At 45.1% G+C, this 288,358-nt stretch overlaps 7 protein-coding genes across 8 annotated transcripts; 3 read left to right on the top strand and 4 right to left on the bottom strand.

Moving 5' to 3' along the window:
• Nucleotides 1-55,321: 55,321 nt before the first annotated feature.
• CMC2 (C-X9-C motif containing 2) lies at nt 55,322-70,212 on the bottom strand. Of its 2 annotated transcripts, XM_079723490.1 has the most exons (5): nt 70,125-70,180; nt 66,513-66,602; nt 63,623-63,738; nt 59,258-59,329; nt 55,322-55,708 (listed from the first exon to the last, which is right to left on the bottom strand). In XM_079723490.1, exons 2-5 carry the CDS (start codon nt 66,586-66,588, stop codon nt 55,622-55,624), a joined length of 351 nt encoding a protein of 116 aa, XP_079579616.1. In that variant the 5' UTR covers nt 66,589-66,602; nt 70,125-70,180; the 3' UTR covers nt 55,322-55,621. The 2 variants fall into 2 exon arrangements, with proteins under 2 accessions (XP_079579616.1, XP_079579617.1); XM_079723491.1 differs by lacking the exon at nt 66,513-66,602 and having other exon boundaries at nt 70,125-70,212.
• Nucleotides 70,213-70,798: 586 nt separating this feature from the next.
• Nucleotides 70,799-90,634, top strand: CENPN (centromere protein N; the record flags this gene model as incomplete). Its single annotated transcript, XM_079723406.1, has 11 exons — nt 70,799-70,815; nt 73,206-73,386; nt 74,659-74,704; nt 76,561-76,620; nt 76,921-76,997; nt 83,073-83,249; nt 85,038-85,139; nt 86,412-86,475; nt 88,015-88,127; nt 90,160-90,286; nt 90,552-90,634. The coding sequence occupies exons 2-11, from the start codon at nt 73,216-73,218 to the stop codon at nt 90,632-90,634; spliced, it is 1,020 nt and encodes a 339-aa protein (XP_079579532.1). The 5' UTR covers nt 70,799-70,815; nt 73,206-73,215.
• A 3,786-nt stretch (nt 90,635-94,420) lies between these two features.
• Nucleotides 94,421-109,075, top strand: ATMIN (ATM interactor). Its single transcript, XM_079723233.1, has 4 exons — nt 94,421-94,774; nt 105,461-105,586; nt 106,170-106,369; nt 107,064-109,075. Exons 1-4 carry the CDS (start codon nt 94,433-94,435, stop codon nt 108,874-108,876), a joined length of 2,481 nt encoding a protein of 826 aa, XP_079579359.1. The 5' UTR covers nt 94,421-94,432; the 3' UTR covers nt 108,877-109,075.
• Nucleotides 109,076-120,864: 11,789 nt separating this feature from the next.
• Nucleotides 120,865-127,729, bottom strand: LOC307066652 (uncharacterized protein C16orf46; the record flags this gene model as incomplete). The annotated part of the gene is made up of 2 exons (XM_079723868.1): nt 127,517-127,729; nt 120,865-121,878 (listed from the first exon to the last, which is right to left on the bottom strand). The coding sequence occupies exons 1-2, from the start codon at nt 127,724-127,726 to the stop codon at nt 120,865-120,867; spliced, it is 1,224 nt and encodes a 407-aa protein (XP_079579994.1). The 5' UTR covers nt 127,727-127,729.
• A 21,180-nt stretch (nt 127,730-148,909) lies between these two features.
• On the bottom strand, nt 148,910-160,560 carry GCSH (glycine cleavage system protein H). Its single transcript, XM_079723640.1, has 5 exons — nt 160,395-160,560; nt 156,833-156,912; nt 155,275-155,338; nt 150,413-150,544; nt 148,910-149,526 (listed from the first exon to the last, which is right to left on the bottom strand). Exons 1-5 carry the CDS (start codon nt 160,540-160,542, stop codon nt 149,429-149,431), a joined length of 522 nt encoding a protein of 173 aa, XP_079579766.1. The 5' UTR covers nt 160,543-160,560; the 3' UTR covers nt 148,910-149,428.
• A 4,127-nt stretch (nt 160,561-164,687) lies between these two features.
• LOC307066778 (polycystin-1-like protein 2) lies at nt 164,688-248,154 on the bottom strand (the record flags this gene model as incomplete). Its single annotated transcript, XM_079724022.1, is given in 38 exon segments — nt 164,688-164,849; nt 167,990-167,993; nt 168,295-168,460; nt 168,463-168,618; nt 169,512-169,697; nt 171,675-171,812; nt 174,790-174,900; nt 176,038-176,122; nt 176,124-176,204; nt 176,208-176,232; nt 177,429-177,657; nt 181,099-181,315; nt 182,214-182,431; nt 183,125-183,324; nt 185,362-185,524; nt 187,302-187,464; nt 189,472-189,719; nt 192,736-192,829; nt 193,739-193,932; nt 194,495-194,717; nt 197,873-198,004; nt 198,698-198,805; nt 199,348-199,408; nt 199,859-199,939; nt 200,192-200,196; nt 201,584-201,760; nt 203,286-203,427; nt 207,048-207,255; nt 208,772-208,959; nt 209,416-209,509; nt 213,071-213,148; nt 215,534-215,714; nt 215,718-215,938; nt 217,914-218,031; nt 218,035-218,134; nt 227,604-227,751; nt 233,076-233,222; nt 248,142-248,154. Coding segments are annotated over 38 exon segments (5,265 nt in total).
• An 11-nt stretch (nt 248,155-248,165) lies between these two features.
• Nucleotides 248,166-285,955, top strand: BCO1 (beta-carotene oxygenase 1; the record flags this gene model as incomplete). The annotated part of the gene is given in 13 exon segments (XM_079724021.1): nt 248,166-248,229; nt 251,930-252,058; nt 261,331-261,460; nt 263,248-263,398; nt 263,401; nt 264,980-265,123; nt 267,380-267,585; nt 270,160-270,340; nt 270,343-270,416; nt 278,372-278,477; nt 281,981-282,075; nt 283,656-283,767; nt 285,726-285,955. Coding segments are annotated over 13 exon segments (1,623 nt in total).
• Between the last annotated feature and the right edge of the window lie 2,403 nt (nt 285,956-288,358).

Below are 288,358 nucleotides of genomic sequence, written 5' to 3'. Positions count from 1 at the left end.
AGTTAACTTGAGTGCAAGTAGATTCGGGGTAGTGTCAGTAGGGGAGGGGGGAATGAGTCAGGGAATGGAAGGCAGCCACTGAAGGGCTGTGTTATTAAGCAGGCAACCACCATGGGCAACGCGGGAGCTCATTTCCACTGGGAAAGTCTGGGAGACATCATAGAACATGCATTGGAGTTTCCCACCTAACAGGCAAAGAAGCTGGGACAGTTGCCCTCCAACTCCACCCACCACTGGCTGAATGCTGCTCCTGGCATCAGTAACTCCACCCACCAATGGCTGAATCCTGCTTCTGACATCAGTAACTGCAGCACTTCTAGCACCTCTCTTGCGCCTGGGGCACCATTGACATTTTAGACTGGATGATTCTTCGTGAAGGAAGCTGCCCTGGGGCACTGTAAGATGTTCAGCAGCATTCTTGGTCTCTACCCACTAGAAAGACAGCAGCAGCTCCCCCACCCTAGCTGTGTCCACCAAACATGTCACCAGACATTGCCATGTGTTCCTGAGTGGGAGGATAGCACAATCACCCCACTGGTGAGAACCACTGAATTATGGTGGCCAACCATCCAAGTTTGCCCAGGACTCTGGCTTTAGCACTAAAAGGCCCATATTCTGGGACAGCCCTCAAGTCAGTTGCCCACCCAAAATACATTCCCTTTGAGGGCTAAGAGTAGCTCATGTGCCACGGAAAAGCCCTAAGTTTTTCCAGACACCCCAGTCCAGATCCAGAGTGTGTAGGGGACCTTGGGATGAAGCTACAGATAAGAAGACCTTTGAGACATCCCACCCAAGGGGCCCAGGGAGGTCTGAGCACCCACCCCACTAGACTGAGAGGTCCATGAAGGCAGAAGACCAAGTGTCTCCTTCCCCAGTGATACCCCAGTACCCAGCAGCACATGAAACATGATCAGTAAGTATTGTTGACCAAGCGGTGGATGGATGGTTGGATGGATGGATGGATGGACGGTTGGAAGGATGGATGGATGAACGGATAGACAGATGGGTGGATGGATGGATGGGTGGGTGGATGGATGGGTGGGTGGGTGGATGGATGGTTAGATGGTTGGATGGATGGATGGATGGATGGATGAATGGATGGGTGGATGGATGATGGTTAGATGGATGGATGATGGATAGATGGATGAACAGATGGCTAGATGAATAGGTGGATGGATGGGCAGATGGACAGACAGATGTATAACTCTAACTAAGGGACTACAATTAGGTTGTTCAATCTTTCAAAACTTCAGCATACTCCTACCCATCGAATGTGGATTGTAACACCGTCTGAGTAGAGCTGCTTGGAAAATTAAATGAGAAACTGAACTGCTGTGTGAGGCTTCCAGGATAATGCAGGCTTAATGCAGTGCCTAGCACATAGTAAATGCTGGCTCCCTTCTTCCTTTTCTGGGGTCCGGAGAACTAGTTAAATTTAATTAAATAATCTGAAACATGAGGAAAGGTAGGAGAGGCCTCCACAATGCCCACAACACAAGCAGGGGCAAGGATGATTGCAAGCACTCTTATCTTTGATTTTTATCTCGTGATCGTAATTTCAAATTGTTCCTAATTCAGATAATGGATCCAGTAAATGAGATCTCACAGTGTCCTGCCAAGTGCATTCTGTCTTGCCTGTCCTGGGGTCGGGGAACCCTTTATAACCAGCCCTCTATGCATTAGGATGACCCTGCTTCTGAGTCATTTGGTCCCTCTCATCACTCAGATCACAAGGAGTTAATCCTCCCACCCACACTGCAGTGCAGAGAAAAGAGAGCAGAAGGCAACAGCCCAGGCTGTACTCAGCATTTTGAACCTGGGGACTTTTGCCTTGGCTCAGCTAGGGGCCCCTGACCCTACGTCCTTCTCAAGTTCAGCAGCTGACCTTGGGCTGGAGACCTCTTTGAAGCCTATGGGGGGGGAAAAAAGGAAGGAGGTAGAGGAGAGAGAAGAAAGAAGAGAGAGAGAGAGAGAGAGAGAGAAAGAGAGAGAGATTTGTATGAATTGATCCCATGGCCATCACTAGGCTGCCACCCACCCTCGAGCCTTCTCTGGTTCATGGAACCCGCCCACCTCCTTCCCCCCTCAGGCTTTCATGTCTGCTATTGCTCTGCCTGAAACTTACATTCCGTGCCCAGCACAGAGCACGTGAAACATGCCACCTCCTCAAGGGAGCCCTTTCTGACCCCCAATTGACCCCAGACTAGGGATGCCAAGTACTTTTCCATTGTAGATTTTATTGTATTAAAGTTTTAAATGTTTGTAGAATTATATGTTTGATGCCTGCCCTGAAAATTCCTATGTCGAAGCCCTAGCCCCCCATGTGATAGTATCTGAAGATGGGGCCTTTGGGAGGTAATGAGGTTTAGATGAGGTCATGAGGGTGGGACCCCCATAATGAGATTAGTGTCCTTATAACAAAAGGGAGACCAGAGCTGGTTTTCTCGTGCACGCACTCTCTGCCACATGAAGACACAGTGAGAAGGTGGCTGTCTGCAAACCAGGAAGAGAGCTCTCACCAGGAAATGAATCTTGATCTTGGACTTTCAGCCTCCAGAAATGTGAGAAATAAATGTCTGCTGTTTAAGTGCCCCAGTCTATGGTATTTTGTTAGGGCAGCCAGAGCTGATTTAAGACAATGTCTGTTGACCCTGGCCAGACCAAATCTGTCTTATTATTGTTCCCTTCACTTCCAGGCCTCACAGGAGACTTGATGGCACACCTGAACTGGATAAGCAGAGGAGGGTTTATTTATATAAAGGGGTGGGTGTAGGGGCTGTAACCCAGAACTTACCACCCCAGGCTTAAAGGGAGGAAAGGAGGGGACATTAGGGAAGCCACAGAAGGGAGAGCTGTGACCAGACAGGGAGCCAGAGGAGGAAGTGCCTGACCCCACCCTCCCTCTTTCTCACAATCTCCTGCCAGGACCCCCTGTTGGCCAAGCCCAACCAGAGGCCAGAGGGCAATGGAGCCCAATGCTTCCCATGTAGGTCAGCCTTCTGGGCCAGAGCAAGGTGGGGACAGGTGGAGAGTAGGTCTGAAGGGGCAAGTGGAGGCTACCTGGAGCATTCCTCTAGCACCCGGCACAGTTCTGAGCACAGGTGTGAAATCAATATTGTTGAATGAGTGACCATTCTGACCCTGAACCTTCTCTCCTATGCCTGGAGTCTGCTTGTAAAGGCAGGTCTTAAGGATTTGGGGTACCTTCCTCCTTTGCTTTGAAGGGAAAAGTGCAGAGGTGATTCCCATAGTCCAGTCTTGCGACCATGTGCCCTTTGACAATCAACACCATCTTGGTGAAAAACCACAAGAACTGCCACCTGCTCCAAAGCCATCTGGTTACTGTTCCCGATTTAGACAAAGACAGACACGTTTACTTGGGTACCCGTCTCTGAGTCAAGGTATTCCATATGTCTGCTCCACATGAATGTCTTCTAAAAAGGCCAAACTCTCTCCTTGAAGAGACCTGATTTCTTCCCTTCCCCAACCACCCATTCAACTCAACACGTATTTATTTAAATACATTTCTCTATTCAGGGCATAATGGGTGAGAGCCAATCTGCGATTAAGAGTATGGCGGCCAGAGAAATGCGTTGCTCAGATCTCCAGCGGTAGGAACACAGTTGACAGACAGACCCAGCTGCCACCCGTTGGGATGTACCATGTTCATGACGAGGCTACACTTCTCCCAGGCTACACCACCCAGTGATTGAGCACAGCATGGTACGGTGCCAGCCCTTTTCCACAGGACATGGGACTCCTCTCAGGGGTGACTTTAGCTGGAGGACCCCTTATCAGCCTGGCCAAAATGTTCTTAGACCTGTACTGTGGTCTGAGGCTCTTCCTGCCTAATCCTCCCTCCTTCCCACTCTCCTTTCAAAGGTGTCAGACGTGGATCTAATCTGAAGGCTCGTCCTACCTCTTCCTGCTTCCTCCCCTTGTCACAATTTCACAGGCAAGTCCCCCAGTGAATCTTTTGCTTGTCTAATCCCATCTTAGCGTCTGTTTCTTGCAGACGCAATCCATCACATAAAGCCTGGCAGTTTGCCAAATTGAATAGGCTGTTGATGCCTACAGGAAGGTGTTTGCTTGGGTTTGCATGCCTGTCAATGCAAAGATGCTTTCATTTATTTTATTTAGTTTTTATGAAAGAGGATGATGGGGGCTGGGGACTAGGGAGAGCAGGCTGATGGAGGGAATGACATGAGTACTGTCTTTTTACCCAGTTTTAACAGCTGGTTTGAGCCTGCATGGAAGAAGGGGAAATGGCCAAAAGTCAAAGGAGCTTCATTCAAGAAAGGCTGTTTGAGAAGCTGAGCATAAGTATGACCAAACGTGGGGAAAAGGTCACACACACACACACACACACACACAGTTGGCCACTGACCACCAGGCACTGGCAGAAATGGCTATATGCAGTGGGGCAGTGTTTTCATAGAAGATGGTATCAGTTAGCTATTGTTAACCTCAACATGCCCAAACATTATTTATTATCTTAAGATGACAGTAATTTATTATCTCTCATGTGTCTACAAGTCAGGTTGAGTTTGGCTGATTTAGGCTGGGCTCCACAGAGGTTCCTTGGAGGCTGGGAGAGGTCCAGTGTGGCCGGACCTCAGAGATCAGGGGAAGAAGTGAGTTAAAGGGCTAGACCATGCATGGCCCCAAAAGCCTCTGTAAGATGTTTGAGTTTTATCCCAAGAGGAGATGGAATCATTGAAAGGTCTTCAGTAGAGACATGACATAACCTGATTTGTGTTTTCTTCATTCTCAAGCACTTTGGAGAATGGGTTGGAGCTGTTAAGAGTAGAAACAAGAGGCCTATGAGGAGGCAATAGCCGTGGTCCAGACAAACAAAGTGGGGGCCTGGAGATGAAGTGAAAGGGACAGATCTGAGGGATGGCTTTTTTTTTTTTTTTTTTTTTTTTTTTTGGGCTGTGTTGGGTCTTCGTTGCTGCGTGTGGGCTTTCTCTAGTTGCTGTGAGAAGAGACTACTGTTCGTTGCAGTGCGCGGGCTTGTCATTGTGGTGGCTTCTCTTGTTGCGGAGCATGGGCTCTAGGCACGTGGGCTTCAGTAGTTGTGGCATGCAGGTTAAGTAGTTGTGGCTCGTGGGCTCTAGAGCACAGGCTCAGTAGTTGTGGTGCAGGGGCTTAGTTGGTCTGCGGCATGTGGGATCCTCCTGGACCAGGGCTCGAACCTGTGTCCCCTGCATTGGCAGGCGGATTCTTAACCACTGCACCACCAGGGAAGCCCCTGAGGGATGTCTGAGAAGTAAAACCAATAGAACTTGGTGGAAGATGAGGGAAGAAGATCACGTTGGTGACCTCTTAACTCTGGACACTGCTTTCCATTGAGGACACTCTGATTTTTTTTTAATGACCCTTATCCAACAGCCCAAGGAAGTCATGGAAGATTGTCTTGGCAGCAAAGAGTATAAAATAGACTCCAAGCTAAAATCCACCCAACACTGCCACAAACTTTCTCATTCCGCCAGCACAGTATGGGGTGAACTACATAGGATTGTGAAACAGAGACCCGGGTTCCGATTCCACCTCTGACCCTCATTACCTAGAGAACTTGCGTGACCTATTTTAACTCTGTTGAGCTTCAATTTCTACATCCGTAAAATGGGAACTAAAATACCCACCTCTTGGGGTGGCTTTAACATGGGTGGATTCGATCAAGATGATAGAACGAACATCTTTACAAAGCACTATATACAATGCTAGTTAATTTGGCACAATTATAAGGAAAATCATTCTCTCATGAGAGTACATTTATCTAGCACACTGGTTTCTGGCAATGGCTAGTTCTATATTTACTCATCCCCAAAAAGGGAAAATGCTCTTTGGGTCTTTGTTGTAATGTTACATACTTAAAATGCAGGGGACAAAACCTCCCTCTGTGACTTGACGATGAAGCCATTTCAAATGGAAGAGTACAAAGTATCCTATTTTGAGGACAGTTTTCTCCACTCAGAAAACCTGTCACTGATGACCTGTTGTCTTGTCTACAGTCCTCTTTGATAAATTACACAGGTGTTGAAGCCACAGGAGAGCAAATGTTCAATGCAAAGTGGGATCAAAAGAGGCCAAGTGAGGTCCCGAGCATAAGCCTGGTTCCAGGAGGGGAGCATTTCACTTACAGATGACTCAGGACGGTTGAGTAAAACAAGGGAAATTCATTGACGTGAAACAGAAAAGACTGAGGCAGGGCTGGATATTGGGACTTGAACAGTGTCAGCAGCTTCTCTCTAGCTTTTACTTCTGCCATGTTGGCTGCAGCGTAGATAGACTTTGCCCTCATATCCTCCCAGTGGCAAGTCCAGCAGAAAAGAGAGAAATTCTCTTCTGAGCGACTCCTGGGCAAGTCCTGGGCTTCACTCTGATTGGGCCCACTTGAGTGTGAACCATAAGTTGGTGAGGCTCGAAGATGTCTCAAGCTATGATGGCCCGCTTCCCCACGCAAATGCAGGAGACCTCAGTTTGAGGTGGCCCAGTGGATCTCCCTTTTATCACACTCCTAGGCAAGGACCTGCCTTCAGACTCCCAAACCTAGTGCCACGGCTCGTGTGCCATGCCGTGTGCCATGCCGTCTGCCGCTCTCTGCTTCCTGAGACTGCCACTTGCCAGGTATCTCAAATTATTCTAGAGTTAGAGGGACTAGTGTATTTGTGGTTTTGTTGTCCCAGCACCCATTCGCCCTTCTCATGATAACGACAACCTCAATTTTCCTTCAGAAAGACACATCTTTCTGATTCTCAATCCAGTGGCTTGGGAGACGGGGACCTCTGCCAACTCCACCCACTGCCCATTTCCCAGAATGAGCCCATGACACTGGTCTGACCAGTCATTGTAATATCTGCCCCAAGCCGCAGTGACTAAGTCAAGGATGGGTATGAACTGAGTCAACCAAGGGAGAGTCAGCCCAAGATCTCTCTTGGGATTATGGGACAAGAGTCTCTTTCTTTTTGCTGAGCCTGTTATGGGGTATTAGAGGACTGTCCTCAGCTCTTCACTCCCGCCTGTCACGTGACTTTGTAGTGTATGAGTGGCTGGAGTTTGATTCTTCACCCTCCCCAGGTGACTGGTTTTGGTCAAAGGGCTGTGGTCAGGAGCAACAGTGTGTTTGTTCTAAGCCAAAGCCTTGAGAGGCATCACATATTTCCACTTGCACTCTTGGGCTCCCACCCTTGGCCATGAGGAGAATATTTCATGGATAGATGTGGATCCAGGGAGAATATGGAGACATATGGAGTAGACCTGAGCCCAGGCAATCCCCAACCAAGAGCAGAGCTGTCTCAGCCAACCAGCAGAAAACTGTGAGCCAGAAAAATAGATGTTTGTTGTAGAAAAGCCACTGAGTCTTTGGGTGTCTTGTTATGCAGCATTATTGTGGCAATAGCTGACTAAGATTCCTGTCAAGCTGGTAAGGTAAAAACCTAGAGTTGTTAGTGGTCATTGCCCCCAGATAAGAGAAGAACCTACCTGAAAATGAAGCCAACAGAAAGAAAATGTCAAAAGATAGGAATGAACAGTGTTTGTATTTAAATAGCAATTTCAAAAGCCAAATTAGTCCACTCCCAGACAATTCAGTTCATTAATTCAAAAAAATTTCCAAGAAAGTTTTATTGAGCACCTATTATGTACCAGGCACTTTCTTGGGTGCTGGGAATAGAACAGTGCACAAAACAGACAAAAAAAACCCTGCCTTCTTGGAGCTTACATTCTACTGTAGCATATATAGATAACAAACAAAGAAAATAATTAAAATAGGGACTTCCCTGGTGGCACAGTGCCTAAGAATCCACCTGCCAATGCAGGGGACACGGGTTCAATCCCTGCTCCGGGAAAGATCCCACATGCCACGGAGCAACTAAGCCGGTGTGCCACAACTACTGCGCCTGGGCCCTAGAGCCCACGAGCCACAACTACTGAAGCCCATGCACCTAGAGCCTGTGCTCCACAACAAGAGAAGCCACCGCGATGAGAAGCCAGCGCACCACAATAAAGAGCAGCCCCCGCTCACTGCAACTAGAGAAAGCCCGCGCGCGGTAACAAAGACCCAATGTAGCCAAAAATTAATTAATTAATAAATTAAAAAATTAAAATATATATAGTATGTTAGAAAGTGATAAATGCTAAAGAGGAAAATATAAAGCTGAAAAGGGGAATATGAAATCTGATGGGAGGTGTCAGGATTTTAGAGAGGGTGACCAAGGAAGGTCTCACTGAGAAGGTAACATTTAAGAAAAGACCTGAGTGAGTCAGCCATTCAGGCAAAGGGAAGAGAAAAGTCTCTGCTCCGAGGTGAGACTAAGCCTGGCATGATCAAGGAGCGTAAGGAGGACACTGAGGATGAAGCTGAAAGGAGGGCAGAGTAGCAGGGTATAAGGTTAGAGAGAGGATTGGGGTGAATAGTGCCTCCCCCTAAAATTCACGTCCACCCAGAACCTCAGAATATGACCATATTTGGAAATGTAATCAGTTAAGATAGGTAGGCCATACTGGATTAGGGTGGGCCCTAAATCCAATGACTGAGGTCCTTATGAGAAGAGAAGAGATACACAGAGGGAAAGGCCATGTGAGGATGGAGGCAGAGATTAGAATGATGCAGCCACCAGCCAAGGAACACCAAGGATTGCTGGAACCACCAGAAGCTAGGAGAGATGCATGGGACCGTTCCCCCCTCAGAGGCTTCGGAGGGAGCTTGGTCCTGCTGACACCTTGATTTTGGACATCTGGCCTCCAGAACAGTGAGAGAATAAAATTCTATTGTTTTAAGCTACCCAGTTTGTGGCACTTTATCATAGCAGCTCTAGGACACTAATACACAGAGTCAATGGGAGACACGTGTACTGGAAGATTTGGGACATGGGAGTTACATAGCCTGATTTACATGTGAACAAGGTTTCTCTGAGTGGAAATTACCTGCAGGGGAAACAAGGGCATAAGCATTTAGGAGGCCACTGCAAAAATCCAAGCAACAGATAGATAACGGTGACCCACAGAGAGTGCTGAGAATTGGACTCTGGATAGATCCAGAAAGTAAGCCAACAGGACTTGCTGCCAGTTGGATGTGGGATACAAGAGAAGGAGAGGCATCAAGAATGAAGCCAGAGAAATAGAGACACAGATGTAGAGAACAAACGTATGGACACCAAGGGGGGAAAGCAAGGGGTGGCGAGGGGTGGGATGAACTGGGAGATTGGGATTGGGATTGACATGTATACATTAATACGTATAAAACAGATAACTAATAAGAACCTGCTATATAGCACACGGAACCCCACTTTGCTGTACAGTGGAAACTAACACAACAGTGCAAAACAACTATACCCCAATAAAAAATAAATTAATCAATTAATTTTTTAAAAAAAAGAATGAAGCCACGGTTTTTGGCCTGAGTTATAGGAATGATGGCCCTGCCATTAATCAAGGTGGGAGAATTGAGTCAAAGCTGGAGTTGGTGTGCATGGGGGATACTGGGGCTCTACTGGGACTTGTTACGTTTAAGAAGCCTATTCGACGTCTACGTGGAGACTGTGTGAAGGCAGGTGGATATTCCAGAGTGGAGCTCAGGGGAGAGGTCCAGGCTGGGGATATAAATTTGGAAGTTATCAGCAGCACATGGATGGGCTTAGAACTGTGAAGCTGGATGAGATCACCTAGGAAGAGAGTATGGATAGAAAAGAGGCCCGAGGCCTGAGCTCTGGGGAACTTCAACCTTTAGAGAGCGAATGAGTGATGCACACTCAGCAAAGAAGATTGGCATCCAGAAATGGGAGGAGGATCTCAGGAGAGGAGCTTGCCCCAAAAACATGTCAAGGACAAGGGGATCAACCGTGTCAAATGTTAGTGATAGGGCACATCAGATAAGGGCCCAGAAAGTACAGGGTTTAGCCTCAAGGAGGTCACTGCAAACCTGGAGAAGGGCAGATTCAGTGAGTTGAGGTACAAAAACCTGATGAGGGTGTGTTCAAGAATGAGTGGAACTGGAGACAGCAAGTATGGACAAGTCTTCATGGAATTCTTGAACCCATCAAGATTTTCTTTTACCTTAAACTTGTCAATTGCCTTCTGTTGCTCATAACCAAAAAAAAAGAATCCACTAAGGAAGGAGGAAAGCAGAAGGCAAAAGAAGGTATTGAATACCTCCTATGTTCCAGGAACTTCATACACATTATCTCATTTATTTTTAATTTTATATAATAACCTATAAAGTAGGTATTCTTTATCCCCATTTTACAGATAAGAAAAATGAGGCTCAGAGAAATTACCCACTCTTGCATTCAAACTTGCATTCAAACCCAGATCTGACACTAGATTCTACAGCACAGCCATGGGGGAAAATATTATTGAAGGGACCAGAGGGTGGCCACTGAGGCTCTACTTTTGCATTAAAATATATGCCAGTGGCTCTCGAACTTCAGAACCACATGGAGGGCTTGTTAAAACACGGGTTGTCAGGCCCAGTTCAGCACTGGGCAAGAGAGAGGGGATAATTTGCATTTCTAACAAGTTCCAGTTGGTGCTGATGCTGCTCCAGGGACCACACTTTGAGAACCATCAATCTATACCATCACACTCCCTTGCTCAGGCTCAGGGTGCCCGAAGAGCCCCATTCAGAACTTAGATCTCTCAGTCCCACATATTTTCAGGCTACTAGAAGGAACCTCACAGCATTAGACTGTAATCCTTTAGCCTCTTCTTTTGAATCCCTCCTGAGACCTAGCAGTGGGCAGTCATACAGCAGGCACTTCATTTAAAATGTCTTGTGTTTTAAAAAAAGTATTGTATTTAAAAAGACTCCCTATATTTATCATCATATAGCCCATAATCATTTATAATCATGATTGTCAACTGAGACATGGAATTCCTTGAATTCCACTACTTCAGAAACAGTTTCTTTGGGAAATTTGATAGGTATATAATCTAGGGGGATTTCTTCCCAGTTCCTGCAGGCCAGGCTGCTACAGATAGGACCATCCTGAAATTCATGTACATTTCTTGAGATTTACAGCCTCTGCGAGATAATGCGGAGAACAATCCATTGGTGCCTCACCCAAACCTTGCACGGGCCCCTTTGGGCTGAAGAGCCCATCTCCCTGATGCTTTCTGCCCAGACCATAGTTCCCAGCCCTAGAATTTTGTGTCTGCTCCTCTTTGACCCTGCCTATCCTTGCCAAGCCACGGCGTGGGGCTGGGTCCCTTTTGGGTGTCTGCATCAACAGGAGAGAATGCAGGGCTGAAGGGCACACTGATCTCAGCGTCAGACACACTTGAATTCTATTCCATATTCAGCCAGGCAGTAGCTATGTTCCCCCAGGCAAATTACTTGACCTCCCTGAGCCTCAGTTTCTTCTTCTGCAAAAAAGAGACAAAAAGAGGGAAGTCCCTGGCAGTCCAGCAGTTAGGACTTGGCACTTTCACGGCCGTGGCCCGGGGTTCTATCCCACAAACCGTGCAGCGCGGCCAAAAGAGGGAGAGAGAGAGAGAGAGAGAGAGACAAAAAGAAATATTTCACAGGCTACTGCTGTTGATTATCAAAACTATTTAATAAATGCCCAGAATAAAGGATGGTTATTAACAGTTATTTATCTATTCATTTAGCAAGTATTTATTGAGCACATACTATGTCCCAGGCACTGCACTAGGAGCTGGGGATACAGCAGTGAAGAAAGCAAACAAAAATTTCTGCCCTCCTAGAGCTTAAAGTCTGGTGGGATAAGTCAGACAACTAGTGAAAAATAATTAAAATTATTATAATTATTATTATTATTACATGACATTAAAAGGAGCTAAGTTTGTTGGAAGGCGGCCAGGGCCTGCTTTGGCAGGGAGTTTGCAATTTTCAAGAGGATGGTCAGGGAAAGGCCTCATGGAGAAAATGCTCTTTGGGCAAAGACTTGAAGAAGTTGAGGAGGTGAGTCAGGGAAGAGAGAACAGCAAGCAAAAGGCCCTGAGATTGGGGCATTCTACATGGGTTGGAAGACTAGCCAACAGGACACTGGGCCAGTGCAGAGTGCATGAAAGGAAAAGGATTAGCAATGGGGTCAGGGCGTAATTATGTGGTTTTTATTAATGGAAGTTACAAGCCAAAGGTAACTCACAGCTGCTCTGTCAGCTCACCTAGTGGCAGCTACCTAAATGACACTTTTTAAATAATTGCAGTATATTACACATGACACAACAATCCTTTGTAAGCACATCTGAGTAATCAGGTCTTTCCCTGTATTGCCAACTGTTATCAAAAGCGACTTCCACTAACACCAGTAAAACCCCAATTCCCCAAAGGTGTAACTGGACCACGTGGGAAGGAGCAGCTGGATCTCTTGACTTGTTCCCAGAGACCAGTATTCCTTTCGGGATCTGTCCCAGCCACCGCCCTGCTGGCCGCTAGGGGGCGTTGCTCCCCACTTAACGCCCTCCTGGTCTTGACGAGGAATCATCCCGCTCCTTTAATGCCCCTTAGCACAGGAGTCAAGGCGTTTGCAAATACGAGGAGGGAGAGCAAAGGGGAATGAAACACAGCGGACCTGTTGGAAATGTGATCATCTGGGGCCCTAGGCCAGCCCTAGAATCCAGCTCTCAGCCAGCCTCCCTGAGGTAGGCAGCTTGCAGGGTGTATGTTCATTGAACACATCTCTGTTGGGTGAATACCATGTGCCAGGCACTGTGCTAGGCAATGGGGATATATTTTTAATAAAAGAGGCATAGATCTTACACTTGACAAAGAAATCAATACATAATCCCAAAGTGGAATAGGCCACTGAAGGGAATGGAGAGGTGTGGTGACAGAGAACATCGGAGCTGCTGTAAGGTGGCCAGGGAAGACCTCTCTGAAGGGGAACCCTTTAATCTGAGACTTGAGGAGGAGCGGCCTGCCTTGCAAAGATGAAACCAGGCAGGGGGAGAGGCTGTGTAAAGACCTTGATGTGTTAGAGAACCAGAAAGAAGGCCAGAGGGGCTTCTCACTGGGCAAGGGCAGGGGACCAGGCTCTCTGACACGGCGTTTGGACTTCACCCAGGCTCGAAATGGAATCCTACTGAAGGTCTTTAAGCAGGGGGGTTCCTAAATGACCGCCCCAAGATCTCCATCCCACACGCCCTTCAGTGCGGCTTGGACACGCCCCCTCTGAGAGGTGGGGTCCACGTTCCCACCACCACCCCTCCCCCCCCGGTCCGGGCAGGGGCTGGGATTGCTCTCCCTAGTGCAGCGGGCGAGGTGGCGGGCTGTGTGATTCTGGAGGACATGGGGTCCAAAGGATACAGCTCCTGCCTGCCTCCACCCTTCTGGACGCCTGCTCTGGGGAAGCCAGCCATCATGCTGTGAAGCCAACCCGAGGAGCCCAGGTTGAAAGCCCACGTGGACAGAACCACGTGGAGGCCCCCAGACAATAGCCGACAACAACAGCCAGACAGAGGAGTCAAGACGCCTTCAGAGGACTCCAGCCGCCAGCCCTGGGGAGCCGTTTGAATTCCTCCCCCACAGAATCCATCAATTCAAAAAATGCCTGTTTGACACCACTAAGTTGTGGAGAATGTATTACGCAGCATTAGGTAACCAAAACAAAGGTCTGTTAGAGCATGAACTGGCCGGAGGCGTAAACACTTTACTAGACATTTCAATTCCTTTAAGTCTAGATGCAAAGAACAAGACCCTGACATAAAGCAGAATGCGCTTTCTCCCCTGCCTGGGATAAAACTTTCCGGTCTGACGACGCCCGCTCACACTCAGGTGACGGACCTGCGGAAGAACCATTTCCTGTAGGAAGGAGCCGCCTACCCACAGGTGGGATGGGCGGGGCCTCGCGGTGAAGGACCACGTACAACAAACAACAGGATCACCCAGGTGGCCCTACATGGCGCACGCGCTGCCTGGAATCGTTTCCCGGCTTTAACTCTTGAGCATTTTCAGCTTATTCATCCAAGGACATGTCCACCTTAATTTCATATTTGTAGCAAATCATTTGTCAAAGGAGTTCTTTTTTCCATGATATGTAACTTTTTGTCCCTTCAGTGTTTTTGCTTCCTTTTAAATGTCTTTTGCTATTTTGCCTGCTTTTAGCATTTTAAAGACTTTTTTTTTTTAGCCATTTCATCCGAGTACCTCCATCTTAACTGGCTGAAAATCCTTGAAATGTTGAAATGTAGCTAGGCAAGAAAAATACAACCAGGATAGAAGGCTGCCTCTGGCCTTCAAGGAACAGCACCCAGGGTTCAATGTCTTGTCTTTGGGACATAAAATTCAAAACCCAGAATGCAAAATTCATTCCTTGTGGTGATAAAACAAATGAGTCATTTTTTTCTCATATTATTACAAAATAAATACATGTTGATTATATAAATTTTAGAAAATACATAAGCCAAAAAACAAAGGAGGAGGAGAATGGGAAGCAAAAGTGGGGTGGGGGGTTAGAAATAACCACTATCACTACCCAGAAAGTTATAATTTCTCATTAATACATCTTGGTAACCTATCAGGTCTTAATATGTTCACTTGGTGCCAAGCCAATCTCTCTGTTTTTGTTCACTCAACTTCTGCACAAACATTTCTTAAGCACCTACTAGGCGCCAGGCTCTGTATTAGGCAATGAAGCTACCACAATGAACAGACAATTATGATACAGCCTGATACCTGACACTGTGGGGAAAACAGAGGGCACAATAGGGATGCAGGGGAAGGCCCCCGACCCTGCCAGGTTGGGGGCTCAAAGAGAGACGTCTAACTAGACTTCAGAGATGGGTAGGAATTAGCTAGCAATGGGAATGCCAAAGGCACGGGAGCCGGGTTGGAGGGGAACTGCAGAGAGTGGCCCCCATACTGCAGGAACTGAAAGAGGATCCTATGGCCGGAGCCTGGATTGCAAGGAAGGGAAATCCGGACATACGACTGGGATAACGCACAAAGGTGAGATCACGAGGCCCTTTATCCTAAGAGAATGCAGACCATCTGTGGCCTGTGGTATGACTGGATTTGAGGGAGGGCAGTAGTGAAGGCAGGGAGACTAGTTAGGAGGACTCTTCACTTACCAGCCCCGGCTGGAGATGCTAGGGGTCCATGGAGAGAAGGGGAGAAGGGGCAGACTGGAGAGACACTTAGGAGGCAGAATCATCAGGAACTGGTGAGTGACTGCATACGGGGCGTGAGGGGAAGAAGGATGTTGAAGGTGACACGTGGGTTTCCACATGGACACGTAGATATAGTCGTGGTCTCGTGGTCTTAGTCACTAAGAGAGCAGATACCGGGCTTCCCTGGTGGCACAGTGATTGAGAATCTGCCTGCCAATGCAGGGGACACGGGTTCAAGCCCTGGTCTGGGAAGATCCCACATGCCGCGGAGCAACTGGGCCCGTGAGCCACAACTACTGAGCCTGTGCGTCTGGAGCCTGTGCTCCGCAACAAGAGAGGCCACAATAGTGAGAAGCCCGCGTACCGCGATAAAGAGTGGCCCCCGCTTGCCACAACTAGAGAAAGCCCTCACACAGAAATGAAGACCCAACACAGCCATTAATTAATTAATTAATTAATTAACTTTTAAAAAAAGAGAGAGAGCAGATACCAAGAAATGGGATGAGGGAGATTTTGGACACATGGAGCTCCAAGTCTCTGTGGGATTCCAGCTGGAACTCAACAGTGGGGAGGTGAAGGTAGTTTGTGTTTTTGTCATTCATGGCTGGTTTTCAGGTCCCCTGCATAGCATCTGTCCCTATCAAACTTTTCCATGTTGGTAATTAGCTGTTTCTCTGCTTGGATATTGGGTTTTGGACTCTTACCTAATTCTGAAGCAAATGGTTACAGAGAAAAAGCTAAACAACTTATTGTTTTGTCCACAAAGTATCAACATTCGAAACAGACAAAAACTTAGTGGATTCACATAGGTGTTTGCGCTTATAGACCCTCCACCCACAGCATCTACCAACCCAAGGACATGTCCCTCTCCCCTTATTCAAGGGACCCAGGGACCAAGGGACCCACATCACCAAGTCTGCAACCTGTTGGGGCTCAAAAGGTCACACTGCTTAGTGTCATTTAGGTTAGGCTGAGAATAACAGTCCATGAGGACAATCTCTGTATTCCACAGATGGCTGAAGACTCAGCTCCTGGTGGCTACAAGGCACCTTACAAAGAAGAAAGGAAGACTAAGGAAGTGAAAAGAGGCTGTCAGGACTCAGGAAATAGGCTCAGATGATCTGAGTGTTTACTGTCAGGGTAGTGGCACCTTTTTGTGCCAAAAAGCCGTCCTATGTCTGCTCCTTTGAATCTCCCCTCCACCCGTGTCTAGGAAAGATCCCCCATCAGGCTGAGCCCCACCTTTCTAGCCTTGACTGTCAAAGTGAACCAGAGGCAGACCCTCCATAACTCCTCGTGGAGTGTCTGGACATTGCTGAACCGCCACAGCACAGGTTCAGGGTCACTTTACATCCACATCTTTGGCGTCTTGAATGCTACAGCCAAAAGCCCTTTAGGTGGCTCCTTTGCCCCATTTCAAGGTCTGCCTCCCTACCTCATTTCCCACTGCACCAGGAAGGGGGCATGGTCAGCTTCCTGAGTGGATTTACGTGATTCATGACTCTGTGGCTTCAGGAAATGGACCAAAAAGCTTTCAGTCCATTAATTTGTCCATTCATCCATCCACTTAATCCTATGTTCTGAGGATATGAGAGTAAGAGAAACAGACATGGTCCTTGCCCTCACGGAGGTTATGGTCTAGTGGTGGCAACAGCATTAATCCTGAGTCTCAAGGAGGCTGTTCCTATTCAGCAAGGCATCTGCCAAGGGAAACACAGAGAGCGTCTCCTGCATCTCTGGCTGTGTCCAGAGATCTGGAAAAAAACCCAGATTCTTTGTCACATGCTCCCCTCCCCGCAGGGTACAAGAGTCCCTGTGTAAATCAGGCCCCATGATCATGCTACAGGATGCTCACATATCTCCAGGGAAGCTGTGCAAGCTCAATCCTAATAACGACCTGGATACGGAATTGGAAATAATCTCTCAGCTGCTTTAAGAAGTTGCCAAGGAGAATGTTTGATTACTTGAATATTCAGCTAGTATCAAAACAAACCACTCCCTTGAATTTAAAGTCACATTTGCTCTCAGTGTGCCAAGGTAGCCTAACCAGATGAGATGCCACCTCACTTCATTTTTCTCATCCCAGGCAGTTACACTTGCCTCCAGGAGAATGTGTTTAATTTTCAGCATTTTCATTTCTGCCACTAACTATTAAATTCCATTAAAATTGAGAGCTCACAGCAAGAGAGCTCTCAGGATTGTGCCTCTTTACCCAAGACGCCCAGAACTGGGCCCATCGTGGTGGAAGACGAGGTGTTGACAAATGACAGCCACTCTCTGAAAGGAGGATGGACAGATGTATGGGTTCTGCTTCTTAGGGTTCTCCTATTTGCAGAAGAAATTGCTTAAGTAAAATCTTCTCATCAGAAGTGATTACAAAGGAAAAGACTGGCTGATAGACTTAAATATTTAAAAGTCCAAAATTTTAGAGAGATGTCACAGAACTAAAAAGAGAAGGGTTCAAGCAGAAAGAGAGATAACAAACTGCTACGGTCATACAATGGAATATGACTCAGCAATGAGAAGGCACACAACATGATGAATGGCAAACGTGGTATGCTAAGGGGAAGCAGTCAGGCTCAAAAGGCTACGTAGCGCATGTTTCCATTTATATCACATTCTGGAAAAGGCAAAACTATACGGCAGAAAAATAGATCGGTGATCGCCAGGGTTTGGGGAAAGAGGTTCACTACAAAGGCTCATGAGGGGATTTGGGAGGTTATGGAATTGTTGATTGTAGTGGCGGTGACACCACTGCATGCATCTGTCAAACCCCTAAAAAGGGTGGATTTTCGCTATATGTAAGTTGTAACTCAATTTCTAAAACTTTAACTATGAAAAAAAGCAGACAGAGGAAAATACTTAAGTTAAATATGTCAAACCCTGAAGTAATTCAGGTTTTTAGGGACACTTCAAGACCTAATAGGCAGATAGATAAAGAATATAAATAGATAATTTATATGGGCAAATACAAATGGTAAAAAAAGCATATGGAAAAAATCCATACTATTAAATTTTAATGCAGGCTAAAGCAACCTTGACATATCATTTTAAACCTGCCCAAGTTGGCAAAATTTCACAATATAAACAATATGTAATTCAGGCCAAGTTGGAGTGAAAGTAGAACTTCATTCATTAAGGGTGTCATTGTAAATCAAAATGGCCTCTTTGGAAAGCACTATTATAAAACGTTTCCGATCATTTCATTCCTGGAAACTTATACTAAAGAAATGATTCAACAAGAGCAAAAAGCTATATGTCACAAGTATGTTTATTACTTTCTCAGCTATTACAGAAAAATAACAACTAGAATCTATCTAAATGTCTGACACTAGAGAACTGCCTTGTAAATTATGACATATCCACCAAAAATGACATCTGGAATACTGAGAAGAATTTTAAAATGCTAATGATGTATAGTCTTGTGTAGAAAAAAAATAAGACACAAAACTGTATGTACAATGGTTTCTCACCATAAGCAAGAACTAAATTTTATTCCCTGTAAACAAAAAACATCCTATGTATTTCAAGATAGCAGGAGCCAAAAATATTTGGAAAACAAGTATAGGGATTGTGTTGATTTCCATTTCTCTGCTTCTTTTTCTCCCTTACCAGCCGTGTAGGAAAGTCACACCTTTTAAACCTTGGTTCCTTCATTTTTTTAATTACTTACTTACTTACTTAATTAATTATTTTTGGCTGCATTGGGTCTTCGTTGCTGTGTGGGGGCTTTCTCTAGTTGCGGCGAGCAGGGTCTACTCTTCATTGTGGTGTGCGTGCTTCTCATTGCAGTGGTTTCTCTTGTTGCAGAGCACGGGCTCTAGGTACGCAGGCTCAGTAGTTGTGGCTCGCGAGGTCAGTAGTTCTGGCTCACAGGCTCTAGAGCACAGGCTCAGTAGTTGTTGTGAACGGGCTTAGTTGCTCCATGGCACGTGGGATCTTCCCGGACCAGGGATTGAACACATGTTCCCTGCATTGGCAGGCAGATTCTTAACCACTGCGCCAACAGGGAGTACCCCTTCATTTTTAAATCGAGGTAAAAAATGAATGTAAAGTATTGGGTTGGCCAAAAAATTCTTTCAGGGGGTTTCTATAAAATGTTACGGAAAAACCCAAATGAACTTTTTAGCTAACCCAATTAAAAAAAAAAAGGAAAGTAAGATAGGGGAAAAGAAAGATGAGAAAAAGTAAGGGAAAACACTTTCTAAACTATAATGTACTATATACATAAAATGCTGCAATTACTAGGAAATAGCAAAAAGTTAAGGGATGGTTCAACAGGAATTTGGAACACTAGTAAATAGCAGGGCTGATGACATAAGATTTTAAACAACATCAGGGACTTTGTGTGTGTGTGTGTGTGGTGTGTGTGTGTGTGTTTGTGTGTGTGTTTATGAGCTGATTCTAAAGTGAACTTTTCTTGCAGAGTTTTTAAAATTGAAAGACAAGGGACTTCCTTGGTGGCGCAATGGTTAAGAACCTACCTGCCAATAGAGGGGATGCGGGTTCGAGCCCTGGTCCGGGAAAGATCCCACATGCCATGGAGCAACTAAGCCCGTATGCCACAACTACTGAGCCCACGCGCCTAGAGCCTGTGCTCTGCAACAAGAGAAGCCACCGCAATAAGAAGCCCGTGCTCCGCAACGAAGTGTAGCCCCTGCTCGCCGTGACTAGAGAAAGCCCACTTGCAGCAACGAAGACCAAACGCAGCCAAAGACAAAAAAAAAAAAAAAACAAAGACAATATTTACAACCTAATTTATTCCCCAAGCTAACTTTTAACAACTTGAAAAAAGTTTCTTTAATTTTCCATGTTTTGGGTAGTTCTTATACAATGGGACAATGCTCTCAATCAGTTAAACTGTCTGGATAAATCTGATTTAAGGATGTGCAGTATGTGAAGTCTGGAAGCAACAGTGAAGAAAAAATATAATTATCACAGTGTCTTGAACACACATGTTATTGAACAAGTGAGTGAATGAATGATCGAATGAATAAATATGGACAAGGGCCAGGGAGGATTTTTTTAATCACAGTGGCAGGCTTGTGGATAACTGGGTGTCATGGACAGAACACAACTTCAGAAATTCCAGGTTAAGAGGTTAAGATGGTAACTGAAATTGCATCTCAAAATTTCCCAGTCCTGACATCTAACACAATGAGTAAAATAGTTAAACAAGCAAAGAACCAAAAAGTCATCAGTACTATTCAAAGAAGACAAAAGGGGTAAACCAATGAAAGATCAATATGGAAAGAAACAAAAAATTCTGGAGCAAAGCAAAAAGTACAATGTGGCATGGCTCTCAAGTCACCCTCATCGCCCAGAAGTTCTACCTATAAATCAACAAAATCCAGGGAAGTTTTACTTAATCCCCCAATTCTTATCTCTTTCTCTTCTGATATAGAAATAGGGGAAAGGGCTACTGGGAAGAAATAGGGAGAGATCAGGAAACAACAGAGAAAAGTGAACAGATAGGAAGGCTCCGGGGCTTCCCTGGTGGCACAGTGGTTGAGAGTCCGCCTGCCGATGCAGGGGAAACAGGTTCGTGCCCCGGTCCGGGAAGATCCCACATGCCGCGGAGCGGCTGGGCCCGTGAGCCATGGCCACTGGGCCTGTGCGTCCGGAGCCTGTGCTCCACAACGGGAGAGGCCACAACAGTGAGAGGCCCACGTACCGCAAAAAAAAAAAAGAAAGAAAGAAAAAAAAGAAAAAAGAAAGGAAGGCTCCAAACCTATATGCTGAATTTGAAAACAAAACACAGGATATCCCAGCCCCTGGAGAAATGGGTGTACACCCCCACAACCCCGCCAACTGAGTGTAGTGAACCTTGATCCAGGATGTTTGGCATAATTTAGAAGAGAGAATAGAGTCCAGGCAACAGACAGCATTTTTGCTTGGAGAGGAAACAATCTGGTTTCAGATAGGGTATGGAAAGAGTCAAGAAGTCATCCACGCTATATAATTGCAAATAGAATGTCCAATCAGAGCTGCCCGAGCATAAGTAAAATGAAAAGAAATGTGATAGAAACTGTGCAGACTTACTGCAAAAAAGAAAAGAAGAAAGGAAGGAAGGAAGGAGGGAGGAGAGAAGGAGGGAGGGGGGAGAGGGAAGGAGCGAGGGAGAGAGGGAGGAGGAGGGATAAAGGGGGGAGAAGGAAAGGCGGGGAGGCAAGGACACCAAATATAACACAAAGAACTCAACCAAGAAGAAAGCACGACTCCAAAAAAAGAAGGAAATCCCTTCCAACTACTTCGTACTATACAGCAACAAATAAGAACATGAATGTCAATAAAACAAGAGCTCCAAACAAGAAAATAAAACAACAGAGTGAGATGCTCTAAATAGACACCGAAGAACTAAGGAAACAAATTGAGGACCAAAACAACAACAATATTATGGAACTAAGACATAATTCAGGACAGCAAAGAAAGAATGGATCTTGTGCTAAAAATTGAATCACTGAAATAAAAAGCTTGCATTACAATTAAAATGACAAACATTTTTAAACTGTTAGAGAGAAACTAATAGATATGGAAGACAAAAAACATCCAACATATGGATATTTGATTCCTTAAATTAATAATCCAACCAAGATTAGAGAAGATGTACTTAAAGACCATACAGTGCAGATCATTTTCCTGAAATAAAGAGAGGAATGATTTTTTAGCTCTAAGAGCACAGTTATCCATTGCAGGAAAATTTTATTCAGAATGCTCAAATATATCCCAGTTAAACTGGAATTATATAGAATCAGAAAGAATCATTCCAACACTCAGGAACAAAAATAAATTACCTACAAGGAAGGAAAAAAATTCTAGTCATCCTCAAACAATTCCACAGGGACTTTCCTGGTGGTGCAGTGGTTAAGAATTGCCTGCCAATGCAGGGGACATGGGTTAGATCCCTGGTCCGGGAAGATCCCACACGCCGCGGAGCAACAAAGCCCGTGCACCACAACTACTGAGCCTGCGCTCTAGAGCTCACATGCCACAAACTACAGAGCCCGCGCACCACAACTACTGAAGCTCACATACCCCAGAGCCCGCGAGCCACAACTACTGAAGCCCATGCTCCCTAGAGCCCGTGCTCCGCAACAAGAGAAGCTACCGCAATGAGAAGCCCACACACCGCGATGAAGAGTAGACCCTGCTTGCTGCAACCAGAAAAAGCTGGTGCAGCAACGAAGACCCAACACAGCCAAAAAAAAAAAAAAAAAAAAAAAGATTAAAAAAATAATTCCACAGCAGCACTCAATGCCAGAAGACAATGGAATCATGTCTACAAAGTTCTAAATGAAAACCAGTGTATCTTGAGAAGGTTACGCCCAGCCCAGTTGTTGTTCAAGCCATACAGGACCCATAAGTCATTCGTGAAACAATGACTTAAATAAATAATTGAGGAATGCAAAAGAAAAGAGCTGGTGATGAGCACTGAATCTATTTAGATATAGAATCAACAGTAAATATGTTTTACTATGGTTTATATGGGAAATAGATTTAGATAACTGAATATGTAATATGTAAATACATATATTTACTGAATGTGAACGTTATAAGCCTGTAAAATTAAAAATAATCATAGTGTAACTTTTTTAAAAATCAGGAAACAAAAGAAGTGTTAGGAAGAAATGCATAAATGTCAATGCCCCCATCTTTCTTGGCAAGGATTACTTATACTAGCTAAAAACTAAAGCATGTAGCTTTCACAAATCTCCAACCACTTAATTCACGTTCCTTTTCCCTCTCTCTCTCTTCCTCCTTTCCTCCCTTCTTAAAGGAACATTTTATTCTATCTCTTGTGATAGACACATTTATTTAAAATTCAACAATTCTTTCCATTTCACTATAATTTCTTTTCTTGTATTGAATTTCAATAAAAGTAAATTATCAAATTGAATACTTTTTAATAAAATAGCATTTCATTTTAATAAAATATTTATATCTATCCTCTACTATATACATATATATAATACGTAAAAAAATATGTGCATGTATACATTAAAATCTATCTGGAGCAGGATTCACTCCGTGTTCACCAAGGTTAATTCCAAGCGGTGGGATTTTGCCTTTTTTCATGTGTGAACTTTTCTGCACCCTTGATCTCTTTAAAATAAGCACGTTATCTGTTTAAAAAGACAACAGATTGGTTGTATTATTAAGTACCGATACCAGAAGTGTTAGAGGCGGAGAGGAAGGAGGGGGTATGTCGGGTGGACAGAGAGAGAACAGAGGAGAGAAAGGAGCGGGGTGGGGGCGGGGGTGGGACCCGAAAGAGGAGAGGGCAGGAAGGAGGGCTGAGAGAACGGGAACCGCAGGGGGCGCAGAGCGAGGAAGAGCAGAGAGTGCGGAGAAGTGGGGAAGGGAGGGGAAGGCGCGGAGGGGGGCGCTGGGGACCAGCAGGAAGTGCTGCCTGGCCGCAAGCTGACCTACTTTTCTTGGGCCGATGTGTCTGCAGCCAAAGCTACTGTTGAGACAGCCCGGTGCTCGGTGAGACTCGCAGGAAGCCAAGCCGGATGCCCACCATGGCCTCCTCCTCCCTATGCGCAGAGGGCTGTCAGTTTCATCAACTCCAGCTTCCCCAGAAAAGCCAGAATCCCTTCGCAGACAGCGGGGCCAGGCTTCTTGGAGAGATCAGGGGGTTTCATCTATAAACCCAAGTCCCCCCATGGGATTTCCGGCCAGAAAGCAGATTTCCTTTCTCCTGGGGCAGGACTAGACCCCTGTGCTCTGGGACCCTCACCTGATGCTCCCTCTAGGGCCCGCGCGCTTACACACACACACACACACACACCACACACACACAACCCTCCTGGTCCGGGCCAGCTCCTTGGAGTTTCATCTTACTTGTTTTTTAGATGGAGAAAATGCCATCTACATCTCAGGGTCAGGGTGAGGATTAAATAAAAATAATGTGTGTGATAGTGCCCAGAGTGGCAGCGGGCACTTGGTGGGTGCTCAATATAAATGCTGGTTTTATCCACTCGTGAGGAGGCTGCTTCCTAGGGGACACAGCTGATGGCTCCAGACGCTGGCCGATGCTGCTTTATCCACACATGGTCAGGAGTGATTTATGTCATCATAGTTACCTAAGCCCTGAGACATGAAGTAACGAACTGCTTGGGAAAATGCCTTCGTTCTAAAATATTTCATATGAAGTAGTTTGGTCCCATGCCCACCACCTAAAGAACTACCTTTTGGATTATTGGTACAAAAAAATAATAAACACTTACAAAGCAATCACTGGGATACGACGGAGGGTGTCAGAGCTTTAGGTGAAATACCTCTCTTAGCCTCTCAGTAGCAACCACCAGGAGGAAAACTGATACTGAAATAAGCAGCGGAGCTGTGATTGGACATTTGTCATTTGGGGGTCATATGTGGGGGAGGGTCCATGACCCCTTTTTATGGTTAATATTATCTTGATTTCTTCTGGGGAAATTACTTCGTCTGCACTGTATCATCTCGGGTGACTGAAAACCAAAGTCTCCTGCCCTCCCCAAGCCAAGGAGTGGGCCCATGACCCCACTGGCCAATTGGACTCTCCCTCCCCAGGACTTGGAATCATGAAGGGAATGTGCAAGGACAGAAGAAAACAATCACACCAATAATAACAATAATAATAATAACAGTGGGTTTTTTTCTTTCTAGTGGTGGTGCCCTATGTAGGTTATCATTGCTTCCACCACCAGCACCACCCACAACCCATGAGCCTCATGTCTGTCCCTGTAGGCCCACCTCTCTCCAGAGCTCCAGACACAGCAACCCAGCTGACAGCTGGACAGCCACAAGCTGATGTCCCAAGGGCACTGACATGCTGAAGACTGAACACCTTGCCCTCCTCTCACCCCTAAACCTGCTCGTCTCCCGTGTTCCCTGTCTCAGTGCAGGCCACCACTGTTCACCCAGTTTCCCAGTGGAGAAACCTGGAAATTATCCTAGGTCCTTCCTTTTTCAGCCCCCATCCATCTGGTCTCCAGGTATGCCAATTCTGCCTCCTAAAGAGCTTCTAAACCCATTCCTCTTTCATGGGCCTCAGTTCTTCTGGAAGATGGCAATAGCTTCTCTAGGAAGAGGCCTCCTGCCTCTGGGCCTTTCTCCTCCAACCCATCTTCCATGTTGTAGTGAGGGTGACCTTTCCGAAATCTTCCATCTGGTTATGTCAGGGGCTTGAAACGCGTCAATACTGGGCCCCTTGCTCCTCAGTAAAGCCCAGACTCCTTATCATGATAAACAAGGTCTTGTATCTCTTGGCACAGACATCTCTCAACACTCCTACTCAAGCACTCTCCTCTAGCTATACGAACTTCATCACAGATTCCTGGACATTCTTTGCTTCTTTGAGCCTCCAAGCTTTTGCATGTGTTATATTCCTCTGCTTAGAATGCCCTTCACCCTTTTCTCTACCTAGGAAACTCTTCCTTGTGCTTTGCGATGAGGCTCAAACACCCCCTCTTCAGGGAAGCCTTCTCTGAGCCTCACAGGCAGCATTTATCACTCCTTCTTCTGAGTTCCCATTACACCTATACCCCAATTCTACTCTAGCACCTATTTTACCATATTGGATCTATCCTTCAAGTCATGTGTTAATCTGTCCCCTTCGACCAAGACACCACTTCAAAGAGTAGGATGAGTGAATGAGTAGATTCTGGTTGGAGATGGGGAAAGCAGATAGTCTTAGGTTTGCTTTTTTTCCCAGGCAGATCATGGGAAGCTGGTTTGAAATGGGCCTCTTTACATTTCTGAGAGCGAATAAGACGTAAGCCTGGACCTGCAGGCAGCCATCCTGCCACTATGAGGTAAACACTGCCTGGGAATGGAACCCAAACAAAGAAGGAGTTAGTACCTGGAGTGAGACCAAGTTCCCATGGTGACACTTGAGCCCCTATATACAGCTGTGCCTGATGTCAGACATGACTCTTGAACTTTTCAGTTGTGTAAGCCATTCCCTCTGTTTGCCTAAGACATTGTGAACGTGGATTTTCCATCTATTGCAAGCAAAAGAATCCTGATATCGTTAAAAGATGTTGAAATAAGAATACTCCTTGAGAGAAAACCTTTGAAATCCACAGGTCATGCATCAAAATAGAAGTATGGGATCAACTTAAGAGACAGAAGGGCCCTGAAGCTGCAATACTTGACTGCAACCTAATTGAACAGACTTACTGAGGGCATACCTTGTGCCTAGACTCTTAAGTTACTGGACACAGAAAGTGTCCATGAGAAGGAGGGTTGGTCAGACACAGGTGCCTGGACAAAGGAGGGTTGTGGAGCAAGAGTTGGCAGTGGCCATCCAAGCACCATCTGCGTTAATAGGTATCAGAGTTTCCTTAGCAAGATTCCCCATCTAGCGCAGAGGCTCTGAAACTGGGGTTCCAGGGCTGGGCTTCCTGGAACTTAGTGACCCTCCTGAAATTGTATGTGCAGTTGTACATCTTTCAGAGAAGAGTATCCATTGTTTCAATCAGACTCTCAGAGGGGTTGATTAGGTCAGGTAGGTTAAGATTTGCTAATGTAACAAATGAAAGAGTTTCAGGCATCCTAGTAGGGAAACTCTTCTTCAAACCACCCAAATGCTTTTGTGTACTTCAGTCTCATTCTCAGGACACTGCCCTGTGATAATCAGCTTTCCCGTGTGGCTTGCCTCCAGGAAGAGAATGCAGTGAGCATCTGATGGGGGCACCTGGCTCCACCTGAGAGCTGTGTTACTAATGCAAAGTAAAAAATGTGGACATTGGGAAAGGAGGGAATGCATTCTCCTAGGCAGCGCCAGGTGCAAGGGTAACAGAACCTGGCGATTAATAACTAGTATTTGCTGAGCCTATGTTCCAGATGCTTTCATATGTTACCTTATTTAATCATAGCAAACCAGGGAGAGGGAAATTATTATCCTCATTTTTATATGAGGACACCAAGGTTTATAGAAGTTTAAAAATTTCCTAAGGGTCACACAGCTGCCTGACTTCCAAGACCATGTGTTTTCATGCTGCCAACAATGACCACAAACCACATCCAAGGAACAGTAATCACGTGTTGGTCTCTGTGGTAACTTTGGTGATGGTGCTACTGTCTTGCTTCCCCCTTCCACATGTTTCTAGCAGTGGACCCCACCTCCACCTCTGGCCACAGGTCTGTGAACCCAGGCATGGCTGACTGGGATATGTCCCTGGACAGAGAGATTGACTGAGGGATGAAAACATGACCCACCTCAGGACCATCAGAGTTATTCCCTGGATTGTGTAAATGGGGAAAGCCCTTTGCCTCTTGGGTCTTGGAAAAAGAAAAAACTAATCTTCAAGAGGACAGAGTAAAGTCAATCAGAAACCAGAAGAGATGAGAGATGGGCAGCAGGACTCCAGCAGTTCTAGGCCTCAAGGTCCAGTTCTAGAAGTTCTCCTTTGCATTCTGTAAACATCTCTCCTAAAAGCCTGGACAGATGGAGTCAGTCAGTGGAAAGGCAATAACCATAAACTCCATAGCAACCTTTCACCACATTTATTCTTTGCATCCAAACTCTACGGTCAGTGCTATTCTTTTTACCAAAAGGAGAGAAACAAGGAACAAAGTGGTTAAGCAAATTGCCCAGGGTCACACAGAGGCGAGTGGCAGGGCTCCAACTCAATCTCCATGTCACACTGCTTTCCTTTAACATGAAGGAAGTACGTGCCAATATCTGAGCCCTACCAGTGAAGAAGAGGAAGGTCATGCCTCAGTTTGGGCAGGGAGCTGGAAGTAGCTGAGGTACCTGCAATGAGGAAGGTTTGCCCCAGAAGATGGACTCTTCCTCGCTTACCTAGAGAACCAATGTATTAGTCAGTACTGTATTCTGCTGTAACAAACAACTCCAAAAATCTCAGGGGCTTACAAAAACAAGGGATACTTCTTACACTCGAGTTCGCAGCTCTGCTCAGCTCTGACCCACATCTTCTCACTCCAGGACCCAGGCTGAAGGAACAGCCTGAATTTGGGATGTGATGATCTGATGGCAGAACACAGGAAGGCAAGAGGCCAAGCCAAACTATGCAAGATCGATGAAGGCTTCTGCTTGGACACTGCCTAGATCATGTCCACTCACATTCCACTGGCCAAAGCAAGTCACATGGCCAAGCCTGACGATACAGTCCACCCACTGGAATAACTCCAGGAAAAAATACATTCCACTCATTGGCATCATTCCTGGAAGTCATGTGGCAAAGGGTGTGGATGTATAATACCCTCACCAGGAGGAAGAAGATGGTTGCAAACAATAACGCAATCAGTTATACCAAGAAATGAGCATGTGCGAGAGTAATAGAAGACCTGACAAATCTACCTTTCATCACAGGGAGCCTTCCACCAGGGCTGGTGGGAGGAGACTCAAAGCTCCCAGACTTCTGAGTTGAGCAAAGACAGTCTCAGCTGCAGACAGTCCAAATTTCCGTGGCAGAAACAAAGAGTCTTGAGAGCTAAGCTTTTTTTTTTAACATCTTTATTGGAGTATAACTGCTTTACAATGGTGTGTTAGTTTCTGCTTTATAACAAAGTGAATCAGTTATACATATACATATGTTCCCATATCGCTTTTGACATCTGGAACCCAAACAGAGGGCTCACAAAAGGCCAGAACACAATAGTCCAAGGGATGCCTCATGAATGTTTCATAAGAATAATCATTGTCTCAAGGCATTGGGTTATGAGTAATTTCCCCTTCTGTTTTCTATTGCGTTATTATGCTACTTTCTTCATTGCTCATTTTTATACCCTTGCTGAAATCGAAAACAGCATGGGCGGCAGAGGCAATTGTTTTTCAGTGTCAAACTTCACGATGTTGAGGAAGGTTTGTATGTCAGATGACGCACCGGGGCTGAGTAATTTCAATCCTGTGGGACAAATGGTCCTGCCACCGACTGGAATGACTGACAAATAGAAAGGTGGTGATCAGGATAATCTTCCTTGGGTTCTGTATGTGTACAAACTAGGCTTCACTTCCAAAACCTACGTTCCAGGAATTTTCGACTTAGATGCCATCTAAGATTGAAGAAAGAGAATGGCCACCTGTTCTGTATAAGTTGGAAATCATGGATTTCCTTCTGGTCCAAGAAGGGAGATTAGGCCATATGGGCTTACAAATGCCTTAGCCAGCAATGAATCAGCTCTGTGGTTTTATAAAAGTTAAATATGAGTTTGAGGGACTTCCCCGGCGGCACAGTGGTGAAGAATCCGCCTGCCAGCGCAGGGGACATGGGTTTGATCCCTGGTCCGGGAAGATCCCACATGCCACCGAGCAACAAAGCCCATGGGCCACAACTACTGAGCCTGCACTCTAGAGCCCATGAGCCACAACTACTGAAGCCCGAGCGCCCAGAGCCCATGCTCCGCAACAAGAGAAGCCACCGCAATGAGAAGCCCACGCACCGCAACGAAGAGTAGCCCCCACTCACCACAACTAGAGAAAGCCCACGTGCAGCGTGCAGCAACAAAGACCCGATGCAGGCAAAAATTTTTAAAAAAATTTTTTTAATTAAAAAAAAATGAGTTTGAACCAATGTCAGCCCCATTTGATGTAATATGCATGGCAACTTCAGCCACGTTCTTCTGAGTTATACAGACCTTTAAACCTTGCCCCTGTGGCTTGACAGATCTGTGACTGTGGACAACCAATTTAATTTCTCTGTGCCTCAATTTTCTTCTTGAAAAATAGGATAATAATAGCATCTACCTCATTGGAATGTGTTTTTAGGATTAAACACACACACCTAAAGCTCCTAGCACTGTACCCGACATATACCAAGCAAATAACAAACTTTGGTTGTAAGTACTGATATAATAGGGACAAAAATAATTGATATACGTGTGTTCATAGCTTTCCCCTTTCTTCTCCTATTGAAGCGAGGCTGGCATTACTTGGTCAACATTTCCTCCTTATGCCCCTTCTCCACACTCTCCTCTACTCTTGGGTCTGTGTGGGACATCTGGCTCATCAGTGGGAGAAGAACCAGAGAAATGGGGATGAGAATGTGTAATGGAAAAACGCTAAACAGAACAAAACCAAAATCAAGCAAACAATTATGAAGAAAGAGAGGGACTTCCCTGGTGGTGCAGTGGTTAAGACTCCACACTCCCAGGGCAGGGGGCCCGGGTTCAATTCCTGGTCAGGGAACTAGATCCCGCATGCATGCCACAACTAAGAGTTTGCATGCCACAACTAAGTAGCCCACGTGCCGCAACTAAGGAGCTGGCAAGCCGCAACAAAGACCTGGTGCAACCAAATAAAAATAAGTAAATAAATAAATATTTTTTTAGAAAGAAGAAGAAAGAGAGACAGAAAAACAGACAGAGGGAGAGAGGGAGGGACGGAGAGAGAGAGAAGAAGAGAGGGAGAGAGAGAGAGAAGGGAAGAACTGGTCCTGAACAATTAAGTGTATTTGTTAAAATTTTGAAAAGAGTGAAAAAAAAGAAATAGGATGAGAGATTTTGGAGCTGTTGTATAGTGTGAGAGAGGTAGTAACTGAGATCCACCAAGGAAAGGGACTGAATTAGTTACCTATTGCTGCATAATTAATTATCCCAAAATTTAGCCACTCAAAACAATAAAGATTTATGATCTCACTGTTTCTATGGGTCAGGAATTTGGGAGAGGCTTAGCTGGGCTCTTCTAGCTCAAGGTCTCTAGTGAGGGTCCTGTTAAGATACCAGCCAGGGCTAAAGTCCTCTGAAGCCTTGGTGGACTGGAAGGCCCTCTTTCAAGATAGCTCACTCATATGGCTGTGGGCAGGAGGCCTCAGTTCCTTGCCTAAAGGGCTCTCCCGAGGGCTGCCTGTGTGTCTTCACAACATGGCAGCTGGCTTCCCCAGAGTGAGTGATCGGGGAGAGAGAGCAAGGAGGAAGCCACAAGGCCTTTTATGACCCAGCCTTGGAAATCACTCACCAGCACTCCCACCATAATCCAATCATCAGAAGTCAGTCACTAAGTCCAGCTCACACTGTTCCACTGTTCAGTTACTGGCAAGCCACCTTGAACTAGTGCAGGTTTAGTTTTACGATATTAGTGTGGATCTGCGGGAAGCCCAGCCTCTGCAACTTGGTAGGACTCAACTTCCAAACTCTGCCTCAACTGCAGATCTTGTCACGATACTATTTTGGGTTTGTTAGGGAAGGTACAAATCAGGTCTTACCCTAGGGTACGGTTCTCAACTAGGGTGATTCTGCCCCTAGGGGACACTTGGTAATGTCTGGAGACATTTTTGGTTGTCTCAAGGTGGTGGAGCATTCCTGGCATCTAGTGCGTGGAGTCCAGGGATGCTGCTCAGTATCCTACAATGCCTAGGATGGCTCCCACAACAAAGAACTCTCCGGTCCGAAATGTCAGTAATACCAAGGTTGGGAACCCTGCTCTAAGACAGACTTTCCTCCCAAGGTGTGGCCTTTCTAGCATCTCAGCTGGGTGCCAGCATATTCACAAGCCATGAATGGTATCTCTCCACTGTGGCAGGACCAAAAATCCAATGATCCCCAGCACTGCTCATCCTCTAGGACCTGTATTCTTTTCTCAGCCCTATGGCTGCCCTTCTCTGTGAGCCTCAGGTGGTCTTGTTTACACATGTGTCTCCAGGCCACAAACTCAAAGGGGACCAGCAGAGAGGGGGTCCTCCTGTACAGAGAGCCCTCTTCTGTAACATCCTGCCCCATGGATGCTACTTCTTCACTTGCCCTGAACTCTGATCTCTGCCTCCTTCAGTCAGTGGGACAGCTGTGCTTTGCTCAAATTCTAATTCTTTATGCCACAGTCAGAATATTGTCCCCAGACAGGGTGCTGGATGATTACGGGACTCAACTCTTGAGTTTCCCATCTCTCAGGGATCACTTTACTGCTCTACTTGTCGCCCACTGTCTGACAAAAGTTGCCCCGTGTATTTATAGTTGTTTGTGGGGGGATGGTTAATCCACACCAGTTACTCCATCATGGCTAGAAACTCAAGTCCAGTGTGTTTACCTCGGCCTTTCTATTTCTCCTTGAAGCCTTGTAGAAATTGATGAATCTGAAGAACTATGGTAACACGCCCATGCTGTAGGTGTTCCCAACCTGCCACTCACTGAACATGTTTCTAGTTCAGGTTCTCATTCAACAGACATGTCCTGAGTCCTCACTATGGGCAAGGTTCTCTTGCAGAGGACAAATCAGTTTATCCTCATAACAACCCTCAGAGGTATGCATCATTATCCCCATTATTTTATAAAATAAACTTGTGTCGGGAAGTGCAATTTTCTTAAGATTTATGGGAGATAAAACAGACCCAGGGAGAGCACATTACTTCCCCAAGATCATATGGAAACATGTCAGCAACATGAATCAGGTCTATCTGATTCCAAGTCCAAAAGTCCTTTCCTTCCTTTCCAACGTCCACAGCTGTCTTTCTGGGATCTATCTACCGCCTCTCAGAGGAGATCAAATGGCCTCAGAACGTGTTTTGAGTTTCTCCCTTCTCACACTCATCTGCTCTCTGATGATTTTATTCATACTTTTCCTTTCTGGCTAACCTGTATGTGATGCTGGGCCTCTTTGTCTAATTTGTCCTGGGACGTATCTGAGGCTGAACACCATCTGTCTCCCAGGGAGCCAGGAACTTACACGGTCAAGAACATGCTGTCCAACATTTACATCACACAACTTCATTTCCTCTGTTAAAATCTAGAAGAAGATTAAAAAAAAAAACCTCTCAAATGTTAACTAAGCAGTTATCCAACTTGGATAAGAGAAAATTTAATGCTTTCTGTAGAGCACAAGTAAGTACTGACCTATTTATTCCTATTTTTATGAATCAGGAACCACTTTTTAGGTTGAAAATAAAACCGTGTTATCTGTTTGCACTGTAAAATCACAACAAAGAGCAACCACATTGTAGTGGGTCGAATGTTGGCACCAAAAAAAAAGCTATATCTATGCCCTAACTCCCCAAACCTGCGAGTATGACCTTATTTGGGAAACTTGTCTTTGCAGATGTAATTCACCTAAAGACCTTGAGATAAGACCATCCTGAGTATCCAGGTGGCCCTAAATGCAGTGGCAAGTGTCCTTATAAGAAACAGAAGTGGAGAGACACAGAGACACAAGGAGGAGACTCTGTGAAGGTGGAGGTAGGTATTGGAATGATGCCAACAGACACCAGAAGCTGGAAGTGTCAAGGAACAGAATCCTCCCCAGAGCCTGTGGAGGAAGCGCAGCCCTGCCAACATTTTTATTTCAGATTTCTGGACCCCAAAACTGTGAGAGAATAAACCCTGTTGTTTTAAGACACCTACTTTGCAGTAATTTGTTACAGCAGACATGGGAAACTAACACACGTTCTCAGAAAAGGACAACCACACTAGAGTCTTCAAGATCTTTTCCATTAATATTTACTTTCCTTCTTGTTCATGGGTTTCCTCAATGGCTAACCCTTGTTACTACTACAAGTGTTTATAGTACAAATAGGGGAAAAGCTTAAAATTGAGTAAATTAAGAAACAATTGCTATGTGCTTCCACAACCTATGTGGTACAGAGAGAATGCTTTTGGCGGCAAGACAGTGGAAAGCCCAGATCAAAGTGGCTCAAACCTCAAGAACATTTACTGGCTCCCCTTCTGGAAAAGCAAAAGTGGGGCGGGCTTCAGAGCCAGCGTGATACCGTCAACAGATTTAATCATCTCTCCACTCTGCCATATACAGTGTTGCTTACTTTTTAAGGCTGTTCCCCTCACTGTTGGCAAGCAGAGCTACATGCTTCCTCTTTGGGGTCCAGGAAGAGAGTCAGAGAGTGGGAGACAGAGACAGAGAGAGGCTTCCTGTAGCTCTCTCCTTAGAAAAGGTGCTTCTCTGAACACTTCAGCAAACCTTGCCAAGTTTAATTGAACACAATTGGACCACATGCCCTTTTCTGAACCAACTGCTGGTAAGAGTGATGTGTCCTTAAACTAATGAGTTCATGCACCCCAAACCTAAGGGTGGGTCAGCTTCCCCGAGGTCCCAATAGGATGCATGAAGGGAGAGTGGATCCCTAAACAAAATGGAGGTTCTGTCAGGAAGAACAGAGGGGAACACATGATGGGTGGGCATTGAATATAAATGATAATGCAACAATACCAATGTGCCCACCATTGCACCCACCTTAAAATATAAAACACAGCCATGGCTGAAGATTCCTGCAGTCCCGTGAACAATGACACTCCCTTCTTCCTCCTTAAAGTTGCCTGCTAATTTAAATTTAGGGCTTATCATTCCCGTGTATTTCATTCTATTTTTATTATATATGCTCGTACGCCTAACCAATATGTTGCATTCTTTTGTGTGTTTTTAAACTTAATACAAATGGGATCATACTGTACACACTATTCTGCAACTTGCTTTCATTGTTCATGATCCGATTAGTGAGACATGTCCACAGGCATATGCGAAGTTTCAGTTCACACATTTTCACAGATGCATTCCAAAGTATGAACGTATTCATTCATTCTCCTGTTCACCATTTAGGATGATGCTTTTTTTTTCTTTAACTGCTGCAAAGAAAGCCGCTGTGAACATGCTCATCAGCACATGACTCTGTATATTCCTAGGGGAGTCTCTTTTGGGTATATGAGTGAGATTGGTATCATTGAGTCATAAGGTATGTGCACCTTTAGCTTTCATTGTTCTCGGTAGAGGCTGTACCAAGTTACATCTCCACCAGCTGTGCGTGAGGATTCTGCCCCTCCACACTCTTTGCCAACGACATGCCGAGTCCCACTTTGAAATGGGTTGGTCTTGTAAATCATCTTTAAATGGTCTGTCGCTCTTGCTAGGCTCCAAACTCCACATAGGCCAAGAATGTGTTTACTTCACTCACTCCCAGACACCAGACGACGCTCAGCGCTTGTTAAGTTTCATGAGGGAGAGTTGGGCCAGATGCTGAGCTTTTTGAGTGCGGGGGTCCTGGCCTCATTCTTCTCCTCTGTGTAAATCCTTTGCTGTGTTGTTAACACTTAAGGAGGGAAGGTGGGAGTCTGGTGACTGGGAGAACCTTGCTGTGGGCTGACCCAGCATGCACACGGGATCTGGAGGATGGGGAAAGGATGCCTTTACCTGTGCCCTCAGGTTGCCAGTAAGTCTTATCACGAGTCCTCCCCCCTCCCTCCCCCACAGTGCTCAGGGTCACTTAGCCCCTCATTATGCTTCCTGGCCAGGTCTCCCTCTGCCTCTGGCTCAGGCTCAGGCTCAGCCATTCAGGTCCATCGGGTTTACCCTTTGGTGGAGATGGTGAGCAGGGAGGTGGGTGGCAGCACGTGGAGACAGGGATGAAGGAAGAGGAGGAAGGCAACCATCCTGGCAAAGACAAGTGTGCACCACACCCAAGACGTGCATCCAAATTTTTCTGTTCTTTCCAAATCAGTCTTCCCTGCCGTGGTTCTCACCCGGGACAGCGGCGCCCTCTGGAGGCATATGGAAATGTGCGGTGGCATTTTTAGCTGTCTCCCTGCTTGGGAATTTAGTGGGTCAGGGCCAGGGATGCTGAACGGCCTGCAACGAGCAGCACAGACCCGCAGTGAGGAACTATCTGGCCTAAAATGCCCATAGCGCTCTTGTTGAAAACTCTGCAGGCTCTGGGAGGCTGAGGACAAGTGTGTCCCCAACACCTGGCCCAGGGCCTGGCATAGCGGGAGCCCCATAAATACCTGCTAAGTGAAAGAAGGCATGTGTGAACGCAGTATTCTATGGCACCAGCCCACAGAACTCCAGTGCTTGCCACGAGTACACTTTGAAAACCAGGGTGTTAACTCATCAGTCAGAAACAGACAGGAATCTGAAGGGAAAATATCCTCCCTGTCAGGAAGTCAGTAAGATTTTCTTTCGATGTGGGGAAAAGATTTTGTTCTCTATCCCTGGAAGCTATTGAATCCTGTCTCCTCTCCCATTTAGAAATGTGTTGGTAGGGGGGTGGGCACGGGTGAAGAGATACAGTCACAAGAAAAAAAAAAACGCATAAATGCTCAGACTTTACAAAGCAGCTAAAACCTTATGCACAGTAATCCACACCCCCCGAACGCCACGCCAACGACAGTGACCATGAATGAACAGCGCAGGGCAAAATTTGCCAGGTTAGTTCCATGGGCTTTTGAGAGAAAGTTAAGGGAATTCCCGGGCCCATCTCATCAGAGAGTAGAGGGCAAGTGACTAAGAGCTGGGCTCAAACCTCAGCCGTGATGCCTAGTAGCTGAGAATTACCAAACTTCTCCAAGCCTTATTATCCTCATCTATGAAATGGGGATAAGGATACTTATCCTATAGGGCAACATGAGGATTAAATGAGATCATGCAAGTAAAGCACAGTGTCTGGCGCTTAAGAAACACATTGTTATTATTATTATTACCATCATCAACATCACCATCGTTATTAATTACTTGAAAAGCAACCTCAGATTAATGGCCAGTAACAAAGCCACTGATCACCTGGGGGAACAGAAGAGATACTTCTCCGCTTCTTTAACCCAAGCACTCAAGCAGACCAACAGAACTCTGTGTTCTTAAGAGACACAAATGAAGTAGTTTTATTCCGCCTCTAAGTCATTTCATCTCCTGTTGAACAACACAAGGTTGTGACTCATGTTAAATGATAATTGTGTTTCTCTATCTCTGTGATGATAAATATTTCACTTTTAGGCCTCTTTTGCCAAAAAAAATGAAGCCAACTTATTCTTCATTCAAACTTTACAAAATTCATTGTTCTTCCCCCACCTTTTTCCCACCCCAGGCAATTGCTGGCATTTTGATGTTCCAAGGAGTATATCTGTGGTTGATTCCAATAACTTCGAACATCGATAATAATGAAAACACTTGGCATCTGTTCTCTGTTGAAATATGAAAGCTTCAGAGCAATATTTACAGAACCCACTTCCCCAACCACTGCTCTCAGATTTGATTAAGTAACAGTAAAACATGACATTCCAAATCAGTTACAAGCTGTTCTCGGGCTGTGTCGGGGCCAATCCTTTATATTTTCAAATTTATGAGTATGCCACTAGAGAAACATCACTTACCCAGCTGATCCAACAAATGCTCTCTCCTTTCACTCCCATGCAATACAGTTTGGCTTCTTGACTCAAATCCCAGTCAAAGCCCCCTTCCACAAATATTGGAGACTGCTGGTGATATGGGGAATATTTCAATATTGGAAGTATATGAATTGGGGCATATTCATGAGTTAATCAATCTTTTGGTAAAGATGCTCTGGCATAAACAAATCAAGGTAGGAGCAGGAAAGGGTATTTTATATCAAACTCAAGTCCCTATTCAGAAAGCTGAGATAATTCTCCCCAGGAGAGCATGTGGGCAAGGCGGCAACTTTCACACATCCAGTTACACAGCCACGGTATTTGATTTGAAGCGAACCCACATCATTAAATATTACTGTGTGTAGGAGGCTGAATAATGGCCCCCAAAGACATCGGGTCCTAATACCTAGAACCTGTAAATGTTACCTTATATGGCAAAGGGGTCTTTGAGATGTGATTAAAGATCTTGAGATGGGGAGATTATCCTGGATTATCTGGTGGGCCCTAAATGCCATCACAAGTGTCCTTATAAGGAGGCAGAGGGAGATCAAACACAGAAGATAAGAACCTGTGGCCACAGAGGTAGAGATTGGAGTGATGCAGCCACCAGCCAAGGAACGTCAGCAGCCACCAGAAGCTGATTTTCCCCTGGAGCCTTCAGTGGGAACACAGTCCTGCCGACACCATGATTTGGACACGATGAAACCAATTTTGGAATTTTGGCCTCCAAAACTAAGAAAATAAACTTCCGTTGTTTTAGGCCACAGTGTCCATGGCATTTTGTTACAGAGGCCGTAGCACACTAATACACCATGCAAATAAAAGGCCAATCGTAAGAGAGTCAAGAATGTAGCACTGGAAAGAATTTAATCCAATCCCTCTGTTCCTGTTTTACAGATCAGGAGACTCAACAGAGAGGAGGCCAAGTACCATGACAAAAACCACACATAGTGGGAGGCAGAGTTAAAACCAGGTCTTCTGAGTCTCACAGCTCTTTCTTACGAAGGGAGGTCAAGCCTTCGGCCTGCATGGGTACCCTTCTAATTTTCTCAGAATGTTTCCAGCGCTGTACAATACTGTCCAATATGGTAGCCACTGGCCACATGTGGCTGTTTAAATTTAAATTAATTAAAAGTAAATGAAATTTAAAATTCAGTCCCTCAAGCACACAAGCCACATTTCACACTCACATGTGGCTACAGGCTACTGAGTTGCACAGCACAGATATTACATAAATATTTCCATTATTATAGGAAATTCTACTGGACAGTGCTGGGCCGACACATGGAACACCCAGTGGACTACTCACTGAACTTATAAGCACCATGTCTGTTGGTCCATGCTATGTTCCCAACACCTTGGACACTGGCCTGCATGCCCTGGGGATCCCATAAGGATTTGAATGTAGGTGCAGAGTGACCCTAGGGGCTGTGACTGCTCATACCTTCTCCTTGCTGAGTAGAGCTTTCCTGCATGCTCTGAGGGACATTGCAATATGGGCCAAGGACCACATCCTGGGAAACTCCCTTGTCTGGGCCCAGGAGCAGCACAGGGAGGCCAAGTATAAGACAGTGGGGGCTAGACTCTCCTTCAGAGCATCGCTAAACCCAGCTCATGCTCCAGAGAGTCTACAGAGCATTCAGGGGCCACTCCCTGCTTGTTCTGATGCCTGCTGGGATGCCAAGAGAAGTCTGACACACTCTCTCTAGAAAATATCAATGAATATTTGCATGGCCCTGCATAGTTCGAAAGCAATGCCAGAGTCTCTCCTTTGATCCACCCAACAACTGGTGAAGCAGAGAACTCCATTTTATAACTGAGGAAATTGGGGTTCTATGGCATAAGGAGAGACAACTTGCCAAAGATGCAAGGAAGCCAAGATTCCAGTGAAAAATTCTGACTCTGAAACTTGCCTTTCACACCACCACCTCCTTCCTCCTTCTTCCCTGAACACACAGAGATATGTCCCAGGCCTTCTTGAGGACACAGGTGGGGTCTTGCTAACCTCTGTAGCCCAGGTGATATCTAGCAGTGCTCTCCTCAGTTAATCAAATGGTCCTTAAGCCTGGTTTTCACATCTCACTCTCTTCCCCTGGGGAAAGTTGAGAAGACAAATCAAGTCCAAAGGAAAATGAGACAAATATATGGAACTGCACTTCTGAGTGGTCAACACCAAAAACAGAGGTACAAATTCACTTCAGAGGAGTGAATTCCTTACACTGACACAGGACGTTATGTATCACAATTGAGACGGGGTTATAAAGACAGACAAGAGGCATCTGTCTCCATAAGGCCGTGTGCTTGAGTTTCTAGTTTTCTAACACATACATACAAGCTAGGATTCTATGGATACTCACAGTATTCCAAGATCACCACATGTGAAATGTGGTCATTTGATCCTCACCACAATTCTATGAGGTAGGTACTATAACAGTCTCATTTCACAGTTGAAGAAACCGAGGTTCAGAGAATTTAAATTTGCACTCCATCACTGCAGCTCAGAGGCGACAGAGCTGGGATTTGAATATAGGTCTGTCTGATTCCAAACTCCTGATCATGGCAGTGTTCTGACTCTCAACAAAGTCTGAAATAGACATTTTGGATTTATGGGAATTTGTCATGGAAAATAAGGCCCTGGGAGGAAAAAAAAAAAGCCTTCAAAATAGTTATGAGTAGGTTTCTGTGTGGGCACATATATATCATATTTTGAACACATTTCTATTCCACTCCTAGCATTTCCACAGTCAACATCTGTCTTTTTTGAAAGGCTGCCCTTTGTCTTCAGCAGAAAAACCCAGAACCCTTCAGAGTCAAAAAATTCAAAATAAATCTTAAGTATTTAGGAAAAAAAGAACCAACAGTACTGACTCCTTTCTTCAGAAAAATATGTATTCATGACAAATCATATTTCTAGATGAAATTGCTTCTTGACTCTAAACATCTAGGGCTCTTAAAAAATTTTTTTTAGGGCTTCCCTGGTGGCGCAGTGGTTGAGAGTACGCCTGCCGATGCAGGGGACACAGGTTCGTGCCCCGGTCCGGGAAGATCGCACATGCCGCGGAGCGGCTGGGCCCGTAAGCCATGGCCGCTGAGCCTGCGCATCCGGAGCCTGTGCTCCGCAACGGGAGAGGCCACAACAGTGAGAGGCCCGCGTACCGCAAAAAAAAAAAAAAAAAAAAAAAAAGTTTTTTATTGTGGAAATTTTCAACCATTCATTAAAGAAGAGAGAAAAGTATAATACACCCTTATGAATCTATCATTCAGTTTCAACAGTTATACACTCATGGCCAGTCCTGTTTCATCTAATAACCCCACACTCACTTTGTTTGCTGGTATTTTAAAGTAAATCCCAAACATCTTATCACTCCCCCGTGAATAATTCCATAATGCATATTTAACTGATAAAGACACCTTTTCAAAAGTAATTACAATGTCACTATCACACTTAACAAAATTACAGTAATCTCTTAACATCATCTGAAACCCAATCATACTCAAATTTCTCCAACTGTCCCCCAAAATGTCTTTTTTTCAGTTGGCTTGTTCCCATCAGAATCCAAACATAATTCATACATTTGGTTCTTATGTTTCTCAAGTTTCTTACTCTTACACCACTCACAAAAATGCACTCAAAATGGATTAAAACCTTAAACATAAGACCTGAAACTGTAAATCTCCTAGGGAAAAAAAAAGAAGAAAAAACCTCCTTGGCACTGGTCTTGGCAACAGTTTTTTGCATATGGCAACGAAAGCATAAGCAGCAAAAGCAAAAATAAACAAGTGGGACTACATCGAACTACAAATCTCTGCACAGCAAAAGAAACAATCAACAAAATGAAAAGGCAATCAGAATGGAAAAAAACATTTGCAAACCATATATCTGAGAAGAAGTTAATATCCACAATACATAAGAAACTCCTACAACTCAAGAGCTAAAAAAACCACCAACTTAAAAATGGGCAAAGGAAATGAATAGGCATTTTTCCAAAGAAGACATATGGATGGCCAACAAGTACCTGAAAAGATGCTCAACATCAGTAATCATCAGAGAAATGCAAATCGAAAAACCACAGTAAGATATCACCTCACATCTGTAAGAATGGCATCAAAAAGACAGGAGATAATAAGTGTTGGTGAGGATGTGGAGAAAAGGGAGCCCTTGTGCACTGTTGGGATATTGGCAAATATGAATCCTCCATGTACAGGGCAAACATTCTAGTGAAAAACAGCCAGGTCTAAAGCTCTCTATACAGAATGTTCCACTTTCTCAGTCCTCTACCCCGCAGTGTTGAGTACAAAGCAAATACCCTGAGAATTTCATAATGGCTTTGCTCCAGAGTTAAGTAAGATTTTGCTGTCATATTCAATATGACAATCTCTCACATTAACACTTCCTCAATGTAATATATCACCAATAGGAATGTTCTCAAAAACCTCAATACAGGGGCTTCCCTGGTGGCGCAGTGGTTGAGAGTCCGCCTGCTGATGCAGGGGACACGGGTTCGTGCCCCGGTCCGGGAGGATCCCACGTGCCGCGGAGCGGCTGGGCCCGTGAGCCATGGCCGCTGAGCCTGGGCGTCCGGAGCCTGCGCTCCGCCATGGGAGAGGTCATGGCAGTGAAAGGCCCGCATACCGAAAAAAAAAAAAAAAAAAACCTCAATACAAAAGCCATTTCAGGAAAGTGCTTAAAAATGCTTAAAAATTAACTGCAGAAAAAGGACAAAGCCAGAGAAGTAGTGACAAGAGTGGAGGAAAGGAACTTCCCTGGTGGCGCAGTGGTTAGGAATCCACCTGCCAATGCAGGGGACACAGGTTCGAGCCCTGGTCCAGGAAGATCCCACATGCTGCAGAGCAACTAAGCCACAACTACTGAGCCTGCGCTCTAGAGCCCGCAAGCCAGAACTACAGAGCCCACATGCCACAACTACTGAAGCCCACATGCCTAGAGCCCGTGCTCTGCAACAAAGAGAAGCCACCGCAATGAGAAGTCCACGCACTGCAACGAAGAGTAGCCCCTGCTCACTGCAACCAGAGGAAGCCTATGCGCAGCAACGAAGACCCAACGCAGCCAAAAATAAAAATATAATTTAAAAAAAAGAGTAGAGGAAGGTTTTTAACTTCAAAGAAGTAGTCATTTCAAGGAAGTAGTTAGAACAGGAATAGTCTAAGTCAAATTTTCATGTGCATACAAATTGCCTGGGCATTTTATTAAAATGCAGATTCTCAGGAATTTCCTGGTGATCCAGTGGTTAGGACTCCACACTTCCCTGCAGGGGACATGGGTTAGATCCCTGGTCGGGGAACGAAGATCACATTGCTCGGCGAGGCCAAAAAAAACAAAAAAAAGATTCTCAGTCGGTAGGTCTAGAATGGGGTCTAAGACTCTGCATTTCTAACAAACCTCCCAGGTGATGCTGAAACTGCTGATCCATGGACCAGTTAGGTAGCAAGAGTCCAAACATCGATGAAGACACTTGGAAAAGAATGCTCGCTCCCTAACAATTCCTCTCTTTGCCATGCCCTTCTCATCTCCCCTTTCCTTCCAACCCCTTTCACTCTCCACTCACCCTCTAGGAATGAGAAATTATTCCTTTAACTGTTTAAAATACAACCATTCCTAGTGAGCAAGTTAAATTGTATGCATGGGACATCTGTTTCTGGTAATATGGATAATTAGATCATCTGAACACCTTCCTACTAAAAAGCTATTTTAAAATACTAGAGCACATATTTCAAATGAGTTTTTTAAGGTACAGTTGAGCTCACAATAAAGTAAAGAAAATCCTTGAGGGTTGAAAGCACTGTTAAACCAGAAAGGTACGAGCATCAGAAGATGCTATGCATCCTGGACCAGTTCCAGTAACCTAGAAATAGGTTTTCATTCACACACTGAAAAAAGATGGAAGACACTGGGTCTGTATGAGGAGTGGTGTAGCAAGTAAGAATACCACATAGTGCCAGGACCACCAAAGGGTACCCCTCTAAGAAAAGGAAACTAGAAAACATCCACTCACCAGCATAGAGAGACAAGAGTAAAGCCAAGACTCATCTTGGGCTCTGAGCAGAAAAAAATTTTTCACCTAGAATTCATAACCTTGAGCCTTCCCTCACCAAAACATGAGCAATTTTCATTACTCAAGTGATCCAGGAATTCCCAACCAGCAAAATTAGCATAAAAGGTGGCTCTGAGTCCGTAATACCTCTGTGGTGCCTAGTAGAGGTGACTACAGTAGAGATACACCCTCAAGTTACACTGTACGAAGTCCAATTAAATAAACCCTGCTAAAGATATGCTAACAATAAAGGAATTAAAAACACACAAGGAAACAATCAACCATGAGGAAGAGACAGCAAACAAACAGAAGCATTAGATATCAAAAACTTCAAATAATAGAACTATTGGATAAAATATTAAAAAGGAAATTATCTTTAAAAATATAAAGAATTGAAAACATATGAAATATCTTTGTGAAAAAAGAATGGGTAAATTTTGAAAATGTACCAAATAGAACTTCTAGAAAGGGAAAATCAGTCATTGAAATAAAAAACTTGATGGGTTGTTTAAATAAGTGAAGGAGGGCTTCCCTGGTGGCTCAGTGGTTAAGAATCCTCCTGCCAATGCAGGGGGCACGGGTTCAAGCCCTAGTCCGGGAAGATCCCACATGCTGCAAAGCAACTAAGCCCGTGTGCCACAACTACTGAACCTGCACTCTAGAGTCCACGAGCCACAACTACTGAAGCCCACAAGCCACAACTAGTGAAGCCCGTGCATCTAGAGCCCGTGCTCCACAACAAGAGAAGCCACCGCAATGAGAAGCCCGCACACTGCAAGGAAGAGTAGCCCCCGCTTGCCGCAACTAGAGGAAGCCTGCATGCAGCAACGAAGACCCAACGCAGCCAAAAGTAATAAATAAATAAAATAAATTTAATAGATAAATAAATAAGCGAAGGAGACAAAGCAGAAGAGCTAACTAATAAACTAGAAAATAGATTTGAGAAAATGATCAAGAAGGCAGCACAGAGTTAAAGTGATAGAAAATTTGAAAAAGTTCAAGAGAAATAGAAAAGGGAATAAAAAGGCCCTATATACATATATATACATACATATACATACATACATACATACATACATACATATAGATATGTAATAGGTGCTCAAGTAGAAAATAATGAGAATGGAGGAAACAAAGAAATGGCAGCTGAGAATTTTCAAATAAAGGTAAGAATCCTCATATTCAGGAATCAGACAAAATCTCAAGCAAGATTTTAAAAATCCACATCAAGACAAATCATAAAGAAACTGAAGAGCACTGAAGACAAAGGGATCTTAAAACTAAAGAAGGGCTTCCCTGGTGGCACAGTGGATAAGAATCCACCTTCCAATGCAGGGGACACGGGTTGGATCCCTGGTCCAGGAAGATCCCACATGCTGCGGAGAAACTAAGCCCGTGTGCCACAACTACTCAGCCTGCACTCTAGAGCCTGTGAGCCACAACTACTGAAGCCCGCGTGCCTAGAGCCCGTGCTCCGCAACAAGAGAAGCCACCACAATGAGAAGCCCACACACTGCAACAAAAAAGTAGCCCCCACTCGCCACAACTAGAGAAAGCCCATGCAGATCAACAAATACCCAATACAGCCCAAAAATAAAAATAAAAAAATAATGATGCCTTCTGGTATTTGGGGGAAAAAAAAGAAAAACTAAAGAAAAAAGAACAGTTGCTTCAAAGAAGCAACAATTAGACTGACTACACAACAATAAGCCAGAAGACAATAAGAAAATTTCTTCAAAATGATGAGAGAAAATGATAACCTAGAACTCTATACCCAGCCAAAAGATAATACAAGGTGAGGACAAAATTAAGCCATTCTCAGACAAACCCCAAAAAAGTTTACAACTAGTAGACCTTGACTAAAAGAACTTCTAAGGTTTGTTTCTCAGGAACAAAGTAATTAAACCTAGAAGGAGTGGGATACAGGATGGAATGATGAGCAACCTATGGCAAACCTAAACACATACTGAAGTTGAAAAACAAAACAATCACTACTCTTAGGGATAAAAAATAGAGACGTCTCCAAATAGAAAAACAATAAGGTGTAAATAGGAGTTTAAATTAAGTACACTCTACTCAGGAGATACTGATAAACTCTAGCCTTTGTGAATCAAGTGTGCATGATGGGAAATTCTGGAAAGATGGTTATAGCTGTGGAAGCAAAGTTTTGGATCTCTCCAAATCCCCCCCCCCCAGACACACACACAGACACACACACAGACACACACACACACAGACACACACACAGACACACACACAGAGACACACACGCACAGAGGAACCAGATAAGTAAACCAAGACAAAGGCCATGGACAACACTTACAACAAAACTAGATAAAAAAGGCAACCTGCAAAGCACAAGTGAGGACAAATCCTCAGGAACCACAAGCGCTGTGATGCATGAGCATCTACTATGTCCAAAGAGGCACACAGGAGCAACTGGGCATTTGAAGCACAAAACACAGTCAACAGATCTTCACGGCGAAGCCTGGCAAGCCAATCTGAAACCGGGGCTTCCCTGGTGGTGCTGTGGCTGAGAACCCTCCTGCCAGTGCAGGGGACACAGGTTCGAGCCCTGGTCCAGGAAGATCCCACAGGCCACGGAGCAACTAAGGTGGAGTTTTGCCTACTTCAACAGTGGGTGAGTGAAAAGGGGCCCATGGATGGTGTGAAAGGGGCTGGAGCAGTTTAGCCCTTGTGAACTCTCAAAACCCACCCTCCAGGGTTCCCTTCTAGGACAAGATCCCACCCTGGGGAAGAAACGCAGGAAGCAGAATAAAGGCTGAGCAGGATATGACAACAGAGGTAAGGAAAAGTGAATGCTCAGAAAAAAATGGAAGAGCAAAAGCCAAGGAATCTCAGAAAGCATAGTATTTGTTTAATACTATGCAAAACCAATAAGACTTCACACTGTCAGAAAAATCATCCGAATCAAGACTCCTTCTACAAGTTCAGAAACTATAAGGGTGCAAACTGTTATCATCATGCAAAAACCCAGGGAATACTGCTCCCATGAGAACTTCCTGAGGAATCTGCTGGAGAACAAGCTTCAGACAACCAAAATGACTAGACATATTAATATAAGACTAGCAGTGAGCATTAAATATATACTTAAAATATATATAATAAAATACATTAAAAAGGAAACAGTGTAGTATGTAATGGCAGAAAAGTATTTACTACAAGGTATTAAATAACCCTACTTAACTACTGAGGGGGATGAAGAAACTTCAGGAACAAATCCGAAAGCCACTCTGCAGGGCTGGGTATATGTTCCTGACACAATTAGGAAGCTGCCTAGCCAAAAAAAGGGTGGGTGGGGGTAACCACAGCAACAATGGCTGGCCCTCTAACTGCTCCCTGTATGCTAGGATCCACACCAGCAAAATGGGCACCTGATGTCCTGCTTCTCCCACACCTTAAGTCAACTTTAAACTCAAGTCTCACTGGTGAATGGATACTAATTCGTATCTGAAAGCCTGACTGTAAGGGAATCCGAGAAAATGCAGCACTGAGCTTTCCCTTCTCAGTAGTTTGGGGAGGGCATGTGGAACTGAGGTGGAGAAAGTCCGTCCACAACATGTACCACAGGAAGAACTTCCTTAACAACAGACAGGTGTTTTCCAAAAACCTACTACAAACATGCTCTCCATGAAATGTTAGGATTTAGTGTCAGTAACAAGAGAAACCTGGTGTTTCTATTAAACATTGTACTAGATGCCCTAAGTGCAATTAAAAATAAAAAGCCTGAGCACTGGAAAGGAAGAAGCAATACTGTAAACATTCACAAGTGACATGATTGTCTACATGGAAATATCTAAGATAAACTATAAACTACAGCAAGCTTTCTAGATATAAGATCAATATAAAGAAATCAATTCCATACCTATATACCACTAACAATAAGATCAAATATGTAATTTTTTTTTTTTTTTTTTTTTGGTGGTACGCAGGCCTCTCACTGTTGTGGGTTCTCCCGTTGCGGAGCACAGGCTCTGGACGCACAGGCTCAGCAGCCATGGCTCACAGACCCAGCCGCTCCACGGCATGTGGGATCTTCCCGGACCGGGACACGAACCTGTGTCCCCTGCGTCAGCAGGCAGACTCTCAACCACTGCGCCACCAGGGAAGCCCTCAAATATGTAATTTTTAAAGCACCACTTAGGAACAAATCTAGCAAAAGATTCATGAGAGGGCCTCCCTGGTGGCGCAGTGGTTGAGAGTCCGCCTGCCGATGCAGGGGATACGGGTTCGTGCCCCGGTCTGGGAGGATCCCATATGCCGCGGAGCGGCTGGGCCCGTGAGCCATGGCTGCTGAGCCTGCGCGTCCGGAGCCTGTGCTCCGCAACGGGAGAGGCCACAACAGTGAGAGGCCCGCGTACCACAAAAAAAAAAAAAAAAAAAAAAAAAAAAAAAAAAAAAGATTCATGAGATGGTTATTTAAAAATCATAAAAATTTATTTAAAAACATAAAAGACCTGAATAAATTGAGAAATATACTATGTTCATAGAAAAACTTAATATCATTAAGATGTATTAATTATATGTCTATAACCATTTGAGGTGTAATTTAGAAACTCCTAGTAAAGTTGAAGATGCATACCTTACAGCTCAACAATCGAAATCCCAGGTTATACCCAAGAGATTCTCTCACAGATTGCACAAGAAGACATGTAAGAATGCCAATTAAAGCATTGTTTATAGTAGCAAAAACTTGGTGTCTCAATGACCCATTAAAGGAAAATGCATAAACAAACAGTGGTACAGTTATACAATGGAACATTATATAACAGTTAAAATGAGTAAAGAGCTTCATTTATCAACATAATATTTTGTGAAAAAAGCCAGCTACACGGGGGCTTCCCTGGTGGCGCAGTGGTTGATAGTCCGCCTGCCAATGCAGGGGACACGGGTTCGTGCCCGGTCCAGGAAGATCCCACATGCCATGGAGCAGCTAGGCCCGTGAGCCATGGCCGCTGAGCCTGCGCGTCTGGAGCCTGTGCTCCACAACGGGAGAGGCCACAACAGTGAGAGGCCACAACAGTGAGAGGCCCGTGTACCACCAAAAAAAAAAAAAAAGCCAGCTACAGGTCTTCCCTGGTGGCGCAGTGGTTGAGAATCTGCCTGCCAATACAAGGGACACGGGTTTGAGCCCTGGTCCGGGAAGATCCCATGTGCCACAGAGTAGCTAAGCCCGTGTGCCACAACTACTGAGCCTGCGCTCTAGAGCCTGTGAGCCACAACTACTGAAGCCCGTACGCCTGGAGCACGCGCTCTGCAACAGGAGAAGCCACCGCAATGAGAAGCCCACACACTGCAACGCTCGCCGCAACTAGAGAAAACCTGCGCGCAGCAACAAAGACCCAACACAGCCAAAAATAAATAAATAAATTTATTTTTTTTAAAAAGCCAGCTACAGAAGGCTACATACATTATGACGACTTCTAATTAAAATGTTTAGACATGCAAAATAATATAGTTTATGGATACTTAACCTATAAATGAGAAGTATAAAATCATACATGGGAATGAAATACAGCAAAGTCAAAATAGTAGTTACCTCTGATAGAGAAAGGTAATGGGATCGAGGTGAGACAGATACCCAGGCAGCTTCACCCACATTTGTAATGTACTATTTCTTAAAAAAAGAAAAAAAGGAAAGAAAACTGAAAATCACAACCCTGAAACATATATGGCAAAATATTAAAATTAATAGAGCTAGATGGTGGGTACCTGGGTGTTCATACAGTGTCTGTATTTTTCAGTAAATCTGAAATATTTACTTTACAAAAAGAATGGCAACATTCACGCAGGGACGTGGCACTGTCCTCTGGCTCTTGTGTCAGAGGGGGTCTACACAGAGCCAACTTCTTTTGTGAGCGAGAGCAGCTCAGCCACATCGCTCTCCCTCCCTGTCTCTCTACCATCAGTCTCGTTTTCAGCCTCCTGTCTGCCCATGTGACCAGCTGCCAGTGAGATCAGACTTGAGCTTAGAGGAAGGAAACTACCAGCCTCCAGCCTAGGCGACCAGCCTCCAGGCTAGGCCACCTGCTCCATCTCTAATACCACAGAGGAAGCAGGAGACTGGTAATAATAAAGCATCCCTCTGCTTTCCCTTTCACTCACCACTATGGACATGTCTCTTTCAGTGACCTCACTGGGGGAAGCAGGCATGCCTGTGGATGAAGGCAGGATTTGGCCTATCTGAACCCCTGGACCTCATTTAAAGGGCACCAATTTCCATCTCAGGGCAGGGTGGAAAAGGCAGCTCACTTGGGACTTGGGGACTTGTTCTTTTGCTAAGACTGAATAATCTTGGGTGTGTCCACCTGGCAGTCCAATGACATCACTGGGGTTCGCCCAAACTCTCTCTCAGGAAACTAACTCTGTGCTTTGAGCTAAAAACCCCATGGAGACTAACCTGATTTTAAATTCCATTTATGAAGGGTCAGAAGAAGCTCAGCTTTCTCTCCTCTCCCTTAAGTAGAACTGTGTAGTGCTCCTTGCAATAAAGCATTAATAAATTTGTTGTGACCAGAACATCAGGGCTGACAGTGTTCTGCAAAATTAGATTTCTCTGGAAAACACTGGCTTGAGCTCTTCAAGAGATGGTCCTTTATGACCCACAGGCACTGGACACTAGGTAAACCTATCACTTCACTCTGCAGCCCACAGAAACCCGACAATGTCTTCCAGTGCCCTTGAAAGGAAAGCCAACTCTGTACCAGGACTTAGGTGGTCTTTCATAACCCAAGCCCTCACCTGGACTATGTCCAGCTTGTTCATCACTGCATCACCAGCACCCAGCACAGTGCCAGGTGCTTGAAAAAGGCAAGAGAACATAGGACCTCTGACCCTCCCTACCCCTCTCCCTCCAGCCTCTTAGGCTTCTACTACAAGTGGCAACTGAAAAACAAATTGAAAAGCCAGAAATCCCTAGGAGGAAAGTGCTCTTTCTCTCGCAGCCTGGTCCCCGCTTCTGCCACTTACCAAGCATTTCACCGTGACCCGCCCCACCCCTCTGCCATGGCCCTGCCCAAATGGGACCACCCCAAGTGATCTGGTACATTCGACCAAGGTGCAGGGGAAGTGTTTCTATTACTCCAGTTTGAATGCACTTATAAAGAACAATATTGAGTGAGCCCTACTTTGTACCAGCTAATTTGCTAAGACCTTTACATACATTATCTCAACTAATCCTCACAGTAACCCTATGTGATAAGTAATGATATTATTCCTCATTTACAGATTTGGAACGTGAGGCTTAAAAATTTTTAAGTAACTAAACTTGGGTTGAATTAGTTTAACCATAACCATTCTTCACCCAGCCACCACACAGATCTTTGTAAGATCCCAATTCCTTGCTGTGGCTCCCCAGGCCCTGCCCACCTTCCTCTTCTTATCTCTGTCCCGTCTCTCCCTCATCCGCTGTGCACCAGCTCCACAGCCTTTTCTCCTTCACAAGCTCCCTTCCTAGAAGGAGCTGGAAAAGTAGAAAGGGCTGATATGGCCAAGGCCTTGAGTGTGCACATTATTGTACACGGATTAGGACCAGCTGGAATATTCAGAGTAGGACATGAAAAGCAGAGTGTAGGGTTTCCCTGGCAGTACAGTAAGTCCCCTCCATACCAACCTTCAAGTTGCGAACTTTCAAAGATGCGAACGTGCGTTTGCATGTCCAATCACGTAAGTTAGTTCACGTGTCTGGCGTACATTATCACGTGTGTGCATCCTCCACAAGTGGTTGTTCTTTTGTGTACTTTCCTGTACAGTACTGTATAGAGTACAGGAGTACAGTATCTTTATTGCTTGCCTGTTCACTAGATGCCAGCCCCTGTATGCCAGCTGTTGTACTGTACTACTGTACTTTTCAAGGTACTGTACCGTAAGATTAAAAATGTTGTTTATTTTTAGTGTTTGTTTTTTATGTATTATTTGTGAAAAGTATTATAAACCTATTACAGTACAGTACCATATAGCCGATTGTGTTAGTTGGGTACCTAGGCTAACTCTGCTGGGCTTAACAAACAAAATGGACTTACTAACATGCTCTCCGAACGGAACTCATTCGTATGTAGGGGACTTACTGTACTGGGAGAGTTGGTTGTCTAGAGGAGGCCAGACCAGAGCAGGGAAAGGAGTTCTGAGCGGTACTTTGTAACCCTCAATTTAGCCTCCATCCTCCAGGGATACGATATAGTCCTGTTAGTAAAGGTGGCGTCTTACAGCAGTCAGAAAGAGATGCGAAGGTAGGAAGCTAAGACCTAGATGGGATGGAACTTTAAAGGGAAAATGACACAAAACAACAAAAACATCTGGGTCAAATTTCCTTGACAGTCATAGCTTTTTTTATTGCAAAACAAAATTATCTCCTACTGATTACTTAGTGCTTAGTAGGCCTGAGGTAAACAACACAGTAAACTAGTCCGACAACCTCATTTTAAAAATAAGAGTTGAAATCTAGACTGAACAACCCGTGAGAAGTCACACAGCCAGGCGACAACTCAGAGACAGCCTGTGCCCATTTTTGAAGGTCCCCAAAGTCCCTGAGATGGCTACCAAGGTAATGTGATTATGGAGAGGACGGTTGAGGACAGGAGGCATCTCAGCTCCTGAATTCTGCTGCTGGGGCCCTCAGGGCAGAGGCAGGTCTCATTTCCTTCCTAAACCACCTGGCATATGGTTATTCGCTCCTCTACAAAATGACACACCCTGGAGACTCTCTGAACTCCAGGAGTCCTGGACCGCAGCTGCCCTGTCACAAAAGTCACATCACAACACTCTCGCTTTAGCGTTCACCTCAGTTACAGGAACTTTCAACTGACCAAACGCTGGAGGTGAGAAAGGTGACAATCAGGGGGCAATCAAATGACTTGCAGTCCCTTCTGTGCAGCAGTGGAGTGCCCTACGGGGCGGGTGTCAGCTGATACCAGCTCAAGAGAGACCCCTGTGCGCACCTCTTCCCAACACCACCTTCAGTGAGGTCAGCTTGGTACCTTAAAATCTGCCATGGCAGGAGAATTTACACTATGGGAAATGGAAAATGCTGCAAAGGAGTTGTTCCGTTCTGTTTTTTGGGTTTTTTTCTGAGAGCCAGTTATTAAACATTTACCAGCTTATCATTGGTAACTGGTGACCACGTTAGTGTGTCTGAGCTTTTGGTGCTCAGAAAGCAGAAACAGAACCTCCTAATTCTTTGTAGAAGAAACAGCACTGTGTCCTGCACAAATAGGTATTTATTGCTCTCTGAAAGAAATACTTAACATTTCCTACAGTGCTTCAAGTTTTCAGAGTTTCTAATTTGCCTTCTGGAAAAAAACATATCACTATCAGCATGAACCCTGAATCTCATCCATTTTTGCATCCTCAAAGACTTGACTCCGTAAATGTATCCCTCTCTCTTTTCTGGCATTCTTTCAACACATACCCATTCCCAAGTGTCACTCACTACTTCTTTTGATTTTGTAAGAAGACTGTCTCGGGCTTCCCTGGTGGCTCAGGGAAGAATCCGCCTGCCAATGCAGGGGACATGGATTCGAGCCCTGGTCCAGGAAGATCCCACGTGCCGCGGAGCAACTAAGCCTGTGTGCCACAACTACTGAGCCCACGTGTCACAACTACTGAGCCTGCGTGCCACAACTACTGAAGCCCGCGCCTCTAGAGCCCTGCTCTGCAATAAGAGAAGCCACTGCAATCAGAAGCCTGTGCACCGCAACGAAGAGTAGCCCCTGCTCACCACAACTAGAGAAAACCCATGCGCAGCAACGAAGACCCAACGTAGCCAAAAATAAATAAATTAATTAATTAAATAACAAAAGAAGAAGACTGTCTCTCAACTCTCCATTGCCCTTCCCTTCAAAGCCAAGCCTTTTCAAAGGTGCTTGAATCCTCCAGCTCCACCCGGGCTTCCACCCACTTCTCCACACCCCACACCACACCATTCTAAGGTCACACATGACAGAGGAACCAAATCAACTGGTACCTCAGCCCTTACTCTGACCCAGTGAAACTCCCTCCTCCGTAACTACCTGGCAATCTGAGGCACCCTTCCCTGTGGTTCACCTTCTACCTCTTTGCCTGCTCCTTCTCTGTACACAGGGCTCCTTCTCCTGTCCTGAAATATCCATGTAAGTGCATAAGACCCACCCAACTGTCAACTACAGATTCCTCTGGGGAGTCAAGTAATATAGGGATATAAAGGGTTTCAAATTTTTACTCTGTAAGACATAAGTTGTTTGAATGTTCCATAAAAAAATGAACTTATACAATTGTTTTTTAAGTTAAGTGACCCCAAAGTTTCATTCTGTTCTATAAAACGCCACTCACAGTCCACTGTCAACATGGGCCCATGGGGCATTAGCTGCCATCTGCATGCTGCCCTCTCTCAAATCTGCTCTAGTCCTGGTGACTCTAATAAGCTCCAGGTTTGAACACTCAAAAGTCTAAAAGCCATCTCCATCCAGATCTTCCACACACACTGCAAACTCAACACTTCACCACACCTCTGCTGTACTCGCTCCAGTTCAGGGCAGGGACCATAAGCATGAAAACACAAATCAAAAGCCTGAGACCTCCTGGACTCTTCTTAAACCCTCCACCTAGTCAGTCATGCTGACTCTAGGTCCAAATTCCCCTCAAACCTAGTCCCTCTTCTGGATCCCCAAGCCACTTCTTTTTTTTTTTTTTTTTGCGGTACGCGGGCCTCTCACTGCCGTGGCCTCTCCTGTTGCGGAGAACAGGCTCCGGACGTGCAGGCTCAGCGGCCATGGCTCACGGGACCAGCCGCTCCGCGGCATGTGGGGTCTTCCCGGACCGGGGCACGAACCCGCGTCCCCTGCATCGGCAGGCGGACTCTCAACCACTGCGCCACCAGGGAAGCCCCCCCAAGCCACTTCTTTAACTCAGGCCCTAATTTCTCATTTATGTTGGGGCAAAAACCAAATTGGTCTCCCTGGGTGTAATCTCCCATCTCTTCCAATTTATCCCCCAAACCATAACCAGAAAAATATTATTAAAATACAAATTGAAACACATCATCGTTCCAGCTAAGGCCCCTCCACAAATCCCTAGTCACCATTTCTAATTCCCCAACTGGTTATCATAGCACTGAAGATAAAATTGCAACAGAATTCAAAGCTGTTTGGGATCTTCTTCCACCAGTAGTTCTCATATTCCAGTCAGGCTAAACAACCTTAAGTTCCTGAGAAAGTTCCATTTTCACTGTTTGCCAAAGGTCACCTTTGCTAAGGAGCCTTCTTGGAATGGCTCCTTCCTCCTGAAGGCTGGGCATGGATGCCCGATGTTTTCCATGACACCTACCTAATCCTGGTACTTACTACACTACTGTAATAGTCAACTTGTCAGTTTACTACAAGCTTCTGAAGACAAAATGTCTCACTTCTGTACCTGTACTGCCTGACACTTGGGGGAGGGCTGACTGAATAAATATTCATAAATCTCAGTCTTGAAAGGGACCTCAGAATTAATTCTGCTTCTTCCTCCATGCCTTTATCGAATGTCTGTTACCCTGGGTAACCCCCCTGCTAAATGAATGTCCAGCCTCTTGAACACCTCTTGTGATGGGGAAATCACTACCAAACACTGATGCTCAACAAGGTCTCCTGCTGCACATGAAGGCAGAGTTCACTACAAAGAGCTCATGGCTCACAGTCTGCTGACACCTTATCCAACAGGAAGTCCAAGGCCCTGCTGTGGCCATGGCTGGAAGCTGGCTTCCAGACTGTCACAGGTCTCAGAAACACCCGGCGAAAGGAACACTGGCAGGATGGCTGCTAGAAATGAGTCTGGGAAGAAGGGCCCTGTGCCCAGCAAAGAGGAGGCACGTGGGCCTAAGACAATTGGCACCCAGGGTGGGCACCTTCAACCAAACAGAGAAGCTAAGTCTGCTCAGACTTAAATCCTAGCCAGACACAATTTTATCAGTGCTAAACATTTAACCTTTTGGAAAAGAGCTCTTTAAAAACAATAAAGTTGGAAGATTTTCATAGAGTTAACGCAGCCGGGATTTCCCTAAACTCTGTCTGCCCTAGCTGTGCCTTCAACGTTTAGGCTCCAGAACTGCCACACTGCAAAAAGAGAAGTCTAATGGCACCATTTTGCTCTAATTCCAAGAGAGTCTAAGAGAACAGAGAAAATATGATTAGAATCAATGATTTTATTGAGGGAGATAAGTTACTCAAATGTCAACAGGCCGTAGGCAAAGGGAACAAACACGTTAGAAGTCTCAGGTGCGCTGGAAGAGGAGAGAGAGTACTAACAGCTCTGCCCAACCAACATTCCAGATCCAGGGTTTCCATACTTCTCCAAGGCTCGATTTCTCATGGGTCACTTTCCACTCAAAGGATTCTGAAGACCAAATGCAACGGGATTCCTTCAACTACCACCCAAGAGTCTTCGGGTCTTCTCTCAGCCAAGGCATCCAATGAAAATATGATCTATTTTTCAGATTCCTCTGGAGGATTAAAAAGTCTCTTTCGCATTGCATTGCCACGCTCCCTGCTCTTGTTCCTCTTTTCCATGTACTAGAAAATAAAAGGAAGGGGGGGAGAAAAGAGACAACAGATTACATCATCATTTACATACATTAAATATTTAGATATATTTGCAAAATAAAAATAACATTTTTACTGACAAAATTTCTGCATGGCTCTTATTTCACTGAATCTGAGATTGGAAACAGTGACCTTAGAGGCCATCTAGTAAAATTTCATTCAATACAGTACAGCACCTAACTCCTTGTAGGTGCAGAAATATTTGCTGAGTTAATTTCCTCCCAAAATGTGAATTCAATAAATATTTAGGATGGATGAGTCCTGTCCCTGTTCTCCAGAAGCTCACAATCTAGCATGTCATCTAACCTCTACTTGAACACTTCTTAATCAGGAGGCTCCCTACCCTGAGAGGCAGCCTGTTTAACTGTTGGACACTTCTACTTGTTCCAGAGCTTCTCGTGTTGAACCAATAAGCGTTTCCCTGTAAATTCTCCTACTTCCCTCTATTTCTCCTTGCCTGCTACAATCTTCCAAATACCTGATTACAGGTAACCCACTCACTATCTCTTTTACAGGCTGAACGCTGCTGGTTTCTACAACTGTTCCACAGAACATAGCTTCTGCCTTCTAAAGGCTTATCCGTAAAGTGCCTTTTATACAACACTTTAATATGAATAACCCCTTATAAAAAAATACCACACCAGAATTAAATACTCCAGTGCTCTAAACAAAGTCCGGCAGATATGGACTACAGTGGGCCTACTAGTTCTTATGACCTAGACACATCATATTTCTATAAATATTGCCAAAAGAGTAACTGGCTGTTAGTAACCATATTATCCTAATGGTTCATATGGAAACTTATAGTCAGCTGAACTTCCTAGGATTTTTTCATCATGAATAGTCATCAAACCCAATTCTCCCCAAATCTTATGTTTCTGTAATCGGTTGGATCTAAATGTAGTTTTCACCTTGGAGGATTTTAGCCTAGTATTCTGATCTGGCCAGCAGGTTATAACTAACAGGAAACCCAGAGCCTGGCACTGAGAAAAAGTACTTGTTTAAAGCAGAGAAACTTGAATATAAGTGGTTTCATAAGTGTATATTTACATGCTTATAATATATACACCAATAAAGACATTTTAAAGGTGCAAGAGGGGTTCTTAGACAGAGTGGAAAAAAAGGAAAAGCAAATTCAAGTTGAAAACACTGAGTACATGTGAATAATTGGACATCAAAATCTTTCAGCTGTCAGAGATATGGAAAGAAGCCACAGAAACAAAAGATGAGTGACAGAGCACTAACCAGGGACTCTGGCTGCCCTCCCCTGAGTCCTGAGGTGAACACCTTTGAGTTACTTCATCTTCTGGGCCAGTAAGCGCAAATGTAAGGAGTTGGGCTAGATAATCTTTAACAAGTTTTCTAGGTCTAAAGTTTTGACTGAAGAGTTCTAACGTATTTTCTGGAATAGTAGCAGTTTTCAAACTTTTTTTTTCCTCATCAAAGGGCCATTTCAAATAACAGATGAAACACCAGGTCCCTTTAACCAAAACATGCCTTTTATCCGTCATACATTAATTTTCTTCATAAGACTGTCAGGGGGAGAGGGGAAGGGCGTTTCATTGCTTTAAAAGGTTAAAAAAAAAAAAAAGTTGTAGAACATGGAGGGATACCTGCTCTGAGAAAAATATCTGATATCCCTCTTTAATCATAGGAAGCCTCCAACAATCAGGTTCAAAGGAGGGTCTAATGGGTAAGTCTTCAGAAGACAATACTCTGTAGCAGGCCCATAAAATAAGTCATAAAGCAAATTAAAACAGAGTCTATATTAAAATACATGTTACGGTATCTCCAAAGGGAGTCAACATGGCCCCTGAATGAAAGAAGAAAAAAAAAGGATACCTGTAATGTTATTCACAAAACGCCACCAAACAACCCAGACAGCATGGAAGGTCAATTAGCCAAAAACCAAACCAAACCAAACAAGTAAGAGAGACAAAAGAGGATGCTGCAAAAGTAGTATTAGCGATTATTTCAATAAAAAGAACAAAAGCAGCAACAAAGCAGCAAAGAGAGCATCAGAAAGAACTGGCTGGACCTTTTTTCTAGTTAAAAGCTTCAAAGAATGAAGTACTTAAATGACACATGAAGGAAATGGTAGGAGGAGAGCATTAGAAGCAGTAAATGGGAAACTGGGAAGCATTAAAGGCAGAGAGGAAATAAATGAGCACAGGTTTGGAGAATTGAAGGATGAAAGAACAGACAGAAAAACATCTATAAATCAGGTAATGAAACAATATAAAAAACTACATAGAGGACTTAGAAAGTAGCCAAGGAGAAAACCTGACATTTATACGAAAACAGACTCAGACAAAATAAGAAAAATATCCACACGTTCTTCTACCAAATAGGAAAAAAAAAATTTCATATGAGGATCTAATCACCAAACCAATGGCAAAATCACTGAACTGTAAGGGCAAAAAAAAAATCTAAACTTAGGAAAAAAGCTATCTTATACAACTGAAAGCATGTAAGAAACAAACAGCTATACCAAATAAAACACTATGGGTTTTATTTTTCCATAATCTTACTAAAACAGGAACACAGCCCTAGGTTTAGTTTCCATATAAACTACCATTTACATATGATGAAACAAGTCTTTTCAAAAATCAGTTTAAAACACTTATACCCATTTGTTCACACAAAGAAAATTATTACAACTCCAGGAAGTTTTTCAAACAGGAAAGATGCTGTAAAGGGATTCCAGGAAGGTGGGGGTGTAGGGGGGGAGAGCCCCAAAGTGGAAAACACAAAAAATGATTCACAGATGCTGAATGGCTTCAAATATCATATCTCATACCTTTCAATATGAGGCTCATAGGGGGAAAAAAGTTCAAAAGTACAGAAAACGCAAATTGGAGGGCAGATTTTTAGTAGTTATATATTTTTAAAGGTTCTGGACCTAAAATATCTGATGAACAAAACAGAAATGGAATTAAATTTCTTTTCAAAGATTTAAAATGCACTCTGTTCAGTTTGCAGTACCTGCAAAAAGACAATAAACTTTGGTTGTTTGCCCAAGTCCAAGTCATAGCCTAAAACTCTATTCAGGAAACGAGTCTTTCCAAACAAGTCAAACTAGATCCCTATGGGTTGTACATACTATAATTATAAAGAAGTTCAAAATTTTAAAGCTGAGAAGAGCCTAAGTCTAGCCTCCTCATGTTATACAAGGAAACTGAGGCCCAGAGAGTTTTAGTTACCTGCTATAGCTAAACACTGACTGACAAGTCTTTCTGCTGAACAGATTCAATGTCCTAAACCTTAAAAATTCATCCAAAGGAGTTACAGTGACTATTATAAGATAGTTGTTTTCATTTATGTACATGCAAAAAAACATCAGCAATGTCCCAAAACTGTCCCCAGAAGACACTTTCATTTCTCCTCTTGGTTTTAGGGGAAGACATACATATAAAGTCAATTTTTGATGTTATACAAAAATTTGCAAAAAACTTAATATTGTTCCAAGATGTTCTTTTCTATTGTTCAACCATTTCCATCCTTTAACATTTTCCTTACCTCATTCTTCAAGCATTTTCTCATCTCCCGATCAAGATCATTGCAATGACCAAAAAATTTCAGAATGCTGTGCTAAAAGGAAGAAAAGGCGTAAAATATTTCATCCCATAATATGCTAAGGTCTCTGGCACACGGAATTGAAACACTTATTCCTACAGAAATGGGTTTAATGGGTCATCTTGTCAGTAAGCAAACAGTTAATAGTTAAGCAAATAGTTAAGTCACAAGTATAAAATATACAAATAAACAAGCGTATCTTGGCATTCCTACAAAAGAGGAATAAATGCTCTATAGGTAGAAATGAAAAATAAAAAGACTTTTCTTTGATAAAAGAGAAGACTATTAACCTGCCAAAACCTCACAATGACCGAGTGAAAAGCATTTTATTACCCAATACCCTTTCTTTAAGGGCATGTTATCCATCCTCTATTATAGAGTGATGTCAAAGGGTAGTGTAGCCATATTGACACGACCAGTAACTTCCTTCACGAGCAAACATTCCTGTCCCATAGAAGAGTTACTTATGGAAAGCTTGGTGCCAAAGCCATTCTCTCATTTGCCTCCATTCAAAATGTCATCAAAATAAATTAGAAACACATAACACTATTATTAGATGGCCTGTAAGGGCCACATAACCAAGCCAGTAATTCACAAGATAAGAAAATCAATGTCTGAATTCAAAGTCTGCTTTGTTCGAAAAGCAAAAATAAAAATCTTCTAGTGGTTTCAAGTCCTGTGACTATTATCATGGCAAAAAGTATATATGCTCCAAAGCAGATAAAGACTGACATCAAGAACCTGAATTTTAGTAGGGCCATAATTAGTGTGTTTGCATGTCACGATTTTTATGGGTAGGTCAGACAGCATGGTGATCTCCTATAATGACATGCCATAAATGCTGAATTTGTAACAATAAGCACATCTTTTCCTTTTCTTTCTAATTAAGGATTTCATGGAAACCAGACAACGCATAATTAGTAATAGTCATGCTACTTCTTTTTTCCCTGTTTCTTCACCACTTTAAATGTACTTTTCTGGTCCACATTGAATAAATGGTCAGAGTTTTTCTGGCAAGCATTTAAGATCTCCTACTGATTACCTAATTACCTTTTCAGGATAAATATTTCCTGTGTATAAACTACCTCCTTGACAACAAACAGGGACAATGCTTTTTCACACACCTTCTGGCCAAACAGAAATACCAGAAAGGGTTAAACTTTTAGAATGTAAGGCAATATTTCATCGTATAGTTTACATTTATTCATATCATCCCATACACATACATCTTATTTTAAAAATTCAAGACAAAAACTAATTTATATTTTCACTTTCACCTCAACATTAGCCCAAATGAGAATTATACTCTTGTGACATTATGTGAAAAACAAACCCAAAACGCCCCAGTGGAGTGGTAAAAGAAATGCCCATGGACTGCACTTCTCTTGTATACACGTGCATAAGCCTCCAGTGCCTGGTGTCTGTTTATAGAGAACGAACTGGTAGAGCAACTGATTGAATAAGTGAATCAATTAGTCGGTGTCTGGAAGACAGTGTCCCAGGCACTAGTAACACAACAGTGAGCCAGGTGGACCTGGGCCCTACTCTCATAGCTCAGAGTCAGAGGAAAAGAGACAAATCATGAAGTGACTGCTATAAAGCAGCGGTTCTCAAAGTGTAGTCCCCAGGGCTACCCAAGACCTTTCCAGGGGAAGGTAAAATCTATCTTCCTAATAATTGAAGATCTTATTTGCTTTGCTCACTTTCATTCTCTCACAAGGGTACAGTGGATTTTTCCAGAGGCTACATGAAGTGCAATATCACCACAGATTGAGTGCAGAGACAGATATGAGAATCCAGCTGTATTCTATTAAACTAAACATTAAAGAGAACTGCAAAAATGCAAAAGCAATGCCACTCTTTCCACCATTTTTTTGTTTTGGAAAACAAGGTCTTTTTAATGAAAAATAACTATTAACATGTAATGGGTTTATTATTATAATTTTTAAATAAATTAGTATTTTTCAATTTCTCAGTTTAAATTTCTAATTCACTAAATATTGGTAGATATAGTCCACATAAACAAAAGTTCTTTGGGGTCCTCAATAACTTTTAAGAGTGTGAAGGAGTCCTGAGACGAAAAAGTGTAAGAGTAACTGCCATAACGTAGGAAATCTATTATGTACAGTATTACTGGAGTACAGAGAATCCGGGCCAGGAAAGAAAAGGAAGTGGAAATGACAAATTAAGCAGAATAAAGCCTGGAGGATGATAAAACCTGATCAAGCAAATGAGAAGTTGAGACAGTGAGGAAGGCTCTAAGTTAAGCATAGGAAAAAAGCAAGTACAAAGGCTTAGAAGACAAAAACATGCACCAGTACAACTGCAGACAAGAACACGCAGGAAGGATGAGGGGCGTGGGGGCGGGGGGGGAGGGGTGTGTAGTCAAGCCCAAGAGTAAGTAGGGGCCAGTACATGAAGGCCTCGAAACACAAAGAAATTTTAGAGTTTATTCTACAGGCAAAGGGAGCCATTAAGGGGAGCAGTGATTAAACTTACGTCTGAGAGAGCACTCCAGATGCAGCATGGAAAGTGAATTGGGACAGAAAAGAGGACAAAACAGTCATGGGACCAGGTGGCCCCAGTAAGATAATGTTGGAATCAATTGGTGTTAAGAGCAGACATATAAATCAGTGGAACAGACTAGAGAGCCCAGAAGTAGACCCATTCACATATGGTCAGCTGATTTTTGACAAAGCCACCAAGGTAATTTAGTGGGGAAAGGACAGTCTCTTCAACAAATGGTGCTGGAATAACTGGGTATCCGCAGGGAGAGAAATAAACCTTGACTCATACCTCACACCGTACACAAAAATTAACTTGAATCACAGACCTAAATTTTAAAAGCTAAAACTATAAAACTTCTAGAAGAAAAAACAGGAGAAAATCTTTGTGACCAGGAAATATACAAAGATCCTTAGAACACAAAAAACATAAACAATAAAAGAAAAAACTGGTAAATTAGACTTCATCAAACTTACAAACGGCTCTTTGTAACACATCTTTAAGAAAATAAAAAAGGATGCCACAGACTGGGAGAAAATATTCACAATACACTTATGAGACACAGAACTTGTATGCCAAATGATAAAAAGAATTCTTACAACTCAATAACAAGACAAAACAACCCAATTTTAAAATATGGGCAAAAGACGTTATATGAATGGCCAATAAGTACATGAAAAGATGCTTAAAGTCATCAGCCCCCAAGGAAACACAATTTAAAACCAAATAATATACTATGACACATCCATAGAATGGCTAAAGTTAAAAAGACTTACAATATCAATTCTTATTAATTATCTATTTTATACATATTAGTGAATATATGTCAATCCCACAGTATCAATTCTTAATCTAGATGTATGGCAGAAACAGTTTACCGAAAAGTATATTGTCATCAACAACATTCTTTGAACCAGTATAAATACCTGACTTCACAGGTCATTGGCATTCCTTACTACCTTACTTTTAGTCTTAAAATTTTACTCCTTTAAATAATACTATTATTGGAATCTGATATATCTACAGTTTATGAATAATATGAAGGAAATAATGCATCATGCAAAGTTAAAGAAAAACACAAATGCTCCTTATAACTGTGTCATACAACAAATACATGAAAAAAAGCTAAATATTTGACAATGGGAAAAATATCAGATTAATTTAACGCATTCCAAAACTGGGCTTATTTTCTATTTTGGTTTTAACCATGGAATTTTATTTCCATTCCACTAACAACTAAGTAAACCTGTTAAATTAGGCCAGTCATAATTTAAATCTAGTTAACATATAATTATAAAAAATGTTTCAACTTCCTTTAAACACAGAACTGTAGAAGTCAAGGAACAAGGAACAGGGATTCCAATTACTATATATCATTTCAGAACCTCCCTAATAAACTACCATGCTTGATTTCTACTCATCATAAAGGGAAGTGGTTTCTAAAAAGATCACAAGGGCTTCCCTGGTGGCGCAGTGGTTGAGAGTCCGCCTGCCGATGCAGGGGACACGGGTTCGTGCCCCAGTCCGGGAAGATCCCACATGCGGAGCGGCTAGGCCCGTGAGCCATGGCCGCTGAGCCTGCACGTCCGGAGCCTGTGCTCCGCAACGGGAGAGGCCACAACAGTGAGAGGCCCGCGTACCGCAAAAAAAAAAAAAAAAAAGATCACAAGCATCAATCTTTACTAAGCTAAGACCCATAACTAAGACATTATCATTTCCTTCCATTAATGGAGATAACGTTTTACATCAGTGTGCTGTACCTAGGTTTCATTTTTGCTTTATGGTCATTTTCTGAACTCTTACATTTTTGTGACATTCCTTAAGCAAGTTAATCAAGACGTTGCATTCTTCAGTATGCAAGTGTGGAGATAAGTCAGGATGCATCTTTAGGAGAAGGAGATGGAGCACAGCAGAGCAACCTGTGGATACAAGAGTGTCTTGAATATGTGTGACTGTACTTGTTAATGCGACCTAAAACTATTTTCAGTAAGAACCTGCAGTGACTTTTATCAGAAAAGAATGCTGACCTTAGGCAAATTATTAAACTTGAGCCTCAGCTTCCTTATCCAATGACTTAACAGATTTGGCAGGTTATCAGGAGTGTTTAGAGAATATGCAGGTTCAGAAAAAAGCGGACTCCTCAAGAGACCCAATCCTGGAAATAGGTGCTCAAGCAGAAACAGCTTGCCTATATTAATAAGCCTGACTTCAATTACTTTTCCCACATTCCTGAAATTGATTACAACTCATTTTGTTCAGATGAAATTCTACCAATGAAGAGAACTGGCCTATTAATCCTTTTTAAATGTATATGGGTTAAAGGGCCATTAGTCAGTCTCACATCACTGTGAATTAATGTAGACTGCTTTCTTCCTAACTAACATCTGGCTGAGAAAATGTAACTAAACCATGAAGAGAAACAAGAAGCAGATGTGGAAATTTTTTCCTCAAATTTAGCATATATACTCATAAAATGCAATTATTACAATGAAAACAAGAACCTAAAATCCCTGAAATTAAGTTTAATTGCTTCATTTCACAAAGAAGAAAATTAGCGGCCAAGGTCTAAGATAAAACATCATTTTCAGGTGTTTGCTATATTTATGCAGCACTATTCACCTATTCTTTTCTTAAACCTATTCTTTTTAACTCAGAAAAGATTACTACACATCCACCAGAATAGCTATAATCACAAAATCAGACAATACCAAGCACCAGTTAGGATGTGGAGGAAAGGGACCTTACTCATTGCAACTGGGAACGGTAAATAGTACAGACACTTTGGAAAACAATTTGGCAGTTTCTTAAGAAGTTAAACACAAACTTAACATATGACCTGGAAACTGCACTCCTAAGACCACACCCAAGAGAAATGAAAACATATATCCCCACAAAGACTTATATGTGAATGTTCATAGCATTATTCATAATAGTCAATACTGGAAACAATCCAAATGTCTAATAATCAAGTAATGGATAAACAAATCGGTATATCTATACAATGGGATAATACTACCTAGCAATTAAAAAGAATGAACTTATACATGTGCCAACAGGGAGGAACCTCAAAAGCACTAAATTAAATGAAATAAGCCATATTCAAAAGACTGTAATGCATGAGTCCATTTATATGCAATGTCTAAAAAGGGCAAATTTGTAGAGGCAAAAAGCTGATCAATGCCTAGGCCCAAAGGTGAGAGTGGGGATTAATATGCAAATGGCACAAAGAAAACTCTGGGGGACGAAAATGTTCTAAAATAGGATTGTGGTAATGGCTGCACAACTGTAGAAGCTTACTAAAATCACTGACTTCACTTAGAGTGAGCGAATTCTATGGTATGTAAATTATACCTTAATAAAGCTGTTAAAAAAAGTTCCAAGAAATTCAAACTGCCCATCAACCTCCCACTCCCAACAAATAAAATCCTTAAAAATGACTAAACAAATAATTGCAGAGAATTATAATATATCTACTATTTCAGATTTCAAGTGATAAAAATATCAGAAGATCACTGTTCCACTAACTACTAAATACACACACACCCACACCCACACACACACACACACACACCCCCCACAGCTAAAGATCACAAATCAGGCCGCTGTGGCAAGTAAGTATTTGAGTATTTGAAATGCAAACTGGAAATGCAGCCAAGTTCAAGTTCTGTCTGCCTGTCACTGACGACAAAGTCTTTTCAATGATATAAAAATTTTGCCTCAGAAAAATGAGGTCTCATACAGTACAGCAATTTAAGTCATCTAATATTATACCAGTATTATATACCTACACTTATGTATATATTAGTTATCCTACTTCTGCCTTGCTTATTTTTTCTGAAGGGAGATGTACACTGGTTTAGTCACCTAGAAAACGCCATTAACATTTTATTCCGTAAATATATTTGACAAAATATTTTTGCATATTTCTATCAACCAGCCCTCAAATGTGTGCTTTTACAGTTCAGAAACAAGCTTCTGACGTACTGAAATGGCCTCTCTCACTGGTAAGGTAAAACTTAAGAACACACTTGGCTGCTGAGATAAATATACACATGCACCTTGTATATAAGCGTAAATGTATATCATGATACATATTTTTCCTCCCTCCACAAAAGTTTACATCCAATATATACGTTACTGTAGACCCAGTCACGGTGCCAATAAAACATCTTTCTGTCTACCTACTTATCCTAGGTGATTGTGTCAAACAAGAAAATGGTTTCATATAGTTTCCTTTTCCTATTCTTCTTGGTGAAAGCCGTGACTTAACCTAAAGCTCTAAACACTTACCTATCCCTTATCTAACAAATTCCTTGCTTTATCAATCATTCCCCTCTTGCCTCCATCCTCTCTTTTTAGTTAGATATTCTCTTCTTCTCCTTTCCCTCTATCTACGGCTTTGGCTAACTGTTGGTGTATATGCAGATGCACTGCTGTACTCCTGGGTGTAATATACAAAACATAACTCTAAAACAATGGCATTGTTCTTAGAGCACATTTAAATGAGTGCTGACACCCTCCAGTAGTCATCTTTAAAAGCTTATTCTAGTAACACTATTGTAACTAAAAGTAACGTTTTATGAACTGAATAAAAGCTAAATATATATTGCATATTCTTATTTTTTAAATTTCATCAAAGCCATAAGAATATATCCACATTATTAGAGTAGAAAATAATTTCTGGAACACTTACCACGTGCAGGCACAAGTCTTATAATCCTCCCAATAACCGGAGGAAGTAGGTACCTTTTTAAGTTCAGTTGAACCATAAGAAAGAGCTTTTCTGTAGGTCAAAATACACATTACTCATATTTTCATAGCAAAACTAATCCCCGGGTCACACAGTAAGTGACAAGAGTTACTACCCAACGTATCTCCCACCGTGACAGATTTTTCCCGCATTCAAAATAGGAAGGACATGCCTTCCCAGCAGTTTGTGAACGAAATAAATTCAGACAGAAAAAAACTATTTCCCAAAGAACCTCTGGTTAGCTACAACTTCAACAGGGACTAATTTTAGGCCTAGGTTCAAAGAAGTCAATGTAATATTATCCCATATTATTAGAAATAGAGGATCTGTCTACATCAAGAAAAAGAAAAGCATTATGTTTGTCCTAATCAGCCATGTCCAGAATACTGACAATTTGAGTACCCCCGGGGGGAATGCTCAGGATGGAGATGGCTCTGACACTAGGTTTAAACAGGAAGCCATTCATGAAATTGGGAATATTTACTAACTTAGGGAAACCCACAACAGAGGAGACAGATAAAAAGAACAGCCTGGTTAAGTATGACAAGTAATGGATTTGAAGGGAGAAGATGTGGGTCTGAAGGCAAAGTCTGTGGACACAGCTATTCACAAGTTATATCACTTTGGCTAACTTAATCTGAGACCTAAGTCTCTTCTTCCATAAAATGGAATTAGCTCTTGACCTATAACATGAGGTTTAAAATAACATATGTGAGGGGCTTCCCTGGTGGCGCAGTGGTTGAGAGTCCGCCTGCCGATGCAGGGGAAACGGGTTCGTGCCCCGGTCTGGGAAGATCCCACATGCCGCGGAGCGGCTGGGCCCGTGAGCCATGGCCGCTGGGCCTGTGCGTCCGGAGCCTGTGCTCCGCAACGGGAGAGGCCACAACAGTGAGAGGCCCACATACCACAAAAAAAAAAAAAAAAAAAAAAAAAAAATAACATATGTGAGAGTATCTGAAATAGTGAAGAGTGAGTGCGACAAAGGTAAAGCATTATTAGTATATCTGAAATGCCCTGTCACCTGATGGGAAAGGCTGAACTGAACTGACTCTGAGATGTGTCCGAGGACAGGACTGGAAACCAAAGTGTGGCAGTTACAGAGGCAGTTGTCATCTTCCTGGAGCTGTCCAACAATGAAACAGGCTGCTGTGTGAACTTCTCATTTATCTGTCCTAATGTGCCCAAGAGACTGGCTAAGTTAATTAAGGATGTTACAGAGTATATTCTTACGTTGCATCCTTACCTTTCTTCTCAAATCTAAGTTCACAATTAAATTTAAGCCATTCCCAAAAATAAAATTTGCCCTCAAGGGATAAACGCTTGTTACTACTGATAACACAGAAAACAATCTCAAAAGGCAGCACCAAGGTAAGTATGAACATCAGCCTCACTATTGAAGCAAAGGTGAAGGGAGCGTTCATTGGTGACAAGACTTTGTGTATGGGTATTTGCAGTGAGAAAGATAAAGGGATAAATTCCATTCAAACTGTTAGTACTTAGTTAAACACAAAACTTCAGTCCCACTTTTACACTGGCATTTTGAAACCATCAGAATGGTTTACTTGTCACAGCTACAACTCTTCCTTCCCCATGCCAATCCCATCCACTTCCTCAGGTATGCACACATTGATACCACAACAGTCCACTTAAACTCTTTAAAATGTTCATCTGTGACAATTCGATATTTTGGTAACTGGCTAATAGGCCCCTGAAAAGCAACTGTAACTTTTACTTGGGGGTAAGCTGGGAGGGTTGAAGCAGTAGGGTGCCCTCACTAAAGATATAAAAACTATAGTCTTATTTTACTCACTGCTTCACCTTATTCTACCAAGACTCTGAGGTAAAATTTTTCTAACGAGTATTCTATGATAGGCAGAAGATTTCAACCACCAGGTGGCACAATTTTAGAAAATAAAAAAAACGAGAGTAAGAAATACATTAACTAGTGAAGAAAAGGGAGGAAGCATTCTAATAACACATTTCAGCAGATCTATGATCACAAGGGGGAAACCCTATATTTTAATGCCACTTAGGCTTTCTTTAGAAAGATTTTGCTATTGTGTGACCCCCACCAGAAAGAAATTTACACTACAATTATAATTTCTAATGTCATTTTAAAACAAGGCCAGAAAAGCTCTTGTTCAGAGTCTGAAGAATCTGTGCTCCAGGAAAAATGATAAAATAATTGTTAATGCTTTCTAAAAGATATTTTTTTAAGTCTAATTTCAGAAAGCACCGGAATTAGTTAAATGAGTGTTTCTCTACTTCAAACTGCACCATATTCAGCAGAGGTAGCAGACATAGCAGGGGACTACCTACCCTACCCACTTTTACTTATCACAGCTGCAAAGTCACCAAATCTAAACAGATGCTTTTGAGTAAGTGACAAGTGCTCCCAGAGCATAGACCATGCCCCACTGCTACTGAGAGCAACCCACATAATTTCTTAAGGAATGGGCCCAGGTGCAGGTTTCCCTGAACTAATATTTATCAGCACTTACTTCGTGCTGAGCACTGTCAGATCACATGAATTTCAGAGGAAACAAAATGAGTCCATGAATTTCAACGAACACACAGGCTAGTGAGGGAAGGGACATTCTCCTAAATGCACATAGTAAATGCCCAATAAATGTTTGCTGAACGTTGAATATAGGATTACCATGGATTTGAGAATTAATTCACACATCGACATAGTTTCTTTTTTAAAAGGTGGGAAATGAGGGTCACTTTAAATCAACCAAACAAGTGCAGACGCCTGTGTGGATAGAAAAGGAGACACAAGGGGTGTCACAACAGAATTCCTTTGCCAGCGCAAACTTCTTTTATGCATTTAAGTCTTCAAATGAAGGCTTCCAGAACTCGGATTTACTGAAGACTCTTCATAAACCACTTACTGTGAAAGGACAAGCTCAGTAATCTTGAAACCCAATAAACAAGATTTGAATGTCACTTTCCTTGAAAAGCGTACTGAGGGTGATCTCATTGGATTCTCGCATCGCAAGACAGACTGGTGGGAACTTTCTCTGAAGCTGAGATGCGCCCTAACAGGCTCCCACCTACCACAAGCAAATCCTAAACGCCTAGATACCCAGAAACAGTAATAATCACACAACGTACTGAGCGCTCACCGCGTCAGACACGGTGTTCAGGGCTTCCCTCCTCACAACCGAGGCGCTGGGTTATACCCATTTCACAGGCGAGGAGGCTGACGCTCGTGGTGAGGAGGAGCTCGCCCAATGTCACAGGCTCGAGGGCGGCGGCGGGGCCCATTCTCGCAGACAGTGAAAGTCTACACCGAAGCCGGCTCTCAACTACCAGCGCGCGTCCCAGAGAATGCCCGAGGGCGGGGAGCTCAGGACGACTCCAACGCCCCGGCAACACCCAGCGAAGTGGTCCCAACCCCCCAGGCGGGCGCGAAGTCCCGGCAGGATGGCACACAGCGGGGCGCGCGAGTTGGGGACCTGAGGGGGGACAGGTGACTGTCCCGCGGCCTCCCCTCACACCTCGGCCACGAAGAGAGCGCTCCTCGGAACGGCCCGGACTCCCGAGACTCACCCGACTGGCGGCCACACCCGGAGAGCGGAAGCGGTATTCACCGGTGAAGATTCTGCACCCAAAAGCGGGCGACCAGGGCGCCGGAGCCTGGACAGCTCCGGGTGGCGAAGGTTCCGCGCCCTCCACGCCTGACCCCGCGCGGCCAGCCCCCACCGCTCGCCGCCCGATGCGCATGCGCCATCCGGCCTGGACAGGCCCATTTTCTGGCGCTGTAGGGGGAGGGAGAGCGAGTCCGCGAAGGCGCGGCAAAGCCTGAACTTTAAGTCGAACCGACGAGCCAGATTTCGTGGCTGGGATTAAAGCATTCAAACAATATTCTCTGCTAAGAAGAGTGAGGCGGGGACTCGGCGAGTTTCACTCCCGTCGCTCTCCCCACACGGTCCCCTGTGCCGAGGGTACAGTCCAAAGTGTTGGCTCTGGTGGGCGGGGCTCCAGGGCGGCGGGAACTGCAATTGGTGTCTTTGAAGGTGCAGCAGGCGGGAACAGCTGATGAGGCGAGAGCCGGCCGGCGATGTGGGACGGTAAGAGGATACCTGGCGGCATGGCATCGGGCCTCCGAGCGTGGCGGGACCCTTGAAGAAGCCACGTCCCACGCCTCTGAGGCGACTCTTTCGCGACTGCCGCAAGTCCCAAGGTGCGGGATTGGCCCTTGGTCTCGGGCCGGAGGCTGGGGACTACAGTTGAGGCTGAGGTGAGGAGGGCGGTGACGCTGGGCCGTGACGTCACATCCGCCCGCGGTGGGGCGGGGCCTCACGTAGGGCCTGCATCACGCTGGAGCCGCGCCGAGCTGTCACCGGCTAAACTATCCGAGCCCTGGGTTGCTGCTTTCCCCAGAGTTGAGTGTTCTTGGTTTTGGTTAACCTTGGCGTCCGTCCTTTTTAGTCTTTGCAGCCTCTCGCATTACTCCTGCTGCTCCTTGTGGCAGCTCTTAGCCTGTGCAGATTTCCAGGAAAGTTACTTAAAAGGGACCTTTTTTGTCATGCGTTCATTCAGCTGTTATATCTCGAGCACCAAGCCAAGCACTGTGCTAAGCGCTCAGATGTAAAAAGAAATTAGCTAATCACAGGGAATCAGAAGAGTTTATTCAAGGGTTTTCCAACTTTATTGATGAGATTGCGTGGACTCTTTCTACCAGAATTCTTTAGAATGGCATTCCCAACGTTTAGCGGGAATTAAGACACTTAGTCTTAAAATGCAAAAATCTCAAGCCCTTCTCGGTCCCCCACACCCACCCCAGTTTAAATCGTTGGAGTCCAGGAATCTGCATTTTAACAACCACCACCTCCAGTGTTTTTGATGGGAGACGTTGGCTTGATATTGTCACCGACTGTTGGACCCTAATCCTTCCCAGCTTGTTTACCTCCTCAGGCACGGCTGCTTCAGGAGAGTCTCTAAGACTTCATTCCACAAGTATTTCCACTAGACAGTTCTTGGGCTGACACTGTTCTAGATTCTAGGAATGCAGCTATGAATAAGACAAACATAGTTCCTGCCCTAGTGAAGCTTAATCAAATATTTAATGCAATAAAGTAATCAATAAGCAAGATAATTTCAGATAGTTCTGTAAAGACAAGGTGGGGAAATAACTAGGTTGGGTGGTCAGGGTAATAACTAGATTGGGTGGCCTTCTGTGAAGAAGCATGGCTGAGACCTGAATTACAAGAGCCATGTGAATATGTGCAGAAGAACCTTCTAAGCAGGGGTCACCGCAGATGTAATGGCCCTTAGCTGAAGGGATCCTCTTGTAATAGACAAACTAGAAGGGCAGTGTAGCTGGAGCTCAGAAAGCCAAGGAGAGAGTGGTAGATGACAGGGATGCAGGAACCAAACAACGCAGGGCCTTGTGGACCATGGTGAGGATTTCAGTCCTGACATTAAGGCAGGTGGGTCCTGCATCTGGACAAGGAAATGAGTCAGGCTCAATTTTCATGATCCTGATGCTGCTCCCACATTCTTAATTCAGTTATTTTTCTCTCTAAAGAACTAGTCATTCTTTATTTTTAACTATTGTTTTTAGTATCTTTTCAAAGTATTGGGTTGGCCAAAAAGTTCGTGCGGGTTTTGCCATAAGATGTTACAGAAAAACCCGCACGAACTTTTTTGGGCAACCCAGTATATTCAACTACCCATATATTTTCAGAAGTGGGTGACGGTAATAAATTATATGCCGTGTTCAACACTTAAATGGTAGAAATACGTCGCAGCCAGGATTCTTTTAGGGGAATCTCCTCTATTTGTCCTTGGAAATCCCATAGTCGTGGTGGAAGCAGGTGAGATTGACAGACTGACTTCTGCCTCTAGTCATAAACACAGCCCTTCATGATCTCTGACCTCACCTCCTCCTCTGTGGCTTTTCACTCACCACTCTGACCTCTCTGGAGGCCTCCTTCTCCCTGTCCCTTGAAGGCCCCGAGGCTTTTGCACTTGCTGTTCCATCTGCCTGGAAAGCTCCTCCACCAGCTAGCCCCATGGCTCACTCTCCCTCCCCAAGGATTGGCTCAAATGTCACCTTCTCTCTGAGGCCTGCTCTCCATCCCCGCCACCCATTGCCAGCCTGCTGCACTTTCACTGCTTCCTAACACTGCTCCGTTTTCTCCTCAGCACTTATCGCTTTTAACAATTTTTGTGATTTTCCTGTTGCCTGTCTCTCCCAACTAGAAAGGACGCTCCATATTGGCAGGGATTTTTGTCTTTTTGGTTAAAGCTGTATCTATCCCCAGTGCCTAGAAAAGTGCCTGGCACACACGGGTGCTCAGTAATTTGATACATGAATCAGTAAATGAGTGAATGATTCACATGTCATTGCCATCAAAAGATCAAAACACTCTAGCCAGGAAAGGAGGGAGAGCACTAATTTTTAAAAACTCTAAAACATATTTAAATGAACGCTTAAGGAGAAAATAATTTAATCCTCCTGTTGGAACACTGTTCGCAGAGCGCCTGTAAAATGGTAAACATTTGGGTGTTTGACCTGCAAATCAAAATTCTGGCTAAAAATATCATGCTGAAAATTCACTAACTTACACTTTTGTGTTTGGTTAATACTTTATCGTGCTGTTTTTGGTTTTGTCTTTACGAAAGTGCCAAACAGATGGATGAAACTGTTTCCGAGTTTTTCAGGAGGACCATCTTGAAAATCCCATTGACTGAAATGATGACAATACTAAAAACCTGGAATTTTTTGTCTGAAAATCAACTGCAGACTGTAAACTTCCGGCAGAGAAAGGAATCTCTTGTTCAGGACTTGGTTCTGCTTTGTGAGGTAACAGTGTTCAAAATGACCAAGCTTGAACATGACGCTACCCTTTGGTTTTTTTCTTTCTTTTCCTTAGTCCGAAAGAGATGTAAGGTAGCTGCTAGGGTGTGAAGTTAGGAGGGCTATGTACCACGATAGCGGAAAAGGAACTAATTTTTTTTTTTAATTTATTTTTGGCTGCGTTGGGCCTTCGTTGCTGCGCGCGGGCTTTCTCTAGTTGCGGCGAGCGAGGGCTACTCTTCATTGCGGTGCACAGGCTTCTCAGTGCGGTGGCTTCTCTTGTTGCAGAGCACGGGCTATAGAGCGCGGGCTCAGTGGTTGTGGCACACGGGCTTAGTTGCTCCACGGCATGTGGGATCCTCCCGGACCAGGGCTCGAACCCGTGTCCCCTGCATTGGCAGGATTCTTAACCACTGCGCCACCAGGGAAGCCCCTCCTCATTCATTTTTAAATAAGTATACTTTATAACCCAGCAATTCCACTTTGAAATTTACATATATGGAAAACATAATAAAAAATGAGGTATATGTAATATCATGATTGATAAACATTTATATACCTATAGATATGTAAATATCTATATATAAAGATGTTAACTAGCATTGTTTACACAAAAAATTGGAAACAACTATACTTAGGAGATTAGATAAATAATGATATGTCCACATAAAATATTCCTTAACCATTAAAAAGAATAAACTAGATCTTTCTGTATAACACTGAAAGAAACTATATAATATGTAAACATATAAATGTGTGTGTATAGAGCAGTGGTTCTCAGCTGGGATGATTTTGTCTCCCAGAGGACACAATGTCTGGAGACGTTTTTGGGTGTCAAAACTGTGGGATTGGGGTGCTGCTGGCTTCCAGTGGGTAGAGGCCAGGAATGCTCCTTTACATCCTAGGACAGCTTCTACAACACAGCTTTATCTGACTCAAAATGTCACTAGCACCTGGTTGAGAAAACCTGGGATAGAGGAAATCTAGACGGATACCATAGATTAAAAAAAAAAAAAAAAAAGTTAAAAGTGATAAATGAGGATTAGATCGGGGGAGAACAGTTGTGAGAACCTGTAATGAGACACAGAATCAGAATGAGACACCTTCAGAATCAGAAGGTGTATGTGTTACCTAACAGGAGAGCAGAGATGGGAGACAGGTTGTCAGTAAAGTACTGAGAGGGCCCTCATCTGCTCTAAGCAATCCTAAAATGTGCTGTAGACGGGGTAGAACCACACCTATCACCACGATTACTAAAAATGGTATATTCTCTTTCAGGAGAATCGTGCAAGTCTCAATGATGGAGCCCTTTTAGACATCATTTGTAAGTTTTGGTGATTTGCATTTACGCTTAACCAGTCCAGTTTCATCAGAGAGGCAGTTTTGTATTTAACGGCTCAGATTCTAGAGTCAAGTTGACCTGGTTTCATATTTCAGCTCTGTCACTTACCAGTCTTGTGTCCTTTGCCAAGTCACGCGACCTTTTTTTAAGCCTCAGACTTTTCCTAAGTAAAATTGACATAATAACAGCTTCTACTTCACAGGATTGTTATGAGGGTTAAATAAGATAAGACTTGAAAAGCCCTTAGCACAGTAACTGGCATACAATAAGCACATAGTTAATGTTTGTTAGGCTTTGTATTATTATTAACAGAATTTGAAAATAGATGTCTGCGAATGTGTTCTAACTACAGTGCAGCTTGTAAGTAATGTAAGGATTAACACTGACCGTACTTGCACGTCGAGTGGTCATGGGGGCACTAAATGGGAGAGGCATACATGGCTCTGGGGTCTGCATGTGCAACTAGAAGGAAATTGGGCCCCCGGCTAAGATAGGAGACACTAGAGGTGGACCAAGCTTGTCACAAATATCATGGATTAGTCTAGCACGTGTTCTATTTGAGGAAATGTCTGCATTTGTATTTAAGTCCTTGCCACTTATCATGAACTTCTACACGGTGTTTAAAAGAATCATTAATGACAAAAAGTTTTTAATCTCCATTATTACGATAGCAACCTTATTCAAAGATCATTTAGCAGGCCATCTGAACTCTGAAACAGAGAACCAAGGAAGAAAATACCGGAAAGAAACAAAACCCTTTGGATGCTATCTTTCAGGGCAGGCATCACATTATACCTGATTACACCTGTTTTGGACAGAACTGGATAATCAAGAATTGTCAGGCCATCGCCATAAATGGGGTGGGATGGGGAGACGAGGACGCCAAGGCACCAAAAAAAGGAAAAAAGAAAAAAAAAGACACAGGACAAGAAAAGTAATAAGACAAAGGCACAGCAGGTTGGTGCCCTTGAGTACTGGGGCCAACAGCCCCTCTTATGGGGTTCAGAGCACCTTGGTCCTAGGTCCAAAGACACAGGGATGCAGACGGAGGTCAGCGCAGCGACAGAGTAAAGCCAGGATGATAATGTGTTGGGACTGAACTCAGTAACTTCCTAGGCCCATTTTCACTCCAAGATACTCTTAAGTTTGTAACTCCTGGAGGGTGTCTTCTATATCATACATTCATTCATTCATTCATCAAATATATATGTTTAATGCCAGCCAGTGGCTAGATGCTGGGACTACAGCAGTGAATAAGACTCAGTCCAATATCCCACAGGTACAAGCAGTGTACAAATGAACATCTAAATGTATGCTGTAATGTCAGGTAGTGGTAAGTACCATGAAGGAAACTAAAGTAGGGCGGGATGGGGGGTCGATTTTGGTAGGGTGTTCAGGGTAGGCCGTTCTGCACTGTGGCATCTTAGTAGAGACCAGAATGAGATGTGCAGTGAGCTCGGTGAAGAGTGCTCTGGACTAAGGAAAGCCGATAGCAACGCCAGTTCCAGGAGCACGTCATCCCTGGCTTGCTGCACAGATGCGGCAGTCTGTGGAGTAGACCTGTGTGGACAGAATAAATGGTCTAAGAATAAATGCTAAATCTCTACTGTATTGAGTAATTCTTTATGACTTGTTTTATTTGTCTGGAGTAAATTTAATCCATTTAAAGTTTATATTTTGAATAAAGATCTATATAACTTAATTCGTAAATTACTGTTAGTTTTCTCCACTTTCACATTATTAAAAATATGTATTTATAAGTTGAAAGTTCTCTGATATGATAGTTACTTGAAAGTTCTCTTGACATGATAGTAATAAGCTCTTCCTCCCTGTCTCAGATACTCAATTTCATCGGCATCAGAAAGTTTGGGATGTTTTTCAGATGAGTAAAGGACCAGGTAATGTTTTCCATTTTTAACTGAACACTTGTATTTGATGTTTTGGCAATTTAAAAATGAGTAGCAGTTTGTTCCTCTTAAGTCTCTTTTCTTTCCAAATGCGGTGATTATTACTCATGTATAGAAAAATGAGAAACATATCTGGTGATGCTCTGTCAGGGGTACCAGCAGCGTTTGTGTGATTTGATCATTACTGCTCTTTGAGGTTACACCAAATGCTTATCTTCAGGATCTTTGTAAACGTATTGAAGACACTGTAGCTCCCTTGATTCTTCTTGATTTTTCTTTTCATTTTGACAGGTGAAGGCACTGACCTTTTTGATATGGAACAATTCAAAAGTTCATTCAAGAAAATTCTTAAGAGAGCATTAAAAAATGTAAGAATAAAATTTATCTGAATTTCTATAAAATTCAATTTCATGGCATCTGTGCACTTAAAATTCGCTACTACATTATTTTTTTCAATTTGTAAGAATTTCAGTTAGTAATATTCCATACTGTTCTATTCCATATCAAAGACAAACTCTACTCAGTGTAAAAACTTTCCTCTCCCCTTACCTCTCAATTCAGGGGTACTGCTTCTTTCTCAAGAGCAGCACTGCCCAGTAGGACTGTACAACGATGGAACTGTTCTAGATCAGCACCGTCCAGGACCCAGCTAGTAGCCACGTGTGGCTACTGAGCACTTGAAGTGTGGCTGGTGTGACTGAGAAACTAAAATGTTTGTCGTGTTTAAGTGTAATGAATTTTAGTTAAATGGCCCTAGGTGGCTCGTGGCCACAATGTTAGGGTAACTCGAGAGCACCAAAGAGTCCTCAGCTGCCAGTCTGTTTCCACAGGTACCACCTCAACATCTTATCCTAGGTTGAGGTGATTGCTTTTTATTTTTAATTTTTATTTTATATTGGAGTATAGTTGATTAACAATGATGTGTTACAGGCATACAGGAAAGTGATTCAGTTATACCCATACAAGTATCCATTCTTTTTCAAATTCTTTTCCCATTTAGGTTATTATAGAATATTGAGCCAAGTTCCCTGTGATATACAGTAGGTCCTGAGGTGATCACTTTTTAACAGCCTCCCCTACTTCATTCCCTTTCCACCTAACTCTGCCTGAGTCCTCCTTGCATATAAAGACATGCCAAAAACTCTGTCCCATTCACTGTGCTCTGCCCGTCCTCTCTGGCATAGTGGTGTTCCCTCTTCTCTGATAAACTCCTTGACCTGTCTCTCCATCCCCTTACCTCATCCTGTCTCTAGCTGGTCCTGCTTTCTACTTACCCACCTGTCACCGAACATATTCCTTCATCTCCTTTCTTATAATGACCCTCTGTGTGTGCTGTGAATCCATCTCCTACGTCCTTATCCAACATACCTGCTTTATTTTCCTCTGTTCTCTTGCATCCTTAATCTCTTGCCTCTTCTGATTCCTACTCTACTGCTTATAAATGTGCTCAGGTCTCAGTAAAAGTACATCCTTTCCCCAGGCTCATCCTCAAGCTCTGTTCTTTCTGCCACAAGACTCTTGGAGGGAAATATTTCTTCTTGCTCCTGATGTGTCCCACACGTGGAAACAATCCCATGGGCCCCTCCTCACTGCCCCCTTCACTTTCCTCCAGCAGGAGCAGGGCCTTAGCCTGAGTGAGAGCAGCTGCCTGCAGGCAGCACCTACTCCGGTCTATTCCTCCAGGGCCGGCTCTGCCCCTGCTGGGAGACCACTCAGAGCGGTCCTGCCAGTTACCATGTAGGCTGCTCTGCCTGCTTCTGGATTTGGTATCAGGAGGGCCACTTGCCTGGAGCAAACTCCCCATTCCTTTAATTGCTGTATTTTTTAAAACATTTCAATAACCCTTAAGACAAGTCAACCCGGACCCTACCCCCAATTACTCTTCTTTGTGAAAAATGTCCTAACCGTTTCTCCAGATGAATCTTAGAAACATTTTCTCAGGTTTACAGAACAAAACAAAATCTTCAGCCTTTTGAGTAGGGGTGCATTTATTTATTTTTGACTGTGCCACACGGCTTATAGAATCTTAGCTTCCTGACCAGCGACTGAACTCAGGACCTCAGCAGTGAGAGCGCAGAGTCCTAATCACTGGACCACCAGGGAATTCCCTGCATTTAATTTATAAATTAATTCAAAGAAAATTGTGAACCAAGAGAAGGTATGTCTCCTTTTTTTTTTTAATTTTGTGAATAAGCAAGCACTTTTTTTTACCTTGCTCCTAAGTTCTTATTTTGGATTATATTATTTGAAAACTCTTCTTACCATGAAATTATGAACTTTGCAGACGTTACAGGAGAGTCCTGTCTGGACTGTGGCTGTGGCACATGCACCTGCTTTTTTTTTTTTTAAACAAAGAACCTCATTACCACATAACCCCTGGCCAGCCCTCCAGAAGTGTTGTGGATATGTGGTTTGGAGCCTTCTGGAAGCAGCCTTCTTATGAAGCTGAACATGACTGGCTAACTCATCTTGAGAAACACTCGCAGCAAACACTCCCACCCTACTTCACCCAAAACAAGAAACCTAGAGAGTGTCTCTCTCTCTCTCGGGTCCAGTTCAGAGTTTATCTGCATCTTCCCTCCCAGCACCTTCTCACCTGATGGTCTTTCCTGTCCCTGTTTTAGGCACCAGGAACTTCTGTTCTTTTAACCCCAGGCCACTGCCCTCACCACGCATGGAGAAAAGAGTCTGAAACACTCACATTTCCTCCCACTTTGATGCCCATGTATTTCAGTTGTTAGATTTCTCTTTTCTTATCACTACCAAAAGCTTTTGCCTCCTGAATGAATTTCAGGCACACTAGCAGGGGAGGCTGGGGTGACAAAGGAGCTTTTTTACTGATCATATCTGTCCTGCTTGAAAGGCCAGCTAGAGAGTGATGTGCTTTGTATGCTGCAGGTTTTAGATGAGGAGGATGAGCAGGTAAAGGCCGTGTGTCTTCTCTGTCTCCCCGTCCCTCTACTCCGAGCTGGCCCACATGTCCTCAGCCCTTTCCTCAACTGACTGAGGACTCCCGGCTTATCTTCACCTTCCTCCACATAACTTAACTAGTGGCTGGATAACCCCACTTTCCCAAAGGCTGATGATGGTGACGTCATGACAAATAGCATCTCCTGGTGCCCAGGGGTGAAGAGTGACTCACCTGCTGCTCTAGGACAGGCACCTTAACCTTTTTGTGCCAAGGACCCTTTGGCTATTAGTGAAGCTTATGGACCACTTCTCAGAAGAGTGTATTTAAATGCTATAAAATAAAATCCATAGACTCACAGGGGAAACAAATGATATTAAAAATACAGTTAAGGTATTAAAATGGCAAATTGTGATAAGTAATGCATGTGCTTCTTTATTAACACAATAAATAATCTCATAATGGGTCTAAAAGCAACTAGTTTCAAAGTACTAATAGGTGTAAATGGTATTTTTGAGGCATGTGCAACAATTATAACATGGTAAGAGTATTTGGGATTTCTACGGACAACAAAGTAACGGTCCTAAAATTCCACTGTTTTGATGCCTACTTTCCAATTGAAGGAGATGCTAAATTTCAGTTGAAATTAGTACAAATAAAGATGAAAGTTTTCCCCCAGCAAGTCCACAGATGCCCTGAATTCTAACCATGGACTTCAGGTAAAGAACTCCTGCCCTGAACCAATGGGGGAGAGAAGCTGATATGAGAGGACACAGGGAGCTTAACTGGGGAGTGATGGGTGGAGAGTGAGTGAGTGAGTGTGTGTGTGTGTGTGTGTGTGTGTGTGTGTGTGAGAGAGAGAGAGAGAGAGAGAGAGAGAGAGAGAGAGAGAAGATTAACTACATCTTACCAGGTAAAACTCTTCAAAATACAAAGTTCTTAGAAAAACTTACAAAGAAGAGAGAAACTAAAAACTGTTTCAATTGTAAGGTAGCACATTTTCTGTCCCTTTCTATGCCTGTATCATGTAGTGTAATAATGATGGTCTGTGTTAAGTATGTTTGTGTTAAATATGTGGTGATTCTTTGTATTGTAAGCTTCATTTGATTCTCATGCCAAACATACGTATGTTCAGTAGCTTGTGGGCCTTGGCCAGTTACTGACAGTTGATGGCTAGTGGAGGATACAATGGCCAAGAGAACAGTCCCAGTTTCGCCAAACCACTTAGGACCCTTGGCCACACTCGTTTATGTCATCTTAAATTTTTTTTTTTTTAATTTTTTGGCTGTGCCACGTGGCATGTGGGATCTTAGTTCCCTGACCAGGGATCAAACCCGCGCCCCCCGCATTGGAAGCACAGAGTTTTAACCACTGGACTGCCAGGGAAGTCCCTTGGCTGCACTTGTTTAAGCTTGAGCAATATTAATCTGAGCTCTCCTCTGTGAAACACTTTATCACAGGTATTGCAGGAGGATATCCATTGAGTCGTTTCGTGGGAAAATAATAAATGGGCCCTGCCTCTACAGGTATCTGAATATCTTCTTTACTGTAAGAATGTGAGATGGAGCATCGGCCAGCCGGGCCAGGATTACACTGACTCTGTAGACGCCCCTTCCTCTTAGCCTACTGATTTTTAACCTTTTTTTGGACTACAGACCCTTATGAAAATTTTGATAAGTGGCATAGCACCTCTCTAGAAAAGCATACCTTTAGACATGTCCATCCAACGGTGCATCCAATTCAGGAGGTCACAGACCTCTTTAAGTCCCTTCATGAGCCCTCACTTAAGTTATCCTCATTTTAGACTAGAGACTACCTGACTCCATTGAATGCTACCAATTTTCTCCTAGTGAAAATGTGCCCTCCGGATACTACACTCAATGTTGACTTTACACACTTATTTTCTTTTGTAATGTGATGCAAAGAGGCTATTCAGAATAAGATCCTGTCCTCTTCCATTCGAGCTGGCAGAGGTCCACTGCATGCCTGTTGGGGCCGAGGGCTGTGCTGCTCATCCAGGGGAAGGTCAGACTGCTCTGTATCCTCCATGCCCCCTGTCTTGGGTTCCTCATCTGATACACTGAGGAAATTTGGGGAAGCAACCTGATAAAGAGCAGGCAGAGTCAAAATACAGTCAGCCCTCCATATACATGGGTTCCGCACCCATGGATTCAACCAACCACAAATTGAAAATATTTGGGGAAAAAAATTCTAGAAAGTTCCAAAAAGCAAAACTTGAATTTGCTTTGGGTCAGCAACTGTTTACATAGCATTCATGTTGTATTTATGATTATTTACATAGCATTTACTTTCTATTAGGTATTAGAAGTAACCTGGAAATGATTTAAAGTATGTGGGAGGATCTCATAGGTTATTTGCAATTACTACACCATTTTATATAAGAGACTTGAGCATCCTCAGATTTTGGTATCCTGGTATCTGAGAGGGGTCCTGGAACCAATCATCTAGAATCCTTAGGGACAACTGTAACTGCCTTCTTTGCTAATGTCAGCAGCCATGTGATCACCAGGAATAAGATACAAGAGGGAGGAAATAAAGAGATGCGGGCAGGGGATTCCCTGGTGGTCCAGTGGTTAGAATTCCACGCTCTCACTGCCGAGGGCCCAGGTTCAATCCCTGGTCAGGGAACTAAGATCCTACAAGCCGCACAGCACAGCCAGGAAAAAAAACAAAAACAAAACAGGGATGTGGGCAAGCCAAGTGCGCCTGTCTCAAGTATCTCCAGGGTCTGAGCTGCAAGCGGGGCTAATAATCTAGGAGTGAGCTATTAAATTCCATAGAAACTGGCAATCATATTTAAAAGTTTAGAAAGGTCTATATTTTATCCATGAAATGGAAACCATGTAGAATTTCTTATATTCTGGCTATGTAACTTTGCTTTGGGGTAATTTTTAGCACCTGAGCTAAATGCGTAAAAGCATTAGGATTAGTATTTTTTTAAGCCCATTGCTACATAGAAATCTTACTATTAAACTTTACAGTGCACGCTAGGTCTGTGTTCAATGCTAAAAATGCTTCCTTATAAGATATCTCATTTGTGAGGCTGCTTTGCTTCATAAACTCTTATAGTTTTTCAGGACAAAGCCCAAGAAATTATTGAAAATTTTTGATGTCATATCCTGCTTGTAGGATTTAAATTTTTTTCCTTCCAAAAGACTTTGCAAGGCATGAATGTATCTTTACAAAATGACCACAAAATATTCTCCCAAAGATTTCCCAAAACACTGTAATGAAAAGTAGGAGAGGGACTTCCCTGGTGGTCCAGTGGTTAAGGCTCCATGCTTCCACTGCAGGGGGCATGGCTTCAATCCCTGGCTGGGGAACTAAGATCCTGCATGCCTCATGGCACGGCACGGCCAAAAAAAAAAAAAAAAAAAAAGTAGGAGAAAAGACTGCCAGACCTCAGCCTGTGTGCAAGATTATAGTAACATCCTTCACCTCTAAAAAGCACCTGTTGTTGGTGCCACATGAGATTTTAATTAGGAAACTTACATCTTTTTTTTTTTTAAATAAGGTGACAGTCAGCTTCAGAGATGCTGAGGAGAATGCAGTATGGATTCGAATTGCCTGGGGAACACAGTATAGAAAGCCAAACCAGTACAAACCTGCTTTCGTGGTGTATTATTCCCAAACTCCATATGCCTTCACTTCTTCCTCCCAACTGAAAAGCAATCTCCCCCTTCTGGGTCAGGTATGGAACCAATTACTATAAGCTATAACGCTGTATTATCCTTATCTCAGGTCCGTGTAGGTTTAAACTGCTCAATATCATTTGATATAAAATGCGACCTGTAGGGGGACTTCCCTGGTGGTCCAGTGGTTAAGTCTCCGCGCTTCCACTGCATGGGGCACAGGTTCAGTCCGTGGTCAGGGAACTAAGATCCAGTATGCTGCACGACGCAGCCAAAAAAGAAAATACCACCTGTAATTCTTTATCTCCTAAAATAAGAAGCAGAAAGTGTTCTTATTCTACAAGTGGGAGGACAGTATAAGCATTGGTTTAGAACTCTTCATTACTGTCTTGTAACTGAGAAGTAGTACACAATCAAGGTAAAAATCCAACCAACATAGAAGTCTCTGAACAGTCTTTTAAGACTCCATACCCTTCTGCGCAATCCCATTCACCCAAAATAACTGCTTTTAACAGTTCTGCTATTTCCTTTCAGAAGATGTTTTATTACAAAAACCACACTGGTACATAGGGTCTGTAATTTGCTTTTTCTAACTTAACATTTCAGTGAGGTTATATATGAATGTGCCTCACTACTTTTTCATGACCTCATCATTTGCCTATTAATGAACATTATTTTCATTTGTAACCATTTTCCCCCCATTGCGTACACAAGAAAAGTGCTTTAACAGAAGATGGTCCTCTGGTCAGAGCCTGCTTCTGTTTATGGTTCTGCCTTTGGTATCACAGGCTTCCTAGCATCTTCCCCCAAATAAGCCATCCCTAAATTAGCCTGGCAACTGCTGCTGCTTCCACCGTCTTAACATTCACAACTACAATGGTGCTTCAGCTGGTTCCAGAGCTGATTGTAGATAAGCAGCTCTGCCATCCTGGCTGCATCATCTCTAGCGCCAAGTAGAACACCAAGTCCTCCAGGCAGGCGGACTTGTCATTTAAATTCCTTAGGTGTTTACTGAAATGGCAGAAAGATTGCTACTGCTGCTCACTTCTATTTCTTTCTAACACTTAACTCTCCTTTACATTTGGAGTCTCTTCCTCCATAATAAATAGTGGTTTTCCATCCACTGACAGCCAGGTGAGTCCACCCTGTCCCACCTAGTTTAAACATCACCCCAAAAGCTAATGTTCTTTTCTCATGTGTATCTTAAGGCAAACTTATTTCTACCCTCTAGTTCCAGGTAAATACCTTATTCTATTAATTCTGTTTCAGTCTTCCAACTTGTTTCCCCAGACGATGGGAAGCTTTTATAAGCTGCATTTAATTTGCACTTTTTTCTTCAAAATTTGTCCTAGAGTGTACATACATATTTGTATTTTTGTATGGCAGTATTGTAGTATTAATGACTAGTAATCAAAAATGGTAACATTTGAGTATTCACTGTTTATTCTTAACTCTGAATTTCATTTATTATAATTCCTAACTTTAAACAGGATCACTTTGGGACTTCCCTGGCGGTCCAGTGGTTAAGAGTCCGTGCTTCCACTGCAGGGGGCACGGATTCGATCCCTGGTTGGGGAACTAAGATCCCACATGCTGCTTGGTGCGGCCAAGAATTTTTAAAAAAAAATTTTTTAATAAAAAAAGTAAACAGGATCACTTTTCTAAAAATGGTATTACAAAAGACCTTGCATTTGTGAGAATCTTAATGCCACTAGCCCCTGTTTTTGTTTTTCAAGCTGAGTAACAGGCCATGAGATTTAATTGTTCTGGATTTTTTCCTGAACAAGTATTGTAAATACAGAGATAGACACAGTAATGCTAATAGTCTTGCTAATTTTCACTTCAAGGCACTGACAATTGCTAGCAAACACCATCAGATTGTGAAAATGGACCTCAGAAGCCGGTATCTGGACTCTCTTAAGGCTATTGTTTTTAAACAGTATAATCAGGTGAGCCCATCAGTCACTCTATTTAAAGTTAAGTCTCCATTTTCTCTTTCACACATAATTTAGAAGCTGAGCAGGTGGGAAAGTCTACCTCCAGCGATAGGAGATCACGTCAGATATCCCTGAAGTGCAGAAAGTTTTCAGTTAACATGAAAGGAAACAATATAATTTCTCACTCTCACCTTTTTATAGTTGCGTTGTATTTTATACTGCCCATTAGTCATTGGGGTCTATGTTATAGGTCCCCGTTTCCAAATCATCTATTCCAATCAGAATTTATTTTCTCTTCAGAGTAACTCGACACTGTCTTTTGAAGCTGATTATATTCTGTTCTGCAAGAGAGAAGCGGAATATTTTGTCCCATCAGTCAAGCAGGTGATACAGGAGTTGGAAGTAAAGGAGAAAGCATTGGTTTATTAAGTCCCACAATTTATTTGTCAAAATTATTTGAACGCATTCTTCCGCTTTAATGATAAGAACGGATCTGGCCTTGCTCCCAGGCTCAGGGTTGTTTTTTTTTTTTTTCCTCTGCATGGCATCTGTGTGCTCATATGTTCAGACTCCTATAGGATTGTTAAGGCTCTGTATATCTTTGAGCCCTTAGGTATGTTATACTTATGTATTTTCATCTGTTCTAAGTAGAAAGAAGTGATGGCTCTCTGCAAGCTACTCTTTAAGGAAAAAATCTAACATTAAGAAGTTAGATAATGATTTTCTCCCACAGCAGCCCCTCCCTCTTACCTACCACCCTCCTACTAAATTGCTATCAACGGTTCTCCTATGACAGTTGCATTTCTAGGAAAATACATATTGTCAAACACTTAATTATAAAAACAATGGCTTCAGTGGGGAAAGTAAGCGAAGGGGTCTGAGAGGTTCAGACTTACAATAGGAAAGTTATTTCTCGATAAGGAATCTCAGCAAATATTTTACAGTTATAAAGACATAGATAAAAAGCTGAAAGATCACATTGTAAATGCTGCCTCTGATTCCTCTAGCTTTTGCATTCACCAGCTATACTTCTTCCAGATCCATTTTTTACGTTAACAAGGTACAGAGCTCCTCAAGCAAAGCAGCCATGTTGCTGGCATTCTCTGCCAACATTGCTCTAGGAGAAATGCTCAACTCAGTCTGCAAATGGCCTCAAATCTTTGTGTTGGGAAAAACTAAAGATAAGATTTGCCATACTTTTGTGCATTAAAACCAATTAATATCTATACTTCAAAGTGATAAAATTAGGAAAACATTCACTTTTTTCTCTTTTCTTTTTCCTAGACCTTTGAAACTCACAACTCTACTACACCTCTACAAGAAAGAAGCCTTGGGCTAGATATAAATAGTATGTGTGTTTTAAGATAAAAACTGAAATTTGGAAGGACATTCCTTTTCAGATTTCTGTCAGCCAGGAAAACATTTATGTACCAGGATGTGATTCAAAAGTATTTACTGTTTTCAGATAATTGAAAATTAAATTTCTGTTGAAGTGGGGAAGCTAAGCTACCATAATCTCTTTTAGAATTTACTAGACTGGCATCTAATAATAATCGGAACAAAAACAAAAATTAACTAACAGTTGTTGAGCATTTCTTCTGTGCCAGGCACCATACTAAGGTGTTTATATGAGTCATTTCCTATTTCTTCACAGCAGTCCCATGAACAAGCTCTTTTCATCAGGAAACTGGGTTTCAGAGAGGTTTAGTAACTTGTGAGGCAAAATCACATAGCTAGGAATCGGCAAAGCCAGGAGTGAAATCGGAATCTGAGTCTGGAGCCCAGGCTCTTAATGCTTCCTGAGTACTTTATTGCATCTCGCAGGTATTGCGTTATTTACAAATTGAAGGTTTGTGGCAACCCTGCGTTGAGCAAATCTCTCAGCGCCATTTTTCCAACAGCATTTGCTCATTTCATGTCTCTGTGTCACATTTTCATAATTCTCACAATACTTCAAACTTTTTCATTATTATTATATTTGTTATGGTGATCTGTGATCAGTGATCTTTGATGTTACTACTGCAAAAAGATTACAACTCCCTGAGGGCTCAGATGATGGTTAGCATTTTTTAGCAATAAAGTACTTTTTAAATAAGGTATGTACATTGTCCTTTTAGACATAATAGTGTTGCACACTTAATAGACTTCAGTACAATATAAACATAACTTTTATATGCACTAGGAAACCAAAAAATTCATGTGACTCACTTTATTGCAGTGGTATAGAACTGCACCCGCTTATCTGTGAGGTGTGCCTGTAATCAGAATTGTTACGCTGTTGCTACTCACAGGTGACATGAGTCCTTTCCTAGAAAAACCAAGAGAATAGAGTATGAAACTACTAATGTGGATCAGAAAGTTCAGAAAAGTGATGGGTTACAATATAGATTTATAAAATTGAAAATGTTCCTCTCACTTGGCAGTGATTTGGCAATAAAATGAAATGGTACAGCCATTATGAACTAAACATTTATGACTTTCCAATGGCACAGGAACTGCTGTTGATTTCATGTTAAGTAAAGAAAGCAGGAAACAAAATTGTGTGTATTTTATAATCCCAGTTTAAAAAATACATATCTTTTTATTCACTAAAAAAAGGGTTAGACAAATAGATTAAAATGTTAACAGTACTTATCTCTGTGTGGTGGAATTATGGGTGATTTTTATTTTCTCTTACCAGCCTATACTTTCCAGCTTTTCAACAATAAGAAATTATTACAATCGAGAAAAAACAGTAAACATTATTTTTAAGTTATACAAGCAAGTTGAAAGGTTAGGAATGAAAGGATGATACTTTATGGATGAAATATATTAACATACATAAAATATATAATATAATAATATTAAATATATAACAGCTGTTTCTCTTGAAATCTTCCATCTCTAGTGGATTCAAGGATCATTCATGAAAACAAAACAGAAAATGAGAGAGTCCATAGAGTGACTCAAGAAATTTTTGGAGACTATCCACAACCAAGACTAGAATTTGCACAATATAAGGTAGGACACTGCTATAAACTAACTACAAGTTATCAATACTTTTTAAAAAGAACTAAAACTAAGTGGAAAACAGATCTAAGAAACTGTCTCTTATTCATTTGTCACTTTAATGTTGTATAATAAGTTTATGAGTTAAAATAGACTTCTTTATCATATTTAGTAAGTTCCTCTGTTGCAAAGGAGACCTTTGGAAATTTTGAATTTGCCTTTCATTTCACCTTTCATATTAATTCAGTTATGTATAACCAGCTGTGATCTGTATTTTTGAGAAAAAAAAAAGGTAGGTTACACCTTTCTAGCCCATCCACACCTAGAAAAATGCTTGCACATGGTCAGTGCTCATAAATACTTATTAAGTAAAAGAGTGAATAAATAAGTCATTACAAAGCCCAGTTGGCATCACGTGGAGAAAACCCAGCAGCCTGCAAACCTGGCTCATTCCAGAAGCTTGCCCACCAGGAAAGCCAGGTGGGGGGCAAGCCCATGGCCACCATTAGAAGAATTCAAGGCTTATATCACGATCACCCTAACCTAATACTCATGCTCACACTCGTGACACCCTCCTCCCCTCAAACCTTCCAATAAAATTCTTTCTGCTTAGAAGGAAACTTCTGCACCTACGGACCACACTTTAAGTCTACCATTGATCTGCTCACTCAGGCCCAGTGCCTTTTTGGTTTGATTTGTTTTTAGTGGGAAAAGTTGACTGACACCTTTTAAGTTATGCTCCCTGAATGGCAGGTTTCAACCCATTTCTTTCAAACAGCTCACACTCTTAAGACAGTCATTCTCAAAGTGTGGTCCCCGGACCAGCAGAATCGGCCTCAGCTGGGAATATGGGTAAGAAATGCAGGTTCCTGGCCCCATTCTAGTCCTACTGGATTGCGGACTCTGGAGGTGGGTCCCAGACATCTGTCTTCACAAGCCCTCTAGCCGATTCTGCACAGAGAACCACTGATCTAGGATACATAAGATTTAGTCCACAAAACTTCTCTTTATACACATCTTAGAATGGGTCTATTCTATAAGTCAAGGCGCTCATTTATTCATACCTGCTACTAATTTTTCCCTACCTTTTCTATCTTGAAAAATGTCAAACCTTCAGAAAACATGCAAGAATATTACAATGAGCATTCATTTCCCCTTTGTTTCAAAATTTACTAATTGTTAACATTTTGCCACATCTGCTTTCTTTCTTTCTCTTTCTTTATTCTGAACCATTTGAACTGGCTGCAGACATTACTCACCCTCTAAATATTTCAGCATTCTGTCTCTAAATTTTAAGGATCATTTTAAGTTAAAAAAAAAATGAAGTTAGAATCTAAGAGCCAAGTACCTACTGAAGTAGCAGTACTTATATATTTGATGATATGAAGGAACTGTTATTCATTTTTTTAGGTGTGGTAATGTTATAGGGGCGAAGTTTTGAAAAAGAGTCCTTTTTAGGACTCTTTTAGATACATTGAAATATTTGCAGGTGGGATACTATGGTGCCTTGGATTTTCTTGGAAATAATCCAGTGGGGGTGGGCAGTAGGGAACGGAAGGTAGAGTAATAGATGGAACAAGACCAGTCATTGTTTCAGCTGGGTGATATGCACATGGGGACTCATTACACTGTGCTCCTCACTTTTGTATGTTTTCTAAATCTTCTATAATAAGAAGTTAAACTGCGGTAGTGACTCAAAACACATGACATTTTTACATTGAAATGACAGATTACAAAAAACAGTGCCCATTTTCCATTAAGAATGCAGACCTAATGCTCAGGTGAAGGGCATCTGAGGGCGGAACTGACATGCAAGGTCTCCTGTGTGTCAGGCACTGTGCACGCTTGGCTTTTTGCATGCGATATTGCTGGATATACTGGTTGCCCTCAACGTTTGCAATTAGCAAATTAAATGGTTCCCACCCCCATTAGTCCCTGTGTTTCTTAATAACAAGAATTAGTGAAATACATAATCTTATTTCTTTATATTTTGCCATTGCAACTGATATATTTAATCATCACTTAAAAATATATCTGTTGACAGCTTGAAACGAAATTCAAAAGTGACCTAAATGGGGGCATCCTGGCTGAGAGAGAAGAACCCCTCCGGTGCCTGGTTAAGTTCTCTAGCCCCCATCTTCTGGAAGCACTGAAATCCTTAGCACCAGCCGGTAAGTAGTCAGCATACTTCATCAGCCAGAAGAATTAACAACATACTACATTCGACCCTCTCTTTGCTGACTAATTGCCCCTGAGCTTTCTCATGGCTCTAGTCTGCTATCCCATCATGCCCTGTTTTGCATATTCTGCTTCACTTAATAGGGGTCCATGATCCACCCTCTAATCTTGGTCATTTTTAAGCTGACTCAAATCGTTGTCCCTGTGATTATTTTCATTTTCTTTTCTTTTCTTTTTTTTTTTTTTTTTTAATTTCAGGTATTGCAGATGCACCACTTTCTCCATTGCTCACTTGCATACCCAATAAGGGAATGAATTATTTTAAAATTAGAGATAAATAAGATGTATGTGGTTCTGTAAGCACAGCATCCTTGACTGTATTGCATATGCATTTTATAATGACTAGCTGGATAGCTTCTATCTGCAAACTTGTTTTAGAGATTAATCCTTGATGTTGACGATTTAGAAATGTTCAGTATAATTCTTGGGACTGATTCTTTCCTCCTCCTGCAAAGCATAGCAGTTGTGGGACTTTAAGATGTGACAGGATGTCTTTTTTTTCTCACTCCTGTCTCTCCTCAATCCCGGAGAGGTCTGGTTCCAGTTTCTGGTTTCCAGGGATTTTCTCTTAAGCCTTGGATCACAGAAAGAAGCAACAAGAAACTATACCCAACCCAAAACTTCCCAGGAGAATCATAAAATTGGTCCATTCAAAAGGTAGAATTGGGCCCATTAAGTTATTATTGCAGGAGGTAGCCTATCAGTTGATTCAGCTATATAAAATAATGATTTCATTGTAAATGTGATACTTCTCATCTATTTTATCATACATATGGCATTTGAACTGACAGATAATATATAGGTTTGTGAATAAAGATATTTAAAAATGGGTGTATCGGTCACTTTTGGTGAAAATCCTTCAGTGATCATCACTAAATCGCATGTCCTTTTACAATAACACTTTAAAATCTACTCCGTATCTTGATCCACAAAGGATTTGGGGTTATAACAACATATGTTACAATTATGATAAAACTAAAAGGTGAGGGGCTTCCCTGGTGGCGCAGTGGTTAAGAATCCGCCTGCCAATTCAGAGGACACGGGTTCGAGCCCTGGTCCAGGAAGATCCCACATGCCGCGGAGCAACTAAGCCCATGCGCCACAACTACTGAGCCTGCGCTCTAGAGCCTGCGAGCCACAGCCACTGAGTCCACGTGGTGCAACTACTGAAGCCACGCGCCTAGACCCTGTGCTCCGCAACAAGAGAAGCCACCACAATGAGAAGCCCGCGCAACACAACGAAGACCAAACACAGCCAAAAATAAATTAATTAATTAATTTTAAAAAAATTAAAAGTTGAGGAAATCTGGGCAAATGAAGGACAGAAAAAGAACAGGAGGACAAAATAAAACTAGAGGTAAGATTACCACGTAAGAACATACAAGTGCCTCCTCAACTGCTAGAATAAAAGGAAAAATTTGGATGGCGTTAGCCAGTGGCCAAAGCAGAGGAGAAAAACACCAATTTAAATGAGATATTTAAAAACTGGTATATCAGTTACTTCTGATGAAAATCAAAAAGAGGCTTAATATACAGATATAAACACAATCAGAAGGGGCTAAACAATGCTTTATACCAATATAATGTATTGGTATTGTCTATACCAATACCAATAGGTATTTTATGTGAAATATATTTGTTTAGATTGAATTAGCAAATGGCTTATTAGACACTTCAGTTATCTCAGAGTGAGGCACTGAGTCTGTAGGGGCGTAATAATGCTAATTTTTTTTGTAGACCACAGTCATGGTTTAGAGCATCTGTTCCTATGTGCACACATATGGTGGGCACTACGACTCAGTGCCTGAATGCCCACATTAGGTCTGCACAGAGGCCCTGCAGGTTCCTGGTGTGGTTTCCCACAGGCTCACAGCCCTTTCTGGTGCTTTGCAGGTATGTGCAATGAGAGCCTGAACGAGAAAGACACTAATCATATTGGGTTGGCTAGAAAGTCCCTTCGGGTTTTTCTGTAACATCTTAGAGAAAAACCCGAAGGGACTTTCTGACCAACCCAGTATTACCCAGCCTACAGGGGAATCACTTGAGCCTGCACCCTGCAGCCCTCCCAGACAGAGGCTTCTGCTTCAGGAAATGAGATACAGGGAATGCTTACCTGGTATGTGCTTGACGGTCCAGAGACACATACGCCATTCAGAGGCAGTCATGGGATCAGATGGAGCAGTGAATGCAGATCCAAGGATCTCTAGGCCAAAGGAATTTAATGCACATTAGGTAGGGTCTCCAAAAATGAAAAAGAGCTAATGTTTACTGAGCACTTACTATGTGGCAGGCGCTGTGCCAAGTATTTTATACGCTTTGTCATATTTTCATAATAATCCTATAAGGCAGGTGGCATTACTAGTCTCACTCTATTGACGTGAATACCAAAGCTTAGTACTAGCTAGTAAGTGACTGAGCCCACATTAACCCCAGGCAGTTGGCCTCCAAAGCCTGCCCTCTTGGACACTGTGCTGGAAGAAACAATAGCCTGTGGATGCTATTTCTCACACAGATGTGGGGGGTTTGGGGCCCACAGTACTTTTAAATTCAGAATTCGTTACTGTGAAGCAGAATAGTACCCTTCTCAAAGATGTCCACATCCTAATCCCTGGAATATGTAAATCTGTTACTTTACAAAACAAAAGGACTTTGCAGATGGGGAGGTTATCCTGGATGTCCTGGATGGACCCAGTGTGATCACAAGGGTCCTCAAAAGTGGAAGAGGAATAGAAGAGAGCAGAGGGAGACCTGACTAGTGAAGAAATCAGAGTGATGTGAAGAAGCCTCAACTCACCATTCATTAATGACTTTGAGAAGCTGGAAAAGGCAAGTAAACAGATTCTTCCACAGAGCCTCCCGAAGAAATGCAGCCATGCCAACACCTTGATCTTCACCTAGTAGACTCATTTCAGACTTCTGACCTCCAGAACTGTAAGATAACAAATCTGTGTTGTTCAGGCCACCAGGTTTGTGGTAATTTGTTATTGCAGCAATAGAAAACAAATAGAGCTGCTAATATATAAAAACTGGGAGTTTTCACGTAAAAATCTTGAAAAATAAATCCGACGATACCAAAGACGAGTAGTAGCCGCTGCCCCCTTTAAACAAAGGATGTAACTCCCATTCCGCTGCAGTCCTCACCCCTCCCTTTTGACTACACCTGGCCTCCTACACTCATTTAAATGACCTATCTGGTGGTCTCTCTTCCGACTTAGGTTTTGGAACCCTCCTCTGAGCTACACTGTCTCCCAAACAGTAATCAAATTTCAGCAGTTAGGGCTTCCCTGGTGGCGCAGTGGTTGAGAGTCCGCCTGCCAATGCAGGGGACACAGGTTCGTGCCCCGGTCCGGGAAGATCGCACATGCCGCGGAGCGGCTGGGCCCGTGAGCCATGGCCGCTGAGCCTGCACGTCCGGAGCCTGTGCTCCGCAACGGGAGAGGCCACAACAGTGAGAGGCCCACGAACCGCAAAAAAAAAAAATTTCAGCAGTTAAAATACAGGCAAGTAAATCTACCCTCCCTAAAATGATTAACTCTGTCAATTATAACAATCCTTTTGTTTGTATAATGTGACCTCGGGCTAGTTACTTACTTCTCTGCAAATGTGGGTAAACTTACAGTAAGTACCTGCTAGGTCTGTTTCGAGGACAAAATGAGATACTGAATGAAAAGTGCATTCCCAGTGTCTGGTAAACAGAGAGAGTTGTAATTCACATACTCTAGCCTCTCCTCCTGTTGAACACTTGGGTTATTTCCAATCTTTGGGAAGTAAAGTTCCTGAACGCATTGCTTTTTCTTCTATACAATTGTGGCCCGAGGTCAGATTTCTAGGAAGGCGAACAATGAATCAGCGGGACCAATACGTCCTACCTGTCCCCAGGAACCCCTGTGAAGTTTTGTAACCCGCCCGCCTCATCTGGTGGTGGCTCCTGGCAGACGCGCCCTCCGCCATCCGCACAAGACGCCGCGGCCGCCCGGGCCCCGCCGGATGCTAATGAGCCGAGAGGCCCCGCCCCCTTCCGGAAGTCGCTGCGGCGGGAGGCGGGGCGTCCTAGCTGTCCGGGCTGAGGTGCGGGAGCCATGGCGGCCTCTGAGGCTACAGCGGCGGCGGCGGCGGCGGCGGGGCCCGCAACTCTGGTCTTGGGAGCTGCGGCCGTCCCGGCGGCCGCGAGGGGAGCCGCTGCCGCCTCCGGCCCGTGGGATCCCCCCGGGCGGCTGAGGGGCAGCCGGCCGCGACCCACGGCGGCGAGGCAGCAGCCTGCGGGTGCGGCGCCGCCGGCCCGGGAGCTCATCCAGCCGTCGGTGAGTGAGCTGTCCCGGGCCGTGCGGACCAACATCCTGTGCACGGTGCGCGGCTGCGGCAAGATCCTGCCCAACAGTCCCGCGCTCAACATGCACCTGGTCAAGAGCCACCGCCTGCAGGTGAGCCTGCCGCGGACAGCGCCTCCCGGGGCCTGGCGCGACCGAGCGCCTGAAGTGGGCGCTCGGGGCCGAGGGCGGCCAGAGCCTCGGACGGGAAGGCGCCGAGGTCCGGCCGGCGTCGGCGGGGGCTTCCGAGGCCCTAAAGGGCCAGACCGGGGAGGGGGTCCCGGCGGGGAGAGTGGGAGCTAGGAGGCAGGAAGGCGCAGCGGTAGGAAAACCCTGTGTCATGCCACTGCGCTGTCGGGCTCGGACCGGCCAGACCACCGGCCTCGCACTTGGCGTCGCGGGCGTTTCTCACGTTCGTCTCGTGAGCTCTCACGGCACCTTCGTTCTACTGCAGAGAAACCGATGACGCACCTGCGTAGTGCTGGGCTTTAAACCCGGGCTCGGGTCGAAGCCGGTGCCGTTTGCACCGCACCCACACTGCCTCCTTCTCCGGGCCAGCTGTTAGCAGGGAGCTGCAGCTTTGCCAACATGTTCCACAATGTTGGTAAACATCACCTTTGCTCAGGGATGAGACCTAAGCGAAATTTCTCCCGTGGATCTTGTTTAAGGGGGGACACGGTATATAATAACAGGACAATAATCTGAACGTCCCTTCCACCTTACGTAAAATGGGGCGACTTTCAGCCTTCAGTGCACATCTGTGGAAAGCTTCTTAAAAATCCAGATGTCCAGCCCCATCCCAGACCTATTAAATCATGATTTCTCAGTCATTACAATAGGAAGTTTACTTGCACCACTTCTTCAAGTCTTTCTAGGCCAACAGGGGCATAATTCCAAAGCACGTTACTGAAAGGAGTTTCGTGAGTATGTAGCTTTCGGTGGTCTGAATTGATTCAGGAGTAAGTTGAAAATACCTCTCCTGTTGCTTGTTCCATCTGCCCTTCAGGTAAATCTTCCTCAGAAACGTTTTTAGAATCGGGCTTCTGATAAGAATTTAACAGCAGGAAGTTTGAGGTGATGGTCTCTAGTAGGGCAGATGTGATGCCCACGGAGGGCAGCCCCCTTCTAGCACCAGCTGGACACAGAGACAACAACGTCCTGAAGTGACGATTAGGGAGGCCCTATCAGGAGAGGTACATGGAGGTACGCTGAGGAAGACCTTGCAGGTGGGGCTGCAGTTTCCTTGCAAGTTCTGCGTTTCTTCCACAAGTGAAGTAACTCTGGGAATGGTCTGCATTCTCCTGTTTTCTCCTCCATCCCGAATTTTAATTAAACACTTCCTTTTCTTAACCATATTTTATCTTGAGTGGATGAACTGTATATTTGCAGGAATTCTTCAGCCTAATCCCTGGGTTCTCTTCAGCTCATGTATAACAGCCATCACCCACCTTCAGTATCCTCCCCTCACTGGTAGACAACTAAGGCAGACATTACATCTCTGAGCACAGAGGAAGCTGCCAGTCTGACCACGACTCTCTTTGTGTTGGCCTGAACATCACTCTCGCAAGCACTTTTTAACAGTTTACATTGTTCTTTTCTATGGAATTGCTGTCAGGGGCTGTGTATCTCTCCAGACTTTGTGAAGCGTCTGTTAAGCGCAAAGATACCATTTACTTGTCAGGACTAGTATACAGTGGGTTTGGTAGTATGCAGTAGGTTTATTTCTAATTATGTTTTTAAAATATGTAAAGTTCAGGAATTCTGAAGCTACCAATCCTAAGCATATAATAGGCCTAAGAAGGAGGAATATGTTTGAGGCAACTGTAAATTTTAACAATCAAACCTTTACTTGGACATTAGCACAGCAGAGTATCAGCATCCCTCCTTGCTTAGAACCTATGTGAAGCCATTCTTCCAGTTTTAGTCATTTTTTCATATTTCTCTTGTCTGCAGACAGCACAGTGCGCTCAAGATTGCTTTCTGAACGGCAGATCTTGAACAACTGAAAAATGGACTCTCCTGAGTTTCCTTCCTAGGTCACTAGAGAGACCTGTTTCAGCAGGAATTAAAGAAACCTCACCCTGAACCATCGTTGTTTCTTCCATGTCACACAGGCTCACTTTCCTGCCTTGTTCATCTTTCTAACCATGCAGCCCCTGAACATCTGCTGTCTTAGTGGAAAGGGGTTTTTTTTTTTTTCATGAAGGTAGCCTATGTGACAAAATAGCCCTATCTGTATAGTGTTGTCCCAGTGTGGGGAATCTGTCCGCACAATTGGGAGCCAAGTCGTAGGCTCTTGAGTCCAAACGTTACGCTTGACCCTTGACGTTCTCAAGTATTGGGAGGAGGGAGGGGGAAGAAGGAGGCCTAGTAAGGACAAGAACCGACTGGGAGCTCCCTGTGGCTTTGAAGGCGGTCTGCGTTTGGACCAGAGGCTCCACTAGCCGTCCAGTGTGCTCCTACGGGCCCTGAAGCGTGAGTGTATCTGCTTGGCAGATCTGCATCGTATTCAATGGCGATTTTTCCCTTTGTTCTCTTGGTTACGGCTACTTACATCATTCTAGTTTCTGTCATAGTTGTTGTGTTTTTTTTCTCCTGGATTATGATAATATATACATATTTTAATTTATTTTATTTATTTATTTTTGGCTGCTCTGGGTCTTGGTTGCTGCATGCGGGCTTTCTCTAGTTGCGGTGAGCGGGGGCTACTCTTCGTTGCAGTGCGCGGGCTTCTCATTGTGGTGGCTTCTCTTGTTGCGGAGCACAGGCTCTAGGCGCGCAGGCTTCAGTAGTTGTGGCTCGTGGGCTCAGTAGTCGTGGCTCATGGGCCCTAGAGCACAGGCTCCGTAGTTGTGGCGCACGGCTTAGTTGCTCCACGGCATGTGGGATCTTTCTGGACCAGGGCTCGAACCCGTGTCCCCTGCACTGGCAGGCGGATTCTTAACCACTGCACCACCAGGGAAGCCCCTATGATAATATTTTATTCCCTTCCCCGTTATTTGTTGTAAGGTTCTTATTTATTTTTAGTCTTCAGAAGATACCCTGCCCTCAGTCAAATACTCCCTTCTTAATGATTAACAAATCCTTCTGACGGATGATGAATAAAAGTGCAGATAGAGTTGTAAGGTGTAAAGTACATGATACCTTTTGGTTTTATGTGGGTTCTTAAGATATATGTCTATATTCCATATCCTGTAAGTAAATCTGGAAATATCCTAGTCCAGCCTTGCCTACAAGGGGATCCATGGAGAAATGAAAGCTGGTAATTCAGGGAAAAGAAGAGTAGGAGTAAATGGGCATTTCTTGATTCTTTTATCCCTCACGTTTAAAAATAGTGAAGGGGACAGGGGCACCCTTAAATAACCTCTTATCCAGCAACACATATTTTTAAAACATGGCTTAGTGGATTTTGTGTTATGTTCAGTCCAGGGGTTTGCTTTTAATGATTTGCCAGGAATTTTTTTTTTTTTAAGAAAAGTAAATGTTCCAAGTTGCTCTATAGATCATAGTGTACAAAGACTTCTAATTTTAAATTTACAATAAGACAACAACAAAGCAAACTACTTTTCTTCTTGGATGTTTTTCTGCGAAGGCAGAGAGATGCTAGACTAGCTATAATGCCTTTTCTTCTTTTTTTTTTTCTTTCCCAATTTGTGCCACAGTTCTTACAATCCTTTCCTTTTATCCTCTCTTCATCGGGGTCCTTCCTCTTGCTTTGCTTTTCTTCTGTTTACTTTTGTCCATCTTGTTTTTCAGTTATTTCCTCTCATAGGTTATTTTTCAAATTCTTTTACTTAAAATGTTTTATAAACAGGTACCCAAAAGGTACAAAAAGCATGAAGTAGTTTTTGTCATTTTTTTTGGTTATGCACACAAAAGGTACAGTTAAAAGAAAAGTCTGCTAAGTTTTATTCTAGAATGTATGTAGCACTTCAGAGCAAAAACATCGCTTTCTTACTCCAGTTCATGTCTTATTGTGCCATTACCATTTCTTATCACCCCATTCTCATCTCAGAGCTTATTTTCTCAGAACAGGAATGGGAAGAAGGTCAGGAACTGGAGAAGAGAGGTGGTGATGGGAGGACTGAGGAGTTGGCCCTCAGAAAGCAGGAAAACGAACAGCGCCGGGTTGTTTCCACACCTGTAATGACAGCAACAAGGAGATGTTGTTGATGTCCAATATGACTGCCTTTAGTGTCTCATCCTGGTGTGTGATACAGTTTTGACTTAGATGGCCACTTAAACATATTCAGTATAATGCCCCAAGTTTTTACTGAACATTTACTCTTTTTAAAACATTCCCGGGCTCCCCTGGTGGCGCAGTGGTTGAGAGTCCGCCTGCCGATGCAGGGGACACGGGTTCGTGCCCCAATCCGGGAAGATCCCACATGCCGCGGAGCGTCTGGGCCCGTGAGCCATGGCCGCTGAGCCTGTGCGTCCGGAGCCTGTGCTCCGCAACGGGAGAGGCCACAACAGTGAGGGGCCCGCGTAAAGCCAAAAAAAAAAAAACATTCCCAAGTGCAACAAAGTTATAAATATATTCCTCCTTTTGAAAAGGTTTGGGGAATTTTAAGTAATTCCATTAGATATAACAGAGAAATGATGGAAAAGAAGCATAGTTTGAAGCTATATAGTACAGGACTTTGGACGTCCCAGTGGCTAGAGGAATTTGGACTTGGGGAGTATTGGGGTGCCGTTGAAAATGTTTGAGTGAGGTGATGTCATGATCAGAGGTATATTTTAGAAAGGTGAGTGTGGCAAAGTGTGAATGAAAAAGAGATTGAAGGTCTAGAAATTAGTTAAGAAGTTAGTGAGAAAGTCCAAACAGAGAGTCAGGAATACTTGAACTAATGATGGTAGCAGTGAGAAAGGAAACGCGAGGAGGTGGTAGGAGATGTTTTTAAAGTATAACTGCCAAAGCTTGGAAGCACCCAAGATGTCCTTCAGCAGGTGAATGGATAAATGAACGATGGCACATCCAGACAGGGGAATATTGGTCAGCACTAAACAGAAATGAGCCATCAAGCCATGAAAAGACATGGAGGGGGCTTCCCTGGTGGCGCAGTGGTTGGGAGTCCGCCTGCCGATGCAGGGGACACGGGTTCGTGCCCCTGTCCGGGAAGATCCCACGTGCCGCGGAGCGGCTGGGCCCGTGAGCCGTGGCCGCTGAGACTGCGCGTCCGGAGCCTGTGCTCCGCAACGGGAGAGGCCACAACAGTGAGAGGCCCACGTACCGCAAAAAAAAAAAAGAAAAAGACATGGAGGACCCTCACATGCTTATTACCAAGTGAAAGAAGCCAATCTGAAAAGGCTACATACTGTATGATTCCAACTAAATGATATTCTGGAAAAAGCAAAACTACAGAGACAGTAGAAAGATTAGTGGTTACCAGGGCTTAAGGGGAAAGGTGTCACGAATAGGTGGAGCACAGAGGATTTTTAGGAAAGTGAATATACTCTGTGTGATATTATAATGATGGATAGCTGTCATTATACATTTGGCAAACCCATAGAATGTGCAGCACGAATAGTGAACTCTAATAAAATCTATGGACTTCGGGTGATAATGACGTGTGAGTGTAGTTTCATCAATTGTAACAAATGTACCACTCTGGTGAGGAATGTTAATAGTGGAACAGGCTGTGTTGCGGGGCGGGTGGGGGGCACTACAGTGTATGGGAACTCTCTGTACTTTGTGCTCAATTTTGCTGTGACTCTAATAAAATTTCTCTTAAAAAATAAAGTTTATTAATTTTTTAAAAAGTGAACAGGTATATTGAGAACATGATAGGGAGTTTGAAAAGGGATAATAAAAGGATTGCTAAGCAAATTTAAGATGTATTAGAAGTAAGCATGGGGACTTCCCTGGTGGTCCAGTGGGTAAGACTCCGTGCTTCCAATGCAGGGGGCCCGAGGTTCGATCCCACATGCATGCCGCAACTGAGACCCGGTGCAGCCAAAATAAATATTTTTTTTTTAATTGTCCTAGCCTTAAAAAAAAAAAAAAAAAAGAATTTTAGAGCTTTCTTAATATTCTCTCCATATTTGATTTTTTCTTGCATATAACACTAGAAGGAAAATAATATAAGTTTAAAAGTATTTCATTTAAAAAAAGATGAACTGGTGAATGGGATGAGTTTGGTGATTGAGAGACAGTGTTGGTTGTCATTAAAGCTAGCAGAGGCCAGTATTTCAATAAAAGTGGCATTTCAATCAGACTTTCACAAGGACAGTATTTTTTTGTTTTTTTGGGATGAATCCATGGATTTTTCTTTCTTTTTTTAATTGAAGTATAGTTGATTTACAATGTTGTGTTAATTTCTGCTGTACAGCAGAGTGACTCAGTTATATATACTTTTTATATATATATTATTGTCCATTATGGTTTATCACAGGATATTAAATATATTTCCCTGTGCTATACAGTAGGACCTTGTTGTCTCTCCATTCTCTGTATAATAGTTTGCATCTGCTAACCCCAAACTCCCAATCCATCCCTCCCCTACCCACCCTCCCCCTTGGCAACCACAAGTGTGTTCTCTATGTCCGTGAGTACATGTCTATTTCATAGATAAGTTCATTTGTGTCTTTTTTTTTTTTTCTTTTTTTGCGGTATGCGGGCCTCTCACTGTTGTGGCCTCTCCCATTGCGGAGCACAGGCTCCGGACGCACAGGCTCAGCGGCCATGGCTCACGGGCCCAGCCGCTCCGCGGCATGTGGGATCCTCCCGGACCGGGGCACGAACCCGTGTCCCCTGCATCGGCAGGCGGACTCTGAACCACTGCGCCACCAGGGAAGCCCTGTGTCATATTTTAGATTCTACATATACGTGATATCATATGGTATTTGTCTTTCTCTTTCTCACTTCACTTAGTATGATAATCTGTAGTTCCATCCATGTTGCTGCAAATGGCCTTATTTTGTTCTTTTTTATGGATGAGTAGTATTCCACTGTGTGTGTGTGTATACACACAAACACACACCACATCTTTATCCATTCATCTGTCGATGGACATTTAGATTGTTTCCATGTCTTGGCTATTGTGCATAGTGCTGCTGTGAACATAGAGGTGCGTGTATCTTTTGGAATTATAGTTTTGTCTGGATATATGCCCATGAGTGGGATTGCTGGATCATATGGCAACTCTGTTTTTAGCTTTTTGAGGAACCTCCATACTGTTTTCCACTGTGGCTGCACCAACTTACATTCCCACCAACAGTGTAGGAGGGTTCCCTTTTCTCCACACCCTCTCCAGCATTTGTTATTTGTAGACTTTCTGGTGATGGCCATTCTGACTGGTGTGAGGTGGTACCTCATTGTAGCTTTGATTTGTATTTCTGTAATAATTAGCAATGTTGAGCATATTTTCATGTGCCTGTCGGCCATCTGTCTTCTTTGGAGAAATGTCTGTTTAGTTCTTCTGCCCATTTTTCAATTGGGTTGTTTTTTGTTGTTGTTGAGTTGAATGAGCTGTTTGTATGTTTTGGAGATTAAGCCCTTGTCGGTCGCATCATTTGCAAATATTTTCTCCCATTCTGTAGGTAGTCTTTTTGTTTTGTTTATGGTTTCCTTTGCTGTGCAAAAGCTTGTAAGGTTGATTAGGTCCCATTTGCTTATTTTTGCTTTTATTTCTGTTGCCACAAGGACAGTATTTAATGTAAAGTACTGGTTTAGATTAGCTTATTGGCCTTAAGTTGGTTGGCAGAAAGCAAAAGAAGCAACAAAAATCTCCACAGCCAATAAGTAATAGCTATAGTAATTAATTGAGTGATTATACGATAAGCACTGTTCTAAGTCTCTTAAATTATTCACTAAATCCTCACAACAACCCTGAGGTAGATCGTACTATCATGCCTACTTTACAAATAAGGAAACCAAGGCAGTTAATTTTTTCAAGGTCACAGAAAAGGAGCAATGTAGAGAATTCCATATTCCAGAACCCAGGGGTTTAACCACCGCACCATGGTTCTTAAGCTAGGCTACACACTGGGATCATCAGGGGAGATTTTTAAACCAAATACGAAACCCACCCAAAACTAATTATATCATTCCCTGGGACTGGGACCCGGCACAGGTATTTTTTTTTTTAATGCCCCACGTGATTTTTCACAGGCCTGTAGGTTTGCGAGCTGCTGCCCTACACTGGACTGCCTTTCTAAAAGTGCTTTGCCTTTAGTGTGCAGTCTAAAGCATGAAAACAGTACCAAGAGATGTATAAACTAGTTTCTGCCCTTAAGAAATTTAGTCGAGGAGACAGGAATTCTAGAAGAAAATGAGAGTTTGCAAGTTAAGTTAGCTGCTACCTTGGATTTCAGACAAGGAATAGATCTGGGTGGTGAGCAGAACAAGGGAGTGCCATTTATTGAGAATGTGAGCAGGCGCCATGCTAATCCAGTACTAGATAATCCTGAGAGTTAACTATTCTCTCTGTTTTTGAAATGAGCAAACTGGCTCGGAGATTAAATAACCTGTCTAAAGTCATGTGCCAAATCAGTGGTGGAAATGGCTTACAGGCCTCTCCATGCCATGCCCTCTTCCCACCATTGCATTCTGCCTGAAGGGAGACAGTCATCCGAGAGTGGCTGTAGAAGGTGGAAATGGAAGTGGGAAGAGTGTTAGGCTGAGCAGGGGAGTGTATGAAAAGGGAACAGAAAAAGATATGGTTATGATGGTCGATTGGAGGCATAATGAGGAGATGGGATTTTATTTTATTTTATTTATTTATTTATAAATTTTGTTTATTTATTTATTTATTTATGGCTGCGTTGGGTCTTCTGTTGCTGTGCACAGGCTTTCTCTAGCTGCAGCGAGCAGGGGCCACCCTACATTGCAGTGCGCGGGCTTCTCATTGCAGTGGCTTCTCTCGTTGTGGAGCACAGGCTTTAGGCACGCAGGCTTCAGTAGTTGTGGCACGCAGGCTCAGTAGTTGTGGCACACAGGCTTAGTTGGTCTGCAGCACGTGGGATCCTCCCGGACCAGGGCTCGAACCCGCGTCCCCTGGACTCCTAACCAGTGCACCACTAGGGAAGTCCCAGGATTTTATTTTATGTGCCTTTTTTAAAAAAATAGTATTCAGGGCTTCCCTGGTGGTGCAGTGGTTGAGAATCTGCCTGCCAATGCACGGGACAAGGGTTCAAGCCCTGGTCTGGGAAGATCCCACATGCCGCGGAGCAACAAAGCCCGTGAGCCACAACTACTGAGCCTGCGCGTCTGGAGCCTGTGCTCCGCAACAAGAGAGGCTGCGACAGTGAGAGGCCCGCGCACCGCGATGAAGAGTGGCCCCGCTCTCTGCAACTAGAGAAAGCCCTCGCACAGAAACGAAGACCCAACACAGCCCCAAATAAATAAATAAATAAATAAATAAATAAATAAATAGTATTCAGTGATATATACAAATAATTTTTTGGAATGTCAAATTTGTTCTGACATTAGAAGAGGAAGGAAAATTATTTAGGAGACCATTTAAATAATCCAAATGAATATGAATCTCTAGACAGTGTAGTGCAGTAGGATTATAAAAGGATGGACCAAGGTAGAAGACATGGAGGAATAACTGACTACATTTGATATCATTGAGAGATAAATTACGTTGTTTAAAAATGAAACAAGAATAGCTTCTTTTCCCCTCTACATGAGTGGACACAGACTCAACAAGATCAACGTGTTCCTCTTGAGATTCAGTAGGAAAGCAAACGGAGGGAGTCCTAGCCACACGGTGATTCGTTTCTTCTCTAGATGCACACTGATGGGAGCGGAGGACGTGGGCATGTTCCGAAAGTAGTGAATCCTTTCCCATCACAGAACCTAAGGACTAAAACGTCTTGGTGCTACAGCGGTAGCTGAGGCCTGAGCACGTGTCCAGTTGTTTCCACCCGTAGTAGGGAGGTCCTTCCCCACCCCACCCCCCCATCCACACACCTTCCTCTGGGGCCAGCTGGGGGTTGCCAGATAAGAATTCTACTGGAGGTCATAGGTTTCTCACTCCTGAGGAATGTGGGCTCATCAAGGGCAACAAGACAGCACTTTAAGCTAAATTAACTCACCAATTATTTTAAAATTCCCAGCCTAAAAGTCAATCACATACTTAATAAGAAAGGATTACTAGGATGAGTTAATATATATAAAGTGCTTAGAACAGTGCCTGCCACGGTAGTAAAAGCTATGTTAGCACTGGCCATTATAATGATTACTGAATTTCAAACAGAGCATGGTGCCTATATTCACGCTACTGTATAAAAGTTGTGTTAACTAGCTTTAGCTACTTTAGGGGGCATTGTGGTGATCAGAGAAAGTCACAGTTCTCTTTATCAGGAAGACCTAGGTCATAGTCAGGTCTTTTTCAGAGACTCGCACTAATTCATTGGGGGTGGGATTAAAAAAGAAAGGAAGACTTAAGGATGATACCAGGTGTTGAGCCTGAGAAACTATAAATATACCACTTAACGATTAGAGAAGGTGGCTTGAAGGGCAGAGATTTTGAAGTCTAGAAGGAGTGCTAAAGGAATGGATAGAAGATTTTTAAACAATATAGTTGGTTTTTGTTTGTTTTGAAAAATTTTAACAGATTTATTGAGCTATAGTTTACACATGATATAATTTACCCATTTTAAATTAATAATTCAGTTATTTTTTAGTAGATTTACAGTTGTGCAACCATCAACACAATCCCAAATTTTAGAACATTTTCATCACCCTAAAAAGATCCCTTGTGCACATCTTTACTCATTCCTTGTTATCACTCCCAGCTTGTTCTGTTGGTTTTTAGAAGATAATTATTTAAAGTAATTTTTCTTTTGCAGGATGGCATAGTGAATCCAACAATAAGAAAAGATTTGAAAACTGTACCAAAATTCTACTGTTGTCCAATTGAAGGATGCCCTAGAGGCCCTGACAGACCATTTTCTCAATTTTCTCTCGTAAAACAGGTATTTTACTTGTCTTTAAGTATACTTCTCTGAGGATGAAATGCAGATGTCATAAACCTCATGTATTCTGATTACTTACCAATCATAACTAGAGAATTGAGCAGAAAGCTGCTTGTAAGGACAGCCACCCAAGTCTCCCACTTGGGGAAAAAATGAGTAGGGTGTAAGTGAAGGAGACATGGCTTGTTCTGGAGGGGAAGTTGTCCAGAAGTGGATTTGGAAAGAAAAGAAGACCAAGTCAGCAAAGTATGATAAACTGTGTACTTCCAGATCTCTTGTGTGAATCTGCATGCTTTCAAGGTCAGAGGAGCAAAGGCACAAAGGAAATGTTCTCCCAAGGGATTAAGAAACTGCAGGGAAAAGAATAATTTCAGAAGCAGCTATCTTAAAGAGGAGGGAGGGACCCAGCCAGTGGGGAAAGAGATGATTCTGGACTGGAAGAGTTGCCTGCTTTTACATTCTTTTGATTTGCACTGCTATATTGTATCATGTAAAATCATTGTTAATTTGGGTATGTTGATGGTTTTTGAAATGTTTTGAGCAGTTGCAGTTTTTCATTTTAGTCCTTTTGTGTTCTTCCTAGCACTTTATGAAAATGCATGCTGAAAAGAAGCATAAATGTAGTAAGTGCAGCAATTCGTATGGCACTGAGTGGGACTTGAAAAGACATGCAGAGGATTGTGGTAAGACCTTCCAGTGCACATGTGGCTGTCCCTATGCCAGCAGGACTGCATTACAGTCCCACATCTACCGAACTGGCCATGAGATCCCTGCAGAACACAGGTAAAGGGGAAAAAATGGTGGCCCAAAAGCCAATAACTGTGGGAAGAGTTTCAAATTAAACTTCCTGTAGAGCCATTAGTGTGGGGAGAAAGGAGGAATGGCGGAGAAAAGGTGTGACATGAAGAAGGGAACTTTTGGAAATGGCAGCAGTACTAGCAAATGATCCACATATACTTGACCCAACTGTTCTTCCTTGTTCTTTCACCAGCTCCTTTTGAGAATCCCTTATTATTCCCAACTGAAAATCTATTGGGTTTTCAATTCTTCAAAAGCTTCCAGCGTTTTCTGTTAGAGGGATACTATTGTTGAAGAGTTTTTTATCATGAAACTGTGCTTCATTTGAAAGGTCATATTTATATTTGGACTAAGAGCTTCCTACTTTAGAAATGATAATAGTTGCATTATATAATCTGTTAGCTTCCTGATGCTTACGGATCTAAGTTGAGTTCTGGTACTTAGCACTTTACCCAAAAAAAGGTGGGCTTCCCTGTTTGCATGTTTCTGAACTTCTACCTACCATATATTGATAATAGGCCGAGTTACAAAAGAATGGATTTCTCTTCGCTGGGTTGAATCTGACCTCTGCTGTAGATGTGGGAAATAGAATTTGTAAGTGAAGATACAGTGCCAGGGTTGATGAAGAAAACTGCAGTTTAAAATTGTTTTTCTCTTTTTACTCTGTCACTGTTTTCAGGGATCCACCTAGTAAGAAAAGGAAAATGGAAAACTGCCTGCACAACCAGAAGTTGTCCAGTAAGACTGTTGAATCACTGAGCAACCAAGCAACCCCAAGACCAGACGCTCAAGAACTAGAAACTTCAGAAATAAAGCTAGTGGCTTCGTTTGAAGATTCTTGCAGCTCTAATGCCAGAAAGCAGACTCTTCCAACACCTCCAAGGTATCCTCAGAAGTTGCTTTTACCAAAGCCCAAAGTGGCTTTGGTTAAACTCCCCGTTATGCAGCTTTCTCCTGTGCCTGTCTTTGTGCCTACAGCCGACTCCTCAGCCCAGCCTGTGGTGTTGGGTGTCGATCATCAGGGCTCTGCCCCCGGTGCTGTGCACTTACTGCCCTTGTCCATCGGAACCCTGATCCTCGGCCTAGATTCGGAGGCTTGCTCTCTCAAGGAGAGCCTCCCTCTTTCAAAAATTGTAAATACTGTTGCTGTTGAGCCAATTAGCACAGGCGTTCAAGTAAACTTGGGTAAAAGTCCATCTAACCCTTTACAAGAACTAGGGAACACATGTCAGAAGAACAGCATTTCTTCAATCAACGTACAGACAGAACTGTCTTATACCACACAATACTTTATACCGTCTGCAGAGTGGGCTAGCCCTGATTCCTCTGTGTCATCTTGTTCTCAAACTGATTTGACATTTGGTTCTCAAGTTTCCCTTCCCATTAGTGTTCATACTCAAACTTTTTTGCCCAGTTCTAAGGTAACCTCATCTATAGCGGCTCAGACTGATGTGCTTATAGATGCTAGTTTCCAGTCAGGTGGGATCTCCAGAGAAACTCAGACCAGTGGAATGCAAAGTCCAACCGATGATCGAGTACAGATGGACCAAGCTGTAATGTGTGGAGACATTTTTGAGAGTGTCCATTCGTCATATGGTGTTTCTACAGACAGTATTATAAGCAGCAGCTTAGTAGCAGAGACTGTGACTCATGGTTTGTTACCTCAGAACCACCCTAAAACTTTAAATCAAGATATTGAGAAATCTGTACCAATTATAAACTTCAGTGCACAGAATAGTATGCTTTCTTCACAGAATATGACAGATAATCAGACCCAAACCATAGATTTATTAAGTGATCTAGAAAACATCTTGTCAAGTAATCTGCCTGGTCAGACACTAGACAATCGTAGTCTTTTGTCTGACACAAATACTGGACCTGACACCCAGCTCCCATCTGGCCCAACCCAGAATCCTGCAATTGATTTTGATATTGAAGAGTTCCTTTCGGCCTCAAATATGCAGACTCAAACTGAAGAGAGTGAGCTTAGCACCATGACCACGGAGCCAGTCTTGGAATCTCTGGACATAGAGACCCAAACTGACTTCTTACTTGCAGATCCCTGTGCCCAGTCCTACAGTTGTAGGGGAAATTCTAACTTCTTAGGCCTTGAAATGTTTGACACGCAAACACAGACGGACTTGAACTTCTTTTTAGACAGTAGCCCTCATCTGCCTCTGGGAAGTATTCTGAAACACTCCAGCTTTTCCATGAGTACTGATTCATCTGACACAGAGACCCAAACTGAAGGAATCAACACTGCTAAAAACCTACCTGCTCTAGAAAGCAAAGTTCAGTTGAACAGTGCAGAAACACAGACCATGAATTCTGGCTTTGAAACTTTGGGGAGCTTATTCTTCACCAGCAATGAAACTCAAACAGCAATGGATGACTTTCTTCTGGCCGATTTGGCCTGGAACACGATGGAATCTCAATTCAGCTCTGTTGAAACCCAGACATGTGCAGAACTACACCCAGTCTCCAACTTCTGAAAGTGAAATCCGCATGGGGGATGGCATTTACAGTTGGTTCCCTTCTGGATTTAGAAGATGGAGAACTGGGACAACAGTGTTAACTCTAATGAATGTACTTGATGATACAGTTACTTCAATTATCTGAGGTTCTTTGCCTTTTGTACTTGTAAACATGACATTTGTGTAAAAATGTGTGAGTGTATTATAAAGTATAAGATGTTGATCTAACAATGATTGTTTTTGTGTTGCCTACATTTGCCCTTTCAGTGTAGTCTTCCCTTCTTAAAAAAAAAAAAATGTATTTCACACCTTTAAAACCCATCTAGCCATTTAGCTGAAGCCAAGCTCAGCAGGACTAGGGTACAAACTTTTCAAACCTTCAAAACATTTTAGTCAAAATATGAATTACTTAAATTGCACCTAAAATACATTTTGCCAGTGCTTGTTACGAAATTGCTCTGTCCCAATAATGTCTAAAGAAGTCTGACGCTGCACCATCAGATTTAAACACCAACAGCTTCATCTGCTTTGACATCTTACTCTCCCCTGATTTGAAGACACAAAGGAAACTACACTTGTCTTTAGCTCTTGAGACAATTTTCATATAGTCAATGCCATCCCTCCCCTACGTGAACTCTTACTGATACCAACATTAAGTGTATAGTACTTTCCTCACAAGACGTGTTGCTGTAAAATTATTGCTTCAAGAAGTAGCGGCAAGCACTTAGTGTAAATAGTGATCCTTTCAGTCTAAGTGACAGTAAGTCACCCCAACTATGGAAACGCTGGGCTGTGAAATCATGCCTGTTAGCCCAGACCGGAGTGCGTCCTACGAGCATCTCTCCTACTCTCTACAGAAGGCCAGGACGGTGCTCCAGAGCTGCTCCTCAAAGCTCACCCACCAGCTGAGTCTGAGTTTTGTCTCTCTAAATGTTTAAAAAAAAATAACATAAGGAGAAAAGGACATTCCCCCCTAAATTTCAATACTTTGCATAAGCTTGATAGGGCAAGAGTGCAATCAGCAGCTATTTTAAAGTGAATCTTCTTTTCATCCACCTCTCATTTTTTCCTTAAATGAGGAAACACATTGGTCTAGCAAGGATAGTATTTGTGCCTTGAGGATAGCAATTATAGAATAGATCCATCTAAAATATGGTGTTCTGCATTTTGTTGCTTTGTTTAGAGAGGGTAATACCAAACAGTCTTCAAAGAAAATGAGGTGAAGACCAAGTGCTTCAATAATCAAGAACATCTGTGTTTTGAGATGGGTGTGTGGTTAAGTATGCTTTTGGAGTTTTCTGTATTTAGGAGATTCTGAGTTCTTGATTGTTGGCCAACTTTCAGGCAAGTAAAAATCAGTGCAGTCTGTAAATTTTTCTAAGTTTACCCAGAAAAATGCTCTGTTCTTTCTGTGGCACGTGCTTATGCTGCTGAAGGCTAAATCCTCAAAACCTAAGGAGGGGACTAAGAATTCATTGAAGTAAATTAGTGGTGTTGCTACTAATTCCTATCCTGTAGAAAAATTATTGGTAGTTGATAAATAACATATCCTGAGCAGATGAACTCAATCTGATAGATAAAAGTTTGCTTTGGTCACAGTTGCCTATGAATATGGGTTTCAAAACAAACATAAAGCCTTAACTTAGAATTTCATTATGTTTTAGAATCATCACTGCCTTAATGTTCAAACATCTATTTAAGTTCTCCTAATAAGGAGAAATGCATGTTTGTTTATGGCTTTTTGTAAATATATATGCAGTGATCTATGGCTTTAAAAAAATTCTGTGTTTCTGTGACAGTGTTTGTTAATCCAGCCAATAGAGTTATTTGCAGAAAAATGGAGCATGTAATAGTTCTTCATGTACAAGTAAGAACTGTTTCCCCCAAAAACCTTAGTTACCTGAATTGTTCTAAGATTATTTGTAAAATCTGAAACTCAGTGATTAAAGAGAAGTGAGAATTCTACCTTTTGTGTGAATTCTTCAGCATACTCATAATGTGACTTCGTTACCTTAACTTTTCACAAACTCATCATTGTCTGAAAGTCACACGATGAAATGACTGTGCCTAGTTATTTCCATTACTGTCTTACCTTTGTTCATGAAAATATGCTAACAATTTTCCTAGTAGAAAATGAAAAGACATTCCATTACCAAAACTTCTGGTTTTTTTGGGCCGCACCATGCAGCTTGTGGGATCTTAGTTCCCTGACCAGGGATTGAACCTGGGCCCTTGGCAGTGAGAGCACAGAGTCCTAACCACTGGACCGCCAGGGAATTCCCAAAGCTGCTGTTTTGATGTAAAATTTTTATTTTGATAAAAAGTGCCCTATGATTTAAGTTTTGGGAAAACTTTTTCAAAGGAAATTTGAAAAAATAATTTCAAAGGAAATTACTCTGATTCATTTTTCATCCAAATGTCACCATTTCATAATGGGGTGTCTTTTATCTTTGTAAGTAATATGGTTCTGGCTTAAGAGCAAAAATAAGAGGGTAGGACTATGACTTGTTCTTTGCTCATACTCAGTAATTGCAGGAAAGCCAAATCAGTGTGTTTGATTCCCTTTAGATAAAGGGAAATAAAAGTAGAAATTTTTTATAGACTTACCTGAAAGATGCAGAGGAAGGTTTGCAGCTACCTTTTTTTTTTTTTTTTTGGCTGCGTTGGATCTTCGTTGTTGCTAGCAGGCTTTCTCTAGTTGTGGAGAGCGGGGGCTTCTCATTGCGGTGGCTTCTCTTGTTGCGGAGCACGGGCTCTGGACACGTAGGCTTCAGTAGTTGTGGTCTGCGGGCTCTAGAGCGCAGGCTCAATAGTTGTGGCGCACGGGCTTAGGTGCTCCACGGCATGTGGGATCTTCCCAGATCAGGGCTCGAACCCTTGTCCCCTGCATTGGCAGGCGGATTCTTAACCACTACGCCACCAGGGAAATCCCAGTTTGCAGCTACTTTTGATTGGAAGAAAATGTATCAGTGTCAGGCTAGTTGTGAAGTTGAGTTGTTTAATGACAGGGTGATATTTTCATGTAATCCTTTACAGTCTCAATTTTAGAATGCTTATCTTAGTCCCAGTCCAAACTTGTTATCTAATATTGACTCTGAAGAGTACTTACTATCGTGTATACTTAAAGAAATGCTTCTCAGACTTGTTTTCGGAAGGCTCTTTAATAAAGAGTAGGAGGAACATGTAACTTTGGGGCATTTAGGAATGAAGCCTTTGAAGTCTCAAGTATTATGCGGTTTTATTTTCCTTATATCCCAATATATGTCTGTGTTCTCACCTGAAGTGTGTTAAAGTGCCACAGATTAGATTTGACACTAGGAGAGGACACGTCAGTCTGTTGGCTTAAATGGCATGAATTTAATCTAGTTTTTTCAGCATGATGTCGGCTAGTCTAATGTTCTTATAGTCAAGAAGATAGTCGACTAAATACCATTGTTTTGCAATGCTTAAATCCAAAGAGTTCTCTCAATTGTGTGAACTGTATTAGCAGACACACTGATACACTAGTTTACATATCGAGAGAAGCAGGCTAAAGAGCAAATGGAAAGGCCTCTCAGGTTGTTGGTGTCCTCAAATTAACACATTTGGGCACTGTATTTTAAAAATATGCATGTTTGAAAGGAGCAGGTGTCCAAAGTATGTGAATGAATAAGAGCATTGTCTATAATACTGAAACTGAAAGAGGGCTAGTATTCATTCAGTTCTTTCAACTTCAGAAAAAATCTAAATTTATATATTGCCTTACTAATAACTAACAAACACATTTGTAACTTTGTTCTAAATCCACAAAATCAGGAATAGTGAAGGTTGTCATAGGAGAAACTCGTGGTCAAGGCCCTTCCATTAACTTTTGGTTCTTTACCATCAAGCAAGTTAATATTACAGGTCATAAAGGCTACAAAAAAGAAACAACAACAAAATTTAATAATATTCTTTTTTAGTTTATCAGTGAAATAGTCAAATATTTCAGAAAATAAAAAATTGTTTAAAAAAATATATCTCCATGGTGACTTTGTTATTCTCAAAAATATGTTACCTATGTGAACAAAGACTTTTTTTTTTTTTTTTTTTGGCCTAAAGGAGTGAGCTGATTAGCATATTATGTGTCAATAAGACCTTGTTCCAAGTTTGGCATCTTCTTATTGCTTCTGCTTGCAACTTTTTACTCTTTGCTTTCTGGTGATCTAGTGCTTTTTCCATGTCCTAGGTGAAATATTTGGTTTTATGATTGCATCTCAAACATTGTTGCTGCTTAGGACTGAATTTGAAACTGATCCCTCTCCTGCTTTATCTTCCTTTTCCTGTGCTGTAACAAGAAATTCAGTGACTTCAAAAAACGTAGCTCGTGCTGCAATAAAAATTTGGTAGGAGTCAATGCATCTGAATTAATCACAAAAGGATATCTAACCTTAAAATGCTCTCCAAAGACTTTTCCCTATTTAAAAAGTGAGCCTTCAAAAATTAAGATTTTTATAGTATGCTTTTTGAGAAACCATCCAAACTTTGGCAAACTATGCTTTAGGAACTGTTTATATTGTCTTAGTTCAGTTCGTGGTAATAGTTTTTGTTTAGCTATTTTTGAGAGTCTAGTACTTACTAATGAATTGTAAGCTGGTATCAGTTTTTTTTCTTTTGGTAAGATGTGTATTTTAAAACCATTTAAATCCCATTTCTCTAATGAGATGTGTGTCTAAGGAGTAAGCCTTCAGATTTCAAGTTTTCTCATTAGCTGCCATAATGGTATCTCCCTGACAGCCCACTTTCCTGGAATTACATTAGAAAAGTCAGTCATGAGGATTTGGGTGAATAGCCATGAAACTAACCTTCACAGAGCCATGAACAGTATCAGGACCAGTGGTTTTTATCTCAAATTAGATTTCTACTTTTCTTCAGAGCACATACAGAGGTTAAAGCGAATGAAATTGCTGAGAGTTCTTCCACATTTACAGACTTAGTGAGTAGTCCTAACCCTCCTGTGGTGCTGGAAATAAGACTAGTTTTATGCTATGTTTTCAAGTTAGCAGTCTTCAAGTTTTAATAAGCGAGAAATGGTTTCATTTTAAAAGATACATAGGGAAGAAAGGCTTGTAGTTTGAGCTAAATGGGAGAAGAAAGCCATTTTCATATGTGTGTGTGTGTGTGTGTGTGTGTATACATATATATACATATATATGTATACACACACACACACACACACACACACACATATATACATGATGTATAGATTTTCCAGTGGTTACTGAGGAGGGTCATACATAGTGTTGGCTGCCTCTCAATATTCACAGTCATTTAGCACAAGCAGTGAAGTTGAGAGTACTGGTTTAAAAAGTAGAGAATTCTGAATGATGCCATTAAATGTAAATACATCAACTTAACATCTTAGAATTTTCTTGAAAACCTTGCCAAAACAATAATGCACATTCTCCTAAAAGAAGGATAAGAGAATGCCAACAGCTCTTCCTGGCGCTGGCTAAATGAGACCTACTGTTACTCTGAGAGAGACTGTCTCAGAGAAAAGCAGGCCCGGAGTCGCTTCCTTCAGAGGGAAACCGGGCAGGTGCCCCCAGAAGGCCCTGAAGGACCAGGACAAAACTGAGAGCACCTATGCTTTCCAGGATGAAGCAGGCAGGACATCTCCCACATTTCCTTTGCCTCTGTGCCAGGGCTTCTGCTTGCTCTGTAAGTAAAGTTGTCAGGGAAGCAGCAAACAGAGACATTCTAGATAACTAATTCTAGGATTCTAGATAACTAATTCCCTAAAGCACTGGTCCTCACCTGGGCCGGTTTTGCCCTTGTGGCACTTGGCAGTGTCTGAAGGCATTCTTGATTGTCACAGCTGGGAGGGGACTATTGGCATCTAGGGGGTAGAGGACAGAGATGCTGCTCAATATCCCTCTGTGCACAAAACAGCCCCACCACAAAGAATTATCCAGCTCCTAAATGGTAACAGTGAAGGTTGAAAAGTCCTGCCCGAGGCATAGGGCCAGTTGGTGGAGTGGAATTTTAAGCATTGCTGTGGATGCAATATCAGCTGAGCACTGGAACATTAAAGAAGTATGTGTGTTCACAAAAATAAACTCACAATGGATTAGAGACCTAAATGTAAGACCGGAGTAATGGAAATAAAAATAAACAAATGGGACCTAATGAAACTTAAAAGCTTTTGCAAAGCAAAGGAAACTACAATCAAGATGAAAAGAAAACCCTCAGAATGGGAGAAAATATTTGCAAACGAATCAACGGACAAAGGATTAATCTCCAAAATATATAAACAGCTTGCAACTCAATATTAAAAAAACAACCCAATCCAGAAATGGGCAGGAGACCTAAATAGACATTTCTCCAAAGAGGACCTACAGATGGCCAAGAAGCACATGAAAAGTTGCTCAACATCACTAATTATTAGAGAAATGCAAATCAAACGACAACGAGGTATCACCTCACATCAGAATGGGCATCATCAGAAAATCTACAAACAACAAATGCTGGAGAGGGTGTGGAGAAAAGGGAACACTCTTGCACTGTTGGTGGGAATGTAAATTGATACAGCCACTATGGAGAACAGTATGGAGGTTCCCTAAAAAACTAAAAATAGAACTACTATATGACCCAGCAATTCCACTACTGGGCATATACCCAGAGAAAACCATAATTCAAAAAGACACCATGCACCTCAATGTTCACTGCAGCACTATTTACAATAGGCAGGTCATGGAAGCAACCTAAATGCCCATCAACAGATGAATGGATAAAGAAGATATGGTACATATCTTCTGACAATGGACTATTACTCAGCCATAAAAAGGAACGAAATTGAGTCATTTGTAGAGACGTGGATGGATCTAGAGACTCATACAGAGTGAAGTAAGTCAGAAAGAGAAAAACAAATATCGTATATTAACGCATATATGTGGAACCTAGAAAAATGGTACAGATGAACCAGTTTGCAGGGCAGAAATAGAGACACAGAGGTAGAAAACAAATGTATGGACACCAAGGAGGGAAAGCGGTTGGGGGGGTGGTGGTGGTGGTGGGATGAATGAGGAGATTGGGATTGACATATATACACTAATAAAAAATATATATAATAGATAAATAACTAATAAGTATAAAATAACTAATAAGAACCTGCTGTATAAAAAATAAATAAAATTCAAAAATTCAAAAAAAAAGTATGTGTGTTCAGAACATACAATACCCAGAATGACGCTGATGTAAACTGTGGGCTTTAAGTGATATGACATATCGGCGTAGGTTCATCATTTGTAACAAATGTCCACACTCTGGGTATGCTGATCCTGAGGGAGGCTGTGCATCTGTGCGGGGGGACAGGGGGCATATGGGTAAACACTCTGTACCTTACTCTCAATTTTGCTATGAACTTTAAACTGCTCTAAAAAATTGTCTTAAAAAAAAGGAAAAGGGGCTTCCCTGGTGGCGCAGTGGTTGAGAGCCCGCCTGCCGATTCAGGGGACACGGGTTCGTGCCCCAGTCCGGGAAGATCCCACATGCCGCGGAGCGGCTGGGCCCGTGAGCCATGGCCGCTGAGCCTGCGCATCCGGAGCCTGTGCTCCGCAGCGGGAGAGGCCACAACAGTGAGAGGCCCGCGTACCGCAAAAAAAAATAAATAAATAAATAAGAAAAAGTACGTGCGTTGTTTATAAAAATGTGTTAGTAAAGTTGAATTCTCATAGTCTTATGTAAAAAAAATTATTTTCTTAATCTCTTTAGGATTTTTACTATAAACAACTTTTGAAATGTACAAATTGAAATTCATTTAGATTTTTTTTTTTTTAATTTCACACTACAAAAGCCAGCATCCAGAGGAAGTCTGATCGCAAATCTGTGACAAAAAGAACTGTTCACATTTTGAGTGTCTGGTAATGTTTACAGTCAAGTTAACTGCACTTAAATGACAGAATTAGGAAGGACCCTAGGTATTAATCCCCTCATTTTATAGGGCAGAGTCAACAATGTCCAGGGGGAAAGCTGGTCTATTAAAAAAAAAAAAAAAAAAGTCTAGTTCTCAGCTCTTAGGAAAAAGGGTGATGGTGCTAGTTTTACTTGTTGCACTGGAGCTATCCTAAGGCTGTGCTCAGGAAGATATACAATAGCTTTGATCTGGGAGATTAAACTTGAAAAGTAAATTTTTTGCTATAACACCTCAAGGTGACACAAAATCAGTATGAGAGGCATGGTATAAATCTGCAGAGCAATGGTGTTTAGACTGGTGCAGTGGAAATTCAAGCAAAACAGGATGAGGAAAAGGGCCAGGGAATGAAGATGGCCCATGGATTAACAGGAGTCCCAAGCAAGGACCCTGAGTCGACAAGTTAGGAAGCTGAGTTCTGAGGACTTTTAAAGAGTGAAGACCCATCAAACTCCAAATGACAACTGGCCATGCCCACAGGATTTCTAGGTGATTTTGAACAGCCAGGCATTCATTAAAGAGAAATGATCCAGCTATTTGTATTTGATCTGATCCCCACATTCAGGAAAACCACAGATCAAACCTCTATTTGATTTGTTTTACATACATTACCTCCTCGTCTTCACCACATCCTATGTCAAACTGTTCCCATCTTACAGGAAGGAATGACATTCTGAAGCCTTCCTTCCTGCCTTATGTGATACTTTCCACCCAGTGCTCCAGCTGTTCCCTCACCTTGGAGATAAGTTGGCACCTTCAGATGCCCAAGGTGCACACCAGGCCTGACTAAGCACAAGCTCTCTGTTGATTGGATTCTCCTTGGGTCACAGGAGAAAATGATCCCCAACCCTCATGAATTTGCTCAGGATAAAAAGAGATAATACCCAGAAGAGGCTTTGAACTCTTAGAACAGTGCCTTGACAATTCAAGTTGAATTATTGTATCATGTGACCGGCTAGTGGAGCTCAGGTCAGAGTTTAGCCTGGGCATCAAGGGCACAGCACTGAATCTCTCCTGGCTCCAGTGCCCCAGTTAGTCTGGCAGACAGTGGGAGAATCTTGCCCGTGGTACCAGGGACCACCCTCGTCTGCCCTCAGTCACAGCCACAGGAGCCCGTTTCTTCCCCATCTGACTTTTCCATAGCCCCTAAACTGCAGCACTAAGGCTGCACTGGACCCAAGCCCAGACACCCAAAAAGTCCCAGATGCGAGGACTCCAACTGTGCAGCTCGGCCTGCTTGGCCAGCTGGGGGAGCCCGCAGGGAGACGGGCTGGGGCTCCGGCACTTCGGGAGAGGTTGAAAGCAAATTTGATTCTGGGTTCAAGTCATTTTATAGCATGGTCCTGGAAGTACAGGTAAATTTCACAATAGGGGGCAAAGTCCAGAATAAAAAGAACATAGCTAAAAATTAGGGAAAGTCTCCCTGAGTAGCCAAAGCCCTACATACTTGTCCAAATGTCGCCGGGTCTTATTCTGACTTAGTCTTCCCTTGGCCTTGTCCCTCGTCTGTCAGATCTATATGTTCTCTTTCTGAGGTTTCCAGCCCCTACGGCCCTGCCCTTGCCCAGGAGCATCCCCAGACCTCAGCCTGGCCTCACCCAGTAGTTGACCTCAAGCCCTGCAGGAGCCCTCTGTCGGGTGCTGCCACTGTTCCACTCGGTGATTTTTTAAATTTCAAAAAAGAATAGGGGTTTGGAAAGCTTTACTAATGAGACAGCCAAACATAACAGAATGAGGGGTGAAACACAGAGCCCTCCATGCTTGGTTTGGGAAGGACTAGAGGAATCAAAACCTAACTGAGATCATCACCTGGAGGTCAGAAGAGGGCCATTGGCACTGAATTATAACATGCTTATTAACTCCTTAAAATGGCAGGATTTTTGTTAGTGACCTAGAACCCTAAGGGGGGCTGCATTCTAGTAAACATTTAGCCTTTATCTAAACTTGGACATCAAAGACCAGTTCGGATGTCCTGATTTAATCTGAATAGAAATTGGGACAAGGCCTAGAGTGACTATCCACAGAGAAACAATTTAAACCAAGGCTAACACAGTTAAGATCCCAGAGGGCCTTTAACAGGTACTTGAATAATTACCTAAAGAAAAAGATGCCAAATGCAAAGCATTCTTGTCTATTCACAGAGGTATCTTCTAGTCAACATTTTGTTGACCAAATTATTTGCTCAAAAAAGATACTACAAACCTTTAAATTTGGCCCTTCCTTTGTTCAAACTGGCTCTCCTCAATTCTAAATTATTATGTTCACCCCCAAAGCTATAGAATTTATAACCCTTATCTCAAAAATGAGTTTTTCTTAAGAAAAAAACATGATGTTGTAACTTGGATCAGTTCAAGCTGCCTCAGATTTCAACAGGTAAGTACATCTGGGCTGAGCAGGTGGGCTTTGTCCCTCATACTGGTGGATACTTTTTCCCTCCCAATCAAACATTTTTGACTGCTTTACATAGTGAGCTTATTCATTATTCTGCAGCTTACAAAGAGGGGCTTGAAGAACCACTGACTCAGGTGGGCAGGCTGCCAGAGCTGGAGGGTCCTCAAACAGTACTGGGTCCAAGATCCCCACTGTCCAGACACAGTGGGAAATCAGGGCCTCTTCTTGGGGATGAATCCAGATGGTTTCTTCATTCAGAGAAGAAAGAATGAGTAGAACCTGTTTGCTTCTAGACTGTAAAGTGTATGACCTCAAAAGGCAAAATACACCTTTCAGTGACGGTTGTACTATAGTCACTTCTGCATTTCTGGTGTTTTGTAAAGACAAAACAAAACCAAAAAACCTAAACTTAGACAGACAAGACATCACAAAGACCAGTTATGGAAAGCAGATGTTTACAAATACAGTCATATATTCTGTCTGCCCATCATTTAGGAGATGGAAAGAGGTCAAGTACAACCTACCTTAAGCACATGCCAACTATGTAATTACAGAGCGGCTAAATGATTATGCATATTACAAAATCGTTCTTCAGAGCATTTCTCTACATAGCATTGTCGCGTCACATTTAAAATATAACTCATTTACAAAAGTTTAATTTATATACAACTTCAGGAAATATGCACTCGGGTGAAATGAGGGGAGAGGAAAAATGGAAGAAGGAAGAAAGTCACAGCCGCATTCCATGCTTGTCTGTTTGGGGTTGTCGAGTTCCCAAATAGTAGTTATAAGGTAAGACTGGAGGAAGCATGTGTGCTGACAATAATCACAGTGACATTTAAAAAAAAAATAATTATTCTTAACCTGCCTCCCAAGATGAATTTTGTACAATGGTAGGAAAAACTTCCCAGACACAGAGACTAGCATGAGGCTATAATATATGAAATATATGAAATCTGAGACTAGCATGAGGCTATATTATATGAAATATATGAAATCTGAGACGAGCATGAGGCTATAATATATGAAATCTGGGACATATAGGAAACAAGGGATACCGTACATCCATGGATATAATATAAGGATACGCCACCTTGGACAGAGGATATTCATTTGGACACGGGCTGGAATTTTTCTCTTATAACATTGTTTCTATTAAAGCAGATCTTTGTTGCAAGAGAAAATGCGGCAACAGACAGACATCTGCCAGGTTCAAAAGATCAAGAAACGATATGGTCTACACACGCCCAGTACCCTTGGCTTAAGGCACTGGGGTTGAGGGGGCAGAAAGAGCCCCTGCGGGTTGGCTCAGGGCTGGCATGGGGGCGTCCCTGAGGGAGGCCCTTCAGATTCCCCACCATCCACTTGTCTTCCAGGGCAGAGATAAGTCAGGCAGAGGCTGAGACTGGCATTACCAGTTTGCGTTTTGTAAACGGCTAAGCGATAGAAGCAGGTAACACATAAATATCGGGGCTTCGAGAGCACATCATAACCCATTTAATGAGGTTCACTTTCCCCTGACTATACTATAAAAAAGCACCAGGGGAGAGGGGGAGGGAAAAGTGTACGAGAAGACGAGGAGGAGGACGAGGAAGAGACTGGGGTCGGGGCAGGAGGGAGAGAGGGAAGAGAAGATGAACACCTTTCAGACGGCGCTTATTCCCAGGGAATTACATCGTGGCAACTCAGAGGAGTCTGTGCGTGGGAACGGCCATAACAACTCTGCTCACCTTGAGGGACGGCAAGAGAGGTCTTGAGAACACTTTGGTCTCCAGCGTTTGGGGCCTGTTTGCCGGCTTGGCCGCTGTGAGAATGCGCTGTGGGGTTTTCACGGGAGGTCTCGGCTCCCTGGCTTTGTATCTGGCTTTGTAGGTCTGCACTCGTTGTTTCTGCACAAGCTGCAGGGTGGCGAGATAGCGAACACTGTTGTGGTGGGGAGGGCACACCAGGTGTTTTTCAGGCAGGAGAGACCAGGGCAGGCAGCAGGGCTCGGGCCCGGCCAGCAGGGATGTCCGGACCACCGGGGTGGGGACAGGCTGCGTTTCCTTCCCCTTGTGGTGCTTGGCCAGCTCAGTGGGCCTCTTTTCACCTGTCCCGTCGACTGTTTTCACTCCGTATGCACAAGCCACTCGCTCATCCTTCGCCACGCTCGGCCCCTTCTCTTCCAGCTGCAAGAAAAAGTTCTGACTCTTCTTACCCGGCACATCCAAGCCATTTGGGGGTGAAGCCTTCAGGGCAGGTAGAACTAAAAGGGCCTTGGAAGTCAAGGAGTCTGCTACGGAGGCACTGCCGTCAGCGCCTCCGCTGGGGCTTCCGGGGTCGTTGCCCCTCACAGCCTCGGGAGTGGCCCAGTCTTCCAGGCACCCAATAAACTCTTTTATTTGCAGACTTTTTTTCTCTCCCTGACTGTAAGTGGGAAGGCAGATCCTGTTAACTTCCCGGTAGGCAGTGGTGGGGCCTGGCGGGGGGCCCGGAGTCTGGGAGAGGCTGCCTCCATCCTTCTCCGGCCCTGCCTCAACCGGAGCTGAAGCCGCCGACTCCAACTTCCCCGCCTCCGACTGAAGCCTGGCCTCCAGGCTCCCTTGGGAGAGGCTGACACAGAGTAAACAGCTGCTGGCACTTTCTCCCATCTTCGCCTTTTTAAGCTTCTTCCTGGGCCAGATGCAGGCAGTTGGAGAAATCCTTTCCCAGCCTCGGACCTGCAAATAAAACAGCGTGTTACCCTCGGCTGAGCTGCCTAGACTCCAGTTGCCCCTACTTTGGCCCCATTCCCAGTTTGGCTGTCCTATTTAAATCAATATTTCTCTAAAAATTGACTTCAATGTTTTAGTTTTAATTTTTCATGCCTAGTTTAGCCTCATACTAAGCAATAGTACTTGTAACAGTATTTTTAAAGACGAAAATACGAAGCGATAGTATCTATAAATGGCCACATTGATGTGCTGACTCTACATTTTTTTAGATGTGCATTAAAGTAAATTCAGAATTTTTAAAATAAAATCAAAACTGTTTGTTCTTGTTTCCCCTGCCAGGCTTTCTTGTAATGCAGGCTCTGTTTACCACACCCGGGAGACGGCTGCTCGGAGAGGCTGAAGGAAAGGCAGAGGAGCGGAGGCAGATGCGGGGTCAGCAGGGCCCGGGCACACCCATGCCCGCGGCCACACCCGGAGTCCCCTGGCTGACCCTGCCACAGAGGTCACAGGTAAACAGAGCTGTTAGATAAAAATACAAGACCACATTCGGGATATACTTACACAAATTAGGTTTACCGAAAGTCAAGTTCAAACTGGGTGCCTTGTGTTTTCATTTGCTAAATCTGGCAACCTTATATGTTAAAAAAAAAAAAGCAAAAATAGCTCCCACAATTTTACTATGTTCCAGGCACTGAGCTGAGGCTTTCTTGGTATTCGTTCATTTAATCCTCACAGGAGTGCTACAATTTAGGTATTCTGATATCCAGGTTTCAGAGGAGGAAACTGAGGCTCAAAATATCCTTACAGCCAACAAGTGCTGGCACATTCAGGAGGTCTGTGCGTCCCCAAGCAGAGGACAAGGAGAGCCTGTGAGGAGCAGCATTGTCTCCCGGGCCTGAAGATGGGGCCAGCCTCTGGTCCTCCTGCACAAAAACATCCCTTTCCCATCATCCCCTTCTCACCCTCCAGACCCTCTCACCTCACATGGTCAGCTTCCCAAATTCCTGTTAGAAATTCGTGTCAAGAAGCACCCCTTTTTATTTTTTTATTTTTTAAAGGGAACTTTATTTTTATTTATTTATGGCTGCGTTGGGTCTTCTTTCTGCGCGGGCTTTCTTTAGTTGCAGCGAGCGGGGGCTACTCTTCATTGCGGTGGGTGGGTTTCTCATTGCGATGGATTCTCTTGTTGCGGAGCACAGGCTCTAGGCACGCGGGCTTCAGTAGTTGTGGCACGAGGGCTCAGTAGTTGTGGCTCATAGGGTCTAGAGCGCAGGCTCAGTAGCGCAGGCTCAGTAGTTGTGGCGCACAGGCTTAGTTGCTCCGTGGCAGGTGGGATCTTCCCAGATCAGGGCTCAAACCTGTGTCCCCTGCATTGGCAGGCGGATTCTTAACCACTGGGCCACCAGGGAAGCCTGCAGCATCACTTTTTTAAAAAGTCTAGTAAGTGCTATTGGAGTCCGATACTTTCTTATTCCACAGGCCTAGCTCTTCCCAAAGCCGTGCTGCTGAAGCCTTGAATATGTTCTCATAAAAAAAAAAAAAAAAACATTTTCTTTAGCATAGTGAAGTCCCAGTTCTTGGACGGCTACAAGGCCGCTCTCCAGCACTGCACGCTGAGTCAGCCTGAGCACATCTTCCCCAGCTTCCCCCTCCCTCTGCCTCTGTTCCGGGAACCCCGTCCCGTCACGTGCTGCAGGGTCGGCACTGCATCTTCAAGAGGACCATGCTGCTTGCCTCACACCTCACCCTGGCTCCCCAGGTGGTTTTCCAGCTTTTACAGAAAAGCAAGGGTCCCAGCCCATTTGCTAACAGGTCCTCAGGCTGACAGCCTCTCTCCAGATGGTGGCTTTGGTGGAGTGAGGCAAGTCGCTTGGTCCCCACCTCCAGCCAGGCAAGGGGATTTGTCTCCAGGCTGTGTGTGTGGAAAAGGCCAACTCTGGCTTAACGGGATGTTGAGTGAGGGGAGCCTAAAATGTGGAGCAACCCCTGAGCTTTTGTCTTTCTGAATCTATTAAACAGGCCCAACTGAGTCAGCGGAAGGCTCCCCAGTTGCCTGACCCTAAGAGTCACCTGAGCTGCTTTTCAAAATCCAGAGTCCCAAGGCCCACCCCAACCTACTAAGCCAGTACTCAGGGGAGGGGCTTGGGAAGGGTCAGGGAATTCCCGGGAAGGTAGATTTTAAAAAGCACCCCAGGGACTTCCCAGGTGGTGCACTGGTTAAGAATCCTCCTACCAATGCAGGGGACATGGGTTTGATCCCTGGTTCGGGAAGATCCCACATGCCGCGAAGCAGCTAAGCCCATGCGCCACAACTACTGAGCCTGTGTGCCACAACTACTGAAGTCCGCGTGCCTAGAGCCTACGCTGCGCAACAAGAGAAGCCACCGCGGTGAGAATCCCGCAGTGAAGAGTAGCCCCCGCTCGCCGCAACTAGAGAAAGCCCACGTGCAGCAACGAAGACCCAACACAGCCAAAAATAAATTAATTAAAAAATAAAATAAATATATCTTTTTTAAAAAATAAATAAATACAATAAAAAGCACCCCACATGGGAGTTCCCTGGCAGTTCAGTGGTTAGGACTCGGCGCTTACACTGCAGAGGCCCCGGGTTCAATCCCTGGTCCAGAAACCAAGATCCAGCAAGCTGCAAGGCACGGCCAAAAAAAAAAAAAAAAAAAGGCACCCCACATGAGCCTTGGGTCGAGGCTGATACAGAGGATCTACATCTCCGGGGTATTCAGATGGCCTGGCAGGGGATCCAAGTCCCAGGGCAGGGGGCAATGACACCTTGCCTTTTTGGTCCTTACAGGTGAGGTGTCACAGGTAAGCTAGGTGTTTCCAAAAAGGTCTGGATGTCTGCCAGGACTTCGAGCCCAGCTGCAGTGCAAGGTGACTGTGCCTCCTTCCTGACTGAGTGTCCACAGAGCCGCCAAGTGGTGTGGGCGTCCACAGGCTGCCACGGGGAGAAACAGCAGGGTAGTGATAGGAAAAGCTCCTGCACTGGGTCAGCCCGGGTCAACATTGTGCAGCCCTGAGGCATCCCATCCTCTGCCTCCTGTGAGGTCCCTTGGCTCTGCGAGCATAAGAAACTCTCACGAATTGCTACCAGCAAAGTGTACTCTGTCCTCCTCTAAATGCTGGCCCAGGGGTCCCTGGCACCAACACAGAAAGGGTCAGGGGGCCATGAGCCAGTGCAGGAAGCCAGCCTTTGCAGGGGGCGGGGACAGACCTCAGTCAACCCTCCTGAGCCAAGGCTGTCTGAGAGGTGGGGTAGGGCTGGGTGGGCAGGGGTCGGGGGCTGGGCAGAGAGAGCAAAGAGTAGCAGGCAGCAGGCAGGAGGAAATGGCCACACCAGACAGAGTGTGAACAGCAAACGTACTCTCAGCAAGGGGAACGGGGCAATTTTTCCAATTAAAAGAAAATTATTTTCCTACAGCCCTTGGATGTATACTTCAAAGTAATTACCTTGAATAGTAAACTGAACCTTCTAACTTCTAAGCTTAGAAAGTTTTCCACGCTTAAATAGAACTCTCTACCACCTTGACTTACCTGATCTGGGGCGGGTGTATGGCAGGTCATATACGCTTAACGAGGTGTGGTGGTGGGGGGCGTACAGTAGAGAGAGCACCAGAGGAGGCTCCGAAGACACATTCTTGCAACTGTCAAGTGGACTTGGGTAGAGTCACTCTGCCTTATTTTGGCCTCAGTTTCCATATTTATAAAATAAACCAATTAGATCAAGGTTTCTCAACATTGGCACTACCAACATTGGGGGCTTTTTATGGGTTGCGTGTTTGTGTACCCTCCCCCGGCAAATTCCTATGTTGAAACCCTAATCCCCAGTGTGATGGTATTTGGAGGTGGGTGTTTGGGAGGTATTAGGGTTGGATGAGGTCAAGATGGCAGGGCCCTCATGATGGGATTAGTGCCCTTATAAGAAAAGGAGGGGACTTCCCTGGCAGCCCAGTGGTTAAGACCCCACACTTCCACTGCAGGGGCAAGGGCTCGATCCCTGGTTGGGGAACTAAAGATCCTGCATCCCGCATGCTGCATGGCACAGCCAAACAATAATAAAATAAACTGAAATAGGGCTCTCACCAAGAACCCGACCATGCTGGCACCCTGACCTCGGACTGAGAAATAAATGTCTGTTGCTTAAGCTACCCAGTCTATGGTATTCTATTACAGCAGCCCAAGCTAAGACAAGGCTGGATCATTTCTTTTTTCTTTTTTTTGGCTTCGTGGCATGTGGGATCTTAGTTCCCCCACCAAGGATCGAACATGTACCCCCTGCAATAGAAGGAGAGTCTTTTTTTTTTTTTTTTAAGTTTTCTACATACAACAACTTTCTTTTATTAATTAATTTATTTATTTATTTATTTTTGCTGTGTTGGGTCTTCGTTTCTGTGCGAGGACTATCTCTAGTTGTGGCAAGTGGGGGCCACTCTTCATTGCGGTGCGCGGGCCTCTCACTGTCGCGGCCTCTCTTGTTGCGGAGCACAGGCTCCAGACGCACAGGCTCAGTAGTTGTGGCTCACGGGCCTAGTTGCTCCGTGGCATGTGGGATCCTCCCAAACCAGGGCTCGAACCCGTGTGCCCTGCATTGGCAGGCAGATTCTCAACCACTGCGCCACCAGGGAAGCCCCGAAGGACAGAGTCTTAACCACTAGACCGCAGGGGAAGCCCCAAGGCTGGACCATTTATTGCAGTGGGAGCCACCCCGGGCATTGTAGGATGTGGAGCAGCACCCCTGGCCTCTACCCACTACATCCAGTAGCATCCACTCTCCCTCCCCACCAGTGTGACACTACCAAGTGAGAATCATTGGATTAGACCAAATTCCCTTACAGTTCTAAATTTAGAACTGTTTTTCTATTACTGATTCTAAGAATAGTTTAAGAATAAATCCACAGGGTTCTGAGTAGAACCACCAGGATAAAAATCTCAGGTCTCGGGCTTCCCTGGTGGCGCAGTGGTTGAGAGTCTGCCTGCCAATGCAGGGAACACGGGTTCGTGCCCCGGTCCGGGAAGATCCCACATGCCGCGGAGCGGCTAGGCCTGTGTGCCATGGCCGCTGAGCCTGCGCGCCCGGAGCCTGTGCTCCGCAGCAGGAGAGGCCACAGCAGTGAGAGGCCCGCATACCGCAAAAAAAAAAAAAAAAAAAAAAAAAAAAAAAAAAAATCTCAGGTCTCTTGGGGAATTAAGTAGCTTGGGTTAAGTTAAGTGGCTTGGGTTCTGGAGTCCAGAATAGCTGGGTTCAAGCCCTGCCTTGACCACTGCCTGGGTGATCTTTGACACATTTCACCTTTTGGGTGCTTTGGTATCCTTGTCCAAGAAGTGAGGCTGTCTCACACGATATTATGCTTCACATAATACCTGCCTCACAGAACTATTGAGAAGGTGAATGAATTGATGTATATAAAGCATTCAGTACTGTGCTTGCCAATAGTGAGTGGCCATAAATACTCAATAAAAGGTACAGCTATTATCATCATGAACATTCTACCTCTGTTCCAAAAGGTTTCTATATTTCATCATTTACACATTTTTTTTTGGCAATAGTAACTATTTTTGAAAATAGTAAAAGAAAAGGCTTGTGACAAAACACTGACATGCGAGAGACCTAACTCAAGAAAATACTCACTGCTTCTTCCCATCCAGTTCCAATGACAAACTCTTTGGCTTCTTCATCTTGTTCAAGTGTAATGTCACTGATATTGAGAAGACAACAAACATGATTCTTTTCACTTCTTTCATCTGGACAAGTATAGATTAATTCAGTTTCTTCTGTGCTTTGAATTTCATTATTTTCACTATTTTCTAATTCAGTCTCATTTTTCAGACTGAGATCCATTACTGTGATGGTTGCTGAAAGTCTTTAACATCTTCTTCCTGTGGTTTGAAATGCAAATTGAACCTAGCATTTAATTTTTTTTTTTTTAAAAAGCAATTCAACAACTCAGGTGAAATATCTTCAAGATACGTTCAGGAATAGACAGAAGAAATATTACAAAATCATCCTTTGCCAGCTATTGACATTGTAAAAGATAAGGCTAATTTTAAAGACTGATGGATTTAAAGACCAAAGTTGGAAGTGAAGAAAAGAGGGTAGAAAGATGTTACCACAGTCTCTGTCTCTCGTGATGGGGTACCAAGTGCCCCTACAGAGTAGGCATCCCTACCCTCCACTCCCAAAACATCCAAATGATACTGTGCTAATATGAAGAGAACCATCGTGCTATGTGTGACTGATGCATCCCAGCCACCTCCTCTGTCCTGTCCAGACAACCCTGGATGTCGGCTTGGGGATCCTTTGGCTTCTGAGGAAGCTGGTGGAGAATGTGGTCAAAGCTAAGTCAATTGGTTCACCCTCATCCACCCTATATGAAGGTGTCCGCATAGAGAGGGAAACTTTGGACACAGACATGCTTAGAGGGAAGACAATGTGAGGAGACCCAGGGACGAGATGGTCATCTACAAGTCAAGGAGAGAGGCCTGGAACACATCCTTCCCTCACAGCCTCAGAAGGTACCAACCCAGGGGGAGGGATAAATTAGGAGTCTGGGATTAACATATACACACTGCCATGTGTAAAATAGATAACCAGCAAGGACCTACTCTATAGCACAGGGAACTATACTCAGTATTTTATAATAACCTATAAGGGAAAAGAATCTGAAAAAGAATATATATATTCTTTCTGAAAAAGAATATATATATTATAGATATAATTATATATTATATCTATAATATATATATATAACTGAATCACTTTGCTGTACACCTGAAAGTAACACAACACTGTAAATCAATTATACTTCAGTTTAACAAAAAAAAAGGGAGGGACTTCCCTCGCGGTCCAGTGGTTAAGACTCCGCACTCCCAATGCAGGGGGCACAGGTTCGATCCCAGGTCAGGGAACTAAGATCCCACATGCTGCACAGCGTGGTCAAAACAAACGAACAAACAAAAAAAGCGAAAAGACAACCCAGAAAAAAAAAAGAAGGAATGAACCCTGCCAACACCTTGACTTCGGACTCCAAGTCTCTAGAACTGAGACAGTAAACTTCTGTTGTCTGTGGTGCTTCGTGGTGGCAGTCCTAGAGAACTGATAGAGTAGGTGGTGCTGACAATGGTGTCGGTGGCTGTGGTGGTGGTAGGTGGTGGTGATGATGCTGCTGTCTATCTTTAGCTGATGTTTTTCGAGCTTGAAAAATAGGACTTGGCATTCATAAGCCAGCCAAAGTGTTAGGAAAGTAATTAATAATCCTTATCAGGAGAGCACAGACTCGGGTTCCAATCAGCCAGGGTTCCAATCCTATGTCCTAGCTGTCTGTCTTGTTGGGCAAGTTACTTTTCCAGGTCTGTTTGCTCATCTATAAAACCAGCATGATTGTAATACAGTCCCACAGATGGGTTCCTCCTGGGGACCCCGCAAGATGTGTGGATGAACTCTAATGCCCAGGCAATGACCACCAATATTACATCAGCACAATGACTGCTGATGAATGGCCAGGGCCTTCCTGAGGAAAACTTTGCTTGTAATGAGACAGAGGCCACTGGGGACGACACACCTTGCTCTCTCACGCCAAAGTGACCCCTGCCAGAAGCATACATTTTCACTTTCTGTCTAGGTAGAGATCAGCAACTTCTTATAACAATATCTGTTTAATTACTATTTTGGCTTTTTCACACAGGCTTAAAATGGCATTTTGATGCTAATAAGGTTCCATTTATCTATGGAAGGTCAAATATCTTTGGGCATCCTCATCTTTTCCAGTATGACATCAGAGGAAATGAATGAAAGCTGAAAGGGAAAGAAATGATATTACAAGTGACTGAAAACTAGAAACACTATTCTGTTTCCAAACAGAAGTATGATTAAGGACCAGACAGATTGTGCAAACCAGCCTGGGCCTTTCATATTGTGAAATTTCACTTTAGTTGCTGCCCAGGCCAAAGAAGCTCCTATAAGTACACTCATACCTTTGTAATTTTGAATTACAAATGCAAATACCACAGAACCCATAGACTTAACAAGTGTACAATTGGAAAGAAAAAAAGCAGAGAATCAAAAGCGAAGTCATTTCTTAAATAATAAAATAAATGTGAACTTGAGGTTAATAGAGCAAAGAAATAGATACTGTTTAGGAGAGATTAAGTATAGTTAGAATGTTCAAATCAATAAGCAAAATGTTCTGTGCTTGAAGTATCTCCATTGACAAGGTGCTCACTACTTAAAGAGACTGTCCCAATGGCAAAGTACTCTAATTTACTGATTCCTGAACTCGGCTGCACCTTGGAATCATCTGGGGAGCTTTATAAAAAGTAAAAATGCCCAGACTATACCCACAGAAGTTCTGATTATAGTCGGTCTGGGCACAGCCTGGCCAACAGAATTTTTAAAATCACCCTAGGTGATTGTAAAATCCTGCAAAGTTGGAGAACTACCACTCTGTTAGAAAGAGCATCCTTATATGGATCCAGGACTTCTTTCCCTGCCCATTCAACATCGTCCACTCCCTGGTCCTTGTTTTGCCCTCCAGACCAAGGCAGGAAGCAGCCTTCCCATCCACGGATGGGTTTCTGGAGGTCTATGATGCCTCTGCAAACGCTCAATCATTTTGGGGAGGAAGGGCTTGCATCAGAGGTACAAAGCAGTCTGTCACTACAGAGGATTGAAGAATCATTGATTCAGAGACTGGCCACTGCCTTAGCCTCCCAACAGCCCTATGAAAATGTTCCATGTACTCTTCTCTTACAGGTTAACCATCTCCAGATCCTCCATCTACTTCTCACATGTCAAGAGAATATGTGAAATCCAAGGGGAAGACTATATCCCTATCTCTATCTCTATATCCAGAGAGAAGAACCACAGAGGCCAAAGATGTGGTATTAGGTGAGCACACCCCCTTTTTTTGGCAGCGTTGGGTCTTTGTTGCTGCGCGTGGGCTTTCTCTAGCTGCGGAGAGCAGGGGCTACTCTTCATGGCAGTGCACGGGCTTCTCACTGCGGTGGCTTCTCTTCTTGTGGAGCATGGGCTCTAGGCTCGCGGGCTTCAGTAGTTGTGGCTCACAGGCTCAGTAGCTGTGGCACACGGGCTTAGTTGCTCTGCAGCCTGTGGGGTCTTCCTGGACCAGGGATCGAACCCGTGTCCCCTGCATTGACAGGCAGATTCTTAACCACTGCACCACCAGGGAAGGCCCAAGCCCCTATTTTAGAGTCAGTAGAGGGAATTCGCTGGTGGGTCAGTGGTTAGGACTCCACGCTCCCACTGCAGGGGGCACAGATTCGATCCCTGGTCGGGGAACTAAGATTCCTCATGCCACAGCCAAACAAACAAACAGAAACAAACAAAAATCAACAACAACAAAAACTAGAGTAAGTTAGAAGAAGGACCTGGTGAAGGCACCAGAAGAGGTTCCAGTCACATTATATTACCAACTGCCAAAGGAAACCCAGGTAACAACAATAATTTAATAATAAAACTTACTGTTACATAGCTCTTACTATGTGCCAGGCACTGCTATATGCACTTTACTTATTTGTTATAAATACTACATTTTTATTGGGCTGGGTTCGTTCGGGTTCTCCTGTAACATCTTACGGAAAAACCTGAACGAATTTTTGGCCAGCCCAATATAAGTACTTTGCTCATTTAATGGGGGATCATGGGAACTATACTGACTCCTTATGACTGAAAACAAAGTATCATCTCTGAGTTGGTAAATGCAGTATTCTTCGTCAAATGGTCAGATTACTGCATACCAGGTTGCTAGGTGCTCCTCTGGAACACTGGTGTTCTCAAGCTGCGTCAAGATGCTCCAGTACTAAAACAGAATATTGATGGGCTTTTCCTAACTAGAAAAACTTCAGTAAGTGTAAAGAATCATCTTAATTTTCAGTTTTCCTCCTATAAACATGACTTCAAGATTTTTAAAAATATCTAATTAGTTTATTTATTTATTTAGGCTGCATCGGGTCTTAGTTGCAGCACGTGGGATCCTGTTGCAACATAGTTGTGGCACGCAGACTCTTAGTTGTGGCATGCAGACTCTTAGTTGCGCCATGCAAGCAGGATCTAGTTCCCTGAGCAGGGATGGAACCCGGGCCCCCTGCACTGGGAGCTCAGTCTTACCCACTGGACCACCAGGGAAGTCCTGTGCCTTCAAGATTTATTGCCTATTCTTGTCCTCCAGCTCATGTAAGAGATGACAAATAGAAATGTGCAAGAAGCAATCAAAGGTCAACTGAAAGAGTGGATATGTGATTTCTTACAAATTACATGCAGTTTTCCTTTTATGTTGGAATGCAGAAATCTGCAGTGATATAATACTCATTTTCTGATGATAAAATGACGCCTTGTTTATAGATTTGAAGTAAATCAGAACTCATGTTCTTCCACTTCTTGATTTCCACAGAGCTTTACAACCTGATTTGGTTTAAGAATCACTGGTATAAAGTATAAATAAAAGTCCATATGTTTTCCAAGAAAATTACATCATGGAAACACAAAAATCACAGTGAAAATGCTCCCATGGGAAAATGCATTTGCAGGTGCAACTAGAAAATTGGATTTGGAGTACAAAGCAGGAAGGCACACAGATGTATGCCAGAAGGTATTAAATTCTCTGACATACGCTATTGAAGTGGCTAGAACTGAAATGTACAAAGAAGAAAATTTTGACTGAGGTGCAAGCCCCAGAAGTACATGTTTGGATAAACAAGAATAAACCCAAAGAAAAACTGATCCAAGGAACTTAAGATATATGGAAATGAAATAAAGAAGATGAATGAGAGTCTAAGAGCCTATGGAAATTCAGTAAGATACAGAAAATATCATTTCTAGTAGCATTTAAAGTAAACAGAAATGGGATTTCCCTGGTGGCACAGTGGTTAAGAATCCACCTGCCAATGCAGGGGACACAGGTTCGAGCTCTGGTCTCGGAAGATCCGACATGCCACAGGGCAAATAAGCCCATGTGCCACAACTACTGAGCCTGTGCTCTAGAGCCCGTGAGCCACAACTACTGAGCCCGCGTGCAACTACTACTGAAGCCCGTGGTCCTAGAGCCCATGCTCCACAACAAGAGAAGTCACCGCGGTGAGAAGCCCCTGCACCGCAACTAAGAGTAGCCCCTGCTCTCGGCAACTAGAGAAAGCCCGCGTAGCAATGAAGACCCAACGCAGCCAAAAATAAATAACTTTGCAAAAAAAAAAAAACAGAAACGGAAAGAAAGTGATCAGCAAAAAACCTGTAAAGTAGGTTATTATTTTACCAATTAAACATAAGCCGTTATGATTTGCTTCAAAAGTCCTGCAAGGGGGTGGGTGTGGCCATGGTTAGAGAGAGAATGAGGAAATAAAAGTAGCCACAAATTCTGTTTGTTGTAGAGGGTATGAGGACACGGAGGTTAATTGCACTATTCTCTCTACTTTTATGTCACTGTGAAATTGTCCATAATAACATGTTTTTTTAAGCCATCGTGTTATCAGAATATGGTGGAAGTGAGCGAAGTATGAATTTTGACCTTAAGCAAACTGAAGTAAATGTATCAAAGAATAGATTACATGGTTTGTATAATTTTAAGCTGGAGTAAAGACCTTGAAGAGGGACTTACATAAAGAGAACAGATGTACCACAAAGTCAAAAAATATCAGAGAATAAAGCTTACGAAGGTGATTTGGAGACACTCCATAAATAATTGGCCAACTACTCATAAGTCAAAGTACTCAAAGCCTTCTCATTGAATTTACTGAATGCAAAAGAAAGGGCTTGAAATGCAGAGGAAAAAAAGTAGGCATTACCTTCCAGATCTCTGACTCCGCACTATGATGGTGTAGTTTGTGAATGAAGAAGTACAGAGACTACCAAATGCCTTTTTGTTATACATCTGGCAAAATCAATGGAGCTTTGACAGCCTAACCAATCTGTAACTTAGAATACAAATGTCCTGCTCCTGAAATGAACAAAGATTTCCATTAAGCTGCCACTGGCCGGTGGCAGAGGCACACCGCTATTACAGCGGAGTCCAGCAAAAGGACATGTCTTCTGTTGCTATGCTCATGGATGTGTTGGATGAAAGTTAAAATAGGGTGGCAGGGGTTGAAATTCTTGTAAACTGGGAACAATGACCATATCTACTATTTTCAAATAAACAATGCTGCCCAGAGAGAAACCTACGTGAAAAGAGGAGACACCCCCCCAACCCCAACCAAGAACACAAAGACATTTCGAAAAGGCTAGTAGCTGAAGAGAAGCTAAGAAAAGGGATAGCAGAAGACACAAGAAGAGACAGATAGAGTATGCTACATTATTACAGAAAGAAACTTTGTATTTCCTTGGTCAGTAAGGTGATAATGTAGTTACTTTATCATTTTAACAAAAGTAGAAATGGGTCTATTTGAAAATGCCCATAAAACTCTGAATTTTTGTTTGTTTTGTGTGTGTTTGCCCCCGATATGGCTTAAGCTGTCAGGTTCTTTTTGGAAAAGGTTGCCCTGGCAGCCTTACCTGGGTATACTTCAGTTTGACATGGTCACTGTCTGTTAGCCTCAGCTACCTAGTATTAGTCAGGATAGTCAAGGTTATCCTGCAATAACAGGCAATCCCAGGGTTTTTTTTCCAGTGGTAAAAAACAACATGAATTTATTTCTTTTTTTCTTTTTTTTTTTTTTTGCGGTATGCGGGCCTCTCACTGTTGTGGCCTCTCCCGTTGCGGAGCACGGGCTCCGGACGTGCAGGCTCAGCGGCCATGGCTCACGGGCCCAGCCGCTCCGTGGCATGTGGGATCTTCCCGGACCGGGGCATGAACCCGTGTCCCCCGCATCGGCAGGCGGACTCTCAACCACTGCGCCACCAGGGAAGCCCACATGAATTGATTTCTAACTCATGCTGCATGTCCACTGTATGATGCTTTGGACTCTGCTCCACATTATCCTCACCCTGGAACTTGAACTGATGGAGACACCATCCTGGGAAACCGTAGCCAACTGCGATGGCAGAATGTGATGGCAAACATGGGGAATCACTGGCTCTTAGATGTTTCTGCCTAGAAGTAACTCATATGGCTTCAGTCCCCATGTGATTAACTGGAACAAGTCACAAGGTACTGCTTAACTTCAAGGAGGAGTGGAGATAATACTTCCTCCTCTATCTCCAGAAGGAAAAGGAAGCCAGATTTTGGTGACCAGTAGTAATGTCTTGGTTCCACACTGGTCTGGTATCATCAGAGGTGAGATACAAAGCAAATGACCTTTAATAACTATAAATATCACTACCTAAAATGTAGACATTTGTGGTCTTTGAAAATAGAGTCCAGGGCCCCTGGAAATGGGAAGTCCTAGATCTTGGGAAGATAGGACTATAAAGTTAAAATTATTTTCTTAAAACTGTTTTCAATTTTCTGGATTCAAAAACGTATGTGAGGGCTTCCCTGGTGGCGCAGTGGTTGAGAGTCCGCCTGCCGATGCAGGGGATGCGGGTTCGTGCCCCGGTCCAGGAAGGTCCCACATGCCGCGGAGCGGCTGGGCCCATGGGCCACGGCCGCTGAGTCTGTGCGTCTGGAGCCTGTGCTCCGCAACGGGAGAGGCCACAACAGTGAGAGGCCCGCGTACCGCAAAAAAAAAAAAAAAAAAAAAAAAAAGTATGTGAAAATACAAAGGCCCAAGAATAGATAGACAATTTCAAAGCAGAAGTTGGAGGAATAACTGCTGAATATCAAGATATGAATCTAGAGCAGGATTTATTATAGATATTAACAAACTGGTTTTAAAATCTATTAGGAAATGTAAAAGGAACTATAATAGCTAAAACAATTATGAAAATGAAGAACAAAATTGAGGAATCACATTACCCAGTTTAAAAAATTACCATAAAACTATAGGAATCAGTATGGTATTTTGTTGTGGTCATCCATTTACAATGCTTGGTGTCAGTTTATTTAGCACTTGTAAAAGTAAAATAGTGTGTGTGTGTGTGAAAAAAAAAAGAAAGAAAAACGTTCTGGAGGTGGATGGTGGTGATGGGTGCACCAACAATGTGAATGTACTTAATGCCACTGAACTGTACACTTAAATACAGTGAAGATGGTAAGTTTTATGTTATGTATATTTTATCACTATTTTTTAAAATAAAGAATAATACCTTTTTAAACTCAAAAACAAAACAAAACAACAAACAAACACACAAAAATTACCATAAAATTATAGGAATCAGTATGGTATTGGTGAATGCAGAGACAAACAGATCAATGGGCCAGAATAAGGGGTTCAAAAATATGCCCACATAAACACGGCCAATTGATTTTTGACAAAGATGCAAAAAGCATTAAGTGCAGAAAGAACAGTCTTTCAACAAGAATGTTGCAATAATTGGCCATTCATATGCAAAAAAATTAACTCAAAATGGATCATAGATCTAAATATAAACCATAAAACTATATAACTTTTAGAAGAAAATACAGAAAATATTTAATAACTGGGGTTAGGCAAAGTGTACTAGACATGACACCAAAAGCATGATCCATAAAATAAATAAATAGATAGATAGATAGATAAACTGGTCCTCATTAAAATTATGAACGTTCACTCTGCCAAAGTCTCTGTTGGATAATGAAAAGAGACAAGCTACAGACTGGGAGAGAATATTTGTAAATCGCTTATTTGATAAAGGACTTCTATCCAGAATATGTAAAGAACTCTGCAAACTCAATAGTAAGAAAATAACAACAAATAGAAAATTGAAAAATTAATTTTGCCAAATACAAGATGGACAAAACACTTGAACAGACACTTCACCAAAGAGGATATAATAAGCACATACTTCTTAGAGGGACAAATGGCACTCAGCCACCCAAGATTGAGCAATAACAGGTCTGTGATGCCTAGCTCAGTGTGTGCCTACCCTATGCCGGCAGATGCGGGTTACCTGTTGAACCCCATTTGTGATGGGGATCAGGGATTGCAATTATTCCCCATAAAAAAAAAGCACATAAAAAGACATTCAACATCAGTAGCCATTAGGGAAATGCAAATTAAAACCACGTGTTAAAATGGCTAAAATTAAAAATAGTGACCCAGAAATCCCACTACCAGGGATATACCAAAGCAACCTAAGTGTCCATTGACAGATGAATGGATAAAGAAGATGTGGCACATATATACAATGGAATACTACTCAGCCATAAAAAGAAGCGAAATTGAGCTATTTGTAGTGAGGTGAATGGACCTAGAGTCTGTCATACAGAGTGAAGTAAGTCAGAAAGAGAAAAACAAATACCGTATGCTAACACATATATATGGAATCTAAAAAAAAAAAAAGGTTCTGAAGAAACTAAGGGCAGGACAGGAATAAAGAGGCAGGTGTAGAGAATGGAATTGAGGACACGGGGAGGGGGGAGGGTAAGCTGGGACGAAGTGAGAGAGTGGCGTGGACACATATACACTACCAAATGTAAAACAGATATCTAGTGGGAAGCAGCCACATAGCACAGGGAGATCAGCTCGGTGCTTTGTGACCACCTAGAGGGGTGGGATAGGGAGGGTGAGAGGGAGGGAGACGCAAGAGGGAGGAACTATGGGGATATATGTATATGTACAGCTGATTTACTTTGTTATAAAGTAGAAACTAATACACCATTGTAAAGCAATGATACTCCAATAAAGATGTTAAAAAATATATATATATTGACAATACCAACTGTTGGCAAGGAAGCAGCAGCCGGAATTCTCATACATTGCTGGTAGAAATGCAAAATGGTAAAGCCCCTCTAGAAAACAATCTGGCAATTTCTTATAAAGGGAGACATACACTCACCAAACTACACAGCAATCTTACTCTTGATTACTATTCTAGAGAAATTAAAACTTATAGTCACACAAAATCTGTACATGAGTATTTATAGCAACTCTGTTCATAATTGCCTCAAACTGGAAACACCCCAAATATCCTTCAATAGGTGAACAGGTAAACAAACTGGTATATGAATACAATGGACAACTACTCAGCAATAAGAAGAAACAAAGTCTCTCTACGTATAATGACATGTATGAATCTCAAAGGCATTATGCTGAGTGAAGCCAGTCGTTTTCAAAAAATTGTACTGCATGCTCTACAGTATACAGGAGTGTATACTCTATATGACATTCTCAAAAAGACAGAACTATAGCAATGGTGGACAGATTGGTGTCTATATATATGTTAAAACTCATAGAACTTTACACAAAAAGTCAATTGAGATAGCACAACATAACCAAAATTTTGGTAAAGTTTAAAAAAAACCTGTTGATAAAGTGTAAAATGTCGATGGTAGGAGAGTAAATGGGTATACTTTGGAAAAGAGTTTGGCATTAAAGATGAAAATTTACATTAAAAAATAACTCATGAGAGCTCTTTATAAACTACATATAACTATGAGACTTTTTTTTTTTTTTTTTTTGCAGTACGCGGGCCTCTCACTGTTCTGGCCTCTCCCGTTGCAGAGCACAGGCTCTGGACGCGCAGGCTCAGCGGCCATGGCTCACGGGCCCAGCCGCTCTGCGGCACGTGGGATCTTCCCAGACTGGGGCGCGAACCCATGTCCCCTGCATCAGCAGGCGGACTCTCAACCACTGCGCCACCAGGGAAGCCCAACGTTATTCTTGTATAAGTGTTATGTCAGTCATTGGATCTGAGGCTCAAATTGGAAGTGTACATTTTTATGAGTTGGGCCCTTTGTTGTAAATGACAGAATCCTCACTGATTTTTTTTTTAATCTCATACTCCTAATTTGTCTCTCTTCCCTTCCCTCTCTTGACTGTAACCACAAGTTGTTTTTTTTTTCATAACAAACAACTTTTTATTGAAGTATAGTTGATTAAAATGCTGTGTTATTTTCAGGTTTACAGCCAAGTGATTTATATATATATATTCCTTTTCAGATTCTTTTCCATTGCAGGTTATTACAAGATATTGAATATAGTTCCCTGTGCCATAAAGTAGGTTCTTGTTTATCTATTTTATATATTCCTCATTGGTGTTTTTTTTTTTTTTTTTTTTTTTTTTTTTGCGGTACGTGGGCCTCTCACTGCTGTGGTCTCTCCCGCTGCGGAGCACAGTCTCCGGACACGCAGGCTCAACAGCCATGGCTCACGGGCCCAGCCGCTCCGCGGCATGTGGGATCTTCCTGGACTGGGGCACGAACCCGCGTCCCCTGCATCGGCAGGCGGACTCTCAACCACTGCGCCACCAGGGAAGCCCCTCCTCATTGGTTTTTAATAACAAAATTATCAGAAGTTATTAGGTAGCCTACAAAATCTTCAGGGGAAGAGTGGGTCAGAAATCCAGACTTTGAAGCTATAAAGTCAGGAAAAATTTGTTCCTGGAACTATTTATTCAAAATATGTAACTGACTCAGCTTTCAGAAATAGGACACTCGGGATTGGATTCCAAAGCTCTGCCACCCCAGCCCCAAAGTATCAAATGCCTCTGCCACCATCACGACAATTTTCTTTCACCCCTTTGCAAACGACCACTTCTTCCTGTTTTTCACTTCTCAATGCATGTATTGTGAGGGTGCATCTAATTGGTGGAAACTAGGTCACATGCCAGAATCCTTGCTACAAGGTAGTACAGGGGTCTTGAGTTTTCTGTTCTACCTCAAAGAGGGTACTCATAATATGGTATATATTACCAAAATGTAAAGATGCTGGGCTGCAACCAATTTCTACCATAGCTTTGCAGAGTCAGTCTTATTTCTCAGGAAACTAGTTGAAGAAAGACAAGCTTGAGGAGAGGAAGGACAACTAACGCTTGCCAAGTGTTTGATATCATTACAATATTAGAATAGGCAGAAGCTGAATTGCCTTTTACGACCTAGCCTTCTAAGTCACATCGTTTCACTTTTGCTGGACTCAACTTGTTGACCCTCCACTGAGGTCATCCCACACACAAGAGGAGGGGACACCCACTCTCCACTTCTTCTCCATGGGAGAAGGATCAAAGAATTTGCAGACATGTTTTTCTGACTCTAAAGTCCATGCATGCTTTTCTTCATGATATTGTGTGGAAATTCTTGTTCCTGGGAGTCCAATGCCAATCAGAAAGCAGCAGTCTGATGGTTCTGGCGGTATGAGACTCTCTGTCTAGCCACATTGAGAAGGGTGCAAGGGACATCCATACCTGGTCCCTGTCTTTATTGTTCTTTATTAGAGATCACAGTCTATTCAGAATGCTTCAACCCCACTCTAGGTGGGAAGGGACAGCTCAAAGTGACTCAGTCAAACGTGCACGTTATTACTAATCAATACAAGCCACCAGCTGTCTGTGATCAAGGTTGGAAGAATGCCAGAAAAGAAAATATAACGGCTGGAGGGGAATGGAAATCATTATATTGAAATGAACAATTCCGAGACAAAGATGACATACAAGAAACACTGGTTTCAACTCAGCTAAATAAAAATAAAAGTCAACATATATTTAAATCTGGTACCTATACGGAACCTCTGAAAGAGAGGAACTCATATTTACTGATTATTAGTATAATTTTATTAATGAGAAAACATACGGGAAGGTTGGGAAAATTTCCGTGGTCACTGTGAGAAAGTTAGTTCTCCCAAAAGAGCCATTGTCTTTCCCTACATTGCAGCCTCTCTTACAGTTGTGTTAGAGCCCTGTGACTAGTCTAGCCAGCAGAACGAGTGGAACTGATTATATCACTTCCTGGATGAGACAGTTAAGAGGTGAAGTGCCCCTTCAGTTCTCTCTTCTCCTCCCACTATGACCTTGGAATTCACACGTTGAGTTGGTAGCATCACAAAATGAAGGAAGCCTGGATCCCGAGTCACAGCTTTGGGGAGAACCCTCATAAGCACTCATCAGACTATGCATGAATGATAACACACTTAATGAGTCAAGCCATTGAGATTTTAGGATCTGTCTGTTACTGCAGCAGAGACTGACCTCTACCGATGAACACAGTCACTGAGATTGTTAGTGTCAACTGAAATTCCAAGGCCAGACCTTTCTGATTCTAGCGCTGATTCATTTAACTATTACACCACAAGCAAAAGAAGAAACTAGCTATAACATAGTTTTTAAAATAACTGGGTGAAGAGTTACATATTAAAGGGACTAGAGTGCTATTTAATCCTGTAAGTTATCACTATTGTATATAAAGCTACATAATGATAGAAAACAAGAACTAGCTTCAGGTATGAAAGAAAAATAAATGTAGTTTTTCTATGAAAAAATACCCCCCAAAAGCATATTTCAGCACTATAAAAAGGAACAGATTTCTATAGGTATTCTACTGTGCAAAGCCAGGCTGGTACGTATCATAAAGTCAGAGTAAAAGATGAATATTACAGATTAAAAGTATCAGAATACAAGCTCCATTCTTTGGAAGACCAAGAGTGTACTTGAATCAATTCAAAGATAAAGTTCTGATTAGAGGTGGAACTAATAGTGTATAAGTGTGATTTATGTTCACGGAGAGAAACTGGGAAAATAAAAAAAACAAAAAACCTGTTGCAGTAGCTTTTCTACAATATTCCTGGAAGATAATGTAGTAAATTGAATTCTGCCAATCCTCCCTCCACAAGGTTTCCCATCCTAATCCCTGGGACTATGAATATGATGCGCTATAACATCCATGAGCAAGTTATATTATGTGGCAAAGGGACTTTATAGATGTAATTATGGTTGCTAATCAGTTGACCCGAAGATAGGGAAATTATCTTGGTTTATCGGGGTGGGCCTAATCTAATGATATGAGCGCTGTAAAACAAGAGAGTTTTCTCTGGCTAGCAGCAGCAGAAGTCAGAGATTCAAAGCACGAGAGGAATTTGAGGCACCTTACTGTCTTTGAAGAGTGCCGACACTCTTCTTTCTTTCTTTTCTTTTTTTTTTTTTTTTTTTTGCGGTATGCGGGCCTCTCACTGTTGGGGCCTTTCCCGTTGCGGAGCACAGGCTCTGGACGCGCAGGCTCAGCGGCCATGGCTCACGGGCCCAGCCGCTCCGCGGCATGTGGGATCTTCCCGGGCCGGGGCACGAACCCGCATCCCCTGCATCGGCAGGCGGACTCTCAACCACTGAGCCACCAGGGAAGCCCTCTTTCTTTCTTTTTGCAATCTTCTTTGCCACATATTCGCTATCAGCTGTCCATGCAGTCAGACTACAAATGCCTTACTCTCTATTCCTGTACCTAGTTGACATATTCTTAATCAATTAATGATGAACGGAATGTTAATGGGCCAGAAGAGGTGAAAAGCCCAGAATGTTGAGTCAAAAGCAGGTTGTTTCTGTCGAAAGCAGGCTGTGATTACCTCAAAACTCCTTACCCCCATCCCTGGCTCTACGCCATGCCCACACACCTACCCCCACTTTCCTAGAAGTTTCAGGTTTCAAAGAATCTTGAATTTATGCCAGAATTCCAGCCAGGGAAAGTCGGGTCTCTGGCAGCCTCACTTGGAATTCTGAATGGATATTCCTGTGGATCCTTATCAACATGTGTTGAATGAAGAAATCAAAGAATACAAACACTCTTAGCCATGATGGAAGTTAAGTTTCTTACTGCAGAGCTAAGTTTTATGCATATGAACTGGTTAAATAGGTCTTGAAGATTGGCCTGGGCATGCTGATCACTGGCAATATAGCTTCTAAAGGAAAATGCTACTGGGACTGCGACCTAACTTACCGTCTGGGAACACAACTTGGCAGCTGAAACTTCGCCTCAAAGGTTGCACCACCCCATTCGAACAATTTGTTCACATTTTCAAGAGTATAAATTTTATCTCCCCATGTTCATTATCTGTGCTTTGTGCTTCTTATACACCTACAGAGCACAGCAGCTTTGATTATTCACAGAATGATTCCTGGGACAGCAGTTTCTACAACCATCCCTCCCTATCGGAATATTTCTACTCCAATCCCAGTCTCCAACTCTTCTGCTTTTTCCAGTCACATTCGTTACGCACTAAGTGCCTATTAGATGCCTAACACTGGTAGTAAAATGGTAAAGCAACGCCCGTCTTCCCAGCTCTCACACAACAAACAATGTACAGGAAAGTTCGAGTCTTGAAACACACACTCACTCCACCTGTGGCTCCTGAAGCCCAGGCAGTTGACACCTGGCTCCTCTCTTTCCTCTAGTAGCCCCACCCCCTCCCCCACAGGCCCCTCCCCTTCTTCCACGATCCTTCTTTTTTCCTCATCTAGCTCCTCCCCTTTCTCCAGCAGTTCCTACCCTGCCACAAAAGATGCTCCCCTTCTTTTTTTTTGAATTTTTGAATTTTATTTTATTTATTTTTTATACAGCAGGTTCTTATTAGTTATCTACTTTATACATATTAGAGTATATATGTCAATCAACCCCAATTTCCCCGATCCCCTTCTTTCAATAGCTATGCCCTCCAGCAAAGCGCCCCCGCTTGCTCCACAAGCCCCACCCCTTCCTCCATTGGCTCCTCCCTCATAGGCCTCCGCCCTTTCAATGGCTCCTCCCGCTGCCCCACCCATTCCGCGCCCTCCTCCCCAGGCCTTGCCCGCTCTGATTCCAGCCCGGGCCCGCCCTACCTCTCCTTTTTGCCTCCCCGCCTCAGAAGGCAGCTTCCTTCCGAACTGGGCAGGGGGTCTCGCTCTGCCGCCCGCGGAGTGGTCTGGGGACTTGCCCCGGAGGCGGGGAAGCGGCCGCCGCTGCTCACACCCTCCTGTGGGGCCGGCGGGGTCCAAGGCCCCCGGGTAGCTTAGTCCCCGCCGGCGGGCGACAGCAGCAGTTGCCCTGGGTTACGGACGCACTGGGGGCGGGGCGGTAGGCGGGCCTGCGGGGGATTCGCAGTGGAAGTGACGTATAAGCGCCACGCGCAGCAAAACTGAGCGCGGGAGGTGACGCCCACTGACTGCAGAGGGCGCGTGCTCCCGGCAGGCTGTGCGCGAGCGCGAACCTTCCACCCGAGCGTGAGGAGCTCGCTGCCGCTGAGAGCGTGGGAGGCCGCCTCGCGAGGTACCGTGAAGACTTAAGTGCTGGCCAGGGAAGCCCACCGAGGGGTTGGGTGCCCCTCGGACCCTGGAGTTAGAAAGTGAGGGCTTTGGGACCAGCTTCCCCTCAGAGACCCAGGACCTCTCCCTCCGCACTGCTGCCCTTGGCGCGGATGGTTCTGTGATGGGGGGTGGCTAGCAGCGTCCCTGGCCTCTACCCACTAGATGCCAGGCGACCGAAAATGTCCCCAGACTTTGCCCACTGTCCCCCAATCGCCTCTCCCGCATAAGGACTGTGCCAGGGTGGTGCAGGCCAGTAGGTCTTTAAGGCGCCACCCCCTGTCGTGTAGCAGCGCAGCCTGTGAAGTGGGCATTGGCATCTTTTATACAAATGTAGTAAAGTAGCCCCACGTTGCTAAATCAGCTGAGGAACTCGTTGAAGACAGTGAAATGTCACCCCCTGCTCCCCTCCCAGCTTTGGTGCTGGTATTTTCGAGCAGCCCAAGGTGCAGCCAGGGGTGGGAACCTGTGCCCGGAGTCAGGCATTCGTGGTAGAACCCAGCTCAGGTCTGGTTCCAAAGCCCTTGTGCTTTCTGGTTTTAAAAGTGTGAATATTTCTGCTGGAGAAAAATATCATAAGCCTTTTATACCCCTGTGATTAAAAGCCATTTGGAGGGACTTCCCTGGCGTTCCAGTGTTTAAGACTTTGCCTTCCAAGGTCGGGGGTGTGGGTTCGATACCTGGTTGGGGAGCTAAGATCCCACCTGCCTCCAGGCCAAAAAACCAAAACATAAAACAGAAGCAATATTGTAACAAATTCAATGAAGACTTTAAAAAGGGTCTCCATCAAAAAAAAAATCTAAAAAAAAAAAAAAAGCCATTTGGAAAGATAGATATGTGTTACTGTATTTTTACAGAAGGTACGGTATTAATTAGAAAGCCTATCAATACTATGGAAAGACCTTTTTTTTTTTGCGGTACGCGGGCCTCTCACTTCTGCGGCCCCTCCCGCCGCGGAGCACAGGCTCCGGACGCGCAGGCCCAGCGGCTGCACAGGCTCCAGACGCACAGGCCCAGGGGCCACGGCCCACGGGCCCAGCCGCTCCGCGGCACGTGGGATCCTCCCGGACCGGGGCACGAACCCGCGCCCCCCGCATCGACAGGTGGACTCCCAACCACTGCGCCAACAGGGAAGCCCAAGACCATTTTTTAATGATGTATAGATTACATTATTCTAAGACGTTAGAATGAAGTACTTTTCTAGAATATGACTACTTTTTAAGGTATTCTTTACCTAAAAATACACACTTTGGGATCGTTTGTATTTCACAACCTGGAATTAACAGTATGCCTGCATACTTCTAAAAAGAATTGTACAAAACTGCATACCTCATTCCACTTTTTTGTGTTAAAACACAAAATTTTCTATCATAATTTTTTTTGGCTGTGCCATGCGGCTTGTGGGATCTCGGTTCCCTGACCAGGGATTGAACCTGGGCCCCAGCAGTAAAAGCCCAGAATCCTAACCACTGGGTCACCAGGAAATTCCCAATCACGAACTTTAAAGGATGTACCATCTAGATGATCATAAATGTTGGCATTTTAAAATGCACATCACTCTTAAAAGTACTGAAAGAAATCTAAATTTAATAGCAACTTGATACCCATAAACATCTATTTTAAAATACATGAATAAACTAAAAAATTGAAAATTTTCTTTTGCTTTTTCTCCCTAAATTCATAATTATATTTCTATTCTACTTTCTCCACAGAATTTCATTCTAACATATATATATATATATGTGATCAAAAAGTTTTGAGTAATCTGTCATGTTTCTGTGCAACACAAAAATATAATTTGAAAATGAAATTTTAAAATTTTTCATAATACTGTAAGTCTACATTTGTTTCCAGATTTAAAATTACCTTTATTTCTACTCACTTGGCAAATAAAGGAATATATTCCATGCATTCATAAATAGTAAACAAAAGAATGTTACTGAAAGTGTATAGAATGAAAGAGATGGGGCTGTTCCTCCCCTCATGCCAATTCATGTATCTATGGGTAAATATTACATATTGCTAGAATGAGACAGATTCAGTCCCAATTTTATGGGTTTTTTCATAGATGTAAGCTGAGTGAGATACCTTGTTCATAGGAAGATGCACATGAAGGGGTTTTGTCATTGCAGTGTCTCTTAACTTTTTTAACTCCTTTCCACACCAGAAATCACCTAGTAAGCAACAAAATTTTTTTTAATTATCACCTGACAGTTTGGTTAGGAAGAACCTCCTTTAGTTCTGTTGAAAATAGAAAATTTGAAACCACCTGACTAGCAGGATTTGTTAGCCAAGTCATTAAAGCTGTGTTCTCAGTTTCTGGAAAGTATACCAAAAGTCTTAACTAAGATTTACTAAATAACTGTTAAACTTCTTGACTGAAAGCACATTCTCCTAAGTACATGTGGAAGTGGAAGATCTGGCAAATGATTTGCTTCACACTAATTTTGCCTGCATACCCGTTTTAAACGGGCTTCTAATCACTGTTGAAGTTTAGCAGGTAAAAGCCTGATAGCAGGGGTAAGCTGGGACAAAGTGAGAGAATGGCACGGACATATATACACTACCAAATGGAAAATAGCTAGCTAGTGGGAAGCAGCCGCATAGCACAGGGATAACAGCTCGGTGCTTTGTGACCACCTAGCGGGGTGGGAGGGAGACGCAAAAGCGAGGGGATATGGGGATATATGTATACATACAGCTGATTCACTTTGTTATACAGCAGAAACTAACATGACTGACCAGAAACTTAAAGGGGTGTTTGGCTAGGCATGTTTATAAAAAGCCAAAGTAGAGCTGGAATCAAGATACAAAAGCTCTAGTACAAAAAAATCTCAGAGTTGGCAAAGGGGTGTTTTAAAAACACCAAGATGGGGGCAGGAGGTATACAGAAACTAGTTTCTGCTCAATTTTGAACCTAAATCTACTCTCTAAAAAAGTGTATTTAAAAGGAAAAAAAAAAAAGACTGATGGGGATAGGTAGTTAATAGTAAAGCCATGTTGCTGAGAAGAAAAAAGAATTTAATCCCTTAGAAAGATGCATGATTGGGTCTGAAATAATACAGTGATTGTTGAGAAGTAATGCAGGCAGTTATAGTTAGCGTAATTTTAAAAACTGAAGGTGGGTGGTACTCTGACATTTTAGCAGCCCCAGAAAAGTTGCAGAAATTCAGAAAAATTCAGAAATTGATTTGTTTGAGAGCTGATCTGAAATACCAGCCTCATTTTCATACTAGCATGCCTGTACAGAGAGCCCTCTAGTGGTTTCTTTATTAAAACTTAATGCCGTCAACTTCTTTCAACTATTCAACTATCTGGGAGGTGATATGAGAAAAAAATTTTTTTGAACACTTCCAGGGTTACCTGTTCCATTTCTTGAATTTTAAATTATTAGAGAGTATTATTCGAAACCTTTATTAAGCTCCTCTATTAAGACCAAAACCATTCAAAGTAATATGAGGTCTGAGAAATTGAATTCTCTGTTGATTGTCCATTTGGAGGGCCATTCAACACCTATTATTTTCAGCAGCACTAAAATAGAAACGAAGGTTGAATTGGCTCTGTATTCTAAACAGTGAAAAAGAGCAAGTTGTCATAAAGTTTTGTTCTTTGATCCTCCCCGCCTGCCAGATTCCCATTTAAATATATTTTTGGCCGCATTAACGCTTCTTGTGGGATGTTAGTTTCCTGACCAGGGATTGAACCTGGGCCCTGGCAATGAAAGCACCTAACCACCAGACCGCCAGGGAATTCCCTTAAGTATTATCATAGTAACTTACATTTGCTAAGGAACTGATGAAGAGTGAGCCAGGAAATGTGAAAATCCTAACCATATCCTCTTATCCTCTCCATCACCTTATCTGTGAAATGGTGGTAGTTATGGATATGCCCTACCTAGCTCTGGCTATTGTGGTAAAGATGAAAGAAGGTAATATATGAGAGTACCTTTAAAACAAGATTTATTTAGATTTAAATGAGCAATTATTACTCATCCCTATTTCCAAAGCAGTCAGTCAGATTAATTAACCTGATTAATAACAGACACAGCTCAGCAGTCATATGGCCACTGGCACAGTCCTGGAAAGAATGCATTCTTTCTGCAGAGGAACAGGAAAGACTTGTATGTTACTTACCTACTTACGTACTCTATGTTCTTTATTTACTCTTTATTTACCAGAAGATAGTAGTGTCTACATACTACTTCCCTTTTACTCTAGTAACTGGGAAAATGGTAGAAGTTTGTTCTTGCTTTGTGTGTGTGTATAAGTATATATATCTGTGTGTGTGTATATACTTATGTATGTTCTATCCCCTGCCCCAAATATCAGCATACTACAGTACTACCATTGGCTTAATTAGGAAGTATGCTATGTTGGCCACTGTGTCCACTTCTGTCCCCATTACTTAAGTAGAAACCTTATGTGAATGTGGTTTAACTTAAGGATGTCATGTGCTATGCTGATCAAAATTTCACCTTTCCTTGTTTTTACTCCTCTCTTCTAATTGGCATGATAGAAAAACAAAGTCAATGATTTCTTTTATGTTAAAAATGACCAAAAGGGCTTCCCTGGTGGTGCAGTGGTTGAGAGTCTGCCTGCTGATGCTGGGGACACGGGTTCGTGCCCCGGTCTGGGAAGATCCCACATGCCGCGGAGCGGCTGGGCCCGTGAGCCGTGGCCGCTGGGCCTGCGCGTCCGGAGCCTGTGCTCCGCAACAGGAGAGGCCACAACAGTGAGAGGCCCGCGTACCACAAAAGAAAAAAAAAAAAAAAAAAAAAAGACCAAAAAATAGTACTTGATGCTATCAGGCAATTAGATCTTTGCTTAAGAAAAGCAAGATTTGTGACTAAAAGGAAACATTTTCTTGGAACCAACCTTTCATCGCTAGGGCTTAAAATTCCTTTTTAAAAAATAACTTTCCGTAAGTTAAAATTAGCATCTTTACAAATACTAGCAGAGCCACTAAATGAAATATTAACAGCAAAACAAAAAACACGATTAATTAAGAAGTTGAATATTTTATTATTAAACTGTTTCTTATTTTCCTGCAAGGCTGTTGCTTCACTGTATAAAAATAGCACCAGCAAACACAGTATATTGCAAAATTAAAATAGTAATGTTCTTCACTGGACACTATACAACTAACAAACTTTTCTCCACTGTCATTTATTTCCAGTGGCAAGTTCATTGAGTATTTTGACCCAAATCCAGGGATGGCTGTAAGCAAGTTACAATACTATATAAGGTTAAGATAACAATGTTATCCTTGAATTAATTTTTATTACTAGTTTTACCACAGATAATTTCAGGAATTCTGAGTATTATAACTGGAGACTAGCCTAAAAATCACAGGGTGTTGTGAAAAAGATGCATGGGGTTTATGTGAAATCATTAGGAAGTTAAGGGGTATTTTCTTCAGGCAACATTGTTGCAAGTAGTTTCTTTTGCTAAAAGTTGCTTTTTAAAAATCTATCCACCACTAATTTAAGACAACTATACTAGATTAAGTTGTTTCCAACTAGTTTATTTAGGGGTTCCATTTTCACTCCTCAATAGATTTTATGTATTTCTCATATGCTTCTTCGCTCATTAGTTCATCTAGTTCTGAAGGGTTACTGAGTGTCATCTTGATCAGCCAACCTGCAACCAAAAAAAAAGTATCTTATATTAGTATCTTATGTTCCAAATCACCTTTTTAAAGAGAAAGTCAAATTCATTCAAAATGTAAATTCTGAGTGCCTCAAAATTAACTTACTATTCTTTACATAAATCACTCATTATTTGTTCAAAGAGCTTTAAATTTTAGCCTTAAGAATTAAATTAATATTCCTTACATATCATAACTGAAAAGAACCAGAAGAAATTCTACCATAATGGATTAAGAACTTCTAGGCTGTAATAAGCATCAACAACTTTACACACGGATCCAAATACACAAGGCCAGGTATATCTTTAACAAAAGGAACACCAACACTGTGACTACTTAGATTAATGGCATTAGAAAGCTTTAGTAGAGAGAAGTAGGTGATAGGAAACAGAGAACTACAACCTAATGCTAATTCTGCATCTTGTTGGCTGTGTGACCTTAGCAGAGAAATCCTTTGGCCTCAATTCATCTACAAAATGGAAAAAATTGCTGCTAGCTTACCTTACTACATTATTATGAAGATGAAAATGTGAGAAAACTGAAAATTAATGTAATAAATGTTATTCTATTACCACCTACATCACACAATGTGATTAGATGCTTTATGACTGAAGAGGTAAATACTCTGAAGTGTTTACAATGAGTCTACACTATGATACTAAGAACCCTATAAAATAAGGAAATGCTTTTATTGACAGAGATTTTAAACATACCCTTATATATTCAGCTAAACTGTTTTCCCTTTTTAAAGCAGAATATCTCTATTTAGTACCAAGAAGGGCAAAAAGAAGTCACCATCAGCTAAAGATTGCTTTAAATTCTAGATTAAATGTTAACTGCAGCAAACAATCCTTAAAAAAATTTCTAGCAACAACTTACCATCTTCATAACAAGATTTGTTGACAAGTCCTGGATTTTCTGCTAGAGCTTCATTAATTTCAGTTACTTCTCCTGATAGAGGAGAATAGAGTTCACTAGCAGCTTTCACACTTTCCAAAGCACCAAATTCCTCTAAATTGAGAAAATTAAAGAAAATATTAAATGTCAAGTTAGTGACCCCAAAATACAAAATATGGAGAAGTGATCACCTCTAATACAGTAATGATAGAAATTCCTAAATATCTTTAATTAAAGTAAAACCATAGGTTTTGTCATGCAAGATCTTCATTTATACAGTCTGTAGCCTGACAACATGGCCCCATCCAAAGAGCACAGGGTAACTAGAACACAAGTAGAAAACCAGTCTGATTTGCTAAAGGGGTCAGAGGATGGAGTGTGGGCCCCCAAGGTGGCTGGAAATTGAGGGTTGAAATTCTAGAAAGAAGGGAGCAACAGTTTAGAGAAAAAGTAGTCAGTATAGAGATCTCAAAATGATCCACAGACCCACATGTTGGAATTAGCAGAGAACCTTAACATAGCTACTGTAAGTATGTTCAAAGACCAAAAAAAAACAAAAAAAACAAAAAACCAGTGAGTGAATATATGGGGAAATACTTGCAAAGAAATTATAATTTTTTAAATGGACATTCTAGAACTGGAAAGCATAATATCTAAAATAAAACATTCACTAGATGGCATTAACAGTAGACTGGATACTGTGCAGAAGGGTCAGTGAACATGAAGATCATCTGAAACCAACCAATCTGAAGAATAATTTGAAAAGGAAAAAAAAGACTGAAAAATTAACAGAGCCCTGGGATTTCCCTGGTGGCACAGTGGTTAAGAATCCACCTGCCAATGCACGGGACATGGGTTTGAGCCCTAGTCTGGGAAGATCCCACATGCCACGGAGCAACTAAGCCCGTGGGCCACAACTACCGAGTCTGCACTCTAGAGCCCACGAGCCACAACTACTGAATGAAGCCCGTGCACCTAGAGTCCGTGCTCTGCAACAACAGAAGCCACTGCAATAACAAGCCTGCATACTGCAACGAAGAGTAGCCCCTGGTCGCCACAACTAGAGAAAGCTTGCATGCAGCAACGAAGACCCAATCAGCCAAAAATAAAAATAAATTAAAAAAAAACAGAGCCCTGCTCACCTACAGGACAAAATCAAGTGATCTGAACTGAATGTGATGAATACAACACACCAAAGTTTGTGGGGGCAGAGCTAAAAAAGTGCTTAGAAGGAAATAATATCTTTAGGTGTTATTTAAAAAGAACATCTTGAAATCAATGACGTGGCTTCTAAAGACACTAGAAAATGAACAAAAGCAGTCAGTTTATGGAAAGGAGGCAACATTAGAAAAAAGGGATGACACTGGCGATTTTTTTTTAATGATTTTTAGCCTTGAAGAAAGGACACTGATCTGTGCCAGGTGGAGCAGCCAAAATTCTGAAAGAAAATCTCAGTCTTATTGGTTTAAAGGCCTAGGAGACAAGAGTTTGGAGCCACCATAGCTACTGGAAAGTGAGCTGGAAATCTCATTAAGGATAGAGATAAAAAGGAGAGCCCCAAATTCTGTCCAGGTCTCTGAATGATCCCTGAATCATATGTGCATGGGGCAGACTCCAAATGTCCTAGATAAGGCTAGAAGAATCAGACTACGATTTTAGCTGCCACTCACCACAAGGGAGACAGCATTTTACAGTATGGATAAAAGAAGTCCAGTAAAAAAACCCTGAAAACCAACAAAACCACAAGTTTCCAGAAGCTAGAAAAAGGAAATTAAATCTAAGTAAGTTGGAGGAAGAAAATAAAGATATGAAAGAACAAATGAAATGGAAAATAAGAGAAAATTTAACATAGTAGAAATTTGGTTCTTTCAAAAGATTGATAAATTTGATAGAGCTAGCAGACTGATTGAGAAGAGAAAATTACCACCAATATGAAGGAATGAAAAAGGAGTCCTTACTACAGATCGTATGGGTATAAAAGGATAATAAATGAAAAATATGAGCATCTTTATGCTGAATATAACAACATGAAATGGAAAAATTTCTCAAAACCAATGTAAGGTAATATAGAAAATCTGAATATATATTAAAGAAATTTGTATCAAAAACCTTCCTACAAAGAAATCTGGCTCATATTCCACCAGTTAATTCTATCAAACAATTAAAGAAGAAACAACACTAATCTTGCACATTCTTTCAGAAAAAGAAGAGGTAGGAATATTTCTAAACTTATTCTATGACGTCAATATAACAGATTCCAAAATTTGACAAAGCCATTTTAAGAAATGACCAATATCTCTCATGAACATAATGTACAAATTAGCAAATCAAATCCAGCAGTATGTTTTTAGAGATAATTTTTAATTTTTGTATCATGACTACCAGGAATGCAAGGTTGGTTAAACATTAAAAAATGAATCACCATTCATCACATTAACAAGAAGAACCCTTCGATCATGTCAATAGATGGAGAAAATGAATTTGACAAAAATTCAACATCCACAAATGATAATTCTCAGCAAACTAGATATAGAAAGGAACTGCTTCATCTGATAATGGGCATCTATGAAAAACTCCACAGCTAAATATCACACCTAATGATGAAATACTGTATCTCTGCGAACCTTGGTATGGGCCACAGTTGCTCACTTTCTCAGTTCACAGTGCCCTGAGTGTCTCAGTAAGGTTTTGTGGTAATCTCTAGACCAAAACAAATACCTAACACTTCAATTTATTGAAGGTCCAAACTACTTAGTAAGTTTTTATATCCTATCCTAACAATTGAGTAGCAGTTTGAAAAAATTAACACACATATATTGAACAAAAAAGAATTTTCATTTTTAATTACAATTTACAGATATGTGTCTGTTGCATACTGTATTAAGGTCTCCATCAGGGAATCAGGTCACATCAATCATTGCCGTACCTGATGTTCCATGCCAATTGTGCAGTACTTGCTTCAAAGTCACATTACCCAAAGTAATATAGTAAGATCCAACATTGAAATTGTTACCTCCATTGTTTATTAGTTTGTGCTGTGTCCAACAGATGTTAAAAATTAAAAATACCCCACAGCACCTCATGGCACTAGGGTATATAGTCTGGGAACTATGAAGATAGACAAAAGATTTCTTAGAGAAGACAATGTTCCATACATATATATGACAAAATATTCATAAAATACATTTCTGAAAAAGGATTTGTATCTAGAATTTAAAATGATGCCTAAAAATCAATGGTAAAAAGATAACCCAAGTAAAAGACTAGAGACTTCACAAAAAAAGATGTGAGTGGCAAAAAGCACATGGAAAGGTGAACAATAATCTGTCCTAGGGAAATGCAAGTTAAAACCACAATGAAATATGCAGCACCTGGAACTCTCTCATACTGTTGGTGAGAGTGTAAAATGGTATAACCTCTTTGGCAAACATGATGGGACTTTGCAGCATAAAAAAGCAAAATACTGATCACTCAATATGAATGAATCTCAAAATTATGACATTAGACAGATGAAGCCAGACATAATACATTGTGTGATTCCTTTTAAATGAAGTTAAAGAACAGGCAAAACTAATCTATGGTGACAGAAATCAGAGAAGTGGTTGTATATTGAGAAGAGTTTTGATTGGCAAGGTTTACACAGTGTATAAACACAGTTGTCAAAACTCTGGCTTATACAATTAAGATCCATGCATTTTCACTGTATGTAAATTTTGTATCACTTTAAAAAATACCTTTAGCAGAAAGTTTAAAGAAAGCATTCATTAGTAGGGTATTACTCAACATATTTAGATTAATAGAATTTTTTCTATAATAGAAGCACAAAAAGTAGGTTCATGCTCCTCACTTGCTATAAAGAGATGTTCAGAAATTTCTGATCTGCTTGAGAACAGCAAAGTGCATACACAGTAAATAAAACATGATTAAAGAAAACAGATACTTAAATTCTGTAGGACTATCTTACATATGTCAAGGAACCCATGAATAATAATATACGTGGTTCCACTGGCTGACATTTATCAAGCACTAATCTTATGCTGGATATTATGCTAATTCATTTAATCCTTACAGCTACTCTATGAAGTAAATATTATTATCCCAACTTACAGATGAGACCTACATTAAGTAATCTCTCCCAAATCACACAGCTGATATGTTGAGAGGCCAGGATTTAAAACCAGATTCTGACTCAGAAGCCCATGTTCTATCCTGATATTCTTTACTGCCTCCAAAGAAAGACAGATTTTATTTTTTAAACTTAAGAGACTTCAGCTATATTATACTATATCAACGTGTGGCGGGGAGGGTGCTAAGAGCCATTTCCCTCTACTTCCTGCCTTCCATTGTAAGGTCTGAAAATGCTCATTATTCTCCTCACCATCATTCCTTACAGTTAGGCATGGCAATACGACCTGGACTTGGCTAAATTGATAAAAGAAAAGGCGATCTGAGAGATTTCTGGTTGAGATATTTGTTTCCGATAAAGAGACAAAGAGAGCCTGTCCTTCTCTTCCTACTTTTGGATACTGTCATTGAGAACATGATGCTTGAAGGTTCTGCTGCCATTCTGTGACCTCTGACATGCTGAGGCAGAAAAAGTAAGAGAGAGGTTGTGTCCTTGATAATCTTCACTGAGCCACTGAGTCAATCCTATATCCACCTGTTTCCAAGATTGCTTGTATGAGATATGATAAACCCCTGTTGGTTGATCTACTCTTATGTAAGTTTTCTGTTACTTGAGGAAAAAGCACTCTAAATGATCCTGGGTACAAACAAGTTATTATGCAAGATAAAGAAAATTCATGGCATGAATCATGACATACCAAGATGAGAAAAACACTCACCTTGTTTGTTCAATTTTGTCCCAACTTCAGGCAGACTACAGTAAACAACATCTCCCAAAGCTTCCTTTAAAAAACAAAAACAAAACACCAAACCTCTAAGAAATCAAATTAAACCTAGTAAATAGGAACAAGCCAAACACTGAATCCCTTTAATTCAGACAGTACATACTTTACACCTGAGGGGCCGAATTCTTTAGTTTTTCTTATAACCCTTTAAAAATGCAAAATTAGGGGCTTCCCTGGTGGCGCAGTGGTTGAGAATCTGCCTGCTAATGCAGGGGACACGGGTTCGAGCCCTGGGCTGGGAGGATCCCACATGCCGCGGAGCAACTAGGCCCGTGAGCCACAACTACTGAGCCTGCGCGTCTGGAGCCTGTGCTCCGCAACGAGAGGCCGCGATAGTGAAAGGCCCGCGCACTGCGATGAAGAGTGGCCCCCGCTTGCCACAGCTAGAGAAAGCCCTCGCACAGAAACGAAGACCCAACACAGCCATAAATAAATAAATTAATAAACTCCTACCCCCAACATCTTAAAAAAAAAAAAAAAAAAAGCAAAATTATTCTTACCTCAGGATCTGCAAGAAAACAGGCCACTAGCTGCCTTTCCCAGAGGTGGCAGTGACCCCGTCACAAACCATATGCCCCCTAAAGGATTACTAGCTCCTCTAAGAACACACTTTGTGCTTTTCCACCTCTGCAATTTTACTGAGGCCATTTCCCCTACTGCATCTGCTGACTAATAAGTAATGATCTCTCCATCAGGTGAGGGGGTTACAACGCCTTGTACTACTCAAGGCATCCGTCACACAATGTTTTGTATGTCATTTTCCATGTAGTTGATTCCCCCTCATAAACTCCAGGAGGGGAGGACAATACTTATGCAATATTTCACAAAGCATGCTGTACTGGGCCTCAGTAGGTACACAGATATGCCAATGAAGATATAGTTGTCACTGATTCTCAGTACCTGAGATCACAACATTTCTGAAGAATACTGTATACTCCCATCCAGTTAATATCCCCCGCCCCTTCTCCCCACCCCACCCAGAGATCCAGCTGAAAATCAGTGATGCATGCTGCTGTTTGGCTTCTCAAGTTTTCTTTTACACAATATCTCAATATGGGATCAGTGGCAATAAGGGAATTAGTAGAGACAAACTCTAAATAAAAGGTTTATCTTTGTGTAATCTGTGCCAATCTAGGTGTTCCCTCTTCAAGTCCCCAGATCATGTGTATATCATTGTTATCCACAAAACACTGTCAACACTCCAGCCCTTTTGCTTGCTCTGCTGCTTTCCTTAACTGCCCCAATATGAAACAAACATTTCTCTCTTGAATTTAATTTTTAATTTTAAGTGTTATCCTTTCAATATCTCTAAAAACACTATACGCTGCCCTAACTAAACTATGTTTTACTTTTTCCATCTATGACTGATGTTCTTCTTAGGGCCTTTAAAGGGCCCAAAGTAATACTAAGGGACAGAATAAACAATTTTTAAAAGGTAAAGCAATCCAATTTAGGCAAGAGCAGACTGAAATATTTCAAGACAATCCAATACCTGTGCAAAACTGCTGATTCCCACTGTTCCAACACCGTTTTCTGTTGTTACCCATTCATGTTTGTCTGTGAATTTACGACCTAAAATAGAAGACCAATATTTCAGAAAAGCAGTGGCATCACTTCTTAAAAAGCATTTTTTTACATATCAATGCTGTCAAAGGGCAAGACCTTCCCAGTATTTGTGTTTGACTTATTGGCATTGCCATTCAACAGTATACTGCCCAGGACAAAAGAGATCATGTGAGAAGACACATCTCAACATTGGTATCATTTAGGCAAAGATGGCTTGATGTGAACACCTTTGCATCTTTTGGAGATATATTATTTGCCCTTCACATTACTCAGTCTAAATCTCACACACACACACACACACACACACACACACACACAAATTTTGCAGCACATTTCAAATATACATTTATCTATTACTGGTCTGTCATACAAAGGAAGTCTGTCCCTCTGAAGAAAGAGTGATGAGGTTTTGGGAGGAGCATAAAGACCGCTCATAAATGATTTAACCTAAAAAATTATGTGCCTCTTTAGGTAGAGCTGTGTGGAATCTTAACAGGAATAAAATTGACCTGGAACAATTATAACTTGACTAAGTTCTTGATTCCACCTTAAATGAATTCAAGTTCCCCCTTGAGGAAAGTGGCTACCATCATTTAAAGAAGCAAACTATACGATCAGAACTCAATAGTCACCTCAGAGCTAAGACATTAAATGGCAGAAAGGCAGCCTCTGCTCGACATTCATTGGACAGGTTAGGCCTTGGCTTTATGGGCTGCTTCTCTTCAAATACACGGATGGCCAAAATACTCAAGGATTCTTGGAAGAAAGACCTGCCAAAGTTCGAGTGATGTGAAAAAAATTCCTTACGATTTAATGTCAAAAGTACTTGCTTAAAATAATACATTAAAAAAAAAAACTTACCTTCTTAAATATATATCACATTCTGAAGTGAAGCAGTATTTTTCCAAAAATACTACATCGGAAGTTAATAAGAAAATGGCTCGTTAATTTCAATACTGTTTTACAGTAAGCATTGCTGGTTCACTCTTACCCCTTCCCCAAAAGATAACTGTACTTAAAACATTAAACTGCCTTGATTACACAGCTCTGATACACAGCAGAGTGTAAATAAAGAGTATTTCTTTCTTTTCCTCCCAATCATTAAAAAACTTTAATATCATACTCCTCAGTGGAAGAGGTTGCAAAATCTGCCACAAAGTAACTTGCTTTGCTTCACTCCACTTCAAATTACTAAATGCTTCAGGTCAACGTGTGTTTCCCTAAGAAAGTGTGTTTGTACTTAGTGTTCTGACTGCAACCCATTCTCCCCGCCGCCTTTTCTTGACTTTCAGACCTCAATTTAGCAGCTCTGCCTGCCAGATGCCTTATGCAGCCCTCCAAGCCTGGGTTCCTGGGCCGTCCAACCTGCTCCCACAGCACTCTGCACCACTCTCCCACCCCATTCCCCCCACACACTCACAGCACTTAACAGGCTACAGTTTCCCCCAGGCAGTAGACCAAGTACAAAGCAAGAGCAGGCTTTATCTCATCTGTATTCCCAGTTCAAAACACAGTACTTGGCATATAGGAAGCACTCAAAAGCTGGAGTGAAGTAATTTTTAAAGTTTAAGAGGATGCTCAGCAAAACACCTAATATATAGTTATTTGGCTACAGGACTCAATTCTCCCTAACATTCTGTCACAACTCTAAAACTGGCAGTTTAAATCTAATATACCTTTTAAAAGTAAGGACTGGACAACCATAAACATATGACTTCTCTGAAATTACTGTCCTGACTTTGGTCTTGCCATCTTACCTAAATGTAAAGATAATCTTAGGAGTAAGAGTGCTCTCACATTCAATTTAGCAACTGAGCAACCACAAGTTTAGAGGAAAAGGCAGCAACATTGCTAAGCTAAATGCACCTAGGTCCACTTGACTTCAAAGGCCATGAAGTCTTTGTACTAGGCCATGCAATTTAGGCAAAAGACGATGATCCGTACAATTCTCCTTTAACCCTTGGCCCAACAGGAAAAAAGGGAACAGGAGATTAGGTAAATAATTACTTTTCCTCTGAGTCTTGAAAAACATGGGTTTTGGCCCCCCCAAAATTAGGTATGTTGAGTAATTTATGAGAAGTTTGCATTCTCCTCCCTTCAGTCACTGAGTCAAATAAAATATATTAACATTTGATCAATTTTCCGCTATTTGATCCTATACACTAATATTTAATAAGTAACATTTATCAAGTACTATGCGTCAAGCTGTATGTACAGCAGTTACATTATTTCACTTCATCCAACAAATCTGTAAGGTAGGGATTATCATTTCCATTTTTCTGATTAGGGAAACAGACTCAGAAGTTAAGTGACTACCCAAGATGTCACAGCTCATAAAAGGTGGAGTGAAAATTTGGAACTCGGTCTCTTTAGTATTAAAAACCTAGGTGTTCAACCAGATCATGGGTATTGATATCTTGGGCAATATTTAACTAGATAACAGGAAAATGCAAAAAGCTAGTGATAGTGTAACAATGAATAACCAAAATACATAGGTTTGAAATTCAGTTCTTATCTGAGAAATGCTCTTCCCTTGAAATGCCGCACTAAAAGAGCTGAGAGATTATAATGGGTGGGTGGGGTGGGGAGGAGGTAAGCTTCATTATGTTTGACCTTGGACTAAACCTATCAACTTTTCTAGTCCCAAACAGGTTTCTAAAACAACGAACTTAATGAGACAACAGCCACCACAGACCTGCGCTCTGTGAGCAAGAAGCCTGAGTTCTCGGAGGTGCAGTTAGTGTCTCAGGTATTGGTGCAGGAAGTAAAACGGTTTTTCCTCTGCGGTAACGTGTGCTAAAGTAGGACAGATGGCCAAGACATTTACGGGCAGGTCTCCCTGTTACTTCAAGTCCATGTAAGTAAGGCCTCGTTTCAGCCCAACACACATTCACGACTCGATATAGACTTCAGTAGAACGTCTTCTGTGGAGTCCAGTAGAGTTTTATCTCACTGCTTTAGGAAATAGCTGTCTCCCAAGTTGTGCCAGCTTTAGCTGGTAAAAATCTAGACCCAGTGCTTAAAATTTCAATAAATGCTCTTGCTTTACTTTTACTTCAGAATTCAGTGACGATCCGGGTAGCAAAGTAAAGCCTATTATTTGTCTTCACTCTTAGGGTCCACGATGCTCACAAATGCTTAGAAACCTAAGGTCAGGAAGGAGCTCGGCGACGCTCGCCCGGGTCTCCAGCAGCGAGCGGCCGACGCTCCTGCCGGAAGCAGCCGGGACACAGCGGCCGCGCGTGTTCTCCAGGCCTCCCCGCCCCCCTCCCCCCGCCTCCCAACCCGCAGGACAAAGACTGCGGGGTCGTCCAAGTCACTCGGGGAGTAGCGGCCTCGCGACACGGGATCCCAGCAACAACAAGCGTGCGCAGGGGTCGCCTGCCTTGACCGGGGCGACCAGCGGCGGGGACCCGAGGTGAGGATCGAGGCCCCAGCCCCTTCCCCCGAGTCAGCTTGGCTCGCCCCACGTGCCCGGCCGCACTTACCCGACAGCAGAACGGGGCCGGTGCACAGCGCCCGGACGGCGCCCGCCCGCAGTCCCCAGGGCCGCGGCGGGCAGGGCGCGTTGGACGCAGAGATGGCGCGCAGGCTGCAGACCGCGGCCCGCACGCTCCGCGCCACTCGCAGCGCCATGTTCGCAGGGGTGCAGAGGGTCTCCGCGCAGCATCTAGAGCACCCCCGGCCGGAGGGGGCGGGGCGGGGAGGGGCGGCCCCGGGCCGGAGCGAGCCGGAGCGAGCTGGCTGGACCGGCGCGCAGGGGCGGGGCCCCGGGAGGGGCGGGACCTGGTGGGGCGGCAGGCGGGAGGGGCGTGACACTCGGAACGCCTTGTGGCCCGGAAGGGGCTGCGGCGAGGGGCGGGGACTAGTAGGGGGCGTGCCGGGCCGGCCGTCAGGGGCGGGGCCTCCCGGGAGGCGTGGAGCCACGCCTTCCGGCATTGCTTCTGGGCGAGTGAAAGCGGTATGTCAGGCCTTCTTGCCTCCGCGACCCAGCCGGGCGGTGAAATGGGCTCCAGTCAGGGGTGGTACTGCTGGGCCACCGCATTCCAGTGCCCTTGGGCCCTGGGGAAGGCAGGGTGCTCCCAGTTCTGTTAAAAGATTAGTTCCCTCCCTTCTACGAGGATCAAGGTCACCCAGAGCAGGATTCATAGTAGGTCCAAACAATCATGCCAGCCAAAGATGGTTATTGGGCATTGGCCAAAGGCTCGGTGACACAAATGCAGTTTCTCTTTGACTTTTTGAAATATTGAAAACAGTCCAGGAACCCACTTTATTACTTTACAGATCCCAAAAGGCCCACGGTCCCCAAAGAGGGTACAGACAGAATCATGAAACTCATAGAGGGGCAAGGACTTGTTCAAGGGGTAGGAGTGGCTTCTTGGTGGAGTCTGGACTGCAGGAGCAATCAAAAGGCAGAGAGTTGAGACCCAGCATGATCAGTTCCTTACTTAAGCAGGAGACATGTCCCACCCAATCCAAGGAGACAAAATAATCAGGTTCGAGGAAAGATCTCACCTTTAACATGGATTTTATGGAGTGGGCATGAATCAGCAAAGAAACGGGGGAGTGAAAAACACTTCAATCTCTACACCTTCAGTATTACAGGATGAGTACCTTGAAGTGTGTGTGTGTGTGTGTGTGTGTGTGTGTGTGAGTGTTTGTGTTTGGGCGACCCAAATGTTACAGTGAGATTCTGCCTCATTTATAAAATTGGAGATGTAGGCACATGTGTGTGGTGGCTTGCAAGGGCTGTTGTGCTCCATTTTCCTCTGAGTAAATCATAGCCACTTATTGAGCCCTTGTTATGTGCTGGGACTGTGCAGATATTATCTTTGTAATCTTCTCCAAACCCCTTCTGGTAGGTATTATACTCATTTTGTAGATGAAGAGCTGGAGACTCAGAAAGTTTAACTAACTTTCCCAGGAGTGGAATGAGGAAGGCATTTTATGACTTAAGCAGTTACTAGGTGGCAGTAGCAGAACTTGCCCTCTAGTCTGATTCACAATCAACTGCTCTTAAGCTCTGTTCTACTTGCCGCTGTTTGGGATGCTGACTGGCTCACAGTGGTCTACTCTAAACTCCAGATCTTGGCTGGTTTCCATAATGTCATGTTCTGTTTTTGTTTTATTACAAGCCACTGCAGCATAATGCAAGCCATGCCCTAAAATATTTATTCCTAGCTTCACTAACTCATTTGGTATGAAGAACAAGACCACATATCAATGTGTGGGCTATGTCGTGGGCCCTTACGCCAAAGCAATAGGAAGTGTGTCTTTTTTTTTTTTTTAACATAACAAGCATTGTGGATTTAAAAAAATTTTTTTTCGTCTGATTATCTTTGTAACATCCATGGCTTGGAATGTGCAATGTCATCTCATTGTACAGTTGGTACAGGCACCTGAAAATGCAGTGGTCATTTCTTTCAGGTATCTCAGGGGGGCCTGCTCATCTCCTTGAGAAGATATATTTTTCTCTCTCACGACAAGAAATTTCCAATTTGATATTTATAGTCAACAGAGAAGTGGAGAGTGGATGGGAAAGATGGGAAAGAGAAATGAAGAATTTATAACTTCTCTAGATCTTAGAACTTTTCCTGTTTAAACTAACGGACTGTATGTGTCTGGGTAGATTTCTGTATCAGACTTTCGGAGACATGTGTGCACTTGGTATGAATTATTTGATGCTTATCTGCCTATATAGCTCATGTTCATACCTGACACAATAAAGAATGAATGATGGGCTTTGGGGTGGATAGAAGATAAATCCCCAAGGTCTTATGTGTATTGCCACGTTATGTGTCTCTCTGTTTATAAAGGATTCTGGCTTTTGATTGTCATGGTAGTTAGGTGGGATCCTGGTTCAGCCATCATAAAAGGATATTTAAGCTCTCATCCAGATAGAAGGCTGGCAGTAGTTCAGCTTCACGGTTAAACTAGCTGTTTAATGACCTCATCAAGTGTGCATGTTCCTCTCATCTTTCTGCTCTGCCATCTTCAGATTGTTCCCCATGGTCTCAAGCTAGCTATCAGGGTTCCAGCAGTCTTAGGCCAGACAATGTCCAGCACTAGAGCCCATCTCTTTTGATTAGCGAACTGACCTTTCCCTAAAGTGTCCTAGAGACCTCTTTTCATTTTTCATTGGCCAGACTGGGTCATGTGGCCACCCTAAACAGCTCATTGTCAAGGGCTTTTTTTTTTTTTTTTGCGGTACACGGGCCTCTCACTGTTGTGGCCTCTCCCGTTGCGGAGCACAGGCTCTGGACCCACAGGCTCAGCGGCCATGGCTCACGGGCCCAGCCGCTCTGCAGCATGTGGGATCCTCCCGGACCGGGGCATGAACCCGTGTCCCCCGCATCGGCAGGCGGACTCTCAATCACTGCGCCACCAGGGAAGCCCCGTCAAGGGCTATTGCTAAGACAAATCAAGATTTACTTTGAGGTGGCCACAGGGCCACCTTACCATGAGTCATGTGGGGTAGGGGTAGGGGCTACCTGAACAAATTGGGATTCTGATAGCAAGGAGGGAAGCATGGAATGGATTTGGGGCAGGCTACCTAGAGTATCTGCTACAATGGGTGTGTGAGGAGGAGAGACAAGACAAGGTGAATTGGAGAGGATTTGTGAGGTGCTTCTCCTGCATAGGAGAGGGGAAATGTGCACTTATCCACACAGTCACCTGGAAGACTTTTATTATCTAGGTCTGTGGTTCTCAGAATTTAAAGCATGTTTATCAAGTCTGACTGCACATTGGAATCATCTGGGGGGGCTTAAAAAATATTGATGCCTGGGACCCATAGATTCTGATCAATTGGGATGAAGTCTGGGGTTTCTAGCGTGTAGCCAATATTGAGAACCACTGGTGTAGATCGACGACTCCCAAAGTATTGCCTAAGGAACACTAGCCCTGATTGAAGTGCTTCAATACCAGAAGCCATGGTCATAAGGGTTTGGGAATCATTACACACTTTATTGCTCACATTCATCTCATCCCAGAAGATTCACAGTGCACATTTAGCATATTAAAAGCTCTAACAGTTCCCATGCTAAAGCACTTGTGTATCCAGTGTTTCCCACATTTGATCTAGAAATATTTGGGGGAGGATGACACCTGTCATGAGTTGAATTGTGACCCCTAAAGAGATTGGTTGAAGTCCCAGCCCCCATATTGGGAAGAAGGCCATGTGGCAACAGAGGCAGAGGTTAGAATGATGCATCTACAAGCCAAGGAATGCCAAGGATTGCTGGCACATGCTAGAAGCTAAAAGAGAGCCTTCCAAGGGAACACGGCCCTGTTGACACCTTGATTTTGGACTTCTATCCTCCAGAACTGTGGAGCAATAAATTTCTGTTGTTTTAAGCTACCCGGTTTGTGGTACTTTGTTCTGGCAGCCCTAGCAAACTAATATGACACCCATTAGCATCTCCTGGACATAGTTTGGGAAACCCTGAACTAGAATCATTCAAAGGCAACTCCTGACTGACCAAGAAGATGAAATAATTAGTCTGTAGAGGGGATTTCCCACCACCCCCCCGAACTCCAGACAATATTTGTTATATTTCTAGTTGAAAATATATTTGAACAAACGTCTATGACAGTGGTGGCAACTGTATGGAGGTATGTATGTATTTTTCCTTTTTTTTTTTTTTGCTTGCCAGGTTTGGTAACTCTTCTATGGACACAGAAAACTATTGACCTGGAGAGATTGTAGAGTCACTGGTAAGTGTAGGCCTAAGATGCTGGCCCTCCCCTACTCTACAGATGATTGTGCCTGGACCAAGAGCTTAAATTTGGGGCACAGCTGATACAGGTTGAGGGGCCCAGGCCTCTGACAGCAACTCAGGCTGCTCACTGCTGCTTCCAGGCTCCTGTCTTTTACATTTAATGCCCAGGAAACTGAGTATCTTCATCAGTAGCAAATCGACAATCTCTCCTTCCTCCGACAGCTGCAGAGAGAGAAAGAACCATGCAACTTAGGTAGGGCCATTCTCTTTGAGGGCTTTTCTTTCTAAGGGGAAACCATGGTTTTATCGTCCAATTTGGTCCCTGCCAAAGTCACTTCACTGTTTAGTGTTGCTTTTGTGTTGGAATTGACCTCCTTCTGGGAATCCCAAGGGTGTTTACTCCTGCCTTTATCCCCACAGGGTTCCTTCTTTATCCCCAGGGGGTTCCTTCTTCCCCTCCATTGAGAATGACAAGATGCCCCCCCCACCCACCCCCACAAAGGCTATTAGGAATTTGTGTACAAAGACCCTCATTGCTGCTGGGAATGTGAAATGGAAAACAGTTTGGTGGCTACTAGGAATTTGTGTACAAAGACCCTCATTGCTGCTGGGAATGTGAAACGGAAAACAGTTTGGTGGTTTCTCAAAATGTAAACCAAAGTAACCATATGAACATCTTGAAATAAATTTCTGGGCCCAAGATGGAGCTGCTCCTGTGCAGGGTGCCATGTCAGCAAACTGAAACTTGGATAACTTTTGTGTCTCTGTAAAGGCTCCCCTTGACCAGAAAGGCAGTATATCCAGTCAGCTAATCCCCAAACACCAGGCAAACTCCAGGCTCTATACTTATTTCCTCTTCCTTCTCATCCCAAACTAGGTTGACTCTGTGGCCCTGGCCAATCAGATACTTTCTATTTTCCCCTTCCTTGTTCATTATTCTTTACCCTACAAAAGCTTCCTGCCTTCCACTCCATTTTGCAGGTCTCTGAATGGAGACAGTCCACTTCATGAAAAGTTAAAGTTTGTCATCACCTAAATTGTTTTCTTTAGTCATTTTTTCTTTAGTCATTGTTTTCTTTAGTCATTTTCCCAATGGGTTCTCAATCTTGGCTGTGTATGCAAACCACACGGGAGATTTCAAGATACCAGTGCTTGGATCCTTCTCCTAGGAATTCTGTTTTTATTGGTCTCAGGTGCAGTGGCAGGCATTGCCAAAAGCCCCCAGGTGTTTCTAATGTACAGTCAGGGCTGGGAATCACTGATGTAATGAACAGAGTCCCACGAGTCAGGAGACGTGATTCTAGTCTGCCCTTCATTTGCTATGATATTGGGGAATTAATTTCCTCTTTCTGGGCCTCAGTTTCCCATCCCATGTGCAAAGGTCCCCTGGCCGTCAGAGCAGAGGTTCTGAAAATGCAGTCCCTAGACTGGTAGCATCACATCATCTGGAAACTTGTTAGAATTTCAGATTCTCAAGCTCCACCCCAGATCTCCCCAGTCAGAAACTCTGGGGGTGGGACCTGGGAATTTGTGTTTTGATGAGCCATCCGAGGGATTATGATTGGCGTTTTTTTGGTTTGTTTTAAACATTATATCTATCTATCTATCTATCTATCTATCTATAAGTATACTTGATTTACAATGTTAATTTCAGGTGTACAGCATAGTGATTCAGTATCTTTATAGGTTTTACTCCATTAAAAGTTATTGCAGAGACTTCCCTGGTGGTCCAGTGGTTAAGAATCCACCTGCCAATGCAGAGGACGTGGGTTCACTCCCTGGTCAGGGAACTAAGATCCCACATGCTGCGGGGCAACAAAGCCCACGCTCCGCAACTACTGAGCCTGTGTGCCACAACTAGAGAAGCCTGCGCACCACAACGAAAAAGATCCCGCATGCCACAACGAAGATCCCGCATGCCACAACTAAGACCCGGTGCAGCCTAATTAATTAATTAAAAGTTATTACAGAATAAGGGCTATAATGCACTTGGGAATTATATAATATATACATATACATATATATATATATATATGTGTGTATATATATATCCTTGTTGCGTGTCTATTTTATTTTTTATTTTTTTGGCCATGCTGCACAGCATGTAGCATCTTAGTTCCCCGACCAGGGATCGAGCCCATGCCCCCTGCAGTGGAAGCACAGAGTCTTAACCACTGCACCACCAGGGAAGTCCCAATTTTATACACAGTACTTCATATATGATGCATTTTAAAGTTTGAGGACCATGGTGTTAGAGCAGCCACATAGAACATCAGGGGCTTAGGCAGGCAGCAGCTGCAACTGTCACAGTCCCTCTTGGGCTGGCAGTTCACAAGACCAGTTCCTGGAGATCTGCTCACGGGTGCCGTGGAAAGAGCATATGCCAGAGGGACCTGGGTTCAAACCTTGCCTGCCTTGTGGGCAAGCTGATAATGTCTTCAGGCCTCAGTTTCCTCATCTGCAATAGTGTTAACACCAGTGCCTCAGGATCATTGTGAGGAGGAAATAGAAGTGTGTGTGTGTGTGTGTGTGTGTGCACATGTAGTAATAATAGCTGTTATTACTTAGAGCAGTAATGATGGGCCTGTTTTAAAACATGCCCTGTCCCTGATGGGTCTGCGTCCTGCTTTGATACATAGAAGCAGAGAGAGAGTATCAGTTGTTCTGAGTGGCAGGAAAGCACCTATTATGTGGAAATAAGCTATTCCTGGCCTGTCCTTAATCCCAGGGGACCCCTGCCAGGTGTCCTCCTTTGGGGCTTGTTACCTGTGTTCCTTGGTGCTGTAATAGTGCCATGGAGGAGATGGAGGTTCACATGGGTTCACTAACTCACCTGGGACTACACAGCTAACAGGAGCAGTGCCAGGGTTTCAAACCTAGGGCTCTCTGACTCTAGAGCGTGCTGGGAGACGCAGTGTGTGTGGGCCCTGAGTGTCCCTGCACATTCGTGCTGAGAATTCCAGGAATGCAAGGCTCTGGGTTGGCTTTACCCAGGCGTCATCTCAGGGCTGAGTTTGCAGTGAGCAACCTCAAGGGATGAGGTGACATCCTCCTTCAGACAAAGAGCAGGCTTGCTTCTGCCACTGTAAAAACAGTGAATGCTCCAAGCTCAGTGTTCCTCCTTGGTACTGTAACTCACTGCATGGGCAAGCATCTGTCGTGGCCCTTCCTGGGGAACTGACACCATGAAGCTCTGCTACTGCTTTTGCTGTGAGTAATGAAATCCTTTGTCTCTGACCTAGGAGTCTTGTGTCTTCTGCCAGCAACCATGAAACAGGCTAGTGTGTTAGCTTATGAGTAGGGTAAGACCTCAGACCCTGCATAATTCTTGGTTAAGGTTAAGAGCCTTCACTGCTTCCTACTTGCCTGGTGGTGGACGCTTTACGTCGTACTAAGTTCCCCATCCCTGTATTGGCTCTAGCACAGGCCACCAAGCTTGGTGCACCAGGCTGAGAATGCTGGAAGCAGGATTTCCCTTCGAACTCTGAGATTGCACAGTTTCCAGGGGCCTGAAAATATGACCTGAATGCCTCTGAATCCCCCAGCCCCTCCCCACAATGATACAGTGAGCTTGGCTCAGCCCTGTTTTGAAAGCTGCACCCTCCAATCAGACCTGGACTTGAGCAAATGTCTTTCCTCTGCTGCATGTGAATCCAGTGAGCCTTACCTTGACGCACTTTGGCGATCAGTCCCCAAGGGGACCACGTAACCTCCTCCCCGGTACACAGTGAGTTTGCCCCAGATGGGATACCCTCGGCGCTGGCTCTGGCTCTGGTACTGCCAAGCCTGGCAAAAGTCATTGCTGTTATTGAGGACGGAGGCATTCCAGCCTTCCCATAGTCTGACAGTTCTTCAACATCCAGGGAATATGGCACACGGCATCCATCAAGAGAAACCAGCTGCAGGGCAAGAGTGCAAGAGCTTTCCTGGACCCTCACTTGGCGAATCTGGGCACTGCCCACCAGCTTGGAGTTCCCATCAGTGATAAAGCCTGGAGATGAGAAACAAGTGGATAAATCTAGCCAACAACATCATCTTAACACATCCCAAGCTTTCTGGCCTGGATGCTAATGTGAATTTCAGTGTACCCATTGTAGAATTAGCCAAAAGAAGTTCATGGCCAACCACAGACTACATTCAACCATTCATCACCATCTCCCCACCTTGGACCTGGTCTACTTCTTGCATAACTTCTCTTGGGGAATGGCAACTCCTACCCAGTCATCAACTTGGAGACCATTTATGTCCTTTCCCTCGATGCCCACATCCTAAGGGTCAACGAGGCCCACCAATAGTACCTTTTCAATGTTGTCTGCACCCACCCCGTCTCTCCATCACCTCTGCCCCCATCCCTACATCAGTTGCATCATTTTTGCCCAGCATCCTAACTTACCTACCCTCAACTCCAACTTCCAATGCAGCTTATACCACAGATTTGATTATGTTACTGCCTCACCAAGAAGCTGTCAATGGCTCCTCACTTCCTTAAGCATAAACTATGAGCTTCCAGAGCCTTCATGATCTGGCCCCTGTTCCTCTCTCCTGCTCTGCTTTTCGTGGGTCCTCAACGCCTACCGTACACTGAAGTCGCACTCAACGCTCTGTAGTTCCAGGAAGTATAGTGCCTCGGTGTTTCAGGCTTGCCTTTTCTCATGTTGTCCCTTCTGCCTGGCACGCCATTTCTGCCTGGCCAATTCCTGCTCAGTTATCTAAGGAGGAGGTTCTCCACTCTGCATCCAGGGAGGGCTAGGGACCCTCAGAGGGTCTCTCCTTCAAAGCATATGGCTCTGTGGTTATTGGTTCTCTGTAAGGCTGAAGTTGACAGTGACCCACAGCTGTTCCCAGAAAGGAGCTGACCCACGTCCTGGGGTGGGTGGACGGTACCTGGGTGATGACTGTCCAGGTTGCTCATGAGGGTGGTGTTGGCCCATGTGAAGAAGTCCTGAAAGTCCAGCACGGCTGAAAAGCCTCGGGTGAAGCTGTGCCCAAGGTGTCTGTTGAAGTGGTAGGCGCTGGGGTCCCCCTGCCCGTAGGCCACCAGCAGCAGCATCCACAGGGATCCCAGGTGCGCTGGGAAGGGGGGCACAGCCCCTGGTCAGGCAGAGGCCCCAGCTCCTACCAAGTCCAGGGCAGGAACTGGAAAGGCACATGGCTCAGAACAGTTGAGGTCTTGTAGACCAGCCACTTGCCCTTCTGGTGACAAAGGAATCAGTTCTTATAGGGACAGCAGAAAGGAGTAAAGTTCACAGGTCATGAGCCTCCTGCCTGGGTTCAAATCCCAGCTCTGCCACTTCCTATCCATGAGCCCTTCACAAGTGACTTAACCCCTCTGTGCCTTACTCTCCTCGTCTGTGAAATGGGGATAATTCTGTCACACAGGGTTGCGATGAGGGAGTCAACAAATTAATATTTATAAAGCACTTAAAATAGTGCCTGAACAGACTTCGTGCTGTATGAATGTTTCTTAAAAAGAATTTTTTTTCAATGGGGCTCTGGGGAGTTCCCTGGCAGTCCAGTGGTTAGGTCTCGGAGCATCCACTGTAGGAGGCAGGGGTTCAATCCCTGGTCGGAGAACTAAGATCCCACATGCTGCATGGTGTGGCCAAAAAAAAAAAAAAAAATGAGGCTCTGCCATGTTGCAGTGCTGAGGATAGAGCAATAAAGATGACAGACGTGTTCCCTGCCCTCATGGAGCAGGGAACCTGTAGACAGGTGAGTGTGACCTAAGGGCCCATTAGGTACAAAGATTTAGTTTAGGAGGCCTGACATCAGAATCATGTTGGGGGATGCAGAATGGTACTGAACCAGAATCTCTGGGCCCAGGGCCTGGGAATCTGCATTCTGGCACCAAGATGACTTGTTGGGGTTCTGCCCACATCTGTCTTGTGCTTCATTCTGTACATGCAGCTCCTATGCAAGCTCCTCCACTCTGTGGTTTGGCCACATGGGCTCCCCGTGGGAGGGCAGGCCAGGGCTGCGGCAGAGTCAGCGCCCTCTTCGGAAGTAGGCCTCACCAGTGACCTGGTGGGTGGCAACTAGGGGGTACATACTACGCTCGCCCCTCCCGAGGTCTCAGCAGGACTGAGCCCCAGTTGCCCACATGGAACCCACTCACCAACCGCCTTCCATCGGCTTCCGTCTCTTTCCTGCACTTTTTAAAAAAAAAATAAATTTATTTATTTATTTTTGGCTGTGTTGGGTCTTTGTTGTTGTGCACAAGCTTTCTTTAGTTGTGGTGAGTGGGGGCTACTCTTCGTTGCGGTGCGCGGGCTTCTCATTGTCGTGGCTTCTCGTTGTGGAGCACAGGCTCTAGGCGCGCAGGCTTCAGTAGTTGTGGCACGTGGGCTCAGTAGTTGTGGCTTGCGGGCTCTAGAGCTCAGGCTCAGTAGTTGTAGTGCACGGGCTTAGTAGCTCCGCGGCATGTGGGATCTTCCCAGGACAGGGCTCGAACCCATGTCGCCTGCATTGGCAGGCAGACTCTCAACCACTGCGCCACCAGGGAAGCCCTCTTTCCTGCACTTTTTCCCACCAGTGCTTCTCAGGATCGCCTCCCACACCAACTACTTGTACCCAGATCTGCCTGTGGGGGAACCCAGACTAAGACACACAGTGAGGTTTGAAAGCCTCTGGTCAGCAGGCCAGAGGAGCCTCTCTGACGACACAGCCTTTGGGCTGAGAATTGAAGAATAAAAGGAATTAACCAGAGGAAAAGGCAGGGAGGAGGGTGCACACATTCCAGGCAGACTAGATGCCACAGGACCTGGGTCAGGAGCTGCAGGATGCAGTGTCACTGGAGCTTAGGGCACAAGGGGCCGAGAGAGGTGACCTGGGTGGGTGGAGCACAGCAGGGAGTTTGGACGTTATCCAGGGGCCTGGAAGAGCCACGGAAGGATTTTAAGTTTAGGGGAGAAGCTGGGGAGAGTTGATATCTGGGGCGATGGGCCCAGAAGCAGTGTGGGCCTGTCAGAGATTGTACAACATCTGCTCAAATCTATGTTGAGAACCAGCGAGTGGGAAGGTTGCTCGTAAGTAATCTTGGCTGCCTACCCAAGATTTCTCTGATTAAGGCAAGTGCTTTCTGTTCCTTGAGGTGGGTGGTTTTCATCTTCTCAACGTCAGAGGCCAGAGGCTTCTGGTAGATGTCCCTTCTGCTGTTTCTTCGTGCTCGGAACAAGGCAGAGGGGTCTGTGAAAGCAAGGGCACAAGGACAGTCCCCCAGATGGGCAGTGGAACCAGCTTGTACGTTTGCAACCAAGAGACTCCCCTCACCAGGTACAACGGGATCCACTGTTCCTCCTCCTTGGGAGCCATTTCCCAACGCTACCCTCCATGCCTCTGCCCGTGCTATCCCAGTGCTCAGAATTCCGTCCCTTCTTCTCCAGCTGGAGAATTCTCCTCATACTGAAAGCACAGATGCCTTCCTCACCTGAAGTCTTACTGATTCCTGGATGCTGTCTTTCTGTGTTCCTGAACTCTAAGATGGATCCCAATGCTTCCAAAACTTGGAAGGATGGAAGGATGAAGGTAACTAATATCTCAAAGTACTGTTATATGTAATTCCAAGTATCTTCTTTTTCAAACCACCTTATTGACCTATAATGTTCATAATTTTCACCCATTGGAAGCCTGCAATTCAGTGATTTTAGTAAATTTGTAGAGTTGTGCCACCATCACCACAACCTAGTTTTAGAACATTTCTGTCACCCCTAAAGGTTTCCTCATGTCCCTAAAATTGGTCTCTACTCCCACTCTATCCCCACCCTTAGCCCCATTAATTTTCTTTCTGTCTTCATAGATTTTTTTTTCTGGACTTGTCATATAAACAGAATCATATGTACATAGTTTCTTGTATCTGGCATCTTTCACTTAGCACAATGGTTTGGTGTTTGTCCATGTTGTGTATATTAGTAGTTAGTTTCTTTTTCTTTTCCTTTCTTTTTTTTTTTTTTCTCCCGTGCCACGTGGCTTGCAGGACCTTAGTTCCCTGACCAGGGATCAGACCTGGGCCCCCTGCAGTGGAAGTGTAGAGTCCTAACCAATGGACCACCAGGGAATTCCCTGTAGTTAGTTTCTTTTTATTGTTGAGTAATATTCCATTGTACAGACATACTACCTTTTGTTTATCCATTCACCTGTTGATGGACATTTGGATTACTCCTAGTTTGGTCTATTAAGAATAATGTTGCTCTGAATGTGTTGTGTGGACATATATTTTCATTTCTCCTGGGTAGATTCCTAGGAGTGGCTAAATATCTTTTGACTGTTACAAATAAAGCTTCTGTGAACATTCGTGTACAAGTTCCTCTATGAAAATAATTCTTCATTTCTCTGGGATAAATGCCCAGGAGTGTAATTTCTGGGGTGTACGGTAAGCCCATTTTTAGTTTTGAAAGGACCTGCCAAACTTTTCCAGAATGGCTATACCATTTTACATTCCCACCAGCAACGTATGAATGCTCCAGTTTCTCTGCATCCTTGTCAGCATTTGGTGTTATCACTATTTTTAGCCAGTCTGATAGGGGTATATTGACCCAACTACCCTTTGGATCCATGCCCCTCTGTCCACCCCCACTGCTAATGCATGCCATCTCTAGCCTGGACCATTTCAGTAGTTTTCCTACTGGCCTCCGCACTTCTACTTTTGACCCAGTACCTCTGGTCTCCAAGAGCAGTCACAAAATCACAAATCCGATCATGCTGCTCTCCTATTTAAAACACTCCAAAACCCCGGCATTGCCCCAGGCCCTACGGGGCCCTGTATGACCTGCTTCCCATCCACCTCTCTGCCCTCATCTTGAAGCATTCCTTCCATGCACACACAGCTCCCCATGCTCTGGCCACCCTGTCAATAATTGCTATAAAATGACAAGCTCTTGTCCCACCTCAGGGCCTTTGCACATGCCCAGTGTTCAGACCCTCCCCCTCCCATCCTCTAGGAGCCGCCCTCTTATTCTACCCCCTCATTCTCTCTTACAAGTCGTTTTGTGCATTTACTTGTTTAATGTGTCTTCCCAGATGGGCTGTTCATTCCAAGAGCAGCAACCTGTTCCATCCAGTCAGTGCTGTGTTGCCAGGGCTGAGGCTGAGAGTGGGGATTGACTTCACATGGTCAAGAGGGAACTTTTGGGGGTAAGTTCCAAAAAGTTTTGGGGGTAAGTTCCAAAAAGCTGTTCTAAATCTGAATTGTGATAGTTGCACGACTCTATAAATTTACTAAAATCAGTAATTATACACTTACAATGACTGGATTTTATGTAAATCATGTTCCGAAGCCATTGTACTGCCTGGGAAAGTACTCCCTGGATAATTGCCAAAGGAATTACTGAATGAATATTTGATTGGTCGGGAGGCTGTCGTCTCTTTGGAGAAGAATTACTCTTATGACTTGGGAAGATGGTTTTAATGCACTTTTTGGATCTACAAAGCCAAATCCCTATTGTAAGGCAGAAGACTACAGTCCCATGAGGAGGTCACCACACTGCATGATGACGTAGGGATGTGGCCTTTCGTTTGTTCCTGTTTTACTTTCCCTGAAAGTCAAAATCTCTGTATAGACTGTTAGAGTGTTGAATCTGTTCTGTTTGCTTGTTTTCTGTAATTTTCTTATTGGAGACACTCTCAGGAGTTTTGGCTGGGAAGTGAGAAATCAGGTTGGGGGGAAGAGGGCTGGTCATGGGCTCCTCTGACCAGTCAGCATGGCTGTGTTCCACTAAAACTCTTTACAAAAACAGGCGCTGGGCTAGATTTGGCCCCCTGGCTGTTGTTTGCAGACCTTTGTCTTAGAACCCTAATTATAGCTCCCTCACACCCCTCACCCACACAAGCTTGTTGTTGTTTGGTTGTCTAATGACCTGAGCCCTGCGGAAGAGAGCTGCTTGCTTGGGATTACACAGAGGATGATGGCCCTTGCAGAACTGGACCCCATGGTGCCTCTTCATGCTTAGGTGTCAGAGAGAAGGGCTCGGAAAGGGGGGGAACAGGTTGCCCAAGAGACAGAGGAGGAGTCACTTGTCCCTGGATGGATTGGGGGTGCTTCAATAGTCAGGGTGAAGGCTGATGAGAAGCGAAGGTCTGAGGCCGGGACCACCCAGTGTCTGGGCTCCATGGGGCTTTCTCAGCCTTGTCAGGTTCCAGAGCCCTGCCTGCACCCGGACACCATTACCTGGGCCAGAGACGCATCCCAGGAGGGGGGCCACAGGCTCCTCCTCATCCTCCACTGTCTTCAACGCCAGCGCAAAAAAAGCAGCGAACCCCAGCACCTGGAAAACACCCACTGTGAACCCCAAGCCTGGGTTGGAAACTCCCTGTCAATTCCTGGTCTGAGCTTGGGTGGAACGGGAGCCACACTTGTGTCCTGGGTGCAGGAGCCATGCTCTGGGGAAGCCATCCTCTGCAGAGAGGGGACGTGGTCATAAAGGGTCAGGGGCAGGGCTTGCGTGCCTGGCCACCAACCAGGCAGAGACAGGCAAATCCTTGAACTCACCCTGCTTCCAGCATTCTCCGAGCCCTCCCACCTGCTGGTCTCCTGCTGCTCGGCCTTTCTCTTGCCCCTCAGCCTGGTGACTCACTAGCATAGCTGCGTACACCTGCCTCCTCCCTCCTTCCCTCCCTCCCTTCCTTTCTGTGTTAAGTAATTCCTTCCATTACATTCTCTCTGCACCTTCAGTGCACAAGCACAGTAGGATTCTGTGGTTTGATTGGGGAACAAAAAGGTTCAGGACTCTGTTCTTAATATTCTCAGACTAGATTGGGGGAGGTGTCAGGAGCTGATTAAGTCTCTGATGAAGGCAGTTCAGGGCAGAATGAGGGTGGGGGATTCTGTGATGCCTCGTAGGTGGAAGGATTTTCTCTAAATATTCCCTCACTTGTGCAGCTCCCCCGACACAGTGTTCCTACTGCCTGGCTCCTTCCAGGAGGGGCTCAGGGTCTCTTTGACTCTCACTGCTCTCTTATGTAATTTTACATTTTCAGAAATAGGAACGTATTTCCAGTTCATGCACACATTTAATGGCTTGGTGGTTTTTTTTCTGAAGGTAAAATTTGTGTAAGTTGCTGGCCCATCTCACAATCAAAAGCATCCTAGACCTGAGGAAATATGATATCATTCCTATTTATACATGTGGCCTAAGGGCAAGATTTTTTTGTGACCTTATCCTCTTAACCTCAGGTTTTCTCATCTGTAAAATGGAGGTGAGGCCCCTCCTAAGGGTGATTGTGATGATGAAATGTCAGCCTCTGGCCCTGAGGGAGTGTGGGTTATCCTGGTAATTACCTTCCTGCCCCAGGTCCACCCAGAAGTGGGTTTGTTGAATGAATAGGTTGAATAGATGAAGGAATTGCTGAAGCCTAAGAACTGGGCAGCTGGCAGGAGGGAAATCATGGGCGGAGGGCAGGAGGGCAGGAGGGCAGCCGGTGACAAACACAGTCTCCACGAAGGAGACGGCCATGGAGATGAGCCACTTGAGGGGGCTGGCCCGCCCGTAGTGCAGGCCATAAGAGCATGGTGAAGAAGGCTGCCACTCCGCTGGTGGCTGCCACCAGGAGCCAGCCCACCAGGACACACCACCAGGGGAGGCCTCAAGGGGGCTTGCTCGCCTGCAGGGAGCTGCAAGAGAGGATGGGTATAATCAGGAGGGCACCATTTGGGCTCCAGTTCAAACCCTGCCCCAACCCTACCAGCTGCGTGACCTTGGCCAAGCTCCTTGACCCCTCAGACCCTCAGTATTCTTCTCTATCCTATTCTGTATTCTATCCGGTACACATACATATATTCTATTCAGGTCACCTTTATTCAGTGCTTACTAGGAGCCAGTCCCCATGCAAACTGCTTTATACAGGTTTTCTCTGTTATTCCTCATGGCAAGCCTAGAAGGCTTAAGTTTTTATTATGAAAATTCCCCATTATACGGAAATCAGTGAGTACAGTGAACCCTCATCAACTACTTTCAACAACCATCACCTCCTTGTCAAATGTGTATCATCTATCCCCACATGCTTTCTTTTTTTTCTGGAATATTTAAAAATAAATTTCATACATAATATAAAATCATCACCAATTATTTTAGAATACATCTCACAAAAATGGTCATTTTTTCACTGAATTATGGTGCTGTTGTTGGGGAAGAAAAAAAATTTCCCTTTACCCTTTCTAGATTCTTCTGGCTGGTCTAAATTAACCCAAGACAGATTAACAGGAGAAAAAAAAATTAATTACATATGTATAGGGGCTCCAGAAGAATATAGGGCTCAAGGACAAGTTAGGCAACTGAGGGTTATGTGGCATCTCAGAGAAAAAGGGGGTAGGGGTTTGGGACCTCAAAGGGGAGGAAGGCAGTTCACATGGAGATGAAAGCAAATGTTTGGTAAACAAAATGTTTGCTATGCCAGCAGTGACAATCGGACCCTGGAGAGGACTTTGGTCTCCAGGCCCTTCCACGCTTAGCCCACAGGCTGCTCTTCATGGACCAGGCCCTTTGAAATTCTTAGGTTTGAACCAGGAGACAGGCATTATCATTCCCATGTTACAGATAAGGAAACTATGGCTCAGAGAGGATGAGGAGCTTGTCCAAGAGTGTGCAGCTAGGAAACACCCACGTGAAAATGGTTATAAACTGTAAAGTGCTGTACAAAGGGCTCTAATCGTCATCTAGCAAAATCACCCTGTTCAAAGTCCTCTTCCCTGAATTTGTGCAGTCCATAATCACTGCTTCTTGGGGAGATCTGGATGAATAACCTTCTGAGGTACCGGAATGCGCTCTCCTTGCAGGCCCCAGGCTGGGAGCACCCAAGGGAGTGTATTACCTCGAGTGTGCTGGAGGCGGGGTTCCGGGCTGTCCCCCCAGGCAGCCCTTCAGGGTCTGTAGCTGCCCCAGTGCCTGGGTGTGGCTCTGGCCCTGGGAAAAGCCCTGGGGCTCCAGCAACAGCAGCTCTTGCTCTAGGTGCTCCAGCTGAAGGTAGAGACACTGCCTGTAGGCACTGTTCTTCCCAGCATCTCTTGGGCCCACCTTGGGCCTGGGGCACTGCATTTTTTCTGGAGGACAAGGGAGAGAAAGAGCATCAGCTGGTGCTGAGTGACAGAGCAGACCGAGTGCAATAGAAACAGGAGTGTTAGTAATGGCTTTCTTGTATCGATCGCTTACTGTGTGCCAAACCATGAGGAATCTGAGGATCAGAAAGATGGGATACTTGGCTCATATGGTCAGTTAGGATTTGAATGTTTCGCTTTTAGTCCTTTATCAAGGGCATTTTCAAAATTTCCTTACATGTAGAAGAGACAGGAATAGTATACCCACTGCCCTCCTGCAGCAATTACCCACATTTTGCCAAAATTGTCTCGCCTCAGCCCTCCAATTTTTTTTTTCTGCAGTACCTTAAGCAAATCCTAGACATAATGTCTCTCATCAGCAAATATTTTAATACGTACAAGATTTGAATTTGAACCCAAGTTTGCCTGTTGCCAAAGATGGTATAAGTCTTAATCTTTTCTTTTTAACTTTTTATTATGAAAAAATTTAAATTACAAAAGTAAAGAGAATGATGAGATGAACCTATACCCATTGCTCAAAATTATCACCTCATCCTATTACCAGTCCTGTTTCGCCTGCACCCCACCCACCCTCTCCACGTGGATTATTTTGAAGTAAATTCCAAGCCCCAATGTCCTGACACTAAATATTTTAATATGCTCCTATGGAAGAAGAGGACTCCTTTTAAAAACAAAACCACAATGTGTCATTATCAATTTTTAAAACAATAATGATAGTCCCTTAATAGCGTGAAACAACCAGTCAGTGGAGAAGTTTCTCCCCGTTATCTCTGAATGTTTTTCTACAGTTCGTTTGTTCAAATTTCAGTTTCCTTAAGTTTTTTTTTTTTTTAAAAAAACAAAGGTGTTGGGCTTCCCTGGTGGCGCAGTGGTTACGAATCCACCTGCCAGTGCAGGGGACACAGGTTCGAGCCCTGGTCTGGGAAGATCCCACATGCCGCGGAGCAGCTAAGCCCGTGCACCACAAATACTGAGACTGCTCTCTAGAGCCCGTGAGACTCAAGTACTGAAGTCCACAGGCCTAGAGCCTGTGCTCCGCAACAAGAGAAGACACCAGAATGAGAAGCCCGTGCACCACAATGAAGAGTAGCCCCCGCCCGCTGCAACTAGAGAAAGCCCACGCGTAGCAACGAAGACCCAACGCAGCCAAAAATAAATAAATAAATAAATTTATTTTTTAAAAAATTGATATTTAAAACAAAAAAACAAAACTAAAAAAAAAAGGTGTTTTTTTGTTTTAAATTACAGAGGTAATACATATTCATTGCAAGAAAAAAACAAATTTGAATCTTTTCATTATTCCCCAAGCCTTCTAAGGGAAGCTTGGACTCTCCAGGTGGAACCAGGCCTGGGTCCCTGGAGCCTGAGCTGGGAGGCCGGTGCCCAGGGGCACATTCTCTTGGGACAGGAAGGGCCCAGGTCTGGACCAGTGTGCATCTTCACAAGGGGTGCGTGAAACTGGATATAGAACATGGCAAAATGGAGCACCCTGACCCCAGGACCCCTCCCCAGTCACCAGTGAGAAGTGAATGAGAAAATAACAAGTGATGTGGAGAAGGCTGTGGCTCAGACCCGATGTTGGTAAAGACCTGGCAACATTGGCTCTGACTCCCTCTGACTCAGGCCTCCTACCTCCTCCTCCCTCCTGGGCCTCCCTCACTGAAGCCACAGCTAATGGTTCCAGCATCAACAGCCTTTGTGTTGTAAGCATTCCGGCAATGTTTCCGGAAGATACCATCATTTGCAATCATAAACACTTACTGAATCCTTGCTTTGTGTCAGACTCGGGTCTAAGTGCTTCATGTGTCGTATGATCTCATTCAGTCCTCAAAACAAGCCAAGGAGCTGGGTGGATCAGCGCTTCCATTTTATAGGGGGGAGGAAATAATCTCAGAGAGGTTAAACAACTGTCCAAAGTTGCACAGCTGCTTTTGCATCTGGGAGAGCCCCAGGTCTGGCCAACTCCAGAGCCCTTGTTCTAAGGCCCATGCTGTGAATGCCAAAGTCCCCCAAACCCCAAAGACCCCAAACAGGGACAAGTGTCCAGCTACTGCAGGGACGACCTTCATGGGCAGCCCAAGCCCAGCTCTTCAGGGCTAATCCTCCAGAGTGGCTGGAACACGGGGGTCAAAGTAGGGCTGACCATGGGGTCAGCATAGGCCTGGCCAGGAGGGAGTGCTACAGTAAGGACTTGGGACCTGGTCTTGAGGACGGTGGCTCTCAACATTCAGTGTGCATAATAGTCACAAAAGTGACTGGTAAAAAATGCAGATTCCTGGCCTCACCTTAGAAAATTTAATTCACTGTATCAGAGGTGGAGCCAAGAGTTATGAATTCAAACTCCCTAATCTATAGACCCCATTTTTATATTCTAAACAAGGTTTAGACTGTGACCAGCCTTGTGTTTTAAAAATGGCAGCATTCTTAACCCACACCATCCAATATGGCAGCCACTTGCCACATGTGACTTTTTAAAATTTAAAAGTTTTTTTTTTTTCTAGTGCCCTGACCAGAGATTGAACCCCGGCCCTCTGAGTTGGGAGTGCAGAGTCTAATCCACTGCACCACCAGGGAAGTCCCTCAAAAGACATTTTCAAAGGTGTGTATTAATTGCAAGTAAGGGTTGCAGGAGAAAGAGAAGGTGATTCTGAATTTTTAGTATTTCATAGGAATAACAAGAGGAACAGGTTTTTATGGGAAGATATATATGGTTTAGGTTTTTTTTATAAACTTATTTATAAAATTTAAAATTAAAATAAAAAATTTAGTTCCCTAGTCACACTAGCTACATTTCAAGTGTCAATAGCTACATGTGGCCAGTGGCTGCCATATTGGTCAGTGCAGATATAGGCCATTTCTGTCACTGTGGGAAGTTCTATTGGACAACCTGATCTAAACACTGGAGGCAGCGATCTGGGTGGAAGATGGAAAGGAAAGGGGCAAGAGCAGAGCCAGAGAGACTAGTTCAAACCAGAATAATGTGCAATACGTATGTGCAGCTCTTCACACAATTCATGATTTGGCAACAAGCAACGTGAAAGCAGTGCAAGAGATGCTTAGGGGCTAAAGAGCACATGGTTGGAGACCCTGTTGTGGGCTCGGAGGTTGGGTTGCTCCCCTGAGGAAGGGACACATCAGCCAAGAATAAAGTCTGAGTAGGCATTGGTCAAGTGAAGAGAGGAGAAAGAACATTCTAGATCAGAGGACAAGCATGTGTGCAGGCCTTAGTGGGAAGGCAGCTTGGCGTTGTGTGGAGAGCAGGATGCCTGTGGTACTGCGCGGGAGGCGGTGGCGAGTGGTTGGAGTGGAGGCTGGTGAGGGAGACCCCCCGGTAGGACCTCTTGACTCCCTCGTGATAGTGAGACAGACGTGGCCCTCGGTCCTGCATCCACCTGGCTCCAATGGCCCAGAAATTTTAGGACTCACTTTTCACTTGTACAAACCCAAGAGTGAGTGTTAAAGGGCTCCCTGTCTGGCTGGCTTCCTTCCAGAACACCTGCCCTGCTTTGTTCTGCTGACAGACGACGTCTTCCACCAAGGCCAGCAGTTGGTTGATGTCCATTGAGTTCGCGAAGTCCCAGCCCGAGCAAGGGGGTGGCACCTTCAGAGCTTTGAACAAGGAGCTGACGAGTCTCCACAAATCCTGCAAGTCACCCAGGGGGAAGGGGACGTGAGCTACAGGTGAGGGGGCAGCAGAGTGGTCAAGAGCACTCGCCCTGGGGCTGGACAATCTGGGTCTGAATCCCAGCTCTGCCTACTGAGACATGACATTGGGCTACCCTGAGCTTCTGTTTTGTCCCCAGTAAAAATCCCTCTTCTAGGATTTCAACTGGTACATTCCAGGCTGTATTCCTTGAAGTGTGGAACACAGTAGGTGCTCAATAAATGCTTAACGTGTGCATGAATGCAGAGGGAATTCTTTCTGTGTGCTTCCAGCCTGCAATCTGTTTGAAAGTACAATATTTTGTACATAGTAGGTATGCAAAAATGTGTGTGCGTGTGTGTATATGTTGTAGGTGTTTGCGTGAATATTTATATGTGCCTGTGTGTACGTGTATGTAAACATGCGCATGAGGCATGTGTGCACTTATGTGTACATGTATGTGTGCAGGTGTGTGCAGGTGTGTTTTCAGGTGTGCATATGTGTGTACATGTGCACGCATGTACATGTAGGTGTGGGGTGTATGTGGATGTGTACACGTGGCATTTATTTGTGTATGCATTCATGTGTAGGTGTGTGTGTGTGTGTACATGTGTGCACTGTGCAGATATATGTGTATATGTGTGTACACGTGCACATGTGTACATGATTGTAGCTGTGTGTGCGTGCTGAATGTGTGCACATGTGGCATGTGTGTATGCATGCATGTGTATGTATATGTGTGTACTGTGTGCACATATGTGTATGTGCATGTGTATGCAGTTGATGAATCTTAATGACTGATGCTGTCCGGCAACGTGGGTTGTAGGCCTCAAACCCCAGTCCCCACCCCCTTCGGCCCAGGCTAGAGCTCCGCACACTGCCAAGGTTGAGGACCCGCCTTGGTCACTGCTTCAGGTGTCAGAAGACCATCCTCCACAGGCTGCGGTGAGGGGGCCAGGCTTAGGGGCCCCCCATCCCGTTTCCCAGCATTCTGCTCCTTGGTTACCCAAGGATGGGCGTTCCAAACAATCTGAACGATCAGGAGGTTGATGGGAAACATGAGGAGCGAGCTCTCTAGCCCAATCATCACTTCCTGCCAAGTGAATTCGATTTTACCTGGGGCAGATGGGGGGAAGGGGTCAAGGGGAGAGTCCCCTCCACCCCTTCCAGAAGATGGCTGTGCAGTGAGGGTTAACCTTGCCCAAAGAGAGGTCTGCCCCTTGAGTGGCTCCTGGGAGGTGACCACTAAGCCCTTGGGCTGTCCTGCCTGGTGGGTATGCCTTTGTTTACCTGGGGTCTTGGGCCACTCCATATAGTCTATGCTAACAGTGTGATTTATGGTGGGGGCCTTGGTTGCACCGTATCACCTCAACCTCTGGAGGGGCTGGAGGCTGAGGTCAGCCATACTGGGGTCAGCCATGTCTATGTGAACGTGCCCCAATAAAAACTTTGGACACCAAGGCTCGGGTGAGCATCCCTGTTTGGCATTATTCCATGCATGTTGTCACACATCATTGTCAGGAGGAGTGAGCGCTGTCCAGACTCCACTGGGAGGTCATAACTGGAAGCTCCGTGCTTGGTCTCCCATGGACCCTGCCCCACGTGCCTCTTCCCTTTCCTGATTTTGATCTGTATCCTTTTTCTAATAATTATGAGTATAATGGCCTTTCTGACTACTGTGAATCCTTCTAATGAATTATTGAACCTGAGGGTGGTCTTGGGGCCTCTGGAATTGCAAGGCATTTCTGGGGCAGTGACAGTTCATGTCCACCAGCCACTAGCCCTGATCGCCATGACAGTGGGAGTTACCCAAGTCCATCTTTTGCTCAGCTGGGTCCTTGGGGACACCCCAGAACATGATGGTGGTCAGTATGGTGCAGAGGAACAGTGAGAAGTAGCAGGACACCTGGTGGGCGTGGGTGAGGTTGCTCCAAGCTGAGCTGCTGAAGATGGAGTACCAAATGTGGCCACCCTGGAGGCCTGTGGAGGTCTTCATGAAAAACAGGTGGCTGTGGACAGGCCAGGGGAGCGGGACAGGCATTTAGGGAGACAGGGATGGGGAGAAGCCTAGTCTCTTTGGAGCAATCCTGGGATGAGAGGGAGGGATTTGTTTCTAAAATTCATCATCTGTTTTTTTCTTTTATAGAAGAAATACAGCATCATAGTAGCATCACTTCAAGTTAATGATGGGGACTTTGGACAGAGTGGTTGGAACCCTAGACAGCCCTCTTACGACTGTGTGACCTCAGGCAAGTTACTTTACTCTTTGTACCTCAGTTTACTCATCTGTAAAATGGGGGTAATAACAGAACCTGCCTCACTGGATTGCTGAAAGGATTAAAACCGATAATTTTTGTGAAGCATTTGGCAAAGTAGCTGGCATATAGGTGAGTGTTCATCAGTGTTAATAATAAGTTTTGTTATAATTTTTAAATAATAATATATAACTCTAATATTACTTGTTTTGTTATAATTAAGGCATTAGAGAATAGTGGTTAAAAATCCCAGGCTTTGGGTTCAGACTCAGTTTGAGAGAATAAAAATTGTGAGACAGGGTTTCTGAAAATGGCACCACATTCTCCTAAAGAATCTGTATTATAATTTCCCTACGAGTAGAATGTCGTTTAACCACAGGAGCTATTCAAAGGCCCAGATTCTGCTAAGAGTGTCCAGAATAGAAATTCCCAGCTGCCGCCTGTCCTGATTGGTCAATGCCAGAATCCTCCAGGGTTGTACGATGCTTTGTCACTCGGGGGTGTTCCGGTGGCCTGGACTCAGAATAAAGGTGCAGAAAGAGAGAGGTCAGTTGCCAGCAACAGTAATTGTCCATGTTATTTGTCTTATTCAACAAATATTTGATGCCCCTGGTGCTGTGTCCCAGGCTCTCTGCTGGGCACCAGGGATTCACAGGAGGGATGAGGAGCTCTTGCCTTCAGAGAGCTCCTTGCCGAGTTTCTAGGCATCACATGTGCTGATGCACTCGGAGATAATACCTGCTTCTGTAATTGAGTACTTAGTGTGAGCCGCATAGTGTGCCAAGCACATTACTACATCGTTTCTTGGGACCTGGGACCCCCTATGGGACAGGCACATTGAACTCGTCATCTTTCAGATGCGGAAGCTGAGACCTGGAGAGGTGCGGTGACATATCCAAGGTCACGCGGCAAGTCAACAGCAGGCGTGTGGGACTTTGTGATCCATGCCCACGTCTGTGTTATACCTCTGTTGGGGTCCAAGTCTCTCTGATTCAGACTTTTTCCCCCTTGGAGGCTGAGATGCTCACAGTGGCAGCTGGGAGGAAAAGTCGTCTTGCAGTAAATGCACTAGAATTAGACTGAATGCCCATCCGTAGGAGAACGGTTGTGGGACATCCATTCTGTGGAATATCATGCAACAAATAAGGAAAATTTGATCCAAACATACCCTCCTGGAAGGATGTGCGTGATATATTATTAAAGAAAAAAGGCAATGATATATTATTAAAGAAAAAAGGCAACATATTTAGAGTAGCATACCATTTAAAAAGTTATAAAATAACGATCTGTGGTGTTGTGTGTGTATGTGCACGTGCATGTGTGTACATTTGTATCTGCTTATTTGTGTTTGGGGACAGATGTGAAAGGATGCACGACAGGAAAGGGGGTGAGGGAGTGAGTAAAGCAAGGGGAAACATGCTGAAAAATGCATCTAGGATAAAACAATGTGAAGAAGAAGCTCCAGGTGGCCAGACGTTGAATCACCATTCAGATCAGTCTGTTCACTCATGTAAACAAAATTATTCTGTGACATTCATAAGTAAATATGGATAAGTGTTCCATAACTGTTATCACCCCCTGAAGATAGTTCTGTCTTGGAGGGTCCATGTCCCTTCAGGGCCCTTTAATTGCAACAAGAAAAACTGGTTATTAATGTCACACACTCAGAGCTACCCCGGCCCACTAGCTGAAATGTGCTTTTATTTGGCTGTGACTGAATTATAACACAACTTTCCTAGAGGTGAAAGAACAAAGTAAAGAGCATTTGCTTAAAAAGAAAAAATATAGTACCTGAATTGTTTCCTGTCCTGCTCTGTGGCCACTGGAAATACCTTGTCAAGGACACAGTCTCCGACATTGATGGACAGCCACGAGTTGCAGAGGAAGTACCACTTCTGGTCCATTGCCAGGTCATGCACCAGCACCCGGCTTACATACCTGGAAGGGACCCACACTTTTGAGGATAATGTGGTGGGGGGGCTAGGTGCCAGTAGCATCTCTTCCTCTCCCAAGTTGTGACAACCAAAACCACTTCCAGCATTGCTAGCTGTCCCTGGGGGCCAACCAGTTGAGAACCACTGTGCCAGGAGAACCGAACTAAGACAGTATCAATTGAAAGGTGACTGCAACTCTCCATGAAGAGAAATGGCCTGTGGATCACAGATTCTCATTCTTTCTTTCCCTGTAAGGTCAGCTCTTCAGTGTCAGATGGAAGTGGGATGGATGTTTCATTAGATGGATGAAAGTGATTCCTGCATTTATTTATTTATTTATTTATTTATTTTTTTGCGGTATGTGGGCCTCTCACTGTTGTGGCCTCTCCCATTGCGGAGCACAGGCTCCGGACATGCAGGCTCAACGGCCATGGCTCATGGACCAAGCTGCTCCACGGCATGTGGGATCTTCCCAGACCGGGGCACGAACCCGTGTCCCCTGCATCGGCAGGCGGACTCTCAACCACTGCGCCACCAGGGAAGCCCGATTCCTGCATTTATTCAACAAATAGTTACTGAGCACTTACTCTGTGTTAGCTACTACTCTGTGTTGAGGCCCTAAGATGCAGCAATAAATTTTTTTAATTTAAATAAAAATATACATAAATAAAAATAATAAGATTTAAATAAGATTTAAAAAATAAAAAGTAAAATGTAAGTGGACACATGTCCTGCTCTCACGGAGCCTAATGTCATTTTTTTTAAAACAGGGACTTCCCTGGTGGTGCAGTGGTTAAGAATCCGCCTGCCAATGCAGGGGACACGGGTTCAAGCCCTGGACCGGGAAGATCCCACATGCCGTGGAGCAACTAAGCCCATATGCCACAACTACTGAGCCTGTGATCTAGAGCCCTCGAGCCACAACTACTGCAGCCCTTGTGCCTAGAGCCCGTGCTCCGCAACAAGAGAAGCCACCACAATGAGAAGCCCTCACACTGCAACGAAGAGTAGCCCCCGCTCGCCGCAACTAGAGAAAGCCCGCGCACGGCAACAAAGACCCAACTCAGCCAAAAAATTAATTAATTAATTAATAAAAAACAAAAACAAAAAAACAATGGAGATTTCTCCAGGATAGTACACACAGTGCCTGTGGTTCTTAAGCTGTGTTCCATGGAGCTCCATGCAGCCCAGTTTCAGTAAAGGAAGCTTGGAGGCTGCTGCAGGGGATGCTACATTCTGATGAGTGATAGGGTGAGGCCAGACTTAACTAAGGATGCTGAGACATGACAGAGACAACCTGCTCTATGCTCCACAGCTAAACGTAAGGGTTTCAGAGAATTCATAAACAAATGGAATTGTCTCCTCATTACCTCTAGTCAGCCTTCTCAGGGACAGATGGATGCCAGCTAATCAGTTTTCCTAAAAATTGTAATTCAAGGCTCATTTTCAAACGGTCGCCATTGTTTGTTTCTTTCCTTTCTCCCCTTTCTCTTAGAAATTCTTTTTTCCCCCTTTATTCATTGATAATAGTCTACTGACTGTTCTTCATATGTGAGCACATTTGCGTGCAGGTAACCAGCTGTCTGAATTATTTTTTAATTGGGTTAAATGAGAAGACCAGTGAGTACAGTACCAGACCCCAACTCTCCCTTAATCCACTCCTCCTTTATATTTTTAAATATGGGGGCTTAGGGTGTTATTTCGTCTGGCAAAAAGATACTTTTCTCAAAAAAAAAAAGCAAAAGTGAAAAAACCCTACAACAAAATCCACTGGGCTAAAGTAACTCAACAACGGACTGGCAGGCGCTTTGCTGAGTGGGACATGCTGATCAACCGAGGTGTCTTGCAGGTCAGGTACCTTTGAGGAAGTGGCTTCCCCCCTCCGGTGTCCGGTATAAACTGTCACCAGGTGGTGGTACTGGGCAAAGGGGTCATTGTCCTCCAGCACTGTGACCTTCACCTGGGCAGAAGGATGGCATTAGGAGGGCTCTGCTTGGTGGGTTTATCACCGCAGAGCAGCCAAGAGTGAGGTGGGCATTCATGGCAATTAGAGGGGGAAAGCAAAACTATGTGTGCTATTGATTCATTCCATCAGGTGAGCACTGTTCTTTACCACAGCAGGGTTTTAAGTGAAAACCAAAACTTTAAAAATAAAAAAATACATTCATTATTAAATATCACCCAAAGTAGTCAAGTTGGAAATGAACTTGGTATTAAGCTGAGAATGTTTGATGCTTGAGCTGATGAATGCAAACTCTGTTCATAAATAATTTCTCATAACCTTGGTAACCAGATTGTGCCTCTAAGGGAATTTAGAAGGAATGAATGTTAAGTTGTTTTAGCAGAAAATAAATAGCAGGGGTTGGTCAGAGGCTGCAGAGCGCTCTGTGATGAGCTGCCCAGATCTCCTGTCAATGGAGGGTTGTTTTCCCAGTTGCCGAGGTGGTGTAGCCAGGAATGCAAGAGTCGCCTCTGTCAAGGTCGTGCCCTGTCCTGGAGAGGCCGATATCTAAGAACAGATTGATGCATTGCCCAAGATCAAGACCTGGGCTTCTCAACCCAACTCAGGACAGTTCTGGAGCTCCCCAAGGGGTCACCCAGCTGTCAGTGGGCTGCATCCCAGCTTGACTTCTCCCCCTGCCTAAAGCTGAGAGACTTAACGTATTAATGTTAAATCCCTTGGGCAAATCAAAGACAGCAGGATAAATGGGGCAACTATTTTTAAGTTTCATACCATCCGAACACCCTGAGAAGTATTGCTGTGTATAGGGACTGTTGGGAATGTTGAAAGTTTCAGAGCTTTGTGACAATGTATCCTTGTATTCATTTGTGTGCTCAGTCACTCATGAATGTTTATTGAAGGCTACTATGTGTCAGATATGACACATGTATCAGAAAAATAATCAGAACTTTGTTGTCATAATTGGTTGCACAAATGGTTATAGTTTGATCTCATTTCTATCCTCAGACCTGACTTATTGTCAGGCAGATCTGGGTTTGAGTTCTGGCCCCTGGGAGGCAGGTGGCTTTGGAGTAGTTAATTGCCCTCTCCGCTCCTCACTTGCCTCCTCTGTAAAATGATAGAGGTGCTGTGCAGTAAAGGGTGAATTCAGGAGGCTTGGGTTATCCAAACCCCACACATTCCAAAGGATGGACTGGTTTGGGCCAGCTCGTGGAAGATAACCTCTAAGTCCTTGAAATGGCCTGCATGATAAGAGTGTCTGACTACGTGGGGCCTTGGGCCACCCCAGGCAGTATGTGCTAACAATGTGATCTGTGGTAAGGGCTTTGGGCCAGGCTCTGTCAGTCTGACCTGGGCAGGGGTGGGGAGCAGTGGTTGCTGGAGGCTAACTGAAGTCAGTCATGCAGGCTCCATACCTATGGGACTTACTCCCAAGAAAACCCCAGGCACCAAGGCTCAGGGGAGCTTTCCTGGTTGGCCGTGCTTCGCATGTGCTGTCACACATCATTGCTAGGAGAATTCGTCTGTCCCTAGGACTCCACTGGGAGAGGAATATTAGAAGCTCTTGCCTGATCCCTCCTGGACCCTTTCCTTTGCTGATTTTAATTTGCACCATTTTCACTATAATAAACCATAATCATAAGGATAGTGGCTTTTTTAAGTTCTGTGAGTCCTAGCAAATCACTGAACTCGAGGGTGGTCTTGGGGACTCTCAGCACAGTATCTTCCCCTTGGGGCTATCATGAGCATTAAATGGGGGTAGTACCTGGCACATAGAAAATTCTCAATAAGAGGTCAGTTTCATACTCCTCCTGATACTTTGATGAACAAGGACATTTTACTGGTCAAGAGGCTGAGGGGCCAGCTTACCTGAGATGACTCCAGGGGTCAAGGCCTGGATTTGCAGCTGGCCCCTCAGCTCCCCACCTGGGCTCCATGGCCTGGAGCCCCTGCAAAGGGACACTCCTGTCCTCCCTCCTGCTGCCGGGGACTGTGCAGCTTCACCTTGGCCTGATCCTGAGCATCCTTCCTCCTTGCCCAGATCACCACCAGCACGTAGGCCACACACAGGCAGCCCACGGTGGTCACGACCACAGAGCTGTCCTTGAAGGTGGCAAAGAGCTCAGCGGTCTGGCGGACATCCACGGCATTGGGCATGACCAGGAGCGTGCTTCCAAAGAAGGTGAGGTGGTTGCAGAGGCAGTGTATCTGGGAGCGGGTGGTCTGTGGCCCCCCGCAACCCCAGAGAGGCCCTGGTAGGGATATTCAGGGAGCACATCCCTGCCCACCCGAGCTCAAGGTGGGAAAACTGTGGGGGGGACGCTGTCCTGGGGAGGGGCTGGGGAGGCTGCTGGGAGACCAGCTCCAGGATTCCTTTGGGCTTTTATTTTTATTTTTTAAATTTTTTTTATTGTTTATTTTTTGCAGTATGCGGGCCTCTCACTGTTGTGGCCTCTCCCGTTGCGGAGCACAGGCTCCGGACGCGCAGGCTCAGCAGCCATGGCTCACAGGCCCAGCCGCTCCGCGGCATGTGGGATCTTCCCAGACCAGGGCACGAATCTGTGTCCCCTGCATCGGCAGGCGGACTCTCAACCACTGCGCCACCAGGGAAGCCCTGCTTTGCCTTTTTTATGTAAGAAGTATTACGGGTAAAATTGAAGTCCCTTCTGTCTGCCAGCCTCCAAAAGCAGCCGTTATCACACATTTGGTGTGCATCCTTACATTACATTCTCCCACCGGGTGCTCATTCACTGGGCAGCTATTTGTTGGGTGCTACATCCAGGCCAGGCAATGGGCAAGGTGCTGAGAGGACATTCAGGGTGACCAATTCATCTCAGTTTGCCAGAGACTTTCCTGCTTCTCACACTAAAAGCCCCCTTAGTCCCAGGAAAACTGGGACAGTTGCTCATCTTACACTGAAGAGCAAAAAAAAAGACGGAGGTTGGGGGAACCATGCAAGAAAAAGGGAAGGACAGATATTTAAATCCTAAGCTGGTGTCTCAGCACCAGGAAAAAATTCTCTAAATTTTACCTACCTTAGATCGACGCACCTGCGACCCCACCCCATCCTGGGCTCATGCTTTGAAGAGTCCCAGTCTAGCCGTCCTCAGGCTGCGCCCTTTTGCACAGGATGAGTTGGGAGCGGGGCAGGGCATGCCCACCACAGCACATACCACTCAGCCAGGACTAGGGCGAGGTCCTAGGTGACCCCAAGAAAGATCCCCCCTTAAATTTTGCATTCTAGATGCCTCACTTGCCTTACCTAGTCCTGGCCCTGGGACGCCCACTTTTAGATAGTGGTTTGGGGACCTGGACCTTAGAATTCCCTGTTACAGGGCCTGCCTAGACCCATTCCTCAGGATCGTCCTTCTGTGGAGGACTGGCTACTGCTGTGGCCATCCCTGGGCACAAGGGTGGCAAAATGTGGAGAAACGGGGTGTGTACATGGAACTTGGGCACAAGGTCCCTGGCGGTGTGGGGAATGCAGTTGGTGGGGGAGGAGACAGGGATGAGGCAGGGCAGGGCCCCCATCCGGCTCTTAATTCATACTCTGCACTTAGAACCAGTCCTTCCCTAAAGCCCCCAGCCAGCTTGCAATCCACCCAGGGCCATTTGGTGGGTAAAGATTTAATTCAAACCCACAACCCAGTACTACCTTTTCATTCCAGGGTCCACAACGAGGTGGTAAGGTAGGAGGCAACAGAAAACACTGGCATGCGGAAAGTTCTGTGCCCAGCACCTGGTGAGGAAGAGCCCACAGCAGCGCAAACATCCCAGCAGGTAATTCTTTTACCTTGAACGAGCCACAGAGAGAGGCCGACCCCTCCAACAGCTATGGCGTCAACTGCTTTATTGACAGATTTCACATGGGTCTTAGTTCCATGTTTGCTCACCGTTTCCCAATCCTGGTCAGCATTTGGCACACAGCTGTGGGTCTTACAGGAACCCTTGGCACACCCAGGAGGGGTAGGGCCCCTACAGAGAGGAACCCCAAGCGAGTATCAGTGACAAGACCGTCTCAGCGCTGGGAGCCCAGGGACCAGAGCTGATTGATGCCCAACATCTTTGCCCTTCTGGGTTTTCACAAAGACTTGGAGGACAGTGGCTTTCCCAGTCTTTTCCAGCATGAGAGTCCTTTTGAAAACCATAAATTAATCTGGAAAGACCGGAAAATTTTCATGAGATCCCCTCGTGACAATAGTTTCACCTTTAGTATCCTTCGAGAAAAATGTATAAATAAGAATGCAGTTCTCAAACCCCTTGCAATAATTCTGCATTTCCTCCCTGATAAGGTCTGCAGTTTACAGATTTGGAACTTTCTTCAGTTACTTTGAGAATACAGTGGTGGTTTTCTGTCCAAACTTAGTGATCCCATTTACTTATTTTTTTTCCCCATTCACTTATTTATGGCTCCTCAATGATCTCTATATATCTGTATCAGTATCTATATCTGTATCAACATCTATATAATGAGCATCAGGTACACAATATTGGGTTAATATAATTTTGGCACTATAACACAACTCCCATATTCTTTTGTACACCCCACATTCGTGTATATGTGCATTAGTAGCTGTATATTCTTTTTTTTTTTTTTTTTTTTTTTTTTTTTTTTGCGGTACGCGGGCCTCTCACTGTTGTGGCCTCTCCCGTTGCGGAGCACAGGCTCCGGACGCGCAGGCTCAGCGGCCATGGCTCACAGGCCCAGCCGCTCCGCGGCATGTGGGATCTTCCCGGACCGGGGCACGAACCCGTGTCCCCTGCATCGGCAGGCGGACTCTCAACCACTGCGCCACCAGGGAAGCCCCGCTGTATATTCTTAATAACATAATAAGCACCTGGGAACCCATGACTCCACTCAAAAGCTAGGAACTTTCCAATAAGTTACGTTTAGCTAAGTGGTCCTCCCGCAGTCTGTCCCCATGCTCCCCCTCAACCCAACCGCATGCGGAATCCTACGTCCATTGTTTTCCTTGATTTCCATTTTATATAGTTTTGTCTTCTCTATGCTCAGAGTGTCTAACACAGCAATTACTTTAATCTGTGGAGCACCTCCTATGTGCCAGGCACCACATTAGGTACTTTAGACCCCTAACCTCGTCTAGGTCCCACCCTGTGGTAAGTGGCAGCCATCCTTTATCCCCATTTGCAGATGGGAAAGTTCAGAGAGGTGGGGTGCCTTGTCCAAGGTCACCTTGCAAGTACTGATGCCGTGGGATTGGACCCAAGTCTGTCTGATGGCAGAGCCAGCGCCGCCAGCCCCTGCACCATCCTGTTCTGATCCCCCGGCCTCGGAAGGCAGCCTGCAGCGGGTATTCTGCCAGCAGCGTGGGGATCGGAGAAGCTTTTGGTAGTGAGGACTCTAAAAGGTTGCAACACACCCAGGGTCTCGTTCACGAGGTACAAAGACCTGTGCTTCAGGTGTGGGGGACCCACTGTCTCTTGGACATCTCAACGTGCCTTCGTCTCTTCTTGGCACTTTGCGCAGGGGGCTCCCTATGTGTGACAGCTGGAAGCAGGAGTTGACAAGGAAGCCAAAGATGCAGCAGAAACAAACCCGGAAGGAGCTTGGCTTTAAGTCCCCTTCTGTGGCTCTGCTGAGACCTGGCTTCTTACACTACTTATGACTGTTGTCATTGGACATATGTGCCATTTGCTTCTTGTCTGTGTCCTCTGCTAGACTGAAAGCTCACTGGTTTTTCTCATCATTGTATCCCTATCAGTTGGCCTTGCACCGGGTGGATATTTGTAGAATGAATGTAAGAAGGTATATGGTGTAGGGGATGGAGACAGGTGTGTGACAAATTTCAACTAGATGTGGAGGTTGCTGTTCTTGGGGAGGGTATGGAAGTCCAACAGAGGGAGACTGCAAACATCTGCCACCCAAAGAAGGTGGCATTGGATTGGGAGATCGAAGGGTGAATGGGAGTTTTCCAGGTGGGGTAGGGAAGAAGGGTGTCCTGGCGGAGACAGCAGCATATGCAAAGGCATGGAAGAGGGAAGGGGAGCACCGATACCTCAGGGATGGCTTCTGATGGCCTCAAAGCCAGTGTCTGTCACCAGGACAGTGTCACGGGCTTGGCTCCTTGGAGGCAGAGCTGAGCTGCCCTGAGACAGGAATCTGATTGCAATTAATAGGGCCACATGCCTCCAAGGGCTCTGTGAGCTCTGGAGAAGCAGTGCCTCACGTCGCTTAGAGCTTTTGCTCTGGGGACAGACCTGGGTTTGAGTCTCAGCTCTACCACCTTCTTCTTTGCTTCCCTTTCCTTACCTGGCACCTGGAGTTGTCCCAAGTCCCCTGGACCTCATCCCAGAACACACAATGGGACAGGAAGGTGGTGATGCCAACTGTGAAGTCCCTGCCGGGGGCCGGCTCCAGATCAGACTGGGGGATCACAGACAGATAGTAGATGCCTTCTCCAAAATGCAGGTCCTCTGGGCTCAGGATCCATGTGGACAGCCCATCTTCAGGAAGCAGGGGTCCGGGTCAGTCTGAAGCCTCATGGAAACTGGACTAACATGACGGGAGAGGGGCAGCAAGATGCCTTGGCAGGGAATCCGATCCTGATGGCCGCCCCGATGTCCTAGGAGTACCCTCTCCTCCTGAGGCCAGGAGCATGGAAGAGGAGGCACTCCCAAGTCAGGGTGCTGAGCACAGCTGCCGAGTCAGACTGACCAGGGCTCAGATTCTGACTCTCTCCCTTCTTAGCTGTGTGACTTTGGGCCAGTTACTTAACCTCTCTGTCTTTATCTGAAAAGTAGAAATTTCATTCTTCTTCATCCCTAAGGGCTATTATGAGGATTGTAATGAGTTCAGTTCTGTGAGTGCTTGTCAACTTCTTCAGGGCATATAGTAAGTGTTCACCTAATATCACCTAGTAATAGCAATAATACCACCAACAGAAATAAGCACTGAATGTAGCAAGTGTTTTTTCTCTGTTTTTCTTTTTCCCTATGATTCTCAAGTTTTAAGCTGGTCAAATCCCCCAGGAAGCAGCTCAAGAAACTGGCCCAGTGGTGGGACTACCTGGAACAGCCGTTGGCAGGAGGTGAGCTTGGGCGTCGTCGCTGGTCACGCTGGGGTGGTAGCCGTAGCCCAGGCTGAGCATGAGTGGGATGTCAGGTCTCCAGTGCAGCTGGATCCCCAAAGCCACACCCCCTGAAGTCAGGTTCATCCACAGAGCTTCAGGTCTGGTCAGGTTCAACACAGTTGGCTCGCTGTGTCCTTCTGAAAGCTGAGGCAGCAGGATCTGTCGTCAGAAGCAGTCAAATCAAGGGTGTGCCAGGACAGGAATGCCAGTGAGCATCAGGGCTGCTGGGCAGGGTGAGCTCCTGGGGACCCGAAATCCACCCTGAACTCTGCTCTTTCCACTAGTTTCCGGGGGCTGCCGTGACAAATGACCACAAACCTGGTGGCTTAAAACAACACAAATTTATTCCCTTACAGTTCTGGATGCCAGAAGCCCAAAACCAGTCTCACAGGGCTGCAGTTGGCAGGGCTAGTTCCTTCTGGAGGCTCCAGAGGAGAATCCACTTCTTTGCCGATTCCAGCTTCTGGAGGTGCCTGCAGTCCTTTGGCTCATGGCCCCTCCTTGCATCACTCAACCTCTTGCTTCTGTCATCGAATCACCTTTTTCTTTTCTAGAGTCAACTCCCCCCTCCGCCTGCCTCTTAAAAGGACCTCTTGATGACACTGGGCTCACCCAGATAACCCAGGATCACCTCTATATTTCAGGATCTTTAACTTGAATCACATCTGCAAAGTCCCCTTTTGCTATGTCAGGTGACATATTCACGGCTCAGGGATGAGGATGTGGATAGTTTGGGGACATGTATTCAGCCAGTGCTTATCAATCTGTTCACCCCAGCTTGGGGCTGCATCTGCACAGAAAGTGCACAAGGGTGCATCTTTCTAGTTTGCACAAAGGTGGCATATGAACTAGTGGTGGTGTTAATCAAAGAGTGGAACAAGTAAGATTAAGTTAGGAGCACAGGCCGCAGAGGCACAGTGACCTCTGTTTGATCTTGGCTCTGCCCTATATTAACTCTAGGACTTCTGACCAATTAACAGACCACTCTGAGCATCAGTTTCTTTTCTTTTTCTTTCTTTCTTTTTCTTTCTTTTTTTTTTTTTTTGGCCTCACTGCGTGACTTACGGGATCTTAGTTCCCCAACCAGGGATCGAACCCAAGCCCTCAGCAGTGAAAACACGGAGTCCTAACCACTGGACCGCCAGGGAATTCCTGAGCCTCAGTTTCTTGTCATCAGTAGAATACATAGACTCACGGAGATTATTCAAAATGTTATCATATACAAAATACTGAGTCAAGTGCCAGATACACAATAGCGCTCAACAGTTAGTTGCTACTATTCCTCTGCTTTTACTCTTACATTAGAATTTCTCACAACCACTCTCCATTTAATCAGCTCTCCAGATTAACTGATGCCCTCCATCCCCTTTTAAAAACAGACTGATTAATGCCCACCATGCACCTTTTTATTTGCTCCTGGTGGCCCTCTACGGTAGACACAGGAATATGCCAGCCAGCTCTCCCTTCTAGGAAGGACCTCCTACCCAGTCACAGGGAGTACGGTCAACAGACAGGCTCCAGCTCTCAGCTCCTTCAGGGTCTGCCCTGAAGAATTTATTACTTATATTTCCTAGGAGCGGAGGACCTGCCATGCCACGCGGGGCCACAAGGGAAGCACTCGGTCAGGATGCAGAAGCAGGCAAGGGGGAAAGCCTAGTCCACAGCTTTATTGGGGTTTCCACAGGAAAGGCAAGACAGGGCATAGAAAACAGCTTAGGATTGGCCAGTCTGAATAATTCCAGCAGACTTTGGCTATAGGGCTGGTCTCTAGTTGGTACCTGGCCCTGGGATGACTTGGGGCAGAGCTTGAATATTGGCCTGGTGAGTGAGTGAGATAAAGGGGGTGGTTGGGGTATAGACTCAGGACTGGTTGGTGTTCACATGAAAGGTGTGCCCTGGCAGAGCCCTTGCTCTCTCTGAGAACTGGCTGGCCCTGGGAGGGGCAGTCTCTCCCCACCAGCAAGATTTTTAAGATATCAAAACATCATAACATACAGAAGATAGCAAACACGATTGCTAGAGCCCTAGTGGCTGCTACTTGCTGCAGAGCCCCCTCTGGGTTGACTGAGCCTTTGTGGCGTCTGGATTGTAGTCTGACTTCTGTCCAATCCTGTTTTCTTTCTTCACTCACCACAAGCATTGATCTCTAGCAAGCATCTTGCACCACAAACACCTTCTCAGTGCCGGCTTCCAGGGAACCCAATCTACATCTCCTCTCTAGTAATCCTGGCAGCCCCTCCTACCTGTCAGGCTGTATGCTCAACAATAGACAGTTGTGTCTGATCCCACACCTGCTAACGTCCATTGTACTTGTGATTGTAAGGGTCTGTTTTGACGATAGCTCTCATAGAGGGATAAGTTGACAAAGTAGGAGTGTAAAAGAACGATTTGCATAAAAACTTAAGTTGAAGGCTTTGAGAAGACTCAATAAAGATGAGTGGGGAAAAATTGTTATTGAATTAGTCACTGATGAGAAAACTGTAGAAGATTAGAAAAAAAGTCATTAAAATCTCAAAAGAATCTGAACTCATATTGTACCAGTGTGCCTACATTTTTTATTCACTTTAAAGAAAATATAACTATGTTCAGCAGATGATTTATGTAGTGAAGATGATTAAAATTCCAATCAGGGCTTCCCTGGTGGCGCAGTGGTTGGGAGTCCGCCTGCCGAGGCAGGGGACATGGGTTCGTGCCCCGGTCCGGGAAGATCCCACATGCCGTGGAGCGGCTGGGCCCGTGAGCCATGGCCGCTGAGCCTGCGCGTCTGGAGCCTGTGCTCCGTGGAGGGAGAGGCCACAGAGGTGAGAGGCCCTCGTACCGCAAAAAAAAAAAAAAAAAAAAAAATTCCAATCAACAGATTTAAAGAAACTTTCAGTTGTACACCTTAAGATTGATAATGACATACATTTATAGTTTTACGTTAAAATACAATGCTTAATGGAGGGTAAAGATCATTTTTTTTTTTTTTTTTTTTTTTTGGGGTACGCAGGCCTCTCACTGTTGTGGCCTCTCCCGTTGCAGAGCACAGGCTCCGGACGTGCAGGCTCACCGGCCATGGCTCACGGGCCCAGCCGCTCCGCGGCACGTGGGATCCTCCCAGACCGGGGCACGAACCCGTATCCCCTGCCTTGGCAGGCGGACTCTCAACCACTGCGCCACCAGGGAAGCCCTAAAGATCATTTTTAATGATTCTCTTCTTTAATCTTTCTTTCTTTCTTTTTTTTTTTTCCAATAACCGACCAACTTTTGGTCCCAACCAAGTTGAAAAAGAAGACAGAAGCACCTCCTGACTTCTGAGAGCACCCCAAGTCTACCTCGATATCCTCCGACAGATTCTTCACAGGGATGAGCTGTCCACTAGGGCTGGTCAGAGAGAGGCCACCAACAGTTCCTCTGACATCGAAGTGACTTCCGGCTGGGAATGGGTTCTTTGGGAAACTCATCATCTGAGACCAGGAACAAAGAGTGTCAGCCAAGGGCCCCGAAGGCCGGAAGGTGACTAGGTCCCTGTGTGAAGGATGAGGTTTCCTAAGATGGGAGGGACAAGTGGCTCTTGCCCTGTGGGGTGACTGGGAGGGCCCCCCGCCCTTAGCTGCTGCTGTCTGTCCTGGTATGTGTCTTCCCTTCAGGATTGTGGCTTCAGAAAGGTGGGCTTGGAGACCCAATTGGACTTGTTACAGCCAAGCAGTTACTGGGCTATAAACAGTCTAAGCCTTTCTTCCTGCAAAGCCAGCAAGTCTCTAAGAGAAAGAAGTTTGTTTGCTTTCTCTGAGGCTCAAGGAGCAGAGAGTCAGATGTGCCCTAATTTGGGGATGGAGAGAGCCCTGAGTTTACTGTTTCCTAGCTATGGAACAAAGTCTGAAGAGCTTAATTTCCAATGACTAATTCAACCAAGGCTGCTGGAGAAATTCCACAACACAGTAGAAAGAGGATGGACTGGGGAGTCAGAGGCCTAGGTCTGAACCCCAGCTCTGCCACTTTGCTTGTGGCCTCAGGCAAGTCACTGAACCTCACCTGTAAAATAGGCGTAATAATTCCATAATTGACAGGGTTGTTATCAACGTAAATGAGCAAATATATGTGCAGGTGCTTTGCAAACTCTAAAGGGCTGTTCCCAAGGAGATTCCTTCCGTTGTTACCCTTATGTCCACAGGCACCCTACTGTCCTCCATGGAGCCAAGGGAGGGGGCAGCGGGCAGGGTGAAGGTCGCAGAGCTGGCAGCAGCAACGTGCACAGGGGAGCCTCGCTAGCTCCGGGGCTGTATTCCTTCCACAAGGTGAGAACAGAGGTGCCGGGGGAGAGGGGAGAAGGTCAGTCGGAGGAAGATCTGCCCACCTCTTGCTCTACAGGGATCCCGGCTTTAGCATCAGAGTGGGCGACTCTTTTGGGATCCCTGTAGATAGTTCTGCATATTTACATCAGTAGGAGCAGCATAAAAGGCAGCCAATGTCTCCACTCTGGGCTGGCGGCTCCACGAGGACAGGGCTGTAGCCAGCTTTGCCTACTGTGGCACCCCAGTGCCTAGAACAGCGCCTGGCTCATGGTGGTGGTCAATACATATTTTGTTGAATGAGTAAATGAGCTTGGCTGTAGACATTTCTCCAGACTTATCTCCCCTATCTACTTGACCTCTGATGTCATGGGCTCCCATAAAGCCATCTTTACTGGCCTTTGACCTCATCCCATCTGAGTAGGCTGGGGATCTGGTTTCAGATCCTAGTGCTGATCCGGATCCTGCTTTGGGAAACTGCCCCTGGGATCCAGAAGAGCACCCCTGGCAGGAGGAACCAAGGGAGGGTGCTCGGTGCAGGGGGTCCCAGCGGTGCCTGCAGCGTCGTCCAGCCCACGACTGTCAGGGGAAGGGATGGAAGGGGGGAGGGCATCCCCAGGTACTGGAAGAGGGCTCAGTGAGAGGTAGGCAGAAGCTCCATGGAGAAACTCCCAAGGCAAGTGCGTCTGGAATCCCCACAGGTCCACGGAGCAGCAGGCTTGCCCGACACACGCTGGGTGAGGTTACAAGTGGGCTAGTGCCCTTCATTCTGCCCCCTCACCTGCACAGCCCAACATGACCCGTCTCTCGGGACACATGCGTGGCTCTGACACTGGCGTGGCACTCACCACGTCCCTTCCTGTGCTGCACAAACACCCAACACGGGGACCTTCTCTTGGTGAAAAGCCCTTTCCACTCTAGGTCCCATCACTTCCCCCACTGCCAGGCAGGTCTCCTGGGCTCTGCCTGTCACAGGGTCTTGGGTGTGGCATGAGCCAGGTCAGGGGATACCACAGTGTAGCCGGTTACCTGTTTGTGTACACGGAGATGCAGGGGGCGGCCAGCGTGGCTGGAAGGTCCCCGGGCAGTCCCCCCCGGCAGGACGGCGGCCTACATGTGCCCCACAGCTCCCAGCAGCTGGGGCACTATGGCTGTCTGGAAAAGGAAGCAGGGGACACTGCTGTGGACCGGTGTCCGTATACCACCTCTGGTTACTGCCACCAGACTAGTGTGCCCTTTGCAGGGACCGGCAGAGGAGCAAGGCGGAGACCATGATGGAAGGCCCCTTACTGGGCCCAGGTGCTGTAGGGAGCCAAGAGTGAGCGCTTAGAAGATTCCAGGCTCTGCCAGCAGGTGCTTTACCACCCCTGTTTGGCAGACAGGGAGACAGAGGCACAGAGAGAGTGATAACTTGTGGCAGCCATGCACTGATAAGGGGAAGCGCCGGGATCGCGGCAGGGCTCACTGTGCGCCTGTCCGTGCTGCTCCACTGGACCCTGACATCTGCCCACAGCCCAGGTCTTATTCATGGGGAAATGGAAAGTCACAGGCAGAGCCATTGCACGGGGTCACCCGGGCTCAGACTCCAGTCCCCATGCACCCCAAACCCTTGGGTGAAGATGTGGCCTCGCTGAAGCCAAGGCAGGCGTGGGGAACGGGAGGGCTGGACGTTTGTGCAGAGCTCCTATCAGTGCGCAGGCTGCGCGTGCGTGTATGCATTATGTCTGACGGGTGTGTGACTGTATGTGCGTGAATGTGAGTGTTATGTGTGTATTGAGGGAGACTGGGTGTGAATGTAAGTATTTGTGTGTGTGAGTGTAAGTGTGTGAATGTGTGTCTGAGTGAATGTGGTTTGAGGGTGTGGGAGTATAAGTATCTGAGCATGAATGAGTGTGCATATGTGGTTTTGTGTGTGACTGCAACCGTATATGAGAGTCTGTGTGTTTGTGTGACTGTGTGGCCCTGTGTGAAGATAGGAGTGTAAGTGTGCATCTGTGTGAGTGTGTGCCGGAGTGTGTGCTTCCCGATGTATGTGAGCGTAAATGAGTGCCTAGAAGTGTGCGTGAATGTGTGAGTGTGTGTGATTGAATGTGTGTATGAGTATTAGTGTTTGTGTATGTGTGTGTGGATATGTGTTTGAGTGTGTTTGTGTGGCCACGTGCGAGAATATGTGTGTGAGTTCTTCTTGAATGCAGTGATTTCCCCGCACGGTAAAGGGCTGTGGAGCAGCAGGTAATGGGTTCTGTGGCTCCGTCATGATGACGTCCTGGGTGCTGTGGCCGCGTGAGGCTGTGCTGCGGCTCTTCTTCCTCTGGGGGCTGCCTCTCTTCTAAAGATGTTCTGTATCCTTGGCTCAGTGAACCAGGAGTTGGATTCAAACTTGCAAGGGTGAACCTACGATCTCTCCAACGGGTGGCCTCTCCAGGATGAGGCAGAGCTTGTCAACCTACTACAGATGAGGAGATGAGGCTGCAGAAAGTTGTGTCACTGGCCCAAGTCACAAGGCTTGTGAGTGACAAGGTCAGGGTTCAAACTCAGGCCGCCTCTTTTGAAGGCTGCGCTTGGCCTGCTGTAGCACACTGCCTCCCAGAAGCTCTGGTCTCTGGAGCCTTCCTTTCAGCTCCTAGAAAGGACTTTAACCTCAGTGCCTCAGTTTCCTCATCTGCAAGGTGTGGAGAAAGATCCACCTAGAAGTGCTGGTGTGACCTGGGCACGCGGTAAGCATGACGTCTGTGTCTGGGCTGGGACACCTACCTGGCTGCCATTGGCCCCTGCAGGCTCTTCTGGTCTGTCCCTCAGGGAAGCTTCCAGCACGCTGCCCACAGCCTGGAACAGGTCCCCGGTGGCCTCCTGGTGCCTCTGGTCCTCAGGATGGGCCTCGGCACTCACTGCCAACAGGGCCTCACTGGCATGCTGCAGAGCCCTGCTGGGCTCACCCCAAGGAGGAGGAAGAACAGCATGCACCCCTGCCTGGGTTAGACCAGCCCCTGGGCCATTCCAGGGACCAGGGCTTCAGTGGAGGGGAGCAAGGTGGGGGCTCAAGCCAGGGAAAATCTGGGCTGGGCCCGTCACACAAGCTGCCTGTGTCGCTGACTTGAGGCCAGGGGTTCCTTCCCTATCACGTGCTAAGTTCCTTCAGGACACTAGCCTCATGCATCTCTGGATCTTTCCCAGAGTGCCCTGCTCAATGCCCAGCACATAGTAGGCATTCAGTAAACATTCACTGACTTGAGATAGCTGGCTGGCTGGCTGGCTGGCTGGCTGGATGGATGGACATAGCACTTATTCCGATTTTGTAATTATATATGTATTCGTGAAATGGTTTAGTAACTGGTGGGCCCAGTTGTCTAAAAGTGCCATGAAGGCAGAGGCCATGTCTATGTGATTTGCTGATGAATTTTCAATGAGTTGCATAGTACCTGGCACATACTAGGCATCGGGGGAGCACTTGTTGAATGAATGAAAAAATTAATGCACGGATAAATGAGTGGAAGGGTGGAGGGACGGATGTATATGTACGTGTATAGATGTATGTGCATAGAAGGGATGCATGAGCAAATGGATGTGTAAGTGGGAAGTATGATATTAGGGTGATCGGGGTCCCAGAAATAAAGGTCAGCGTAGCAGGCTCCAGGACCAGGAGTGTGAGGGGACAACCTCCTGACAGAGTGGGTGGGTCAGAGCCGAGACAGCTCTCCCCTTTACTGCTTATGGCTTCTTTACTGACATTTGGCTGCCACAGCGTTGGGAACGTGGTGATTCAATCTGAGTCCTCCAAGAAGCAGGCCCTAAGGCAAGAATCTGACAACCAGTCATTTATTTGGAGATAATCCCAGGAAACGCTGGAAGCAGAATGGGGAAGCGAGACAGGGAAGGGTAGGAAGTCAGTCCAGGGGGTGTGATCAAGCCACTTACCTGGGGCTCAGTCCTACTTGGGAGGCCTCCACCAAGAGGAGCGGGGGAGCCGGGGTGTCTGTACCCCAGCCCATTAGTCACTGAGAGCTGCATTGACCCCCTGACATGTCCAACCTGCCAAGTGGGCAGGCAGAATGGACTCTGGAGGGGAGGTCAGAGAAGGCCCCCAGGCAAAGAAAGGCAAGAGCTGGCAGCTGGACCTCACAGTGCACTCAAGTGGGGGACATGGTCGGGTCAGCAGCAGCATCTGGACACACCCTTGACCCCCCAATGATTAGTTAGATGCAGGTGCGCACCGGCTGGCGGGGGAGTGAGGTGTGTGAGCACACAGGCCATCACAAGCAGAGGGAGACACAGGGCTGTGAGAGGGGCACCTGCTCTCCCTTGGCATCGCCCATGTGGGACCCTTGGGAACAAGAAGGCAGAAGTCTTGGAGGCCCTGTGACTGAGGGACCTGTGACCTGGGTTGGGGGTTGTTGTCAGCCACCCACCACAGAGGTGCGCGTCCTCTTGCCTGGCTCAGCGGGTGGGAACTACTCACCCGGGCCGAGGGCATGGGCTCCTCACTGCGGCGGGTCAGCTCTTTCAGTGCCTCGGCCAGCTCCTGCACCTTCTGCATGCCCCCCAAGGCGACGCTGACCGCAGGCACTGACCCCGCAGACAGAGAGGTTACGCCCTCTGACCTTGGCATAGACATAGGAAGGTGGGGAGAGGAAATGTAATTCCAGTGGCTTGATGAAGCTGTTTCAGAAAGATTTGGGGTCTGAGAAAGTGGCCAGGCTCATATGGGGTTTTCCAAAGCCGGTAGACCTCTTCTTGTCTCCTAAGATGTGTGGTGGGCAGGATCATAGCCTCCCAAGGATAGCTACATCCTAATCCCTGAAATCTATGGGTATGTTACTCACATGGCAAAAGGCACTTCGGCAGAATCGCTTTGGAGATTTGATTAAGTTAAGGATTCTGAAATGGGGAGAGTATCCTGTATTAACCAGTTGGGACCAATGTAATCACAGGGGTCTTTACTAGAGGGAGGTAGGAGGGTCAGAGTCAGAGAAGATGTGATGGTAGAGGCAGGGGTGGTGGAGAGGGAGAGGGAGAGGGGTCGGGATTTGAAGATGCTGGTGTTGAAAATGGAGCAGGGAATGGGAGCAGCTTCTAGAAGCTGGAAAAGCCTATGGGTGGATTCTCCTCTAGAGCCTCCAGACAGTTCACAGCCCCGCCACTGCTTTGGTTTTAGCCCAGTGAGACTCATTTCAAACTTCTGACTTCCAGCAATGTAAGATAATAAATTTGTGTTGTTTTAAGTCATAAAGTTAATGGTTATTTGTTATAGCAGCAGGGGGAAACTAATGCAGGATATCTCAAGCTTTCTCCAAATCTTGAAATCAAATCTGTAATATCTGGGGAATTCCCTGGCAGTCCAGTGGTTAGGACTCCGCACTCTCACTGCCAAGGGCCTGAGTTCAATCCCTGGTCAGGGAACTAAGATCCCATGTGCCACATGGCACGGCCAAAAAAAAAAAAATCTGTAAAATCTGGCATTATTTAAAAACAAATGGTGTCTCAGGGTCTCACTGTGACTAAAATGGCATGAAATTCAGAAATTGGATTACTTTGTTGGCCCAGTATGGATAGGAGGTCTTGTTGCAGACTTGGGTCCCTGTGTGCCTTTGGGGCAATGGGGACAAGGATCCCTCCAGCCATCCCCCAACTTCAGCCTTAAGCCAGACCTCCTGGGGCTTCTGGGGAACATGCTTTCTAAGCCGCAAAGCCCTAACGAGAGGGGCTGGCTTTGGCTGAGGCAGAGAAAAACCTAAGAATATAACTTTAACACCACCCCATCGAACTTTCTGCGTTTATAGAAGTGTTCTGTCCCTGTTTTGTCCAGTAACATAGCCACTTGCCAAATGTGACTACATATTAAGCCCTTGAAATGTGGCTAGTGCAACCAGAGAACTGAATTTTTAACTTTATTTCATTAAAAGTCATTTTAATTTAAATGTACGTGGCCAGACATGGCTCATGGCAACAATCTGGAATAACACAGATAGAGGTGAGTAATCCCGCTTACCCTCCCGTCCTGCTTGCTACTCACAACTCACTCTTCTAACCGTCTAACAGTCGTTCACAGCAGCTGCAGTGTTTGAGCATGTCTGCCAACAGCTCAGGGTGCAGCCAGGCTTCCATTCAAGGTGTGGCTTGGATGGAGGAAAGAATAGCCCTGTCTATGAGGGGACTCCTGTCAGAACGTTCTGGAAGGAAAGTCAGGTAATGGATAATCTCATGTTTGCCTCTGCAGCTCTTCCCCATCCTTGGTCGCCATCCTGGAGGCTGCTTTCATGGAGATGTCACTGGCTGCTGAGCCTCTGGCCCATGGATTCACTCAGCGGGAGACGAGAGGGCAGGAGGAGAGAGAGCTGGAAGCTTTGCTCCCGGCGCCCTCCCTGCCGGGGTTGCCTGCCTCATCCTTCAAAGCCACCGCTCCTACCAGGGAGCCCCCTCCACGCGTAGCTGCCCCTTGCAGATGCTGGTCACTTCAGGGTGAGCCCCTGGGGTCCTGTGTTCTCTCTCGTTTGTTTCTGCAACCTTGCCCCCAGTTTTCTCAACAGAGCCCTTCTTAAAATCTTCTCCATTGCCCAGTTAGAGCTTGACATCTGTCTCCCGACAGGACTCTGGTGTTTCATGAGAAGACCTTGCGTCAGGCTGTGCAGTCTGTGTGCTTAGGACCCCAGGGCATCCAAAGGGAAGTTTGCTGTAAGTTATGCTCGGGGTGAATGAGAGCCAGGTGCGGTGTGCGGGAGGTGGGAGTGGGGGAGCTAGGTGAAGGAAGGGGCTGCGGTGAGAGGGCTGGAGGTGGGTAGGGGAAGAGCGAACCTGGGTTTGCTCCTGTCTTCACCACCTCCTGGAACTGTGGACCCGGGAAAGCTGCTCACATTCTCGGCGCCGTGCTGAGGACTTTCAGGCAAACCCTTCAGGAGCCAGAGGAACCTGTCTTCTGTCCTCCGTGCCCAGCAGGTGTGAGGCTGTGTGTGGTGCACGCAGGTAGCATGCCTGGGAGCACACACTGGGAGTGGAAGTAATCATACCTTTTGCCAGAGTTGTTTCTAATGCTAGGTTGTAGCACATGGAATGGCCATTTTTGTGGATTAAAACTGGTGGAGGGCTTCCCTGGTGGCGCAGTGGTTGAGAGTCTGCCTGCCGATGCAGGGGACACAGGTTCGTGCCCCGGCCCGGGAGGATCCCACATGCCGCGGAGCAGCTGGGCCCGTGAGCCATGGCCGCTGAGCCTGCGCATCCGGAGCCTGTGCTCCACAACGGGAGAGGCCACAACAGCGAGAGGCCCGCGTATCGAAAAAAAAAAAAAAAAAGGTTGAATGTTGGCAATTTCATATGATTTGACCCACAGCTACAGTGAATATAATTCTTAACATTCACCACAACCTTAAGAGGAAAATACTATTATTGTCCTTGTTTTTCAGGTGGGGAAACTGAGGCTTAGAGAGATTCAGGCCTGTGACAATAGAGATGGTAAATGACAGAGCTGGGACAACATCAAACCATTAACCGTATGACCAAGATGGGGTCACTTTTCTCCTCTGGGCCTCGGTTTCATCCTCTTTAGTAGGAAGAGACTGGAGTGGTACCCTCCAAATTCCCTCCCACCCTAGAAACCTGTGGCTCCTTGAGGCTGAGCAGAGAAAGCAGGCTTCCTTCATCCTATGTCACTCACTGAAAGGACCAGAAGAGGGAGGTGACATCAACAACTCGGGAGGCACCAAAGACTTCTCCACAGATCCGTGGACCCCACTGCCCACCCCCAATGGCTGCATACAGACCCCAGGGCCCCAGCAAAGGGACAAAGGAGTCCATCGGGAGCACCTTCTGTCTGGCGTCCACTCTCAGCGGCTGCCCGGAGCCAGGCCCTGCCTCCTCTTCCTCCATGCTCCAGCCACACCAGCCTCCTTCACTTCCGGATTATTGTATGCTCCCTCCCTTTACTGTCTGTTCTGTCTCCCGCCCTCCCTTTTCCTGGCCAAGTTAATTCCTCTTCTGTCTTCACATCTCTGCTGAGGGCAGCCTTCCCTGACCCGAGTCGGGGAAGTTGTCATAGAGGCGCGCTCTCTCCTTCCATTCATTTGTGTGAACCACTGCTGATCACCAAGTAACCCCAGTGAGAACTGAGACTGGGTCTGGTTTTACCCACCACTGTACGCCCTACCCCTTAGTCAGTGTAGCCAGAGCTGGCACTCAGTACATGTTGGCCAAATGGCAGCCCTGCAGGCGTTTGCTCTGGTGCTCCCACCTGACTCGCGGCCTGAGTTCCAGGGGGGCAGACACACAGAGGCACTGCTTCTCCAGGTTCTCCAGCTCCCGGCCTCTCCAGACTGCCAGGCGCAGGGTAGCAGCAGAGTCAGGCATCGGCAGGCAGGACGGTGGCACTACCAGCTCCCTCTGGTCTGTGCGGAGCAGCTGCCTCTCAACACAGTCGCTCCACTGAGCCCAGCAGTGCCCTGAGAGAGAGAGGTGGGCCAACACTGTGATCCACCCAGGCACCTTGAACTTGACCCATGTGACTACCTTCTGGTTTGGCGTTTTTAGAAGAAATGGGTCATAGATAAGAAAATTGGTTCCAAATAGAGATTTTTTTTTTTTTTTTTAGTTTTACTTTCAGGTTGAAGGAATGGTGCCACGGAAGAATGTTTCTGGGAAAATGACCCCCGCTTCACCCAGACTCTGAGCAAACCTGCAGGATATGTTGGCTTGTTTTGCATCAGTGACTCGCACTGGTGAGCAGGCCAGCACAGAGCAGGAGAGGCGCCCAGAGGATATACAGCCCCGTCTGGGAGAAGGCACCTTCTTGTCCCTGGTGTAAGTGATTGTCCACAGCTGTTTGTCTCTGTGCGGTACATTGGGGACCTGGGAGGCTGTATCTCTATCTGGGAGGCTGCATGTCATCTCCTGCTTTGTACCAACTCAGTAAGTCTCTGTGTCCTTTGCCCTTCAACTCTGTTGATTAATGTGTGTCCACTACCCCAACTACCCCTGATGTGTAGTCATTCACAGGATATGCTTGAGGTCAGGTCATCAGCTCAGTCACCTAAAGCCTATATTTGTATCCTCTATTAATTCAGATAACAAGAACTAACATGCTGAAGGGTGTCCTGAGCACTTACCAATTAATATCAAAAGACTTCAAATGTTACATGACTTTTGACCCAGTTATTCCATTTCTGGGAACTTGTTTATGAAAGTAACCACAGCTGCAAATAAAGATTGAACTGTAAGGATGTTCATTACAGCGTTGTTTATAAGGGCAAATAATTTGAAACAACCTCAATGTCCAAAAAGAGGGCACTGGTAAATAAATACAGCATCTTGACAGTCTATTATGCAGTTATTACGAAAATCAAGATGGAGAAGATACCAAGACATGAAAATATGTGGGATATATTGTTCAATGAAAAAAAAGGGTAACAAAAGCAATATGTACAGTATGAATGGCATTCATTTTATTTCTAGAAGAGTGTGTGCATAGCTAAGATATATCCCTATAAAAAGGAGAACAACCATTTCTTAAAAATAAGTGCTAGTGCTACCATCTTGGTTTGTCAGAAAAGGCCTCATCACTTCCTCCTTCTAAACTATCTTCTCAGTGGCATACCAAGAGCGTGGAGGTTAAAAGAGGGGTTCAGTCCAAGAGGGGAGGAGTATTTTACAGCTAACGTTGTTTGTGGTGATAATAAAAAAGCAGGCTGAGTTTTAGGGTTTAACTATTGTTCCTAAATTCTCTACAGATAGTGCCTCCCCTGGTTGCCTGCCTTCAGGGCCACCCCCATCGTGGTTTGCCACTGCTTCCCCCCACCTCCCATTTCCATGGAATTCACAGTCTCTGGCACATACAAGGCACACAAAATGTCAAGCATGAGTAATCCTGGTGTGAAGGTTAAGAAAAAGAGCAGCAAAAGCTGACCGCTGTCCATCACTCAGTGGTGAGATAGGATGGTTCAGAGTTCTAAGGTCACCTACCACATGCCCACTGGAAGCGAAAGTCCTTGTTACTGTCTGGCCAGCCCAGAGTCACTGTCGTGAAAGGATCCAAGTACTGACCGGGTTCCACGCACAGCTCCACATCCCCTCTGTCTCTCTGCAGAAAAAGAAGCTGGCTGGTGAGACGCCCTCCACAGTTGGCACCCCATCTTGTGCCCCAGAGCAGTCTGTGCCAGGGGTGGCCACAGTGTGAGGCATGGAGTGGAGACAGACCTGTCTGATCCCCCTAGCCTGCAGGGGATGGATCACTGGGTAAGTGACTAGGCCGAGTGCCGGCTGGGTGCCAAGGGTTCATCACTCGTTCAGCTGCATTAACAGAGCCTGCTCTGGGCCAGGCCCTGTGCTTGAGGCCTGGAGATACGGGAATAGAGACCCAGCCCCCGCCCTTATATCTAGTCTGACAGACAAGGAAACCAACAATTAAAACGCAGAGTGCTAACTGCTGCAGTAGAGAGAGCTCAGGGGATCGTGATAATAGAGGAGGGAGGAAGTAGGTTAAGAACGTCTGTTCCCCCTAAGGGTTTGACAGTGTCTGACTCCTGGGGCTGCTGTGGATCAGATGAGAAAAACGAGTGACGCGCTTCCTCTTGTGTCTGGAGCAGAGGACAGCGCCGAGCTCTTACCTCTGCACAGCAGACAGCTGGTGCCAGGGCAAGCTTCCCAGAGGACCGGACCCCAGGGCTATGGAGCCGGGGAAGGAGGAAGAGCGAGGGCGAGCTGGGGCAAGGATGGAGAGCACGCGGGTTCACGGAAAGGGGTTGGCAGGCATGGGGTGCGTTCCAGGGTCAGTTCTGGTTAGACCTGTCAAACAGCTCAGGCCCAGAGGGCTTGTCCTGGGAATAACAGGAGGCTGTGGCAGAACTCAGTCCCCAGGGGTCTCTGTGGTTTGAGAATAAAACTCAACCCCCTTGCCTTGGCACCTGAGACCCCATGTGATTTGGCCTCTGTCCATCTCTATAATCTCCTACAGCCTCCCCCCCTCCAACAACAGGCCTCAGGGCCTTCTCATCCACATACCTAGACAGCTCTTGTTCTGCTTTCCAGGATGGCTGACTGTCCTATCTTCAGGTCCCCACTTAAATGTTACCTCTCAAGAGCCCGTGTCTGATCACATTTGCTAGTCCACCCTCGGTTAGTTGCTGTCACTGCACTGTATTGGTTCTAGTTAGACGCATCACAGTTCTTAATTATATGCTAATTTGTTAGTTAGTCTCACCCACTAAGCTTCATGAAGGCAGGGACCACATCTGTTTATTCACCATTGTTTCCCCAGCCCCTAATACCAATCCTTGAACATGGTAGAGGCACAATAAATCTTGTTATTGAGTAAATGCACGCTTGAGCAATGTCAACAGCAAGGAGTCAAAGACTTAGTCTTGCTATAAATACTAAAAGACCTGGGCCTTTTTTCTAATATAAACATTAAAAGCCATGAATTTCCATCCAAGCACTGCCTTAGCTGTATCCCATAACTTTGGATAGGTTGTATTGTCATTATCACTTAAAATATTTTAAAATATCCTTGTGATTTTTTCCTTTGACCCACTGATCTTTTTTTTAAGAAGTGTGCTGTTTAACTTCCAAGATGTCTGAGAGATATCTACATATCCTAGATAACTTATTATGGATTTATAACATGATGCTGTTGTGGTTAGAGGACATGCTTCATTTGACTTCAGTCCTTCTGGGTTTCTTTTTAAACAGAAGAAGCCTCAGTGATTGCTAGTGCTCTGGCTGTTGGCACCAAAAAGCCCAAATTCAAAACTAAAACAGAGTACTTAGACATCTTTTTCTTGTGAGGTTAAGTGTTTAAAAAAAAAAAACATTCTTTTCCTGAGCCTTTGTTCCAGGTGGTTCTTGGAGATTGAAAGGAGCTATGAACACAGTGGGGATGGGTGTCAGCCGTTGGTGGCGTTTATAAGTTCACCAAAGGACAGTCAGAGGGTACGCTGAGGATGCCCTGGGAGTATCTGCCTGTGTTTGGAAATGGTTTAGGGACACGCAGAGAATATTCAGGTTGTAGGAAATGGGTCAAAAGCAAAACCGTCATGTTCACCGCTGGGCTATAGACACCTCTTTGGCAGGTAAGAAAGAGGCAGGCAGCTGCCAATGGCAGGTAGAACAAGATTAAAGTCAGACTTGCAGCTGTTCGCCATTAATGTTTACCTGCCAGTTGAAGGGTGAGCGTGGGGAGCCCTCATCTCATATGCCATTTTCTGTGGTGCAAATGTTCCCATAAAGGCAGGTTTCAGGATACCAAGTTGACCTCACTGAATGCATAGTGGGAGAGACGGGCACAACCAGCTCTGGCAGGCTGGTAGGAGCTGGACTCCGCACACCATGGTGTGTTTCTGGATCCATTCATTGGCCTCTTAATGGCTGTGCGAACCTCGGCAGGTTAGTTACTCTATCTGAGTCTTAGGTGCCTCATATGTAAAGAAGGCTGAAGGCAGCCCTTATTTCTCAAAGCTCCAGGAGGACTGAATGCTGTGCTGTATATATTAGTGCTTTGTCATCTATTCATCTGTAAAGAATATTAGTGTGTCAAGTTAAAAAGAATGGAAAAGGTACTCTCAGCTGATATGCTCTGAAGATATTGAAATGTGAGTTTGATTAATGTCTAATTAAAGTGTAGTGATGAAGCTAAGCACTTAGGGTTGGTCGTTCCACGTGGTTCACTAGGCCCTGGTGACTTGGATGTTTTAAGATCAGGGTATTACTGATCTTTAAAGAATTCCCTCTCAGTGAATTCTTATTCTCACAACGATAAGTTTGAAGGTCTGTAAAATTATACAAAACAAAGCTAAAATGCCAGACACAGAGATCTCTCTTAACCGTAAGAAGGAAGATGGTCCAATAACCCTGAATGAGGAAATCCAGAGAAATTGTTGCTACCCTGATCCTGCCATGAATTAGCTGAGTGACTTTTGCAAAGTCAATTAACCTCCCTGGACCTCAAACTCCATACGTGGAAACTCCTAGGAGGGCTGTGGACAGTAAGTAGAACAGACATCTCATATTTTCTTCCCCCGTCCAGGCATCCACGCCCCCTTCTTTTGATAATGGCACTTACAGATGATATTTTCCCTGGGGAACCATCCCTCCCCACCCTCAGTGCTTTGGGTGAATCTGATCCTACATCATGTTCCGGGGTGGACGTGTGATCCTGGTCTGCCCTGAGTACCACTTCCCTCTGGTCTCAGCAACAGGTCTAGGAGGGACCATGAACCAAGCTTAGACAAGTGAGAGGCAGCCTCAGGACTTGTTCTGAGAATATCAACACAGAGATGCTCTTTCTCCTCTGGGGTTAAGGACTGAAGCCTGCGGCCATCTTGCTACTACTTGGGAAGAGGGAGTCGGACTGAAGCCAACATAGAACCAAGAGATGGAGAGAGGTAGATTTCCGAAGACATTGAGTGGCTGGATCCTGCTGTGCCTAAACCCTGGACTTTTATTTTCTGAGTTGATAACATTTCCTTTGGCTTGAGCCATTTTGAACTGCTTTTCTTTCTCTTGCTACTCAAAAGTCCAGGCAAACACAGTCAAGGTGAATTTTAAGACAGTGATGTCTACTATTGGCTGCCTACCAACAGCCAATACTCTGCTCTTCCTCTTGGCTGTCAGAAGCCATCTTCTCCCACAGAGCCTAAAAATACTGGATTCCCAGCATCCCTTACAGCTGGGCACCTGACCCTACTTTGGCCAATGGTATCTAAAGGGAAGATTGCTGGGGACTAGTGGGAAAGATTTTTTTCCCTAATAAAAAGAGATGCACAGGGGGACATGGGTTTCTGCTGCTACTGGATAATGCTGGGCTGACACGTGATGTCTGGAACTGCGGCAGCCATCTTGATTTCATGAGACACAAGCCTAAGGACCAAGCGAAAGCTCTGAGGATGGCAGAGCAGAATGACAGAGTGAGCCTGGGTCCTCGCTGGTGACACTGAGCCACTGAAGCAACCCTGGAACTAACTTCTTAGTTATGTAAGATAATAAGACTTGAACTTAAAGCCGCTTATGTTGGGCTTTCTATTATTTGAAGCCTAAAGCAGTGTAACTAATACAAATTCGAATGTTTTAGAATTCTGTATCAATGGTTGGATGTTCTATTGCTTACATTATTGCCTATTTAGAATAACCAGCGAATTCTTAATATCTGTAGAACAAAATAAGTATTCAAAGCTCTGTTTTGAGGGGCCCCTCACTAGATTCCCGAGGAAGTGCAAGACCCTAAACTCCTGGTCATACGTTTTATACCCCCTTGCAGAAAATTCTTACCTGTGACAGTGATGCTTCCAATTTTCAAACTCAAGTTTGAGAAGGCATTCCTCACCAGCACAGTGACCAGAAAGGTGCCTGCAATGCCAAGGGTGGAGAATTATGGGCATTGTAATAAATCGTTTAACTTGCTCTGAGACAGTTCTCCCAGCCTGTGCTTCTCCAGTCCTCTGATGGCAGTATCTGACTCTTTCATCATCGAAGAATTTAATGTATCCCTGATGTATGCCAGGCATGGTGCAAGGCTCTGGGGACACAGAGATGAATGAAACATGGTCCTTGTCCTCAAGGCCTTATGGTCTAGTAGGCATGTGGGACACTCCAGGGTAGGACTTGGCATGGGAGGCAGTGTGGGCATGGGGTTGGGGGTCTGCTTCTACCTTGGGGGAGGAAGAAATGGTTAATGAGGTGGGGTAGGGGCTAGAGCTGAAGTTCAAAGGATGAGCAGGTGCTCATTTGCCAGATGAGAGAGGAGATTCCAGCAGAAGGAGGCCCACGACACGGTTTTAAAAGGGTCGAGAGAGTGGGGAGGGGAGAGGAGGATTTGTCAGAAGACTTGGAGAGAGCCGCTGCTACATGAGTATCCCCGCCCCCCTGCCTCCCTCATGGGGAAGAGGTGGTGGGTGCTACCTTCTTCTCTTCTCAAGCCTGGAGAGAAGGTCTTCAGAGAGGGCCCTTGGTGAGCTGGATATGTGTTCTTTGAGGCTGGGAACCCCCATGGACAGGTTCCTTACTCATGCCCTTGGAATGATCTATGACCGGTGGAGGGAGAGGGAAGGGGAGAGAGAAAAGGCAGCATTTCTGCATTTGGGAAATGACTACAGTCGGCTGGAAGCAGCCGAGGACTGGGTGAGAATTTTCTAAGGACCAGATGTTAGCCTTGGAGAGGGGTGGGGCATGGAGAGGGTAGAGAGAACGAGGAGAACAGAGAAAGGGACCCTGTTGGTGACAGGAGAAGCACCAGCTGAGCCGACGCGGCCTCTGAGGAGAGGCACCACCCCCACCCCAAGAGCTGTGGTCCCAGGGGCGCAGCAGGGAGCCTCAAGAGCCCATAGAAGCTCCTACGAGAGGCTGCTGGGCGGTGAGAGCAAGGCCAGCGCCACCAAGTGAGGACCTTCCTGTCCTACCTGGTTCCCTTTCCTTCCCCCCTCACTCCCTTCATCCCTGGAGGCATCCAGTCTGTTTTTCTCATGGGGAGGAGAAGACTGCTTACCATCTAAGAGTGAGCCCCGAAGTCACAGGGTGTATGGAGATTTTATCTCTTATCTCCTACAAAGTAGCTTTTTTTTTTTTTTTTTTTTTTTTTTTTTTGCGGTACGCGGGCCTCTCACTGTTGTGGCCTCTCCCGTTGCTGAGCACAGGCTCTGGACGTGCAGGCTCAGCGGCCATGGCTCATGGGCCCAGCCGCTCCATGGCATATGGGATCTTCCTGGATCAGGGCACAAACCCGTGTCCCCTGCATCGGCAGGCGGACTCTCAACCACTGCGCCACCAGGGAAGCCCCCAAGTAGCTTTTATAGGAGACAAAAATTAATTTGCATTTGAATTACAGCCTCTTTATTATATTTTCCATTGTCATTCCATTTCATTTCCAGATTCTTCCTGTTCCAAACTGTACCTTTGGTACCTGGCAGAATTGCAGTGTTTCTCTTCTTGACTCTGTCGTTCCTTCTGCCATCTCTTTTGCCACATCCCTTGCTGAGGGCATGGTAGCCCATACCTGCACATCATTACCCCCTTTCTCACACACCTCTGAGGTCCAGGGTAGTGGGCCTGGGTGGGCTGGAGACTCTGCCACCTTCATCACTTTCCTGCCTGCTGACCTCACCACACTGCCCTCAGAGATACTCTGTTCTTTCCAGATTAAATGCACATCAGCTGTGGCCTCCTGCCCTGGCTGGTGCCAGCCAGTCTGCTGCCCTATCTCTATTCCAGCCAGCCTCCTGACACCTCCTCTCTTGTTCCTCTCTCTCCCACCCTTTAGTTTTTTCCTATCTCTCCCCCGCAGGGCATGGACTGCAGTTTCCCAAATGATGGAAGAAATCCAAGTACTCCCGATCTCTTCCAGTGATTCTCAGTGGGGGTGATTTTGCTCCCCAGGGCACAGTAGGCAACGTCTGGAGACATCTGTAGTTGTCATGGCTTGGGGGCTGGGGCTACTGGCACCTAGTGGGTCGAGGCCAGGGATGCTGCTAAACATCCTACAGTGGACAGGACAGTCCCCACAACAAAGAATTATCTGGTCCCAAATATCAGAAGTGCCAAAGTTGAGAATCCCTATGACTATAAGTTCTATAACTGCAGGTAATATCTGTCTCTTCCTTATTTTGTGACCCAGGCTGGATGCTGTGAACCATCTTTTTGTCTAGGACACACTGAAAAACCGGCTGGCAGAACCCTGGACACCAAGTCAGGAAGGGAAGAGGAGGGAGGTTTGGAAGGGGAGCCACAAACTCCAAGTACCTTCAAGAGGAACTGCCACATGGTAAGTCCCACATGGCCCCCCAAGGCTCTCTTTCTCATGGGAGAAGGTTGCGTTGAGTCCTGCCACCTCAAAGGTCAGCCTCTCCGGGATACCGTGAGCCGCCGAGACATTGACCAGTAGGTCCTGTCCAAGCTCCAAGTTGCCAGAAGCCCAGGAGGCCTACAGGCCTGACAGGGGCTCCACAAAGTGGATGGTGATGTTTCTGGAGGGAGCAGAGGTGGTGGTGTTGCTGGTGGCTCGGATCTCCAAGTGGTGCATCCCTGGGCCCATCCGTTGCCGGACTCCTCCATCCAGGGTCAGATTGTAGGGGAGCGGGCCCCTCTGTGTGGTGAACTCAGCCAGGGTTGTATTACCTGACAGCACAGTGTAAGTCACCCCTGTTCCTAGGTGGAGTAAGACACGTTTAAGAATGTCAGTCATGCAGTAGATTATACTGAGGTAGTTCAGACTCCAGTTGTAAAGTCAGATTCCACATATAGACATAGATATGGATATAAAGACATATGTAAGGATATATCCTCCCCACTCAAATATTAAAACGGATTATCTCTGAGTATTGGGTTCATGAGTGATTTTTCTTTCAGGGCCCTCTCTGCTCACCTGCATATTCTAATTATTTTATTTATTTTATTTTATTTTAATTTTATTTATTTGGCTGCGCCGGGTCTTAATTGCAGCACACAGGATCTTCATTGCCACGTGCGGGTTCTTAGTTGCAGCATGCAGGATCTAGTTCCCTGATGAGGGATCAAACCCAGGCCCCCTGCATTGGGAGCATGGAGTCTTAACCACTGGACACCAGGGAAGTCCCTCTAATTATTTATACTGTGCATGTGTTACCGTAAACTTACAAGTTTGTAGTAAAAACATCAGAACATTTTGTTGATAGAGATATCCTTGTGGCGAGGAAGGCTCAAAAGGTAGTATTTCTTAAGGGTGTGGCTGGTTTTTATGCATGAGAATTAGCCTCCAGTGTTGTCTTAAGCCTAAACAGTGAAGCCCTTTCCATCTCCACGACTAACTGCCTGAAACCCTGCCCAACGAGAGAACTCAGCCTGTTCACATTAAGATGGGGCTCCCTTACAGACTGGGGCTGGTTATCCTAACTGGATGCTAAATATTGTGGTTGACTCTTAAAAAATATGATTTAAACCACTAAATTAAGATTCTTTCCAATAGAAACCAAGCTAGTATATTTCTTGTTTGAGTGATGCTACTGTTGCTGCTGATGGTGTTGAAGTAAGCCCTCTGAGAACAGGAACCCTGACTTTCATGTTTATTGCTGCCTCCCCCCATACCCGACAAAGAGTAGTCACTCAATTATATTTGTAGAATGAAAAAAGATTATCTTAAGTTTTTCCAGGTGCACCTAGCAAGCCATCTTCAGCCAACAAGCACACCAGAACAGAAAGGAGCCCCAAGCACTGTGTTTAAAGTCCCGTTATAGATCCATGAAGTCACTGCTCTGAGTGAGGCTCCGGGTGGTATGAGGTTGGACGGAGACATGTCCTCACCTCCACAGCTCTGTGCCAACTCAGATTATATCAACAGGCCTCTGTCCAGATCTCAGACTGGACCTGTGCCTTGAGGAAAGATACTGCCTTCGGTGAGGATGGGAGAGTCTCTATTGACAGAAGGGGTGATATTCAAAATATTTAACAACTGAAACTGCATGGGCACCAGCTAAGTAGAATGATGTTCTGATAAATCAGAATGGACACTGTGACCAATCGGAATGGATGCTGTGACCAATTAGAATGGACGTTGTGACCAATGAGAAATATTGCTATGACCAATCAGAATAGATGCCATGACAAATCAGAATGGATACCTTGACTGATCAAAATGGACATGATGGCCAATCAGAATGGCCTCTGTGACCAATCAGAAGAGAAACTGTGAGCAATCAGCACAGACACCAGCCATAACAGCTGCTGCAGTTGATTATCAGCCCTAACTGGGGGCAATGTGATTGTGTCAAGCTGGTCAATGCTGGCTGTGCTGAGATTCACATTCCCCCAACAGGGAATGGCTTGGAAGTCCAAGTCTTGTGATGGGACTAGGGGCGTGCAAATGGTCTTCAGAAGGCTAGTTGCTCTCACTAGCTTACTAGCCTTGTGACTTTGGCCAAATTTCTCAACCTTCCTTCCATTTCTTCCTCCGTAAAATGTATTGGGTGGGCTACTATATAAGCACTTAGACCAGTTCCTGGTATACACTAGGTGCTAAATAAATGAATGGCTAAGAAACTAACTCCATAAGTGATTGCTGTTAGTATTTATTGAAGCCTGGGAGCTGGATGGATAGATTGGGGGCAAATCAAGGTTGCCTTGACCTTGACCATTTCTGCAGACTCACCTCCATCAAGCTCCACTGGAATCCACAGGGGGTCCCTGAAGACTGCCCAGCAGAGAGGGTTGGTTCCTGATGTGGACAGGCCAGAACACCCAGTCACACAGAGCCTCTCCATCTTGTCTCACATCGTCACTTGCTTCTGAGCTATCACGTTCCACTCGCTCGTTGTACACTTGACAAACACAGTGAATTCTCCAGGGGCTGCGAACTGGTGGAAAACGCTGCTGGACAAACTGCCAACAACGGTCAGAAACGTTACCAGTGTTGGGCTCACACACATGCACATTCACATGTGTGCGTGTGTGCACTCCCACCATACATCTCCCCCGCTCTGCAAAGATAAAAAACAATGAAGAAAAAGATGGTACACGACCAAGCCACGCTCTCTGTGTTTGTGAAGGTTACACTGAGACTCCTGGAGCAGGTGAGAAATGGAAGAAATAGCTCTGACTAACTAGGGAGTCGAATACTTGGCTGCAAGTCCGTTGTCTGCCATTTTCTCCCTCTGTGGCTCATATACACCCCCTCTCTGGGCCTTCTTGCCTCATCTGTAAAATACTATGCCCCAGCCTAGCTTTCTGAGCCTTGTTTTCCCCATTTGTAAAATGGGATGAGTCCAAACATATCAAAATTGTGAGTATGTTTTGCTTCTCATTTTCCCTAGGGGACTAATTTAAAATCTCTCAAATGGCCCCAAAAGATTCATGTGACCTCCCCTCCTGTCCTCCTCCTCAGCTCCTGCCACACTCCCCTTCTGTAACTATACTGGTAGCTCAGACATCTTTCCAGTTCATAGAACATGTCACTTCCTCCCCACCCCAAGGCCCATAAGTGCTCTTTACAGGGAAACCTCTTGCCCATCACTTTGCTCATACTCTTGCTCTTCCTTCAGTTCTCAGCTTAAACATCACCTCCTCAGTGGCGTCTTCTTAGATTCCTTTTATAACTGCCATAGCTTTGCTGCTTCTCCTACGTGACACTCACCGCTTTTGTGCTCACTTATTCACTCTCATGCTTCCCTGTGGGGCTGTCAGCACAGACAGTGTCTGTCTAGTTCTCCCTTTATACCTGGCATCTAGCACAGAGCCTAGCACATAGTGAGGGCTTGGGAAATAGTTTACAAATGGATACAGTTGTGAAAAAGCTCGGAGAACAGTAACCTGATTCTTGGTGCCGGCCAAGATGGAGTTAGCCCACTATAGCCTATTTCTTCCATTAATTACAACTAAAAGCCTGGGCAGAACACAAAAAGAAACTACCCAAGGACTCTGAAAAGTAAAAAACAGTAGGCAGATTGCAGGTGAAAGTCAAAACTTTAAGAATCATCCATAAAGACGGGAGTTTCCTGTTTTCTTTCTGCGTTTTTTGTGTGTGTGTGTGTGGGTTTGTTTGTTTGTTTGTTTAATCTCCTTTATCTCTTGACTTTGTCCCGAGGGTAGTCTGGGTCATGGTACTGCACAGTGAGTAAAGAAAACAAAAACCCCAAGAGAAACACCGTCTGTTTAGCCAGAGAACCAGAAAAAGGGCCCCAGTGAGTCTGAGGCTACAGAGGAAATACCCATTTTTGTTTTGTGTTGGTTTTTTTTTTTTCTCTCCTGTACCTACCCCAGGCTGTCCTCTCTCTTGGAGCCTCACTGACTGTGTGGGGTGATGAAGACTCCAAAATCCCTAAGAGAAAACCGATCTTTCTATCCAGAGGATCCATGGAAAGGGGCCTGTGGGAGCTGGAGATTGTGGGGAAAGTCCTGAAAAGGAGAGGTGCAGGGAAGATGATTCCCTAATTCTGTGTATGGCCCAGCATGAATCATGAATTCACCCAGAAAATGCGCATGTGCAGAACAGACCCAAAGAAATATAGCAAAGGCCTCACGGACTAAAGTACAACATAAACCAGCACCCCGAGTGGCACATGAATGGAACAGACCCTGACGGCTTTGGAAACTGAACTGGAATGGGAACCACTGCTCACAGAAGGCAAGTCAGAATGTGTGGTCTGAACCTAACTGGGTTGGTTGCCTGCTAAAACAAAACAAACAGACAAGAAAAAATTAACATTTTCCAGAGTATTTTTAAAAGGACCCAGAGTGCCAGAACCTACTACCTAAAATGTTCAGAATATAATCCAAAGTTGCCTGATACACAAAGAACCAGAAAAATGTGGCCAAATTTCAAGAGAAAACATAATCAGTAGATGTCAGCCCTGAGGTGACTCAGATATTAAAATGTCAAAGACTTTAACCCAACTATTATAACTATGCTCCATGAAGTAAAAGGAAACCCTCTTGAAATGAATGGAAAGCTAGACATTCTCAGCAGAGAAAACAAAACTATTAAAAAGAGCCAAATGGAAATTTTAGAAATGAATAACACAACGTCTGAAATAAAAGATTCATTGGTTGGATGCAATAGCAGAATTGAGATGGCAGAGGGAAAAGTCAGTGAGCTTGAAGACAGAGCAAGAGAAATTATCCAATCTAAAGAACATAGAGAAAAAAATATTAAAAATTAAAAAACGAGCAGAATGTCAGCAATCTGTGTCACAATATCTAAAAGTAAAACATTTGTGTTATTGGAGCACCAGAGAGAAGAAAGAGGTTGCTGTAGAAAAATATATTTGAAGAAATAATGGCTGAAAACTTTCCAGATTTGACAAAGCACATAAATTTAAAGATTCAAGAAGTTCTGTGAAACCCCAAATGTAAAAAACAAACAAACAAACAAAAAACTTAAAGAAAACCTTGCCCACACATATAGTGAAGTGCTGAAAATTGAAGATAAAAAAATCTTGAGATCAGTCTGAAAAAAAAATGATACACTACATGTAGAGAAAACAGTGATTTGAATGACTGTAGATTTCTTTGAAAACTGGAGGTCAGAGACAGTGAATGACATCTTCAAAGTGTTGAAAGAAAAGAGCTGTCAACACATAATTCTATAGCCAGCAAAATATCTTCCAGGAATTAAAGCAAAGTAAAGACATTCTCAGGAATAAGGAAATTCTGTAAGAGACTTTGTTGCTGTAAAATCTACTTTAAAAGAAATGCTTGGACTTCCCCAGTGGCTCAGTGGTTAAGAATCTGCCTGCCAGTGCAGTTCGAGCACTGGTCCAGGAAGATCCCACATGCTGTGGAGCAACTAAGCCCATGTGACGCAACTACTGAGCCTGTGCTCTAGAGCCCATGAGGCACAACTACTGAGCCCGTGCACCACAACTACTGAAGCCCATGTGCCTAGAGCCCATGCTCCACAACAAGAGAAGCCACCGCAATGAGAAGTCCGTGCACTGCAGTGAACAGTAGCCCCCGCTCGCCACAACTAGAAAAAGCCCGTGTGCAGCTACAGAGACCCAATGCAGCCAAAAATAAATAAATAAAAATTTTTTTTAAATGAAAAAGGAAATTTGAAGGAAGTTTTTCCAGCTGAAGGGAAATGATATCAGAGAGAAACTCGAAACTTCAGGAATGAAGGGAGAGTGCAAGAACAGGTAAATATCTTAGTAAATGTAGCCTATTTTTCTCCTCTTAAGTCCTTTAATATATGTATGACTATTGAAAGGGCTTTTCAGTGTATGTAAACATCCTACAACTGACAATTATAACATAAAAGATGGCAGGCAAAGGAAACTATATGCTGGTAAGGCCATAACATTTTACCTGAACTGGAAAATATTAATTCTAAGTAGACTGTGAAAGGTTAGATATGTATATTGTAATCCCCAAGGAAACTATTTAAAAAGTAATACAAAGAAAAATAACCAAAAAAGCCAATAGATAAGCTAAAATGGAACGCTGAAGATATTCAAATAATCCAAAAGAGGGGAAGAAAAGAGAGGAACGGGGGAAAATAAACAGAGGGTGCAAACAGAACACAAATAACAAAATAGTAGACCTAAATCTAACTATATCAATAATTACATTAATTGTAAACAGTCTAAACATACCAATTATTATGCCAGATGACATTTAAAAAAACCAAGACTCAACTGTATGCCGTCTATAAGATGCCCACTTTAAATATGACAATATAGATAGGTTAAAAGTAAAAGGATGGTTGTATAGCACAGGGGACTCTACTCTGTGCTCTGTGGTGACCTAAATGGGAAGGAAATACAAAAAAGAGGGGATATACATATATGTATAGCTGATTCACTTTGCTCTTCAGTAGAAACTAATACAACATTGTAAAGCAACTATACTCCAATAAAAGTTTTTTAAAAATAATCACTTTGAGAAAACAATAACAGTTAACAACAACAGCAAAAAAGTAAAAGGATGGAAGAAAGATGTAACAGCAAACACTAATCAAAAGAATGTTGGAGTGGCCATTATTAATATCAAACCATGTAGATTTCAGAACAAGAAAACTAACTGTAGAAATGTGAAGATGGCCTTGAATCCTACCTGTTTTTCAGCAATCTGTCCGGAAGAAGCAATTTATTCCATTCTCTAAACTTTGGTGCCAACTGAAATTGCCCAGGACTAAAAAGCAGAGAAATGGATTTTTCTTGATTTGTCACCCAGTGATCTCACCCAAGAGAAAAGAGTGCAAAGTGGTTTAGTAACTGCTGCCAACAAAGAGAAGCTGTGCTTGGAGTACAAAGCAATGGAGACAACAACTTAAATTTAATGATCCTATGACCCAGGAATTCCACTCCTGGGTATAAACCCAACAGAAATGTGTACATATGTGCATGAAAAGACATGTACTAGAATGTTCACAGCTGCACAAGTTGTAATAGTACAAATGGGAAACCACCCCAATGCGTATCAACACTAGAATGGATAAATTTGAGGAATAATACAACAGAATGTTATACAGCAGTGAGAAAAAAGAAATCACAGTTATACACAGCAATATGCATAAATCTCAAAAACATACTTACTGAGCAAAAGTAAGACACAAGAGAAAATATACTTTACGATTCTATTTATAAAATTTTCAAACACAGGTCACAGTAATCGATGATGTTAGAAATCAGTATCCTTGTGGTGGGGGCGGCCCGTGGAGGATTTCTGGATACTGGGTCATGTTTTGTTTCTTGATCTAGGTGCTGGTTACATGGATGTGTTTATTGTGTAAAAATTAATTGAGCTGTATCTTTTTGTGCAGTTTTCTATACATATCTTATGCCTCAATAAAAAGTTTAAAAATTAGTTCAAAATTCCATCACTTACTGGTTTGTATACACTGCTTTGATACTTGACGTGAATGTGATACAATTTAATGGGAGGTCCGCCAGACTCAGCTCTGTCCAGAGGTGACTCAAAATAAAGACCCAAATGACATAAATCACAGCAAGATCCTTTTGGACCCACCTCCTAGAGAAATGGAAATAAAAACAAAGATAAACAAATGGGACCTAATGAAACTTCAAAGCTTTTGCACAGCAAAGGAAACCATAAACAAGACCAAAAGACAACCCTCAGAATGGGAGAAAATATTTGCAAATGAAGCAAGTGACAAAGGATTAATCTCCAAGATTTATAAACAGTTCATGCAGCTCAATAGCAAAAAAACAAACAACCCAATCCAAAAATGGGCAGAAGACTTAAATAGGCATTTCTCCAAAGAAGATATACAGACTGCCAACAAACACATGAAAGAATGCTCAACATCATTAATCATTAGAGAAATACAAATCAAAACTACAATGAGATATCATCTCACACCAGTCAGAATGGCCATCATCAAGAAATCTAGAAACAATAAATGCTGGAGAGGGTGTGGAGAAAAGGGAACACTCTTTCACTGCTGGTGGGAATGTGAATTGGTACAGCCACTATGGAGAACAGTATGGAGGTTCCTTAAAAAACTAAAAATAGAACTACCATATGACCCAGCAATCCCACTACTAGGCATATACCCTGAGAAAACCATAATTCAAAAAGAGACATGTACCAAAATATTCATTGCAGCTCTATTCACAATAGCCCAGAGCTGGAAACAACCTAAGTGTCCAGCATCGGATGAATGGATAAAGAAGATGTGGCCCATATATACAATGGAATATTACTCAGCCATAAAAAGAAACGAAACTGAGCTATTTGTAATGAGGTGGATAGACCTAGAGTCTGTCATACAGAGTGAAGTAAGTCAGAAAGAGAAAGACAAATACCGTATGCTAACACATATATATGGAATTTTAAAAAAAAATGTCATGAAGAACCTAGGGGTAAAACGGGAATAAAGACACAGACCTACTTGAGAATGGACTTGAGGATATGGGGAGGGGGAAGGGTAAGCTGTGACAAAGCGAAAGAGAGGCATGGACATATATACACTACCAAACGTAAGGTAGATAGATAGTGGGAAGCAGCCGCAGAGCACAGGGAGATCAGCTCGGTGCTTTGTGACCGCCTGGAGGGGTGGGATGGGGAGGGTGGGAGGGAGGGAGATGCATGAGGGAAGGGATGTGGGAACAGATGTATATGTATGACTGATTCACTTTGTTATAAAGCAGAAACTAATAAAAATAAATAAATAAAAAATAAAGACCCAAGAATTACGGCAATACCCAGATCTGTCAGTAGGTGGCGCTGAATTACCCAACGCTGGACTTGGACAAATTTCACTTTATTCAAATTGTCTCTATAGGCACATAATATAATTTCAGAAATGTAGAAAGTTTCCCACGACAAACAGAGAAACAAAACAGCTTGCCATGCAAATGAACACAAGACATGGGGAGTGCAAGGCTAGAAGGAGCTTTTAAAGGAGAAATCCTTTGACTTCTTACGCTGTTTCTATTTGAGGTTGAATCCTGTCCATTAGCTCATGTGATTTATCTAGGATGGAGACGGAGTCCGATTTGAAAAATCCACCTCTTAGCCTAATGAGGAGTTAAGCAAAAGTAGGAGTCCATACAAACATATTTTTAAAAAGCATAGTGACGTTTGCACGAAGTATGTGACTTCTGTATACTTACAATTCATGCCATTTCTCACATTGTAAACTGAGTTCTGAGGCTGCTAGTGCTGATAAGAAAGCAGCAGAAATATATCTCCCAATGTTAATAAAAATGATAGCAGAAGGTGAGTGGGTAGTTTCAAGGTCTAACAGATCTTTAAAGTAGACAAAATTGGGTTATTGGGTTGGAGTGGTGGTGGAGGGCATCACCATCTATTTCTTTAGAAAGAGAAAAGAAAATGCAGTAGCTTTCACTTACAGCAAATGCCCAGAGGGTTTGCAAATGTAAAGCATTGTTTATTGCTCTTTCTCTTAGATTATGAAAGCATTTAATCACACAGAGAATTCCAGAGAGTAATATGATAAACACCCTTGGACTCACCATCCAGAGTGGACAAATATTTGCATTTTGTCCCATTTGCTCCAGTTTTTAACTACATTTGTATATTACTGAAATGTCCTTGTGTAACTAAAGAACTTAGCAGGGCTACAGTCAGTCAATTTTGACTTATGCCAAATGCAATTTGTATAAAATTTGGGGGCTGAAAGACTGTGTAACTTAGCATTTCTTTTTTTTTTTTTTTTTTGGCTGTGTTGGATCTTCATTTCTGTGCGAGGGCTTTCTCTAGTTGCAGAGAGCGGGGGCCACTCTTCATCACGGTATGCGGGCCTCTCACTATCGCGGCCTCTCTTGTTGCGGAGCACAGGCTCCAGACGCGCAGGCTCAGTAGTTGTGGCTCACGGGCCCAGTTGCTCCGCGGCATGTGGGATCCTCCCAGACCATGGCTCAAACCCGTGTACCCTGCATTGGCAGGCAGATTCTCAACCACTGCGCCACCAGGGAAGCCCCAGCATTTCTTGTTTTATTGATGAAATGGTAGCAAACGGGAAGAAACCTGCAGAATAATGTCATGGGTATTTCTATCACTTAAACCTTTTTTTTCTCCAAAGCAACTTCATATATAATTTCTCATTTTACTCTGTGAAACAGTTAAGATCGCCATCAATATAAATGTGATAGGGAAGGAAATGGAAACCCAGAGATTGTCTCTGGGTCTCACATCATATCTGGGATAAGAACCCCAGCCTCTGGACACATTTTATTTTGCGGCATGGCACAATGCCTGAGACCCCAGAGGACTTCTGAGTTTGAGACCCGCACTCACTGGATCAGATTTGGACTGTGGACCGGGTTGGCCCCCGGGTTGCCCCAGCCCACCCAGACTTTCTGGGAATGGCAGGCACCCACAGGGCTGAATTCAGAACCTCTAGCCCACACAGAGTAGAACCAGAGATGTTTCAGGGTTAGGAGAGGTGCTTATGGGCCTCCATGATTTCCCTGGGGATCCTTGATTTCCCTGAAATGAGCCAGATGCCAAGGAGGATCTGGAACTGATGGGGCACCCCTTCAGCTGGGGCACCCAGCAGGGTAGAATGGAGCTTACTCTAGGCCCAGGTAGGACTTTGAAATGTTATGAATTGTGTTCAGCTGCCATCAGCTTGGGGCGCTACTCTTCCCTGGAGGATGCAGCGTCTGGTGCCCTTGGGCCCCGATGCTGCGTGCTGTGTTCTCCACCAGGGCCTAAGCGCCTAAGAGCCTGAGCTTTGATTCCAGGCAGTCCTGGCTTGCCTGGCTATGCTGTCACTCACCAGCTGCGTGGCTTGGGCAACACTACTGGACCTCTTTAAGCCTCAATAGCTTTGTCTGTAAAACAAGATGATTATGTAGTTCAGCACTGTCCAACAGAAACAGTGTGAGCCATGTGTGTCATTGTAAACTTTCTAATGGTCACACTGAAAAAAGTGAGAAGGAGCAGGTGAAATTAATTTTAAAAATTTATTTCCTTAAACCCAATAGATCCAAAATACTATCATTTCAATGTGTAATCAGTATCAAACATCACTTAGTGAGAGATTTTACATTCTTTCATGGGAAGGGAGCTACATCTTCAATATCCCACGTGCATTTACATTTACAGCACATCTCAGTTGAGAGCAGCTGTATTCCAAGGGCCCAGTAGCTCCTATGGTGAGTGGCCGTTATTCAGGACAGCATAGCTCCTGCTCATGGGGATTAAGTGAGATTGGGTGTGAAAGCTGCTTAGCTGGACTGTTATTAATATTGCTACTATTATTTTTATTATCCTTATCAACAAAAAACATTCTTACACCCAGGCGAGCATCTTCTTCACCCCATTACTGACTCCTTGGACAGTGACTCGGGAGATTCCCCAGAGCCGAGCTAAAAGGACCCAGCTCTCCATGACTGTTGGAGTGACCTTCTCCACTGAGAAAACCTGTGAGCACCATTCCTCCCATTCCCGTATATATGCCCCTTTGTACTGTGACTCTGCCTTTCCTTCCACCAACAGGTGGAGACTATTTCTCCACTTGTTCAATCTGGGCTTGGCCATGGAACCTGCTTTGGTCAATGGGACATTAGAAAATGTGACACAAGTAGTGATTTGAAAAATGCTTACACATTGGGCCTTGCTTTCACTCCCTGCTGGAAACTCTTCTGCCACCATGCAGATGAGCCTAGGCTAGCCTGTTGGGTGATGAGTGACACATGCCACTAGCTGACATCCAGCTAACTGCCAGACAAAAGAATGAGGCCTTCCTAGGCCATCCAGCTGAGCTAGTCCAGACAAGAAAAGACAACTAGCTGATCCAAAGAACCATGAAAAATTATAACTATTATTGTAAGTCACTACGTTTTGGGGTGTTTTGTTATGCAGCAGAAACTGACTGATACATTTTTACTCAAGGCTCAGAAATTCTTCTTACCTTGTGGGGTAGCAGGGATCGAAAGTGTGGCCATCCCCCATATTAATTATACAGGACAGGTTTCCAATGTAGGGAGAGAGGAGCCATGTAAGGGAGATGGTGACGTTGTCAAAGATGAAACTCTCATTGCACACCATCAGCTTCAGCCCTGCAGATCAAAACTAAAAATATCATTTGCCGTTGCAAAGCAGATGTTTCTGTTTAAAACCTACTCTCGTCTATCTACCTGACCTTTATCTTTAGTGGGGCTTTTAAAGTTTTAAAAATTTTAGTTTTACTTTTTAAAGTTCTTTTGAATTTTATTTTTCATTCCTAGGTAATACATGACCCAGATACAGAATTTGAAATGTACAAAAGGGTCTACAGTGAAAAGAAAGCCCTCCCCGACTGCTACCCCTCAGTCCCCCAGTTCTGCTCCCCAGAGGCAGCCATTGTTACCAGTCTCCTGGGTCTCCTTCCAGAGATACCTACACACTCACAAGCATGTACATACTTTTCTATTTATACACATGGTGCTCTGTTCAGTATTTGGCACCTTCCATTTTTTTCACTTAGTATATTTTGGAGATTGTTCTATATGAATTCAGTTAGAGCTGCCTTATACTCTTTAATAGCTGCACTATGTACCCTAATTTATTTGACCAGGATCCATTGATTGTCTAAATGTATTTTATAATGATTAAAAAGGCAAAAGGCAAAGCACCTTTAGGAAAATCTCCTTGGCTAGGGTGGCTGATGAATCATTGTTAGCAATTTAGTGCACATTAAATTTTACAAATTTGAGCTTCACAAGTTGGCCTGGAGGATGGGGTGAGGGGTAGAATTTGTGGTGGTTCACCCAGCCATGGGCTGATTGGTGCAGCACAGTCTTGTGGTTTCTGACTTAAATGAGAAGGGAAAATACGTAAGAAGCTGAATGCAAATGAAAAGGACTTTCCTGAGCTTGTCAGAAAGCCATTGTGGTCCTGATTGGTACTGATTCATGATCATCCGAGGAAACTCAGGATGCAGCAGGCCCTTCTGGGCACAGAGGCAGGAGGTGGGGGCAGGGGATACTGCTGGATGAAGTCCTTCCCTTCAGAAATCAGAAACTGATGGTGATCAGAACACACTGATTCACAAGGGACAAGATACTTGAAATCAAAGTCAGGACAGAAAATCTGGTCCATGTGGTAGCCAGACCCAACTCACCCCCTACCCCTAAGCTACGCGTCTGTCTGATGACAGCAAGGCTGCAACTGGCAGATCTCCAAAGGGCACCCTTTGTCCAGGAGCAAAACCACCAAACGGAAAGTGCTGGCAAACCATGTGGCCTCTCTTCCCAGAAAATAGAACAAGACACGCTGCTCACTCTTATTCCACCCAAGTGTGTTCTGAAAACTAGTGCCACCCCCGCTTCCTGCACCCTCTCCTCCATGCAGCCCTGTTCCTCCTGTCCCCAAGGACCCCGCTCTCCTGGATGGCCGCTGGGGACCCCAACCTTCTCTGACTCATCTTTCCCCTTCAGAGCTCCTTGAACCATTACTCACGGACTCGGTAGAATTTGCCATTCTGACCGATTAATTGGTTGGACAATGGCATAATGTGGTGTCCCAGCTTGAGGGGAAATTTGCACTCACACTGTAACAGGAATGAACTCGATACAGCCATCTTGGAGGGTAATGTGGCAATGTCTACTAACATTTAAAATGCACGTACCCTGTGACCCAGCATTTCCGCTACTAGGGATCTCTCCTCTAAAAATAATCCCAGGCGTATGTCAAGATATATGCACAAGAATGCACAAGAGAGCACTGCAGAGTGATCCATAACAACAAAAACTCAGAAGCAACCAAAATGTCCATCAAGAGGGGAACAGGTTGGACTTCCCTGGTGGAACAGTGGTTACAAATCCGCCTGCCAATGCAGGGGACACGGGTTTGATCCCTGGTCTGGGAAGATTCCACATGCCGCAGAGCAACCAAGCCCGTGCGCCACAACTACTGAACCTGCGCTCTAGAGCCCGTGAGCCACAACTACTGAGCCCACATGCCACAACTACTGAAGCTCTTAATCCAGTATGACTGGTGTCCTTTGGACACAGAGACAGGGCACGTGAAGTTGGAAGCAGAGATTAGAGAGATGCACCTACAAGGGTTTGTGGCCAAGCATTGCCGACAAATACCGGATGCCAGAAGAGGAAAGGAAGGGCTCTCCCCTGCAGGTTTTGGAGGTAGAGAAGTCCAGCTGACACCTTGATTTTGGACTCAGCCTCCAGACTGCAAGAGAATGTGTTTCTGTTGTTTTAAGCCACCCAGTTTGTGGTACTTGGTAAGGCTGCCCTAGGACATGAATACAATCTCCCTCCTCCACCTTTGCCACCAGCTGGTCCTCCCCCAGCCTCTCCTCTCAGTGCCAGGGTCATCCTGAACTCCCATCATTGACAAGTCCTGTCAGTACTTCCTTCTGTTTCTGGAATCTGCCCTCCGGTGCTTCCCCAACACCCTGGGGCTAGGGTCTGGGTTCCCCAGGCACTAGTGCCCCACCTCCACCCGTGCTGAGTGCTTTGCAGTTCCCTGCACCTACCACACTCTTCCTCGGACTTGCATGGGTTCCTCCCTCTCCCCAGAACACCCGTCCCCATTCACCCAGCTGTCCTTTTCCTGCGTGACTCCTATCATATCTTCAGGTCTCAGCTTAGATCTCACCTCCTCTGGGAAGGTGGCCGGCCCTTTGACCGTTGGCCCACAGATCCACCCTCACCACACTTGGTTCCAAATTGCAGGGAGCTACATTTCCCAAACTCCCCTGTGCACTGGCAGGCGCTGATGGAAGACTGAAGACGACGTATTAACTTCCAATGGCTGCTGTAACAAATTACAAAAACGCAGTGGCATAAAACAGCACATTTATTACCTCACCTTTCTGGAGGTCAGAGGTCTGGGTGGGCTCAGCTGGGCTCTGCTCAGGGTATCACAGGGCTGAAATCAAGGTGTCACAGAGGCTCTTGGGAGGAATCTACTTCCAGTCTCATTCTTCTTGTTGGCTGAATTCTGTTCCCTGGGACCATAGGACTGAGGTCCCATTTCCTTGCTGGCTATCAGCTGGGACCACCCTAAGCTCTTAGAGGCCTCTCTCCAGTCCTCCCATGTGACCCCCTGTCTCTCAGAGCTGGCAATGAGGCGTCAGATCTGTCTCATACTTGAATCTCACTGACTTCTCCATCTGCCACCCCTCTCTTATGCTTCTAGCCAGAGAGAATTCTCTGCTTTGAGGGGCTCATTTGATTAGATTGTACCCACTTCAGTGATCCAGGATAATCTCCCTATTTTAAGATTAGCAACCATAATTACATGTACAAAGACCCTTTTGCCACGTAAGTTAACATATTCATGGGCATGGCATCTCATCATACCTGCAATTCCAGGGATTAGGGTGGGAATTTGGGGGTTCAAAGTCTGCCTGCGCCAGACGGGAAGAGGTACAGGGCAGGGTGCTTTTTGCCCTCTCTCTCACCACATCTCCTCTGAAGCTCCAGCTCCCTCTGACCAGTCCCTCCCTCGTGGTCCTTGCTCCCACAGGGCAGATCATGGTTCTAGCACGTGCTGGGTGGCCCTGACTTCTGGTTTTGGTGTGACATCCCCCATGGTTGTCCCTCCAGCCCTTTGGGGTGGTAGCAGCTTTCTGCTCCTCAAATCTCAGGGTTGAATCATCATCCCCTATTTGGCTTCTCAGTACTTCCGTGACTTGGGTAACCAATTCCCTGCATTAAATTCCCTCTGTTGGAAGACCGAGCGTGATTTCTGTTTTCCTGCTGGGACCCAGTTTGCTATACCCCTCAGTGTGAGATCTGTACCCTACTAGGTGCATCCACAGCACTAGACTACAATCTCCAAGAGAGAGGGAATGTTTTGTTTTGCTTTGTTTTTGTTCACTGCTCTATCTCCAGCACACAGAACAGTACCTGATGCATAGCAGGTACAAAATGAGTCTTGCATGAGTAAGTAAACAGCACCTTTCTCCCTTCTGTGTGACATTGAGCACAGTGCTAGGTAATTGCCTGTATTTGTATCTGTCTCCCCATTAGACTGTGACCTCTTCGAAGAACAGATTGTGTTTGATTCATCCCTGCATCCACAGAGCCCAGGATAGTGCATGGCACAATTTTGGTGCTCAATAAACGTCTATCAGCAAACTGACTGAATGAATGAGTGATGGTACAAACAGACTCCCTGGGGCTCTGCCCAGATCTCCTCCAACCCTCCCCAAAAGGGTGCAGGGCTCCCATCCAATGTGCCCTCTGGGTGTGGCTACAAGGTTTGGAAGCTTGCATCTGGGCCTTTAAGGAAATAGCCCACTGAGCTCCATCTGTGAGGGAGGCACACCCATTGGCCCGTCCTCCGGGCCTTTCCTCCTTGGTGGGCCAGAGCCTCAGGAATGCTGGGGCAATGAGGTGAGCCGAAGAGAACCAACTGGCTGATTTCGGTATTTCCTTCCCCCACGCCTGCTCTAAGGGGAGCAGGGGTGATGTGGGTCAGACGTGGCGGGAAGAGGTGCAAGTTTCTTTCCAAGGGAAAATCCTTGTCACCAGACAAACCTGGCTCAGAGGCAGATTTAATCTGATTTAGAAAAATAAGACCCTAGGGGGCTTCCCTGGTGGCGCAGTGGTTGAGGGTCCGCCTGCCAATGCAGGGGACGCGGGTTCTTGCCCCAGTCCGGGGGGATCCCACATGCCGCGGAGCGGCTGGGCCCGTGAGCCATGGCCGCTGAGCCTGCGCGTCCGGAGCCTGTGCTCCGCGACGGGAGAGGCCCCAGCGGTGAGAGGCCCGCGTACCTCAGTTAAAAAGAAAAAAGAAAAATAAGACCCTAGAGAAACTCTCCCACATGAAGGAGAGATACCATCCAGAACAGGATAGATACCACCTGGAACGTTTGTTTGTTTCAGGACTATTCACAATAGCAAGGATTAAGCAACAATCCGCACATCTCTCAATAGAGGAAAAGACAAACTATGATATAGTTACATAATAAATGAAACAAACTAGTACAACATGTATCAAGACAGATGATACGAATCTAATGTTTTATTCATTTCTGTAATGAGGGAATCTTAAGCAAATATGGCATAATGCTAAGATTTGACAAAGTTGGGTAGTGGGTCCAGGGGATTTCATTGAAATTTTTTTCATTCTTGTCTGTGCGTTTGAAGTATTTCAAAATTTTAGAAATTTAAATTAAAAAAAAGAAAGCAATGTTTTTGCACCCAGTTGGGGTGGGGAGCAAAATGTCCACCTGACCCGTCGGGTGGGTTTGATGTCAGGTGAAGGGTGAGCCACGGTCCCCTTACTCCCCTGCTTGGTGCTGTGGGCAGACTGGCCAGTTTTCCTATATGATGGAGGCCCAAGGTCAGATATGAAGATTGTTCAATCCTTCCAGACCCCTTTGCTGGGCACAGGGCACCAGGAAGTGCCCTGCACTTGCATCCAGAGCTACAGAGCCCTTGGGCCCTACCTGCCACTTCCTCCTTGATGCTGACCCAGCTGCATTCCTCCTCCAGGTCTGAGGGGTTCCCGGCATCCTGGATGCAATAATGGGGAGTCTGGAGCCCATAGAAAGCATCCTGGATCTTGATCACCTCCCCTGAGCACTGAGGCTCTCACAGGCCAGACTCTGGCCGACACCTGTGGCAAAGGTAAGGTGACACCTAAGGGGGGCTCGTGGTCACAGATGGGCAAGTGGCCAGCTGATGGGAAGCAGAGGGGTCTCAGGGGTCTGGACTGTGAGATGCAAGGACACAGTGGGAGCTGACTCAGCAGGGGTGAGAAACAATGTGGTGGGCATGAGCATGGCTCAGGGGCCAGACTGCCCAGGGACAGGGCCAGCCCAGCCACACTTGGGCTGTGTGGTCTTCTGCAAGTTATTCAGCTCCTCCGTGCCTCCTCTTTATGGGGGGAGTCAATATCACACCCCATAGAGTCGTTAGGAGGATCAAATGAGTCTCTACGTTTAGGGTCAGGACTCTAAAAGTGGCAACAATCATTCCACCTGTTTTGAGTGCCTTCCTTGAGACTTATCTGAAAACAATGCCTGGCACATCATAGATGCTAAACAAGCATTTGTTGAATGCATGAGTGATTTCACTGAGTCTTCATACCAGTCCTATGAGCTGCACTATTATCCTCCCCTGTGGTAACATTGGGCTCTGTGGGGTCACTGTGCTGATACCCCACTCCAGCCCAGCTCCTGGCATGTGGTCTATGCTCAGTAAACATTTGTTGATAGAGAATGACCTGGCTCAGATGTGCACAGCAGAAAGTAGGAAACACTGCCTTCAGACTCAGGCCCATCTGCCTGGTGGGTCCGCCACAGGGCAGGGGTTGAGATCAAAATCTGTGATCATTTCCTAATGGCTGCTGTAACAAATGACCACAAACTTAGTGGCTTAAACAGCACAAATTTATCGTCTTACAGTTATGGTCAGAAGTTCAAGATGGGCTTTACTGGGCTAATATCAAGGTGTGGGCAGGGCTGGTTCCTTCTGGAGCCTCTAGGGGAGAAGCTATTCCCTTGCCTTTTCCAGCTTCTAGAGGCTGCCCCTTTCTTCATCTTCAAAGCCAGCAGCACAGTGTCTCCCAGTCTCTCTCTCTGATCTTCCCGTCTCATCTCTGTCACCTCCCAGCTGTGTGGAACCTACCCTATCTGAGTATCACTTTTCTTAGCTTTATCATGGGCCTGCGACAGAATGATGGAGGTATTTCTACTGTGTGATGAATAAGTGCACAGAGGCACATACAGCTCAGTGCCTGGAACTCCTGCTGGATGTATGTTAGCTCTTCCTAGTGTGACCTCGTGCCAGCGACTGCAAGACCCTGGGGACTAACGGTGCTGAGACAGGCTTGCAGTGGGGGTGGGGAAGGGTATGGGGTTTGGCGGGGAGCTTTGGTAAGAAGTGTGGAAGTTGGGCTTCCCTGGTGGTGCAGTGGTTGAGAGTCCACCTGCCGATGCAGGGGACACAGTTTCGTGCCCCAGTCTGGGAAGATCCCACATGCCGCGGAGCGGCTGGGCCCGTGAGTCATGGCCGCTGAGCCTGCGTGTCCGGAGCCTGTGCTCCGCAACGGGAGAGGCCACAACGGTGAGAGGCCCACGTACCGCAAAAAAAAAAAAAAAAAAGAAAAAGAAAAATACCTAGTAGGCCATTTGGGCTGTGATAGGGATGACACCAAGGGCCTGGTTTGTACCATTATAACAAGAGATGGTCTTCATAAGAAATTAGAAATTGGAGGTTGGAGAAGGGAGCCATGCAATGTGGTGGGACTCTGGAACATTCAAAAAAGGTGTCAGCAAAACCGTTTCTTGTGGCAGGGTGGCCAAAGGCTTTAGAGAACACGGTTGTCTAATGTCTGGTTTTAAGCTGTTAGCTTGCTCTGACCTAAGTTACCATTATTTTGTTTTTTGCTTCCACCCCTCTCTCCCCAGCCCCTGGCAACTACGACTTTCTATCGCTATGGACTTAACTGTTGTGAACATTTCCTACAAATGGAATCATACAATATGTGTACCTTTGTGCCTAGCATAGTTTCTCAAGTTTCATCCATATTGGACCATGTATCCATACTTCATTCCTTTTATTGAGGAATAATATCCCATTGTACAGATAGACCACATTTTGCTTCTTCTTTTTTCTGTTGATGGACATCTGGATTATTTTATTCTGTGAATTTCTTGGGGGGAAGGAATAATGTCTCTTAACCTCTGTCTATCCCTTGGCTGGCACACAGTAGGACTCAATGAGCATTTGCCAGCCTGGCCCCATCTCCCAGGTCCCTGGGGCTGACACTTGACACCCCCTCCCTTTCCCAGAAACCCTTCCAAGACCCCTGGAGTAGCCTTGCCAGGCAGAGCCCTGGGTAGAATGTGATGTCATTGCTGACTCACAGGCTGGAGCACAGGCTGGGCAGAACTGGCCTCTTATCTCCAGGGGCTAAGCATCTAATGACTTTCATTAGAAAACTATGTGGAAGGCCACACACAGAGATAATGTATCTCCTGGATAAAGGCTTAATTTATGTCCCTCGTGGAACATGCTTGGAGACATTCAATAAGGAATGCAAATCTGCAGGCTGAATTCCATTTCCACATTCTTTATATTCTGATAAATTGCAGACTCCTGGGCACAGAATTCATCCTGGTGATGTCAGCTCCCTCTGTGTATGTGAAGAAAGGAAGCAGGACATGGCTGGACCCATGTGAGCCTGATTCCAAGGATCCGATCCAGCTGCCTAAGCCTCCAAATCCTGCACTGCAGGATCAGCCAATGAAAACAGAAAGAGAGCAAATTTGGTTTAAATAGGGCACTGAGTTCATAAAAAGAACCATAAAGCTATTCACGCCCTGTGGCCCAGACATCCCAGTCCTGGGAATAGACCCATTTTAGTTTTGGTCCCCTCAGAAGCTGAGACAAGAATTTAAGTGCAAGCAGCTTATTTGGGAGGGGGTGCAATTCTATATGAACTGGTGTTTTTGTTAGTCATATTGAATCTTTGCCTTCCATTCGATCAAAAAGACAACATGACAAAAGAATTTGCGTGGTCCCATCACCCTAATACATTCTCGTTTCTTTGTGGTTTCTTCAAATGCTTCTTTTCTTGAAGACAGATATTTACCCAGGCACAATCGTAGTGTACATATAACTAGCTCATATTACATCCTGCATTTCCCACTTAGCATTAGATAGTAAGCCTCTTCCATGTTGTTAAAGGGTATTGAAATCCGCATGGTGGTGGCCGAGTCTCCTTTCAAAGAATGGACATTGACTACACCATTCCCATTTTGCTAGATGTTCTATGTGGTTTCCGTCACCTGTTTGTGATCTGTTCACTTTTGCTATCCTAGTCAACACTTCTATGAACATCTTCTTGCACTTACCCTTTAGCCTGGGCTGAGTTATCTCTTGAGGGTTATAGCAGACACTGTCAATGCCCCGCCTTACCCTACACTTACCATGTAAGGCTTCTCAATGCACCCATGGCTCTTTGCCTACCTCTGCACACAAGGAACAGAATGGAAATGCCTGGAAGTTAGAGCCTCTCGGAAAAAACTCTCACCTTATTGACCAAAGTTGCTGGGTCAATCCCCCAGCTCTCTAAAGATTACTCTAAGGCATGTTCACACCATCTGCAGAGTCTCCCACCAGACTGAGCCTCAGTTTCCTGAGATGGTAATGACCTTGATAATGTACTGTTAATGTCTACCCTCCCTGTTTCACTGCTCCACTCCTGGGTTCACCACCCAAATAAACCATTTGCACTGGAATGTTTGTCTTTGGGTCTGCTTCTGGGAGAGCCAAGCTCAGACAAGTCTATCCTTGGGACTGGGATGCCTGCCCACAGGGCATGAACATCTTTGTGATTCTTGCTATGGACTCAGCGCTGTTTAAACCAAATTAACAATCTCTCTGTTGTTCATGTTGCTGATCCCTCTTGAAGGCTCAGACTGCCAGATCAAATTCTGGGAAACACGCTCACACAGCTTAGTCGTGCCCTGCACACTCTTCTCATGGTTTCAGTTCTATACTTGGGGACCAGCTCTGAGCAACTGATAACGACCTGAGTCATTGGAATGGTGGGTTGTGTTCTCTTGGTTTTTTAAACATGTATGTAGGTGAGGCTTCCAAGTTTGCTCATGTATGCCTTGTTGTTTGCTTCTATAGGGTGCCTGGTAACCTGGATCTTAAAGGACTAGTCAGGAAGAAAGGGGTGAGGTGGAGGTAGGGGTGGGGGAAAAGCTGGTAGAAAGGGGTTCTCAGGGAGAGGCCCCAGAATGTTAAGTCCCTATTGCGTGTCAGTACCCCAGAATGAACATAAGCCACAAAACCCTACATTATACCCCCTGGGTGGTCTGCCACGGCAGGCCACACCTCCACACGTTTGCACATGCTGTTTCTCCACTGAGAATTTCTCTTATACGCTTGCACACTTACACCCTTTTTCAAGAATAACTCAACTATAAACCGTTTCTCTGAAGCCTTCTCAGCCTCTGCACGAGTTAATTGCCGCTTAATCCATGCCCTGGTAACAGTTTAATCTACTTCCATTTTAGCATTGCTTAAGTTTTCAGCCTTAAAAAAGAGAACAAGAGGGCTTCCCTGGTGGCACAGTGGTTGAGAGTCCACCTGCCGATGCAGGGGACACGGGTTCATGCCCCGGTCCGGGAAGATTCCACATGCTGCGGAGCGGCTGGGCCTGTGAGCCATGGCCGCTGAGCCTGCGTGTCCGGAGCCTGTGCTCCGCAAGGGGAGAGGCCACAACAGAGAGAGGCCCGCGTACCGCAAAAAAGAAAAAAAAAAAAAAAAGAGAACAAGAAAAAATATATATATATGTATATATAAAAGAGAACAAGAGATAAACTACAAGAACTTAGATGTAAAAATAAATCCACTTACAGCCTTTGTAGTTTCCACTTTTGAGTTGTTTTGCTTAATGACTATTGTGGGTTCAGGTGTAACTTCCAAAAAGATACATTGAAGTTCTAACCCTTGGTACCTGTGAATGTGACCTTATCTGGAAACAAGGCCTTTGAAGATGTGCTCAAGTTAAGAAGAGGTCATGCTGGCTAAGGGGAGCCCTAACACAATGACTGGTGTCCTTATAAGAAGAGGGAGATCTGAGCAGAGAGACACACAGACACAGAGGCAAGAAGGCCATATGACAACTGAGGCAGAGGTTGAAGTGATGTAGCTGTAAGTTAAGGGACATCACAGATTGTTAGCAGTACCAGAAGCTGGAGGAGTCTGCCCTCAAGACTTCAGAAGGATCATGGCTGTACTGTCACCTTGGCTTCAGACGCCTGGCCTCTAAAACCATGAGAGAATAAATTTCTGTTGTTTAAGCCACCAAGTTTGTGGCACTTTGTCATGGCAGCCCTAGCAAACTAATACAATGACGATGTAGCCCAATGAGGCCACGTGCCATTCATTCATTCAGTATCTCTTGAGACCACTATGTGCCAGGCACTGTGCTAATCTCCAGATTTTAAATAGGAGAGTGATGTGGTCAGCTTTGAATTTCAGCCAGGTCACCTGGTGGCAGCAGGGAAAGTAGATTGGAGGGGGTGGGACTGGGGCCCATGAGGAGGCTGATCCTAAGAGGTCAAAAATAGTGAGGATAGCAGCTGGGGGGCTGGAGGTGAGAGGTGCAGTGTGAAAGATTATTTAGGAGGTAGAAATGTCAGGACATCATCCAGACTATAACTCAGTGGTTATTATTTAAATTGAATTTTTGTCCAGCCTCACTGACTGGGCCCTGAAGTACATGGTGGAAAATTGAACCATTCCAGCTCAGGCATTAGAAGGCACTTCTTTTTCTACCAGTGATGTCTGCTGTATTTCAGTCTTGTCAATTCTCCCAAGTGTGGCAAATTAGTATTATATAAATGATAATACACAGCACCTCTGCATGATTATTATTATTATTATTTGCATTCCTTTCTCCCTTGTTAGACTCTGAGCTCATTGAGGTCGGGAGCTATGATTTCCCATTTTTCTGTCTGAAATACCCTATACGACACCAGTCTCTGCTGTTTAGTAGAACTTTGAGGAAATTACGAATCCTCTTAAATGTTAATGGCATAATTTATGGTCTTTGTTTAGTGGTGAAGTGTGCACTCCGGGAGTCCTGGGGAGGCTCTCCCACCACTCCCTATACCCTGTGAGTCCTGGGGAGGCTCTCCCACCACTCCCTACACCCTGTGTCCTGGAGCTCACCACCAGTGCTTGTCCCTCGGGGAGGCAGCTGCCACCTTTGCTGGCACTTTTCCTGTTACCTTGAACCCTGCTATCCGAGATTTCCACATTATCCTGCTCAGCTTATCACACTGGCTAATTAGAGGCACCATTTAAAAGCTTACTGAATGGGAAAACCACAAAGTAATTTAGATATGATAACATTATCTCCAAAAGGGAACTATTAACTCACTTTAGGCCATAACTTTGTTAGTAGAAGATACAGAATTGCAAAATAAGGCTGTTGTTTTTATAGCACAAAAAACTTTTCCTTTTGAATTCAGCTTTACATCTTCATCTCGAGATTGCTTTATGGACGCAGCACATTCCATGGAAAAAGTGGCCTTGGAGAAGGGTAGCCCCCTCTTTCTGCATCCTTCCCCAAATTACAAGGTAAGAGGATTCCACGTTCAGTCTCCCACCCCTGCCGCGTGTTGTGTGATTTCTGGTCCGGGGTACCACCTCCAAAGCTTCAGTTGCTTCCTCCATAAAGAGGGGATAGTAATAGTGCCTGCCGGGTCTGTGTCACAATAAGAAGATACACAAACTACAGAGCAGGGGCACACATCTGGGAACCCCCATCCTTCTCCCTCCCCAAGGGAGGAGGCCAAGCCTTCCTGCTCACCCTGAGAGCCTCTCAGATCCTCCAGAGGGCAGACTGTGTGTGGTTCTGTACCGTGCCTTCCACCCTCTGGAAGGGAGTCCTCTTCCACAGTCTCTGGATCACTGCTGGAAGCAACATAGCCAACTTGTGCAAACGTGTGTGACTTGGGAGGAAGCCCAGGGGTTACTCAACCCAACTCAGAGAAGGGCACTGCCAGTTAACGCCTCCTTGAACCCCAGCCTTCTTCCTGCTTCCCTCTCAGCAACCCAGCCTCCAGTGCCTCAAGTCTGAACAATTTTCCTCTTCCCCCACCCTCTCTCCTGCCTGCCATTTCCCCTGGCCCCTGCTCCCCTCTCCTGCACACCCACCCCTTCAAAAATCTGGAATGAGGTGGTGTGACCACGCTGTGGGATGCCTCTGAGTCTTCGCACAAGCTGTGGCCCTTTTGGACCGCTCTTCCCAGCTTCTCCACGTGGCCAACTCCCAGCCACCCTTCAGCTCTTGGCTCAGCATTGCCCCTTTCAGGAAGCCTTCTGGAAAACCCCTCTCCCTGCCCTGGAGGATTTCTCACTCATACCTCTTTGTCACTGCTTCTGTGCCACTGCAACCCCACCCCGGACGGGTGGCCCTCTGTATTTGTGGAACAGCTGAATGAATGAATGAATGAATGTGTGGGCTATTCACATTTTTACCATTGACAACCATGGGCTTCTCTGACAATTGTACTCTCTAAACTGGCTTGTTGTGCAGTCATAACTGCTTCTGTCCACCTGAGTCACATACAAATGCCATCTTGGCAGCTCTCCTGCTAACTCAGCACTGTCAGTAGAACTTTCCATGATGATTTGCACTGGCCAAGATGGTAGCCACCAGCCACATGTGTCTACTGAGCCCTTGAAATGTGGCTAGTGTGGGTAAGGAATTTAATTTCATTGCAATTAATTTATATTTAAGTTTAAATAGCCACATGCTACTAGCAGCTACTGTGTTGGACAGCACAGCAAAATTCCTGCAGAAATGCCTTCCTGGACCTGGCCTCTTGACTTAGGACACCATTGCCTACAGTGTAAAGCCCAAATTCTTACAATATGGCACAATCCAATCCCTAAACAGGGATCGGACTGTGCACTGTTCATTTCCACTACCTCCATCCCGGAGGTAGTGGAAATGGACAGTGGTTGCAAGTACAGCTCTGGAGCTAAGCTGCCTGGGTTCAAAGCCTAGCTCTGTGGTGTTGGGCAAGTTACTTAGCTCCTCTGTGCCTCACTCTCCTTGGCTGTAAAATGGGGCTAAACACCTGTACTTAAGCTGATTGTGAGGAGTACATGATCATGTGTACAAAAGGCTTAGAAGAAAGCCCAGTACCTAGGAAGCTCTCAATAAATGGCACCTATAATTGTCATTATCTCTCACTAAGTCCCTAGTAGCACCAGCTCTGCTTCCTCCATGCCCGCCTGCTAGAATTGTCCAGCTCCACGCCATTGTCCACTCTGGCCCTCCCACCTGCCTCCTCTTTGCCCATCCAACTGCTTCCCACCCTCAAGGGCTCGGCTGTGCACCTCGTCCTCCAGGAAGCCTTCTTTCTTAACCCTCCCCAGCCTGAGCAAGATTTCCTTCCTCAGAACTCCAATGATACTTCTTATCTGTGCTTCTTCTAGAGCAGGTATAATAGGGGACTAGCTATTACTTACTGTGTACGTGTCTTCACAGCCAAACTAGAAGAAACTTAAAATCCTGTACTCGGTCATGAGGGTCTACTTTCCTTCCAGGGACAGACCAGAGTTGTATACATTGTAGCTGCTCCAAAAAATTAATGTTTCTGCTTACCATACTGGCTGACCTTTCCAAATGTTCTCTCTTTTCCAAGAAACGATAGGAAAGGAACACGCTATGAGCTCCTACTATATTCTAAGCACCATGACATACACGATTAGAGTTTACAAAGTTTAATTTAAACTTTGCAGCCACCTGTGAGGCAGATATTATAATTCCTATTTTAGAGATCAGGAGACTGAGATTCTGAGATTTAAGCCAATAGCTCAGCACTCAGCTTAGCAGGTGGAAGAGCTGAGGCTCTAATGGAAATGGGTCTGTTGAGGTCGCGAGTCTCCAGAGGTGGCCCCAAGGGACCACACAGCCCAGGCCCATATTCACACCCTGGTGTGGCCCCTCCTTGCCCCGTGATTCATGCTAACCAGTCAGGGGAAGTGAAACTATGCCAGGCCTAGGTTCAGCCTTAAAGGAGATTGGCAGCTTCTGCTTCCTCTCTCTTGAAATACTCACTTTTGGGGGCTTTTGCTGCCATGGAAGAAGTCTGGCTATCCTGTTAGAGATATCTCAGGGAGAGGGTCAAGGAAGGCCCTGAAACCACATGGGGAGGGAGAGAGGCCCAAGCCCAGCCCTCCTAGTGTCCCCGTCAACTGCCAGCTGACTCACAGCCACACCAAGACCCCACACTGTGAAAGCAGAAGAACTGGCCCACAGAGCACCGTCAACCCACAGAGCTGAGCCCACAGAACCCACAGACGTGATCAAATGCTTGTTGTTTGAAGCCACTAAGTCTTTTTTTTTTCGTGTAATAGTGTTTTTTTAATTTAATTTTTATTTTATATTGGGGTATAGTTGTTTCACAAAGTTGTGCTAGCTACAGGCATACAGCAAACTGGTTCAGTTATACATGTACATATATCCATTCTTTTTCAGATTCTTTTCCCATATAGGTTGTTACAGAGTATTGAATAGAGTCTCCTATGCTATACAGTAGGTCCTTGTTGACTATCTATTTTATATATAGTAGTGTATATATGTTAATCCCAAACCCCTAATTTATCCCTCCCTCCCATCTTTCCCCTTTGGTAACCATAACTTTGTTTTCTAAGTCTGTGAGTCTATGTCTGTTTTGTAAATAAGTTCATTTGTATCATTTTTTTAGATTCCACATATAAGTGATATTGTATGATATTTGCCTTGTCTGACTTACTTCACTTAGTGTGATAATCTCTGGGTCCATCCATGTTGCTGCAAATGGCATTATTTCATTCTTTTTATGGCTGAGTAATATTCCATTGTATATATGTATCACATCTTCTTTATCCACTCCTCTGTTGATGGATATTTATGTTGCTTCCATGTCATGGCTATTGTGAACAGTGCTGCAATGAACATTGGGGTGCATGTATCTTTTTTAATGATGGTTTTCTCCAGATATATGCCCAAGAGTGGGATTGCTGTATCATATGGTAGCTCTATTTTTAGTTTTTTAAGGAACCTCCATACTGTTCTCCGTAGTGGCTGCACCAAATTACATTCCCACCAACAGTGTAGGAGGGTTCCTCTTTCTCCACACCCCCTCCAGCATTTATTGTTTGTAGACTTTTCGATGATGGCCATTCTGACCAGTGTGAGGTGATACCTCATTGTAGTTTTGACTTGCATTTCTCTAATAATTAGTGATGTTAAGCATCTTTTCATGTGCTTTTTGGCCATCTGTATGTTGAAGACACTAAGTCTTAGAGTGTAGAGTGGTGTGTTACACAGCAAAAAATGACCAAAACTCTTGTGTGTGAAGAGCTACTTCCCTTCACATTACCATTGCCCTGTTTTCTTATGCACTGGCCAGTCTTCGTCCCATTTCAAGGCAGCACATGCATTTTAGAAATTGTGGAACACCTACTTTTGCTCCCACATCTCCTCTGTTCTCAACTATCAGCTTCAAAATGTGGGCAGCATTACTGGCTAGTGGGGGAGAACATACGCTGACTAGCTGTTGACTTTGATCAAATTCCTCCACGTCTCTGAGGCTGTAAAAATAAGATTGCTAATGACTCCCTCACAGAGATGAACTAAAAGACAGCTAATAAGACACTTAGCATGCTACTTAGCACGTGTCAAGCAACCAGTGAATGGTGTTTATCAGAGGCCGGAGGACAGGCCAGGAGACAGCTCCTACTGGCGACAAGTCCCTTGTCCCACTCTTCCCATATTAGCAAAGACATGGAAAGCAGGGGTCAGGCTTTCATGGTTCCAGAGCGATGCCAGAGCTTCCTGGGAAAGAACAGCTGCTGCTTGTTATTTTTGTTTATAAAGAGGGAGACTGGAGGTTTGACATGAAGGCAGTCCTGTGAACCCCTGCACTGCCTCTAACTGCCTTGGGAAATGCATGTTTTTGGGGATATGCAGACTCACCCCCCAAACAGAAAGAACATCATGAGAGCCCGAGAAGGCAGGGACTGACTCTCATTAATCACTACCATATCCTCAGAATTTGGCATGTAGTTGATATAATTTCTGAGAAGGCACAGAATTGTTTTCCTGTTTTGCTCACAGCTGTATTTCCAGCACGTAGTAGGCACTGAGGAAATATATGTTGCGTGAATGAAAGTGAGGATGCATGAACATTGTACTGCCTGCAGACGACACTGTAGGTTGCCTATCCCAAGCCATTCCCTCCTTTTTCCTTGCTAATGATATCCTGACATGATTCAGGTAGCAACGTGCTCCCCAGGGGTGACTCGTGATGGGTTTAAGGAAATCAGGGCACTCCTGTTCCTCCTTGCCAGGGATTGGCCTGGGGGGCGGGGGTCACGTGACACAGTTCAGCCAATGAGACTAAGAGAAAAATCTGCTCAGGGGATCATGGGAAAGAGTTGTCTCTAGTACAAAAAGAGAGAAAGCTGGAAAAAGAAAATGCCTGCTTCGTCCCCATCTTATCTCCTTACTTTTGTAGTTATTGTGCAAGGACATGATTCCTGGAGGGAAGGCAATCATTCATAAGCAAAACTGAACAAGCCCAAGAATGAGAAGCCAACCCTCTGAGGATGACAGTGTGGGAGGTGAGAGCCTGGTGAGATGACCCAAATGAGCTTCTGAGCCCGCCAGGAGCCCTAGGTGACTTCATGTCTGAGACAAATGAACATCTTTTGTGTGTCGGCAGATATTCTGTTACTTTCAGCCAAAGCATCTTGCATTAACTCGTTGTGCCTTCATGATATTGTTATGGGCTGAACTGTGTTCACCCCCAAATTCATACATTGAAGTCCTAACCCCCGACCCTGAGAATGTGACAGTATTGGAGGTGGGGCCTTTAAAGAGGTGATTAAGTTAAAATGAGGCCATTAGGGTGGGCCCTCATCCAAACTGACTGGTATCCTTATAAGAGGAAAAGTGGACACACAGAGACCCCAGGGATGTACATATCCAGAGGGAGGACCATGTAAGGACACAGTGAGAAGACTGTCTACAAGTTAAGGAGACGTCTCAGAAGAAACCAACCCTGCCGACACCTGTATTATGGACTTCCCAGCCTCTGGAACTGGGAAAATTACTTTCTGTGCTACTTTGTTATGGCAGCCCTAGAAAATATATAGATGTCTATTGTTATGATCGAGTTATTATCTCCATCGTGAAAAAGTCCTTTGTTTCACCGTAACATTGTCCCTGAGGAGCAGCTAGGAGCTGAGTGAAGAGAGCTTGCTCAGTATTCCATGACAAGGCAGTCATGTCAACCCAAGCCTGGCCCTCTTCGTCCACCACCCTTCACTTCATTCAGTAGAAACCTAGCAAACACCCCTCACGCGCTGCAGCTGTGTGGAATTGGCAGAGTATATATTTCGAAGTCAGGCTTCCTGGCTTTGCTTCCTGATTCGATCTCTTAGCAGCTGTGTGATCTAAGGCAACCTGGTTATCTTCCCTGAGTTTTCTCATCCCCCAAACACTGCTAAGAACACCCATCTCATAGAATTATATAAGGCCAGAGCAAGCCAGTACATGCAGAGGGCTTCACCAAGTACTTGACTCAGAGAATAGTCTTGATGGATGGGGACCATTTCTCTTCTGAATACACAAAATGGACAAGAAAGGAGAATACGGTCATGTTTTCGCTTATATAACTTCAGTCTAATCCTCTCAACAAACCCTGTGACAGGGCATCGCCAACCTGTTTTGCAGAATAAAGTGAGGTTCAGAGGAGTCATGTGACAAATCACAGTTTTAGATCCTAGGGGCTGAGATTCCAGCCCAGGCCCTCTGATCCCCATAAGCCCTGAGCTCTTTTCTTCTGCACCAGAGATGCCACCCTTGGTAGTGTAATTTTTTCCCAAGCACTCAATGTATGCCAGACATTCTCCTTTAATCCTCACGAGGACTCAGCATTCACAACCTAGGAATAAATAACCCCGACATGGTTACACATGTTTACACCAGACAGCAGAATAAACCGGTGAGCTATTGTGGGACTGAATGGAAAATGTGGATCAAAGGGAAGTGCCTTCGGAGACAGCAGGGAAGAAAGGCCAACATTAACTGTTCGGGGACGAGGGCTTTTGCTAGACCCTTGACTTTGAATAACCTTGAGATTTTTCTTTTTTTTTTTTTTTTTTTTTGCGGTACGCAGGCCTCTCACTGTTGTGGCCTCTCTCGTTGCGGAGCACAGGCTCTGGACGCGCAGGCTCAGCGGCCATGGCTCAAGGGCCCAGCCGCTCCACGGCATGCGGGATCTTCCCGTACCGGGGCACGAACCCGTGTCCCCTGCATCGGCAGGCGGACTCTCAACCACTGCGCCACCAGGGAAGCCCAGTCTTGAGACTTTAATATTGTTACACCTCCGTTTTACAGATAAGAAAATGGAGGCTCAAAGAGGGTAAGTAACATACCTCAGACACAGAAAAGGGAGGAACGTGAATCTGGTATTAATGCAAATGTAGCATCTTCCCCTGGAACAGGGCTTCTTAACCAGGGCCTGCTGTGCAAAGTAGAATACTCTGGAGAAGTTTTAAGACTACTGAGGGCTGGGCTGCACCTTCAGAGACTCTGAATGGGTGGGTCTGGAGTGGGGCCCAGCACAGGCATTGCTAAAGCTCCCACCAGGTGATTGGAATGTGCAGCCAAGGTGGAGCAAAGCCAGGCCACGCTGCTCTCAGGACTGAGCTCTGCGATCCTGGAGCAGTCTGGGCCCAGCCCTGATACTACTAGACCCAGCTGGCTGCATAAAGGCCAGCTTTTCTCACTCCACCCAGAGAGGGAACAGCTGGTTCTTTCTTAAAGCAACATGAGCGAAGGTGAGGCCAGTAACTCATCACCCAACATGCATAGCAAGTCGAATATGGATTTTAGGCAATGGCATCACCTGGAGATTCATGAATACAGGGGAACCTTAAAATCAAATACAGGCATAGTATCTCCCTCTTGACGGGCCAGAAAGTTGGAGCTGAAGTTTGTTTTTTACTATTCCTTGTAGTTCCTGAGTAGAGTTTTTGGTTCCCTGTATTTATTGTTTAAATGGGTACATGAAACATTTTATGTTTACTTCTCCAAAAAATGAAGTATAATTATGTTGCTCTTTACATATGATTTTTTTCTTTCTGAACGGTGGGGAGGGTGGTGAGGAAGCTCAGGGACCTTTATTCACAACAAAACAAAACAATACTTTCCCTCTCTGGCAAACTGAGTTCCCATGCTGTGCAGTAGGGATTCACGTGATTGATGCACCCTGGGCTCCCCTAATCCAGGTGTCCTAAGCAGAATGCACTGCTAAATGATCCCACCTGTTTTTTTAAAATTTTTATTGGAGTATAGTTGATTTACCATGTTGTATTAGTTTCAGGTGTACAGCAAAGTGAATCAGTTATACATATACTTATACCCACTCTTTTTTAGATTCTTTTCCTGTATAGGCCATTACAGAGTATTGAGTAGAGTTCCCTGTGCTATACAGCAGGTCCTTATTAGTTATCTATTTTATACATAGTAGTGTGTATGCATCAATCCCAATCTTCTAATTTATCCCTCCCCCCCCGCTCCGCCCCCCCGGATCCCGTCAGCTTAAACACAGCAAGAAACTCGCTTTTCTTGGTTCAACCAAAAGTAGAAGTGGAAAGGGAGAGCTGAGGACACAATCAGAGAATTAAAGATTAGCTGGGACACATGGCTGGGGAATTGACCTTTGACCAAACATAAATAACGCCAGCGCAGCTTCCCGCTGCCGCTGCCGTGTGCACGAAGAGATCCCAGGCCCTCGGAGAGCGGAAAGCGAAGGGAGAAACGAAAGCAAAGGGAGAAACGAGTGGCATCAGAAGGGAAGGAGATGTAAAGGAAGCTACAGGAGAGCAAGACAGGAAGACAAGGAGGGGCCAGGAGCAGTGGCCTTGAGCACAGAGGAGCGTCTGTTCACTGCTAATACCGCTCTTGCTCATCGCCCTGCACGATGGATATAATATTTGGCAGAAATAAGAAGGAACAACTGGAGCCTCTGAGGGCCAGAGTGACAGGTGAGCGTTTTCTATAAACAATGGGGGCTTATATGTTTAGATGTACACTTTTTTTCTGCTTATAAAAGTAATGTTTATTATAAATTATTTTTGGAAGATCTGGAAAGCGGTATATAGAGGGAAGATGATCCATAATCTAGATATATTCTCTGTGAAAAACTAGTTGTGCTTTTATGCATTATAACAGTTTTCAAGGAGAGAGAGTCGTTCTCACTATTTCCAGGAGAAAAGTCCCGGGACTGCTGCAATTGGCATACAGACAATGGGATTCTTCTGCAAATTGTGCTCCATCCCCAGTGCGTGATATATTTGTAAAAATGTGCGCGTCCTAAGTTAATTTCAAAGTAATAAGAGAATCGCGTGGGAGTGCCCGCTGCTGCACATGCGCGCTGGGGCGCATCGCGGAGCCCGATGTGATTTCCTAGAAGGTGCGATTTCAGGATGCGAGTACCTGCAGAGCCCAGGGTGGGAGTCTCCTCAGGAATCTACGTTTCATGGGTTTTCTCCACCTCTTCTGCGTGGCCACTTTCGTGGGGCCATTTTGTTTAGACTCTGCAGGGCAGTGAGTGGATCTGAACTCTCCCGTCCCGGGAGTGGTGCTGCAACAGGGAGGGGGTTGGCTCAGCCACACCACCGTTTTGGACAGATGCACAGTTTGCACAAGGACAGGACAACAGTGCCCTTTGTGAGGCAAATCAGATGGGAGCTTCTCAGCTGAGGAATTGCCTTGGATGGCTTTTGAAAGAAAAAAAAATAGCTTTTATGTATATTTTTTCTGATTACAAGAGGTAATGTGCAATCTATATGTGTGTCTATATTACATATAAAACTTTGAAGTGCAAATGAGAACACAGAGGAAAATAAAACTCAGCTGTATTTCCATCTCTTAAGCACTATTAATATTTGAGCCTATTTAAGTTTTTAAAAGATACATAAGTATAGAGAGTACAAAGATCTATTAATAGATTTTACATATAAATAGTTTTTCAGAAGACAAATGTACACTTACTGTTAACTTTTTATTTTTAAAAAGGGGATCCTTGATGCTTATCCTTTTATGCTCTGGGGTACCACAGACATTTTGCCATTATACCCCTTTACAGCTCATGTTTAGTGACTGCGTGGAAATGCTTGGAAATTTTAGAAAACAAGAATCCTAGGACCTGAGAAGCTGAATGAACCTCTAGATCTAGATCAGCTGTTCTCAGAGAATGGACCCCAGACCTGCAGCATCAGCATCCCCTGGGCTCTTGTTAGAATCACAGATTCCTGGCCTCACTTCAGACCCTCTGAATCAGATACTCCGGGGGTGGCGCCCAGAAACCTGTGTTTTTACAGCCCTCTGGGTGATTCCAAGTGGGGGACCACTGCTGTAAATCAGGCCTCCCTACTGGGCAGGTGTGAAGCCGAGGGCCAGGGAGAAGCAGCAACTTGCCTGAGTCCCGGCGGCCATCAGAGGATGGGCTCCAGCTTAGTGCAGGCCTCCAGCCCCGGGTCACGTCTAATCAGCTGGTCAGCGTCCATTGGCAGACAGCTCACTAAACACTGTGCCTGTGTGGACACGTCTGCGCCGGGGGGCCAGGCCAAGGCTCTGGCTTCACGTCCAGCTGTGCATTCTTGGCTCTGAGGCTTCTTTGGCGAGTGAGTTACTTAAGCGTTTTCTGACTCAGTTTCCTGTCACGGCTCATAAAGTCAACACGTACCTACCCCGTGAGATTGCCGCAATGACTAAATGATTTAATCTATTAAAACACATAGTGCTCAATGAATGGTCCTCTTATTATGTCTAGGGCTTTACTCTATGCTCAGATTCATCTCTCCCTGCTCTGCCTCAACCTGCTCCTTCTCCTGTGTCCTGGGTCTCTGTGAACAATCCCACCCAAGGCAGGAGACTAGGCTGCATTTTTTGAGTGTTCCCCTCCCCTTCCCCATACACTTAGTCAAACTCTAAGTCCCTTTGTTCCATTGGTTTCTCTCCATCCCCACTGCTGCTACCCTGTTCCTCTCTCTGGCCTTCCCACCTTCCTCTGGCTCCTCCCGTCCACACTCCACACCACAGCCAGAAATAACTTTCAAAACCCCCAAGTCTGATCCCATTCCGTTAGTATGAGAAGAGGCAGATCCTTAGAGACAGACCGTGGATTAGTGGTTGCTAGGGGCTGAGCGGGGGATGGGGATTGACTGCTAATGGGAACAGGGCTTCTTTTTGGGTTGATGGAAATGTTCTGGAGTTAGTGGTGATAGTTGCACAACATTGTAAATATTCATAAAAAAATAATAATCCTGAACTGTACACTTTGAAATGGTGGGTTTTATGTTATGTGAATTTTATCTCAATTTTTTAAATTGCAAAAAAAAAAAAAAATCTGATCCTATTTTCCCTGTTAGAACCATCAAAGGTGTCCCATTCTTCTGAGCACCAAATCAAAGCTTGGTGTGGTCTTGTTGACCTTGGTCGCTTGGCCCTACTTAACTCTCCAGCCGCAATATTTATGACGTCCTCGCTTGAAAGTTACAGGCCAGCTCTTACTAAACAGCTTGCACATCTCCTGATCTTTGAGTTGGTCTTTGATCTCTGGGTTCGGGTTTCTCCAGAGATAAGAATTCAGGTGTAAGTCGTTTATTTGGGATGTGCTTCCTAAGGAACACTGGGAGGGAAGCCAATGAAGAAGGCATTGTCAAGCCATCGACCACCAGGAATCATTGGAGCCGAATCCTCTGGACAAAGCATAAAATATGCCTCGCATTGTGTCAGCTGAGAGCAAGGAAGTGGTGGCCTCTGACCCGTAGCATCCCACCCATCTTTGGGTGAGAGTAGCTTTCAGGGGCATTAACTCTCCAGTGAGCTTCCAGCTCATCCACGTGTGGGCAGAGCTGCTCCACGGTGAGAACAAAGCTCTCAGGTGGAGAGCTGTAGGTATTTGCAGAAAGCAGCCTTCAGGGAGAGGTGAACGCCAAGGGGAGCAGCACCTGCAATGCTGTCCAATGGCAATATAATGCCTGCTCGTGTGTAATTTAAAATTTTCTAATAGTCGCATTCAAAAAAATACAAAGAAACAGATGAAATTAATTTTAATAGTATATTTTATTTAATACCACATATCCAGAATGTTATCAGACTAACATGTAATTAATATTTTTAAATTGCTAATGAGATGTTTTACATTTCTTTTTCATACTAAGTCTTTGCAATGTGGTGTGTGTTTCCCATTTACTGCACATCTCAGTTGGGACTAGCCACGCTTCCAGCGCCCAGTTGCCACTCGGGGGTGGTGGCTACCACATTGGACAGCACAGCTCTAGAATGTTCTCTCCTCAGGCCTTTGCAAGGCAAACACCTACTCTCCCTCAAAACTCAACCAGGTCAGCTCCTCAGGAAACATTCCTCACCCTCCTGCTCTCACCCAATTTCAGGGTGGAGTTCTGTTCCACGCAGCACCCTTGCTGAGTCTGTTGCCTTGCCTTTAGCACAGTGTATTTTGAATGTTTTCCTTGTTTTTGTCTCTTAATGGATGGGGAGCAACTTGGAGACAGGGATGATGCCTGTTCATCTTGGTATCCTCAGTGCTAGCACAATGCCAGGCATATTCTTTCTGGAAATGAATGGATGCAGCATGTGATACAGGGGCTATATGGCCACTTCTTTTAGCTTTTTGGTTTAGGTGCAGAACTGGAAACTAAATGTTCTTTCTCTCACCAGGCAGGATTCCAGCATGGCTGCAGGGGACCCTGCTCCGCAATGGGCCTGGGATGCACACAGTGGGCGAGACCAGATACAACCACTGGTTTGATGGCCTGGCCTTGCTCCACAGCTTCACAATCAGAGACGGTAAGAACACCATGTGATTTGCCATGGCTGCCGTAACAAATGACCACCAATGGAGTAGCTTAAAGCAACACACATTTAATTCTTTCAGTTCTGGAAGTCGGAAGTCTAAAATGTATTTCCCTGGGCTAAAATCAAGGTGTCGGCAGGGCTGTATTCCTTCCGGAGGCTCCAGGGAGAGAATCCTTTTCCTTGCTTTTCCTAGCTTCTAGAAGTCACTTGCATCACTTGGCTTGTGGCCCCATCTTCATCTTCAAAGCCAGCAGCATAGCATCTTGTGGTCTCTCTCTTTCTCTCTCTGTCTCTCTGCTTCTATCATCACATCCCTTTCTCTGAGTCTGACTCTCCTGTCTCTCTCTCTCGCTCTTTTTTTTTTTAAATATTTATTTATTTAGGCTGCTCAGGGTCTTAGTTGTGGCACGCAGGATCTTTGTTGCAGCATGCAGACTTCTTAGTTGTAGCATGTGGACTCTTAGTTGCAGCATGCAAACTCTTAGTTGTGGCACGCATGCGTGGAGTCTTACCCACTGGACCACCAGGGAAGTCCCCTGTCTCCCTCTTATAAAAGCTTTTGTAATTACTCTAGGCTCACCCAGATAATCCAGGATAATCACCCACTTCAAGATCCTTAACCCGATCACGTCTATAAAGTCTCTACTGCCCTGTAAAGTAACATATTCAAAGGTTCCAGGGATTGGGATGTGGACATCTTGGGAAGCCATTATTCAGCTTACCACAAGCACAAACCTCCCTGGAAAGGTGGCCAGGGTTGTTTTTCAGCGAGTTCAACTGGAAAAATAATATGCATTCTCAGTAAGGTGGGCCGGGACAGGTGGAAGTTTACAGGCTTTGGAATCAGACACACATCAAATTAAAATAGGAGTGTAGAGCTGAAAAGAACAAAGTGAGCATATTGCTCGCCAGGTCAGTCATGTCCCTGAGAGGACACTGAACACAGAGCAGAAGGTAGGAAGTGCCGCAACTAAAGTGAAATTCCGAGTTCAGATGACTGACTCAGGAGGTGGCTTGTCTGCTCTCTGCTGTTGGTCATTGAGCTGATTTATGTCACAGAGTACAAGCCAGGTTCTTAAAAGGTCTGGAGTGGGTTCTGGGAGGCTTCAGCAGGCTCAGGGCCATGTGGTAGGGTTCAGCGTGGTGAAAGTTTACTCTGACCCCTGAGTTCCAGCTTGGGCAAAAGCTGCAGCCACGCCACCTCCCTGGGCCTCAGTTTCCTCATCAGTAAAAGGAACTTGATCATTCTGCCTGGAAAGCTTTTGTGATAATCAGAAGTACTAGGTGTCCAGCAAGGATTTGATGCCTGGTAGATGCTCAGTTGATTAAAAACCACCATCATAGGACCTCTCTGGTGGCGCAATGGTTAAGAATCTGCCTGCCAATGCAGGGGACATGGGTTTGAGCCCTGGTCGGGGAAGATCCCACATGCCGTGGAGCAGGCCTAAAGCCCATGCTCCGCAACAAGAGAAGCCACAGCAATGAGATGCCCGCGCACTGAGATGAAGAGTAGCCCCCACTAGCCACAACTAGAGAAAGCCCGCGCGCAGCAATGAAGACCCAACACGGCCAAAAATAAGTAAATAACTTTATTAAAAAGTAAAATAAAATAAAAACCACCATCACTGTTGCTGGGTTTGAACCCCAGCTCCACCATCCTAACTAACACATACCTAAGCTGTGTGACTTGGCCAAAGTTACTGACCCTATCTGTGTCTCAGTCTCCCCATCTGTAAAATGGGGCTATTAGTAGCATGTCCCGTAGAATTTATGTGGAATTTAAATAAATTAATATGTGTGAGGGGCTTTGTGTAATGCCCGGCTCATCATATGTGCTCCATAAGTGTTAGCTATTATTTTCACATAACTGTCATCTCTTTCAAGCTAGTCGGCAATTATTTTTTGAGTGCGGACTCTGCCAGTGACTTGCTCTAGCATTTCATGAACAGACACCGTGTGTGAACGCCATGAGCTCCGAGTTTGCAAAAGCTCACAGTTTTTACTGTGACTCAGCTACAGGGTGGGTAGTTCCATATTTCTCAACAGCCTTGAGCCTTAACAGTCCCCTCTTTTCCTAAACAGAAGTTCCCAGTGATTCTTGGGGACAGAAGTGCTGTTCTGGATGAGGTGCCTGAGAGGCTTCCCTTCTCTGAGGCCCTGCCTCACCCGCTGCCAGGTCCTTCATGGTCCATTTCCGAGCTCACATTCATGTGTGTGGGAGGTACTCTTGTCTCCTTGCACGTGTGACACTGAAACTTTAGGGAGGTTAGGTGACTGATCCAAAGTCACTGACGTAGAGCTGGGATCTGAACTTGTCTGGAGCTCGTTTGCAGCTTTCTCTTCTGTCCTCAGCCCAGCACACATGCACACACACACACACACACATATGCACACATACCTCTGAGAAATGGCAGGTGCTTAAATGGTATCCTTCAGTAGAGAATCCAGGGACAAGGGAACCAGCAGGGGATGACCGAGCCCTAGCCGTCTTGCAGAAGTATGGCTGCTGTCCACCAAAATCCTTGAGTGGGCTAAACGGGCCAGTGACCAAAGTTATCCCATACTATTTAGACTTTCTAGAAGCTTCTAGTAGGTTTTCAAACTAAAAGTTTAATGTCAGAGGTAAGTAGCTGTTTTCTGTTCTTTTCTGAGATGGTCAGTCAGGTGCAACCACAAGAGGAGACACAGAGAGACTCAGGAAAACAAAGGTTATTCTACCCACAGGTGCTGGACACAGGAGGCGAGTCACACAGGGCACATGGGAAAGACACCAGGGTGGACAGGAGACAGAAGACAGGAGCGGGGTGACCTCTGAGACCAAGGCCTTTATTGGGGTTTCTGAGGGCAAGGCAGGAAAAGGCAGAGTGAACAGTCTAGGACTGGCTAGTTGAACAATTCAGTGAACTTTGGGCTAGAGGGATGGTTCTTAGTTGCCTGGTACCTGGTCCTGGGCTGATTAAGGCAGAGGGATATTGTCTCCGGGGGTGTATGGACCAGATGGAGGATTGGTTAGTTTGCATATCAAAGACATACTGGGCTCCTTCCTACCTCTAAGAATTGTCTGGTCCAGGGAGACACAGTCTTGTCCCAGCCAGAAAGTCTTTTTAAGGTGTGAAAACATCATAATATGCAGAAATTTTAAAATATATACAGTAAAGCAGCATGAAAGACAGTTCTATTCATAATCTGGAATTGGCTTGAAAGTGGGAGGAATGGAGACTATAGCCAATTACTCGCCCTCCCCTGCCTGTCCCGCTCTTGAACCTGGGCGCGTGTCAAGGGTGTGTGGCCCACTCTGCTTTGCAGTGATCAGTGTGCTGTTCTCCAGCCTAGGGTGGAGGCCCCAGAGTGCAGGGTCCCTGTTCAGATTGTTGTATCTTCATCACTTAGCACAGGGTCTGGCCCACAGGGGCACTTAGGAACTCTGTGGAGCTGAAATGACACAAACAAGGTGAAGATGTTTTGGTAGAAGGAGGCAATACTTCCCCAGTCCATCTCTTCAATACTTGCTACAAGGAGTGCTTGCTGGCCATTGGCCTAAGTGGTTCGTGGCCATCCACGACTCAGCCCTCACTGCAGCTCCTGGGGAAGGGACCACTGTTACTATCTCGATTTTACAGATGGGCATCTAGGGCCCAGAGTAGCCAAAGAACTTACCCAAATGCACACAGCTAAGAAGCAGTAGTAGTCAGTTATAAACTCAATGCTCTTTAAATCCAGAATCCGAAGTCCTAAGCATTATGCAATTCTGCCCCCATTCCCCACTCCTGCCAGCTACCATCTCTCCCCAACTCTCCAGCCCAATCCTCCTGAGGCTGCCAGATTGCCAGTGTTGGTGTAGCGCAGCCTGGCGTCGTCTCTCCTCTTCTCTTGAACTCTCAATGGCTCCCCAGTGTCTAACAGTGGAAATATAAACCAAAAATATTAAGTACTGCCATACACAATTTAAGAGGACAATGCACGGGGCAATCAGGGTTCTCTGATTTGCAGGTAACACAAAGCCAGTATTTCTCAAAAGGTGGTTTGTGGGCTTCCTGCATCAGAATCCCCCAGGATGCTCATTTAGGTTGTGAATCCTGAGACCTCACCCAGGGCTTGAAGGGTAGGGATAGAGCATCTATGTTTCCAACACGTTTCCCAGATGACCCCGAGCACACTGGTGGTTTGGGACTTGGGCCTCCATGATTTTTTAAATGTACCAGGTGGTTCTAGTGCACAGCTAGCATGGAGAATGGAAATTAGTGCCAAACCAGGAAGAAAGGACTGGAGTAAGAAAGTAAGAAAGCAAAAGACAGCAACATGACTCATAGCCTTCAGCAGAAGTCACTAGAAGGTAATGCTTTAAAAAACTAAAAATGATTTGAATAAAAAAGGCAGAGTGGAGATGGGGAAGCCGGGTGAAGGGTATACAGGAGCGTTCTTTTCTGTAAGTTTAAAATTCTTTCAAAATTGAAAATTTTTATAAAGCAGGCATGGAGATGAGTCAACCCAGGTCCCTCTTAGCAGCATATTTGATACTTTTCCAATAAGAGGCAAAGTCAGTGTCCCGTGAGGATTTGAACGTGTGAATTCCAAGAGTCAGAGTCACAGAGATTTTTTTTTTAATTGGAGTATAGTTGATTTACAGTGTTGTGTTAGTTTCTGCTGTACAGCATAGTGAGTCAGTTATACATATACACATGTCCACTCTTTTTTAGATTCTTTTCCCATATAGGTCATTACAGAGTATTGAGTAGAGTTCCCTGTGCTGTACAGTAGGTCCTTATTAGTTATCTGCTTTATATATAGTCGTGTGTATATGTCAATCCCAATCTTCCAATTTATCCCTCCCCCACTTTCCCCCTGGTAACCGTAAGTTTGTTTTCTTATATCTGTGACTCTATTTCTGTTTTGTAAATAAGTTCATTTGTATCATCTTTTTAGATTCCACATATAAGTGATATCATACAATATTTCTCTTTCTCTGACTTACTTCACTCAGTATGACAATCTCCAGGTCCATCCATGTGGCTGCACATGGCATTATTTCGTTCTTTTTTATGGCTGAGTAATATTCCATTGTATATATATATATATATATATATATATATATATATATATATATATACACCACATCTTTATCCATTCCTCTGTCAATGGACATTTAGGTTTCTTCCATGTCTTGGCTATTGTGAACAGTGCTGCAGTGAACATTGGGGTGCATGTATCTTTCTGAATGATGGTTTTCTCCAGATATATGCCCAGGAGTGGGATTGCTGGATCACATGGTAGCTCTATTTTTAGTGTTTTAAGGAACCTCTATACTGTTCTCCATAATGGTTATACCAATTTACATACCCACCAACAGCAGAGTCACAGAGATTTAGAGACACAAAGCCTCTCCAAAGCTGACTTTTTCAACGTTGTAGCTCCAATGTATTCTTTTGGAAAGTTTGCTTTAAATTTTTTTTAATTAAAAAAATATATATATGTATATCTCCCACCCCACCAAATAATAACACTTGACCCAGTTCTGGAAGATCCCAGGCGGAACGTGTCTGTTTACTTTTGTCCCTTTAGAAGGAATGTGGTTAATTGGGCTCCCGAGAGCAGGGTGCTAGAGAACGCTCTGTGCCTCCTTCTTTAATCTCAACCTCAAAGTGTCAGCCTTGAGTAATTCCAGAGACACATTTCCCCGTGGCCCTCTGAGCGCTCCCTGCTCTGGGGCTGGTTGTTTGTAGCATATGGGCTGCCTGTTGACTACCAGCCTGGGCTGGGTGTTTATGTTTCATATGAACAGAATTCAGCATTTTAGGCAAAGCACATTAGCCAGTGCCTATGGGTGGGAGCCCTCAGAGAGAGTGACCGAGAAGGGCAGGCTGGCTCAAGGGGAGACCAGAGTGGCCTTAAAGCTGGTCCTGTGTAGCATGAAGACCAGTAGGTGTGGCCTCACCAGCCCCCAGGTGAGTCTTCCTGCCTCCAGGATTTTGGAGAATTCAGAACTGCAGCCATCAGTTATCACATGCATGCTGAGCACCAGGGAGCCAGACTCCTTCTATCATCCCATCTCATTTAAAACTGCCAACCCTAGTTGGGGAGGACTGTATGATCCCCAGCTTCCAGTTGAAGAAACTGAGGTTCAGTGACAAAGGGACTCACCCAAGGTCACATGGCTTGGATGGGGACTTGCCCAGAGCCAAAGCCTTGCCCCAGCTACCTACTATATCTGACTAGCATATGTAGCTTTTTATTGAGCACCTACTATGTGCTAAGTGCTTTACAGGCCTTAAATGTTCTAGCAGCTCTGTGAGGAAGGTATCAGGATTCTCATGTCAGAACAGAGGGGACTGAGGCTTGCCTTTGACACAAGGGCAAGTTCATGGCCGGTAGATGACGGAGCAAGGATTCATATCCACGTGGAGACTCGAACCTACTTGGGGTGGAGATCTTGCCTGTCCCACTCACCATTACATACTCACATCCTGGCCCATCCAGGTGTTTAACAAATAGTGATCAAATGCATGAACCCTGGGACCAGTTAGCCCCAGAGCCCTTGCTCCTAACCATTCCTCCATGTTCCTTTCTGCTGCCCCAGGAACAAAGCTCCCCCCACCAAATATCTCAGAGATACTAATGTACGGTAGCCACCCCTGAAAAGATGCTTGCAAAGAAGACAGATGATTATCTGACACACAGTTTACCTCCTGAAGACTGGAGAAAGCACCAGAAGGTCTTTCATGGTCTTTTCTAATTTTATCATGACGAGTGTTACCATGATTGTTGTTGTTGCCACTTAAATGCACAGGTTGGAGCCATCACTGCTGAAACATACACTCACATCCTTTGGAAACAGAGGTGAAAATACAATCCTGAGGGCAAAACTAACCAAGACTGTTGGAAGTCAAGATAGTGGTTCCCCTGCAGGGTTGGGATCGGGGAGGCTAGTACAGGATGAGATATGAGTGGCCTTCCCAAAGGCTGCTCACATTCTGTTTCTTGATCAGGAAGTAGTTTATATGGGTAGGTTGAGTTTGTGAAACTTCACCAAACCATACAGTTATGGTAGCATATTTCCATAGGTATATTTTTAATAACAAGGAACAGATAGAATGGTCAATTGACGTGGTCGCTGTGTCAGGATCTTCCAGTTGCCAGTTTGTGAGTCCAGTTTACCACTCGCTAGCTGTGTGGCTTAAGGCAAGGTACTTAACCTCTCTGTGCCTCAATTTATTAGCTGGGAAATGGGCCTGCAGGGTCATGAGTGCCCAAGCCCTTTGCACTTCATTTTGTAAGAAATTTGAAACCTTCAAGCATTGTTTAAATTTTGTTTCATTTGGCTGTTAATTAGCAAATGACATTAAGTTGATTTTTTTTTCCCTAAAGAATACATTTCTAGTTAGAGTCTTCTATACACTTCTTATGTTCAGAGGATTAAACCAGATAATACACATAAAGTGCCCTCACAGTGATCAGCACACACATGCTCAATAAATGTTAGCTCTTAGTTTCGTTTCCTCTCCTGAAAATATAAAAAGGCCCTGGGCAAGAATTTCCTGGGATTCAGTCTCTCCTTGAAGCCCATCATTGTGACAGTGGATACATGATGGGTGTTTCTCTGATGAACCTCTTTTTTATGGGAACAAACTGTCAGTATATTCTGGGCCCTACTTTTTTGCATATTGTCATTGTACCAACCCTGGAGGCATAGGTTATACTACAGCAAGGAATGTGTTTTCTAGAGGGGAAAAGTCAACATAATGTCATTTGCTAACTAATGGCAAAATAAAATGAAACAAAAACCCTAGAGGTTTCAAATTATCCACCAAATGAAGGTCAAAGTCCTCAGTATTCACAGCCCTGAAGACATAGTAAGGTCCCCACCTGACCCCCAGCCTCATCTCATTCCTGCTGCTCCCAAGTGCCTGGTGCTCCAGCCCACACTGACTTAGCCCTTCCAGGAAGTGGGCTGTGCTCCCCACCCCCAGGTCTTTGCTTACAGACTTTCTGGGGAGAGTTCATGGGAGCACCTGACCCTCTCTCCTAGCCCCACCTCCCGCATCTGTTGCAGTTCAATTCTACTCATCCTTCAAGGGCTTTTTCAAGTGCTACCTCCTCTGTGAAGCCTCTCCTGACTCACCCGCACCCACTTATGAAAAGTATATGTGTCTCTCTCCCTCCATATCTCTCTCCCTTCTTCCCTCTCCCCTCTCTCCTCTCACCTCTCTCCCCTTCCCTCCCCCTTCTCTCACCAGAAGGAATCTGTGAATATATTATATGCTATTCTACATGGTAAAAGGGTCTTGCAGATGTGATTAAGTTAAGGACCTTGAGATGGGGAGATTGTCCTGGATTATCAGGGTAGGCTCGGTGTAGTCATAAAGGAAAGAGGAAGGCAGGAGGGTCAGAGTCAGAAAAGATGTGACAGCAGAATCAAAGGTCAGAGTGATGCAGCCACAAGCCAAGGAACAAAGGCAGCTTCTAGATTCTCCCCTAGAGCCTCCAGGAGGAACTAGCCCTGCTGACACTTTGATTTTTGCCTTGTAAAACCCATTTCAGACGATGTCTTCCAAAACAGTAAGATAACAAATTTGTGTTGTTTTAAGCCACTACATTTATGATAATTTGTAACAGCAGCCATAGGAAATTAATATAGGTCTAGAACCATCTGGTATATTTTCACGTTGGTCTTGGTGGACTAGTCAAGAGTCCATGCTTTTCTGGAGTGAGTCAGATTCTCTGCAGTGTCATCAACACATGTACTGACCCTCTACTGTGTGCAGAATTGGGTATAAGGGTGCTCCCTGGTTGCAAATAGATATGAAATGTTACTCCAGGGGCTAAATTGTCAGTGTAGGGCTCCCAGAACTGAACTGGGCCCTGGAGAAACCTAGCCTCAGTACGGGGCCTTCTGGACCAATCCTCCAAATCTGGACCTTACCTGGAAGGATACAAATATGGTGGAAGGGGTGGTTGATGGCCTGGGTCGGCGCCTCTCTGGGTGATGCTGGGCAACGGAATGGAACACTTCTGAGCCTCCGTTCCCTCATATGAAGATGGAGCTGGGAACAGGAATACTTACCTGGACATACTGTTGTGCGTCTCAACCTTGCCAAAATGTGTGTGAGAGTTCCCTCCAAATGCTGGTTGTATCTAGCACACACATTAAAGGGACTGTCCCAGTGAACTCCCCCACCACCGCCCATCAAATCCCTGGAATGGCTGAAATCAACGTCAAAGCCCTGTAAAGGTGTCAGTCTGGGATGATTCTGCTGCTTCTCTTTCAGGTGAAGTCTATTACAGGAGCAAATACCTGAGAAGTGACACCTACAATGCCAATATTGAAGCGAACAGGATTGTGGTGTCAGAATTTGGAACCATGGCCTATCCGGACCCCTGCAAAAACATATTTTCCAAGTAACTGTCCATTTTGAATCTAGTCCGGCTTTCCAACGTCCTTTACGGTCAAAACAACCAGCGTTTGCTCTGGATGGTTGTCTTTAGGTTGGGTGGACAATTTCCTGTGATGGCCTTTGACCATAAACGCTACGCAGTTTTTGATCACTGATAGCAAGAGAGGCAAAGAGCATCTGACAGATTTTTAGGTATTCTCCCACATAGCTGGTGGGAGCGCACTTTGGAATTATCTATCAAAATTACAAATGCGGGCTTCCCTGGTGGCGCAGTGGTTGAGAGTCCGCCTGCTGATGCAGGGAACACGGGTTCATGCCCTGTTCCGGGAAGATCCCACATGCCGCGGAGCAGCTGGGCCCTGCGTGTCCCGAGCCTGTGCTCCGCAACGGGAGAGGCCACAACAGTGAGAGGTCCACATACCACAAAAAAAAAAAAAAAAAAATTACAAATGCACATTCCCTTCAGTCCAGAGGGGTACTTGCTTGTGTCTGAAATGACAAATGTGCAAGGTTTTTCATGGCTGAATTATTTGTTATGATGAGGAACTGAAAATAACTCAAATGATCATCAACAGAGGAGTGGTTAAGTAAATCACAGTAACACTACAGGAGAATACCAGGCAGGTATAAATAAAGGAATGAGGAAGCTCTCTATGTTCCAAATGAAAGATTTCCAAGATATACTGTTAAGTGGAAAAAAAAAAAAAGCAAAGTATAGAAAGAGCATATAATATGCTATAATTTGTGTAAGAAGGCAGGGGGAAATCTATTTTTATTTCCGTATGTGCAGAAACTCTGGACGGATGCATGAGGGAGGTGGGGAACTGATGAGAGGAAGGATGGGGGAAATTTTCAGTTGTATACAGTTAAAATCATCTGGGTTGTGGTGCATATGAATGTATTACATACATGTTCAACACTTAAATTGTTGGCCAGGGAATCAGGCCAGCCATCAGTACCTCCTTTCTGATACTCTTTAGACATAGAAATGCCTATGTCTAGACATAGACATTGTGAAATGTCTTAGGGGTAGACTGGCCCAGAGAGGGAGGCTGGCTTCTGCTTTTCCAGAACTGACATCATCTCTCCAGTCCTAGCGTCCAGTGCTGAATCCAGCACACAGCAAGCAGGGAACTCCCATTCCCGGCTGGGGGAGGAGCCTGGGGGAGGGGGAGGGAATGAATTTAAAACTGCAGCCTGTGGGACCTCCTTGCTGTTACACTGTCTGCCAGTAGGGGGCGCACTAACCAGTACACGGGGTCAGGACTTCCTGCTTTGAGTTTGCCTTCTAATCAAATGATCAGTTCTTAACTCATAATTAGTTTGCTTTTCTTTTTCAAAAATCTAATATCCTGGACAAAGTTGGGTAACCAGGGTGGGCTCACATTCCTACCCAAAGCAGAGATTAGCTGTTTTGCTAGTCTTTGGGGGGCCATTATGGGTATGACTATGATTTCTGTAGAGCTTCTTAAAATACTTCAGAACAATCCACCAGGTGTTGATGGCTCTGGTGCAGGAGACTTCTGGATTTGGGGAGCCCAGGAGGGCTCAGTGGGCAGCCTTGTTGTCTCAGCTGACTCCCTCCTTAGCTGATTGAATGTGGTGGTATTTTTGGGTAACTTGATCTCTGAGGCCTCAGGATTCCTCAAGGGACCCATTGGGACCCAGTACTTTTTCTCCCTTAGTTGAAGTAGAGTGTTTTAAGTGGTGGGAAAACTAAAACCGTCTCGAGTAGAACTTTCCAGCTGGATGGACACAGCCATTGACCCCATTGACTTGCTTCCTCCCCAGAGCTTTCTCCTACCTGTCCCACACCATCCCTGATTTCACAGACAACTGTCTGATCAACATCATGAAGTGTGGAGAAGACTTCTATGCAACGACGGAGACCAATTACATCAGGAAAATCAACCCCCAGACCCTGGAAACCCTGGAGAAGGTATCAGTAAATCTATAACCAGCCTCAGTTCCTGAATCAAGAAAGGAACCCCCTGCAGGAGGCCAGGAGCCTGCAGGAACTCACAGAGGAGCCCTCCTCTGATGCCCTTGGGTCTTGGGCTCTCCCAGCTCAGCACTTAGCACTAGATTCTAAGCTTCCTTACAGCAGGACTGTGTCCTGTCATCTTTGTGCCTGTATTCATTCCTAGGACTCCCATAACAAAGGAATACAACAGAAATGTATCCTCTCACAGTTCTGGAGGCTGGAAGTCTGAAATCAAGGTATCGGCAGGGCCATTCTCTCTCTAAAGTTTCTAGGGGAGGATCCTTCTCTGCCTCTTCTAGCTTCTGGTGGTTGTTCCTTGGTTTATAGGAACAACCAATAATTGTTGTAATCCAATCTCTTGTAAAGCTACAAATCATTGTGTGAAGGCCCACCCTGATCCAGAATGACCTCTTTTTAACTTGATTACATCTACAAAGACCCTATTTCCAAATTTAGGCACCAGGGGTCAGGACTTCAACATACCTTTGTGGAAGATACAATTCAACCCCTAACAGCGTCCATAGTCCTTGGCACTGAGTGGCACCTCAATGGAAAGTTGAATGAATGACTATACTGGGCCACCCAGGACTCCCAGCAGCCCTGCCTTGTATTGACCTGAAGAGGGAGGCATTAGGCACAAAGCAAGGGCGCAAAAATCAGTGCCCAAGCAGATACCTTTCCTGGGTAGAATCAAGTCTACATCTTCGTGAAGATCAATAGACCCACTTTCAGTTTTCTCCAGCTGGCAGTTCAAAGCCTGGATGTCTTCGCAGTACAATTTAACGATCTGTTGGAAGGAGTGCTTTCCTTAGCTGTGAAATTACGTCCAGCTCCTTTCAGGCTCCGCAGCGTAGGTCCAACTGATGTACGCTTTCCACAAAGCTGCAGAGAGGAATTACTAGGAGAGAACGAGGTATCGCCTGACTTTTGGCTGGAGGAGGTTGTGCTATTCTGGGGGAAGAAGGGCAGGCAGTGGGTTCCCGGGCCGCCCCTTTGCTGTATGGTTGTGGCCTGTTCGGAGTCGGGATCATTATTGAGCTCATTAGTCTCGTTTCCCTTTGACCAAATGTTTTTGTAACCTTTCTGTTCCCAGAATAACCCTATGAGAGAGGCCTGGAGATTTATGCCTCTGTGGGACGCAAAAGGGGAGAATTTAAATAGCTTCACCAAAGAAGTGGCCAAGATTAGCCCTAAAGCTGCCTCTCTGCCCAAATTGTTACTTGGAGCTCTCTGCAGTGAGGCGTCCTGTTTCCATGCTGAAGCTAACCGGCAAGGCCAGGTGGCAGGGTAGGAACAACTGTCAGAGAAAACACACGTAGCTCACCAAGTCCCCTGCAGCCTATTCGCTGTGGGAGGCCCCCTCGAGGTTACATCAGGTTGCAAGAGGAAACATCTCCTTTAAAGGTGGTGTCTGCCTTATTTTCAGATCAGGAGATGTGCAAAAATAATCATCATCTCTCTGAACCTGGAATCAGTCAACTTTTCACAGGATTTCACCCTCTCCCCTTTCAAAAACCAGGTGGCTGTCATGTTTTGCAGGTTATCGTAAACACGTGGCTGTAAATCTGGCAACATCCCATCCTCATTATGATGACGCTGGAAATGTTCTCAACATTGGCACGTCCATCGTGGACAAGGGGAAGACAAAATACGTGATCTTTAAGATCCCTGCCGCAGTATCAGGTGGGTCATTCTGGGGCTGTAATGGAGCACAGACACCAAGGGTGGCTCTTTCGAAGAGTTCTGATTTTGGTTGATAACACAGCACCCAATCTGACACTTAACCCGCACAGATGATTCAGAGGAACGTGAACTCACTTTTCTCCTTTAGGAGAAAAGAAATGATGCTAGGCTTCCTTTTGGAAGAAGTGAATCCCTTTGCTATTCCAACCTCCTTTTCTTTAGGTTCCTGTTCATTAATTCATGAATTTATCCATTATTCATTAATCATCTACCTATCAATCCATCCATTAATCTATTCATCATCCATCCATCCATCCATCCTTCCTTTCTTTCATTCATTTTTTTAGTTTTCTGACAAACCTCTGTATGTCAGGGCTGTGCTGTCCTCTTTCATCCCAGCCCCTGAAGCCAGGCTCCCAGGGTTGCTCAGGGAGCTCAGCCCTGCTGGCACCCACTCCAGATCCCCACCCTGTTCTGCGGGCCTTCTGGACCTTCTCCCTTTAGAGGCAGGAACCTGGCGTGGAGCCCAGGCCGATTGTGTTCCTGAGGGGGAGGCGGGCAGGGCTCCTAGCCCTTATTTGTCCAGGACTCTCTTGGGAACCACACCCAGGAGACCAGGCCTCCAAGAGTGGCTGCGCGGGCTCAGGAGACAGAACTATGAGGGTGCTTGGCTAGACCTTCTGGTTTAGGAAGGCCACTTTCCATCTGTGATCCCTGCTGGCCCCCCTCCCTCACAGTCCCATAGAGCCCCCCACCCCCCGAGCAGATTCCAGGCTCTGCTGGCAGATGGGAGCCCCCGAGGTCAGAAGGTACAATGCTCTTGTTAAATGGAACTCCCATTAATTAAGCCAATAAAGGGATATAGGGTCTGGCTTGGGATCCTAGAATGCAGGCCTGGGGGTGGTCTAGGCATTTGAGTTTGCCATCTCATATTACAGAGGACTGCAAGCCCCAGGGGGATCAGGTGACATGCCCACGGCTCACAGGAGGTTCCCTCTGCACACCTGGTCCAGGCTGGCAGCTTTGCTGGGATTCACACCTGTGTCCTGCCTCCCAGGCCCGGGTGCCTTTCCTTTCAGTTTGCTTTGTGTTCCATTTGTTTGGTGAAGAAAAGAACGACCCCACAACCCAGAGCATCCCTCCCACCAGCCAGCTGTTTACAGTGTGCACAGGTGGCCACAAGAAAGGTGGCGACGCTTGCATGTAACTCATTATAACCCAGCCCCAGGCCTGGGTGGGGAGGCCTTTTGGCCAGCGGGTGACTCATCCTTGCAGAGGAATAAGAAAACCGAATAGTCCTGAGTACCTTCGTGATGGATGCTGAGCAAGGTACTTGGACTCCTGCAGGATTTCCCTTGGTTTCTCCCTTCCCTCTAATAACAGAGTAGGCAGCCAGTCTAAGAGGCCTGTGTCTTTTCGGCTTAACCCTGTGCCTCTGGCTGTAATGATGGAGCGTCCCAACAAGCCCTAGTTTCCCACCTGTAAAATGGGAATCGTACAGCCTACCTTGACTGTCACAATCTGTCACATTACCATAGACACTTAGTCTCACTCCCAGTGTTTCAGAATGGGCAATGCCAAAAGAAATTCATAGAAACCCCGTGAAATACACGTCAAATGATGGTTCTCAGCAACATATCAAAGCTTAACCTTGAGAAGCTAGCCCACTGCCTGGGAGCTTGACAGAAATGCAGGGCCTCGGGCCCCCCGCCACAGGCTGAGTCACACTCCACATTTTGTCATGACCCCCAGATGATCCGCGTGCACGTGAAAGTGAGGAACATTGCTCCAGAGCAGGGGTTGGCAAACGTTTTCCATAAAGGTCCACAAAATAAGTATTTGAGGCTTTGCCGCCTGTATGGTCTCTGTTGCGTCTGCTCAACTCTGAATCTCGAAAGCAAAGCAGCCGTGGACCTTGCAGGGGCCACGCTCCAGATAAACCTCTACGTAGAAAGCAGGTGGAGGCTGGGTTAGTCCCGTGTTGGAGTTGCACACGCCTGGCCCAGAGGCCCAGCGGTCCAGAGGCCCAGAGCCTGGGGGTGCAGTGGTTTTGGATGCCAGACCAGATCTCACGGGGGAAGGGCCCCATCCCTGCATCAACCAGGCAGCAGCCCCTTCACCCGGTTTGCTGTTGGCTCTCATTCGAAGGTTCTTCTCAGCGGCCGGGTGGGTTTGAGAGGCCGCGCTGCAGGAGATGGTGGCCCCGTGGGGGGGCCGCCAGGCCCTGCGCTGTCCCTGAGGCTGGCTTCTCTCTAGGGAGCCCCCTGAAGCACATGGAGGTGTTCTGCTCCATCGCCTCGCGCTCGCTCCTCTCCCCGAGCTATTACCACAGCTTCGGAGTCACCGAGAGCTACATCGTTTTCCTCGAGCAGCCTTTCAAGATGGATATCCTCAAGATGGCAACCGCCTACCTCCAGGGCGTGAGCTGGGCTCCCTGCCTGGCTTTCCACAGGGAGGACAAGGTAAGGCAGGGCCGGCGACCCCGCAGCTCGAGGACGGCCAGAGCAAGGTGGAGGTCAGCAGGCAGGGGCGGCCTCGGGAGGGAGGCTGCCAGCTGCCACGCAGTCTCCCCAGAGGCATGAGCCGACCTTCCAGCGAGTTCTGAAGCTGGGATGGTCCTTCACAGTGGTCCCCAGTTAGGGCAAGGGGCTGGGCCGTTATGCCCCGACGTCCATAAGTCAGTAGAGCAGACCATCCCCAGAAGAGCATGTGACCTTGGGCGAGGCAGCCTCAGCAGCCAAGGCAGCCCCTACTCGCCCAGCAGCAAAGGGACTGCTCCTCAGCCCTGACCGGCACCTGGCCTCCTCCAGCCTCCGCCATCCATTGACAAGGCCCTTTCAGCATCCCTGCTGGGGGGCGGGGAGGGGTGTCACAGATTATTTAGACATCACGATGATAGAGCGTCCCACCGGATGGTGTAACAGAAACGTCTTCAATTTAGGTACACCTGAGTGGAGTGCTCAAAATATCTGTGTGCCTGTATGTATGTGTACCTCCCTGTATATGTGGTATCTGCATGTGTGTATGTATGTATACATGTGGGTGTGAATACATTATTCATGTATAGGTGTATGTATGTATTTATTTGCTATTGTTACTTGTGAAAAATAATCAAGTAATTCTCCGTGCCATCTATTCAAATAGCACACGAGCGTAGAAAGCAACAGATCAAGTCCCCTTCCTCCTCTCCATCCCGTTCCTCCCACCTCCCCGTCCAGCCCCCTCCAGAGGGAGCCACCACCATCCATCCGACCCCCTTCTGCTCCTCTTTCTGTGCACCACGTGCATCTTCATGTTCCCATACAAATATGTGTCCCGTGTGTGGCTGCCGCCTCTATGACGCCTTGTATTCTCAAGGAGGAGAGTGAGGATCTCGAGGGAACAAAGAGGTTAGGCGAGATCCCTCCTCTGCTCAGAACCTTCTGGTGATTTCCCGTCTTCCTCAGAATAAGACCCAAAGGCTTCACTCACCAGCCCATAAAGGCCCACATGCCCTCATCCCAACCGCTGGCTTGCTGCTCGCGTGGTCGCCTCCTACACCTCAAACCTGCCGAACACGTTCCTGCCTCAGGGCCTTTGATTTTGTGTCCCCTCCACCTGGAATGTTCTTCCCCAGATGGCTTCCTCCCTTGATCAGTCCCGGTCTCGCTCTACGCTCCCCCATCCCTGAGGCCCGCCTGTCCATCACAGACCACCCCCCCCCCGACAGGCTTTCTCCACCCCCCGCTCCACGTTCTCAGTCGTGCTCATCCATCATCCCTGACATGTTGTATATATTGATCACTGACCTCGGCCTCACCCCCACTGAAGTATACGCTCCATGAAAGTGGGCGGGTGGTTTTATTTTCTCTCTCCAGTTCCCCAGAAAGTGTCTGGTGTGTCTTAGGCGCTCATATGAATGTCTGTGGACTGAATGAGCGGGGCGAAGGGGCCAGCAGGGAGCCAGCGGAAGTGGGTTTTCTCCACAGGACCACGAGCGTCCTGCTGGCAGGAGTGTCAGGGGCCCCTAGGCCTCCGGTCTGCAGCCCCCGGGGACCTCTGGCCCTGGAGAGTCCCACAGTGAGGAGACAGAGCCCCCGAGGACGGGACACAGAGCCCTGGGAAGGGCTCTGGAATGCATTTGGAGAACTTTCCGAGCAGTCCCTGTGGCTGACCCCGGGATTGGGTTTATGGGGAAGAAAGCCTACAGTAACCAGGCCTGTGTTCACCTCCCCACACCCACCCTCCCCCCCAATGCCCTCCTCCTCTGTACACTACTCCTCGCCCCTCCCCCACTGAACTGCAAAGCCTGATTCTGGGAAAGGAGAGAAAGAAGCAATGAGCCAGAGGAGGTGGGGAAATGGCAGCCTGGAGCAGCCTCTCCCTCCTTTCAGAAGGAGGATGGTTAGGCCACAGCTGCCAAATGAAAGAAAATACCCCTTCCCCCTTGGATTAGGCAACTGGAGCTGCAGATATGGCTACTTGCCACCCAGAGTGATACTGCCTGTGACACCCAGAGGTGCATGAGGACGCCTAATGAGCTGATACTCACGTGGGCTCTTGACTAGACCAGTCACTCAGCACCGCAGCCCTCCAGGGCAGCCGGGTTACTGGCAAAACCACACCTGCAGCGGGCAAAGGTCAGGAGAGGGGATCCAGGAGGGGCTTTAGGGGCGCTGGCCACCACTGGGGCCTGAGGAGCCTTAGAGGGCTGGACCTGACTGTTTCTCCCCAACCTGGCCTGGCCTGGGAGCTGGCCTGTCGCTGCCCACCTGGATCACAGTCAAGTGCAGGCTGGGGAGACGGTACACTCTCAGATCCTGTATCTCCCCGGGTACTGTCCTCCTGGTGAGGAAGGGGCCCTGGCAGCAAAACTCCCCTCCTCCCTCAGCACTTCTGCGTGTGTCTGGAGGTGGTACAGAGAGGCTCACAAAGGGGAGGGAATGCTTCAGGGTCACTAGCAAGTGGATGGCAGGGCTGGGTCTTGTCCCCTGCCTGATGCCACTGTGTTGGGCCTGCAGAGGAAGAGCTGACCACTGATGTGCATCTCCTTTCAGACTTACATTCACATCATTGACCAAAGGACGAGGAAGCCCGTGCTGACCAAATTTTACACGGACCCCATGGTGGTGTTTCATCACGTCAACGCCTATGAAGAGGACGGCTGCCTTCTGTTCGACGTCATTGCCTACGAGGACAGCAGCCTTTACCAGCTCTTTTACTTGGCCAACCTGAACAAGGATTCGAGGAGAACTCCAGGCTCACCTCCGTCCCAGCCCTCAAGAGGTTCGCAGTGCCCCTCCACGTGGACAAGGTAATGGCTTGAGTCCTGGGAGATGTGAGCCCACTCAGGAAGTGACTTTGGCTCTAATTTCGTTAATACTGAAATTCAAAATGAGCTGTTCTTTTCTTTTTTTGGCTGCGTTGGGTCTTCGTTGCTGCGCGCGGGCTTTCTCTAATTAACGTGAGCAGGGGCTACTCCTCATCGTGGTGCGTGAGCTTCTCATTGCGGTGGCTTCTCTTGTTGCAGGGCATGGGCTCTGGGCACACGGGCTTCGGTAGTTGTGGCATGTGGGCTCAGTAGTTGTGGCTTGCGGGCTCTAGAGCACAGGCTCAGTAGTTGTGGCGCACGGGCTTAGTTGCTCCGTGGCATGTGGGATCTTCCTGGACCAGGGCTCGAACCCTCGTCCCCTGCATTGGCAGGCAGATTCTTAACCACTGTGCCACCAGGGAAGTCCCCAAATGAGCTGTTCTTAAAGAAAGACAGAAAATGCTTTCATTATTTTTCCAAATATGGTATATATTCAAGGTAGAAACTTTAGAAAATATAGATTAAGTTAAAAGGAAAAAAAAATTACCATAAACCCATTGTGGATATATTTGTATTGCCTCCCAAGTCTCTCTCTATATATAGATAAATAGATAGATAAGCAAGTAGACAGAAAGATATACATACACAATATATATTGATATGTATGTATATAATATATATACATATTGTGTATATATCTCAAAGCTGTTAAAAATTATGTACAGGGGCTTCCCTGGTGGCGCAGTGGTTGAGAGTCCGCCTGCCGATGCAGGGGACACGGGTTCGTGCCCCGGTCTGGGAAGATCCCACATGCCGCGGAGCGGCTGGGCCCGTGAGCCATGGCCGCTGAGCCTGCGCATCGGAGCCTGTGCTCCACAACGGGAGAGGCCACAACGGTGAGAGGCCCGCGTACAGCAAAAAAAAAAAAAAAAAAAAATTATGTACAGTATAATTTTCTTTTCTAAAATTAATATTTAACATATAAATACGTATTTCCTAATTTTGGAGAAGAAAATTATACTGTACACAATTTTTAACAGCTTTAATGAAACATAATTCACATACCATACTATTCACCCATTTTCACTCATTTAAAGTGTACAATTTGGGGCTTCCCTGGTGGTGCAGTGGTTAAGAATCCGCCTGCCAATGCAGGGGATGAGGGTTCGAGCCCTGGTCCTGGAAGATCCCACATGAGGGGGAGCAACTAAGCCCATGAGCCACAACTACTGAACCCACACACCTAGAGCCCGTGTTCCGCAACAAGAGAAGCCACCGCAGTGAGAAGCCCACGCACCACAACGAAGAGTAGCCCCTGCTTGCCGTAACTAGACAAACCCCGCACGCAGCAACAGAGACCCAACGCAGCCAAAAATAAATAAATAAAATAAATAAATTTAAAAAATTAAGTGTACAATTTGGGACTTCCCTGGCCGTCCAGTGGTTAAGACTTCGCCTTCCAATGCAGGGGGTGAGAGTTCAATCCCCAGTCAGGGAGCTAAGGTCCCACATGCCCTGCGGGCCAAAAAACCAAAACATAAGACAGAAGCAACATTGTAACAAGCTAAATAAAGATTTTAAAAATGGTCAACATTAAAAAAAAAAAATCTTAGAGAAAAACAGTGTTCAATTCAATGGCTTTTAGCATATTCACAGAGTTGAATGTACAACCATCAGCACAATCAATTTTAAAACATTTTCATTTCCCCAAAAGACACCTTGTACCCTTTAACCATCAGCCCCCCACCCCCCAACCCCGCCATCCCCCCCAGTCCCAGGTAACCACTAATCTACTTTCTATCTCTGTGTATTTGCCTATTCTAGATATCTCATATAAATGGAATCATACAATATGTAGTCTTTCGTGGCTGGCCTCTTTCACGAAGCATGTTTTCACAGTTCATCAGTGTTGTAGCACGTATCAGGGCCTCATTTTTTTTCATGGCTGAATATGTACATACTATTTTTGTATACTGCCATACATACTATTTCCACCTACTTGTATATGTAGACATCTCTCCATGACATTGAATATTCTTCTATGACATCATTTTAAATATTGGCCTGATAGTCCACGGTGGGGATTCATCACCAGTTGCTTACCCGTCTCCCTGATGTTGAACAGTCCTGTTCTTACGTTAAAAATGACTCCTGGGCCAGACGTTATCCTTAATTAGGCTGATGCTGCCAGGGCTCTGGGTTTGGTTTTAAAGGCTACAGAGTCTTCTGGCTCCAGAACTTCCTGACTTCATGACTTAATTAATTTAAATGAATCCAAATTCAATTCAATTCAGTTTTGATGGCTCATCCTTACTCAATGCACTCTATGTGCCAGGTACTTTGCTAAGCATTGTATTTTCCTTACCTAACTTAATGATCAAAACAATCTATGAGAGAGATCCTCAGGTTAGCCTCATTTTACAGAGAGGTTAAGGAATGTGCCCAAGGTCACACAGCCCAGTGGCAGAGCCAAGATTGGCTCTAAACCCTTCCTTGGAGCTGGTAAGGGGTATAACTCTGCTGATCTCCCGAGCAGGCCTAACTCCTGGAAAGAGTCCCAGAGGGTCACCCTGACCTCTCTCAGGGCCCTGCACGCCTAGGGAACAGAAGACACTCCTACAAGCCCAGGGAGGCTTCTCCCACACTCCAGGCTCCTCCATGCAGGAGTTCAGTCACCTCCCAACCAGTGGGCGGAAGACCCGCACCTGAACCCAGCTTTGTCCAACTCCAGAGGTGGGTCCTTTCTCCTCTCTCCAGCATTTCCCCATCTGCAGGCATTTGTGTATCTCTGTCATGATTTTCACCGTATTTCCTATCACCTCTATTAAATTAACATTTACAAAATCATGTTTTCATTTAAATCAACTCACTCTTCCCTTAACTCACTTGGAAGGAAACCTATCACGACCCAGTGGAAAGGCAGCATTGTGCGCTGCAGATGGAAGAGCTGATGAGCGTGAAGGGCTGGTAATAAAGCACAGGTCCTAAGCTCTAGCCTGATGCTGTTGCTCTTGCCAAGACCTGATCTCTTCCTTAAAGAGAACTTGGAAAAGTATTAGGTGTCAAAGACATAGTGGCACTTAACTGAGACTCTCGCCTTGACCCAGTTGGAAAGATTGGAAGAGAAAAAGGGATTAACTTTCTCCCCATGTGATTCAGGGCTATTGAATGAACGGCCGTGTCCCACAAAATCATCATCTGAGCCGCTGGCCTCTGTGCCCATCACTCTGGGAAGTTCCATAGTGCAGCACTTGGGGTGTCTCCTGGCTCCAGGATGCAATGGGGCGTGTCACAGAGCACACAGGTGGCAAATCCTGAGGCCTGCCCACCTCCACCACACCTCCCACCCCACCCCCGCCTTGTGGAGGCCTCAGCCTGTGGATGATACCCAGAGAGGAAACACTCCCTTCCGCTGCCCACACACTGCAGGATTTTATAACCTTTTATCAAGCTCTAGAAATGATTTGCTTCCTTGGAACCAAGCTAAGAAGTTTAGCACGTGTATTTTAAAAAGGCACTGCGTGAGCCATCTACAAAGAAGAGCGAGCGCTGGGAAGGGTAGCTCCAGCCACGCTTTTTAATTGCTGTTTATTGTCCCTTAAAAATGTCTCCTTGCTTCACTTTCAAGTCGCCCCACCTGCGTGTTGAAAGGGGAAAGTCGAGCTACAGACATGGCCTATGTGTCCAGATCCGGCGGCTCTGATTCCACCCCGTCCAAAAGCATATTAGGGAAGGGCCTTAGGGGATGCTGCCCTTTCTCAAATGCCCTTCAGTCTGGGGCCTTTGCACGTCGCTGTCCCTCTGCCTGCAACCCTGTCCTCTTCCCGTGAGACCTCTGCTCCTGTCCCGGCTGCAGGTTGGACTTACCTGGGGGCTCTGAGACCAGCCCAGTGAAGCCACAACCTCCAGGGGATTCTAATCCCTGCCCGTCCTTCAGGTCTGGCATCCTGACTCCCTCAGTGGGTTTGTATATTCTAATGGCACCTGTAGCTCTTTGCTCACCTTGATGGCAGGTATAATGAGCTTCCTGTTAAAGCTCCCAGAGGGCTGGGACTCCTGGTCTCGTCAGCAGTTTATCCTGTGAGCCCATCACAGGGTCTGGTACTCAGAGGGTTCTTATTAAGCCCTTAGATATTTTAAATAAATGAATGAACGATGAATGAATGAAAAAGATGAAGCAAGGTCTCTAAAAGGGCACAAGGTCTTCCTTTAGCGCTTGGAACATTTCCCAAGTGGAAAGTGCCTTCCACATAGAATGGGCTATACTGAAGTGTGTTCAAAAGTCTGGGGCCTCCCAGCTGCCCCAGCTTCTCTGGCGTTTGGGTCAGCTGGGGTCAAAGGAAGGAGGGGCCCACTGACACCCTCTGCCTGTTTGTGTAGGGTGGTGTGGGGGTTGTTTAAGGTGGGGCTGGGCCCCAAGGGGTGTGGGCGGTGCCAACAGTCCCTGCCAGCCACCCTGCCCTCTTCCTGCAGGGCTCCAGGAAGGGGCGGGGCTGGCATCTTGGAGCTAGACGGGGTGGTTCCAACTCCTGGCTCAATAGATTTGGTTTTTGTCTTGTTTTCAAATGCAAAAATGAAGACCCAATAATAAGAGAAGCCACCATTTCTCGAGAGCTCACTCTGTGCCCGGCCCTGTGTCAGATGGCTTTTCTGCTCTTAGACCCAGGCCAGAGGGGCCCCCTGCTCTGGCCTTTCTCCATCAGTGTCCCTTCACTGGGTGAGGAATTCACAGGGCCACAGGGTGCCCACCCAGAGGGGCACCCTTCCAACCCCAACTGTGACCTGGGATCCCTGAATTCCCTGCAAAAATGACCCAAGCCAGCCTGCAGCAGCTGCCTCTGTCCTCCTAAGGGCGGGCTGTGCTGCTGGATGCAGCCCTCAGACCCACCAGGGAGGCCAGGGCTGGCTGGGGCTTCCGTGCAGTGGCAAGAAAAGGAGGAGGGAAGCTGGGCCCAGAGGTCAGCCTTCACTCTGCCACCTGCTTCTAGCTCAGAATGCCAAGGAGTCCTGGAATTCTGAATTCACATGCATCCTTCCAGACCAGCACTGGGCACTAGAACCTGCTGCAATGAAGGAATATTCTCTGTCCAAGCAGTAGCGGCCAGATATCTAGGCTACTGAAATGTGGCCAGTGCAGCCGAGGAAGGGAATTTTAAATTTCATTTAATTTAAATTTAAATAGCTATGCATGGCTGGTGGTGGTTGCCGTATCAGACAGCACAGTTCCACAACATTATGAAGCTCTGTGCATAAAGGAAGGCGGGAGAGAACGGTATTTTACTTAACAATTTGCTATATGTGGACATAGGTTTGGTGGGCCTCTGTTCTCATTCCTGGGTCCCGAAAATTTTTGGCCTGTGAAATACTTCTCACCGAATCTGTATGACAGTCCTTGGGGTTATTTATCATCCCCATGACTGTAGATGAGAGAGACAGTAACTTGCCCAACATGGCAGAATCATCCAGAGGATTTGAGTTGGGATTTGAATGCATGTCTGTCTGGCTCCAAATTACTGACTACGATGGTCTGGCCCTGGATCAGGTGTTTTCATAACCATTATTTAATTTAATCCTAACCACAATCCCCAGATGCAGGTCAAAGGGACCTTTGCTTGTACTCACCACCCGTCCAAAAGTTACAGATTGCCCCCCTTTATATAAAAGAGGAAGCAGGCTCAAGTTCACGTAGAAAGCTCTACAGTCATACTTCACACCCAAGGCTGCCAAACTCCAAAGCCAGTGTTTTCGGGATTACTGAGATTACTGCTTCTCATGGGAGTTCCCTCGAGTTGAGGAATTTCAAAGCCAGACTGCAGGATTTCGTTGAATTCTGGCTGGAAAGTGATTTCTTCCCAAAGTTGAGCACATTGGCCATAGAAAGCTGCCAAGTCATGTTCGTTACTGCTGTGTGTGGAAAAATTCACAGTTTATGCCTCAACCAGTCTGACCAGTTTCATGCTGCAGCTAGAAAACGTCTCTGCAGACTGACTCCCTGAGAATCAAGCCCGGGACATGCACAAGAAGCCTGTGGCTGCCTCTTGACTAGCAAGGCACAGGGCAGGGCCTCTCACATGTGGGGCTGCACATACAGGTGAAGGCAAACAGAGCTTCTGCTTCCAAGTCACCCAATGTGCTAGGCACTAGACGACCTTTTCACGCCCTTCGTTTGATTTTTACAACCACCTGCAAAGCACATGTTCTGCCCCTAAGAGTTGAAGGAAAAGCTCATTGAGTCATGCATTTGCTCATTCCTTCAGCAGATACTTCCTGGAAGCTGACTATGTGCCATGCACTGAATAAAATCTGATCACTGTCTTTACAGGGAAGACAGCATGAAAGAAGGAAGCAGGTCCCTAAAGGAGAAAATTACAACTTGGGACACATGCCTTGGAGACACTGCAGACTAACTTGTCAGGGAAAGGGATGTTTGAGCCGAGAACTATGGGATGGGAACCGGCCAGCCTCAGGGGCTTTGCTTTGCCTGCTGCCTGCAGTGCTTTTGCTTCTGAGCAGAAGAATCTCAGTGCAAAGCTCTGGGCCCAGCCTCTGCTCCCCTCTGTGTGACCTTGGGCAAGCCACTTTCCTTCCCTGGGCCTCAGTTTCCTCTTCTGTTAATTGGGATCGCCCTAAACAAATCTCAGAGGGGCCCTACGGTTCAGCTTCTAGGATGCAGTAAATTTCCCACCTTCTCAGCAAAAAGCTGCTATTGTTCAAATAGGTTTGTTTTCATTATAAAAGCTTATTTTGGAAAGTTTGGAAAGTAGAGAAAAGTTTAAATGAGAAGTCAGACATGACCATACTTCTCCTCCTGTAACTCCATGAATGCAGAGATCTGTGGTCTTGTTCCTCCTTCTCCCCCAGTGGCTAACCTGAACTCACCCCCAGGGGTAGTGGCAGTAGTAGTAGTAGTAAAAATGATGATAATAATAATACGATTATGTTATCAATAGCAGTTAACATTTATCTAGCATTTACCGATAACCAGGCCCTCTTATAAACCAACTGCATGGATTATTTTATTTAATCTGCATAATAACTCGGAGACGCACATACTATTTATACGATGCTTGTGCTATACCTCATTATACAGATGGGGAAACTGAACTTCAGAGACACCAAGTAAGTTGTTCAAGGTCCCATAGAGAGTATGTGGGGACACAGGGAGTAGTAGTTGCTCAACAGATATTTAATTAATTGTGTTCAGTCTCTCTCCTGGGTTACGACGATGCCGGTAAAGTACTGAGCAAAGTCTGATTGTCACCTGAGACCAAGAGATGTCCTTGATAGATATTTTTTCTCCCAAGTAATTTTTATTGCGTGTTTGTTTTCTTTTCAGCAGGGGTACCTTTTCATAGGAGAAAATACTGAAAATCTAGAGAAGCCTAGAAAAAGAAATGAAAGTCTCCATAATCCCATTCCCTGCTATATTGTTACTATTTGGTATTTCTCCCAGGCTGTTTTCAATGTCATTTCTTTTTCTTTTTCTTTGTTTAACATGGTTGAGCTCAGGCTGTGTATGCAGTTTACTCTGCTGCTTTTTTCACTCAGTATTCTATCATGAGCATTTCACATGTTATTATGAACTCTTTATACACACCTTTTGAATGACTGATGCAGCCTTTTACAGGTGAATCATCCAGTATTTAAAAAGCGAGAACTTATAAGTACACTAATTCACCTGTGAGGGATCAGGCAGCCCAGAGTAGAAGAAAAGATCCAGGGTTTTTAGGGCCTCCCTTCTACCGCCCACCAGCTTTGCCCTCTTTGGGGAGTTACTTCCAGCCCCCAGTTCTCATTTCTAACTGAAAATACCAATCCTATAATAGCTGCTTCCGGTGGTTAATGTGAGGCCAGAACAAGGTGACAGACACTAAAGCATTTTTTAACATGTGCACAGTAAAACAAATATTTGGTCTGGATACCAAGTTTTTATTTTTCTGGAAAACCGATTCTTTCAGAATGCAGAGGCGGGCTCCAATTTAATCAAACTGTCATCTACAACAGCAAGAGCCCTGAAGGAAAAAGAGGACCAAGTCTACTGCCAGCCGGAGTTGCTTTATGAAGGTAAAATGCATCCTCTCTCCCGTGTTTAGGGAGGGGCTGAATGTCCTCTTTATGTGATACCTCTTTCTGATGCAGAAGAGATGTGCGTCGACAAGGGACTGAGAGGAGGGCTGTTGGGACGCCCAGGGGAAGGCATCTGGGGACACTTCTCTTTCATGTATCTTCATACCCCTCCCAGGGAGGTACTTGGGTTTTCGTTGGGTGCAGGGACTTTCACAGCTAGCCTTTCAAATGCTTCTGTGTTTTTTTTTTTTTTTTGCTTTCTTTTTAAAAGTTTATTTTATTTTTTTGAATTTAAATGTTTTATGCAGTTTTTAAAGGTTACTTTCCATTTACAGCTGTTACAAAGTATTGGTTGTCTTTCCTGTGTTGTACAACACATCCTTGAGCCTGTCTTATACCCAATAGTTAGTACCTCCCTCTCTCCCATCCCTACATCGCCCCCCTCAACTGGTAGCCACTAGTTCGTTCTCTGTATCAAATGCTGCTGTGTATTGAACGCTGACTTATTGAAAGGCATGGCATGTGCAGATTTCTACCTGTGCACACTCAGAGCACCCTGCAGAATCGGTGCTATCAGCCCCATTTGCCAGAGGAGAAAATTGGGCCTCAGAAAGCCCGAGCTACACCCAGAACATAAACCCCCTCAGAGAGAAGCACCCACCAGAGCAGGGCGTCCCAATGTGGGCACTGCTGATACCGGGGCCGGGTCATTCTTTGCGGTGAGGGCGGCCCTGGGCATTGGAGGATGTTGAGCAGCGTCCCTGGCCTCCAACCTGATTGAGAACCACTGCCTTAGCATAGAAGCCCGTGGGGTGGGGACCGTGTTTGTGTGCTCAGTGTTGTCACCGACACGTGACAGAAGTCTGGCTTAGAGCAGGGTGTGCTCAGTACTGCGGCGTGGAATGAACAGGCCTGCCCAGAACAGGGCTGGGGAGCGGCGGGCGGGGCTCTAGGCTGGGAGCCCAGCTCCCCATATCGCTGCCCCACACCAGGGCCAGGCGTCTGGAAGGACAGTCCTGGGGACTCTGCTAGGACGACCTCAGATTTGCCCACTAAGAACCACGTCTACACATGGCAGCCCATGGATCCCATAATGGGTTCTGTGTGGTGCCCCGGCCCCTCAGAGTCTTTGGAAGTGAATATAGACATGTTCGTCCCCATTCTTAAGGCATCAACTTCCACCTCTGCTCACCTGTCACTCACATGGGCAGATGGAGGAGTAAAACACTACGGTCGTTTTATTTCTGGGAAGGGAATTCTTGTTTATCGTAGCAACCTTGGGCAGCGCTGAAAAGCATGACCGGAGACAAATCCTTCATAATCCCTCCACCTGTGACGGCCGTTTGGAAACATCCACGCAGTCTTTCCAACACGTAGGCGTTGCTTGGCGCATGCCAGGCCCTCTTCTAGGGGCTCCCCAACTTCTCGTCCTTTCCTCCCCAGTCTCATCCTGTTCTTATCACATTAGGTGAGTCCATGCATGTAAGGGGCTTAGCTGAGGGCCTGGCCCGCAGTGAGGGTCCAGCTAAAAGCAGCCGTGATTAGAACACCTCTAAGAGGCAGGGGCTGCCATGTACTGTTCATGCATTAGAACCGAGGACAGCAGAGCTGAGAATAATTCGATAACTTGCCTGAAGTTGGGCAGCAGAGCCAGCATCTGAACCCAGGCTTCACTGACTCGAAAAACCCTTAACCTCTGCATTTACAGTTATACAAAATGCATACCATACCATCTAGAATGTTCTGAAATGGCTTCTTCCACTTAATGAACGTAGCCTGGGAATTTTCCCACGTCCCAAAGATTCTTCAAGAGCATGGCTTTAATAGCCGGACAGAATTCACAGGGATGAAACACATTTTACTTAACCATGGGCGTATAGCTGGTCATTTACAGGGTGGAGGAAAGGGATGTTCCAGACCAGGTTCGAGGGACCCAGGAGCATCACAGGGAGTCTCAGACCTACTCTGGGACCAACAGTGGGCATCTTTTTTCTGAGTTGAGTGTGTGGGTGGCCCCTCGTCCTCATGTTCATCTTGACCTGTCTCTTGGGAATTTCGTGATGACTCGCCTGTGGGATTGGACATCCTCCCTTCTTAGTGCTCCACCCCACATCCCTCCCCACTGAGCCCGATAACCATTTATGCCCTGGGTCCTCTTCAGGAGGCTTGTATGTGGCAGATGTTTCCATCTCTGCTTCTTCTTTTCTTGGACATTATATTTTCACCAGCAGTTGGCTCCAACTATCTGCAATATTTCATAAGAGGGACTTTCATTTCAATATTCAGACTTAGAAATTTAATTTGACACAACAAGCATATATAAATATATATGCATGGGCATGGACACATTTTTAAGGCTTTTTGGATTACAAAAGTAATAGGTATAATGAAAATTTCACACAATGAGAAACCTAGAATGGACAGTACAAACTATAAAGCACCATGAGGAAGTTATCACCCCAGCAATGCTTCCAAACTTTTTCTCTTCATTTATAACACAGTGGAGATAATTCCATAAGCAGCCTTTTACATTTAATCTTATGATGTAGACATTTCCCCATGTTATTAAAATTCTTTGTAAATGTTACTTTTGTATAATGTTATTATATGATTTCACCAGATTTATTTAAATATTCCCCACTGATACTCCTTCCATGGCTTCAGAAGTTTCTATTCACACCCACACATGTGCACGCACACACTTTTTTTTTTTTTTTTTTTTTGCAGTACGCGGGCCTCTCACTGTTGTGGCCACTCCCGCTGCAGAGCACAGGCTCCGGACGCGCAGGCCCAGCGGCCATGGCTCACGGGCCCAGCTGCTCCGCGGCATGTGGGATCTTCCCAGACCGGGGCACGAACCCGTATCCCCTGCATCGGCAGGCAGACTCTCAACCACTGCGCCACCAGGGAAGCCCAGGCACACACTTTTTTTAAAAAGAGCTTTAAAAAATTGCAGTAGCCTCTGATTTTAATCATGCAGTTTTCTTTGATTTCTATCTTGGATAATTAAAGATGTTTATACACTTAAAAACCCAGGTCTGGGCTTCCCTGGTGGCGCAGTGGTTGAGAGTCCGCCTGCTGATGCAGGGGACGTAGGTTCGTGCCCCGGTCCGGGAAGATCCCACATGCCACGGAGCGGTTGGGCCCGTGAGTCATGGCCGCTGAGCCTGCGCATCCGGAGCCTGTGCTCCGCAACGGGAGAGGCCACAACAGTGAGAGGCCCGCGTACCGCAAAAAAACAAAAAAACAAAACAAAAAAACCCCAGGTCTATCTTATCTTGCTTTTAATGGAGCTTCTAATGGAGCTGGGGTAGTTATCAGAAGTTCCCTCCTCCTGCCCTATGATCACTCTTGATCCAATCCAGGGCCTGAATCAAGTTCAGGGATCCTGGCTTGGGAACTGTTTTTGTGAAAAGGATGCCCAGCCTGGATGCCACAAAAGACAGGTGGTCCCAGCTCTCGGTGAAGGGGCCTTTGTCAGCTGTGTCATTTCTCTCTAGGCTTAGAGCTGCCTCGGATCAATTATGCTCACAACGGGAAGCGATATCGCTATGTCTTTGCTGCTGAAGTCCAGTGGAGCCCCATCCCAACCAAGGTACTAATGCTTGGGAGATGGCAGCCTGTAACCATCATGTCTGTCTGCAAAGCTGAGTTCCCAGGTTCTCAGGGAGGTCAGAACCGAGGTCCCCTTGGGGTGGGGGTAAGTCAGAAACTGACGTCAGCTTGGGACAAAATACACTGGAAGCAACGATGGACCATCCAGGGGAGAGAATTGCACCTTATGGGCTGTCGCTCAGGAAGGATGTGGTGGCTGGTGTTTATCCATTGATTTCTTTTTTGGATGCATGTTTATTGAGCACCAGCTATGTGCTACAATGTGGTAGGCACCGAGGAAAAGGAACTGAACAGGGAGATCTCAGTTCCTGCCCTCAAGGAACTCACTGTCTCAAGCAGAGAGGGTAGAGCTGAAACTAGGAGGATTTACATTTTTTTTATTAACATTTTTTTTAATATTTATTTATTTGGTTGCACTGGGTCTTAGTTGCGGCAGGTGGGCTCCTTAGTTGCATCTCACGGGCTCCTTAATTGTGACATGCAAACTCTTAGCTGCAGCATGCATGTGGGATCTAGTTCCCTGACCAGGGATCGAACCCAGGCCCTCTGCATTGGGGGCGCGGAGTCTTATCCACTGCGCCACCTGGGAAGTCCCTATTAACTTATTTTTAAATTGAAGTATAGTTGATTTACAATATCTTGTTAGTTTCAGGTGTACAGCATAGTGATTCATATTTTGGTTTTTAAACTGCTATTTGTTTGAACACTTGCTGTTTCCCAGGGACCATGCTGAGTGCTGTACAGACATCAGTTTTCCTTAGTAGCTTCAGTTTTTAGTAATAAAATGGAAAATCTTTTTATTTATTTATTTATGTATGTATGTATTTATTTATTTATTTTTGCGGTACGTGGGCCTCTCACTGTTGTGGCCTCTCTCGTTGTGGAGCACAGGCTCCAGACGCGCAGGCTCAGCGGCCATGGCTCACGGGCCCAGCCGCTCCGCGGCATGTGGGATCTTCCCAGACCAGGGCACAAACCCGTGTCCCCTGCATCAGCAGGCGGACTCTCAACCACTGCGCCACCAGGGAAGCCCTCTTTATTTTTTTTTTAAATGTAAGCAGTGCAGAAATGTACAAAGCAAAAAATTAAGGTGCCCCCACACACATACACACACCCCGAGTCACTCCCCACTAATCCCACACCCTCAGGGGAAAGAGGCCTATTAGAGATTGAGAGAAGGCCATGGACTCACACTTTTAAAACAACAAAGGAATCATATTATACTTTAAAGGTTTGCGTTGAATACTTTAGTTTATCTAATGTGTATAAAAATTGCAGTATAGTACCAAGTACCAGATAAATCCAAGGATTTTATTTCTGAAAGAATTCAGTGTGTACTGTCAGCTCTGCAGTGGCAGGAGGACCTTTGCTTCAAGTTGGAGAAGGAAGCAAGCTGCTTTCGTTTCTGTTGTTACTCTGACCAGAGGCAGATGCCATTTGGGGTCTACGTTCGCCAGAGTCCACTCCCCTCTCTCTGGGGCCTTGATGCCTTCCTATTCGCAGGGAATAAGCATGCTCTCCAACCACTCATTCCCATGTTTCTCCCCTTTGGATGTGCAGATAATAAAATACGACATTCTCACGAAGTCATCCTTGAAGTGGGGAGAGGTGCACTGCTGGCCGGCGGAGCCGGTGTTCGTGCCCACACCGGGCGCCGAGGACGAGGATCACGGTAAGGCTCCAGGAAGGGTAGCCCACTTGCTGCACTGTGCTTGTGACCACCCCTCAAACAGACATCGTTTAGGGGCAGTGACCGCCCCCCATCGTACAGCTGGTGGAGTCATGCTTTGAAGCCCAGGTGTGTCTGAGTCCAAAGCTGTGGGATGAGGGAGTCCCCCAGCCCACCCCCACTTCTGACACCAGCTGCAAGTTCGGGGGTCCCCAAGACCACCCTCAGTTTCAAGAGAAGAGCTCACAGAACACACCGAAAGCTGTTGTACTCATGGTTATGGTTTATCTCGGCGAAAGGGTGCAGATTGAAAGAGAAAAGGCGAGTGGGGCAGGATCCAGGAGAGTCCTGTGCTTGGGGTTCCCGCTGGTCCTCTCCTGTGGGGGTTAGGACCATGCCAACTTCCCCAGCGACGTCCACAGAGTGTGGCCAGCCAGGGAAGCTCTCCAAGCCCTGTGTCGGAGCCCGTGTGGGGCGTGGTCATGCGGACATGGTGACCTCCAGTCTTCGGCCCCTCTGGAGGTTGAGCTGACACCTGTGGCCCAGGCCTCCCCGTAAATCACTTTGCTAGGATGGGTTATATGCAGTGGCCCCAGGTAAACAAAGGCACTCTCATCAGACCATCAGTCCAAGGGCTTAGAGGTCATCTCCCAGGAGCAGAAGGTCAGACCTCCCTTCCGGGGTGATTAAATTGTTTGCGACACAAAGGCCACTTCCCTTCCACAGAGCAGCACTACCCTTGCCCAGAGTATAGAATCTTGGTTTTTAAATCCATTGCAATGGCTGGGTCTGAATTTGTAACTCCTCTAAGCATGTAAGTTTTCCGTGGAGCACCTAGAAATGCTTGTGGCCCTCCTCTCTTGTCCAGGTTTCCACCTGACCAAATGGTCCTTTCCCTCTTTGATTCTGCCTTTGCCCCAGAAATGCCCTGCCGACCCCCTAGGGATGCTAAGGAGGATACTAGAAGCCTGGGTGGGGCTGCCCACGCCTATGGGGAAGGGCAGGCTGCCCCGCTGAGCCTGCCAGCTGCTTCCCTCAGGTGAGAAGGGAGTGGTTTTCTACCTGGGTCTTCCTATCGACCTGCACTGCACGGCACGCCAAATAAGGGACCCCGTGTCACTGTCACCTCCAAGGTGGGGGATGGTTGGTGCCACCTCCTGCTGAGGCTGGCCTCCCCCTGGGCTGGGCAAGTGTGTCCTGCACAATCTCTTGTGGGCAGGGAGCAACCTGGTCTTCATTCCACCAAAGGAGAGGCTCAGAGAGTGAGGTAACTTAGGCACGGTCTGTCACACGCCCAGTGCATACAGAGGAGGGTTGAATTCAAGCTGATCTGACCTCAGCTGCCCTCAGCCACTCTGAAACCCGGGAGGCCTTGGGAAGAATCACAGATATTTGCTGGAAGTTTATGGGCACTACTTCATTTAGCCCTCTGTCCCTTGAGAGTGGGTATTTAGAATATTCCCATTTTACAGAAGGGAAAGCTGCACATGCATGAGACGAACTGGACTCATTCAAATGTCATTTGAGTGCAACTGGTCCGGGTTTAGCCGAGTGACGGATATTAGCCTAAGTGCAGCGTCAAAGCTGATTCTCTATAACTGGAGTTTCTAAATAGTAGGAAAATAGCCATTCTTCAGTGCATGTAATGATTTACAAAGTGCTTTCATAACTGACCGTGCAAGATCCTCTCAGCAACCCTCTGAGGGTGGGGAGGATTATCCCCACTCTACAGATGAAGAGACTGAGGCTCAGAAAGGTGAGGGGACTGGTTCAGCCAAGCCTTCCGATTTCCCTGGCCTTTCCCTTCTGCTCCCACAGAATATCAAATTCGCTTCCCTTCTGTTTTGATTAGATAACTTACATTCAAAGGACAGGGAGATAGAGCTGAGAAACTTATCCCCCCAGCTGGACCAGGTTCAAGGCTGCACTTTAACAAAGTGTCTCTTTTTGTTTCCCCAAAGGGATTATCTTATCAGCCATTGTCTCTACCGATCCCCAGAAGCTGCCTTTTCTGCTGGTTCTGGATGCCAAAACTTTTACAGAATTGGCTTGTGCCTCCGTTGATGTAGAGATGCACCTGGATCTCCACGGGCTGTTCATCCCAGGTGCCGACTGGGATGCAGGGAAGCAGGCCCCTTCCCGGGAGGAGCGGGACAGGGCTGCTGAGCGCTGTGTGGCCCCAAGGACCTGACAGGGTGGGGGCCTGGGCCCTGGAGAACGGCTCCACCAGACTCAAGGGTGGTCCTTCCCTGGGTGGGGGGCAGGGGGGCCCTTCATTTTATTTTGCACTTATTCTTTCCATGGTTGCTTTGAGACAAAGTTATGGAAAGAGAGCTTTTATCAGTATCTTTTCTTTCATTTCATTTTGGACATAAGAACCTTGTTGGAAAGTTGATCAAATATTTACTGATTAGTTCTAGTACTTCTAAAAGCCCCTTTCCTTTAGTATATAAAGACCGTGGCCATGAATCAGCAATTGTATTAAGGCACATAATCATTGCTCCTAGAATGGGCAGCCACTGACCCACTGGAGAAGAGACACAGAAATATTTATCGTTGCTCCTCCCTCCCCAGCTTTCTTTCCCTTCTCTCTCTCCCTTCTTTCCCGTGGACCACATCGTGAGTTCTAGCTTTCTCAACCCTGTGCTGTTAGTAGACTACGTGGCCCAGAAGGTGTGTACTTTGTGGTCATTCCATGCAAGGCGTGGCATAGTATAAAATAATAAAACTTTAAAGCCTTTTCAGACCTTATTTTAATTTTACATGGCTTCTTTCCTCTGAAGATCTTCTAAGGCAGTAAAACAGAGGGTCAGAGCTAGACGGTTCATAGTCCGCCAGGTGCCTCGTTGTACACCCAGTGGGACAGCAGACTGGTGTGGGCGTCCCCCACTGCAGGAGGGTATGGAGGGGCTGGAATCCAGGATTGAGTCCTGTCTTGCCTGATGCTGAGAACCAGGGTGGCGAGGCGTGCCAGAACCAAACAGGAAAGGGGGTCCCGTCAGCAGAATTCCTTGGAGATTCATCCAAGTTGTTGTTGTTGTTTTGCTTTCCTTTTTATTTATTTGGCTGCATCAGATCTTAGTTGCGGCTCCCGGGCTTCTCTCTAGTTGTGGCACGCAGGCTCCAGAGCACGTGATCTTAGTTGCCCCGTGGCATGTGGGGTCTTAGTTCCCCGACCAGGGATCGAACCCCCATCCCCTGCACTGGAAGGCGGATTCTTAACCACTGGACCACCAGGGAAGTGCTATCCAAGTTGCTGTTTGTTTTCATCCAAGTTGTCCTGTGTTGGGTATGTTTTATTCACTACTGTATCCTCTAGAACACTGCCTGGTAGATGCAGGCTCTACCAACAAATTAACTATTTGTTGAACGAATGAATTCCGCCAACAAAGAAATCCAACTCCATAATGTACCAAAAAGGGACGGATATTTAAAAAAAGAAAAAAAGAACAGGATATTTTACTGAAGATCTCCTGGGAAGACAAGGAAGACAGTTCACATGGAACACTACCCCCAAATTCCCCACAAGGGTTCCTCTCCCAGCTGTCCCTGATCTCTCCTCTCTTTCTTCCCCTGTTGGTTCCTCAAAAACTCCTCCACCTTCCCCGCATTTCCATTTCATGCTCAGCTCATAGATCCCATTAAACAAAACCGCAAACTCCATGGATGGCAGAATGAAGACCATCTACTCTTCTCCTCTGGAGACCTCAGTACTTCCAGCCTTGATAAGATGGATTGGAAAGAAATGTCAACCATGGTGGCCTAAGAAACATGTGATGGAGGCCTGCTTTTGGGTGGCAGGAATGGAAAAGAGTTGACAAATGGGACAGTCACTCAGCTATTCATCATTTTACTTTAAACATTTGAGCAGAGGGTGGTATTTAAAAAATGCTTCCCCAGGGCTTCCCTGGTGGCGCAGTGGTTGGGAGTCCGCCTGCCAATGCAGGGGATGCGGGTTCGTGCCCCGGTCTGGGGGGATCCCACGTGCTGCGGAGTGGCTGGGCCCGTGAGCCATGGCTGCTGAGCCTGTGCGTCCGGAGCCTGTGCTCCGCGGCGGGAGAGGCCACGGCAGTGAGAGGCCCGCGTACCGAAAAAAAAAAAAAAAAGCTTCCCCACCGCTATTCTACTGAATTCTCATTGCCAAACAATACCCAGACCTAGTCATGAAAAACGACGCAGTTCTGCGGGGAAGAAAAGTATGTCTGTGGTTTGCTTTCCTTGTTTAGGAAGACAGGTGAAATACCAGACCAATGAGGAAGCCTGGCACACCACATCTTTTCTTCTTGGTTTCAGATACACCAAAGGTCAATGCCGGGACGTCCAATTTACCTTGATCCTGAATTCCGTCATATTTCAGACACAGGCCAGGGTAATTAGCTCAAAAGGCCACAGGAGCCAAGACGCATGCGCCTATCTTGAAGCCGAGACCATCCGTCTTATCCTCAGAGCCTTCCTTGTTATGCTTCATGTGGATGTAGTGCATGTCCGGGAAGTCCTGCAGCAAAAATCACCCTGGATTTGTTTATTCTTTTGATAAAGCCACAGCTTTTCACAAGCGCTCTAAGATGTGTCATGTATGTGGTAAGCCCTCAGA

Source organism: Hyperoodon ampullatus (assembly GCF_949752795.1).
Source record: "Hyperoodon ampullatus genome assembly, chromosome: 18".
Lineage (NCBI taxonomy): Eukaryota > Metazoa > Chordata > Mammalia > Artiodactyla > Ziphiidae > Hyperoodon > Hyperoodon ampullatus.
This window is presented reverse-complemented; position numbering and strand designations above follow the sequence as displayed.

Bases quoted from the DNA above. Each gene is read 5' to 3' on its own strand.
- GCSH (XM_079723640.1), bottom strand. From the start codon at position 160,542: ATGGCGCTGCGAGTGGCGCGGAGCGTGCGGGCCGCGGTCTGCAGCCTG. The intron at 150,545-155,274 runs GTGAGTGTTTTT...TTCTCAATTTAG, and splicing joins GACAAAATTGAACAAACAAG to AGGAATTTGGTGCTTTGGAA. The intron at 149,527-150,412 runs GTAAGTTGTTGC...TTTTGGTTGCAG, and splicing joins CAAATCTTGTTATGAAGATG to GTTGGCTGATCAAGATGACA.
- ATMIN (XM_079723233.1), top strand. From the start codon at position 94,433: ATGGCGGCCTCTGAGGCTACAGCGGCGGCGGCGGCGGCGGCGGGGCCC. The intron at 94,775-105,460 runs GTGAGCCTGCCG...TTTCTTTTGCAG, and splicing joins TCAAGAGCCACCGCCTGCAG to GATGGCATAGTGAATCCAAC. The intron at 106,370-107,063 runs GTAAAGGGGAAA...CACTGTTTTCAG, and splicing joins GAGATCCCTGCAGAACACAG to GGATCCACCTAGTAAGAAAA.
- CMC2 (XM_079723490.1), bottom strand. From the start codon at position 66,588: ATGGTTCAACTGAACTTAAAAAGGTACCTACTTCCTCCGGTTATTGGG. The intron at 59,330-63,622 runs GTAAGAGTTCAG...TCTTCCTTTTAG, and splicing joins TTAAGGAATGTCACAAAAAT to CACAGCATTCTGAAATTTTT. The intron at 55,709-59,257 runs GTAAGGAAAATG...TTTATTTTCTAG, and splicing joins GAAAATGCTTGAAGAATGAG to TACATGGAAAAGAGGAACAA.